The sequence below is a fragment of the Antennarius striatus genome, chromosome 4 (assembly GCF_040054535.1).
Source record: "Antennarius striatus isolate MH-2024 chromosome 4, ASM4005453v1, whole genome shotgun sequence".
In the NCBI taxonomy this organism is placed as follows: Eukaryota; Metazoa; Chordata; class Actinopteri; order Lophiiformes; family Antennariidae; genus Antennarius; species Antennarius striatus.
The window spans coordinates 23,476,102-23,764,459 of record NC_090779.1 but is presented as its reverse complement, the minus strand read 5'-3'; the positions used below and the strand labels follow the sequence as shown (position 1 = coordinate 23,764,459).

At 42.7% G+C, this 288,358-nt stretch overlaps 10 protein-coding genes, 1 long non-coding RNA gene and 1 other non-coding gene across 19 annotated transcripts; 11 read left to right on the top strand and 1 right to left on the bottom strand.

Moving 5' to 3' along the window:
• Positions 1-84,224: 84,224 nt before the first annotated feature.
• hmg20a (high mobility group 20A) lies at positions 84,225-90,608 on the top strand. The gene is made up of 9 exons (XM_068313149.1): positions 84,225-84,309; positions 86,347-86,436; positions 86,731-86,940; positions 87,618-87,750; positions 88,200-88,237; positions 89,300-89,375; positions 89,629-89,844; positions 89,918-90,050; positions 90,129-90,608. The coding sequence occupies exons 2-9, from the start codon at positions 86,371-86,373 to the stop codon at positions 90,130-90,132; spliced, it is 876 nt and encodes a 291-aa protein (XP_068169250.1). The 5' UTR covers positions 84,225-84,309; positions 86,347-86,370; the 3' UTR covers positions 90,133-90,608.
• A 4,921-nt stretch (positions 90,609-95,529) lies between these two features.
• Positions 95,530-171,747, top strand: peak1 (pseudopodium-enriched atypical kinase 1). 5 transcript variants are annotated; one of them, XM_068312626.1, is made up of 9 exons: positions 95,530-95,711; positions 96,581-96,713; positions 109,275-109,383; positions 129,557-129,689; positions 134,437-134,516; positions 150,471-153,985; positions 161,164-161,396; positions 165,627-166,435; positions 167,848-171,747. In XM_068312626.1, exons 6-9 carry the CDS (start codon positions 150,606-150,608, stop codon positions 169,174-169,176), a joined length of 5,751 nt encoding a protein of 1,916 aa, XP_068168727.1. In that variant the 5' UTR covers positions 95,530-95,711; positions 96,581-96,713; positions 109,275-109,383; positions 129,557-129,689; positions 134,437-134,516; positions 150,471-150,605; the 3' UTR covers positions 169,177-171,747. The 5 variants fall into 5 exon arrangements, with proteins under 5 accessions (XP_068168727.1, XP_068168728.1, XP_068168725.1 ...); XM_068312627.1 differs by lacking the exon at positions 96,581-96,713 and having other exon boundaries at positions 129,561-129,689; XM_068312624.1 differs by lacking the exon at positions 96,581-96,713.
• Positions 171,748-172,959: 1,212 nt separating this feature from the next.
• Positions 172,960-191,175, top strand: syt12 (synaptotagmin XII). Of its 2 annotated transcripts, none has more exons than XM_068312006.1 (8): positions 172,960-173,259; positions 181,016-181,148; positions 181,515-181,708; positions 181,891-182,295; positions 184,882-185,097; positions 186,550-186,670; positions 187,197-187,330; positions 188,115-191,175. In XM_068312006.1, the coding sequence occupies exons 2-8, from the start codon at positions 181,103-181,105 to the stop codon at positions 188,286-188,288; spliced, it is 1,290 nt and encodes a 429-aa protein (XP_068168107.1). In that variant the 5' UTR covers positions 172,960-173,259; positions 181,016-181,102; the 3' UTR covers positions 188,289-191,175. The 2 variants fall into 2 exon arrangements, with proteins under 2 accessions (XP_068168107.1, XP_068168106.1); XM_068312005.1 differs by lacking the exon at positions 172,960-173,259 and adding an exon at positions 178,678-179,520.
• trnad-guc (transfer RNA aspartic acid (anticodon GUC)) lies at positions 185,528-185,599 on the top strand. The gene has a single exon. It is a non-coding gene; the product is annotated as a tRNA-Asp (tRNA).
• An 824-nt stretch (positions 191,176-191,999) lies between the features above and the next one.
• cat (catalase) lies at positions 192,000-200,031 on the top strand. Its single transcript, XM_068312004.1, has 13 exons — positions 192,000-192,158; positions 192,977-193,148; positions 193,224-193,334; positions 193,512-193,642; positions 193,776-193,880; positions 193,998-194,123; positions 194,210-194,401; positions 195,202-195,354; positions 195,458-195,596; positions 196,207-196,337; positions 197,478-197,585; positions 198,471-198,554; positions 198,715-200,031. The coding sequence occupies exons 1-13, from the start codon at positions 192,093-192,095 to the stop codon at positions 198,778-198,780; spliced, it is 1,584 nt and encodes a 527-aa protein (XP_068168105.1). The 5' UTR covers positions 192,000-192,092; the 3' UTR covers positions 198,781-200,031.
• A 1,086-nt stretch (positions 200,032-201,117) lies between these two features.
• On the top strand, positions 201,118-203,064 carry LOC137593363 (dispanin subfamily A member 2b-like). Its single transcript, XM_068312023.1, has 2 exons — positions 201,118-201,399; positions 202,658-203,064. Exons 1-2 carry the CDS (start codon positions 201,199-201,201, stop codon positions 202,856-202,858), a joined length of 402 nt encoding a protein of 133 aa, XP_068168124.1. The 5' UTR covers positions 201,118-201,198; the 3' UTR covers positions 202,859-203,064.
• Positions 203,065-216,260: 13,196 nt separating this feature from the next.
• Positions 216,261-217,539, top strand: LOC137593364 (interferon-induced transmembrane protein 3-like). Its single transcript, XM_068312024.1, has 2 exons — positions 216,261-216,563; positions 217,234-217,539. Exons 1-2 carry the CDS (start codon positions 216,378-216,380, stop codon positions 217,396-217,398), a joined length of 351 nt encoding a protein of 116 aa, XP_068168125.1. The 5' UTR covers positions 216,261-216,377; the 3' UTR covers positions 217,399-217,539.
• A 668-nt stretch (positions 217,540-218,207) lies between these two features.
• LOC137593366 (interferon-induced transmembrane protein 3-like) lies at positions 218,208-218,959 on the top strand. The gene is made up of 2 exons (XM_068312026.1): positions 218,208-218,586; positions 218,682-218,959. The coding sequence occupies exons 1-2, from the start codon at positions 218,440-218,442 to the stop codon at positions 218,838-218,840; spliced, it is 306 nt and encodes a 101-aa protein (XP_068168127.1). The 5' UTR covers positions 218,208-218,439; the 3' UTR covers positions 218,841-218,959.
• Positions 218,960-219,901: 942 nt separating this feature from the next.
• On the top strand, positions 219,902-220,746 carry LOC137593365 (interferon-induced transmembrane protein 3-like). The gene is made up of 2 exons (XM_068312025.1): positions 219,902-220,378; positions 220,476-220,746. The coding sequence occupies exons 1-2, from the start codon at positions 220,205-220,207 to the stop codon at positions 220,635-220,637; spliced, it is 336 nt and encodes a 111-aa protein (XP_068168126.1). The 5' UTR covers positions 219,902-220,204; the 3' UTR covers positions 220,638-220,746.
• Positions 220,747-221,908: 1,162 nt separating this feature from the next.
• On the top strand, positions 221,909-226,223 carry LOC137593431 (interferon-induced transmembrane protein 5-like). Its single transcript, XM_068312120.1, has 2 exons — positions 221,909-223,732; positions 224,813-226,223. The coding sequence occupies exons 1-2, from the start codon at positions 223,526-223,528 to the stop codon at positions 225,032-225,034; spliced, it is 429 nt and encodes a 142-aa protein (XP_068168221.1). The 5' UTR covers positions 221,909-223,525; the 3' UTR covers positions 225,035-226,223.
• Positions 224,888-255,076, bottom strand: LOC137593432 (uncharacterized). Of its 2 annotated transcripts, XR_011035117.1 has the most exons (4): positions 255,011-255,076; positions 254,133-254,576; positions 227,121-227,296; positions 224,888-225,027 (listed from the first exon to the last, which is right to left on the bottom strand). It is a non-coding gene; the product is annotated as an uncharacterized lncRNA (long non-coding RNA). The 2 variants fall into 2 exon arrangements; XR_011035116.1 differs by lacking the exons at positions 254,133-254,576; positions 255,011-255,076 and adding an exon at positions 230,205-230,334.
• LOC137593429 (uncharacterized oxidoreductase YjmC-like) lies at positions 230,308-237,832 on the top strand. Of its 2 annotated transcripts, none has more exons than XM_068312118.1 (11): positions 230,308-230,459; positions 233,817-233,965; positions 234,046-234,234; positions 234,662-234,723; positions 234,963-235,016; positions 235,089-235,187; positions 235,474-235,609; positions 235,989-236,107; positions 236,562-236,657; positions 236,757-236,867; positions 237,340-237,832. In XM_068312118.1, exons 1-11 carry the CDS (start codon positions 230,452-230,454, stop codon positions 237,403-237,405), a joined length of 1,089 nt encoding a protein of 362 aa, XP_068168219.1. In that variant the 5' UTR covers positions 230,308-230,451; the 3' UTR covers positions 237,406-237,832. The 2 variants fall into 2 exon arrangements, with proteins under 2 accessions (XP_068168219.1, XP_068168220.1); XM_068312119.1 differs by having other exon boundaries at positions 230,396-230,505.
• Positions 255,077-288,358: the final 33,282 nt, after the last annotated feature.

The following is a 288,358-nucleotide window of genomic DNA, read 5'->3' as shown; positions in this document are numbered from 1 at the left end:
TTGATATAAAGCCACTAAATATATAGAAATACAAAGTTAGAAAAGGTCACAGTCTGGTTTAGTTAAAGAAAATGGCAAACAAACACAGGACCTGTGCCTTCACCTAATCTGCATCAGAATCTAATGTCAAGGTGCATATAGATCTGATGGTAGTGTCACAGGTGTGGTTTGGACCTAAAAAGCAGTACATCAGAGGAATCCAAGTTAAACTATTAATACAAAGCAGAATCCAACACCAGGTAGTTGGGAGATTAGGCAGACAAATCTGACAGGGAACAGGCAAACGAGTGGAATCCAGTAAACAAACAAAAATCACACGATAATTCAAGAACAAGAACGCTAGAGACTATCACGAGTTGCTGACAGTCTAGCAGTGATCTGAAGGTGGAGCAGGGTAAATGTAGGGTGGAGGCTGATTGGAGATGGGCTGCAGGTGGCTGCAGCGACACAGGTGACGGGAATGAGGCGTTACCCCCGTGGCACCCCGTGGCAACTGTTGCACATTTCTTTTCACCCTTTCATGCAGTCCTGAAATAGTTTAATCTGACTAACAAACAAAGACATGGATATAAAAATGTGTGAATCCTCCTCTTTGGTGTGAAACATTCCACACCGGATCCCTGCCTTTACTCAGTATAGTTCCACTTAGAGCAAACATATTTCTGTTCTAATCCCAGCAGCTTGAGGGTGAGATAAAGAAGATGGAACTACTTTTACACCTATGTTGGTGCTATTCAGCGACCGGGATTTAATGGCCGACACAAGAGTGGCCCTTATTTACCCAGCTCAGTCAAATCAAGCCACTACTCCCCGGCTATCCCCGGCCTGACGGCGGCAGGAAGTGGAGGAGGATTAAGTTGTACGACATGCACTACCATGATGCTGGCTCGCTCAAATCCTTTCCCTTCCTCTCTCCCTCCTCTGCTGCTGACTTAACACTTGAGTGTGTTTAAAGGCAGACAGAACATCTGTTCTAGCGGTGACTTATCAGATTTTATTGGGAGACGATTTACTTTTTAATTAGATCTAGACGCTGGGTCCACGCGGTCGTTTTGCTGACCCCTCCAGAACCATTTATTTGACGACTATCGCTTTCAGACCTTCATCGTGTCTTCGGGGATCATATTGTCACCCGAGTCCCTGAACACCCTTGGTACTTAATTAATCAATTGATGTGATTGAGTGGCCTCTGTGTGAGAGACATAATGAGCTCCTGATTAAAATCGTTACAGGAGGACCTGTAGACACCGTCATGGCTCATGGCTCCTGCAGCGATTCGCAGCTCCACAGCAACCATTAATAGCAGCTGAAATGTACAGTACAAGTTCTTTTATTGCATGATTCAAATCTTTTTCTCAAGCATTAAGGGTCAAATCTCTTGTCAACCATGTGCAGATTGAAGGACAAGAGCATAGATTTTAAGTATTTGTTAAGTGTGTGCAGGCAGGACCACAAAAAAGACTCCAGGTTGGAAAAATAGTATTTCCACCGGTTTGCAAAAAGAAATCATGTCATTTAAAGAAATATAACACGAAAACGCTCAATTTGCTTGTCTGTTTGCGAACAGGATCACCGCAGGTCGAGGAAGGAACCATTCAATTTTCAAATGCTTGAGGATTCGTCTTAGAAAAGCGGGGGAGGAACTCGCCCTACTCGTGCACCTCGACTGGTTTGAATAGATGTATGGTTCATTATGAAAAACTGATGGAGACAGAGGATCAAGCTTGTGTGCTTGTGAGTATAAATAAGAGTTTTAATTGCATAATCAGTTGTGACTTCTGTACTAACAGAGATCCAGTGTATAAAAGATGCAAAGGAAGCCTCAAGGGGAAACATCCTAAATGGCTCCTGTTGATCCCGACATGGTTCTGGGGTCAGAGAGACTATCAAGCTCCATCAGCTTCAATTGTTCTTATAGCCAGAGATTCAAAATGCACAAAAGAGTCCCGTTTTTATTTCAATTGGCTATTTCTTTTCATATCTAAATACATTTCCCAAGCTGAATTCAGCGCTCGAAAGAACTAACACTAATTGCACTGCGCCCGACTGGCGATCGTACATGACTAACGGGTTTGTGGTTATTTTAGGCGTTGATTTGAGTGGCTGAGATCATCTGTTGGGTAAAGCAAAGTGGAAACACATCGATAATGAGAGCAGTTTGATGACGTCCTACTCGTGGTCAATCAAGGTGTAATAATGTACTTTAAAAGGAGGAGGGAGATGACACAGTAGGGTCGTTCTTAACCTTCAATTTAACATCATGGAATTCAAGCCAAACACCGGTTTGAGTCGGTTGGAGTTATTTCTGGTTCTGAGCTTGAATGACTGTTGAGGCTGTGCAATATGTGCAAGAGAATGTCCTCCTTCTAAAAAAGCCTGGTGCCTGCAGCTTCGCTTTGTTTAATTGGTTATCACCATTGGACTCTTTCTGCACCTTTCATTTTGAACATTTCATGTCATTTGTGTTTGGGGTCATTTTAATGAGACTAAAGGGAAGAATATTTCTGTTTCATTATTACTGAAGAGGTATTTTTCTCTCTGATAAGGAACTTGTGTCATTTGGTTTCTCATTACCTTACGGCTAAGGTTGGTTTGTTAGAAGGACTGTGTAAAAACTACCGTGTTAATTTCCAACAAAGTTTATTGAATGATGGTAACAATAATGAGTAATAATTAGATCCCGTGACACGCCTGAATTCAAAATTTTACCTTGACCTACTTGCATAGGTAAAATATCAAAGCTAGTGCGCTTTGATCTATGAAGATCTATGACAGTAGATCTTACTCACACTGGCCTTCTCCCTCGTCTTTCTGTCTTACCCGGTTCTTGAGTGTACAAAAGTGGAAATTTGACCTTGGCCTACTTGTCTAAAGGTTTACCTTGACCTACATAGGTCAAAGATCAAAGCTAGTGCTCTGACCTACTGTCATAGATCAAAGCTAATGCTTTGATCTATGACAGTAGATCATAGTAGATCATAGATCTACTGTGACAGTAGGTCAGTAGGTCACAGTAGATCTATGATCTACTGTCATATCAAAGCACTAGCTTTGATCTATGACAGTAGGTCTTACTCACACAGTAGGTCTTACTCACACTGACCTTCTCCCTCGTCTTTCTGTCTTACCCATTTCTTGAGTGTACAAAAGTGGAAATGTGACCTTGGCCTACTTTTCTCAAGGTCAACGTCATCGTCTCAATTTCATCCACTTTGCTGCCAAAGTAATGTGCTTTTTGTTTCATCTTTCTATCTGTAACAGTTGCAAAGTTATTTGGTCGACTAACAGATTACAAAAGTCAAACTGAATTTAAAAAAAACAACTTATTTGAACTCTTTCAACCAAGTTTTCATCTTAAATCAGTTTCAGTAGCGTCACATGGTGTCACCCTGGCGCATCAGAGTTGACCTCTTATCTGGCCTCGGTGTCGTTTGCTTGAATGCGTTCCAGCCTCTGACTCGTTCTCACGTACCATTACGGATGAGGAGGAAAAAAAGTGATTGGTGTCAAAACTGTTGACTTTTTGCTCCATCAAGAAAAGCCTGGGAGCGTCGAGCGGTTGACATCTTTACCACGTTATGCTTCACGGCTCGTTTTGAGGTTGTGTTTGTATCGGGCAACATCTGAGTAAACCTCTGCTCTTTCTTTATCTCTTCATTGCACCTTTCCATCCCTTAGTTGTCATGGGGAGGGATGGGATGGAGGTGGGTGGGGGGAGATGTCTTCACAATCCCTTGACGTATCAAGCAACTGCAATATCAGCAAAAAAGAGCAGAAGTAAATAAACTGTGGTATCGATCGGTCACGCATTAGCATTTTAGTAGATTAAGTGCGAAAACCAAGGGGGCGTTCAGATTCTCTGTTCTGCCGTCAAAGTGTCAGTCATCAATCTCCTGGCACCTTCCTCCTCCTCCTCGTGATGAAGCTGCATTCCACTTCCTTTTTTCCAATTAAACCAGATCCAGATGTTATTTAAAGCTTCGATAACGGGTCAGCGCCGCATCGATAATCTGCACCTGCAAGGAGCCCAAGTGGAAAATCATGCTTGAACGTCCCATGACAGCAGTTGTGCTCCGGTAGTTAAGAAACAGGTTTATGGCTCTAAACTGGGGGAATTTTAGATGTCGGTGGAAGCGGGAAGCCTCTCGTAATTTGAAGATGAAAAACTACTATGTGTGTAAAGCATGCAGCTGCAGCAGCTGGCAAACCCTTTCCAAACGTGCTGCTCTTTTAAACGTCTTTATGTGGGGGCCTGACATGCATGTTAGCAATGCAAGAAAAGAACTGGTTTGCATTGCAGGCGAAGGATTTGGATTAAGCGCCGCAGATCTTTTGAGAGGATCACAGCCCACCGCTCATCTGGACCGCAGGAGGAGAGGAAGGAGATCCAGGATGCCAGCTCCAGCTTTGTCTGAGGGCTGCTTCTGGATTATATCTGTTTGCAGATGGATGAATGAGGCTCAGGCTGGCCAATCAGAGACTGTTGTGCCCACATGATCACCGTAGAACTATGTTGAGCTGCGTGCAATCAAATCTCAAGGACCAAGTTTTCCAGATGTTGAGAATATGGCAATTTTCAAGCATCAATTTAATTTCAACACTTGTGCCTGATTTTCTTGGATATATTTTATTTTTAAACTTGACTTTTTAAACCTGATTTCTGACTCTAACATATTACGATGGGCAGGTATGAGTATCTGCATGCATCACACATAACAAGCAAAAATACCACTAACAGCAGCTGCCATTAATTATAATAACATTAATACAACAGCTGACCTGAATGTAAGAGAGGTTTATTGATGGCTATAAAGCAATTAAGCTATTTAGAGAGAAAATGCTCCCAAACAGCTAACATCCACGATGTTCCCCGGAGAATGTTTGAGAAACAGAAGTGGTGTTCTTCCTCTTTTATTCCTCAACAACTCACCGTAGAAAACCAAACAGCAAAAACCCCATAATTATATCCATCGGGAGAAAAGGAGGTTGTCCGGGTAAGTTCAGGTTCCACCTTGACCCACTTCTCCAAACCGCCGTTAACAATGAGAGCTACCAAGGTTAGAGCAAACAAACAAGAACAACACTTTAATCCTCAGAGAGTTTGCTTGTTGAAGGACACACAGAGTTGAAAAACAACTATTGTGTGAACTGTGCTTCAACATATCTTGATTACTCTTTGTTAAAAAAAAAAAAATCAATCCTAGGATTGATAGTTGCTCATTGTATTCTCGCGAAATGATGTAGAACTCCTTCTTGACTCAAAAATAAAGCGCTTGGATGCGATGAAAGCATCGCTTCAGCGGCGCTTCAATGGAATTCAGGTTAATGGAATCGTCACAGTTTGCTCCAGTCGTCAACCGTGACCAAGACAATGCCGGCAATGCTACTGGGAGCAATTTGGGGTCCAGTATCTTAACCAAGGACATTTAGACATGTTGTCTGCAGGGACTGAACTGCCAACCTTCTGATAGGTGGTCTCCTGATGAGTCTACCTGAGTCACAGCCATCCCCTTGAAAGTGGAAGTCACGGATGAGTCGGAAAACCAAATATCGATGGGTCTGATTTCCCAACGCGGTTGGAAGATATGATTTAGGTTTGGGTATAAGGATGAAAAAGTTTTGAAAAGTCGTGGTGTGGCTTGAGTGATTAGAACCACGTGGGTCAAACCTTGGGGACAGGAGCACATCCTAATGAGCCCACATCTTAATGATCCCACAACTTCACCCCCCTATGGTTTTTTTATGATGGAGAAAAATGACTTTGAGGAAAGTTTTAATCTCTTTTTGACGGTGTGAGGAAACCAGAGTGTAAAGTTTTATCCACACCATCACGTGGACAACATTCTAGGTGTGAGGAAGAACTGGGACGGCCGGGTTCAGATCGCGGCCACAGTGTCCTACAGCAGGAAAGGAGAGAGGACGATCAAGGACTGTTGTTGGTTCTGGAGACAAATGGGGTATCAAGGTGTCAGATTTACTTTGTGTTGGTTTGTGTGGGAGCTTAAATTAATAGGACACAGGTGAATTAATTCATAGAGAGGGTGACATAGTCTTATTCCTGGACTTGTATAATAATCCAAGCATTAAAGTGTGTTAACAGTAGAAACCTGCACTGATAAATTGGCTGAGGTGATGCTTCGTACATCGTTTCCAACAGGTCGATGACAACAGACCCCGTTTTCATCCGTTACAACCCGGCAAAAAATATTTGCAGCTTTAAAGCCGCCACAAATTCCTTTTTGTAAATGGTCCGACTGCCAAAAAGTTTTTAAAAATGTCCTGAAACCTTAAATATTTCCCTTTATCTTCAATCAAAGCTGACATTAAAAAATGTTGTCATCTCAGATCTGGCACAGCCGACCAAAACCCCTGTGGTTCTGTCTGTTGGTACCGAATGGGAAACTATACAAAAGAAGCAAAAAGAGCCTTAAAAAAAAAAAAGCAGCTGCCATTGAGATCAAGCTGTTAAGAGCCGCATTTTCACATATACTCAGTATATGTGAAAATGAATTGCGGCACACGACGCCAGTCTTCCAGCTTAGTCCTCTGATGCCTCCTGCTCCCTCATGTGGGTGTTGCTGTCATGGTGCGGATCAATCGTCTGCTTTATAGAAGCGCTGTAACTGATTTTTCACACCCTTTTTCCCCCTCAGATATCTCCGGACCTGCCGGGATCATTTGCATGCGGCACAGATCTCCATGGTGACAGCTTTGAGTTATGATGGATAGTGGAATTGGCATTCCTGGGAAAGTGACACAATATTCCGCAGTTTGATATTTAATGGAATCCTTGCAGATCGGATCTATTTGGTGCATCCAGCAGTGGCCCGTAGCCACGGCGACAGGAGGAAGAGCACCTTAAAAATGAATGAACTTGAAAATTAGAAGGTTAACATGATTTATGCTGAAACATAGCGGCGGGAAAAGCTCATTGGGATGATGAGGAGCGTCCTCTGAATTCATTGCTTCTGCGCGACATTGGGGCGGAATGTAACGCCATTCATCTTCATTGTTCATCATCTGTCTATTGTCTTCCAATCTGTGAAAGACAGGAGAAGCAGCGCCATTTGTATGCTCAGAATCTCACCCACCATAATGGAGACTGACACCCATGTAGAAATATTCTGTCAAAAAGAGAGCTCAGGAAGTCGGAAAGGTGTCATCTCCAGCTAGAGATCCATCCTCACTGCTGAAGGGATTTGGTTTTAATAATTTAAAAAGGAGGGCAATTATCTGTGGAAATACAGGTTTGGTGTTTTACTACAATATAATACAATCATTTGGATCATTTGCCGACAGTCATCCCAGAAAGATTTGTCGAACAAGCCGGTACTCTTGATCATTCTGTGCCACTCATACATTTATACATTTCCACAGATTACCTGCACAACCACAGGCTTTTGTCTCTTTACTGAGAATTGATTCGGAGTTGCAGTAAGTGATATATTTTTTAAAAAGGTGCCGAGGTATCCCTTCCTCAATGCATTTTTTAAATAGACTCAAATAACCCAGTGCCGAGCAACTTCCGAACTTTTACCTCCATCTTTTGCTTTTCAGACCAGATCTAGAACAAAGGTTGATTTCTATGCTCATCACCTCGAGTGTGAAATTCATTGCAATGTGCGACTGGTCCACAGCCTACAAAACCTGCATCAAAAAGCACTTTTTTTTATGAAGAAGAAAACTTTCATAACGTAAAACTATTTTATGTAACTTATAAAAGCGTAACTCAAAAGCAAACTGATGTCTTTTTCAAGGTTTTAAGACGCTTTGCAAAAACACTCCGTCACTTTTAAGACTGGTGAGGAGGTATTTAACCTGTTAACTTACCCATCAAAGCTCTGCCCGTTATAAGATTGTGTGGTTTATATTTGATCTAATGCAGTGGTCCTTAACCTCGTTGGAGGTACAGAACCCAGTCGAACCCTGCTCACTCACTGAACCCTCCTTTAGTAATTTTTTTTTTCAAATTCAAGACATAAGTATATGTTTTTCTGGTTCATTTAATGAATTGTGCATTAGTGTCACCTTCTTCAAAGAACAAATCCAAGACAGTGTATGAACTCACACGAAATGACCTACCTGCAAATCAGTGTGACTTCTGCTGTTGTTATAGAGACCAGTTCAGATATGAGTGGCTTCACCTTAACAAGTGTTACTCTGGTGTCATTTTCACATCAAAGTCTGTTTCTGTTGTTTTCCATCAGCTTAAGGAAGTGTTCCTTTATTTCTACCAGTGCCAGACTAGAGTTGCTCAACTTGACATTGCAAATCATGCAGAACGCTGACTCCCATAACGTTCCGTTATACACTACATGTAAATTCACGTTACACATAATCGTCCGACCACTTTTTTTTTTGTTCAACATAGTTGCTATTAATCAAAATATTAAGAAAGCAATCAGATGATGTACCATCATGACAGGCAATAATCGACTACTGAGTGCGCAAAAAACAGACACATTCGTTATGTTTCTGCCTTCATCAATAAAGTGACCTTGTCAATGCGCGGCCCTTATCTGGCATCTAATGAAACAAGTTTGCATCACTGCTCAACACTCCGGTCCCATTGGCAAGTCGCCATTCACTCAAGTCATCCAATTAATGACCCTGTCAATCACCGCCCAAAGGCAGCGTCTGTGGGGGCACCGAGGAATTACCGATGACACATCTCTGACGACCGCTCCAACAAACACTTACCGAGTTCCGTTTTTTTTGGGGGGGGTTCAAATCACATTTATGAGTCTGTTGACTGCATGTGTTCCAGGATCAGCCTGGAGAAAGAGACTTTTTCAAACCCTCACAAAACAAGCTGGCACCATGTTTGTTAAGCCTCCACCAGATACTTAGCAGAATTGGGGATTTGGTTGCTTGTTGATGCCGAAGCGCCGGCATTGACGCGTTTTGTTTCAGCCAGAAGATCCTGGTTTGCCAAAGCTGGAGAAGAAACGCTGTAAAGTGAAGCATATAGGAGTGTAGGCGATGATGGATAAATAGATAGATAGATACAGTGGTTGCTTGTGTTCGCCAGCTGGGCGAAAACGAACAAACGCTCCAGTCTGCAATCCTCTGACCGATCCATCGCTTTCATCGGGCTTCGCCGGGCTCGTCTGGATGTGCACATTCAGCTCCAATCGCCACATCAACAAGTTCTTTGTTGACATCCGCACTTAATCCTCCACCCGTGCTTATTATGAACAACGGGGCTTTTGATTGCTTCTCAAGATGCCAGCGAGGAAAGCAAAATATACCGAAGGAGCATGAGACGGAATATTAAAGGAAGGAATTTGGGATGGAGAAACAGAAGGACCAACATCATTTGGATTATTTGTAGTCTGGGTGATTTGATGAATAATGCACCAGGTTGTTTTCTTCTGGATCAGCACAAGCATTGGTTTTTTTTTATTTCAGCAACAGAAGTTGCAGGACTTCAGTAAACTCAGCCGTCCTCGCTCACCATTACGGTTCTGCTGACTGTCTTCTCGCTCTGAAGTCGCTCCATCACTCTTACGCCTTAGATTTTTTTTGGTTTTTTTCTTAGAGTCCATTCTCCTTGAGCTCAATACGTCTTCCCCCAGCCTCAGCATCACGATGACACCGGCACGTGTAATGGCTCTGCAAGTGGCTTCGCAACACGCAAATGGGACAATAAAGCTGCAGGCTCCGCGTCGGTTGTGAGTGCATTTCAGCACGGAGAATGTGTAACGTAATTCTGTCTGAGTCATTAGATTACAGACACGGGCGATAACGTATGTGGTTCAGTCCACATTAGAGCCGAGTCGTCACCTTGTCGTGTGCGCAGGGTGAACACGAGTTCACGTGTTTAAAAATACACAAGGAGCTAATCGCATAAACATCATTCACCAAGAAAGAGAAAATGCTTTATTAGATAAAACAAATTTTGAAAAAAACATATTTTTATCATCCAATAAACATGCAGACCTTACCTGTGTATAATTAATTATATACAAGTTATGTAAAGAATAATAAAGAATGAAAAGAAAAGCGAAAAATCACCAAAACACACGACTTACGTCTTTACTCCACCAACAAGAACAAGATCCGGTCTCACTGATGTATCCATCTGCCAACACGTGGTAAAGAACGAGATCGGGCCTCAGCTGATGTATCCATCCGCCAACATGTGGTAAAGAACGAGATCCGGTCTCACTGATGTTGTATTCATCCACCAACACGCGGTAAAGAACGAGATCTGGTCTCACTGATGTTGTATCCATCCGCCAACTAGCGGCGGTGTCCTGAAGCAGGACTCGTATCTTAGATTTTCTGTCATATTTCAAACAAAAATATGGGCAAAGCGTTCATTTCTCAACTAACTCAAGGTACAACTGTTTATTCCACTGCAACACAAATTTAATAAATTAATAAAAAGCCCACATTTATACACAGATACACATAAACTGAAGGAATGCGACACCCTTACATGTAAATCTGATGTTGTCGGGTCCACAAACATCCTGTGACAGCAGTTACCCGGATTTCTACTTGTGTTTGTTTGGCACAAAACCAATTCCGATGGTTCTGCCTGCTTGGACACAGCCTATCTCGGAGCTCTCTCGGCTCATTACATTCTATTTGCTGTGATACACAGAGCTCCCAGCGCCCAGAAGGACCCAGCTTCATCTGGGGAGGTTAAAACCAGATTCCTCTTATTAGACTGTTTGGAATTAGATGAAACTGGATGATAAGGAGTCGACGATCGCGTTCACGATGGAGTTACGCTTCTTCATCTTTAGGATCTTGGTGTGTTAATTTTTTTTTAAAAATCTGGATTAAACCTGAGGTTGATCCACATCTAGGTCTCACATTAATAAGGTGATGAAAACATTTACCCTCCTTTGAAACAAACCCACAGTTCCACATCTGAAAAGTCACATTTTACTGGTTTTCTTAAAAAAACACTGACCTACACTGGTTGCCATTTATGCTATTTTTGTAGACACATAATCACAAACCTTTAAATGTCTTTAAGGTCACTCCATCTTACTTCTATTTATTTGAGGTTTTCCAGACTTTTATATAAATTAATAATACACGTTACTATAAGGGAAATAAGGTGACAGGGGTTAAACTAGTTGGGACGTGGCCTCCTCCGATGAACATTAAACACAGGACGGCCTGCTGATTCCTAGACCCCTGATTGCAGATAGGTCGGTGGGTTGTGTCCCTTGATGACAGTGAATCATGAGCAGGGTCACATATGGCTGGTTACACAGGTCACGTACAGGATGCACGGCTCCCCAGGGCCGGGCTGAGCATAAACGCCACTCCAGTGTGTGTGTGTGTGTGTGTGTGTGTGTGTGTGTGTGTGTGTGTGTGTGTGTGTGTGTGTGTGTCTGCGTTTGTGTGTGTCAGCGTGGTTAGGCATGTGGAACAATGACTGAAGATAATGCCATCAAAGGCTCCCGCATGCTTCACTTCCTGTCCTGACTGATGGCCAACTGCGACCCTATATGGACGATATATGATGAACGCTCGACTTTGATTGACTTGTGTTCAGGGACGGCCGTTCGGATGGGCTTTAAAAACGTTGTGCGTCAGTGACGGGGAGTGTGTGATGTATGGTTGACCTCTATTGGAAGTCATGGTGGATGTATGTGCTTTTAAAGCAGATTTACTTGACCTCTGACCTACGCATGCTGTTCGTATTATGACGCCCACTTATCACACCGGTTTGATCTTGATGTGTGTGTGTTTCGCTCATGTGACGGAGGGTATATTTCCCTCCGGTGATCGCACAACCTAAAATCTATTGCTTTAGCTGAATCTCTTTCTATCAAGTAAGATACAAAAAGACATTTTTAGTGTCACGAGGAGAAAATCCACGCCGAAACTCTGACATAAGCCGTTATGGCACTTTAATTTCTCCAGATCATAAGCAGAACCAGCGCGACAAGACAGTATTTTTTTTATGAATTACTTTCATTTTGTCACCAGAGAAGAGTATTACTATCTATCATAAACCTTGATGCTTCACTCAGGGGTCCTCATAAATCAGCACGCTATCAGCTCCAAAAGTAATGAAAGAACGTCTCCGAGGAAGGAAAGGACGTCGACTCGTGCCAACGTCGACGTTGATTTGTGGATTATTTGTGAATTTGTCTCAGAACGCGATGTTTGATCTCAGCTATGGGTTCCAGATCATCGGATGAAGAATGCATGCGACATCCTCCCATGATGGAAAGACGCAAATATGGGCGACCAGCAGTGACGCGTGGTGAGGTTCATGGCTGGTGAGGAACTGACTTCATCATAATCAGATGAAGATGTTTACGAATATACTAACCTACAGTGTAGCTTATTCACCATTTCATAGGCAACAGTGAGTGGGTTATTTTTAAAGTCTCATTGCAGAATTATTTACACATACAAACTAACACAAATAAGCACATTTGATTAAAAAAACTATGTCGTTACCTCATGTTTTTTACATGTTACGTTTACTTATAAATGAAGTCCATTTGCAGCTCCTTCTGAACAAGAGCATCGAAAAAAATTTGAGTTTAGATATGTAAGCCTCCATTTTTATAGTAAGACAAGTCGAGCAGAAAATAAATGAATGGCGGTAGTTTACTGTCACTTCTTCTACAGCCGAGGAAGAAGAATCCTCGGCCGAATTCCTGGGATCACCAGCGCCCCCTACGATGAGGCATGAGAACTGCGTGCCTCACTTTGTGACTTTTCCCAGCCGTTTCAGGACCGCTCAACGCAAAAAGACGCTACACACATACAGTTGGTGACAGAAAAACACTACATTATATACATTAGCTAAATTATAGAAATTTAGTTCATGGAGCAAACGTGTTTGAACATTTCAATAGCGACATATAGAGAGATAGCATTACGGTCGTGCCTCACCTGCCTCCCCTGACTGCACGTCACTGGCAACCAGGTTAAGTGGGAAGCCATTCTGGATATTAAATTCTGTATATATATATATATATATATATATATATATATATATATATATATATATATATATATATATATATATATATATATATATATATATATATATATATAGACGGATTTAATCATCGGCATTCTGGGCACATCCCATCAGGAGAAGACCTCGGAGAAGAATCAGGACACACTGCCCTGGGAAGACTTCCAGCCCAGGAGAATTCTAATTCCCTGCTAAATCGTCTCGAGGGGTTTCAAGGACACGGAAGCCCGGTGGTAGATAACACCCTCAGACCCGATGCTGCTTTCTTCATCTCCTGCATTTCAAACACGGACATGTCGTGTGTTTTATCATTAGAAGCATGTTTATGCCTGCATTGATTTCTACTCACCATCTCCTTTATACCAGTGTGCAGTTTCAGGCAATTTAATGCAATTTAACCACTCGTTTTGGTTTGAATATGGATGAAACCCATCTACTGGTGACGAGCAGGACAAATCACCGAAATATTCTGGCATCTTCAGCTAAACTGGCAACGAAAGTGAGTTTCCATTCATTCCATCATCATTCGTTTGCTTGTAGATTGAGCAAATCGTGCTTTTCCAGGTGGGATTCTTCTTATGCAGACACCGGCAATGAGAACTGAATCCATTTTTACTGACATTGGGCAGATGGTTGTTGTCTGCGTGAGAAGGATACCGCCCAAATCTGAATTTTTTACTGACTTTAGTGATACTCCTCCAACACAGTCTGTGTTCACACTCAACATAAACCAACAAAAGCACCAATCCCGAGCATTTAATGGTGCTTTTCCTGTAACTAAATGGCTGTCATGAACACCAGGCAGTATTACCGGAGCTTCATCTGTGCGGAAAAGTGTTTTTTAAGTGGCGACAGATTACAGAGCTCTAATAGCGTTGCCATAACACTGTCACAAAAACGCTGGAAGATGCACTTTGGTAAAACTTAATAAGCAAAAACAAAATAGTTCAAACAGGTGAAGCAGAATTTTGCAGTATTTACGTGTTTTAAATATCTCATGAGCCACAAGCAACAAATTCTTACGTTACTTCCTGTTTCGACCCAGTTATCAACTATCTTGAGATCCCTGTATATGGAAGGTGTTAATTGATTAGATTTTTTTTTTTTTTTTTTGGAAAGGGTTTGCTAGTTTTGCTTGACTCTCAAATCCCACAATGGAAACAAGTCCACAAACAAAGAGAGAAATCAATGGACTTTCTTTGGCAGCTTTGAGAGAGGTGCTTAGCATCACAGAGTGTTTGCCTGAGGTGAACATCCCTGAGTGTATTATGGTGTTGCTCCATTGCCCTGTTCACATCCGCAAGCTGTTCTAAACCCATTTGAAGTGAAGCACACAGGGTTTTAACAACTATCAGCCCTGGTGTGAATAGCCTCCTAGGGCCCTCTCGCTCTATTTGGCCATTGAAATGGCTTCTCTCCTCAGTCGAGCGTCTATATATTCTGGTGTGAGTGTTTTAAGAGGAGTGGTTCCGTTAAAGACAGGCGCTCCATCCAGCGCCACCTGTTTCAACTCCGCTGTTTTCCTGTATCGCGAAGGTCTATCGATTTATCTTTTCTGATTTGGGAAGATCATTGCGAGGAGGAAAAATTACCTCACGGACGAAGTGATGGTGCTTTTTCTCTTTCCTTTTATTATTTAATCTCGCCACTTACAGAGACTTCAAACTTTCATTGTCGCCGCGGGTCGGAGTGAGATTCAAAACGCTCCTCCTCCGTGTGATTGAGGAGCCTCATAAAAACGGCACACATCTCGGTTACATCCCTTCGGTCCTTCGGAAAAAAACTTCCCCTTCCGCGGGAAGAGAGAGGGGTGGTGGGTGGAGGGGCGTAATTCACTTTACAATATCAAATAATCACTGCTTGTGATTCTTGTCTCCTGGCGAACTTGTCAACCGTGGGTTTATGGCTTTTAAAAGTAAAGAAGAGAGCTTTCGCAGATGTGGCCTGAAGGTGACGAGGCCCAAAGTGAAGCTTTGCCTGCAGGTCATTGAGCAGTAATGAGTGTTATCAAGCAGGTGCCAGAAGACAAGTAACGCTGGCGGAATTTATGAGAGGCCTTGCAGGATGACCCTACCCATGAGCAGCCATTCTTCAACACAGACAGGGCTAAGGCTAGCAAAAGACTCATGTGGCAGGATTGTGATTAAATAGGCCTTTGATTTTTATGGTATTTGGCACCAGCCAGCAAGTCACTATTTATTGGTGTAGATATACAGTAAATTGTAAAAAAAAAAAAACACACACACACAACACTTCACTGATTACTGCACTCAAGACGATCTCCATAAGGTGGGGCATCTACTTATTGAACAGATGGATGCTGGGACGTCCGTTGAGGCATCAATATGTTGCATTCACGCTATTCTCAAGCGTAGATATGTATCTATTTTCAGCAGAATGGCGCTAACATGATCTGATTGAATCAGATTTAGCGCGACGTGCGAATGTAAACATCCAACTGTGGGGTTTTTTTCCCATCTGGTTGTTGTTTCAAAGGTCTTTCTTCTTCACAGCCCTGCTTTAATTTAATTCCTAATGTCAAGGTGCAAACATGTTGAGAGTATAAGGTGCTAACAAGCTAAGACTGATAATGCATGACAGGTTTAATGTTAACAAAGTTCCCCGTTGTAGTGCAACTTTTTAAAATGCAAACATTTGCCAATAAATGCTAAACAATCAGTACTTTTAAGGCACATGGGAATAGTTTTGACAAAATGTGAATTTGATATGATGGAAAAACCAAAGTACAGAAATAATAATGACCAGAAATAATTAGAATTTTCCTGACGGGGTGTACGGCACGTCCAGAACCTCTACCTGAGTTTTATGTTTCGCTAGCGGCTCATGCTTCATCCTTTTTAATCCACATTTCATAGAAATATGTCTTGTATTTCAACTCAGTTTGAATAAAAACCCTCCATGAATTTTTGTGGAAACTGGTTCATTAATTTCTGCATAATTAGGGAAATTGTCTCTCAAAATGATTGAAGGGAAAACAAAATCCCAGATTCGCCGAAATTTCACAAATAAATGAACACGGGACATCACCTTGTAAAGGTAAAACATTATTAAATCTTTTTCAAGAATAAACTAAGAAAAAAAATCCCTCATCCTTGTGTATTCGATTCAAATCGTTGCTTTAGTTGCTGGAATTTTGTGCTGAGGTCTCGGCATGTTTGAAATGTTAATTATATTCACCACCAAGTTTACGATTTGCTTCGTTTTTTTTGAATCAACACATAAATTTGGTTCCTCTGAATACTGATAGATTAGCTCAGAGGCTCCTGCTTTTCGCCAGTGTTCGTGTTTAATTGGGCCAAAATCTGTTATGTCATTATGCTGGGAATGTGTTGGTGTAAATGAGGAGCATTAATTTTCTTCCTTTTGCTCCAGCCAACAGCAATCTGCGCTGAATATTTTGCAGGTCTGCCAATGTCCACACATGTGCAGCGAGGAGATAAAGCTGACCCGATACAGTCAGGTACTTCGAGGGGGAAGGCGACAAGTCAGTCGCGTTGTTTTGGCCTATGCTCGCTCTTTAATTGGGACTGAAGTAATGAGAAGTCACCAAAGTTTCTCAGACTCGTCTGACAGTCTGTATTCATTATCAAACTGAGGCTTGCAGCACCATTTAGCTCATCCACAGCTGATGGAGCCAACATTACTCACAGTATGACAAAGAGTAGAGGGATTCTGTCAGGACTGTTTAGGATATCCATTATCTTTTAGCCCCAAGATGATTCAGCGAGTTGTTCGGGAGGCGGAGGGCATCCACTTGATGTTTGCCTTAAACTTATTTGCTATACGGCTTGTTTGACACGTATTCGGTGTGGGTGACAGCTGTTTTCGTCGAAAGTCAATAACGTATTTTCCAAGGGACTGCTGCATTACAGCACAATATGTAATAATTAAATGTGAATCTCAGTATTCGTGATAGATTAGACGTCTCCCACCTGGTGGTTGGCGTCCTCATCCACGATGATGAACAGCTGCTGCGACACAGTGGAGCTGAGAAATGCTCGACTTTCAGATCGGATCCTCGCCTGGACAGGCGACACGAGCAGGATGTGACATAACGGCATGGGAAACAGGGAGGTTTTCACTTCCTGTTTAAGCAAAATGTGAAGCTGTAATGTTTATGAGTGGGAAATACAATCTGCAAACTTTCATTGTGATTTCCATTTCTGTTGAATTTGTGATGTCATACCACCTGACACTTTATGGTAGTAATGCCATGAAGTTCAGGGCCTGTACACACATATATATGCATGATTCAAAACTAACTAGAGTGTGCCACTAATTTCCCTGCGGGGATTAAAATAAGTACAGCGGTACCTCTACTTACGAAATAAATTGGTTCTGGAAGAAATTTCATAAGTAGAGACACGTTTTCCATGCAAATGCCCTAATCTGTTCCAAGCCCCCCAAAATTCAGACGTAAATGTTTTATAAAGCATAAAACTTTATCAAAACATGTAACAAATACATTTTACGATTAGATTACTACACAATAAATGAGAGTTGTGCATAATGTGAAAAATAAAAAATAGAGTAACAAATAAAAATGATGGTTATTTACCTTTTAACTGCTGTCCTCATTGTTTTTTTGCCCTCTTGCCCCACCATGAACAACAGAGTGAATTCCAGTCCTCCTCCTGAACTTCTCCAACCACCCATTTGACACCTTTAACTCCTTAAACTCCTTTTCTCTTATCTCTTTGTTTGTACGGACAAAAAAACTCTTTTCTTCGTCTTTTCTTTTCCTCTTTTCTCCGTCACCCTCTTGGGGTCCATAGTGAATACTCTAAAAGTTAATATAAGTTTATAAACTAAAAACTATCAGAACACCTCATGGGTCAAGGGCCGAATGACGAGGACGCTGCATAGACACCTATCTAGATACACACAGAGGTCCCTCTTAGCCAATGGGATGCCAGGATGCTAGGTAATGGCCAATGGCAGAGCAGCCATGAGAATGTTGCGTTCAGGAACCTTTGGGAGCTGCGAGTATCAGCCCATAATGTATTTATATCTTTCGTAACTCGAAATTTCGTAACGGGAGGCAATATTTTCCTGTTGAGGCGTTTTGTAAGTAGAGGTACCTGTATGTGAAAAGGGTTTTAAAATAGGTCATTCATTGAAGGTACACCTTATAGTCCAGTGCGCCTTTTTCTACTATTACCAGAACAACATTTGTCTTACTGGTCCTCCTTTAGATATGTATTTCATTTTATGTCAGAGATTGTAGATTCTGAAGATGTGTTTCATAAAGCTGGTTCCAGAACAATGGAATTAATAGCCAGTGAAAAAGGCTGCATGTGGAAAAGCCGTGTGTAAATTACGGTGTGGCATGTTGATGGGAAGGCAAACATCTTAAATCTCAGTGAAATCCTGCTCTTGGCTTTTGCTCGTTCATGCTTTACAGCGTTTACCTCTGCTCCAAGCGAGCACAGAGGCGTCTCTCTCGCAGGAGGAAAAACCTCCATCAGGAATAGATTTCTGCACTCGTACCACACCGACTCTATTCTGTTCAATCAACGCGCTGGAAATGCTTCATTTTAAGCTGCAATTCCGCATTTAGAGAGCTAGCAATCACACGGACGTGAGCGATACAACATCGAACGCAGCCTACAAACTGACTGCATGTGGCATCACTCCTGTCTCGTTTCCTGCATCCCAGCCTCTGATTGGACGGTTGCCTCCCAGCAGATGCAATCTGAGAACAAGAGGCACCCTAGAGCTTCACATCTGTTAATTACAGCAGTGGGTTCTACTGAAATGGGTTAGCTGGCAAAAGCACATCTCTCCTTAAGGGATAATAAGGGATAATCAGTTGTCATGCAGGTGTGGTGTTGTTTGTGTGGTGTGATTATTGAACATGGACAATTCAGCCATTTTATGATCAACTTTGGAAAAGGCCCTATTGGTGGATGCCAGGGTTTCACCAGGTCATCAGCCACCACCACCACCACCACCACCACCAGTGTCTGAACTCCAAGAGGTTAGCATCATCAACCTCCAAGGCTAGAAGGTTCTGGAACTGCAGCTTTTTACTCCCCTGGATGGGTTCCCCCTCAGTTTAAAGACATTTAATATTAATAATTTAGGTGTGACTGTGAATGTGAATGTTTATCTCTGTGTTGACCTTCAGATGAACCGATAACCTAGCTTCTCGCTAAATGTCAGCTGGGATGGGGTTCAACGGCCCCACGTCCCTGCAAAGGATAAGCAGCTGGAGAAATTGGATGGATGATATAACTACAAATGTCACAGTTCCTTAAATTATTTTGTTTTTTATATCCCGCAAAGGGGGATGTCTTATAATTGTCAGTGTTTGTGTGTTCGTTCGTCCATCCGTCTGTTCGTTCGTCAGCCCACCGAATATCTTCGCAACCATTGCAGATAGAAAGATGAAACAAAAAGCACATTACTTGGGTGGCAAATGGGCTGAAAATGAGATGATGACCTTGACCTTGAGAAAACTAGGTCAACTTTTGTACTCATCGCAGATTTTTGGAAGGCACATTCTACTGGCTGACGGCGCTCCGTTCTGTGAGTGAGTCTCGGACTTCCGTGAGACACAAAAGTTTTTTAAACAGTCTATAAGAGCGTGGGAAAAGGTAATACAGATAGAAGGTGGTTTAATATCAGTATGGGGAGGGTCATTATGTTTAAATTAACGTAAATAATAAAATAGTTTGTCGCTATATCGCGAAATTGATTACTCATGCGTGGTTCCTGGAACGCATTGACCGCAATGAACGACGGTGTATTATATACCTTGGAAAAATATGCTCACATATTTTTTCAAGTATTATAATAAATTGTTTGACAATAAATGCTTTTAAATAGGTTCAGCTCAATTTTTTTTCGAGATTAGCTGTTTATCACGACAAATGCACACCTGACTAAATAGTTTGATGCCTTAACAATATTTACAACACAAGTAGAAATAGATTTACGAAACACAACAAGCAAATACATATCACAATGATAGGTTTCCATACACCGAATAAAGTGCATAAATCACCAAAGAAAACAATGCATAATTTAAAATATTCATCATGCTATTGGTTAGAACGAAGATCCCACCTCTGAATGGATAAAAAAAAACAATCATACTGTGGTTAATCACAATTCAAAGGCAGCCTCCTTCTTTTATTTAGTGAGTTGTTAACCTAAAATATTGGAGTATATTTCAAATTTGGAGGTGTGAAGGATTGACATGTCTGTTCATCTATAAGAAGTTGAAATTCCATTATCTCCAGAGGTGAATTTTTAAAGTAGCAGGTATATTTGCACAAGTGTTGACAATGACTGGGAAAACGCCGACATGATTCATGATGCCGCCTCCTCCCACATCCATCACCCGTCCTGTAAAATGCAAAAGCAACATAAATGCAGCAACACGCCCATGGATCATTTGCAAACAGTTTGTCATCTACATAATTCAGGCTTCTGATACAGATTGAAGCGCAAAACTGCAGAGTTCAGAGGATGAACACGATGAACGCGGAAGCTGTCAGCAAGATCATCCAAGCTGAAGTGTTTTATATTTGTCCCATAATATTTGAGCCATTTGAAGTCAGGCTGTTTTACATTCAAGGGCAACAATCAAGCATGATGAACGATTAAATAATTAAAACCCAGTCAATCACATGTATTTATCACATAAAAATTCATTAATATTGATGTCTTTCCCGTACTTCCAGGTTTGGCTGCACAAACCATCCGAGGCGAGATTCTCCGGATCTGACCTTACGTTCCAGGAGCCGGCGAGACGTCTGCAGTCTGCCGGACGTCATGTGGAGTCTCAGCTCTGTTCGCACCGACGTCTCGCATCAAAGTGAAGTCTGACTGCTCTCCGAACCCTCTTTGAATCTCCCTGAAAGCTCATGTGATATAAATCCCTCCCCAACCTCCCCCCTAGTGCAGATTTTTTTGTCATGCTTCGCAAAGTGTCCGGCTCATGAAGGAGGCCGTGTCCCAGGATGGGATGTGACAGAAGGATGGCAAGGTGTGCTGGATAGAAGCCTCAGGTAACACCGGCTTCAGTGTCAAACATCCAGGAGCAATGCTGGAAAGGGTTTCCAGGTAAACTTCACCTTACGTCGTCAATCGGTTCAAGCAGACACGACGTAAGTCAAAAAATGACGTAAACGAAATTAACTCGTCTCCAGGCTTAACGGGAGATAACCATTCAGTTACAGTTAAATTCCACTGTTTAATATAGTACAGAAAAAACGTCTCCGTCTCGTCATGTAATAATATGACGTTATATGTTTTTACTCTCATTTATCATACATTAATATATTATGTGCTTTTATCGATTTACTAGTGATTTGACAATTCTAATTTTTGTGGCAGGCAGATGTAAACTTGATTTTTATTTTTGCGTGTTTTTTTTTGGGGGGGGGGGGACTTATAATCGAGAACAGCTTAACTCGAAACTACATAAACTGAAGTAAAGCTGTATTTTATGTTGTTCAAAATGTCGATTGCAAGTTTTTAATAGACTAAAAACATAGTAGAGATTAATATTATTAGTAGTATATATCTATCTATAGTGTTTTTTTACTCGTTAAACTGACCTGATTAAACTAAATTTAGAAATTTAACAAAATCTCATATATTAATTTCAAAGTGCTTGATTGATTTTTTTCATCATTTTTCATCATCATCATCATCATCATCATCATCATCATTTTTCAACTCATGTGGATTTGTATAAACGCCATCAAATCGATGTGTGTCACTCCCCCCCCCCTCCCCCCTTTGCTCCATCAGGAGAAGGCGGGCTCATTGTGGGCGGAGTCAGCGGTAAATTGAGCTCCAGCAGAAGGGCGACACTCCATCAGGCGCTGCAGCCCCCCCATGCTGCCACATCCCTCTCCTGCTAATGATTAACGTCATAAATCACACTACACTGTTTCCTCCTACTGCCTGGAGTGAGGAAAGCATCTCCTCCATGACCCCACGCACTCTCTGGGGGGGGGGTTGGAGTTGGGGTGGGGGGGTTGGAAAATCATGGCTTTAATTTGGGTGTCAGTATTTATTCGACAATAATTCTGGATTGAGTTCCATGCATGGCGGGTCCAGAAATAACAGACCGCCCACATACCTAAACACACAACCTGACATCAGGTCTGGGGAGTCGGGGGCGGGGGTGCTGACTTTATTACCCTCTGGAAGTCTTTCTTCTAGATCCCTCACAATTCAAACCCTTCAGCTGAGCTTGAATTAATGCTTAAATGTAAATTTCATACATCAATTCAATTCAATAAAAAAAAAAACTTTATTGGTCCCCAAGGGGCAATTGAAAGCACATAAAGCAATAAAATACACAATAAACAGAAATGTGCAACATAAACAGGTATGTGCAATGAGATAATAAATATATTATTTTAAAAAATGTAAAAATTTTAAAACTATAAAACTATAAAGACATCAGTCAGAAGCCATCATTTTTATTATTTCACTTTTAATTGAATTCACTGCTGTTCTTTATTTTAATGGTGTTTGTATATAATGACTTTTTTTTTTTTTTAACAAAAGCGGATCCAGGTAAAGTTTTGCTCTTCTTCTATCTTTTTTGTCAAATCGTGATCAATTCCTGGAGGGTGGAGGGGTGGGGGTTCTGTTATATACATTATTCTAACAGGTTCTTTCTGGGTAGAAGGATCTGTTGATGAGGGTTTGGAATCTCAAACAATCCAACACTTCAGGAAAACGTGACGATAATGGATGGCTCAGGGTCAAACGGTAGGGATATATTAAAGAGTTCTGCCAACTTGGACCTTGGCTGTGACTCTCTGAGGCCTCACTTTTAATTATTCATGTAAACATCCACTCCGACACTTTCTCTGCCACCGATGACAACCCGACCGCTCTACCCGACACATGAAAGAGTAATGACACGCTTCTGCCCTCGCTATCGGCGGGGTTCTGGAGGATGACTCACAAATTTGTAGCGCGAGCGTGTAATGCACATGGTTTTATTGTTTTTTCCCTCCTCCGCCCTCACCCCCTTCTCTCTGTGATTAGGGCAGCTTTTATGTAAAGCAGAAAACCTGTAACACAACGGCTAATGGGTCTGAGTGATACAAACAGCTGGACCTGAAGGGAAAAAGCTGCAGTGTCCGGAAACGGCAACAACAGCTGAGAAGATCCTGACGTCACCAAGGCGATTACAAAAGAAAAAATGGCCATCAAACTGTTTTAGATCCCAAAAATGATGAATGAGAGAAAGGTCGAGATGATCCAGGAGCTACTCGACCCAGGTTCTGATGCGTTTTATTCAGAATAATCCCACAGTAACATCCTGTCGGATGTTTCTGCAGAAACCCAGAAACCCCAATCACACACACCGGCCGTGATGTGACCCGATTCAATCGCTTTTGATTGATGAAGAATGATCAGGGCTGTCTGATGCAACGCCCGGATAAGATCTCATCACATTTTACTTCTGTTTTCAAGCACATCCGATTCCAACTAATTAATTTGAAGTCTGAGAAACATGATAAAGCTGGACATGATTGAAATAACGTAACGCCAACATGTGGAGCGATACGACGCTACCAAAAACCCATTGGATCCAGGGGCGGGGCCAGAGCAGCAGAGGTCCCAACTGAGATCTGATTGGTCCATCCAGTGACCGCGCTTTTACTGTGTCTTTTTTGGTGGTACTTCAAATGTTTCTTGAAGCTATCATGACTCTGTGCTTTTTTTTTTTCTAGTTTCAACACAGCCTTTGATGCTTTATCAGTTTCTCTGGATCCCAGTTTAAAGACTTTTGCTTCTTTTGAGTTCTAAAGTGCAGCTTCACAATGAAAAGCACCAAGAAATTCAAAAGATTGAGCCTTGAGCTAAAATTTTACTCTGATAGCTTTTGTGTTGGTTCTCACCGGACACCGGGTTGAACTTTGGTTCAATTTAATTTGGTTTATTTTCCTCAAGAAATCCGTTGAGTGAATTTTAGCTTGCTGAAAATGTTAAACACAACTTTTGCCGAGATGCTACGTGCAAATTTCTGAGTAACAACGTTTATTAAATAACTTTCATTTTTAATTTTAATAAATACAATGTTCCACCCAGCATGGATGCGTTTGGGAAATTTGCCTGAAGGCAACACAAACAAAGGAGCAGGAGAGAGAATATGAGACAGAATGGGGTAATTAATGGGGGTAATTAAGGACCGAGGGACCCAACCGGCTAGAATGAGAGCAGCAGTCTCGGTTTGGTTTGCATTCTTTTGCACCATTTTTGGTGTATTTATTTTGTGTCTCTTTAAAAAAGAAAAGAAAAAATCATATTTTCTATGTTTATTCAACGAAAGTTCTAATTTTAAGAAAAATCTGAATGACAAGGGATTTTTTTTAATTGTATTTAATGTTTGTACTACGAAATGCAATAAATCAATTTAAAGAGGAAAAAATATATTAAAAAAAGGTCAGTAAGTTAAGAATATCTTTTGCATTTGCTGCGTTCAGTCACCATTATAACAACAGCAAATAAGTCGGTAAACTTTTGAAACACACATCTAATTTTGTCACCTATTAATTACAACGTGTCTGCTGAGCCTTGAAGATAAGATTTGAAGTCAAATTAGATTGGTCTGCTGTCAGAACTCGGCGTTCCACAGTCTGATGGGATACAATTTCCCCATGATGGGTGTCGCGGTCGTGCATTTGAATGTGCCTGAATGGACTATTAATCATCCTGCAGTGGTTCAGAAAAGTACCATTTCTGAACATGAAGGTAATTCAAGATAAAGTTGAGCGGGAACAATTAACGTGTCAGTTTCCCACACGAGTGCGAAGACCGGGTCGCTCAGGCAGCCGTGTGCAGGTGGTGAATGTCAGAGATGTAAAATTATTTATTCAGACTTTCAGTGGAAGTTGTTTTGGATGCATGGAATTCACTGGTGGAGGGAAGTACTCCAATAAAAACACATTTAGATGACATTCACAGGTAGACCGCGCTCCCACTTACAATAAGATATATTTTTTAAAATGTCCAGAGTGGTAACATACCTTTGATTTCACCATGAAATTCACAGGGTGTCACCTTTACATATCAAGAATTCATCATACGTGTACCAGAGCCGCTCCCGTTTGATTTGGGATTATGTGGGTTGTATTTTATGCAAAACAAAACAAAAAAAATGTTGTTTTCTCATCTGGCGTCTTCGACAGGTGATTTATGGAGTTTCTTGAAGAACAACTAAAACTGTGATTAACTGGTTCGATGACATCTGGGGGGGAGGGGGCGTAACGCACATTCAGCGCCAACGCTGTCCGCCGCAATGAGCATCAATCAATAGTGACAAGTCGCTCACTACCTGAAAATGAAGTATAGACAGGTTTGGATGTGGTTTGTCTGAAAAAAGCATTTGTTTCTTAAGAGATTAACGTCCTCATATCTGACGCAGAGTTTGACGGCCAACAACTGTGTTTCTAAAAGCAACCGACTGCTCCTTGAATTCAAATTTAAGTCTGCACAACAAATATAAAACAGCATCACCTTAACTTGAATAATGAATCTGACCCAGTTTTCTGTGGATTTAAATTGGGTTTTAATGAACGCTCTCACAGATCCAGTGCCCCCTTATGACATATCAGGAAATGAAATTCAAACTCATTGACTCACAAAGCAGCGTTACGGGAGCAGCCAACTTCCTGCACTAGACTATCATCGCCATGGAGGGAGGTCCTATCTTTACCCCGACGGGATCACACACTCGTCTACTTCACTTGATTCTCTGAATGTGATGACGGGCAGAGATATCTCCCTTCACCTGACTGGAAGTCCTCCATATTAGACTGTCGTGGGTTATACAGAAAAGGAAGCTGCTAGTTTTACTTCTGGGTCTCATCTGTAGTCAAACACAAACGAGTAAATACTCAAAGTCAGCGGAGCAACTTCGGTCAAGGTTTTCCTTCTCTTTATATGAATTCTATGCCACAGAATCTGTGCATAGTTGTTCCTAATGCAGTCCTGCTCTACTCCAGAATTATTCATATGTTTTTTGGCAGGGCATCACATGAATGAAACCAATCAGAACATCATTTTAGTGCAAATGCACCTACAGGACATCTCCACTGTCTGTGCCATTTAAGCAGGAGGCACAACACTGTCAGTTTCAGTCAGTTCCAGTTTTCCCTGCTGACCTCAGTACATTAATCCTTTGCTTATTCGCTCTTCAAGATCCACTGCTTCACTTCATCGCTGATTTTTAGTAGGTAGTCACATGATACCTTATGCCCATACTATTGGCTGACAGCATCCGTGTGTGCGCTGCGTTCCGAGACTCATGGTTCCTCCTGCAACTTTTAACAGTCTATAAGAGCGTGGGAAAAAGTTAATACATATATAAAGTGATTTCATGTCAGTATGGGGAGGGTTCATAAACGTTTAAATTACTATAAATAATAAAATAAATAGTGTGTCGCCATTTCAGTTTTCGCAAGTGGTCCTGGAACGCATTAACCGTGAGTAACCAGGGATTATTGTATTCTGAATTCACTCCTACTCAATCAGATCGTTCCTGTCACCTGAGGAGCTGCAGACACCTGCATCCCATCTCCAATCAGACTCCAACCTACTTCAGCTTCACTCAACCTTCAGTTTGGGGCCAGATTGTAGTGACTCGTCCTGTTCTTCAGCGTTCTTGGGTTACAATGTGATTTTGCTTGTTTGTCTGTTCCATGCTTGATCTCCTGACTACCTGGTTTCGATTCTGCTTGTATTAAAACTGTGAATTTGTACCCGTAACATAGTTGTTCAGCTACTAATGCAGTACAACATAGTTAAGCTCATAATAAATCCTCAACAAATAAATCAGCCAAGTAGAAATATGCAGAATAAAATAATAATAATTCTAAAGTTTTACCGTGTGAGGAAAAAAAAGTGCTTTCTCTGCATTTTTAGCAAGAAAGCATCCAACTTCTTTTCTTATTAACTCTCCTAACTCAGAAACAGGATGCAATGTTAATTAATATTCTGTGTTCTTTATACATCCGAGAGGTCGGACAGGGATAGCGGTGTGATGTCAGAGCCGATGTGTGCATCACCGGGGTGTAACAAGCAGAATGCGCATGTTGTTTTATGATTTATTAGTCGAGGTAGCTTTCTAACTAGTTTCTGGAGAACTTTATGGGTTCTATTTCAACGAGTCACAGTAATTTATGAGTCCGATAACACAAGAGGCACTGCTGAGGAAACCTGAAAAACAAATCTGCTTAATTAATCTTGGATTCAGAAAAGAGGCCGACGAGCGAGGTGACATTTACACTTAGAAGAAGTTCCACATCTTCTTTTTTTTTATCACAGAAACGTAACGGAATCCTTTTTTTTTTTTTCCTTTAAAAGACATTTGAAAATAACTTCCAGAGTTTATCAGCAGTGATTCCATATTCATTTACCCTCCATTTATTCATCATCATCTTCCTTGCATAGAAATACAGCTAATTGTCTTTTGGGTGAAAACTGATGTAGTTTGCCTTTGTTTGTAATGTCATCTGTTCCTCTCCATCACTTCCAGTGCAACTAAAAGCTTTTAGATGGATATTTGTATTTATCTTGATTACATCTCAGTTTGAGTGAAGCATATTTCTTTGGTCTGTCCATTTATGGTTGGATGAAAGGAGTCAAAATCAGCCCTCAATCAGCAGCTCCCGGCATGTCGACAGCCCATTACCCGCCGAAGAATAAAACTATTATTATCATTTCGTGTAGATATTTCCACTGCTTGTTCAGACAGATTTACAATTTGCGATGTTTGTAGTGTTCAAACCTCTGACTTATTTTGCTATTCTAATTCTCTTAAGGCTTGAATCCACAATTAATCTGTGAAAGGTTTGACTCCAATGTAAAGATCTCTATTATTTATCCACCAGTATTTTTGATGTAAAACAGACCTGCCAGTACCCCCCAAGGAAATTAAATGGCGCCTCCTCCGCAGAGATCATGTCGTATGGAATCAACATTTTACATTGAAGGTTCTAATAATATGATTGTATGCCTGAATGGCTCATTGAGGGTGGGGTTTTAAATAATTCCCAACATCCAAGTTGCTTAATCAATAGAACAGACATCCTCACTCGCTCGTCGCAGGCTTCCTCGTTCTGCTTGAGGGCACTTGTTGGCACCGGGGGTATTCCACTGCACATTTGACATGCCCCCTCCCTCCCATCTGTGGCTGATGGTGTCACACTTTAGCCTGGGGGTGAATCTGGCCAGGGGAGCAAGGGGAGGCAGCCTCGGCGCTGGAAGGAAGTGCATGCGAGCCTGAATTGACTGGGTTTGTCACGGTTTTTCCTCACATATATATCTACCCCCCCCCCCCCCCCCCCACTCCACATGTTGTAGTTCAGACCCTGAGCATCAGCTCTTCTGTCAGCATCAGAGCTACAGCATCAAGTGCTGATGACACCTTTGAAAACAAGCTACAAGCACTTGGAAGTGAGAGATTTCCAACCTGAAAAGCATAGTTTCACTTTTCTTATCTGCTTATCGTGACAATTAGTAACAAAAGTGTGCAATTTCTCACTTCCTGCAAAATTACAATAGCTCACCGAGGTGCAAAATGTGCAAATATAGTCTTTCACTGTTGTGCCAGCAATAAAGATGTTGGAAGTGAAAGTTATCTGCTGACATTAAGCCACCGTACGATCATGACTGATGACTTGGCGTGCAGCGTGGCCCGAACATGGTCCGCTTGCTTTAAGGCCAGGTCACATGGCAAAGGTTTACCAGGGGGTGGTGGGGATCGAGGGTGGGGGTAGTTGAGTAGACTCACAGCTGGGTCCTCAGTGGGAGGTGGAGGGTTCAGTTACATGCAAGCAGAAGGTCGATAGATGTTTTTGTTACTCCGTTGATAGCGGTAATAATACAGATTCATTTCATTTTAGCTCCTGAGCCGCCGGCTACAGGAAGTTAGAGTTCAATGTGAAGCCAGTCTGACAGAAAAAAAACAAGCTAACCTAGATTTGCTGTTCGAAACTCAAAACCAGGTCCAGTTAATAATTATTAGTAAAAATAAACCTTACCTTTACTCACACTACCTTGTTGTGGTTTACATTCCCTTAATTTACAGTGAAGTTATGCTACGTTGCGTTTTACTTTGTTTGTGACGTTGCGTTATGTTACGTTAAATTAGGTAACATTACATAAAGTTACGTTTTGTCACGTTCCGTTACGATATATAACATTGCGTTACATTAAGTAACGTTATTTTACATAATTTTACGTTACATTACATTATGTTACATTATATTACGTTACGATATGATGTTACGTTACATTATGTTACATTACATTACGTTACATTATGATACGTTACAATACCTGAGATTAGGTTACATTATTGTGCATTATGTGACATTATGTTACGTTATGTTATGATATATTACGTTGTGATGCGTTACGTTATGTTACTTCATTTGTTTTTCTCGTTTTGTTTGGTTCATATTTGGCTAAGGTCACTTTAACTCGCATTATGTCAACAAAGTTCTGCTTGATTGTTGGTAGGGTTATCTGAGATTTCCAGGATCACTTGTAAATAAATATCGACTCATCTCACGCAGCCACATCAGCGTTTGGACCCATCCTGTTTTAGATCTCCATCTCCTATTCATAAATATCAAAGAAAAGATAGGCAGTCACAATATAATAACTGTTTCATGACGCACATCACCAAAATAGCCTGAACGTATGTCGTGTCTTATTCATTCCAGTCTTAAAGTGGCGTCTACAGCACAGCAAATACATCCATGTATAGAATGCATTGGTTTAAATGGCTTCATATGGATGTACATACTGATTCAATTCGACATTCATTTTCCATTTTCTCAGAGCGTCCTTGCAGTAATAACAACTCAATGTCGTCTAACAGCGCCCTATGATTAATTAAGAGTGTTTGACAAAAGATGATAGGACATGCAACAACACCGGGTTAACTCCTGCTGGTGCCCCCCAACCTCAACCCCCCCTGCAAGACACTCTTTCCGTCATGTGACTGAACATTTTGATGTAATCTGAAGCTAAATACATGAATAACATGATTTATATGATGTGACCAAGAGCGAAGCCACCTGAGGGTTTTATCTGCTCGTCAAGCGGGACTGGAGTCACGCCGAGCCTCGATTCAGAGCGATTCAGACGACTCAGAAACAATCTGTCCCATTCGGCCTACTTGAGGAGCGAACTCTGAACTTGATGAAGTCTTGGAACCAAGCTGGCAGGAAGATAAAGACATTTAGAAAAAGATTCAGGTAAATTTAGTTGTAAATTTAGATTGTCAGAACTGCTTCAAGTTTCTATATATCCATCAATTTCTAGGAGATTTTAACTTCTCAAACTTCTTAGATGATAAATTCCATGCTTCCTCGTTCCATATCTGATCTCCTGGAGGACACAGATGATAAATTAGAGCTGATACTTAAATATAAATGTAAGACGAGAAGCTATCAAACAGTTCCAGTTCGCCTTTGCATCAAATCTGTTTGCATATTCGTCAATGTAAAATGTCATGTACTTCCTTTAATCCAAAAGCAGGCTCATGTACTGTATATTAATGATTGTATGGAGAGGCAGTAGATTTAATGGCTGGGTTTACGTTCAATCAAACGGAGCCAAAGGACATGAGGATAGAGATCAGGGCTGTGACACTCTTACACATGCAAAACAAACTGCATGGTTTTCTCCTTCAAACCCATGGAAGGAGTTCAGATGTAATCAGAGTGACATGAAGTGCAGAAGAATGAAGACGATTTCAGAACAAGCGAACAAACAGAACGTACCCTTGGCTGCTAATCTGCTTTGTTTTCCTACATCTGTATATCCAAGGACGTCTAAGACGACACAGTGGAGATACGACGCTACATGACAGGAGAAAAAAACTGATTTTGCTCCACGTGATGGAGATGTGCTAATTAATTTCAGGGTCTGAAGGTTGTGTCGCTCCGGCGTTGACATGACAGGCTCCTTTTCGACTCCTCGCCTAGTGTTTCATTCTCATTTGGCTCCAGGGCAGCAGCTTCGCTTTCAGCTGCAGCTACTAAAGGATTCCTCTCAGGTCCGAGTTGGGAGCGATTCAAATGGAGTTTCTAAGCTCAAAGTTTAACAGAAGAGTCTCGGAGTGCAAACCCTGCAGCAGGCAGTAGTTCAACTCCGTCTTGGTTACACAGACTCAAAGACCTAAGCGAGGAAACACAATGTGATTCTCCTTATAACTGGTTCCATACACCACCCAACTCCAGGAAGTGTAGTTTCACTCCTGTCCTGTGGAGGGCATCCTGCTGGTTCCCTGTTGAGTTGGTACCAAAAGAGTTTTCAGATTTATGGTTTTATAATGACATGTTAGACAACGACAGGTACAGTTTATTAACTGTACGACCTCCGTTCAGGTTGGCATTAACCATTTGCTGCTTTTTCCAGCTCAATTGTGGCGTCTACTTTGCTGGTTTGACCCTGGATCTTGCAGACTGTCCTGGTTGCCTCTTCCTCCACTGCGATGGGGTTTATGTTCCGCACACTTTGGTTCAAGGTAAGACAGTGAAAGTTCTGATCACATGCATTTCTGTTCAGACTGCGCTATTAATCACATTTTATCTTTCTCCGTCTCTCTTTCTGTCCTTTAAATCTAAAAAGCTGTGTTTTCCTGGAGCTTCTATTGAGCGGATATTCAGTTCCATATCTGGTGCCGTCTCGGAGAACTGCAAGGGAATAATCCTGTAAATAATACTTCTGACCTTCCTCAAAGAACTCTGAAGCTCCCCCTCGCCTACATGAACCCTGAAAGCAGACGCCCGAATCAAGAGCAATCGCTTCATATTGATTTCCTAAAAGTTCTATTATTATTGTTTGAAAGTTTGGGCAGAAGGGTTGGGTGGGTGGCTTGTCATTTGAATTTAATGGTCTTCACAGTCACAGCCGAGGGGTTTTGTTCTAGTTAGATTTCATCACAGAAAGTTCTGCACTGTCTTGTAAAATGAGAAAGTGTCATACATTGTAAGCAGGGCTGAGAGGGACAAATGACAGAAATCAATATAACGCCATCACGGCCACATTCTTTGTCATTGTGCGCTGTAATATACGGGCGTATGAGTAAAAAATCATCTTCCACTGACGGCCTGAAAAATACTTCATCAAAGCAACAATCAGGATCATTTAGTCTGAGTAATGTGAAGCAGGCAACACATTCGCAAGTTCGACAAACATAGATGCTCTTCAGTTCAGTCGTTCTATCGAGATATTCCAGCGTGCTGTCTGATTAAATCAAGACGGTGTTAATTTTCTTCTGTGCAAACCGCTTAGAAACGTCTGACTTATTTGGCACTCTGAAAATTGAATCTGAGATTCCATTTGTTTGTCGCCGCTGACATAAAGTTTTTAAATGAAGTCGTTTTAAATTGATTCAATCAGAGGTGGATTTCAGCTGTCAGATGACGGGTCGCAAACGTGCTAATGGAGTCACCGAAACAAAAAAATTCCGCGATGTCGTGAAGCCGTGCATCTTGAAGCGCGAACAAGTGAGGGATTACAGTTGGAATGTCTCATAAAGTAAATTAAATCTCCATCCTGTGAGCAGAATCTTTGAGAACATTAGTGTCTGACACAATGAAAGGTTAATGTGAAGACGAGCGTATAGCTGCAGCTGCATTGTGTCTGGGGAAATATGGCCAAGGTTCTTTAGGATTAGCCAAAGTGGATTTAGCGGGAGAACAAACAATAAGGCAAGGAGCAATTAAGAGTCCTTCATTAGACAAACGCCTCTCAACATACACATGATTACCCGGGGAAATGGCAAGCATGGCTTTTCATATTGGTTTCATGAGGTAACTTTCTGGTCAGGGCCTTCAAAAGGTCAGACAGCCTTTTAAAAATCACACAGCTCTTCTGGTGGTGTTGTCACATATTTTGGTCCTAAATTGAGTTTTTCTGAGCCTGATGGGGTCAGGGCGCCGAAAAAAAAGAAGAGGGGAAGAGGTTGGTCCTCTCTGCTAATTACACTCCACATGCCATTGTTAGTCTTTGCTAATTGCATGCTGTGAGCTGCTGGATGTGCCTCGCCTGGGTGAGAGATCTGTATACTAATCCCATCTATGCGACATCAGCACTGGTGGTAAACGCTGTTTCCCTAACAGGTGGAACATCTCTAGAAATATATGTGATTCTATACCTCTGAGAAGTCTTACAACGTGACTTTTACCCAAATGTTTGGCTGGGTTAAGACTCCAGACGGTCTGTCTTCTACTGTTTATCATCACTCCAGTCTAACACAACCCAGGGAAGAAGCCTGTGTTACGAAGGGTGAGAGTATGCAAATAATTTGTTTTCCCCATCGTCTGTCTCTTAACAAATAACGATTTGTCAATAAGGAGAAAACACAAATGACACTTGGTGAAAAGTGCATCGGTGTCAGCGATGACAGACGCATCATTCAGAGGCAGGGCCTTGAAAACGGTTGTGATAGCGAGGCAAAAAAGTGAGCATTTTGCTTCACGCTGTCATCTTAGAGGCTCGCTCTTTTTGACGGACAAGTGTTTCCCGCGTGTCAACAAGTTTCTCACCCGAGCAGCTTGACGGATTTTGCATTTTCAACAGAGGGATTTTGCAGGCATTTCTCGAATGCGGAGATTATTCATGAATTAATGCAACAAAACAACTTTTTAAGGATTCGCTTCTTTGGCAAGGGGGAAAGAGAAAGCAAAGAGCTGCATTTATTCAATGCATTCACCTTTTTTGTTCCGCTCAGGTGTGTGGCGGTGTAAAATACAGGTGTGTGAAGAAATTGTCGAGATATCTTGAGAACATGTCAGCGGAAACACTGGAACGGGATGAGAAAGGTGACATCTCCTTCAGTGCTCAGGACAATGTTGTCATCACGGCTAAGATAATTAAAATATCACCTTGAAGTATTTTGACTTCACATCATCTCTGATAAAATTCCTTCTTAAGTTTGTTTATTTGTGGGTAAAACAGGTTGTACGTTCAAAACGGCTTCTGATATAATAATAAATTACACGTATTTCATTGAATTCATCACATAATTTGAAATAGACCTTCCATCCTAGTGGTTTCATGAGAAATCTCCGTGGTGTGATGAGAAAGTTTGCTGAATCATTTCTTTTTGATTTAACAACTTATGGAGCAAACTGCCTGGGAGCTGGCGACCTAATGTGATTCTGATGTTATCAAATACATATAGTGTTTGGGGGTTTTTTTGGGTTTTTTTGCATGTAACATCCTGTTACAAGAATGCTGAGTCACGTCCAAATGCAATATCACGAGTTTATTGCTCTGTGAGAACGAATATGAATCTGCTGGAAGAAATGCACACGATGTAAGAGACTCGCTGCTGAGTATTAATCAATTCAGAGATGTTTTTTAGTCTTATACTGTTGATATCATGTTGAAATTCTGACAGAGTCTCCTTTCTGCATTCTGACCTAGAGGTGGCGCTCTATGGAAAGTCCTGATCTGATCGAGGTAATTTCATTGCATGGTCAAAATCAAAACCAGAATTCGGATGGCGTCTAGATGAGCGGATGAACAAAGCCATTCATTTCGGTCATTTTGATGCAATTTTTGGTGGCTTATTATGGTCTGGATTGCTGTGGTTGACAAGACAACACTGCAGATGGAAGCACATGCAGATGCATGGATCCTTCACATTTTGGTTGGTTGGTTGGTTGGTTGGTTGGTTGGTTGGTTGGTTGGTTGGTTGGTTGGTTTGTATTCCATTAGCAGATATTGATCTCTTTCGCCCATGTTTTCGTCGACCACAGCTCTGCTAGTTGTCTCTGATCTCCAGATGCCATCAACCCATCGATGACCTGCCTCTGTCTCAGTATGATGCCTAATTAATTCAGTTTTGACAAGTCAAAAGTGACGTGTGTCACATGTATTGCTTTCACTGTCTTACCTCACAAAAACCCCGCCCATTTTATCTCTGATTAATCTGCTGGGTGTGTGCGCGTGTTGGAATGCAAGGATGTATTGGCGTGTACACACATACATCATGTCAAGGCAGGATTTCTTTTTAATATTGAGATAGGTCAGAAAGATAAGTGTGTCTGGGGAGCTGTGTGTGCAACACACACCGGAATCAAAATTCAAGTCATGCAGCATTACTAACAAGAATGACATTTCTCTGTTCTCATCATGACATTTTATCGCAGTTATTTCTTTGACCTGCAGGCCGCTGGAGAGCGAATCAGACGCTGGCGAACAGGGTACGAATGGAGGAGGCTACAGATTTGGGAGCAGCAGAGAAAAGCGTATCTAATTGGGATCTTATGTACTGTCTGTCAATGAGTCTTTTTTCAGAGGCGGTTTCTGAAATTGGCATTATTAACATTTTTCTTTTCATCAGTTCGGGATCGTTTCCATGCCCAGAGTGCTTTCAAACTTTCACATTTTAACAAATGTACTCCCTGTTGAAAATTCATCTGCACAGTGTTTTTGAATACAGATACTAATGACTCCATTACCGTGTCTTTCTCATATTTTCCAGTTGAATACAAAAGGTACAAGATGAATGTTTACCTCTGCTGAGGAGGAAATATTTTTCCTGTCGTTGGCTTGTTTTTGCTTTCCTGTCTGTTGGCTGGATTAGTAAAAAAAATAGTAGTAAAAGAATAATTTTTATTTTGGTGGTGATCCAAATCATCGCCTAGATTCAGAATGTTTTTAAAGGACGTTTTAGCATTGTGGGATAGAGGAAGTTCTTGAAAAGATCAGTCAATACCTCCATAAAATCCAGAACATGAGAGTATGATCTGGATATTAGTAATATTACAGATCAAAACTACCTGAAACTGTGCTGGTTCAGTTTGGCTTCAAACTTGATGCATCTTCAATAGTTTTTATGTTTTGTAACTAACTTGAGGAGTTCAGCCGCACAACAGTTGTTCTCATAATTAGATTTTTTGTTTTTTAAAAAGATCTGTTGAGCTATAATTCGAATGATCTCATCTTTATACATGAAGGTCATCACTTAGTCTTTGTAATATAAGTCAGGAAGTAAACCTGCAGAAGGCAATCTTTACTGTGTTAATCATTTTCTATTGATTCCTTATTTCATACACGAGTGTTCATTTCCTTCCTGTGGGCCCAGAACCCAGTGAACTGATATCTCAGGCTTCTCCTTGTTTTCCTCTTCCTGAAAAGTTAGTTGTGCATTAGTTCCTCATTGTGTAACATTAAACTTCCACAAGTCTGTGTCGTTAAATGCACTGTGCCCACCTTGACGCCAACTGCTACACGAAGACATCAGTGCTCCACACATTGGCGCTCGTTGCCAATACTGTTAGCGCCCACTCAGTGAGTAATCATTCCCTTCAAGATGCGGTCGTCATATGTCCGATCACGACCGCGGTAGCACTAGTGGTGTTGTCAACGCCTCCCGACCCAGACCGGATCGTGATTTTCCTGGAGTGGCTTTATGAAAGGACCTCAAGTATGATGGAGCTGGTGAATCCCTTGGCTGTCTGTTGATGTCGCTGGTGGAGGTGTTCAGGGGGACATTTTTAGATATCATCATCGAGTCGCATCAGATCCATGAGTTCCCGGCATTGTCTTCAGGCCTGTTCATAGGCTTTTAATGAGGGATGCACTGTAGAGATAACCAAGGAGCAATTCGATTTTAATAGGCTCACTATGGTCCACTGGCGGGGGAAAACAGTCATCGCATTAGTTCTCCTGGAGCGCATAATTTAAGTAAGCGAGGGGATCCAAGACGCCGCCTGCCTGCCTACAGGAGTTCAGACTCATTGAGGACACGTGTTGACGAGATGACACGTCGTCTTTCGGTGTAGATAAGGTGTTTGGAATACATTAACCTTTTCTTCATTTGTTTCCAAAGTGCACCCCTTTTGTTTCACAATGAAGCAGGAAGTCTGTGCCGCTACAGGGCAAACTGGAGCTCGCATGGGATTCACGAGGCAGAGGCATGTGACACCTGAACATTAGCTTTGGAATGGAATGAGAAAAGATGAGGGAAGTGGGGGAGGGGGGGTAAACACCAAGGAGAGGACACGAGTGGGTTGCAGGCTCTTGAAGGTTTGGGTTACAGCTATTTCTTGTTTTCCTGACTCATTTTATTGTTCTTCTTGTTCTGCTGCTCCCCGTCTCCGGCCATTAATGCCCCTTTCCCCAGGCACGGCAATTATTGGTACTGTAAAGATGAAAGGTCACAGCTGTTAGCAAAGGAGAAGGAAGTGACAGAATAAAGAGGGAGGACAATCTAACTTTCTGAATGTTCAAGTGCCATGGAACATGAGAGGAAAAATAACACACTAACGGCTGTCAGAAATACAGGTTATTGACTATAAAGTGGTGTTAGCTGACCTTTTTCCTTACCGCTTCTCAACACGCTAGGTATGTAGGGAAAATACTTAATTTCTATTTGAGATGGATGGAAACTGTCAAACGGTAAAGAGATAGTCTCCAACCAGCAGTGGAGGCCTGAAATTCATGTATTCACTCCTGAATATAGTGGGAAACAGTGAAAGTACTCCAGCTGTATCACAGAAAACTAATGAATTTACAGGGGAAGAGTAAAACTTCTAAGTGAGATTAATTCCTTTTTATTATATGACTCACATGTTATAACCACCACATCTTTATAGTTGAAAACACACAGGGAAAATCAGTGAATCAATGAATCAGTGTCGGTTTTAGGACAACCAGAACTGCAGCACTTTTTGTCCATTTTAAGGGAACACATCCAAACACAGCCATTAGGCCTACGCCAAGCTACTGAACAGGCACCAAAGAGAGCTCTTTAACATTTTTTTTTATTTTAGTGGATTCATTTTGGCCACTTGACACGCCCACAAGTAGTCCAAGCCAAACCATGCTGGAGTACGAATTACATAACAATGTGGGAGTAGAGATTCACGTATGTAATAAGAGCTGGAAACAGCATTGTGTCTTGTGGAGTCATTACCCTAGTGGCGAACCATGGTACTGCACCCTTAAATAAATACCATTAAAACAGTATAACTGCAGGGATATTGCAATTTTTTTTAAAAATAAAGCTTATGTTGGAAATCTTCCGGTCCATGAATAGCTATTGCTTCACATGAATAACACTTCGGTGATGTCAGTTTATTTAACACCCTCATTCTTTTTGTTTTCTAGAGCCCATTAAAAGGCATTAAATTAGCCACTGCCAGTACAACAAATGGTCAACTAGTATAGAAACTTTGCAACTAGGTGGAATTACAGAAAATCTGCCCTCCACTAGTTTCTCATCTTCAATACTCAGCCCTTAAGTGCACTGTGAAGAATTTATGTGCATTATTGTGATGCAAATTACCGCAATTATAGTCATTATTATGGTCATTAGCTTTTTTGTTGAGAGAGGGAGCCTCATTAGCCGTAATGGCTGAAATATTTTGCGGTGCTGGCCACTGCCGTCATTCAGCAGCTCATAAAGTCTGCTTGTGTAAATTTGGAGAAATCTGGTCTAACGATTTTTGATCTTGAAATCTTGAAAAGAAATGATCAGGTCATTGCGATTGATCAACATCCTCATTAAACCCTACAGACATAGTCCAGTAACGACATTAGAAACAGACTGCACTCCCCACTGAGAGCTGCGCCGCCGCCCTAGAGACTCTCCAGAGTCCCTGTTGAGAACAGAAACATGGTGGAAGGACAAGGTGAGAGTAAGCAAATGAGAGGATGGCGGGGGGGAGGGGGGATGGATGGACTTGGGCTGTAACTGCCCAGGCAATTGGGTTGTAATAGGAAGATGAAAGACAGGAGCTGCAGGCAGAGAAATGAGCAGAGAGACCGTCAGAGTAGAAGACACAGCAAATGAGGAAATTGGAAGGAAGGGAAATTAAGCAGAGAGATGCTGAGAGGGGAAGTGAAAGGCAAAAGAGAGTCGTGGAGATGCATATGCCAGGGGAAGAGTGCTGTATTTCAGACCTAGTGCCTTTGTGCCATTTCAATCACTGCAGGTTTATCATGCCCTAGGCTCTTCTATATAAAGCTCAGACAGCTGCTGGATTTTCCACATTACTGCCATGGAATTGGATTAATACAATGCCCGTCCATGTTTTCCCCCATCATCAGCCAGCATCAGGAGGGACCTGCTCTCACAGGTCACCGGCCACCTGTCTCCTCCTGCTCATTGTTACGGGGACGACATTAGCCGGCATGGGCGATGTATGGCACACTGCATACCGAGCAGCACCTCATTACGATACAAGAGGAGCAAATCCATAGTTGTAATTGGGGGGCCTCCAACACCGCCGGCTGCATCTCAATTTGCTGGAGTGGGGCTTGTTTTTTTGTTTTTGTTTGTTTTTTTGAGGGCTACTATATGTTCTGCTAGCATACACCCCTGATTATTAGGTAGATCTAGCAAAAAAAAAAAAACCACCGTGAAGGATATAGCTTTCAGTTTTTGAGGATGCAATTTGTACCAGAGATGAATTGCGCTGCTCTGCATGGGAAGGTTGTTAGCATTATTTTGTTCACCTAATTTATATCAATGAGGCTAAACAAACACTTCTCCACCAACGTTGGAAGCACCGTTTTCTAAAACATCTCAGCATAATGTAGTAGAAGAGTTCCATTTAATTGGATCTCAGCTGGTGAAAAACACACCAGCAGTGGATGGCAACTTATTTTTGTTTATTTATGGTGAATGGTTTTAAGTCTGTGGAGTATTTAGCACTTGTACAAAACACTTGAGCTAGTGCCGTATCCGGGCGAGGCAGAAAGAGGTTGTTTGAGTCTGTTAATTAATCATGAGTGGCTGTATGGTGGGTGGGACTGTCGCCTCACAGCAAGAAGGTCCAGGGTTCAAATCCGCCTGGAACGACCTGGGAACATTTCATATGTGGTTTTCATGTTCTCCCCGTGTCTGTTTGGGTTCCCTCTGTGTTCTCCGAGGTCTCTTGTCACTATGGGGACATATGAATGTGATTGTGAATGGTTGTTTAGTCGACATGGTCCAGCAATGAACCGTCGACTCGACCAGGGCAAACTACCAAAATCAGGGTAAAAACAGAAGGAATTAATTAATCATGGGGGCAGAAGGAGCTTCCCTCTATTAATAAAGGTAATCTGAGTCACAGTTGGTCCGTCTCATGAGATGACGTGACATTATTTTGAGTCATAACAAATGGGTTGCAGATGGGTGAATATTAATGATTAAATTATTGATTACCCCAACAGCAAGGCCAATAAGACACTTTCCAAGAGCAGGACTGACTTTATTCTACAGAAACCAAGTGAACCCAATATGAGCATGAAGAAAAGCTGCCTTTTAATAGGCAGAAACATCAAACAGGTCCCAGTTGGTTTGGTTTTGACTCTGCTTTAATGAATTGGAATGAGAATGTTTGCTTACTTTCTACGTTTGTGAAGCCGATGAAAGAAGCACTGAAGATGGTTTTGAGTCTGACATTCCTACACATTGTAAAGAATGTGTTGAAAGCAGAAACGCATGTCGCACAACCTTGGAACATCAACACAACCTTGTAATATCTGCGCCGCCACATTTCAAGCATGTCTTTTCTTGTTTCAGACCAGCTTTGTGTTCCCAGTACGCATCCACATATTGTTATTTCTTGATGTAAACACTACATTAAATGGGAAGCAGGAATGGACTCCTATCAATGAGGACTTTGTGTTATGATGATAACATCAAGAAACCTGACTCTAAACCCACATGTGAAGCACATATACTTCTTTGTTTGACCTTCGCATTCAAGCATTAACAGGCAAACATCTGCTGAACTCCAGCGGGAACACCAAAATCATTTTCATCCCTCATAGGGATCAAATAATGGAGTAGACAGCTGTATGAATGAAAGTTAAGTATTATGGATTTACTTTTTTTTAATTTGTCAATCTAGATTCTCTACTCTCACTGTATTCCTGGGTGAAAAGCCTTCAGACGTCCTTCAGGAATCTGGTTTATCAGGTCCAGGAGGTAGTTCTTAAAAAACGGTAAGATGAGAAAGAAAAACTTTGACACTTCAATTTACCCCATCTACTCCTGGGTACTGGAGAGTTGTGAAAGCTGATAGGAAAACACTCTTGACATTCCATGATTGCTTTCTCAAAAGACTTTGTCATTTTTTTCGGACCAACAAACTCTCAAATAGCGTTATCCCTATCACTGAGAGTCAGATGGTCGCACAAAGAGCTGAGCACAACAGGAAAGGATTGCTGATGTGGGTCATATCATGGGCAAATTTAGAGTTCAGCAAACGCTCCAGTGCATGTGGCTTAGATGTATAATATAAATAGTGATACCGGTGCTATTGCAATAGTATATAGAAATACCAGCGTCAGAGCGTCCGGGTATGTAGAGGGAGCTTGGGAGGCCTCCCAAAAGTAAGTGGGAGTTATTATGTTAGCCATTTAGCTCCATTAGCTCCAATTCATCCAGGATCCTTCATGAGGTGAACTTACAGAACATAATTAAATGGGGTGAACAGTCTGTATGCAGAGATGTAGTGTCAGTACATTTGTGTGATTCCAGAAGTCCTTAAAATAATCTGTGTTGAAAACAAATCATCTTTACTTCGAAGCAAATGCCATAAGGTGGGCAAGTGGAACAGAAGGCAAAGGGTGTTAAAATTATCGTCTTACAGGGTGTAAAACCATCTCACCTTTCCTCATGTGGCCGAAATGCAGTTATTCTAGAAACAATGTGTTTTCAAGGATCTAATTTGTGTCAAGACTGTTCAAGTGTCGAGATTTTAATTACACCTGCATGCAAAGGGGATCTTTGTGTTGTTTCCAACCAAAACATTTCAATAGCTGGCAAGTAGGCAATAAGACAAGGGTAAATCTGTTAAAATGTACAAATGACTACTGATGTTTCATATCTTACATATAAACCAACAATCTAATGATAGAATCTTTTCATGAGCTTCTAGATTCCCCAAATCTCTACCTATTATCAATTTGTACATATTCTTTAATTGCATGACATTATTTTCATATTTCTACTCTAGTATGTCAAAAAAAGGTGCAGCTGCTCCTCTGATGGGGAACATGGACCAGTAAGATTCCTGCCTATGATTCCACCGATCTGTAAATGTTGGAAGGAAGCCTACAGAAACACAGGGTGAACATTACACCCTGTAGATGTAAAATGACGACCACTGATCTGCCAGGCCACCTCTGTGCTGGTAGTAAGGACGGGAACTCTTGGCCCTGAATCTATCGGGTTCAGATTAAAGTGGTAAATGATATCCAGGCAGTCGGGGGGCCATCTGGTACGTGGTGGAGACACCAGCTGGAGGGAGGCAGGAAAGAGGCTCTGATGGGCCGACGACAAAGTGGCAGCGGTGAGAAGGTGAGCATTAAGATCAGGTGATGGTACACCAACGGGCCAGGAGGTCAGGTCATTCACCACTAGGTGGTTCACCTGATTCGTGTCTGACACCGGGAGCAGGGCAACACAAACAAAGCTCCAACAAGCTTAATGATCGAAATGCTTTCACAAAAATAAAAAATCTTGATTTCTAAGACTAAAAAACAAAGCTGCAAGATCGTCAAGTTTCTGCCATCCAGACCTCCATACTTCATGCTGAGGCTGCTGGACAGCAATGAAAAGCATTGAAACAGCAAATTCAGAAACGCACAAGTTTGTTTCCTGCTTTCATCTCAGCATCACGTGACAAACACCGACTCCAGAGAATCCCCGGTAAAGAAAGGCAAATCAAACGGTGGTCGGTTTTCAATGAACGATCACATGCAGGATTCCAGTTCAGTGAGCCTGAATGTGAAAACGTGTTCTATTGTAGGAGAGGCTTGTATATAAGATTACAGCGTAATGAGAACTGCCAGTTGAGTCGTGTACGGCCAGACTATACCGTGAACATTCTCTGTAACTAAACACTCAAAGCTGCAATTACAAGCAGAAGTCAATGTTGCTCTGATTGTTTTATCATATTTAACACTCCAGCGCTTCCTCGTTCCTCTCTCCTCCCTCCACCCTGTGCTCATCTGTTTCATTTTACACGGCAACAAACCAACAATTATCCTCGCAGCAGAGTTCTGGTGATGTGAGGGGGAACTTCTCCTGGCGCGGATCGACCGACTCGCACTCGGCTGTTTCTCATTGGGTCTGAATGTTTTGGGCGAAGCTGCTGGGAGATGCCATCGAAGATCCAGTCAGAATGCGCCCATATCCATGCCCTCCATCACTGCCACCCCTTGACACTTGCTTAGCGTGACATCTTGACTGATTGTCCCGTCGCCGATGAGACAGAAGCATGACTGATGTGTTGCATGTGTTGTGAGGACATGCTGGAAGTCACTGCAGATTCAAGCCAACTAATCACGGTTAAATAATCTGTATTTATTCCTACACTGTAAAATAAAATATGCTGATTTAGCTTAAAAAATGTATGCAAATTCATTGCCTTAAATGAATTAAGCTAAGTCAATTAAATATAATTGAGCAACCTTAACTTGATCGTTTTAAATGGCCAATACTTAAAACCTTTAAGCTATGCAACTTTAATACATTTTAAGCCCTGTTGACTTAAAATAATCTAATTCAGCTAACTCACTTATTTTTAAGTTGACTTAGCTTAGTTCTTTTAAGGCAATGAGGTTGCATACAGTTATCCCAGGCCATGTTCAACCCTTTACCTATATGGCCTCGCTAGCTGCAAAGTGTGGGTACGGTTCATTACAGTCGCAACCATGTGTAAATATACTAACTTCGCTTAAAAATCTTGAGTGAGCTGAATCTTTTCGATTTTTAAGTGCATGTCACTTAAGTAACTTGAGTGTTGTTAAAAACTAAGCTGAGATAACTCAGATAAATTTTTAAGAAAAACATGTGTTGGAATTTACAGTGTAATAATAAGATGAAATATACAGATTTCCAAAGGTTAAACCTCATGCATCTGCGTCAACAAACTATCACCTCTGCCTTCCGTCCACTGGGGGCAAATTGGAAGGTGGGGTTAAAGGGCAAGAGTGACACTGGCCTCCAGGTCGCCAGAGCAATACAGAGCAAAGGAAACCAGGCAGAGGCAGCGACGGATCCCGGGAGGGGGAGGTGAAGTTATCCGTCATATACCAGCTCTAGGTAACACCAACATTGACTGGAGCACACAATGCATCAATAAGCTTAAGGCTCATACCCTGATACCTGCATGCACAACAGTACTAATGAGGTACAAAGGAAAAGGTTACAGCTCCGAGCGGGTAGTCGGTCCTCGGCCAAGCAGAGAACACCAAATTCCCAGTTGCACGTGATTCACTCCTGGATGAAGCCCTCCTTTCAATCTGTATGATAAAGAGCTCTGAAGTAAGCATTGTGAACGAGGGATTCAGGCAGGAGATAAAGGGCAGGCAGTGGAAAACAGCAGCGAAGAAAAACAGCCAAACTCAACCAGCTCGTAAGCTGGGGGAATTTTTATCCACCCTACAAATATTGATTTTTTTGTCTTTGCTGTTCTTTTTCATCAATGTGTCAAACTAAACTCCCCAACCACCACCAGCACCGCCGGCAGCACCACCACCTCTCCTTGCCTTCCTCTGGCGAAGGGTCCTGAGTGGTTTATAAAAGTAGCACAACAATGTCATGATGTGCTTCGCTCAGTCTTCAATGAAATCTCCAGTGGCTTCTGCTTTCTGCTGCAGCGTCTCATCACTTCAGAAAAAGTATTCCTATCAAAGTCAAACTGTAAGGCAGACAGGATTTTACAGCTGAGGGCCGGACGCATCATTCAGAGTCCCGCACAGCGGATTTGATTACTGTGCGTATCAAAGGAGCTGTAGAGTCGGTTTAAGACTGTTTGTGCAGAGCTGAACATCCATCCCGCTGAATGTGTTCACTGGTGCTGGACTGCGGTACTTTTAGCATCGAGCGTCACCTACAGGTCTCAGACTCGAGACCTAGACGCCGTTGATACGGCGGATTTCAGGATTCTGGCAAAGTGAAAGGAATCTACAACAACAACAAAAATCATTGATCCACACTTTTAGCCTTTAATCTGGAGCTACGCCAACATTCCAAGGTTCCTTCTTGGATAGAGTCCATCGGTCCTCCCATTTCCACGATAATAACACAAATTCTTTAAGGATATTTGATTCTTATCTTATTCATTCCAGACTATCCCGACCTTGCAAAGGTAAAGAATTATTTCTGAGTGATCCTGCAGACAAACGAACAAACTGTAAACACATAACTCGCTTGTCAGAAGTAATGGGACGCCTCTTGAGACAAGCATTTATCTTTGAACTATCTTGGAATCATTGTCATCATGTAAGACTTTAGGTTACTGTTGGGTAACAATGGAGGAGTTTTGCTCATCAGGTCGGGTGTTGTGTCGGGGTTGTCGTACTTTTGTAGCATCTAGGAATGCAGATGCTACAAAAGGTCGTACAGACGATGCAGTATATAAATATCATTTTAACGTGATGTTCCTGCTCATCTATGAGTTTATTATGAGTGAATATTGTTCATGAACTTCCAGCATATTTCCTCCAGGATTGAATAAATGACAGCCAGATAATAATACAGGAAATTACTTTTTTTTTATTACAGCATATGAAAATAAACATGTGAGCTCAATCCCAACTGAATGCAGAGGCGATGCTTTCTTACGTCAGTTCAGTCTGATTTAAGGTTATTACCACTTCAGGTACGAGGTTGGGTCCGCATCCCAAGTGTGGATGTTGGGTCAAATCTGGATTTCCTCATCCCAAGAAAACAACATAAAACAAAGATGTAAGAGATGCTTAATTAAATTAGTTTGTCAACTAAATCATCTGTGTTTAAAATTTGCGGTATTGCCTAGTAATAACACATATACAACTAACATTCAGGCAGGTTAGCCAGAATATAACCAGTATTTAAATACAGAACCCAAATTAGGTTGGTGGTGGTGCTGGTCAGGTTCCGTCCTTCGACTGGGAAACAGAAAATATATTCTACACTTTAAATTAAAACTTATAATTGGGTCGTGGTACCTAATAAGTAAAGAAACTCAACATTGGACCTACACTGCAGAAAACTGAAGTTCACATGAGATTAATTAACATTTTTCCTGGCATTATCTGCCTCTAAGTCAGGTTCATCGGCACCAAAATAAGGGAAAACCTCCCCCAAGGGAAAAGAACCACAAAAGAAAAGTTTACACTGTGTCTTTGAACGTAAAACTTCTGCCTTAAAAGCCCCTGAAACTTTTCTCCAAGCAGCGCCTGAGTGTCTCGTTCCCCCTGCGGTGCAGTCAGCCTATAGAAAAGGTATGAAGGCGTCATCTTTTGAACTTGTATAGTGCTCCGTTGTTTAATATAGTCTGGATGTAATGTAGCACAGACTGTAAAAGTAGCGGGAGCCGTTGACTCAGCTCCACTCATCATAGAGCAATGTAATTTAAGTTTCCTCTCCCAAAATCTGTTCTATTGACTCACGTCCCACCTCCAGGTCTCTCATTCATCCATGCAGTGGATGAGACTCGCCATCTGGCGCCCGTAGAGCCAGCAGGATAGCGGCTTCAGTCTGCAGAAAACAGACGCAACCTATTTGTCTCAGCGTCGCCGCGGGTTGTAGGCGCAAACCGTCCACGCAGGCGGGCAACCCTCGCATGAGGAGCCAGCCGAGGATCATTTCCTGCCGGCTTGTCGTGATGTCGGCCCCCGGCGGGGTCACTCCAGTCATCCCGTCACGCCACGCACAAACTAATTAGGAGGGTTGCATCACAGGTGTTATGGGGGTGGGGCAAAAATAAGTGGAGGGCAACGCAAACATGACACAGACCGGCTGGTGGACAAGAAACTTTTACGGTAGTTGTGTAGTTGTGCCGTTTTTCTTTTCTTTTCAGAAAATGTTGGAGCTCTTACTCTAAAATCAAGAGCATTCGACGGTCTGTTTACATGTTTACTGTTTCACTTGGAAACTGTTTTAAACCCTTGTGTTCTGGCCGTTAACACAAAGGCTTACAAAGAATATTTTGAAAACGACATCGTATACAAGCAAATCCTTGTCAAACGTTGACGTCCCTGCTCAGCTCCTCACGTCATGAGTTAAGCCTTATTTTAACTCACAAACGAAACACTTTGGACAACAACAACAAAATATTGGGTTGTCTTGTCAAAAAATACATTTGAGCTCTGAGTCTAAAGCCTGAATTATTAAATAATTGCCAGAGAAATCTGGTTTTTCGAAAATCAGGTCTTAAGGTCCGATAAATTTGTGGAATTTTTTTGGCATAAATTTAGATAATTAAATTTGTAGAATTTTAGCAGAATTTTTTCTCATGTTAAATGTAGATCCATGTGCCTGACTGCTTACTTCAGGTTTTTTCAGGAAAAAAACAAAATCCTGGAAGGTCGAGTGTGTCAAATATGATATACTTGTTTTTTGGGGCTGTTTGTTCAAACAGGTGCTTAAAAAGAATCTTTTGAAAATGACAATCCTAGACGGGCAAATCCTCGTCAAACATTCATGTCAAAGCTCAGCTTGACACATGCTCACGATTCCAGCTGTTTCTAATTCACAAATAAAACCCTTTGGAAAACAGCTACATAACAATAATGGCTCATCTAGTTCTGTTTTTGCTGCAGACTCTAAATCTGCTAATCTTATCCTAATGGAGGTGATTTTGAAAGATTAGAGCCTGGAGTGTATACTGCAGCTTTTTTGATCAACATTTGGAAAATGTTGCCTTCTGATCACAGAACATTCTATAGTATAAACCACATTATGTTACATCAAGTAGAGACATTTAGGATGTGCACCTCCCTCAGATCTCCTGCTATAACCCTCCTCTGTCTTCTAGATACATTTTAGGAGCAGTAACATCTGGTAGCATTGATAATAATAGCTGTCTATTACCCACACAACAACACAAAGATCTTAACACTCTCCAGACTCATAAATACAAGAGTTTAAAAAGAAAGAAAAAAGAATCAGCCTGTCCACTCAGCTGCTGAAACCATCCCATAACGTCCCTCTAAACTGACAGCAGGAAACTGGTTCAAGCTGAGCTGCTCCTCCCGGGACGCCGCTCACTTTGTGAAATGCATCTCAAATAAGTGTAATGACACACTCCTACTCTCCACTGTAAAGCTATGCAGCCCAGTCATCTGTTTGTCCCTGTGGCTCCGCAGGAGATATCGAGTATTCAATAATTTTTGAGCTCGGTAGGGGACCCGATTAAATGTGGTGGATAATCATTGATGACTGTCGTTATTTATCCATTTATCCGGGCTGACAACATTTGCTTTTGTTAGCAAGATTGCGGGACATCCGACTCCGGGTTGAGGTTCCAGATAGGGAGAGGTTTTGCCTCCATCGTCCCCCTCCGTCGTGTTTCTCTCATCCTGCTCTCAATCCAGCCTGGATGATCCTGTTCATCTCCTCCTCATCAGTCTGCAGGATTTAAACTCTGCTCCTCCTGACACTCCATCTACCGTTGTCTGACTCAAATGTGTTCTCCTGAGCAGGAGGATCTCTTCTCAACTATTTCTCCTCCCAGAGAATCTCCTGCTCCATACATCTAAACAATTTTTACTGGATCGGTTCTTCTTTTGGGTCCCTACACAAATTTATTGTCTATTTTTCACTGATGCTGCCTCTGCAACTTGGGATTCTTTTCTCTGACGTCAAACACCACCAGAAGGAAGCCTTCGTAGCGACCTTTCCTTTATGCAATCAAAACCTTTTCCAAGTTTTTGATCAATAAATAACAACCTTCCCCCATCACCTACATCATCTCAGAGGCAGGACGTCCCTCCCTCTCTCCCTCCCTCCATCTCTGCCCACATCTGAGTGTCATAAAGCACAAACAGAGGCAAACTAACAAGACAAGATGCTGGAGGCTACAGATTTTTTGCGAGAGCGTCTGCGTTGTAAGTTGAAAGCCAGGCAAACACTCGCTGACACTGCTGCATCGTGAAAGTCAGCAACACAGTCGTGACTGTTTTATCCTGTGTGAATGAGAGATCACAAGAAGAAGAAGAACTTTATGTATCGTGGACAGTCCAAACTTTTAGGCTTTGTTAGAGACAGAGACATTTACACAGACATTTTAATTTTGGCTGCAATAGAAAGCTTTTATTTCTGTCTGTGGTACAAAAGGAGACTCCATATGCCACAGTGGAAGAACACAGGGCTGCACTGATACGCTGGTACTTCCCCGTGGACCGGTTCACACTGGGGCTGGTGTGTTTGGAGTTTCCTGGCCAATGACCAGCCCTTAAAGGATCGGCAGCGTGCCATTGGTTTATTTTCTATACGGATGATGGCATGACATTCAGATGCAAACAGAGTGGACCTCAGGGAATCACAGCGCTACAAAGAAACACAGGTAACCCTGGGGAACCGACAAACGTTGTCAGATGAGACACCAGCAGGAACAATCCAAGGGAAGGAAGGGAAGGAAAGAAGGAAGGGAAGGAAAGAAATTCAAAGGAAGTATCGGAGTAAATTTTATATCAGCCTGTCCACTCAGGCTGATATGAAGCTAGACTATGACAGCTTTGTCAGCATCACACTGCTAAGCTCAGCTAATGCTGCCAATGTCTCAGCTCCATAGTGTAACATCCTTGACAACGGATGGTTCCCTTGATAATGAAGTGTGAAAAAGGTTCTGACAGGTCTGCGCGACACCTCTGCTCTGCCAGAGCGTAGACCTTCTCTTTCTTTCCTTTCATCCCGATCCAGCTCCAGTCGAGCATCTTTAGATGCCCAGGCTAATTAAAGAGTCTAGATTTTAGAGGAAACATCTGCACAGGGTTGAAAGTGACCCCAAATATGCTTCTTAAATTGTGTGCAAAGTTTTTTTTTTAGCTTGCTCTGCTTCTAACCAAACGGCACTCATCCGATGTTTTCATGATTCCTCCTGTGGTCAAAGCCACCAAAGGCTCTCATTGGATGAAGCAAACTCCTCCCCTTAGAGGACCGGTTTTGGCTGTTTCAACGGCATATTGTTCAGTTCTTGTTGTATTACAACCTCCACAGACACCAAGAATATCATAAATGACAGAATTTCAGCCCATCCTCAGGTTCTTAAAGTGTTTTGCTAAACTAATATTTGACTTTTTAATCTTTGAATAATATGAATAATTGAATATTAATCATGCTAGCACATCATGTTAACTCTGTTGCCTCAGTTTGGACAGATTAAAACACAAGTTCATGTTTAACATTGCAGACGTCTGAAAAAAGACACACGGTAATTTTAGGAAGCGAAACTATTTCCCACCCAAAGCACATCTCTCTTTGCCTTTTTCCATCAAACCACTTACTTTTGAGTAATTTACAGCCGCATAATAAATAGAATCAATTAAATAACTGTGATTAGGAAGCTGATTGAATATTAGGATCCGGGAAATTGATTTTATTGTCCATTAATTCAAACCAAAGTTTGAAGCAAAGTTGTGAGACGATGATTCTTCACATTCGTCACCAAATAATATCTCAGTGTTTCTTGACTCCAAACATCGGCCTGCATAATTTCATTGATGAGTAAAAGCAAGAGACTTTATTTCCTCTTCTTAAACCAAAGTTTGGGAAACGGTGTGATTATCATGCATCGAACACCGACAGTTTTACCCTGAAAGGAAAAAGCCTCCAGATCTGTGGTGCTAGAAATAACAAAAGACATGTAACAGAAATTTTTAGAGACTTTCTCTTTTCTTTTTGTGATTTTTACAACCTTCGACTCCTTTGAATGCAGCTTTGGTCCCATTATGGAAATACTGCTGCTCAGTTATGCATGCAACCTCCCTGTTTTTCAGCAGACGTGACATTCCTTCACCAAAACGCTGAAGTTGAATAATTAAGGAGAGCATTTTGTATTAATGCATTTAATTATAATGTTGTCATGATTAAATAAATAATTCATGTAAGCTTTTTTCCCCTCCTTTATCCAAATTACCTCCAATCGACATGCAGTCGTTTCCCGTTTTCACCTCTTTAGGTAAATAAAGAGAGTTTCCTCTAATGACCGCCGGCACCTGATGCTTCACTTCCTCAAAGTCTGGTTATGTTTTTTCCTGGAAGTTGCAGTTAGAGTATTCGTGTTTAAGCGATTGCTGCTGTGGACTCCTGACGAGCGAGAAAGGAAAAGAAACCCCGGTTCACTTTGAGGCTGTTACATAATGCAGCGTTCTTCTTCCCACAGTGACAGCAGGACTCGCAGCACATAAATGTTTAAATTTAGGCATGAAATAACTATTTCTCACTGTTAATTAGGAGGCCACCTCAGCCTCAGCTTCCCTCGCCTTTTTGTCTCTGGACATATTTGCATCCGGTGTCTGATCACTGGTGAAGAAATGTGGCTTTCGCTGCCTGTAGGAAATCCATCAAGACTCTGCAGGCACAACCAGGCAAGTTTACTTATCATGACTCACCATTCAAACAAGGCAATCCAGGTTGGTTTGCATCTCAAAGAGGACTGAATGCTCCATCAAGATAAAATGTGTAGATCGATAAGATTCTAAAATCTTTGTTTTGTCGCAGAAAGCCGGGGTAGAGATTTACGGGATGCTGCAACTACAACTTTTTCTTTTTTTTTAAACTGGCACCATTGATCGATTTTCAGGCTCTCTGCTGATTCATAATTAATAATGAAGCACATGTGAAGGTTTAAGAGATCCAGAAGGAAACTTTTGTGCATTAACAAGATTCATGGACCACTTGAGCACAGATCCAAAGAGTGTCGCAGAAAAAGTCACTTTCCCTCAGAGCTGAAGAAGGAAGATTCAGGGTTGTACAAAAATGAAGTCCTTGTTATTGTAGAATAGGGACCAGATTTCTAGCAGCAAACCTGATTCATCATGGGAGGAATCCCCAAACATTCAGCTGATGATGATTAATTTAACCAGGAAGGAAACATTTCATAGTTATTAGACAGAAAGGACTACAGATGAGACGCCACTGTGATGCAGTTTAAAAAGGTCGCTGAACACAGAAAGAAGACCTAAATCTTGTCACATGATGTGTTTGTTACTTCAGATGACAGGAGCTTGAGTGGAAATGTCACACCAGAGACAAAAGCTGAAGAGCTGTGAAAATTTAATGACACACCTTCTTTGAGACGCTGCAAATGTAGCAGAGCGTTAGCGCTCGGCGCTACAGCAGCAGCACCCATGTTTAGCATTCATTTCCCGCCGGAAACAGCAGAGGCAGCCGGGTCAGGAGATCAGAGCGGGTTCTGGTTCTGTCATGACACTGGAGAAGAAGGTAATCCACTTACAAATGAAATTATCTTCACCTCCATGCAAGAGAAAAGTCCACCTGTCCTGCCCTCCCCCCCAGCACCTGTCTCCCCCCGTCATCTCAGGGACTGCGCACACGTCACCTCCCCTATGGGATTAGAGAGTGTGTAGAGATGTTTACCATCCCTTTGTGTTTCGTCTCATACTTTGTGCTGTACTGTCTGTGTTGTACTGCCTGTGTTTTACTGCCTGTTGTACTGCCTGTGTTGTCCTGCCTGTGTTGTACTGCCTGTGTTGTACTGCCTGTTGTACTTCCTGTTGTTCTGCCTGTGTTGTACTGCCTGTTGTCCTGCCTGTGCTGTCCTGCCTGTGTTGTACTGCCTGTTGTCCTGCCTGTGCTGTCCTGCCTGTGTTGTCCTGCCTGTGTTGTACTGCCTGTTGTCCTGCCTGTGTTGTACTGCCTGTGTTGTACTGCCTGTGTTGTACTGCCTGTTGTACTTCCTGTTGTACTGCCTGTTCTTCTGCCTGTGTTGTACTGCCTGTTGTACTGCCTGCTTACCATGGGGCAATTTTGTGCATATATGTTGTGCATATATGGTACAATTGACAATAAAGCTGACTTTGACTTTGACTTTTGATTTTGACTTTGACTTAATGTTTGACGATGAGACCTCTCCGCTAACATCCTTAGCTAAGGCCATTACCTTGGAGGCTACATTGAAGATACCGGCTTTAAAAAAGGTAAAAAACTTTCTCAAAATTACTGAGATTGAGCCTTACTAACATCTTTTCATTGTTTTCCAGTTATTTAAATCTTGTTTAGGATTATTTAGGACAATTATATCATCGTAATTTATTGAATCAACCCCCTCCGTTTAAAAATATGCAACATAATTTATCCATGAGGTATCACCCATTAGCCTCCAATTGCATGTATTAGCTTGGAACTAATGGAACCAGCGAAATATATAATTGTGCTGAAATGAAATGCGCAGCTCGGCCTCGGTTTCACACGTTAATGCACACATTCACTGCTTTCTGCTCGTGCTGAAGGAAAACCTGCAGGATTTCTCTCAGGGGTTCCTTTCATCTCTCTGCTCTCGACCATCCTCGGTAGCTTAGGTGAGAACTTTGTCTGTACTCCCACCTTCAGCATTTCCTCAAAGCACCAAACCAAATCCCAACCAGGATAATCTCATCCCTCCACTCTGATGTACTTCCATTTATCCCAGCCTTGTACTACTGCCAGCTCAGTCCCGTGTTAGGGAAATGGAGAAAGGATTTCTTCTGCTTCCTCTTGCTCGAGCTCTTCGCTGGAGGTTGTAAGTCCACGCCGTCTTTGGAGCGCCACTGAAATGCTCAATGTCACCCCTGCAACGCCTCAGGATGCAGCAGCCACTGCTTTATCTCCCTTCTTCCAGCTATGGGTTCATGTTACAAGAGCTGGATTCCTTTATGGCAGCTACACAAGTCTGTCAGTGGAAAATATTATAATGGCTCTCAAAGGCTTGTTTGATAGAGTAAAAGGGAAACATGTAAAAAATGAAAGTATAAATAAAGACTAAAAACTGAAAGTCCAACAAACACAAAATACAAAGTTCAAAATAAGAAAAACATGGAACTAAAACTACAATACAGACAGGTGAATGGAGACAGGTAGAAAAGGGAGGTGGAGTCAGGTGGAAAAATGGTGTAAGAACACAATAATAAACAAAAAAAAGGACAAATACAAACAAACAGAGGTAGGGGCGACTTTTATTCCCAAATTCCCTCACATTTTCAATCTTCAAAATACACAGCTTCACTGTATCACGGATTTTTAGTAGGTAGTCAGGTGATAGTGTACGCGCATGCTATTGGCTGACAGCAACCACTTTCCAAGACTCACGGAATGCAACGCACTTCCATGTATTAAAGAAACACTTAAAATCATTTTAAACAATCTGTAGGAGTGTGGGAACAGATATGAGGTGGTTTAATATCAGTGTTGCGAGGGTTCATAAACATTTAAATTACCGTTAACCGCGAGTAATGAGGGATTACTGTATTTAAATTTATCCTCATCCCGATCCTCGAACTTTGTCACAAATCATCCCAAATCTTTCAGAAAACGACACAAAGAAATAACACATAAATAACTGCTTCACGTCGAGACCTCCAACAGAAGCAGATGTTAAAGATACATCGGTTTATTGATCTATGTTGCAGCAACAATGGATGAAATGCTTTGTGTTGGATACTTACACGCTTTGTTTAATGTGAAGTGTCTGGAGAAGATGTAAATATGACAGCCTACCTGGTGAGTAAGAAAACTCATGCTGAGGTTACATAAAACCAATATTACAAGAAAGTAATAATGTAAATGAGCTGCAAGTAAGATTACAGTCATGTTTACACCCTTGAAGCCAACCTACCATATTACTCCCCGCTGGAGACCAATAAGCAACCAGTGAGCCTGAAAAGCAGAACGACGACGTCACACTCAGACACGGAGCGTTCACCACTGCATGCAGTTTGCAGACTCCACACCAGCAACGAGTTGGAATAAAATAAATGTGAAAGTAAGTTTCTGAAAGGAAAAGAAGCTTTGAAACAATTAATGACACCAGCAGGAACTAGAACGAGATGCCACCACAAAGTCTCGTGGGAAATTGGTGCAAATATTTTTGCAGAATTGGGGAAATATTGTGCAAAAATTTCTTCTTTGTTCTCATGTTGGAGAAAGAAAGAATTTTGTTTCACCAGCATGAGGTTGACAGATCTAACTCTTGAACATCTTGACGATTGGCTAAACTTTGTTTTCCTCAGGACTGTCGGTGTTATTAGCTTCTTTCTGCCCACGCTTCACTTCAGTTTGTTGCTCATTATTAACAAACACACGCAAAGTTTTGGGAAAATCATTTCAGTAGTTTGCATGTTTCACACTTTTCAAAGAAGATCTGTGCTTAAAGATAATTGGTAGTCTTTGTGGTGATGAAGATGGCAATAGACATCCTGGTTCAGGTTTGTTCATCTCATCAAAAGTCATTTTACATCAAGTAATTTATATATTCAAAGAAAAGAAAGTAATATTACTATAATTACTTTACCAGTACACGGTGTCCAAAGACAGCTCTGATTTTCATCATGCAAAGCAGATGTGAAAATGACCCTTTCATATTTTCCACCGAGGTGCCCTTAATCAGGACACTTTAACCCCCTACCTGCCCCTCTGGTAATCAATGGAAGGCGGAGGCTTTGATTTGACAACCAAAAGATGGTCAAATAGATTTGTAGTGAGGAAACGTTGGAGAGGAAATGTCGCAAAAATGGTCATTATAGATTCTAGATTATAATCAATGACTCAACTCTATACAGTCTGTAGTGTGTGTGTGTGTGTGTGTGTGTGTGTGTGTGTGTGTGTGTGTGTGTGTGTGTGTGTGTGTGTGTGTGTGTGTGTGTGTGTGTGTGTGTGTCAGTGTGGTGACATCAGCGATGGCTCGAGCTGTCAGTGACTCAACCCACCGATGTCAGCTGTCATGCACACACAGCAGCACCAGCTGACACGCCGGGGCCCGGGGCAGATGTACTGTAAGCAGTGTGGACAAGTATGTTCATGATGTGGGTCAAGATATCATCGACATCATCAAACACACACTCTGTGTGTCAGAGGAACTAATGTGGGTCTGGATGAAGCTGGCGCCGATGGGGCGGAAACCCAACGTGACTGATTCTAAAGTCTTTCTGCAACATCCTGGTGAACTTTAGTCTTCATATCCTTCGTTACCTTCTTGATTATTGATGTCACCTCCTCACACAGGTGGAGGTGATTCCTGCAATGTGTCACAAGTGAAGACGTGAGAAATGTGCTGTAAAGCTGACTTCAGTTTCCTCACCTCCAGAGGTGAAAATCAAACCTCCCACGATGGTGTCAACCAGTTCTACTGTTTTGTAGACTTCTTATAGTCCAGAACGACAAGTTGGGGTAAACATGAAGGATTGTTGTTTGCATGGATCCAAAGGGTCTGAACAAGGATGAAGAACCAAAGTAAACCAATCAACATACCCTAACCCACCCGTTAATGGACAGTCTCTTAGCCAATCAGTTCTGGAACGTCGCCGCTAAACAATTGAAACAGTTGGGTTCATGACTCTTGTCCATAAATTGGCATAGAAATGGGATCACATTGACCCGCCCTACTCTGCCTCTGATTGGCTAGAGCGGAGCTACAGTTTCAGAAGAATTCCAAGTTCTCGCAGTAAAGTCCGTCACGCAACACCCTCTGGTTTTTATGGTTCCCATCATCCTCAGGAAAAGTGCAACTCTTACATATTGAATGACTTTTCATGTCTGGGCGAACTCTTCTTTCACTGTTCGTATTGGAATAAATTTACAGTGTCCTCAGGACATATGGAGAGACAAAGATTTAACAGCGTATATATTATGGAACCTTGAGCGCTTCGTATATTTGAGCAGTTCTCTTTGTAGTAAAATATAACGTTGAGTTAAGACTCAATGTGCTCGATAACCAAAATATTATTTTAAAGAAACACATCTTAATATTCTAAGAGACGATATGGATAGTTTGTCAGAAGAATATCTCTGCATGAATCCATACCTTATTGTTCTGCTGCTCGTTGTCGGTTTGATTTTCTATTATTAATTACCTCGGCTTAATACGAGGGGATTTCTCATTCTAGACGGTCATTAGAAACACATTACCGCACTGCTGACGCGACGTGACTTATTTACTCCACAACAATTTCCTCTCTCTCTCTCCCGCGTCGCCTCAAAGGTTCTGAAACCAGCCCAGGAAAAAGAGGGAAACGCCTCGGTTGCAAGAAATGGATTTCTGAGTTTGCCTTGACAGCCCCTCGGCAGGACACCAACATTATATTATGGGCTGTTAGCGGGTTTCAGGTTTTTCTATTACCTTGGTCCATGACTTGACATCACTGTTAAATAGCGGCACAACATGTGCCTTCCAGCTCGTTCGATTGCTCCGACCTGGTGACGTGAAGGACTGAGGGAAGCGGAGCTGTGGATAGGAGGCGGAAGAGGAGAGGTCGCTACCAAGGTGATCGTCCAGGAGGGGAAACGCGTCCGTTTCCGTGCATGCATGTGCGGTATTTAACACGCATGACCGTCATTAGTGTGAAACAAATAGCTTTCCTTCTGAATACCGACCTGACAAAACGTCTTGATGTCCATTTGTTAATTTTCTAAGCGTGATAAATGTTCTGTCGCTCTCAGAGCGACGGATCCCTCCATCCATCACCATGTCAGCACACAAGTGTTCAAGCATCAAGGTCGGGTTTTTGTTTCATTGCACGTGTTTGATCGGGTTAGGTTTGGTTTCACGTCGCCTCTTGACGGATGCGACAAACCTGCAACCTGCTGTCATCATCGACTCCAGCTGCTTCTCCCCCCATTCCAGGTGATGGATTGACCGGAATCCTGTCCAGGTCATCATAAAAAGGAAAACTGTCCTTCTGATTTGTAGACGCAACACTTTTCCTGATGGTGTGTGTGTGTGTGTGTGTGTGTGGGTGGGTGTGTGTGTGTGTGCGTCTCGACATCCTGCTGTTGCAGTTCTTTCACATTCAGGTGTCATCCCTCTCCCGTCGCCTGGTAGCCGTGATCGCCTTAGCAACGCAGCCCCATGCTAAACTTCAGTCACGCACAATGAACGCTGGACAGCCAGGTTTCCTCCAAATGATACCAACATTTAAATCCACTGGTTGTTTGCTCGGAATTCTGATGCTTTAAGAGCCATCAATTGTTTTAGTTTAGAGAAAATCCAACAGGCAGAATGTCTGCGACAAAATAAAAGTGACATTAGCTTCTGGAGAATCTCACTTTGTCATGTGGACAAAGACAAAACTCTCAGGAATGAATGTGTGACAGCTGACACCCGGGGTAATGATGAGGTACAGACAGTGCTAACAGAGGAAACCTGTCGGAAAAAAACATTTTGCAAGCTAATAAAGGACGCCCGATCTCAAGTCAGTCTCGTGTCGTTTTTCACGAACCGGTAACAACATCAGGAACATCCCGTCCTTTATTTTCTCTTCTGTAGGTGAAGAAGCCCTGTGAGGCTTCCATCGGGAGCAATTACCTCCACAGGAAGTTCACACCATTTGGTGTGAATGGGGCGATTCATTTGTTTCGGGCGACAGAACGCCGCTATGAAAATCCGACTGAGCGTCTTTTTGTGCAACCTGTCTCCGCTGATAACAAAGGAACCAAAATAAACCCTGACCGAAGCGCCTGCTTCAGACGCCTCGTGTGAAATAGAACAGGAAGCGGTCGGATGACGCAACGCAAATTTGCTCTGTCTTCAATTGATTTGTGTCTTTGGTGAGATTCCACGTGAGGATGGAGCAACAGCGCGTTGGTCCTGGTTTTCCTCCTCCATGTACGCGTACAATCTTATTACAAACACTCCTAAGTGGGCAAACCGCTCGCCGCTCTGGGCTGTGGGTTTAACGCCTCGTTCCATCGGTTTGATGCCTTTGAACGCAGCACAGCGGCCTGCTTTTAGTTCTGTTCCGTCCTCACAGCTGACTGCAGATGACTGCCTTCTACCCATCAGATCAGCCTGGGTTGATCACAATCTGTGAGCTGCTCATGAGATATTAATAACTCACCTGTGCATGTTTGCGTGTGTGTGTGTGTGTGTGTGTGTGTGTGTGTGTGTGTGTGTAAGTGCGCTTATATGGTTATGTGTTTCTTGTGTTTCTGTGCTGCCAAAGAGAGAGAGGAAGTCAGTGTGAGTACTAAACACCCACAGCTCCCTCTAGCTTCCTCAGGGTGAACTGCGCCAAATGCAGTGAGGGAGTGGAGAAGGGTGTGTGTGTGTGTGTGTGTGTGTGTGTGTGTGTGTGTGTGTGTGTGTGTGTGTGTGTGTGTGTGTGTGTGTGTGTGTGTGTGTGTGTGTGTGTGTGTGTGTGTGTGTTAGTGCATCCAGGTCTGAGCTCATTTGTCCTGATTTAAGCAGTGATTGTGATCTGGGCTGGAGTAGAACCAGACTCAAAGAGCAATTTGTTAAACTGGTTGGATTGGCTTTCTATTACTTATCTTGAAACAAGCTAATAATGTCACGCATCACCAAACAGCAAACTGTTCAGATGGCAGCGGTATTTAGCTGATTATTAACCGTGGATGAAAGTAATTCCCCCCAAAAGTTGCCTTAATCAATCCGTGAAGATGTTTTGGTTTTTTTTTGCACACTGGAGGCAGTGCTGAAGAAACACCTGAGATATATAAAGACTGGATACGAGGGGCTCGGCCAATCAGGTGTCAGAAAGAAGATGAGATGGAGCGGGAGCTGCTGGAGGACAAATGAGACGAGAGCGAAGGGGAAAATTTTGTACAAGAAGTTTATTCTGATGGATTCACGGAGGAGAAGAGTCAGAGTTATAGAGAGAGAGGTGTTCAAAAGGTCGACAGATGGAATTCTTATCAATAAAACGTTCACGGGATCATTTCAGTCCAGGTTCTTTGGGTAGCAGTGGATGTTGGGCGTATGGATCTGGATTCTGGATTTCTTTTTTCTGGATCAGAGAGGTGGAGGCGGTTCTGGAGATATAATAAATGCCGATCAATCAAAGTGGAAAATCATATTTTTTATTGGCAACTCATAACTGACAATTAATGCAATCCAACTGTCAGGAGCCGTTTCTGAAGCGGATGCAGGGAAAGCGTCGTCATGGCGACATTTCCATAGTGTCTTACGTCTGAGAAACCTGCCGATGCGTCAGGTTTGGTGACGCATTTTCTTTTTAATCATTCGACAATTTCTGTTTTTCATTCTCTCCTTCAGTTTTCCACTTGTTTGCATCGTCTGTGGTCACCTGGTTCACTAGAATCCTTTAGTCGATCTCCGCTTAAAAATAAGGAGGTAGCATGATTTCAGTCAGTCCAGAGGAGTCTCTAGGAATCAGGTCCGGGGTCCTCAGACCGGGGCTGTATAATGTTTCTGCTGATGATGAGCTGGGAAAACAGATGAGGTTTATCGATCCATGCTGGTGGACCGGGTGGGAAAGAGATATTTCAGGAGTGGTGAAAGCCTTTGTTCAGAAGAAAAGATCATTTTACTGCAGATTCTAAAGCACTAATTCTGTAAACGCCTGCAGGAGCAACGGCCAAATGTAGGATATGATTTAACATGGTGAAGAAATAATAGTGTGGACCTTTAGCCCAGGGGTTTGGTGGGTTCACTCCATCCTAAGGAACACATGGACATGACGAAATAGTAATTAAATTACTCTCAAACGTCAGCAGAGACTCCTGGAGGCTCCAGACTGGTTCCACTCTGAAGAATACGAGATGTTCCCTCTGAAGGAATTTACATACAAAGTGCTCCAGAGCAACCAACCGGGCTGAACCACAGAACCGAGCTCCATCCATCATTTGGAACTGATCACTGACAAACACGCTTTTCTGGAGGGTGTTTTTTTGGGGAGGGTGATGTAACTTCATCATTAGGTGGACCTGGTCCCTCTGATGATTCTTCCTTCCCTCCTCCATCCACTAATCGGTTCCTCCTGGAGACACTCCAGACTCCAGAGGTCTTCACACATTCTCAGAAGATGCTTCTGCTGGTTCCTCCATGGAAAAAGACGTTCTGCACATTGTGAGCTACGTTCCCACGAGATCTACCCCTGCTTTTTCCATTATAACCGTCATCCCACCCCCCCGTGACCCCCATCCTGCTGGTTTGTGTCTCCGGTTAGAACCTGAATGTAATTATCGTTGTTACGACTGTAGTTGAGTTCCAGGGAGAACGGCGTTCCTGTGTGTGAGATTAAAACAGCGCTTTTCACACTGCAAGTAAACAGCGTGATAGCTTCTCTCAGTCAAACACTCAGACCTCACAAATGTATTAAAGAATGGAATCCATTAAAATGTGAGCGCAGCGTACAACATTTATAAAAATAAAAAAAAAAGATGCATTTATTTGGTGACAAAACAGTCGTTTGCCCTTTAGACGGCTCCTCGAATAACAATATCAACATGGCCCTTGCGTTTTAAATGCTATTCCACCAGATGTGCAACAGTCGGCGCGTTATATGTACGAGCATCGCGATGTATGAAATGTACGTGTGTGCAGATGGTTTGCATCTCGCCGCCACACATGCCCGGTTTTAACCTCCCACGTTGGGTTCATTGCTGGTTCAGACAAGCTGAGGCGCAAAGCGAGTGAGAATAGCTGTCGGCTCGTGCCATCTGGCATTCAGTGGAGGTCTGATGGTGCGAGGCGGGATGGGAGGGTGAACCGATGCAACGAAGCCAAAGTCGACCAGAGTGCAGTTAGGTCCTCTCTAAAGAGATCAGATGAGTAAGAATGAAGAGATCAGACCAGCGAGGGGCTTCTGATGAAGGAAAGGAGGCAGCAGGGTGAAGACGTGGAGGAGCTCGGGTCGAGCGTTATTTAAGGTGGAAGCGTGTTGATGTTCAGATCAAAGGGGAGGAACCGGTCTTGTTCTAATTAGGAGAGTGTCTGTAGGTTCTCAGTTATCCAGGTCATGGTTCTCCAAAACTGTTTAAGTCAATCCACTTGACTTTAAGAAAGTTTCTTGAAGAAGTTTCGTCTCTCATCCAAGAGGCTTCTTCAGGTCTGGTGGTGGCTGGTCTTGTCCCAGTTTATTAACCCTGTAGGGTGTGGTCAGTGCTATTCATATTCCAACGACTGTAGTTGAAACCCATCTGGCTCCTCAACGATGGTTGATGGGGGTGCCAGGGGGTGTCAAAGGGGGGGTCGTTGAAGTGCGAGCCTTTGTATACTAATGAGGGTCATTAGCATAGACACCTCACCTGGGTTAATCTGCTGAGTCGTTCTGTTAGGGAGTTTCCAAAGGACGTGATTGTAAATAGGCGAAAGACCAGCCACCTTCAGAACTGAAGAAGTCTCTTGGATGAGAGGTGAAACATCTTCAAGAAACTTTCTTAAAGTCCAGTGGATTGGTTTAAATAGTTTTGGATAACAAGGCGAACGCGCTTCATTTTTACCTCAGATGGGCCTCACGTGTCTCCGACTCCACGTCTTCGAGTTTTGAACGAGCCTCTGCTGAAATAATGAGCGGCGCCAGCTGTTGCTTCAACAGGACCTCGCGCTAAGAAACAAAACAAATATCCAAACAACGACGGAATTATTAAATCCTTTCCGCTCCTGACTCATCCGAGGCGGAGCGTGAATTATGAATGTGTTGATCCGGAGCTTCTGTAAGAGTGTTAGAAACACAGAAAAGATGAATGTCTAACATGCTGAAGAATCGCTCCGTTAAAAAATGAAAAGGTAGTCGTCTATGTCTCAAAGCAAAACAACTGGAGAAGATGGAGACTTTTGTAGATTCCCTGCAGTTTCCCCCGTCATATATTTGAATCAATCTCATACGTGACCCGAGATCAGACGCATGCTGTTTACGATTCTTGGCTATGCTGCATGAAAATGAGTCCGATCAGAATTCTATTCACTTTCCAAAACGAGAGGGGGAACTGGGGGGTTCTTGTTCGGGTCAACTGGCCTTGAAGCACAGCACAGACTTCACCCCAGGTGAGAGTGGGCTCATTTCACCCCACATATATTCATGAAGCGATTCTAATTCACACGATTAAGAGGGAGGAACACAGAAGACGTTTGATGAGCCTTGTAATTAAAGGATTTGCGCAATATTTCAGAGATAAGGGTGTTTGTTTTCTCCGCGCACACGTGTGTGCATGTTTTCCACAGGCGTGCAAAAGCGTTGGTTGACTTCACAGGGCAGGTAAAAGCTGAACATCCTTGAGCTCCTACTCCCGGAGAGAAGCTGTGAGGAATCGCCTGCATCAATATTAATGAAGGGGGATCAGTAGCCGGGCTGCATCCAACCACAAAAGTGCGTTTTTATCGCATTAATCTAAGATCTGTGTTTATTGGTCCTGACTGAGGTTCTTGTGTCTGCAGCAGTGAGAGGATAATTGTCAGGCAGCGGAAAACACACTCCAGTTTCTGAGATGCAGATGGTGTTTTCTGCTCCCGTCCAAATCTCAGCCGTTGGCTCGCGTGATGCTGTTTTTAAATGAGAAAGAGAACGTACCTTCTGTCCGTTTCCCTCTGCAGCGCCTGACCGTCTCCTTGGACGGACGGCAACACACGCCATTGTCGTCCTCAGGTTCATGCGGGAATAAAAATGAGTGTCGCAATCCTCTTCCTGATGAGTCCAAAGTGTGTATGTGTGTGTGTGTGCGTGTGCGTGTGCGTGTGCGTGTGCGTGTGCGTGTGTGTGTGCGTGTGCGTGTGCGTGTGCGTGTGCGTGTGCGTGTGCGTGTGCGTGTGTGTGTGTGTGTGCAGCTCGTCTACACACCAACGGGAGGTCACGGGAATATTTGAGTATATCTGGAGCGTCGCCGTGTTGCAGCAATCGAACACCTGAAGCTGGAGGGGACCTGCTTGATCTCCAGATGCTCCAGATCCCAAATTGATTTGCAGATACATTATTTAAACCTCTGTTTAGTAAACTCTCCATCGCCTCGGAGCTAAAAGCCTTTTGTGCATGAGGGAACTTGTGATTGCTGCAGACCTGGTGAGCTCCATCGGACCTAAAATTGTAGTTTCTTTTCTTTTCCTGCACGAGCATAAAGCTCAGGTATTCAGAGGTCACTAGTCTTTGTTTATTGCATCTAGCAGGCACTTCCACAGGATTGGACTCTGAAGCAGAGTCTCTCTCTCTCTCTCTGTCTCTCTCTCTGTCTCTTTCCTTTGACCTATCTCTGTCCACAATGTATTTCTCTTTCCCAACCAACAGGTCAAGGCAGATGACCCCCCTCCAGAGTCTGGGTCCTGCCCGGAGTTTCTTCCTTAATGAGGGAGGTTTTTTTCCCCACCACCGTCGCGTATGCTTGCTCTGGAGGGCATTGTTGGCTTTCTATCTGTAAAGCGCTTTGAAATGTCTTAAGATGTGATTAAGCGCTATATAAATAAAAGTTGATTGATTGACTGATTCATGTATTTATGATAAAGCAGGAAGCTCCAGAAATGTTGTGGACCACTATTAGCGGACAAACTTTAACGGGCGCACTGTGTTCCCCCCAAACTATGGGCTCCAGGATGTGTGAGCTGGTGTCAAGTCTATGTCAGAGAATCGTCCTGCTGCTTCTGCAGAGACTCAAACAAAGGCGATGAGCTGGAAAACCAAATGAAGAGGCTTTCCCTCGTGATCGCATGAGGCTCTAAGTCATTTCCATAAGATCACAACCTGCCAGCGGATGTGTGAAGACTCAACTAGCCTATGCATGTAGCTGATAGGCCCAAACCACTGCAGAGCCTCATTTCCTGTACTTGTGACAACGAAAAATCAACATTGCCCTCAGATTCGTCAAAAAGAAGCTCAACTAGTTGAAGTTTTCTACTTCTCCATCCTATCAAACTCTAAACCGGCAACAATTACAAAATAACTCACACAGAAATGATTCAAAACTTGCACGATATTATAATATTCTCCAGAAACGAGTCGGTTTCTAAGCTGTTGTATGTTCGGTTGTTGTCCCGTCAGGTGCCATGGCAACGGGTAATCAGGTTTGGTGAGGTATTGTCTTGGAACGGCAGCTACCTGCCTGGTAATTGGAAATGAGCGAGAGCGACGCGGGGAGGCGGCGGCGAGGTGCTGTTTTTCGGCGAGTGAGACAGACGGCGAGAAGGTGGAGAGAGTGCGACGGGTTTATGGAGAGAGACACCGGCGTGAACAAAGAAAAGCTCCGTCCCCCCCCACCCCCCTCCCAGGAGATCCGAGCAGCGATGGCTATTGGTGTCTTGCCTTCCCCCTAGAGACCGCTGCTCAGTCATCACACACACACACACACACACACACACATATACACAAACAGTCCTCAGAGATAGCACACTGCCTCCCGGGTGTGAATCTGTTTTTTTGAGGATGTACACACTCCCACAATCCTTCACGGCTGCAGATGTTCTCCTGTGTATTAGTTTGTGTTTTTTGGGGAGGTGCACACACAACACCTACACAAAAAGGAGCTTGTAAGACTCGACCATTACCGCGCGGCGGCATCCATTATCGCCCCGGCAAAGACCACAACAAGGTCATGCCTGCGAGAGATCCACGTTTTGTCAAAGCTGACAGCGTAACGCTTCCTCCATCGCCGCCATCGCCACCGCCGCTGCTGCAGCCCCAGATTTCTGCATCCGTCTCAGGCTGTCATTTCTGACATTTTCAGCTCAGTAGGTGTTTGGAAGTGAAAAGTCTTCGCAGCCAATGATGGTCTTTTGAAAGCATGACATCAATTCGTCATTTTTTTTTACCACGTTTTTGCCGCATTTGCTTGCCAAACAGACGGAGAGAACGCGTTTAGTCAAGAGAGACTTAGAGGTGAACTTGAATGTTTTTTGTGTGATTAAACAGTCCTGTGAGGATTGATCACGTGTTGATCCGTTGCTTCGGCTCCTTAATGGATCGGAATCGGTCACCAAACCCAGAACGCTTCTTCTGCAGAAGGAAATGGGATGCAGCCCACTTCTAATTACCACCAAAAAAATATTTAACATTAACCATCAGATTTTTGTTTGAGAGGGAAAAACCCGACAGCTGGTGCTCCTCCTCGGCAGAGGGCTTCGGAGACCTCGGAGTGTCCTTCTCCTTCCCCACATCGATCCGTCCGGTTGAGTCCCACAAACACAAAGAAGAGTGTTTTGGATCTGGGGGGGACGGAGGGCAAAGAGGGGGCCAGGAAAGGACGCGTGCCAGCTCTGCCTCCAGCGTCCATCACAGATCCTTCCCTTCATCCTCGGCCTCCATCCTGTCCCTCCTCCTCCTCCTCCTCTCTCCTCTCCAGCAGCTGGCCACTTCCTACCCCAGCAGAGAAAGCCTCCTCTGATGGAGCAGACTGAGACTCTCTATCCACGCTACTTCATCCTCCAGCCTCCCCTCGCTCCTTTTCATCCCCCCCCTGCCCCCTCCATCTCCTCTGATTCTCCTTATCTTATTTATCTTCGCCTTCCCACTCTCCTCTTTGCCTCTTTTTCTCCAGCTGTCACTCGGCTCTCGTCGACCGGCCCTCCAGTCGGGTTTTAATTGACTGGGAGTGACATGCAGCTGAGACGGGAGGAGCGCTCCTCCGGGGGAGGTCGATATGCAAAGATGTGGAGTGTCTCCAACACCAACTGGACTTAGCAGAGTCGATAGAGTCTGACTGGGGGGGTAAAGTTTCTCATATTTGAAGTTAAAGGAATGAGGACACGTTCGCTATGAGAGGGACAAAAATATAACATCACAGATTTTACAACAAATCCATCCATCCATCATCCATCCATTTAACCATCCATCCATCATCCATCCATCCATTTGTCCACCCACCCATCCATCCCTCATCCACCCATCCATCATCCATCCATCCATCCATTCATCCATCCATCCATCCATTTGTCCATCCATCCATCCATTTATCCATCCATCCATCCATTTATCCATCCATCCATCCATCCATCCATCCATCTATCATCCATCCATCCATCCATTTATCCATCCATCCACCCATCCATCCCTCCATCCACCCATCCATCCATTTATCCATCCATCCATCCATCCATCCATCATCCATCCATCCATTATTCCATCCACTTATCATCCATCCATCTATCATCCATCCATCCATTTATCCATTTATCCATCCATCCATCCATCATCCATCCATCCATCCATCCATTTATCCATTTATCCATCCATCCATCATCCATCCATCCATCCATCCATCCATTTATCCATCCATCTATGTATCCATCCATCCATCATCCATCCATCCATTTATACATCCAGCTATCCATCATCCATCCATCCATTTATCCATCCATCCATCCATTTATCCATCATCCATCCATCCATTTATCCATCCATCCATTTATCCATCTATCCATCCATCCATCAATCCAAAGCAACTGCAATCTTCCCATCTACCCTCAGTTACCCACCTTGCACCTCACATGGGTCTGATGGAGCCTATCCCAGCTGGCTTCAGGCGAAAGGCAGGGTACACCCCAGACAAAACACCACCTCATGAAAGTAAAGGCCTTTTTTTAAAAATTTCCCATAATAATCTTTTTTCATATCCTGCAGTCATTATTTTCTTGCAGTGGATTATGCAGAATAAAATAAAGAGGCTCAGCATGCATAAGTCAAACATTTATTCTAAAATCACTTTAACAAGTGTTGCCCTTGAGTCCCTCGTTCTCCACTTTATTACAGTTCACCTGTTAATTTAAAGATGCATCAGACCCTCTATTTGCAGTATTATTTGATTTTTTTGCTCTTCATCATGAAAGATTGAAAAAGAAACATTGAAATGAAGGAGTCTCCCTCCTGATATTTCCTAGAGGAAGCAACTATTTTATCAAATATAAACATGACGACATTTTCATAGAAGTTTGAGGCAGCTCCTCGTGTGAAATCAGAGGAATAGCGGCTGTTGCCTCTGAAATGCAATAACATTTCACCTTTAATTACCAGCGGGGTGCAGCAGGTCTGGAGGATTTCCAGTGGAGTAAACATGGTCGCTTCACTTGTGATGCATTTTTAATCCTGAAGCTGCGGAGCGACGGTGACCTCGACACGCCACGCCGTTGAATAATGTATTCACAGGCAGTCACACAACGCACATCTGTGGAGAAGGGCAGCAAAGAGTCGATCACGAAATAGTCCTTCAGGTATTTTAATTAAAAACTTCATTAAAAACAGGCACCAATTAAATTTGACAGCAAAAACACATGTGAAAAAAACTCATTTCTTAATTACCTTAAAAGGGTATCTATCTGTCTATCTATCTGTCTGTCTGTCTGTCTGTCTATGTATTTGCTATGGCTCAGTTTTTAAACATCTTTTTTAAAGGAGTTTGTTTACTGGACTCATCCGTCTCAGCAGACTCATCGGCCACCACCAACAGTGTCTGGACTCATGAAGGGAGTTTGTTTGGGGGGGTTTTTGCGCCGATCTCAATGAAACGTCAAGAAAGGCTAGAAATTTGTGGTTTTGTTGATAATATGAATATAACGCTTCAAAGTTGTGTATTAAAAATGCTGTATTCTGGAATTTTTCTGCAGAAATGTAAAATTTTTGTGTGACGCTTGTGATGAAGAGTATCCTCATCTTGTGTTTTATTATTATTTGTTCATCAGCATCTTTTGACATCCCTTTCTAATTTCTCCACAATCCAAATCCATTTGTACGAGGTACAATTTCAAATAATAAAGTTCATACCAGTTGCAATCAATTCTAATATCAACAGCTGACAGGAAACAAATGTGAACCCAAACTGCTTTTCCACTGATGCGTTTCTAATGAAAAGGTCTGTGCTGACTTTCTATCTGCGCTAATAAAAAACACCAAGTTGGAATGAAGCATAATTTATTCAAATTTAAAGAAAACATTTGCTGTATAATTCCTCCCCCCAGTCAACTGATGCTGAAAATAATCCCATGCAGGAGTCAGGAAGAATTACGCCTCAGGAAGGGCGCGGAACTCAAATCGCTTTTCGCACCGGATGCGACTGTTGGTATTGATTACCACCACCCCGTTTGGTTTATGTACATCTCAAGTATCATTAAAAGACGTAATGCGCGGCGGGTCGCCTTTCTCTTCCACCGGCCTTCGCCATTGTTTGCCTGCCGCTAATAAAAAATGCCGTTGCACATATGTGCACTTGAATAGTGGCGTGTGCTTTTGCGTCTTTAGAGAGATTCATTAACTCGACTCATTTCATTAACCTCTGAATGGGTTGGACTTATCAAAAGAGACGTCCCATATATCGTATCCACGTGCGGCGGCCCTCGCCGAGCGCAATATCTAATTAAATGATCAGGTTGCATTTCTTTTCTGTGTTTGAAGCCGAGCCATGTGTGCACCCGCTGCAGGAAAAGCATGAACTGAAATGAATGTGTGGGTTTTCCTCCTCCTCTTCCTCTTTTTCTATCTTAATGAGGCTTTTTAAATGGAAATTCTTTATAGTCCCAAATAAAGAGCGTCCACTTCTCTGGTCAGCGTGAGATGTATGACCACGTTAACGGAATATCCACCGAGCCACATGTTGTATTCCTGTCCCCTCTCAATATGCTGGAAGGAATTCAGCTCCCTGTCATCTTGTTGTTGCGTGGGGTGGGGGGGTGGGGTTGTGTTGCACCAGATGGAAAGAAAGAGCAACCCTTTGAATGGAGCATAAAGAAAGGCTGTTCATCCTTGTTTGTTTTGCCCGAGCTGTAAAAAAAAAAAAAAAAAAAGTCTAAATAACATGATGTCCATTGTTGAAACCATTAAACTTAAAAGGGTTTCAGGGTTTAAATGTTGCGTTTGGAAAATGTTCTCACCTCAGGGGGAAGCAGAGTGTGTGGGAGTTTCCTTCCCCGTAACAAAGGGACTTCTTTGTTTTTCTATGTCACATAACTTCATTGTTATTCTCCCAGGGATGGATTTTATTTCATAACCGGCAGCTCGTTCAGAGATGCGCCTCCTTCGCAGCTCCCATCAACGTGCGGAATTTGTCAGGTGTTCGGCTCGATGGGGACGATAAGATTCAGGTTTCATAAGTAATTTAATTTGATTTAATGAAGAGGAGGGGGGGCGACGCCTTGAGCTGCATGCAGTCCTTTACCTGCTTCGTTTGTAATAATAAAACGGATGGTGTTGGGTTTTAAAAACCTGTCCACACCCATTCCTCTTCTTTAACCAATCATGTCGCTGATAAAGGGGGACATTTAAAAGAATTGCTTATTGGTTTTAAGAACCCAGAGTCTGTCCTGAAGTCTTGAAGTCAACTCCGTCGGTGATCCAACTTTTAATTTCTACAATAATTAAGTGTATATTTGGTCTAAAAACCAATTTAATCAACTTTTCTGTGACAAACATGAATGCATATCTTAGTTTGAGCAGTTTTGTGCAGGCAGTTGCACATAAATATAGTAGCCATCCCAGTGCTGCACAAGACCAGGAAGTCCATCGTTTGACTTCCTGTAATTGGTTTCACCAGTCTTCCTTGAAGGGATTGATCTGTTGCTGCTCAGGTTAAAAAGATCTCCTTCACTTGTCTCTGCTGTTTGAACTAAAAGTCTCCTCGGATATGAACGTGGAACTGACAGGGAGATGGAAGTCAAATCAAAACAGAAAATACTGACAAGTAAATTTCATCAAATTGTTGTTTTCGATCTCAGTTTCGGAAGACCAAAGCTCTCAAAAGTGAAAGTGATGATTGTGAACCGCTCGGTGTTCAGCTTTTATCCGCAACCTGTCAGAACAATACATGTGATCCTGACAAGCCAAATGGAAAAGAAAAAAACCAAATACGAGGGCAAGATTTGAAATGAAATTTGATGAGGAAAGTGAGGAAATTCGCATATCGTGAAGGAAAAGGGCAATCAGATTTTAGCAGGAATGCTGGAGTTGGATTTTAATGTCAGGTCCAAAGGTAATCTGTATGAATCCCGTCCAAACACAATTCAGATAACAGAGTAAGACACGCTAGTCTCCTTGACAACGAGAACCGCGGTAACAGCTTGATGACTAAGCTGTCCTGGAATCATTCAGTTAACCTTCATCAGATATTCCATCCAGCGATGGGCCAGCTCGACATTCAGACACAGCCTCATTAGCATGTTATTGAATGTGAGCATGTGTTGCGTGACATTGTCAGATGGGCAGCATGTTGGCGCCGTGGTTTGTCATCCGGTGATCTGGCTTTGTTCCCGCCCGTCCAAAAAAAAAAAAAAATCCATGCATCCCAGGTGACTGAAGGTGAGCTTAAACAGGAAGTGGTTAGGGGAAATAGATGGACGGCTCTCGTCTCACGTCGACCTTTGGAATCCTACATTTGCGCATTCATCTCAATCCGCTGGGTTTAAGGAATATTCTGTAAAATCAGGTCATCTCACCAAAATTACCATTCAGCCTCCAGGGCCCACACAGTTTGAGGGCTTCCAGTGAAAGCAGGAGAGGAAGTCTTGGCCCACATATCGGGGGTAGGAGTGTATTTCCATGTTTGGTCAAACGACAAAAAACTTTCCGTGACCATTTTTCCTTGAAAAAGACGACATTAAACAGTCACAATGTTGGAAGTATAATGATAATAATAATATCTCAGATGACTTCAGGTCCCTGTGCATTATAATTTAAAAAAACAAAGACATCGCATCCGTTCATTCCTTCATACTTTGGTTTTTAGCTGCTTGTCTCAGTCCAGGTGCCCGCGGCAGATGGGATGTGCAATCCCTGTAGCGTGTTCCGGGTCCGTGCCCAGTTGGACCTGCCCAGATATCTTATAGAGGGAGGCAGTCTTATCAGATGCCCAAACAACCTCGACTGGTCTTTTCAACTTGAAAGAGCAAAGGCTGTACTTTGAGCTCTTTCCCACTGTCTGAGATTTAACATCTCTGAGGGGAAGCACAGCCACCCTGAGAAGTAAATAATTCACCAGGAATATTTCTGGCTGCTTGTAACTTGCAGTCTAATTCTTTAGTGTACTAGAAAACAAACAAAAAAAAGCTCATGAGAGGAGATGGTGAAGCGAGTGGACCCTCTTCTTCTTCATTATTTGATCTGTAAGGTTCGACATCAGGTGCTGTTATCAAACCTCAGATCGATCAATCCGAGCAGGTAAAAAGGATTTCCATGGCAACAAATAACAAATAAAATTAACCTAAGCCTACAGACGTCCCAAGATGCACCCTTTATTCGAGATGCATTCTTCACATAGCAGAAGATAGTCGAACCCTAACACTTTTAGCTTACAGATCACAGCGAAGATGGTTCTAATAATATCAGGACTCGATTCAGGTCGGATCAGTATATGTGTTAAAATAAGCATCTGAATAATAGTGACGTTCTCCATCCTCCCTTTGTCCCAATATGCAGGAGTAATAATTGCTATAGCTGCTGCGTAGCGCCGTCGCTTCAATGTGAACAAATGTCTTTCTGAAACGACTGATGCTATCGCTTACTCCCGCGAGGACGAGCTCTCAGATACTACTGGAGGTACGTGGGGGGAAAAAAGCGCTAAATTGTAGGTGAGCTGTCCCTTTAAGACTTGACTTAAAGATGACGGAGGAGTTCATTTGAGAAAACCTGGTTAATTAAGGCTTATTAACCGCATCCTGATGATGAAACGCAGGGAAAGTCTAATTGCAACTCTAAATAATCCGGTTTTAATCAGTCTCGGCCCACCGCTGGGTCTCCTCAGCCGTTTCACGTCTTTCTGTATTGTAAAACGATTTCATGTTGTCGTTTAGTGGGATTGCAATCTCCACATTTTCCCTTTAAAATGGAATATGTCTGCTTGTCAAGCCAACGATGGCGTCGGTACGATTCCTTAAAGGACGTCAATCGCAGCATCCCCCTAGAGGGGCCGACGCTAAACCGACCACGGATCCGTAACTCCCTTCAAGAGGCGAGATTTGTCAACACATGACGCGCCAGGACTGGACGGGACTGGGGTAATCAATTATTAATGTCCTTATGGATGACTAGTGTGTTATATAATGACCAAGGAGGAGGAGGAGGACTTGATGCAATCGTATATCAAACACAAACAAAAAGTCCTCGGGCAGAAATGATAACAATAACGCCATGCACGTTGAAGAAGGGTGTGTGTGTGTGTGTGTGCGACGTTCCTCCCATCTACACAAGAACAAGTGTTCTCTTCTTATCATGGTGTGTGAAGAACACGCTCTCGCTGCCAGCCAGGCCGGCCGATGAGGTGTAACATTAACGCATGAGGAGGCCAATCTCAGTCCCGCGTGCCGGCGTTCCCACGCTGGGAGAGGAGCCTCAGAGGTGATTTGATTGCCTGGTAAAGAGGAGACCCAGAGGTGCCCTTGAATTAGATGAACTTGAAATGAAAGCAAAAGCAGCGCTTATTTGTGTTCTGTGCATTTCTAGAATAAGTTTAATTTCAGTTTGAATTTAATTAAAGTAATTTCAACGTGGTGAATGAAATGCAGCATTCGCAAATCAGATTAAATCACATTATTTCTAGGAAGTGAAACACTCCTAATGAGGCTCTATCTTTGTAGGCGGAGCCAAGGGTGAAGCCAGAGAAGTAGGGGCCCCAACTGAAACCTGATTGGTTCCTGAAGTACCTCTGTCGGTTATTTGAGCTTGATTTGCAAGTTTTTCTTTTACTACATGTAAAACTTAACTAATGCAATATTTTTCTCAATTTTTTTTTGGTTGAATTTTTTTTCTTACGACAAATTTACGACAAAACCTGCAGATCCAACTTTATGGTTGCGTGAATGGGCTCTCATGCTGCGGTGGCGGTGATGGTGGCGGCCGTGAGTGATATTAATGGAAACCGTTAAAAAAATCTTGCGTGGAAACATGACCCTCAGAGGAGAACCTGGCACCGAGCCGGGGCAAGTGTCACATGTCAGTGCCGACACACGCGGTTCAGTCTGTCGGGCGGAGACGGGTGAACGAGCACAACAAATCCTCACGCTGCGCTAAATGCTGCCACCCGGTTTTAGCGGGGTGACCTCTGTGGCCAATTATAGGGGAGGCTTTGGCTGACATATCTCTTTGAATGGATGAGATGTTTTTTTTCCTCTTTCGCTGACACAGGAGATCACACGCCTATTATTATCACAATGGCCTCATACACAAGCTTATGTAAATGCCTCCTCACGCCGTACTGACTGTCAGGCTCGCCGCATATTAGCTTTGTGTCAGGAAGAATGGCGAGAGCGGAGAGAATAGGAGGGATAAATTAAGGGTTTCTCTTGGAGCTGTGAAGGCTACCCACCCAAAGATAACAAAGACTGTATTCCGGTAGTGGATAATAACATTTAATTAGTTCATTTGAACTGATTTTGAGGCTGCAGAGAGGTGCTAAGGGCATTAAAGTTTTGACGCCATTAGCCCTGACAGCAAAGTCATCAATTAGTTTGGCATTCGAGGCTGGAGATTGACTGTGAACCGATGTAGGAGGACTATAGGTCTAATTTCATGAATGCTACCTTGATCAACTCAGTCCCCCCGAGTTCTAACAGGCTAAATCCGAACATGCTCCCAATGTCGTACGGAAAGCGAGAGTCTGTCCCACGTGTCCTCCAGGCTCGCCCATCCCCTTTCGCCGGGCGGAGAGCACCTTGAGGACTGAAGTAGGGCAGGCGCATAGGCCCGAGGCATAGGAAGAAATGGAATGCCTGGCTGCATATCACCTGGGCCAATCCCAGGAGAGACGACCCTTAATTAGGCCCCTCCATTGCTCGTCCGTGCCAACGCCTGAAGAAAGGGCTCCTGCAGGGGGAGAGATTTTATCTGGAGGACCGTCCGTTGACTCCATTTGCGCTGGCTGGCGATAGTCTCCGCTCCCCGTGTCGTTGTTTCCCTGGATGACGTGGACTTCCTCATTATTTAGCTGCAAGCATTGCAGTCCAGCATGTATGAGCGTGCGTCCTCAAATATGTGCACCATTCAGCGACATGTTGTTGTGTGTTCAAATCGAGGCTGCTGTCAGAAGTCGTCCCATATGGGGGGCAAAAGCCAACTGATTTGCCTCCTGCTCTCCCGTCTTTGATCCCGCCGCTCGCTCAGTCGTGAGCTTGTTAGGTAACCTTTTGACGCTGGGATGATAGGACCGTATTGATGAGAGGGAAACACACAACAGGTGTTTACCGAGTGAGCAGAGCTGACAATAAGCCCAACACCCACACCACAACAGACCAAAACTCCAGTGATCTTTTGCTGTTTGGGTCTGTTCCTGCATCTGTCGAGGGTAGAACACAGAGTCTTTGCTTCAAAGTCATCCAAATGCTTCTCTCCAGGCCGGAACCTTGATTAGAACCCAATCCAAGACCTTTTGGAAAGGATAGGGGGAGGGAGGCTGTGGAGGGATATCAAGAGCTGCTCTGTTACGCTTGCAGAGAGACACTGAGGAATCTGTCCTTCTCTTCCTGACTACCCTAAAAGAGCCCTCGCCACCCAAAGTCCTCAAGTCCAGTCCGCATGGCGACCTTTACTTTTGGCCCCCTTCTTTCTTAATGATCTTCACGCTGGGCGTCCACTTCTTAGAAAAGTTCAATCCAGTCTCTAGCTGCGATAATTGAAGCCTCGTGTGTTTGGAAATCGACTGATTCGCAGTCTTTGTACCATTTGTTCTTCTTTTTCAGGGCATCGTCCGCTCGAACTGGCATACGTCAGGACGCCTTGATGTTCAACCGTCTTTGTCTTGAGGACCTCGTTAGCAGCACCACTGTCACCTACTGCCCTCTGCTGGTTTCATCGGATCCCGACTTGGGCAAAGTCCTGCCATGTAAATGAGATTAAATGTAATGGTTGGTTTAGCAGCAGTAGTTTTACTTTCACTCTTTGTAAATCCTAAATGCCACCAACTCTTAGGGTAGTTGTTCTCCTTCCTTGTTGACTGACAATCATGTGGAGGATTCTCAAGGGACAGTAGCTTGTAAAGTAGCAGCATGGCCCGGTTTATCATTCTGGATTGGTAAGAACCTCATGCATACTATAAATGGTTCACATCGTGTTTGAGAAACTGTGTGCGCAGCAATAATCTCGATGTCACATGTCTCTATTACAAGAACAAGTATCTTAAAATAGCCCCGACCGTTTTGGATTCAGCCACCGGTATCGAAGGATAAGATGTACGTGTGTGCACACATATGTATCTCTACCCAAACACACACTCACGACTTGGCAGGCCTGCCCACAAACCTGGCCAGGGAATGACTTTGCTTCTCTGTGTCAGCAGCCTCCCCCCACCCCCACCCTACCCCCCAGCACAGAGGTAGAGGATGAAGGAGTGGCTGCTGCTCTCCTTTGTTTGAGTGCTACTAATAAGAACAGGAAGCCCAGATAAAGGGCTCTTTTTCATGCTGTACCCACAGCCATAATGAGGCCTGGCATCTGATGGATTACCCAGACTTATTTCGTAAAGGCTGCCTCATTTTTCCAGTCGCCCTCTGCTACCCTCAACTCCCCCAGTCGGTTGAACAAAGGCCAGTCTTTTTATTGCCTTAATGCTTCCAATGCACAGCCGTCACGTGGGTCTGGACTTTGGATCTCCCGCTCATTAATTGTTCGCCGATAAGTCTGACATGATTTCCTCCGAACCCTCAGAAGAAAATGTAATGATACCGGACACATCAGCCTCCTTTCATCAACATAACGACTCTATATTCATCGACAGCAAATGTCATGCAAATCTAATTATTTTAATTGGGAGATGTTTTGAAAGAGACATAGATAATGGGATGGATCTGATGCCCTGAGGAATCAGACGGCACACAGAGAGTTCCAGTCCTCATGCTAACTCTCTACTAGCCACATTAGCTACGATCCCAATGGCATCTTTGGCTGAGCATCGGTTTTATTAGTCTTGAACATTCGAGTGTGTTTCTATGGTTCAGCATTCTCACACAGTAATGTCACCACTGAGGTTAAAATGCTTTCTTTACATGCATAAAACATGATTATATCAAAACGCGTTACAAGTACACTCATAATACACCCATAAGGCTTTTATATCCGCTATGTCAGCAGTCGTAAAACGTAAATGTGAATGATATTAAATTATAACCTACTATTAACGCTGTCGGCTAGTTGTAAATTACAAAATGACAGACAAGCCTTGTGAAAGATTATAACGACAAACAGTTTCTTTCATCATAACGCAAAATAATCATCAGTGACAGTGCAAAGGTTGGTCTGAACAGCCTTATGATGAAGGTCATATACAGTAATAACGATACCGAACACACCATCAGCAGATGATATTAGTCTAACATAGATACTGATTGTCATAAAATGTTCTTTTTACTCGTCGTTTGTTCCGTTTTTCTGCTTTGGGGCAAATGCCGACAGACGTCTTTGTCTCAACTGAAGTTTACATGAAAGTATTCCGGTGTGAACGCAGTGGGCATTCACGAGAATTATATTATTGGTGTAGTTCTTTCATCAGCGAATCATCTGTTACTAATTCACTTAAAAATAGGCGTTCAAGGTGAGACAATTCTATTTGAGCTCCTCAAAGAAGCCATCTGACGGACTAAAAGCCTGTGAAGGTGCCGCTCACCTCTGAAAGTCTTCTCTGATCAGCAGGAAGTGGAACACCAAGGACAGACCGGATGGGTCCTTGGACTGCTTCTGCAGCCACGTCTTCCATGTGTGTGTGTGTGTGTGTGTGTGTGTGTGTGTGTGTGTGTGTGTGTGTGTGTGTGTGTGTGTGTGTGTGTGTGTGTGTGTGTGTGTGTGTGTGTGTGTGTGTGTGTGTGTGTGTGTGTGTGTGTGTGTGTGTGTGTGTGTGTGTTTGTGTGTGTGTGTGTGTGGGCTATTGAAGTCAACACTGTGTTCTCTCCCTGGTGTTTCCTGGTCCTCCGCCAAAGCTAGAGCTCTTTAAGATAAAGTTTGTGAGTTACAAAGACAGGAGGAAATGGAGCTTAGCTCTTTTGGGGACCGACACTCAAAACAGTATTTCTAACATTTTGGAGGAAAGTCCGGCCACGCAAAACTCGTGCATGCTCCTGAGTGTGTGTGTATGTGTGTTTCTGTGTGTGTGTGTGTGCTCAGAGGGAGCTGTGGTTTGTTTAGAAGGCCTCAAGGCATAAACAAAAGCAAAAGAGGTTATGTCTTTTAATTGTTTCTGCAATGAATCGTTGATTAAATCGCATCTTCAACCAGCCGGCTAACCTGTATTCAAGCAAGGCATGAGGAAGACTTAGCTGCAGGCCAGAGGAGAGGGGAAGAAGGGCAGTTCGGAAGCGAGGTCACAGAGAAGGAGATGAGGGGAGATTGCTGAACGACGAGCCTGGACAAACAGTTTGAGACCAAGACAACAATTCATGATACACTTAAAGATGATGTCAGCACAGGTTAAGTCAGATTAGCATTCGGTAAAGGGTTCATCTTCTTTAATTATTTATTGATTTGTCGCACCATCCAACGAGTTGCTAAGTGACCTCCAAGAGAAACACCAATGGTGCTTCAGTGCTAAAAGCTAAACAGCTCAGTGGATCCTCCAGAGGTTCCACCATGAATGAGGTCACATTTCACATGGATGCTCCTCGACCAGACTGAGAAGGTAGTTTAGGCGCCGTAACCACATGTTGAAGTTCAGGAACGGATCTGTGGAATACGCTTTGACCCTCCAGTTATCCGTGACCTCCACACCCCCGAGGAATTTCTAATTTTTAAAACCACAACATGTTGTGTGTTCGCTCAGATAGCCTGGTACTGTTGTGGTTGGGTTTGCATTGGAGGTACATTAACGAACGATGAAATTTTTCCTGTTCCATTGTAAAATTACAGTGTGAGCAAAAGGCTGCGTGACCTCATTGATCTCCTCCTTGTAAAGCCAGAAGTTAATTACGTCAGTGGTTTTTACATGTTGGAATGAGAACCAGTTAACTAAGCCTGACTGTGGAAAAGGGAAGTGGGCAAATTCAAAACCACATTTATTTAAAAGGGAAACTTTGTCTGATCTTTGAACTGAAATTCTCTTCAGGTCACAAGTTTCTCTGAGCATTTGTTTGTGTTGAAAAGATACGATAGGATAGGATAGGATAGGATAGGATAGGATAGGATACGATACGATACGATACGATACGACAGGACAGGAAATTAGATAGCGGTATGACAGACTACCCTGTTTGCTACCCTGTATGCTACCCTTTTTGCTACCCTATTTGCTACCCTGTTAGCTACCCTGTTAGCTACCCTGTATGCTACAGGCCCAGCAAGAAGAAGCAGCTGGTGGACAGAATGGAGCCACTAACGGATGAAGAGACTGATATTTCCCTCAGGAGCCGATGGGGGCCAGACGAGAGCAAATACAAGACTGAGTTCCAGACCTGAATTCATGAGTCGGCCAAAAACACAACTCCAAATAAACACTAATGTTGCTCTGGGATTTGTAAATAAATGACTGCTTACTAATAAGCTTGCCATAATTAAGTATGTCAGTGTTGACTTTATGGCTTTTTTTTCTGCTGCTGCCTCCAAATGGGAAAAATAATTTGTTAAAAACTCATTTGTGGATCAGAAATCCACACCGTGTGTCCAGGAGAAGAAACTAAAGGAGCATTTCAGGCAAACTTTAAGTGACCCGTTTCAGCTTTATGTCTAAGAATCGACTTTATATTCAAAAGACTCTATTTATCCCTTATACACTACACACCTCCATGTTTAGCTGCTTGCTTCAAGGCTAGCACAGCTGATAAACAGTCTGCCTGTGTTTGTTTAAATGATGGTGACAGTATAAAAGATCTCAAATATATCTCCAGCCTGAAGCGGCTGCTTGTGATGCGCCTCACGTGGAACCCGATGCACCGATGCACACACTATACACTCATGTGTGCTCAATTCATGTCAGTCATGCATTTCGCTGTTATGTCACCAGGTCAGGAGTAAAGAGGCGTGTCCCATCGCCATCCCATCCTGTTCTCAGAAGGACATGATGGATGTGTACAAGTATTCCCTGAAGTCTCAAGTATGTTTGCTGCAGGAGTACAAATGCATCTAACAGAGTGAAGTGCAGATGCATGTATGGAGCAATCTGTCCAACACCGTCTACTGAGGAGGAGGAGTGAGGAAGGACATCCACAGGTTACAAAACACACACTTATATTGAGGATGTCGCAGCTACGCCATCCTCCATCATGGTTGTAATTCCAGATTCCATGAGTGGCATCTGGAATCAAAACGGGTTTTTTTTAGAAAGGTTACATCAGCAGCATCATGAATCTATCACAGTCAAACTGTTTCACGCTGGGTCATTCTGCTCCCACAATTAAGACGGAATAAAAGTACTGAGGGTAAGACATCATGTCCTACTCCTGTCTTCATTTGCAGGAAATTAAAAAATGACAAAAAATAGAGACGTTCCTTTTGTCAGCTCCTCATCTTGTGTTTATTTCAGACTGACAAGGACTTCGCTTCAATTTTCCATCCTCTTCTCATCATTGACCGACAACAAATAGGTGATTTAAAGCAGCCAATCATTTTCTAGGTAATTTAGTTTTTAAGATCCATGTTGTGATTGAAAGCTTTTTTCGATGGGGCAGGAAGAAAGAGTCTGGGTCGCTCTCTCGTCGTCTGCTGGTGAAAGAACCAACGCTCTAAAGCGTGCAGAACACTGATCATGCAGGTGAAATGTTGTTTATTCCATCGCAGGGATGCACAAGTGTTTAGAACCCGTTTCTTTCTTTCCTCTTACCATAACAAACACTGGTATTGAATTAAGTTCTGCATCAACTCTCAGTATAAAGCTCTCTAGCCTTAAGTCAATACAGTCTGCATGAGAATGGAGTGCATTCATCAGCGCTCGTTGCTGCTGCTCTGCAGCCCATTCAAGGAAAATTCTCTTACTTATTGATTTTCTTTTTGTCCATTATTACCCAGGCGGTGCGGTGCAAATGATAAACGTGACATGGTTGGGAAGAAGCGTCATTGTGTATGAATTTAGATAAGACATTTAAAGCTCAGCGCAGCGGCGTCATACATCATCATCACATCCATGCTCGCCTCCCGCTCACGTCTTCGGCCCGTGACAAAAGGGCGGCCGCGCCCCCCCCCCCTTTTTCATGGCATCGTTTCAAATCTGGGCTGCTTCACATTAAAAGGTCTTATCTGCTTTATTGAATCCGCCTCTATTCTGCGTTTCTGTGACAATCTGCTGCCAGAAGTAGTCTGTGACTGGCCATGCGTTATGTAATTGTTTTAATCATTGTAATCAAGTGCCATCTTCACATTTACACACTTCTTGCTTCTAAATATCGTCTGTTTTATTTTCAAAGGACACAAATCTCTTTTATTTTGACATAGTTCCATTCACACTGTCTTGATGCTGGAACCGCCTCTGAATTCCTCTGAACTCTGGAGCTGCTCTTGTTTAGCGTCTGTTGAACTTGTGGACCTCTTTGAAATGCTAATTTGATAGCGGTGGTCATTAGCGGAGCGCCCTTCTCTGCTGCAGATTCTGATCATTTAGTTATTGTTCGCACAACAGAAACACAACAAGAGGCTCGGAGAGCTGCAAAATCTAATAACGCATCATACAGGGGAGGGCGGGGGGGGGGTTGAATTTACATTTCAATCAAGGATGTCTTCATCACATTAAAGGCCAAGTAGCAGCAGGTGGGTGCGTGGAAAACCACGATGAAGACGAGTGATTCTTGCTCTACTAGACTTTTTTATTTTCAGGTACTTTCATGGATTAGCCTCGATCAAATCAGAAATCACCATCCTGATACATCCTGCTTAATCACCCCCCCACCCCACCCCCGCATCAACATTCCGCCCATCCTCCTCCTCTTCCTCCTCCTGATGAGGAGACTCTCCCCGCTTTGGTCTCCCATAGAGAAGAAAATGTACATTCCAAAGCAGCTGCTCCTATTTCCCACATCAAATTCCTTTGATTCTTCAAGTTGTCTACCTAAGATGAATTAGACGGTTGCATAGCAACGGGGTGATGCAACAGTCCTTGAGCTCTCATTATCAGTGATAGTGAAGCTGGTAGCTGTGTGTTTGTGTGTTTGCACATGAGAAGGAAGAAACACATCCAGCTCCCTGGAATCGCCAGATTCACCATCACACACTCAACCATCAGTTATGCTAATGAGGTCATTAGGTAGGTTAATGAATGCGTGTGTTTGCAAACAACACTTGCTGATATTAATATTAACAACCCACCTTAAAGCATGAAGAAGCATTAAGAAGCTGCAGTTTCTCATTAATAACCAAATATATGCAGCAGTTTCTAAAGAACTATGAACATTATGGGCTCCATATTGGATGTTTGTGTCACAACTGCGACTTTATTTCATGCAATATTTATAATAGGGTTCAATAAATGGGCCTCCTGTGTGTGTGCATGTAGACATGCATGTACAGTGGTTTAACCTCTGGTGTTCTGGAGTCTAAAGAGTCTGTCGGTAGGAATTTCAAAGGAACCTAAATGGAGGTTTATCCTTCCAGTCCGCTCTATAGCCTCTAAGCTAATTCCATTAGCGCCGTCTGAGGTGAATGTCTGACCTTGAACATGTGAACATGTGCAGCTAGAAGGAATCAAAAAGAATTCACACTCATCTTCTACCTCCTACCCAGAGGAACGGCTCTTTTAAATCAGAATTTGTTGCTCTCAGTCCTTCAGGGTTTCTTCAAAAAGCATCACTTTCAGGGACACGATCTGATTCTCCATCTATTTTCCACCCTGCCGGCTCATTGTGTGACATTATCAGCATTAATATCCTGAGGTGTGAGGAGGACTTGCAGTGCATGCAGTGTGGCTCACACAATGATGCCTCTTTCCAAGCCCCACAGGCCGGTGGATGAAGGGCACATGAGGACCGGTGGCTGGAAGTCTTCCCTCCACACTCAGCTTTCCCGATGACGTGACGTGACATGACAGGTGGATGCAGGTGCTGCAGGGGACAGCTGGATGCTGTGGCCCACAGGCCTGCTGGGATCTGAAGAGTCTCCAGTTTGGAGCTGACTGAGCCTGGGTTGCCGTGCCAACAATGTGGAGAGCACTAATGATGAATGGTTAAAGAAAAAAGGGGCTGAAGACCGAGACAGACACGGAACTGGAGATGAAAAGCAGGCCTGCATGGATCCCGTGTTCCAGGACGTGATTCCATATTCAACATTACATCATTAATTCACGACTGTCAAGAAGCTGAAAACTGGAAGAGATTCCCATTTGATAAAAAAAAAAGAAAAAGTGTTCAAATCAATTTAGAATTAGAAAAAGTCCACAGGGAAGAAACCGCTGTAGGTAGAACAGCAGCATCTTGCAGGGGGGGGGTTTTAAACATTTCACGTTCAATTCAATTTGTAACAGATTTTTTTTCATACGTATAAAACATCAATTTTCACACTGGCCCTTTAGAATTTCCATTTTGAGCTGATGGCCTGTTCTTTTATTTTATTGACAGAATTCCTTTAGGGGGAAAAAAGATGGAATGGGAAACATTTAATTTAAAGCTGTATTCTCATCTAAACGTGAAGAAGAGTTTGCACACAACAGTTTAGCTAAACCAACCCTGTTTGTATCCATGACACTACTTTGGACATTTTGGGGAAATTCTTTCTTCTTTCTTCAGCAATTCATGAAATAACAAGACATTAAGAATTTGAGCAGTATTCCCAGTTAAACGGTTTGATTGTTTGACTTTTTTCTCTAACCTACGAATGGACCCGACCTGGGTGTAATGAGCCTGTGATAACTTGGGCTAATGAGATTGCAATCAGTTTCAATTAGACTGCATCTACTGCTTTGTTATTCCTGTCCGAGTGTTGATTTGATCTCTTAATTTGGAATTAGTGTTAATCTTCTCCTTCTCACTTCCTATCTCCACAGTTAGGGAAGTTTTCTGTGAGAAGAGCATCATTATTTACCCTGTGTTTTGTCAATGTGTGACTGAATTATCTGTTTGAATGGGCGATATTAGCCCACAAATCGAGGCTGCAAGTGGCACTGCAGGCTTTCTGTACTGTTTATGAATACATGGGGTATACTGAGAGAAATGTATTCTTCATTACTATGAATGATGCTGTTTGTGTGTATCTGTGTGTGGCAGAGCTCAACAGATCATAAAGACAGGAGGGATCACTTATGTTGTACAAACCTGAAAAAGATTGCGGGCTTACCGGCATCATCATGTTTGTGTGACTTCTAGAAATCCAAAGCAGATAAAATAAGTCTTCATCCTCGCCTCTCACAGGATGTGACTCGTTGCATAATTTTATGTTTCATAAATAAATCCTGAAAGTTCTAGAGGGAGGAAACAGAAAAAAATTCGAACCAAGACAGTGTAATACGAAGAATGTCCAGTAGGGGGAAGCAGCGACCTGAAAGACGTTAATTTATCTACACGAAGAAACCCGTGGCCAGCAAGGAGGACACAGAATCAGACCGTCTAGAACTGTTTGACGTAATGACTATTTAATTAATCTTCCTTTTCTCTGTTTTGATTCCTTTATTTGAAATTAATTTATTGTAGGTTTTTTTTAAACAATATTTATGCATCTAGAGTGTATGTGGTGTTTAAAAATATATGGCCTTTATAATGATTGATTTATAACCAAATTTTCTTATCATATCACATGATTGTCTATGTGTTCTATTTCTATGATGTGGCTGCTGTATTGTTTTGATTAAGAAAACCATTCAGACTGGCAGATTACAACTACGGATTACTTAATCCGAGGTAAATGTTCGTTCATGTGTTTTACTGTGTGCACATTAGACATTTGTTAAAGACTGCTTCATGTTGTAACTTGACAAGTTAGCGTTAGCTGAGGAAGAGCGTTTGCTGTGTGGCTGCACAGCTAGCAGACTGCTAACGCTAGCTAGCAGCACAACTAACTAGCTAAACAGCCTGAGGTGCCACCGCTGGGTTTTAGCATCTGATACCAACACGTTCGAAAAGTTTTTAACCTTTTTAGTTTGTCACGATAATAAAGAGACGTTCAGCGGGTGTAAGAAAAACACGTCACTGTGTATTTAATCTGTGTGGTTTTTTTAATGGTTATCTCGCTCCTGCTAGGTGATGCTAGGTGTGGTTAGCTGCTAGCCGCTCGGGCTAACGTCAGTGTTCCTGACAGATGGATGTGGTGATTGGGACGGTTTGGTTTGGTTTGGTTTGGTTTGGTTACCTGAAAGTAGCTCAGATACTTCAAGTTTATAATGCAACAGCTTCATGTGCTAAAACACGTTTATGTACCAAAATGTGAGCTAAATGCTACCAAGACAATTTACCTTGTTTAATGTTAAAATGCAGGAATAACTAGAGTCTACATCCCATGTGTCGAGTGAGTTTATTGTTTAATTTATATTTTGGAATCATGGGATTTAAATTCCTTAATGTTCCATATATATTTTTCCCTCTATTTTCCACGTTTATTTAACATTAATACCATGAAACATCACAATAAGTCCTATATTCTTCCCATGTAATACCATGAAGTGCTGCAATTTGTGTTTGCATCCAGCAGAGGGCGCTACAGCCCTCCATTTATTCCTCACGTCTACAGCTGAAAACATTTTAAAGCCAACTTTTTTAACTTTTAATATTTTTTTCCTCCTGGCAAGTTCCTGCAAGATTTCATTTTCTCGCTCCTGAAAGCCTCACAGAATGTGTGAACGCAGCCCCAGCTCCTCGTGTGTGGGTGTGTTTCTGATGTAGACGTGTAGATGCTTCTGTTCCCCCTACGTTTGAAAGTGATGCTCAGATTTTGTTCTGTCTGAAGAAAGCTGATCTTCTTGCCTTCACTGTTTGGATTCATTATTGCATGGGAACTGTATTATACATCACGACCACCCCATGTTTACAGCACACTTGTTGCTTAGTAGAAGATAAGATTTTGTGCAGTCATTTGTACACCAGTTCATTGTCATGCTTATTAAAGAAAAAGATGCCAGCATGTCTTGCATTGTTTGTGTCAAAGCCTCGTGAATTCTGATAAGATTGTTTTCAGGGCTTTCACATCACCAGGATTCAGATGCGTGTCTGATTTCAGACAGCATGAAAGAGAACCAAGATCAGAATTTAAAAGATCTGGTTTGTGTTGTTCACACTGCCCTGAAAAAAACAAACATCTGAAACACATGTGAGCAAAAAAAAGAATATGTTTGGCTTCTATGTGTCATGAAACTGATTCTAAGAATTTCCATATCATTTTTGTGACACGGGGTTAGAAACCACATCCAGGATTAAGAGGCTCACTTCCTACTTTAGGGCTTTGAGGAGGTCAAAGGTCAAACCTAATCGGGACTCTTTGCCTACAAATACAACTTATGTTTTCATCAGTGAATTCAGTCTTTTTTGTAGGATAATTTATAAACTAGTGCTGGCATTTCAAAGTCTTAGACAAGAAGTTTTTTTCCAGGGAGCTTTGAGTATGTAGTTATTTTCTTACATTTGTTTATGAGGTAGTGCCGTAATACTACTTCCTGCTGTTGTAAGTAGGCTACATCAGTGCCTTAGGAGTTGGCTCAATGTGTTTTTTATTCACTCACTTGCCTGATAGTGATTTATTGAGGCAAGACCTTTCTATGAGAGGAAGCGTGACTCGCCAAGAGGAATTCTGGAGCCAAGACTGGGAGGAGAGGAGCAGGAGAGGTGATGCTGCTGCAGGAGACGCTGTCTGCTCGCCGTTTCCTGGAGGAGCGCCCCCAAATAACTGACCTGTCTGAATTATATATTAACACCTGTTAAGTTTTGTGGCCCCCTGTCATCCTCCAGGTCTCCCCTGCAGTCCTAGAAGTCATGGAGGAGCAGACCGGCTCTCCTGGAGGCAACGCCGAAAACAACGGCCAGAGAAATGGAGATGAGGTAAGAGCTGAGCGTGGAGGTATTCGGTCACATACTTTTTCATTTTTCCACTTCAAACTCCTGGATTATCCTGCTGGAACACGGTGGTGAGAAAAAAAAATTGAAAGCAAACCCAGTAAACACAAAATGTGAGTTTTGACTGATGGTTTTATCGCAGCAACAACTGCCACCAAACACGTCTAAAGCTGGAGGTCCGTCTTTATTGCGGCCGTACTGGAGGGTTTTTGAGCATGAACGGGTCCCACCACACTATCGATCTCTGAACCTCCCTGTGTGTTCCTGCTGTCCTTGCAGAAGCCTCGACGTGGCAGCTGGACCAAGGGGAGGAAGAGGAAGAAGCCGATGAAGGACAGCAACGCGCCCAAGGCCCCCCTGACCGGCTACGTTCGCTTCATGAACGACAGGCGGGAGCAGCTGCGGGCCGAGCGTCCGGACGTCCCGTTTCCAGAGATCACGAGGATGCTGGGTAACGAGTGGAGTAAGCTGCCCCCCGAGGAGAAGCAGGTCAGCGCAGCCCCAGACAACAGTCTTGTATGCATAACCAGCGCTCAAGTTTTTGATTATCAGGGTGACGAATTTGATGATTTAAATGTCATTACTTATACTTTCCTGTCTGTGATTTAAGGAAATAAAGAAATTATTCATCAGCAACATGTTTGTCCTCAGCAGCATCAGCTGTTCTTCTTCTTCTTCTTCTTCTTATTATTATTATTATTATTAACATTCTAATTATTCTTATTTGTCTTATTCTTATTTTTCTTATTCTTCTTACTCTTATTATAATTATAATTATTATTATTGTTATTCCTGTTCTTCTTGAATCTCTTTTGGATTTTATGTCAATGTGACTATCTTGTATTTTGACTTTTGTGAGTAAACGTGATTTTACAAATTAAAATCTTCTTCTTTGTCATGCATATAATTTAATCATGTGACATCATGGCTGTTATTTGCTGAACCTAATTTCTGTCCTCATGAAACCTTCAACATCACTCATTTTAAATCCAGAGGTGAGGCAGAGCGTGGAGTTTAGTGTTCACCAGTTTCAGTGCTGTTCTATCAAAAGATGCATTTTTCATCACAAGCCTTGAGTGAATGTCATGAAATTAATATTTGATTTGACTCTTCATTAGGACTAATCTTTCTCCGTCCTGTCTCACCTTTGTCTCCTCGCCTTGCAGCGCTACCTGGACGAGGCCGAGCGGGACAAGGAGCGCTACATGCGGGAGCTGGAGAAGTACCAGAAGACCGAGGCCTACAAGCACTTCACCAGGAAGGTCCAGGAGAAGCAAAAGGGCAAACGGCACCGAGGAGGTGGGTCAAACCGACCAGACCGTCGTTCTGTCTTTAGTGTGGAGACTTTTAGATGATCCAGATGTCGTGTTTGTTTCCTGTCCGGCTTTAAGGAACAAATAAATCATGCAAAGGAAGTTTGAAACGGGTTTGAGAGGGACAAGATGAGCTGTTACGTGTCTTCACCCAGAAGGCATTGTTCTAGTCTCATTGAACAGAATGTCGGTATATATTTAAACCTCTGGCCACCTATCCTAAAAATGTTTCACTGCATGATTTAACTGTGTTCCATTATTCAGCTCCAGGAGCTCAGAGCTCATCGTTTGCGCTCTGCTCCTCAACTGAAGGAGATCCGTTTCAGAGTTGAGATTTCTTCGGTTTTCACTTCATGATTTACTCATGGCTGACGGTGACTCGGGAAACATGAATCATCTGCTGTCCTCCCTCTTTATTCTTTCCTTCCTTTCCAGATGGTGGGCGCCAGGTAGCCAGTGAGGCCCTTCACGAGGTCAGTAACTCCTTCCTGCCCCAGAAAATCACAATCGCTTTTCCTCAAGAGGAAAATACCTCAGTTAAAGACGAGCCCAGAGTTTGTGTCGTCATTGGCGATGTAGGACAGATTAAACGCTGATGTAGAGAGGCTAGGAAGGCAAACAGAGCTAGCATGCTAACAGATGACTGTGTACATTTAGTAATACAAAGACTACATCTGTCGTCTTTTATGGGTCATTCATAGATCATTAAAATGCTTTATGGCTGCATTCGTAAATATTTGTTACGCTAGCGGTTGCAGCATATCAGCCATCAAATGGTGCAGCTGTGAATCACAGTTGGAAGGGAATTACAGATGCTTATAATGCATTATGACTACTTAGACTGACCTGCACACACCTGTGTAATCGACTGTAGTAAAGATAGTGTTCTATTAAAAAATTACTCATAGATCCGGATCAGAATTGAACTTCCTGAGCGACACGCCCTTCACCAGGAATCAAATAAGTGAATCATGATTAGTTAGTTTTACCACTAAGCGTCCGAATGGTCGTGTCTCTAATCCGGGTCGATCCGTTCGTCTCTATGTTCGTATTCAGGATCCAGACGCTCGTCTTTCAGTAAGCCTGAGATTCCTTCTCATTAGGTTTTGTATGATATCAAGAGATTTCTTTCCTACGTCTCCATGGGTTCCTGGAGGATTTGGGCCGAGGTGACTTTGTCGCGAATAGCATTTCTGTAGGAAAAACACTTTTCCTCTAAAATTCGACCAACATTCCAAAATTAGGCAGAGTTGGAGGATCTTCAGGAGGAACAAAGTTAAACCTTAAGCTGCCACAAACATTTTTATTATGAATGCATCTCTAACTATTTCAGGGCTTCTTAATAGCCTCGCAGCAGCTTTGATGAAATTACTTCTCCATTTCTTAAACCCCATCACTGTATTTCCCCCGTGACCAGGTATAAAATCAATTACCCGCCCAACTGCTGCCTGGCTGGATGAACGACCACCTCTAGCTTTCAGACGGCGAGGCTGAACGTTTTCCACTCACCTTTTCTTGCTGTTTTCTGTCGACAGAAAGACGCAGAAGGGAAGGACAGAACCGTGTTTGACATCCCCATCTTCACAGAGGAGTTTCTGAACCACAGCAAAGGTGAGGCTTCAACACACCCGGCCGTGTAGATGAGAAAAACTTGCTAGTCGGTGTGCAGCGGCGTTTTTTAAAACCTCCATTTGTCTGAGTATTTCTGCCTCGAGAGAGCTTCCTCTAGCGCTCCTTTGTCCCAGAATAGTCCTGTCGTCCATTCCCAGGCAGCGATGCTCTGAAATTTAAAAGACCAAATGAAAAATGGATGAACGGCGCCAACTGTTGCTCCTCACCTCTGATCAATGTCCTCACCCGACAGCGCGGGAAGCCGAGATGCGGCAGCTGCGTAAGACCAACATGGAGTACGAGGAGCGCAACGCAGCTCTGCAGAAACACGTGGAGAGCATGAGGGGGGCGGTGGAGAGGCTGGAGGGCGACGTGATCCAGGAGAGGGGGCGTAACGGCCTCCTGCACCAGCATCTGGAGACCCTCCGCCAGGCGCTCACCTCCAGCTTCTCCTCCGTGCCTCTGCCAGGTGAGACGAGTCGCCGTTGAGAGTCAAATGGTGTCGGTGCCGGTTGTTAAGGCGGCGTTTTGTCGACACACAGCCAGCGGAGAGACGCCCACTCTGGACACCATCGACTCCTACATGAAGAAGCTCCACAGCATCATCGTCACCAACCCCCAGGAACACGAGAGTCTCATCAACACCGTGAGAGACGTGGTCAACCGCCTGGACAGGTGAGGCCCGGATGGGAAGCGGCTGATTCGTTCCAGGTGTGAACAAGTTCTGAGCGTCTTCACCGTCTTCTGTTTCAGATAATTGGACCAAACCCAGCCGACGCGTCGGACTCGGAGGCGCAGCGATGAATCTTTGTTCCGATCCGTCATCGGAATCTGATTTTAAAATGTCTTTTCTTACTCAGCCGAGGCGACGCGTCGTCCCCTGATTATTTATTTCTTTTTACATTCATGAGAGTTCGGTTCACACTTTATTAATCTAGCTGTAACCTGTTTTTTTAAAATAGTTTGGTGAGAAGATTGTGAACGTTTTTTCCCCGTCGCTCCCGTTCTTGTGTTTCATGTCCATTTATAGCAGCATTTAAACCTTTATCCACCCTGTTCTGATCAGAGGGAAACGGGTTGATCGCACCAACGATGTCGTCAAGATTTTTTATTGTCTGTTTGAGGAAACTTTTTATTTCCGTGTGGAAAGTCTTTGATATGAAACGTGTTCTCATCGTGTGAGTTTGTTCGACCTTCTGGGAAAATGTTTGTTCTGAAATAAAATCTTCGATACGTGACAAACCGGTTTCATATTGTTTATTACATTTTCCTGTGTCACAGTAAGAACCAGTGATCCAGGACCAGCCTAACATTTTATCAGTTCTTCACACAACATCCATTGCTGGCCAAAATTTAATTAAAATCAGTAAAATATTTGAAATTTTCAGACAAGAGTTCAGATTGATTTATTAGTTTATATTGAAGAAACCCAAAAAGAAATTAAAAGCATCAAATGGTGAAATCAGTTCAAACCATTTGCTGAATAACTTGATTTAATTTAACAATTACCTGTCTGAAATTAAAGCTGTTTTAATTAAGTGTTCACTTGTTTGAAATAAAACAGGGACACAGGATCAAGTGTTTTGAACCCAGAACTGACCCCTGAGAGACCCCACAGTTCCTGTCAAACACACTGACTCATCATCATCAATCTTTACCAAACTGTTGCTTCTTAAATAACTTACCAGCCGTCATAGTTCACCCCTGATACCATTCTGCTCCAATTTATTGATTCCAATCAACGCCATCGACAGCTTTCCTTGATGATCACCTGACTGACATGTCTCTGACATTATTTTCTACACCTGATGGTTTCGATTGCTTTCCCTCTCTTTAATTCTATTAGTTCAGATGAGAATGAACCAGAGGATTTCCACAAATCCTGTTTGGTAAATCAGATTTGCAGCAGGGATCTCTTGTAAGTATAAAATATGATCCTATTGGCAAAATCCGACTAATAACTTCGGTTGTAATCTATCAAGTTTCTAACACGGCTCTGCATTTGAGTCTAACTTGATATTACGAGTTCTTCCTGTTTCCATTCAGCGATGCCAGTTTCCTCTTTTGCCAGCTTCCTGTCCACAATGGCTGCGTGTGTTACAGCTCCACATCCAACAATGTCTCCAACAGATGCTCTGCTCCCACAGGAGGACACACTGATGCTGATTGTATGTGTGTGTGTGTGTGTGTGTGTGTGTGTGGATGTTTGGGAATCCGTGCAGAATCTGGAGGTTTATCCGCTGCTGCGTGTGATGCAGAGAGGGAAGGACTTTCATTTCACAGGTCATTATGAGTGTTGGAAATTTACAACCTGAAAGTTGAAGTAATAATTTAACTTTATTACTTCCACCACGGAGGACGGTGGATCGGCTTACATAGACACGACTGGATGGAGTCTCATGAATCTTGGTGGGAGGGTTGGGAATAAGTCAGCGGTGAAGACTCTAACCCCTGGAGTGGATCTGAAAAAAGTTGCAGTATCAGGATCTTTTTACTGACTTCTTTTGTCCGTTGGGCTCAAATTACTTGACAGATTATGGTGAAATGGGAAGAAGAAGAGTGGGCCTTGACCTGTTTAAGTCTGGATTAGATCCTGATAAAGGGAGGATTTTGTTGGAGCCCTGAGGGCAGCCTCTTGATGGCTTGACTGTTGATACGCGGATGAGATCTGAACTTCGCTGAAAGTCTTTCTAGACCCGACCGACTGTTGGTTTTCAAAAGCATTTTGTGAACAATGTGCAGTTGGATTATCGCCTGCAGCTGTTCATGTCTCTGTCATAGCACGTCAGTGTGTTAGCATGTTAGCGGTGGCATGCAGTCACCAGTAGACACGATGGTGACTCTTGGATCCGGTGTGTGTTGGATGGAACCTACGTCCAGCAGAGTGACCGCTCACACTCGCTGCGTGCAGAAGGCCCCAAAGACATTCATATAATGATCTCAGCGAGAGCCTTCGCCTTGATGTCGGTCCAGAGTCGTGTTAATAAAGTTAGAATTCAAGGAATGGATGAAGAATGAAAGCTCAGACCTCATGATCACCTTTTAGTGTAAAACTGATGGTGCAATGCCAGCATTCCTCCGTGGAAGTTGGTGCACCTTCCTTAGACACACTGAATGCTAATGCTACCAATGCTAATGGCAGGAATGGAGTTTAAATTTTTTTTTATTTACATTAATTTGGTTTAATGTAAAGTGCTTTTTCTAGTTAAACTGCTCCTTTAACGCTGACCCTTTTCTCCAGACCTCGTTTCTGTTTCTGTGACACAAACTCAAACCAGAATTCCATGACAGCATTGTTGGACCGTAGAAGCGACGGACCGGCTCTCGGGTCCCTGGTGGCGGCCTTTTCTTGCCCTTTTCTTGACAGATCATCATCACACCCAGCCTTTGTCTTCACAGTGAAACACCCTTTTGAAATGAAAACAGTCCTTTCCTCCTCAGCAGGTCCACGTCTGCATCCGTGAACGACTTCCTGCCCCGTGGAGCGGCAGCCCGACCTCAGGAGAGAGGATCCTGCTCCGGCTCAGAGCCACAGCTCCTGAACCTGAGGTGGGGGTGTGTGTGGGGGGGGTGAGTCAGAGGAGAGGGAGGTGAGTCAGGCGTCATGTGCTGACCTGGCACTCAGCCGTCTGGATGGTTTCTGTCGGCACTTCTGTGGCCGGCAGGAGCTCAGCTCTGTTAGCGTTAACTGCTGGCGCTGCGGCTTTGCTTTGATTTTGTGGACCAATGAACACTTCAGGACATTTTTTGGATCATCTAACGTGACATTCAAGGCTGATTGATTTTCTTAAAATGTTTTCTCATTCAGTCGGGTAGGTGAGCGACAGCTGAAGGTCAATGTTTCAAATAATTCTGACCAGAAAAGCCCTCTTTGTACAGAATGGTAGCAGAAATACAGACACAGTGCTGTAATTTTAAAGGTTCTCTGTTCATTTTTCTAAAAGAACTTTTGTCTGTTCATTTATAATTGTGTACAAGTTTATTCCTATAACCATAAATGCACCAGGACTCTCAGCACACTGGGGCCCTTTCTACTGTTTCTGCCCCCGGCCCTCAGACGGTCTGTCTCCACTCCTGCAGAGGAGGAACGCAACGTTACTTCTGATCTTTATCTCGAAACTGTCCCTTGAGATCCGTCTGCTTCTCCTGCTTCCATAATAGGAAGAAAAACCATTTGTCTCAACCATCAGGGACGATGTTCTCATTCCAGCCCTGCTGCTGATGTGAGTCACAACGAGCTTCATTACATCCCCTCCAACTGACTCACCCAACCTCTCTCACCGTCTCGGGTCATTAGGACTGAAATGTTGCTATTTTGTGATGACATGAAGAAAAGAAAGGAGAACTGGATCTAGTGGGGTGTCCTGGATTATATATGATGCAGCCGATGTGACTGTGTGATCACCTGTGACACTAAATGGCTCAGATTTCTAATGAATTTACTGCTATCAATGCTTCACCTTTGTTTAATATCCATAAAATGTAAATTTCCATGGATGTTGATTATTCTAATAAAATGCTGAGCCAAATTCAAGAAAAATAATCTGTTTTCCTCGTGCATGCTCTCTGATAATTGCATAAACTCTAACTTTTTTAAAATTCTCATTCAGTGAAATGCTGGCAAATCATCACTACACACTGGTAGTGAAAATGTGGAGCTAAAATGTGTCTGAAAAGATGATCATGAACATCCATTTTCGTAAAATATTCTAATTCATCAAGATTGTTTTACATATTCTGACTTCAGTTTATTTCTCCATCGTCTACATCCTCTTGATGATCTAAGGAATAACAGGTGAGGGATGCAGAGGAATGATAGCATTCCCAGAAAAACACTCTTATTTATTCAGCTGGATAGAACAGAATTGCACTTTAAAATGAAAAGAGGAAAATGAGTCATCTTTCCTCTTCATTTATCCATCATCTGCTCCCCCCACCCTGGAAAATCCTTGGCCTCGTTGCCCGGGAGTGAAGCAAGGAGGAGGAGGAGGAAACAATGCTTGGAATTTGTTAAAGAAAAAAAAAAACCTTGAGTCATTCCCACATGTCAACCTCTCCCGCTCCTCCTCCTGCTCCCGTGTTGCATTCACGATCTCATCACAACCTCGTTTGGACATATTTTAACATTTCAAACAAACTTGTTGCTCTGGCTGAAATAACTTTTATTTAATCTAAAAGTAGAGTCAGAGTTTTAAGTAGCTGTCTTGAGTTCACCACAAAGCATTAAGATGAAAACCTTAGTTAAGACCATTTATTACATAAAGTATTGTCCTTGAAGTGGTTAAAAAATAATCATAAATCTGTGCTCACCCTGTTTGTCCCAAACTGTTTGCTTAAAATTTGGCTTTAATATTTCCAGCTGCACCTGAAGGCAGCAGGAGAGGAGGAAGAACTCCTTCTTCTTCATTGGCTGTTATTCAATACAGGAGATGACTGCTGTCAACACTTCTCAATATAACGTGTAATAATAGGTTATAATGTGTAATAATGTGTAATAGAATATAATGAATTATTCCAGAAGATGTGTTTTTGCATGTTGGAATGCATATGGATGACAAATGTCAACACCACAATGTGTGACACAACACAACCTGTACACAGTATAAAATAACACAACCTGTATACAGTATAACACAACACAACCTGTATCCAGTATAACACAACACAACCTGTATACAGGAAGTATATAAAAGCTGCAGTTGGAACTAGATTTACGCCTTCCACTGGTCATATATAAAACACAACTATTTAAACTTGTCGGTAACATTATGCAACATTTACATTCATTTGAACCGATTACTCTATAGGAACATATTCCATATCGCTAAATGTTTATATGTGATTTGCCATGAAATTGTTTTTGGTAATTATCGGGATACAATCGTTTAATAATTAATTAAAATTAAATTAAATCATTTTCTTCTATACACACATGTCAAGTCTGATGAAGAAGTAAAATAATTATTTTATTTTTAATTTTTAAAAATAATTTTCATTCTTTCTGATTTCCGGTCCAGACGTGCACAAATTAAATTCAACTATCGGGTCGCGCGCTCGGTTCCGATCAGGTTTTTAAATTGCGCGGTCACGCGCTCCTCCCAGCCTGCCCAGTATCCCAGAGGGCTCGCGCCCGCGCCAGGGTTGTGGAAAAAGCTGCAGCGGCTGTTCCCGGAGCCACGAAGAGAGGAGCCGAGCGAAAAGCAGCGGCTCCGGCCGGAGTTGGGTCGCTCACACTAGGATATTCGTCACTACTGCCGAGGACGACATTATCAAAACCAGGATTTAATGCTTCCAGAAGTGTCGTCACCACCCAGAAGGGATTCGGCGCCTTTAAAGGTTTGGAAAAGTTAGCTGAATTGTCTTAAATTGAAAGTGTCTCAGCCACAAGTCTCGTCAGGTTCTTTGCTAACTTTGCTCCGCGGGGGAATGTCGCGGCTCGCCTGGAGAAGCTAACGGTGCGGGGAGTTGCGTTGGCGCTAGCCGGGAAGTGTATGCCGTCTAAGGTCAGGGATGCGAACACAAAGTTTGCTAGCCGTTGTTACGCTTCGCAGATTTGAATGAAAGCTAATACTGGGCGCGCGGCGACCCTCTGACGTTGCAGTAGCGCGAGCCGCTGTCATTACTTTGAGCTCGAGCTCAGCAGACCCGGGATCAGCCCTGGAAGTGCGCATACCTGATTTATAGAAAATAATAATAATAATAATATTGTTATTATAATAATAATAATAATAATTATTATTATTATTATTATTATTATAATTATAAAATAATAATAATAATAAAATAATAATAACAATATTAATGAGGATTAATTACCATTTTTTATTCATTTTCTTTTTATAAAATTGTCAAGTCAGATCACATTTACTACCTTCCCATTTGCATACAGAGCAAAACAAATGACTTCTAATGACATCATTTTATCACTTATATGACTCTTTAACCAAATCTCCAAATGTTTTCTGAGCCTCTGAAGAAGCATGTTGTTTACCATTCACCATATCAGCCATAACTATGTCATTTCTGACAGGTGAGGTGATTATTATTGATCATCTCATCACTACTGCTCCTGTCAGTGGGTGGGATAAATTTGGAGGCGAGAGAACATGCTGTCCTCCAGGTTGATGTGATGGAAAGAAGGAAAATGAGCAAACGTAAAGATCAGAGTGACTTTGACAAGGTTGAACGTATGATTGGATTTCCAGAAGTGCAGGTCTGGATGGGTGGTGTCCATCACGAGCGCCAGAACTGGACCACAAAGCAAAAGGATGGAGTGATTTGAGGAACTCAACGGCCAGGTGAAGGTGCTGGAATGACCTCCAAATCACTACATCCAAGGTAGCCACACCTCGCATGTTTTAAGACTCGAAAGACTCTGAAAACTTTTGACCGTCTCTGTGTGCTGGAAGATTTTTAAACACAAGTGTCACTCTCCAAAAAAACAACCACATCAATCAAATCACATGTGCACCTTTTATTCTCAGGTATTGAACGGCTTTGTTTGTGTGGAGTGTGTTGTTTGTCTGTGACATTCTCCAGTTTCAGTGTCACAAGTTCAGACCGGTGTTGGTTATTGCTGTAAGCCCCGGCCCATTCACAACGACATTGGGCTTGTGGTAAATGAAACGTTTTCATGTGGATTGGTGTGGGACTGTCTGTTCTTGTTGTGACATGCTCCTTCCTCTTGTTGTGATTCCCTCTCATGAGTTTACAGTGTCAACACTGCTGCCCCACATTGTTACTTCTTCACCTGCTCTAAGTGGACGTGGATGTGGATTTGCAAAGATTTCAGATTCTGATAAACGTCCTGTGGATGTTTGCACCACCAGTTTGTGGGGCAAATATTTGTGAAATTGTTTCCTACATGTCTGAATTGTGAGCATAGCTCGCATTCTTTGTCGGGAGCTCGGCGGTGATCTCCATCTGTCATTTCAAGAGCTGTGGGATATTTTGTGACTGATGAGGTCTGACAGTTACCGGATGTACTCCCACATGATCGGAACATTTCCTGACAGACATTTAGCAGTGGTACTGATACACACACACACACATAGAATGTAGTGGAAGAAATCCTATTGATTTTATCTTAAAGTTGGTCATACATATAAGCAGATGTGGGACTGCCAGCTATACCAACAGACAATACAGTCCAAGCTATGCCAATGGGATGAAGTGGTACTGTATGTATTTCCTGTCACATAAGTGCTTGGTCTCATCCTCACTGGGCCTTTTTAACACCAGCACACTGCCTGTTAATAAAGGAGAGCTGTCAAAACAGTTTTGCTGAGGCAGAGACAGGTCCAAAACAAGTTTTTTGTCTGAAAAATTCTATTTTAGCACCAGAATTTTTATAGTGTGATTAAAAAGCCTCACATTTTTAAGTCACTGTCGTTCAGGTTCACTTCTGGGATGAATGTACTCAGGATGCTCTCCGTCTCCTAGGAGATGTGAAATACATGACTTTCCAATGAGTCGTCAGCTTTCTGAACAGCCTCCCGCTATTGATGAAACCACCGGTCATATAGATGATGAACGACCTGATAGATCTGTCCTGTCAAAGTGTCCTTGGGCCACATATTGCTCCTGTCTGGTCGGTTGTCAGTCCTGAAAATGATGATGGTGATGGTGTTGTCAGTTTAGATGTGTACAGGTAGGTTCTTTTCTTCTTGAGCCATTATAACATTTTGAAACAACTCAAACTGGATGAAACTTCATTTAAACATTTAATGCAATTGTTTTGAATTTTGAAAATGAGGAAGAGAATTCTATAGGTTCTTCTAATAAGGGCACAGTCCGAACCCCAAAATGTGTCGCGACAGTGTGAGTTTGCAGTTCATGTCACAGCGCTGTAATTAATTTAATTATGTCATTACGAGTCAGATACTTCCAACCCAGATTTAATCTTACGTGTTCATCAGAAACAAATCTGAATGTGTTTGTTTTGGAGAAAATACAGTGACATAAATAATAGGTCACTTTTTGGTTGGCAGATTCTGTGTGTATGTGTGTGCATGTGTGTGTATGTGTGTGTATGTGTGGGCTGTCTAACAGATCTGTGATGGAAATGTCATGTGACACCCTAACCCCCGACCTCTCCCCTTTGCCCCTGAGCTAGGGCTTGAAAAGGTAACAGGTGTGACCTAAAGGTGAAGGAGCACACACACACACACACACACACACACACACACACACACACACACACACACACACACACACACACACACACACACACACATATGCAGCACTGTTAATCTTGTAGTTTATCAATTAATGTGTTAATTTAATCTGCGTTCGCTTCATCAAAGGTATTTCAGGGTGTAATTTAAATCTCTTCATCAGTTGCCACCCCTGTTGCGTCACTGCTTTTAAAGCACAGCCGTTTGACTCCAAATGAACGTCTTCAACTCGATAGAGTTCAGTTCCATTTTCACTCCAAACAAACCCGTCCTGAAGGCCAGCGGAGCCTGATTCTATTCAGTCTGTAATCCAAGAGAAAAAAACTAGTTGGCTTTTTTGTGTTGATGTCATTTGTGCTGGCAGCTCCAGGTAAAGGTTTACGCTGAAAATATTTCACAGTGACCTGGCAATAAGTAACACCTCACCTTTACAAAAAAGCTGCCAGGTCTGAGGATTCCATGTGGGAACATGTCAAACCAAATTACAGCAATAATCTGGACTCCAGATAAATCTGAACCAGTAAAGTGTGTTGTTGTTTTAATGACTTATACAAGGGTCATATTTCCCCAGGTAATTAGACACTTCTACTTCTCCTGGTTTATCAGCTACACAACTAGACAGTCTTATCAATGGGAGATAAAATGGCAGACTGACAGCATTATGAGTCATTTTGGTAGCAGTTGTCAGTCTCTGGTTTATTGGAAGGTGGTTGATGAAACAGGAACCAATGACAATGTGTGAGACCAGCAGCCGTGTGTCACACACATGTGGTCAAACATGCATGAATGCCTTGTGTTATTTTTGACGTATAGAAGTCAGAAAGTGGTTTGCACATGCAATGCATCACCTTCTAGTAAGGTGACTTGTAGTTCATTGTGAGAATGCAGCAGGTTTACAGTAAATAGAAGCAGTAAAAATGAAGCTACTTGAGCTGAGTGTAGTCTGGAGGCTGAACTTTAGGTGCCACTACTAAAGTCTTTGTTTATTCTTTCTAAACCGTCTTCTGCAGATCATTTTTATTTTGTTTGAAGCCAGTTTATTGTGTTACGCCCGATAAATAGGATAGTTTTTATCATACCTCTGATAATTGTTGACTATAGATGATTATAAAGGGGAAAAAACACATTTTGATCAGCGATCAGAAGCCAGCAGTTTCAGTCTTTCTTGCATTTCCTTTTCTGGCACTATGCCATGTGTTCAATACGTCTGATGGATTTGGTGAAAACAGGTAAAAATACTTCAATTTGACCTTTTAAAGGACGTTGACTTTGCAAACATCTGCGATTGTCTGGGAAACGGGAGGCTTTGTGGTTTCGCTGATAAGCTTTTAATGGAGTTGTTGACCTTGAGAGTAAAAGTCTAATGAGCTCTCTGCAGACGTCTGAATGTTTTATTTGTGCATATCATCATTTTAATTCTTCCGCATGTCGTGGGTTTGTTTATAGCTTTAAAATGGGTATAATCACAAACCAGATCTCTTATTGAAGTTTGTCATTAAGTGCTGCAGGACCATTATATGACCTCTGTGGCTAAATGCTACGTGCTGCAAAGTTCAGCAATTCAGCAAAGCCCGGGTCGACTTAATGTGCTAAAGATGTGTCACATCTTCTCCTCTGAATTGAATATTGTCCGCGGGACAAGCTAGTCCTACCTTCATCATCATTATCACCCTGTGGGATCCATTAAACAAAGGGTGAACCAGAGCTGGTGGTGACGTAAGGGCTTTCACTGTTGACGTCTTCCAGACCTCTCACCTGTCAGCTCCTACAAAGCACCACAATGTCTTGTTAATGTCTCTTAAATAGCTGACTGATTTGGAAAGGCTAGCAGATGATGACATCATGTAAAATAACTGCTCCACCAGATTTAATGTTGGATTACCTGATGCGGACTGTCTGGGATTTCACCCTGGTTTAACTCCGCTAGTTTGAATACTTCTGGAGGTGGATTGTGCTTCTTGGCGAGATTCACCTCTTTATTTCTCTTCAAATCTCTCCTAACATTATTAATAATGAGAGCCTTGACAAATTTGTGCTGTTTCCCATACTGAATCTACACTTTGTCCTCAAGCAGGCCTTGTGACCCTGAAACCAAAGGCTTCATTTGGAGATTCCTTTACGATGCCGTTCCAGCTGCGTTGGATTCCAGACTTGATATATTCTTTTATTTCTCAGGCTCTAGCTCACTGACACGGCAGCGTACTGGAAATAACAAGATAAGTTGTGGCTTTAGCACGTCAACGGATTCCAAGGCCTTTTCAGAAACATTTTTGAAGAGTTTCAGGGACAAACCAGCGATAGAAAATTGACCTTGTTGCCTTAAGTTGATCGGACAGAAAATCCAGTTTCTGTGATCCCCTCGGCCTGATGCAGAATCCTGACGGGAATGTTTTTACATGGAGTTTATCCACAGAATACACACAGTTCAAACCCTTTTTGGTAATATAATCCTTGTTACCTAAGAGAGAAGAATAACAAAAACTTGGTGAGCAACGTGTATTTAGATATTACGCCAATCAGAATGTTCAAAACATGCTTGAATGACATCATCCCCTGCTGCGCTGACTCGCGCTCTCTCTTTCCCTTCTTCTCTGCAAACCACATGTGATTGTGAGCAAACATGTTTGTGGATGGCAACGTTCCACCTTAGAGTGCCTCATGCAATAATTATTCCATTTTGATAAGGAAGACTTTTTTCCTGGCTGTCTTCGCTATAACCTCTTTACTTTTGAAAAGTGGATCCACAGAATATTATAATCCTGGTATTTGTTAATTACCATGAAATATAGAAATGAACAGTTTTGCAATCCCGCTCTTAATACCCCCCCAGTCTGAGAACTAATGGCTTACAGCCTGAGGCTGGAAAGAGAGATGGGAAATGAAGACCTGACAGTCTGTGGTGGGAGATCAGAATCCCAAATGAGTCGGGTTTCCAATTTCATTTAGCAGAATATGTTCAGGCTCACAGTTCTGCATTTCTGGTGATTACATTTGAATGTGCATGGATATGAAGTGTGTGAATAACTTAACATGTAGTCACATGCTTTTGATGCCACCTGCCATCAAATGTTTATAACACTGCCGTCATGTGTGCGTCGAACAGGTGAGGAGTCATCGATGCAACTGTGGTGCTTCTGCAGGTTGCCGTTTGGTCAAGGATAAAGTGTGCACCAGTTTCCAACAATATCACACATATCACAGCATCTGTATGCTGAATTATAACCCTGTGTCATGATTAGCATCGACCAGGTCGATGAAAATTCCCTTTGTCTTGTCTTATTTAAGTTTGCAGATTTCACCAAATAGGGAAACAGAAGCTGGTGAATAAAGCTTCCTCACAGACGATACACTCATTTATTTCAGTGTCAATCTCTGGATTAGTTTCAGGCAATGTGAAACAATACAAAACCGGGTTACCTGACCCCTTTAACGGCCTTGATACCGTATTGAACTCCATATATGGAAGGATAATCCTCCTCTGCGAGATCTGTGGTGATCTATCAGCACAAGTATTTGTTTGAGTTAGGACATGGCCTCTGTGATTGGCTGGGGCGACGGGGAGGCCAAAACAATTCTAGCTTATTCAAATGTGTTGACAGCACAGAGGGGCACTTTGCTTTTGGCCAAGTTTTGACATCACTAATTCTCATGGACTCAGCCTGCGTCTTAAAATAACGCGTTACGTGTGGCGTCGCCGTCTCTCAGACATACCTTGCTGCTGTTGGACTTGTTTACCGTGAAGAACCTGAGCTCTGCCTGCTGTTGGAGATTACAGCACTGGATGGGGGCCACTTGCATGCCCCACTAGTATCTTGTACATTAATCTGAGGCTCTTCAGGATTACATGTGGTCGACGTTTTGGAGGTGGGCTGTGAGGGTGTGTGTGTTATTCTGTTGGATATTGAAAGTGTTGCAGAAGGTAGTATTTTAGAAATTGCTTTTCACAGTTTGATTTTGTTGTGTTGTTTGCTGTGGATTAATTTGCATATTGACAGATCACAGATCAGATGGATAGAAGCGGTGGGTGTGGTGCCTTTACAAATCCAATCCTGACTGCTAATGTGGAACGTTTTCTGAATACTCACTAAATATTAGCACAGTTTGTAAAGTCAGCTTCTATTATATCCGAGTTTCTTATTTTAACACAGGTATCATGTCTCAGTTTTGTCTCATTCTTGTTTTTGGTGATATGATGTTAACTTTGGCTTAAGTTTTAGTCACTGGGAGAAAATATATGCTGCCGGTAATGTTTCCACTATCTAATCAGTTTTACTACAGTGTAACACTTCACAGACCATCAAGCTAAATGTAATGACACAGGAAGTGCATTTCTGTTTTATTACTGTACTTTTACTGCCTCTATATTATTCACTTCTATCAGCTGCTGGAGATTTTCCTAGAGTATCGTCTGAAACATTAACTCCTTATTTACTTGGTGTGCATCGGCGTTCTTTAATTAGATATGATTAAAAATGACAGACCTTATAGTGGAGGTGGTTTACTGCATCGCTTAAAAACAGCTGATTGGTGGAAGTGTATGTTTACCTTTTGAAAATATTTCATGGAATGTATGATTGACATTGAATGGCATCTCAGATAGAGAAGTGCAGATTTAAACTCTTAAATCGGAATATTGAAGACATAACCGTGGCTTAAAAGTCACTAACTACACCTTAAACATATCCTTAAACTATCAGTGTGAACATAAACTTGGAACAAATGAAATGCTGTGCAGCTGCACATAAATCAGTGAAGTTACCTGACATACCAGAGAGTATTTGTCACGGTATGAGGCGGTTAAGCCAGTATCCCGTATTGACAGTGATAAGACACCCCATCATTCACCGCCTCATGTAAACAAACATCGGCTGCCCGACCTCCCCTGACACAGCAAGACTTTTTTTCTGTTACTAATCCCGTTGGCGCTGCTCAAATTAAATTTGTCGACTCACTCCATTTTTGAGTCATCCAGCTGGGGTGCGTCTCCAATTACCTGTTTGACTCCAGACCCAATCGTTTTGTTGCACACACACACACATTCACGCTGGGATCTCATTAGCAATATTAGCAAACTGCTTATCTGTGTAACTGCAACACCCCCCAGCCATGCTAGTGCTTGTTGTTTGGTGCCTGACATGATCTGGATCACATTAAGACTGAGATGGCAAAAAAAATCCATCTACAGTTCCTGGAGCGTTGGTCCAGACCACAGATATGAGGCTGGCAGCCCGGCTGCTGGTTGGTAGGTGATGAAGCAAGGGTGTCTGGGTGACGAAGAGATCACGCAGAACCAGGAACAGAAACTCATTCAGCTGTTAGGACTATGTGGGCTTGTTTTGTTGGCCCGGGCTGGCGGTGGCGGGCTTCAGTGTGTCATTGTGATGGCAGACGATGTCCTGCCCAGATATTGGCTTTGGGCCATGTCTGGGACACGGGAGGAGGAAGAGGAGGAATTGGAAGCACTGCGATCCAGAAGGCTGTTGACTGACAGGAACAGTGGCTGTGCACAAAGCAGCCAATCAGCAACAGGCTGGCACATGGAACCGCAGCACAACAAGCAGTAACGCCAGTTTTTAGTCAATTTTAAATGCGTGGTCCCGGTTGTGGAACAGCACAATGTGTGATCAAAGTGAAGCTGAAACATAAGGGCTGGTTTTTCCCCTCTGGCTCAGTTGGTGCTGGAATTTCAGTCAAAATATTCATCATAACATGTTTGTTTTCTTTGCTGGAGAAGAAAAGATGCAAATGGGAAATATATTGCATGCATGGATTTATCCTGGCATGCATATTTCTCCCCTGTGCCGGCACATCTTCCTCCTCCTGGGCGAGAGCGGGAGCAGAACACCTGCACTGACACGTGATGGGACGGGGCTCTGCAAAGATCAGAGGAAGCTGTGTTTCTCTTTTAGTGTCGGAAATAGCAAGGTGTGGTGGAAAAGCACTGAAGAAAGACTGGAGAGGCAAGAAGAGGCTGAGTCTTACCCCGATTGAGAGGCCTGTTAAATATTCTGTCAGAAATCTGAAATGGGTGCAGTTTCTGTGGGAAAACAAAACAAAAAGCATTCAAGATGTTCAAAAACCTCCTGAAGTGACTGGTTTTGATTTTAAACTGCTTTGATCCACTTGCTAAAGTTAATGCTTATTTAATGGCAAAATAATTGCCCCTGGAATTCTCCTCATCGAAGAGGACTTAGGAAGCATCCTAAGTTAAATACCCCAGAAGTGGCAGCAGTGGGTAACTTCATTGGTCAGGGCTTCTTTTCATTTGTCCTTTTTTAAAAGGAAAAGAAATTATTTTGTCCCACAATTCCTTGAGGTTGCAGCACGTCAAACTGTGCATCTTTGCATGTGGACGACAAATCAGCTAAATCTGACCACTTTGCAAGATCAAACTAGCTTGTCTTTTATTTCCGAGCACCTCATTACATCATTGTAAGTGATGAAAGACAAAATTATTAATTGCATGTATCTAAAACCAAAGATGCACATGACCTCAAACGTTGAGCCTACCCCCTGGAATGAAGTGTATCCAGGCCAAAGGAGGTGACCTACCAGAAGAAATCTGATTTAGGCCCTCCTCTCTGGTGAATTAAATCCATACTAACCCTTCATCCACCAGCTCATTTTAATTAAACGTCTATTTTGCATTCATTCTCGACTCCCTTATTACATCTCAGAGAGTTAAGCAACACATGTTAATTTAGTCTCACTATATATGGAAAAATGACGAGTAGAGCGGATGGATGACAGAAAGGAGGACATTTAATTAATCTGTCTGAATTTCCTCTTAAAGGCTGTAATTAAACGTGTTTGTCATGGTCTTTTTATACCGCTGCAGAGGAGCAACAGATTCATTATTAGTGTTCCAGTATTATGGAAGTTGACGTTCGACTCAGATAAAAATGGTTTTTAAGTCATGATCCAAATAGTTCTAACAGCACAAAGTAGAGAACAGATGTAAGATGCAAGCTAAAGTACATTCGATTAGCTGGATTTCTGACGACGACACCTGATGCACTTCTTTTGTTCAACTCATTGTACCTCCAACCAGCAGCTCTTCTCATCCACAGGTTTCAGCTGTCGCTGTGATTCCTGGTGGCGTGTTGCTTCCTCTGTTCACTGAGCCACCTTCACATACATGCTGTTCTTAATGGAACATTCACATGCCAGTCAAATCTCTTTTGAAAATATAGATTAACTGCTTACAGTTGTCAGGATCCTGTTTGGGTGCATAAAAGCAAAGGGAGATAATGACATGCAGTGTCTACGTCTCAGGCAGGATTCAAAATCAAATGCCTTCATGCCAAGAGAGATACTGGTAGAGACACCAATGTGTTTATTTTTGTGCTGGGAATATTAAAAAATCTATGTGTGGATCAAGTTTAGTGCATAAATAAATAAATTGTGCACACGCATGATAATTTATGCATAAGTAAATGGGCTTCCCCAGGAGATTTGAGCTTGATCCAAACTGAGGCAGTCTTAAGGTCCATTCTGTTTGTTTTGTCCAACCCAGTTCAATATTTTCTTCATTTGTTTCTAGAGCTTATGATCTGTCATCAGTGGCAACCATAAAGAACCTGAATCCCACTGAGTGCTGCCATGGGCGGCTGCCTTCACCACGGCGACACACAGCTTCCTCTTTCATCCTGGGACGTGTCTGATGCAGAACCGGCTGTCTGTCCGTAGACTTTAACAGCAGGTCCACCATATGTGTAGAGGGGAAGTCAGATTTGGGGCAGGCAAGAGGTGGAATGTGGATAAAGAAAATGCACATCAATGTTATTGCTTTTCCTGCTTAGGAGCATATCAGAGAAAGTTGTTTCACATCGTTCTGTGGGATCATTTTTAAATATAGTCTCTGATGCTATCTAAATGTGATGTGAGCCCTTTGCTCTTGGATCCCTACTGCTATGCTTTCTGCCCCGCATCATGACATCATGGCTAATGTACTGCCTCCCTTCCCTACCTCATCGCCTCATCCTTTGGCCCGCATTCTGTCTCACAAATATAAAAATCACTCATTCACTTGTCTCCTCCGGCCTAGGGCGGCTTTTCCTGTGATGTTTGAACCACGATATAAACCTTGTCACCAAGGAGACAGAGTGGCTGGGTTAGGTTAGAATGCACTTTTGGGTTTTGTCTTTTTTTCCATCCAGTTATTCGATACACAACCCCTACAGCTGTTTATATATTGAATCATGCAACATTTAAGAACTGATATGCAGATTTTTGCAAATATGTCTGATTCTTCTTCTTCCGCTGCAGAGCATATCTAAAACATCATTCTTGTTAGCTGAAATGCCAAACATTCTGGACGGTTATGAAGGTCATGGTGAGCTCCTAGTTGCTGTCGTCTTGGGAACGGGATCTTGGCCTTGAGACATGCTCCACGGACCGTTGTAAACAGTCTGCTGGCCCCCTGTGCCCCCCCCCCCCAGTCCACTTAGCTTCATGACTAAGAGGAGGAAGCATGTCAAAGCAAATTCCCATCTATTTGTAGGCTTATTTGCACATTTTCTGATCAAAAAGAAAATATTACTTCAATAACAACATTTATCAAGCTAGAAACAATTTCCCTTCTGTTTAACGGCGGCCCAGAGCATCTTCCAAGCAGTTATCTCCTGTAGCTTTGCAAAGGTTTTTTTTGTGGATGGACTGAATTGTTTTATAAGCAACTCTTTCTGACTTTCTCTTCCTGTCAAGTACAATTTGAATCTTGTTTCCTGGATCTTAGCATCATGCAAAGATCCAGGTTCTGTTGAGCTTGACGTATTTCCCTTTCATAGGAGTTCCTTAGATAGAGACACGTGTGCATCATGATGTTTAAAACAAAACACAGCATCCTGGTATGTCGATTTAGACTATTGGTTTCAGTCTCGGAACAATCATTTCCCATACCTGGTGCATGAAGTTGTCCATCAGGGGTTCATAATAGCAACTTGGAATTGGAGGCTGCCTGTGGAGACATTGTGATGCATTGAGTGGGTGCAAACTGCTGCAGATCTGCTGAGATGCTACTTAGCAGGTGGTAGCATAGCCAGGTGCGCTGCCCTCTGTATCCATCCGGATTACCATCGTTAAACTACCATAAAGGGACACATGGATCTGTTTAGTTATTGGCCTACGGTAGAAATACTGTAATGCTCTGTCCATTACAGCCAGAGGAAGGAAGTGGTTGTGGCTGGAACCAAGACAACAGAAAGCCCAAGAGAGAACTGAGACTTCTCACAGTTATTAGACTGCAGTTCACCTTGAATGTTTTTACTTTCTGCAAGTAAACTTCTGTTTTCTCCTGCACATTTACCTTTGTCTCGCTGTTTATTCTTGTTTTTAATTGCTGAAGAGCATACCAAATATGATAAAGATATTAGTATTCACAAAATGAATACGGACATTAACACCCCACTCACACCCGTCCAGACAAACACTGTGTTCCTCTCGACCCATCTTCTCCCCACTGGCAGCTGGTATTAGTGTTGGATTAAACTTTAAAGCCTCAGTTGTGTTTAGCAAGTGGTCGTCTTACAACAAAATATAAAAATGCTCCCAGTGTAAACAGCCCCCCACTCCTCCACTGGGCTCCAATAGTTTAGTTTAGCTCTACACTAACTAACTCCTTATATAGCCTGGTTCCTAGCCGGAGCAGACTACAGGATGAAGTGGGCGAAACCAGAATGTCATCCCTGCAGGGATGGATTCAGGGAACGGCACCACAGCTCTTGTTGACTTGTGGCTTTTGAGATGAATTGGGATGTGACAACACTGTGGAGAGATTGAACTGGTTTGTTTGTGTGTTGGCACCAGTAAGCATTGTGGCTTTTTTGGTGACGTGTACGTTTATGGAGATTATCCCACCAGGAGTGGGAGCGTTGTTCTTCTGTCGGGCTCATTCTCAGGGTTGGATAGGCTTCAGGTTTTGCCGGTTTGTTATGGTGAACAAGATTAAACTGGTTTAATTTCATATAAACCCACTGATTGGCATCGGTGAAGTGTCAGAGGAACAAAGCATGCTGACGGCCAATTAGCTCATCGCCTAGCATTGCTTTCCTGCTTTATTTCAGGGTCCTACATTTGATACACAAATCAAATGATGCACAAAATCTCCCTCCAATTTACTGTCATGAGCAATTCTTATCAGAGCAGGTTAGACCCAAACACACATGACCCAAATCTGGCCTGCAGACCCGATTGGCTTTGATTTACAAACAGATTGCTATTAACAAGTATCCAAACTACTGTGATGTAATATTCCTCTCTTGCTAACATGGCTAACAATTACTGGGTCATGAATGTGATTTGTTCAGGATTAACTTTGGTATTTTGTTACATGTAGCTTTATAATTGTTTATCTTTCTGAAGTTAATTTGCTTTTCCAGATGGGTCTGACCTCTGACCTTTGACCCTGAACTCTGGGAGCAGCTGCTAAGTTGAATGCAACACCTAGCAGTAGAACAACATCCTAGTTAATTTAAATTCTAGCGCCTGCTAGATTCACTGCCCACATTAACTCCCATGGAATTTTATAAATGCCAGAACATCTTTCACTGGTAAAATACTGTACTGTATTTAAATATGTGTATGGAATAGGTTAATTTTAATTTGTCATGTCGTGTCAAAACTCCACGCCTGATAATAATTATCTTGGGGTGTATCTGTGTGCACTCGATTGTGATATTAATCTGACATCTGCTCTGTCATCTCTTGCCTCCCCTGTCTGTAGGAAATTGGATGTAGCCTGAGGATGCCCTGTGGCGTTGTTTGAATCAGCAGCTTATAGTGCTTTCAGGACTGTAATATTAAAGACGAGAAGCAGTTGCATAACCTGGCAGGTAAGCTGAGTCCGGAATTTTACTTCCTGTTATTCTCTGCATTTGGCTGTACAATTAATTGCATTAAAATTGCTGCTTAATTTTATACTACAATACTTTTTTTCCTTGTTACTTTTGAAATCAGCAAATTCAGGGTTTCTTCTTGTGTAAGCTGCAGCACATGGGTAAAAAACACGGATGTTTTACATGACTGTCTGTGGGGTTTTTTTGGGAAAGTTGTGAATTCTTTCTTTTGCAGGCCAGTAAAGAGCTTTAAAACACAAGTTGTGTTTGCTGTGATAATTGAAACTACAGCACCACAGGATTAGTTAAAGTGTAAACAGACAAACCCCAACAGTTTCCATTTTCTTCACACACAGTTGAAAAAAGTTTTTCATTCATTTATTTGTTAATGGAGACATGGAAGCAGGTAGAAAAGTTCAAGTCTGATGCAATCGGTCTTCATATTTTTCATGAACAGAACTGTAATGTGAAAGTGAGATTTACCTGAGGTCTAAAGGCAGATGATGTCACTGATGCTGCACCCATGTGAAGCCTTGGTGTCACAATAAGTATTTCCTGATGCTTCTTTTTACAGCATATTTGAAGCATCTTATGTTATTCTTGGGGTCGGTCATGACACCCACCCACCCCCACCGCAGAGGCTGGTGTTCGTCAGCACAGACCCCACTCCATAAATCCTCATGTCTTTAACCAGCGTTCTCATGCTGGAGTACAGAGGAAGACCCACAAAGTGAAACTTCTTGTTAAACTGTTTGTCAAACTGTTTCAGGTTCATCGTGTGTTTTGTTGGTAAGTCGGTGCTGGCCTGTACAGATCGTATGCTTTTGTTTTCTTCCATCCGTGAAGACAAGAAGAACGATTTAGAAATATGTGTGTTGCACTACTGCAATGATAAGATGTGTTAATGATAAAATCGCTCGTACGATCCTCATGCTATGCTGCTGAGACATGATTTCACCCGTCGTTCATGTTGCCGGCAGAACTCGGCAGCTATTTCTGTTTTGTCTTTGTGTTTGTGTAGTTGTTACCACCTCTGAGTTAATGACTGAAACTCTCACCAAGTCCCACCGCTTTTAATATCAACACGGTTGTCATTTCACAATCGCATTCTTTTTTCTCCTCCTCCACCCCCCCCCCCCCCGACATGGCTAATGTGTTTTCTCTGCGGTGTCTCGCAAACAGTCTGAGCTCTAGTGCCACAGGAAGACAGTTTTAGTGGCGCTCAGATTGTTATTTTATTTTGGGGCTGAGGATGAGGAACATCTGCAGAAAATGTTGTAGAATCTGTCACCTTTACTTTTTAATAATGAGGTTATATTTGTTTCTTTCTCAGTTTTTTTTATTCTTGAAGTTTGCAAATGATTCACACTTTGAAAGTGCTGAAAGCTCGTGCCATTTTAATATGTTGGCAAAACTATGTCTTATGAAGTAGATATTTTCGCATACTTCGGATGTCCGGTTTACCAGGGTACCAATATGTGCTCTGAAGTCTTTCTTGATTCCAGGTCCTAATTAGTGTCAAAATTGCATATTTGTCTTCATATAACTTTGAAAAGGTTTGAGTATACTGTAATTAGACTTGGCAAATTTCAGGTGAGATCTGGCCAGCCATTACACATTACTCCCACCCCCCCTATCCAGTCACATGGAAGAGCTGGGGGATCTTTTGGGGGGAGGATGGTAGGACTTGTGTTTTTTTGCGTAATTATCCTCTAAATGCTGATTCACTGATTTGAATGTGCTCATGAGGATGTAAGAATTCAGCATCCATATCTCTCCTTGGTTTCCTCTGAAGAACTATCTGAGTTTGGGGATGGAGGGGGGAATGAGGGTGCCTTGGGTGATAATTATCCGCAAATTTGACAGCAGCAGTGGCAAAGTCAGAGAGTCCTACGTGGAATATACCACAAACATCATCAGTCTCCTGCCAGGCAGTGTAGAAATGTACTACAAGGCCTATTTTCACTCTTCAATAAAAGTCAAATCAATACAAAAACCACCGCCTCACATGTGACCACACATTAAAAGCGAACTCAGAACAGCACAATTGACCGTCTTTTAAAATGAGACGTTAAATTCCTGCCGTATTGCTACATAGTCACACTGGGGGATAATTTGTACAATAGGTTGTGTGATGTGGTCGCATCCCCTCATTCTAAATGAGTCTTTAGAGGCAGCTCTTAAAAACTGACAGCCGTCATTAGGAAGCAGCTCGATCCTTTCCTCTAAACATTGATAATCTGTGGGTCGTCTCTTGGGTGTGTTTAGGCTACAGCTTACTCCCTTTTCCTCTCCACCATTAAAACCTCACCATTTCTAAGATACACATCTCAGGACGTGGGATGAGGACGATCAGCTGATGTGAGAGGTAAAAGATTAGTTTTGGCTTTGCGTACATAGTTTATGTTGGGTTTAGATGCCTGTGGCTCCGCTACGCCGCCAAGAGTGGCCTTCAGTCCCTGTGGAGCTTCTGTCCACTCTGAAAGAGTGTGTGTGAGAGTGTATGTGAGAGAGAGAGTGTGTGTGTGTGTGTGTGTGCGCGCGTGTGTGTGTGTGTGTGTGTTTGCATGTGCATGTATAGATCCATCACGATTACACACTGTTGACTCATGAAGCTCTTTAAGTTACTCTGTTTATTGATTGCTGCATTTCCGCCGGTGATTGTCTTTGATAAATGGATTAGTGTGTGCCCAGTGCTGTTTGCCTCTAGAGTTACCACTTTAGTGTTGCTCGCTAAAAGTGCCCTTGCTAACCCCCTCCAACCTTAAACAATGTGAAGTTTTCCAATTAGAACCATATTGATGGGGTTCAAATCGGTTAAGCCGTAGAATGTATCCAACTTCCAGGAAATATGGTATGAAAGTGGACAAATATCTCTGACGGTGGTCCGTCCTTCAAGCCCATCGTTTTAGCCAAGCCAAGGTCATTGGGGATCAATAAATGAGTGGGTGTTTGGAACATGTTTTTCCATCACACATCTGCTCTCCCCCCCAACTTGCTGTCAATCCTGTCTTTCCCTGAAGGCCCCACTAAGTGGACTGTGGAAAGCAGCAGCTGTTGGAGTTCCCATCAGAACACCTCAGAGAGGGAAAGTGAATTTGCCTCAGAAAGATCAATACAAATGATCAATAGGTCAGCTCTCTGCTCCATTTCTTCCCCATTAGTCGGAAGTATAACCCATAGACAATACCAGTTCATTGTTTTGTTTTATTTTTTTCTAATAATGCTCTGTTTAAACTGAATAATTTACCTCTATTTAAGCGCTTTTAAGGTTTCTGCTAAATGTTGCGGTGCAAATTGAATCCATCCCATTTAGTTTTGGTCTAGAGCTGGTTTGTGGTTTAGATCCAATCTTTTCTTTCAGAAAAGCTTTCAGAAAATTGTGCTGTAAAAACGGGAAGATCCAGATAACAATCCAGATCTTGAGGATTTAAATATTTCCTAGAGGTGATCTTTATTTAGCAGCTTTGCAGTAAGTCGTGGAGGATTGTTCGGCTTTGGTGGAGGTATGCTTGACTGTGAACCTCATCGGTCCAGTGGCAGTCTTGGTGGATTCATTCACCCTGTTCGAAATTGTCTGAGAGGGTTTGGTAGCGGTGACCCCCTGCCCCCCACCCCCCCAATGCTGCCTGCTATAGTTATCCCTGGCCTGTTTCAACTTAGTTATGGCTGGAATGTGCCATTGCATGAGAAGAGGTCATTGCTCTTCATGGCCTGCCATAGCTCTCCCCTAGTACTTAGTCAAGGCTGCCAAGATATGGACATGCTTTCCCACACAGGAGCCCCCCACCCCCCACCCATTCATCAGGGAAGAATGTTGATATTTATTATGCAGCAAGCTTAACTTTGTTTTTTTGTATGTGTTGGTTTTTTATTTACAGGAAATGTGTGGTGTGATCCCTCCCTTTGAAGCTGTGCTTACACATTCAGCCTGTTTTCAAAAAACCCCACATGCTCCAGTTTATTCCCTTCATAAATTAATAACTTGTGTCACTTCAAACAGATTTTCTGTGGTTTTGTGGTTTTATTGCGTCGGCCATGCAGGTGCACTTCCAGCCATGTCCATTTGTTTGTTAGCAGGATTAGTCCTGACACACTAAACGGATTTCCACAATATTTAGTGCAAGGATGGGGAATTTACATTTTAATTACTTAAAAACTACTGAAACTACCTTCTAATGTGGGCAAATACAGTCTGGAATGTCAGATTGTCTTCTTTGGAGGTTGGATATTAGACTTCCTTCAGTTTAACCAGTGGTTCTGATAATCTGAAGTACTTTAAGACAGATATAAGTGATGCCCAGAACTGCCATGTTACATTTCTTTGCTCTATGAGACACATAGTAGATCTCTATCTATGCTTCCCATCATGCTGAGTGCTTCCTCATATATTACACTGCCGGCGCAACAAGTTACGTCATATAAGATGCTTTCCCACATTCATCTGAACCAATAAACGTGCTGGCAATTCTCCGCCTCTCCCATCACGTAGGATTAGAAGCTGGCATCGACTTTCTGTGCAAGATGTTCTGAGTAATTACCCGGCTCGGGGCGTTCACGGTAAATCTTTCATCATTAGCCCCCACGGTAACAAAAAGCTGGAACAATCATAGACAAAGCATGTGAAGGTGAATCTCATTTTCTGTGAAAGGTTACGCCATTGTCGGATTGAAGACAAATGTATTAGCTGTGGTTTAATAAGCCTTTCCTTCAGATTTAATGGAATTGGATAGTCGTTATGTGCACAGGGAAGACATTTGGTCTTCTGAAAAACTATGTCACCTTGCAGGCCAATGATCACAGTAATATTTAAGACCAGAAAATTCTGTCTGGGGCTCCAATGTTCAACATTTATAAACTATGATCATCTGGACATGGGTCACCTCTCCCACCCATGACCCATCATGGTCCCTCGCTCCCACAGCTTACTGTAAAGCTTTGAACTGTAAATTGACAGTAAATTACTGGCAACAGCTTACCCACCATTTTTGGACTAACCGCAGGTTCATCATCGCTATCAACATTTTTATTTAACATTTTTTTTATCTCCCAGCCCTTCTGCTCGCCACAAATCAGGCCTTAAGGGCACCGACAGGGGAACCCCCTGACCTTTGAAAACAGATCTGGTTACTTTGAACAATGTCACATCTCCTGTGTGTCTGATTTATTGTCAACTCGTCTGGACGCTGACTTTCAACTTGATCTGCATCAACCCTTTGCTGCGACCACCTATTGTTTCACTGCTCAGTGAAGCTGGTCTTCCCCAGCCCTTGAAACCGACCCGAGGGTCAGCTGTTCAATCTCTTTCCTATCATGTGGTTCATGCTCAGAAGATGGAACGGGAGGCTGGAGTTGATGCTTTGGAGCCAACATTACCTACTGAGTTGCACAAGAGGCTTTGGTTATTAATTAATTATTAACGTACAAAATGTATTTTCTAATAAACACTTTTGTAAATTTTTAAACAACAATGAAACTTTGAAGATTATTACAACTCGAGGGTGTTTAGGTCCTTTCATTGATAGCATTAATGATGGTACTTCAACACTTCTACAGGCCTCCAGGAGAGTTTAATCTTTGTTTTTGGACATTTTGTCCAAGTTTAGTAAACGTGTAGAGAATCTGATGAAAGTGTTGCCTAAAGATTTTCATTGAAGTTGATGATCTGGCAGGGTCTTGATTTCACCGTCAGATTTATGCACAAACACACACACACACACACACACACACACACACACACACACACACACACACACACACACACACACACACACACACACACACACACACACACACACACAGATATGTGATTGATGCCTCTCAGTATTAGAGGTGATGTGCAGGGCCGAATAATGAAGCGATAAAACATTGCTTGAAGGGGATTTATCATCCTGCAAATTTTGACAGTATTTAGCTGCTATTAGAAATCCATTATAAATGATTTAGATGTGAAACGCCTCTTAGTCTGCAGTGGCTCTATTGACAAACCAGGAGGGATCCAATCGAATGCAGTGCCTGCATATGCTGTAGTTTAACTGGTGGGAAGCCATAACACATAGAGTCTCTGAAAGTATGTTCAAGTATTCCTCCAGTCTACAGAGTTATGGTCTAATCAATCTGTCACAAGGGTTTACATTGAGGATGGAGTTGTTCGGACCTGTGTAATTCCTGACCATTGTAATATAGGTGGATTGAGTAAGCGTTCCCCTCTTTTAAACTGGGCCGACCCTCTTCATCCCACCTTCCATTGCGTGTTGTTTCAGCTGTGTTTACACACCAGCTCTCTGAGGCTCTGGGGCAGGAGTGAATGTTCTCCTGCATAAAAGACCTCTGACATCTGTCGCCTTCAACATCAGTCATGATTCTCTTTAGCCGTTGTAGGAATCCATTTTAAACCGATGGCTATTCCATCCAATTCTGTTTTAGGATTAAGTTTGGTTGGAACAGATAGTTTGGAACTTCAGTAGGTGTTATACTCTTAAGTCTTTTCCTTGTATTAGCATATTTCCTGTATGGTAAATAATCCAAACCAGTCAGATCAGTCAGTTCATTGGGAAACAGCAGCTATGCCACATGCATTATTGATGAGCATAAACATGAGCCTATGAGCTAATAGGTCATCTTTCATTTGGGAAGCCTGGAACATTTATTATCCTGGATCCATGAGAGTCCACTCCTCGGCCCTCGCCACATACTCATGGTGTTATTGATCATTTTGTTCTAATCTGACCCATTTCATTTGGAATAATGTGTACTCTGTATGCGTGTAATGCAGTCAGCCCAGGTCCTGGGAATTCAAAGTTTTGCTGGGCAAAGCAATTTGTGGTGATAGATCAGCTCCAAGACTACGTTTGTGTCGGCATGGTCACCTTCATTCCCCACATTTTGTTGAATCTGACAACATTCCATGAAATAAAGTGTAGGGAGATGTTTTAAGTCATCTGAATTCCCCATAAAAGTTGTTCTCCTGACTGCTGCAGTCATGGTGAGCAATGCTAGTCCTTGAATTGACACTAAAATTAAATGGATTGGACATTACTTTCTCAAAATACCAGCAGTTCAGTTTGAGATCAAGCCAAGTCAGTTTAATTTATATTTATTAAGTTTTATACGCGGTTAAATTTGGTTCTTCTGGTCCAGAACAAATAAAAATGTCTTGTTATATTTAAAGTCCTGTTCCTTTTCATTCCAAATTTATACAGAGCAGCCAAGAGAAAGAAGGATGAACTAATGCAAGCTGACAAGTAGCTCATTGGTGGTGATTGTCAACCTTCTGCTGCTATTAAAAATCCTGTTTATGGTGCACTTTTAAATCCATAAACAAACCTCTTTAGAGCGTGATTCAACCTTTTTAAGGATGTCTTGGTTAAATGTGGGTTTTTCTATTTTTTGGCTCCAGGTTTTGATTATTTTCCACACCAGGCCAAACAAACTGCATCAACTTACGTTTGAAAGCATTGAAAACATCAGTCATGCATTTATTTTAAGATATGATGCCATTGAGGAACAGTTTTTAATATCAGGCACCAGTGGAGAAGTTCCCTCATCTGGAGGTGTGTTATAGCTGAACACACCTGATGAGGCTGGCTGAAAGGAACCGCCGAGGGAATATCACATCAGCATAATTCTGTGCATCAGTCATATGGCTATATTACCGCGATGTCATTAGGCAGTCATGACATGACTGACTAATTTTATTATGAAGGTAGACACTGTTGAAAAATGAGTGTACCCCTGACAAAGGGAGAAACAGATGGGGGTTCAAACTGGTAATGCTGTCAAGATGTTATGTCACTGAGATGAATGTCAATGATTATCCTGGGATTGTTTGATTCTGTTCTTTCATCCTGATGATGAACATATACAGTCAGCCTCTGTAGGCTTAAAGGTAGGACAGTCTTTCAAAAGAACATTTTCTGCTGCCAAAAGTGTCTTGAGTAACCTCGTAAATGTTGGGCCATCATGCAAACTAAAGAATTCTTCATTTCAAAACATAAACATTGCTAGAAGCCATAATTTAAGATCCTATTTACCCACGTTGAGTAACAGACAGCTATTATTTTCAGGTTTCAGAGGTCTGTGCGTCATCACATATTCTAGTGGAAATTTTGTTTCTAGGGCTTATCTCTAAAAATGTTTTCTGAATTCCTGAGCTGTATCTCCCAAAAGTTCAGATTGATTTTTTTCCCTGCAGTGTCAGGAGCTAATAACCTTCTGTGGAAGGATTGATGGTCTCTCTTTCCTTTTCTTTGGAACCCTTTATATGCTTCCACTTGCCAAATAACCTGCAGAGCCAAATCTGTCTTCAGTTTGCCAAACGGGCAAAATTAAATTAGATTGTAGAGAGGTTGGCGGGGGTACAGGAAAAAAAAGTGGGAACTATTTTAGTAGAGAGAGAAATGGGACATGGTTAGAAAGTGACAAGAAAAGAAATATATCTTTCGATACCCCATCAAGGTGAAAAAGTAGTTTTATCCATATTGAACACACCTTTGGTTTTTGGGTCTCTTAAAAATACAGGAACCCTGACCGGGGAGGGGGCAGGTATTACTGGACAAAGGATTGCATTTTAAATGTTGACTCTGTGGAGATTTATGGACGATGTTTGCAAGTAACACATTGAGGGACACTAAGGGTGAGCAATAAATATTCCATCAAAGACAAGAAGCCGAAGTCTGGCTCTGTTATTTCAGTAAAGTGGTGCCTCGGCAAGCCCATCAATTATTACCCTGTCTCTGTGGCCCCCGGCCCCTTACAGTACATATTTAAATGGTTCTTTATTATACACAGTATTTTTTTTTACATTTCTGAGGTAACTAGTTGATCTTTCTGTTAAACTTCAGAGAAATTAATGTTTGTGAACATCCTCAGCATCCTAACAGTCGTATTCATTTCAACACATTGCTTTTAACACTTTTAAAAATAAGAGAAAAAAAAAATTCTGTCAGAGCTCCAAGGAAACAAACTCCAAAAGTGCCCTAAATCTACACCTACGAATATTTATTCATGTCTCCTTAAACGGAAGATAATTTTTAGCTATTTTGGATTTTTAAAAATATATTTCATTAATAATTAAAGATATGTCACTGGCAAAAACCCCAAAACAAAATGCTTCCACCATCTGAGCCGTTGTATGTAAAGGTTGATGCTAGATTCCCAGCCTGACATTTCAAAGGGTAAAATTTACAGCAGTCCAGAGCCGCTTTAATATGAATCCCCAAACCCTGTCAGGTTGCAACGCGATACGGCTCCTAAAGCCTTCATCGCCTGATCCGTGGTTCTGGCTGCGTTGTGGTGTCCTGTTGGTGCACGTCTCTCGCAAGCTCAGCTGTTGATGGAATGCAAAGCTGGTAGAGCTCAAATGCTTCTCTGCAGACTGGCATGGATACGCAAACATCAGGGTGCGCCACTTTAGGCCAGAGCAAAGCAACACGGCATGTTCGCAAGTCCTGAAACACTGTGGCTAAAGCTGTGAGAACAATGCTTCAGATTCACAGGTGGCACAAGAACGTGAAACCCGAACAATAGGGATCTAAATTCAGATTGCATCACTGTGACCTCACAATCTGTTCCTGGTTTTAACTAAAGGATTCATAATTCATCATGAGAGTTAAAATTACACACAAATGTCTCATAGAATAAAATTATGAAAAGGGAAAGTATGTTGACTATGTACTGTATATCTCTTCCTCATTCAATCTAGTGATTCTATACTCTTCTTTGGTTAATTACCTAAAAATGAAGTTAGGCCAACAGGTAAAGAAAAAATGTTTGAAGGTTTGATCATTACAATTCAATCAGTTGAATTTGTCTGTAAATTAAAAACCAATACAGTAGAGATATGAGTTTAATTTGTTTCGTGACTGAGATCATAAGTCAAACAAATTTTCCTCTTTAAAATAACTAAACTTCCTGCGGCTGTCAGACTCTATAACCAGCAGTATAGATTGTAAATTGTATACTGTATTTCTAATTATGGTTGTCTGTATGTATGTATGTTTGAAGCACTCTTCTGCTACTTATTATTTATCTTTATGCTGTCTATCCTATTCTTCTATTCTCTCTAAGTGACGCTGCTGTGATTGTGAAAATTTCCCCACTGTTGGACAAAAAACAGATTATTTTATCTAATCTTAAATCATTTTAATCCCTTCCAGCCTTGTAAAAACACCCCAAAAACTTTTAAATTATGAAAAAAACAGATTTTTTGTCAACCAATAGATACGCATACTTTGCCTGTGTATAATTTATTATAGGTAAATTATTTAAACAGTGATGAAGTATGCAAAGAATCGCAAAAGTTGGAAGAAAACACAACCTATGTCGTTATCCATGACCAGAACAAGATCTGGTCTCAGCTGGTGTTGTATACATCCACCAAGTACGGTGCACATAAAGCACGGTGCGGTGGCTCATATCTCAAGATAAAACCTAATCCTGATGCACAGGTTTATCATTGTTTTCTCGCGGCCTAGTGAACAGTTTCAGTAATTGATCAGTGATTATCAGACATCCTTCGACCAATCAGAATTGAAAGTCCCCAAAAGCAGTCAAAGAGTAGTAATTATTGCCTCTAACTGATAAATAACTGGTAAGACTCACAATGTTTGAATGACTAGTGGAATAATTACACTTATTTTTCTATTTTGCTGGACAGATGTTACTGGAACTAATGACTGTGTGACATTTTCTTTCCATGACGGGTTATTATTTATTGTTAAAAATATAAATCTTTGCCGTCTCACTGCTTGACAGTTGACAAGCACATAAAATATTCATCTGGCGTCCTCTCAGTCAGCAAACATCAGTCAGTAAAGCACATTTCATTTCTCCACACAGCCTTTTAAAGTGTATGCACAGCCACACTCAAATTATGAGCTGCTTGAATATTACGTATTACACTTCAAAGGGCTGATTTGGGTCCGACGTCCTATAAATAGAGCCTCGCTGCAGCCCACATCAGGGATTGCCTTTCCACGCCGTCCTAATGGCTTCATTCCTATGCATTGGGAGCGCTGATGGATTGCGCGCTTTTGCTTTGCTTTATGATGACTCAGTCGACACATGAAGAACACTCATCGTGTTCTGCTTAAAGACAGCCGGGAGATGTGAAAAGTGTTTGAAAAATGACAAGCCGATGACGTGCAGCTCTTTGTTACCTGGCTTTCCTTTTCCCATGTGAAATAATTATCCGTTATATTTGTATGTCTTAGGCCGATGCGTGTTTCTGACGAGCTGTCCGCAGTTCAGAATGACGAAATCTGTTTGCTTTAGTTTGAAATTCAACTCAAAACTCATGGACGTCGTTTTTCGTGAAATCCTGGCGCTGTAGCGACGTGCATTGATACCTGAGGATGTGTGTCTCCAACAGTAATGCATTCTGGTTATTTTTACTTTGTATGACACGTCCCTGTGCATGAATGGATACGCAACACATCACAACCTGTCTGTTGTACTGAATGTAGAGATTCACTGGCAGCAGAGGGGGAAATGTGGAATAAATGGAGGTTAGTCGTGTAACAACAGTAGCGATTGACACTTTTGGATTACTTCATATCTAGTTCAGAGGGTATTTTTAATTTAGATTAATGTTACTCTTATATAGAATAGAATGATTAATATTTAAAACCATTAAAGTGATCAAAACTAATGGAACAATCTGACAATGCCAACCTGTCGCACCTACAAGTTTAAAATAAAGGCACATTAAGCTTCTTTAAAAGCGTAGAGACCAGAAGCCAGTTTTGGACATTTGATATCATGATACAGAACAAAATAACAAAAGCAGCATAACTTTGGACATCTGAACAATATTTTCTACAACACTTTTTTTCAGGTATATTCAGACAAATCATTTTACCCTGGAGGAATATTTCTGAATATTTTGGAGTTGAACAAATCAATTTTCGATGCTTACAGAACAAGATTAAGAAGCTGGATTTTAAATAATCAAATGCCAGAAATCAAAGCGTGACGCTAATCTTTATCTCTGCTTCTGTTAATGAGCGTTTAAACGTCTGCCTTCAATGTAGAATTTAAACATGAATCTATAAACTATTGTTTTTGGTCGAAGTTGTTCTCACACCAGTCCAGAGATGTGTGTGAGCCTTAATTGACAGAGTAGAGTCATGTTTCCAGATGTGATGCTTTTCACGTTCAGGTGTTGTTTGGACTTTCTGGTCCTCACATAAATTCAAATTTTGCACACAGTGTTATGAACGTATAACCATGTGTGACGCGCTTATCTTTTTCTGTGGTGCCTTCCCTGTTGAGGTTCATCATACGAGCTGAAACAGCATATTTCACCTTTATCAGCGATGAGATAACACAACACACCGAGCAGACCACCAGATGCACGACTCAGACAGATCTCCCCATTCATGGTGTTTTACCGTCTCTCTGAACTATATCAGCGTTAAGTAGGTTTCCTTTTTGCGCCGTTTAGGGAGTGAACATCCTCAATCTGCTGCAGAGAGAGAAAGATTAGGGAGTCTGTTCTTTCCTACTTACTCTATTCTTTTTGTCCCTTGTGCTCTCTTTCTCTGAGGTTCCTTCACGGGTTCTTATCAGGTATTTAGTCTGAGACGGGCCCTCAGAGACGAGCTGCAATCGGCCCGGAGCAGGAAGCCAAATTGAGCAGGCCTTATTCTGTACTGAACAATCAAGACACTCGTCTGTCTTTCCTTCCATCCTGCTTTCTTCCTCTGTTCACCTCTCAGTGCTGCTGTGGATAGGAAGCCATTGTTTTTGCTGGGGATGCTCATTTCTCTGTGAAACAAAACTCTGCCATGAATCCAGAGAGTATTGGATTCCGCTGAATGCAAATTTTCTTTGAAATGTCAACAGAGAAGAGGGAACAAAGCTGGAAACTACAAAAATGAGTATTTCATTGGGAAGTGGAGAATCTTCAGATAATGACGATTATAGTTTGAACAGTAGGAAAAAATTATAGTAAGGTGACCTTGAAAAGAAACTATTGAAATATGCCTTTCATTACGAACAGGCTTAAATTGAAAAGTCACAAACGTTTTTGAATAGTTGGAAATGTGTGGTGATATATAAATGTACATAACTTATATTTTGTTTAGGATATTAGACATATAAGCACCAGTTTTAAAAGAAAACAATTACATTAACATTTAAAGGTGTTATAATGGAAAATCATTGTGCAGGACTGAAGCTAAAGAACTGTGATGCTAAATCAACCTTAGAAGGTAAATTTTTACTTCAATTAATTCTCGACAAAATCATAGTGAACTAAAATTCTTTGGATTCCCCAAATTTTCATAGGACAGCTCTAAGTGTTTGCGCTGTTATTGATCTTTCCATGTGTGTGTACTCTTCTACAATGACTCCGTTTTATGGCCAGAGATTGATATTGCACCGTTTGGTCGGCCTCACTGCTTTATGTCCTCTACTTGGGTTACTTTATTAAATATCCCTCCTGCTTGAATATTTTATGACCGGATGCCTTCCTCAGAAGCCGTTAAACTCTCTAAAGTTGACCTTTGCCCTTTACAATCTTGTCAGTACTGCATTTTAACATGATCAAACGGTCATCTGATATACAAATATAGCCAATTTAAACAATTAAAAGAAGTGGACTCTGTTTGTTATTAATAATGATGACATGTAAGGGAACATAACACAATAACAGTCTCTAAATTAGTAGAAGATAAATGATGTTCGCTCCATCTGTATCTCATCAGCAGGGACGTAAATGGCTTCAGATGACATTTCTCTTGCAGAAGCGCTCTAATGACTAATTAAAGGAGATTTAAATGAGACCAGAAACAAGGACCCTTGAGTTACTTTTTATAAGTTCACTTCCCAACAACAAACAAGACTCAAACTTGCATTTCCAGGCCTCAACCAGAATATATAGTTTCCATTATATCAACTGTTGCTCTTTTCCTCTTATTTATGAACCCTTTCCCACACCGTACAGATTTAGCTCCAGGCGTTTTTCTCTCTCTGTACATTAAATTCAATGGGACACATTTTCAACAGCCTCGTTCACATCTTTCAGTCGACTTTGTTTGCATTCACCCATAACAGTGTATGTTCAGGCGACCTGAGGGATTATGTGTCTGAAGGAAAATAAAGAATATTAAATACACGTCAATTTATGCTTAGATAACACTGTTTATTGTTATTCCAGAGTTTCCTGATTTTGGCCAGACCTTCCTGAATTATACAATGAAGTCAGGGTGTTTTTCTAGACACGGTAGAACAACTATGAACACACAAATCAGCCTGTAGGGTAAAAACAATGCTTTTAGCAGTGCTGCCATTGACTTGCAACCTCACACCTCTGGAGCCTCCACAGATTCCATCTAGTCCTGCCTGCCTTACAAATAAAGATGGAGTCTGTAATTGATTCGAAGCCTCTGTGAGTGTCACTCTCATACCGGGCTTTTACGATCTTATTCTGGAATGGAAGAAGGACTCCTCCTCTGGGTGAAATGCACCTTATCAGTTTGTCACTCTAATGTTCACTATGACTGCACTACACAGTGGCTTAGAATGTCAACAACCTCTTACCTTAATTGCGAGGCCATAGGAACCTTAAAGACACGAAGGTCCGTGCTCACCACTTAGGGGAAAAGCACACCGGTATCCATCACATTTCTAAAGTGTTTTAAAGAACATGCCTGAGCAGATTGGACTAAAATCATCCTCTAGTGGAGGACGAACCGACTGATCCTGGGTCTGTTGGAGATTATTCAATGCATCCCTAGAGTAGATGTGAAAATATCATTGGATAGTGTTCAAAAATCAGGATATCAATAGAATTAAAGTGATAATGATACTGATTAGAGGCTCAGGTACTCTTTGTGTTTGAGCCTTTACAGTCCCTGAATCTGTTCCTGGAGTTTTCTAGTGATTCCCAACACAACCTTTATTTGGTGCTTAGCTCTTTATAATAAAAGAAAGTTATTTCATTTGTAAGAAGTAAATCAACAGCAGTTTCTCATATAGAAAGCTGTTCAAAGACCTGAGAGCAGCAGGAGAAACTGAAACCATTATTCAACCTTTACTCAACTCTGGCAGAATATCAGGACTGTATTGATCCTAATAAGAAACAGAACAACTGTCAGATGGAGTATTGATCACAGGAGGGGGCACCAACGTTCCATTCCAACACCATTGATCTGCCTGTTTAGATGATATTTATATATATTTAATGCTTGACCAAGAGTTAGGTCAGGTTAGTATTCTGGTGTCGATTTAATGGCTCCCAATGAAACCATAGGAAATGATTGAAATCAAGTCAATGGGAGGAGTTGATAGTAAAGTACTGATTACTGCTTCCCAGCGCTGTGGAGAATCAGATAAAGAAGCATGCAATGATATGGTTACACACAATAATTTTCACATTTCCACAAGAAACGCTGCTGCTGTTTCCATTTTTCCAAATTATTATATTTCAATTCATTATTTAATTTACTCTCTTTTTCAGTGACGCTTTGGGTTCTCTGTTTGATTGTTCTATGAATCCAACGTGGCTGAGTAATTCTCATCTCAAAAATTGGAGAATAATTTGAGAATTTTTCAGTTCTGCCAGAATTAATTGCAGAGTTAAGATACTCCAGCGCTTCGTACCAAGAATGAAATGAATGACAATTCAGCTCTTTGCTATTATCGCTTTCAGTCACCCAGCTCCCGGAGCTCCACCTCGCCAATGCAGAAGCCTCTTCATATGCTTTGATCCTGTTAATAATTATTTGCCATGCAGCTCGAGAAGGAGGGCAGATTGAAAAAAAAAAAAAAACCCCAGCAGAACGGTATTCACTGATAGTGACAGTAGGAGGGAGGGGGTGGAAGAACATTCTGCAGTTTGGGAGTTTCAACAACCCGTTGTCCTTGCCACACATTTACTAAGGGCTTCATATTGTTGCCAAAGGACAACTATCCTCATAAAAACAAGCGTGCTTTTCACTGCTTTCCTCCATGCCATTTATTTTTTGGTATTCCTGATGATGACTTGATGGATTCTGAGTGCTTTATCTCATCCTTGCCATCCTCTGCTGTTGGAAAACGTCCTCTCTTCCTTCCCTGGACGGACGCCTTATCTCGCTTTTCTCTGAATGGGCTCCGTCCAGAAATGAAATCAAAATCCCCACTGGTTTGCTGGCGTGGCCAGAAAGGAAAAACGTTGGCAGTGGAGGAGAAAGAGAGCCAAGGAGCTCAAGTGTTTCTTCATCCTTCTCCCTCCGTAGGGATAGAAGATAGATCACTATGACATTCTTACATTTTACCATAGATACGGGAGCTCATACTGGCCTCTTGTTGGCTGCTGTGGTCGTGATCAGTACGCTAAAAAGACTTCATGTTTCCGCTGAGAGGCAGGAATCTAGTTATTCAATGGAAGAATTGTTTGGAAAAGTGTGTGAAGTGTAGAAAAGAGCTTCGCTATCAGTCACAAAGACGTACAAAAAGGTGTTTTTCTACACTACGACAGCATGCAAACCTAAGAACCGCTGCATGGTCAATTTAGCAGAGTGTCATGTAGTGGAAAACTCCTCATTATTTGTTTCTGCAATTTGTGTATTATCACCTGAGCTCAGATACATAGATGAATCCCTCAAACACTTTCTTCTATTACGAGGGAAGTTTGAAACTTTCAAACTTTGAAGTGTGATTTTTAGTTCTGCCAGAGAGTATTTCTTTGCTCCTGCCATGGATTGGAAGTCAGTTTAACTCTGGCCTAGTTTAACAGTTTCTACCTTTTCTGTTTTGGTTTGATATACCAAAATCAGCTGGATCCTTGTGGACTTTTGTTTGGCTCTGATCTCAATCGGTTTTGTGCATCGTGATGCATCTCCAGTCCAAAAAAGACCAGCCAAGAACGGCCTCTGGGCAGTTTCTGAAACACACTTCAATCCAGAATAACCGCCATTGGTTTTTATTCTCAAAAATGCTGTTGGTTGTTTTTGACATTTGCAGCAGGGTTGGCGTTATGTTTAAAAGTGAACCCTTGTATCGCTATCATAAACACAAAGAACTCAACATAATCCCTCTTTAGTGAGTAGTATGATATTTTCCTTTTATTTTTAATAAGAAGCAGGAATTATGCAGTTTATCACCATGGAGACAAAATGTGAAGTCAGATCAGTGTAATCAAGTCAATCTAAGTTGGGAAAGTCCAAAGTCAGTGAGGGGTTGTTTCTCCAGTAAACAGAGGATAAAGACGTTGGTGTGTACTGTCATTGATGAGGGTGGTGATGATGATCTGCAGCTCTTTGTGTTTGAAAACACACGATACACAAACAGTACATTCATATGTACAGATGAGAGGCTGTAAACCGTAATGGTAGGTTGACGCGACATGCTGGTGATGAACCGCAGACAGACTTCATGAAGTCTCGTCACAAAGGTTGACTCACGGGACGTAAAGGTCTCTATTATCCCACGTCTTCAGTTTGTCATCTATGGTGTTATCCACAGTTCATACATCGAGAAGCATCCACAATAAACACAGTGTCTTCCTACGGTCATGTGGAGCCGTCCCATCAGATGAGTAATATGTCCTGGGAGCCATTTTTAATCTGATCCGTTGATGGGACATCAGGGACCACAAAGACGTTCAGTGTTATTTTAATCCCTTTCCCAAGAAACTCCAGCTTGTGTCAGCTCTGTTTTTGTGGGGACATTCACATGGATGATTACTGGCAGCCCTCCGGCCTGACTCCCAGCCCCCTTACTTCACATTTATTCATCCTTTATCCTTCTCCTTCCTCTCCCTCCATACAGAAATCCTCCATTGAAGCAAGTTGTCACAGCAGAATTATGCTTGTCTTCTGCCTTTTACTGTGCATCACTCAAAATGTCCTTGTTTCTTTATAGAATATTTATGACATAGTTATCACATAAACTTTACGACATGTTCTTCCTTACAAGTCAGTTTATATTTTGTCTGTGATAGTTTTTATACCCATTTTAACCCTCCATAAAAATGTCTTGCCTTTCAATAAGCAGCCTTTTCCACCGTGCTGCCAATGCCCTTGTGGATCCGTGTGGACTAATTCCACTCCACAGTGTCCTGCCGTATTCTGAATGTTGCCCCTGGCCCCTGGCCGTCATACTGTCCAAATGTCAGCACAGATGATGGGGTCACATAGACTTCATCAAATCATCTGCCATCTCTACTGGCATCTGCATCCATCGTAGAGTCTTGGTCAATATGAAATGACCTCTTTAAGGTAATTTAGCACAGCTAAGATGAGAACGAGCTGGTCGTCACTGGAAATACTGCAGAAAAGCCATAAAGCCTTCAACAGGAATGCCACAGATTAGTTTTGCTTTAGTTTTAACAGTCACTCATTGCCTCCATTAACTCTAACGAATGTCCAGCTAGAGCGACAGATTTAGGCTGAGATGTGGAAACTCTGGTGAGTTTTATTTTGCTTGAGCTCATTCAGGACTCATGAGGTGTCCAGATGTTAGCGACTATCCTGAAGACAGTGAATCCTCTTTAAGAGGTTTGACTTGGAAGCCAATGAGTGTCAGATGTTTGTGTTTGTTTTTTTTATCTGAAGGTCCAAAGGTCTCACCTGCATCCTTTGAAAATAGTGACACATTTCAGAAGCGCTGTCCTGAATTATTAAGAAGCTGCAGCTTTGGGCTTGTTCAGCCTGGCACATAATTTGTGCATTTTCCAGACTGTTGATGATCACTTTTCTTGACCTAGAAATGAAGTTTCTAAGAAAAGCACATCTTTATGACAGGCATTCAGTAAATGGGTCATTAACTTTGAAGACATGGTCACAGCAGATGAGGCCTAATGCACTTAAGGATATAACCTCACCAGGACATGAACTAAATTTTCCCTCTGGATAAAGCGCTGATGACATTCTGAGTCTCTGATCTCCATGTGGGGGAAGGAGACTATCCTCACCCGAGCAATTTGACTATTAATTAAATTTCTCCGTGGCATATTTTGGCATGTTATAGCAGGAAAAGCACAGGTGTAATGTTGCAGCATTTAAAAGGACTGCATTCCTTTTAGGCGAGGTTGTGTCGAAGTCCTGATTGCTCACTGTTTGACTGGCTTGGCTCGCTGAGACCGAAATGGAACCAAGCCATTCTTAATGAGCTCTCTTTCACCTGTGCCGTTATTGTTGTGGCAAGTGAAGTTTTTTACCCTCTAAAGCATCTGTTCCATCCATTATCAGAGTTTCAGTGTAAAAACTACAGTGCAGGACTTTCATACTGTAAATGTAAACATTTTTAATTGTGTGAAACATTCAGCTGGGGCCTAAACTCTAATCCTACATCGCATCTTTTTTAAGACGCATCTGGTCCACGGAGGAAGATGTGACACTGAAGGAAGAATGTGAATTTTTAAGGGTGTAGGAAAAGACAACTGACGTGGTTACATAATCACACTCATTAACCCAAAGCCGAGTAATTATGCAACATGCCTGCAATGTGCCGCTGCCTGAAACAACATTCTTCCCCAGATCGATGTGTCTTCGACCTGTGGGTTTCAACCGTGTTGCACTGCGTTATTAGCAGCCATGATGAAAATGACCTTCTTTATCTCCTTGTAGTTTTCATGCATTACTTATTTTTGTCAGGTTTAAGCCTGTTTTTCTGATACTAAGGCTGTGCATGTAATTGATTGAGAACCACAGCACAGCTTAGTTGAAGTGCTGATCTGATTATGTTTCGGTGGCATGCTTCATCATTCTTTATAAAGGATGTTTGTGTATTCTGTGTAATGAGAGATATATCGGTTCAAAAAGTTCTGTCTTCTCATGTTTGGTCAGTCAGAAATACAAAAACCCATATTTTTCTGGTTTCTTTCTCATGGTGATTTTCTATCCTGGTTCATATTCAGTGCCTTTACGCCATCACATTGGCAATAAGCAGAGTTCTTTACTGTGATCCATATCTATGGATCCCGTTCTGCAGGATGTGGCATCAAGAAACGGATCAGTCTCTCTGGGAATTCAGTCCTGATGGAGTAAACCTCCATGCTCAACCTCATTCATCCTCACTGTGTTCACTGTGAGAACTCCTAATCGGGCCTGGCTGGGGTGATCGTTGTAGTGACTATCTCTTGCTACTCATCCCTCACCCGTCCTCCTTCCCCCATCCCTCTATCTGTAATGTTTTGGCTCCCTCAGCACCACTCATAGTTGTTCCCTCCCTCTCTCCTCAGATAGTGCTGGAGTTCTTCCTCCCTCCCTCCCCGTCCCTCTCATTCATGCACCAAACTCCATATCGACTACGTTTGTCATGTGGCTCTCTTCTCCATCCGCCTCGCTAACCAACGATCGGACGCACGCCGCTTCGTAAGTAACCCGCCAGGTTGTTTGCTCTTCACCTCCCTCTTCTTCTTCGCTGCTCTTCAAGCTTCAACAACTGTTGCTGTCTGCTGAGCGTGGCTGAAGCAGGCATAACGTTCTGACCGGCTCGGACACAGACAGATGGGATGATCACTGAAGATTTAGAGGAATGTACGAAGGGATGAAGTGTTGTCAGGAAGAAGTGGAGTGGAGGGGAGGGGAGGGAGTCACAAGGCAGACGATACATCATTATTATCATCTCCTGTCTCCAGTGTTTGCAGAAGAGACTCACGCCGCTTACGGGACACCCTCTAATTAAGCAGGATGTGCAGCTTTGCACAAGCAGGCTCACATTTTAATAAGAACTCTTTTTACTCTGGAGGAGCTGCACCTCCTTAGTCACAGTTCAGGGTTTTGGTCCAAGAACAGGGGGGGCATCAGAAATACTCAGTCACACACTGCCTCTTCTTCATCTGTGAGAGGATGCAACCTCTGTGCTTTATGTCAGATTAACTTGCTGTGCTTTAAAAAGCTTTATCTGCTTGTTAGGAACAGTTTGTAGCCTGGATGTCTGCATTCTCCACACAATCCTTCACCATCTTAAACAGCATTCCATCCATAATAAGATTATTTCTAACCATCTGAAGTAAGAATTGCACTCGGCGACAGAGATGATTTATTTTGTGAGGCTCTTCTCTTCACTTTGCTTGAATCAGGAGGAAGAGAGTGTTCTCTCAGCAGTACATGGAGTACAGTCAACTTAATGCAGCTTGATTTGTGGCTTATCTGTGACTATTTCTGCTGTGTTTTTATTGGTTAATCCCACCCCTCCCGCCTCCATTTTGTTCCAATCAGCTCTGAAACACAATGCACACACATCTGTGTGTGTTAGCTTGTGCTTTAAGACCTCAGAGTGTGTCATAATTTTAAGTTTTGCTTGTCGTTTCACCCTCGAGTCCCAGTTATGTGTCAGGTCTTTCCTCATTTTATCTCATGAAGTAGACAATTTGTGATTCAGCTCGACATAGTTTAGTTGGTTAGCAGGTTGCAGCAAGCTTAAGCCAAAGGAATATCTTGTTAAAACTTATCTGGAGGGTTGTTGTTGTGTGTTTCACATGACTCGACTTATGCCAAAACGCCTGAAACAGTAATTTTGCAAGTCGTAGGCGTGTTCAAAACACAGGAGGTGTTTGATTGAATGATGTGGGTGGAGTTGGGCTCATCTTAGCAATGTTTTCTCCAAGTATTTAAATGTTTTCCTGCAAGCTATACCATCATCCATGGTTTAAGTGGCAGGTTTCTGTTTTTCAATGGCTGATATAATAATAGAAGCATGTAAAAGCCAAGAGCAGATTAATGTGCCGAAATCAATATAAAAAAGTGACACTGTTGTAATAAACTCAATTTAGACACATGGATTTGTTTCTCAAAGTAAGAAAACAGCAAAATGCCGATGAGAATGATTGTAGTCGTATTTTTCCTCAAAGCCAGTAGTTTGTTTGGAGACACAGGACCAGGCATAATGACTGGAATGCTGTGTGGCTCTGAGATGAACATGTCAAAGCGACACAAACACTGCTGTGTCTGTAGTGTCATGCTCTGCGGCGTCGACTTCTCGTTTAAGCCCCAGATCTCAAGTGATGATTTGTCTGTGGTCGTCCATGAGCCCTGCCGTTGTGTGAAGGCTTCCCAAGTGTCTCTGTCCGTAGTCACAGCTTTAATGCAGCCATATTTTAGATCAACACCCACATGACATCTGAGGACAGGCTGGCATCACCAGACTTTCTTTTTAGTAGTAACGTTTGTTGCTGTTTTGTGATTTCCTCATAGGAAACCAGGTGTGTGTTTCCATAAACAAGATGTTTCTGATTAGTTTTTTACTTGACTCCGTACAACTTAACGAAGTTTAAGCTGTGTTATTATGGGATCTATTTCAGGGAAATTGTGCTATTTACTTTTTTCATCAAACAAATACTGCTGTAAATCATTTGAACATCCAGAAGTTTTCATATATTATATATATATATTTTTTTTTCTGTAGTTAAACATAACTTGAAGATAGAGGCGATGAGTGTATTCAGAAGCCACTCCGTCGTGGTTTGAAAAAGAAGCATGTAAACAGCCAGTTGAACAGCCTGTTTACCACTGAGCATGGCGGTCCCAAGCTCAAACTGTCATTATGGTGCAGGAACACACGCTCATGCCATCCCAGGTTTGCAGAACAGAACAAACCAACAGTACCAACGGGTCCATGGAGGGGAATTTACATTTGGCAGGTGGACGCCGGGAAGCAGCTGTTGTTTACTAGGTAGGAGGGAAGGATTGTGGTCCATAAAGTTCAGAGGGTTCAGCAGCACCTGCAAACTCCACGCTTTAATTTCAAGTCTGCTGATATGTGCAAAACAAACAGGGGTGGAATGATAGTAAAGAGGACTGTGAAACAGATTGGTATAGAGTTAAAGGGTTAATCATTCTATTAAAGTAATTTATTAATCACTGAGGAAGTAATGGGCGTAGGCGTGCAGCTTTTGGAGGTGGGAAGGTATAACCGGAAGGTATTCTGTAAATAACAGTAAAATTACCAGATCGTAAACCCGTTCCAAATCATCGTCTGCGTTAGAAAATATTTATCTGAACTTTCATTATAACATGTAGCTGCACACACAGCCAATGATATTCATTTGTGAAAATATTTGTCCATGTTCTGTTCTCATTTGGTCCAAATTTAAGTGTGTTCTTTTGTACGGACAAACTAATCAACAGAATCAACACATGAAAGAGACTAAATGGATCAGAACCATGGAAATGGTTGGAGGCAGCGTAGCTACAATTCAAAAGTAAAACGACAAATATTTTCCTTCATCCTCTTAAAAATGAGTTAATTACAATTGTCAGCCCCTTACGGCATTGTGGGTCAGAACCAGCAATCAGAACCAGCAGTGGTCAGAACAGTATTCAAACCTGGCATTGGCTGCTCTTACAGCTGCGAACAAACCCACCATGCCACCAACTCCTTGACACGACAGATACGTCTAAAAAAAGTCTTCATCCACGTCTAAAAAAAGTCTTCATCCACATATGATTTTTAAAGGCTTCAGTCTAACACCAAATAAGTTTCACCTTTGATTTTTCTGCTTTTATTCCTCCTCTACTGTCACCATTGGTGTCGTTGTCGAAATGTTTGACTCTTCACTTCCCTCTTGTGGCTCTGTCGATACTGCATGTACTATTTAACCCTTTTTTTTTCTTTTCGGATGTTGTTGCTGATGTTCCAACATTGATGAAAGTAAAATATGTTGTCATAACATGTCTGGAAAGAAGAAAATAAACTGAATAAACTAAACTAAACTCAGTAGGCATTGATGGAAACACAGATGAGAAGGCATTTATTCTTCTATGTAGATGAAGTAGGTATATAATTGAACTGTAAAATGGAAAAATCCTATAAAAGTCTGTTCAGCTTTCTGTCTCATGCCCCAACATCCAAAAACGTTTGGTGGAAATCAATTCTAGCTTTGCATAAAATTGTCACAAAGTGCACAATGTTAAAAAATTAATTTAGAATTGATGGCTCCAGCTCCAAACTGAAATTTAAATGGCTCTTTCCTGGCATATGGCCCGTCCTCTCTCTAAGCTTAATAAAAACCAGCCAGCAGTTTATTTTTTAATGCTCTCGACAATCCGGCCAAACAACAGAAAAATGGACACTGGTGTAAACACAACCTCCTTGGTAGAAGTAGAAAAACCTTTGGCAGGAACATTTCCATTTCACAGATTAAAACAAATAATTATTCCCACATAAACAGGCCAAACAAGAATAATATTTTCATCCCCCAGAAAGATGTTTTTGTCCTTGGATGAATTTTTGCAGAATGAGCTTTAAGGTGGGATTGCTTCACCGAGGGACGGTGTGGTGCTGAAGGAGCTCCATCTATCTGAATCCCAATGCAGCAAATGGAGGATTAAATTCACAAATGGACCGAAGTTCAATGCATGAGCAGAAAATATGTCTTCCATTCACAGCTGGCTTTAAATCCACCAACTGGATTAGGAGAGAAGTTATTTCCAGCTCACAGGACAACCTGGGGGTTCACTTCCTGCTCGTAGACCGCTGTGTATTTTAATAAGAATATAACAAATGACATGTAGTAACTGCAGAATTGTGCCTTCATGCCTCAAGTATTTTCCTTCTTCTTGTGTTTTTTTAGTAAACAAGGACACTGGTGACCAATATGTGAGATCAAGATACTGAGATAAGATACACTAGATACTTCATTTTATCTGTGTTGTGTTTGACTATTGAGGCAACAAAAAATAGTCTTTCTATATAAACAATGAAGATTAATTTTATATCAAGGGATGAAATTCAAACATCAATTTCATCCACGATAAGAAGAAAAAGATTTGTAGGTAATATTTGTCCTCTACTGACCCTGCAGGCCTTCTGGTTTAATTGATGATTAAATTCATACGGATGCATCAGGTTATGCCCACTGGTGTCTTGGCCTATAACATAATAGAGTGTCTCTCTTTCAAATGAATTTCCCTGGGAGCTAAATGTACCAATAATCTCTTACCTGCTCAGTTTCACCACGCTGGAACACTGATTCATTCTAGAAATGAGCAAAGATGGGAAATCGACCTCAGGCCAACAAATGGCTTTTTGTTTCTCCCTCTGTGTTTCAGGCTCTCTCTCCATCATCCACTGTGTTTATTTCTCTAACTTTCTCTGTCTTGTTCTGGCAACCTGTAGGTTCCAGGAGGAGGTTCTATCTGCTTCACCAACCAGGACTCCATGGCTGCCAGCGCTGCTGCTGCTTGATTCCTTTCACTGTGAGTCCTCTCGTGTGTGTTTACGTGCGTTAATGTGTTGGTCCTTTCATCGGTCCCTGTTAGTGTTGTTTAGTCAGTCTATGCAGTGAAGCCACTTCATGTAATGACACACCAAACCCCTTCTCTGCAGTCGCAGCCTCTTCAGGATTTTTTTAAAATCCTATTTGAATTGCAAAGATGCATTTTTGTGGCTCTAAAAATGGGTCCTAAGACAATCCCTGTGGGACGGAGCCACGCCGTGATTACTCTCTCACGCTGTGCTCATTATTCCAGCCATTCCTCTCTATGCTGGGGGAGCATATTGTGTTATTAGTGTGGCAGCACTGGGTTTCTCCCAAACAGGAAGTGTATGCATGAACTCTATGCACAGTGACTAACAGGCTGTGATGAGAAAGGGTTAATCCATGCATATTCGATATAATATAGTAACCCAGCTGGTCTGGTATTGATTTGACCCACATGGATTCTCACCCACTGCGGGACAACGCCCAGAGCAGCCGATCCTCCGAGTGGAACGTTGTATGAATGTTGTGTGTGTTGGACTTTTTGTGTTGTTGATGTGTAGAAAATGACTAAAGATGTATTTTACTAGTGTTCCCTTTAATGATTTAAGTTTGACCTTTAATAAGGAGAGTGTTGTATTGTTTAGTTAAAGATATTCCTCATTAATTAATTAGTTTAACATCTTTTTTATTGATTGATTGATTGATTGATTCGATCTGTTGAGCAAGCTGGGAAAGATATATATGAGTTACTTACATTCCTTTTTTGGTCTGACAGAAGCTGATTATTTGCTAAATGCTTGGATTTTATATGTTTAGCAGTTTTATTCTAACTTTGTCTGTTTGGTCTCTGGTATAAAAAGAAGCTTCATTTATCAGAAACATTAGAACCAGCTGCAGACGTGCTCTTCAGAGCTGACGTGATCCACAGTTGGACGGTAATCATCACCACGACGACGTCTTTAACATTACTCACGCTTATTTGATGTGATGTCAGATTGACAGGTGCGTATTTCAATTGTTTTGTTGAATAAAATCCAGATGTAACTTTTTGAACTTGTGTGAGTATTTTGTTGATGAGTTTACTTTGCTGACATCGTCATGCACTTAATACCTCGCTAATGATCTCCATTTCCATATGCCTCAGTGCCAGCTGGGTGAAAAGCAGCCATCTGTGTTGTGTCTCAGCAGGTTTGGGTCTGTTTGCACGTTTTTGCTCTCCACATGTCCCCCCACAGATGTTCCTGTTTGTGTGCAATAAGACCATGTTTTTACTCAGGAACGTCAGCCTGTCTGAAAATTTTACTTTTGTTTAGCTCATCATGCAGAGAAGGAGGCTTTACAGTAGACAAATGGCTAAGGACCGAACAGGTGTGGACATTTTACCACTAGGGGTCGGAGTTGACTCATCAGCCGCTCACGCTGAGCCCATAAATGGGAGTACAGTCCATCTGGATGTCTACGATTGATGTAGTGTCACAATAATCAGTCAGACATCAAAATCTTGAGTTTCCAAATTGAAACACTAGAATGCTTTTAATTTGAAAGGGATACAGGAAGTTGTGAGTTTGCTTTAACAGTAAATGTGAGCACACTACTTTCTAGTTCTACCAATTTTACCATTTTTTGCAGCTACCATTATTTGGGCCAGAGTTCAACAATTATTGAACAATGGTCTCAAGTGGTCTTCAGTCAGGGGTCAATGTGCCCAAGTGTTCTTCAGTCGGAGCAATGGAGGGTGTGGAAAAGAGGTGAAGAAGTGTGTACAGGCAGGATCTTTGGTCTTCCTAGAGGAAGACCAAAGAGGAGGTTTATGGATGTAGTGAAAGAGAACATGAAGGTAGTTGGTGTGAGAGAAGAGGATGCAGACGACAGGGTTAGATGGAGGCAACTGATTCGCTGTGGCAACCCCTGAAGGGAAAAGCTGAAAGGAAAAGAAGAAGAAGTAGAGAACGCTGGCTCTCATAAACATACTCGTGAATTTGTGGTAATACGTAAGATTTCTTGGCTTTATTATGATTACCTTTGGTCTTACTGAGAATTTAAAAATGAAGCCGCACAGTTTTCTTGTCTCCACCACGTTAATATAATAAGAAAACACCCTGCATTCATACTGGACAGTGAAACTCCCCCACACAACCAGGAAGCATGTGAAATCTTGATTTTTTTTTATTTTTTATTTTTTCTTCTTCTTTAATAATACCAATCTATGTGAACCCATTCATCCGCTCCAGTGGTTTGGGACTTGTTGGAGGAAACGGAGAGGATGTAACGCTTGATCAGGGGAGAGGTGGAGGTTCTGTTGCGTATGTAGGCAACACTTTCAACCCACCAGCAGCTGCTCGGCTTCAGATCTCGCTGGTTTCACCTGGAAGCCTCGGCAGCGTAGGATGACGCTGCCGTTCTTCTGTCTTCTCTGGTATCCAGATGCTTCCGCTGCTGTTGGCTTGTTTTGCTCCTTTTGGCAGTGAAAAGCAGGGAGGCGTTGCGTTTGTTGAAAGTGGATGATGTGAATTTGCTTTCTGATCTCCAAGGACTTTCTTTGCCCACACCTCTCAGGGGTCAACGATGTTATAGATGACATAATGTTACTCATTTTTAGACAATCCATCTGTTATCCTGCCTCCATGTCAGAGCTGAATAAATCCATTACTACAGTTTTGACATCCAAAAGCTGTTTAAGTCAATCCACTGGATGTTAAGAAAGTTCTTGAAGATGTCTCTCATCCAAGATTGGATTGGATGAGAGACGAAACGTCTTCAAGAACTTTCTTAACGTCCAGTGGATTGACTTAAACAGCTTTTGAATAACCTTGACCTGGATGACTGAGAACCTACACAGACATACAGTTTTGACACTGATTGTCTATTCTGTTCAGTTAGATATGATTCTTACAACTAGAGATTTCTTTTTTTTTTACATGAAAATCTGTCCTGTTTAGGAATAAAAACCGTAATTTCACATGCTTCAGAAAGACAGTTGGGGAATCTTTTCCAAACAGGAGCCAGATTTTTTCGATTATCCAACCAATTTCTCCAGAGAACAGAGTTAGCAGACTAAACCACAGTTAATCATTAGTGAAATAAACGTGTATCTGTTCGGCACCATCATGGTGACAAGAAGAGAATCTCTGTCTTCACGGAAACATCTTGAATTTACTGGTGGTGACTGGAAACCGTGTCTTCCTCCTTATTTCTTTTCCAGTCAAGCATTCTAAGAGAAACAGCCGACGTTTGTGAAAAGTAGGACGAGCTTCTGCAGCAGTTTTATCTCGAGGCGCTTTCTTTCGCAGCTTCCTATATGCAGTATTCCTCCTATATATTCCGTTTCTCAAGCCTGGCTCAGCTGGCGCTGAACACAGATGATGGAGATTAGTGGGTTAAAGAGGTGGTTTTGTCTTTCCTCGAATGTGACCTCTATTCATGTTCTTCCTATTAATATTATTACTATTATTGTTGTTCGTTTGATGCTACATGTATGACATCCAGCTAATCCTCAGTCCCTGTTCCTGTTCAGGGGGATTTAATCCTGTTTGACGAGGTTGGGGTAAAGGAAGCATGTCGCCAGGGGGGAAGAAACGCTCGTGTTCGTTTAGCCCGCCTCTGGCTAATCATGTCAGGGTGTGAATGAGTGAAACCGAGAGTGTGAGCTCACAGGATCATGTATGTGGAGGAGAACATGTGTGTGTTGGTGTGGGTGAGAAAAGAGACACAAGGGGGGGGAGAAAATCTCAATCTGGCACACTTGTATTTATAGACCTGCAGCTGGATTGTGTGTTAATGTCGAGCTGCTACTGCAAGTGATTTAAGGTTTGTTTTGATTTGGACGTATTAACTGTTAGTTAAACTTTTTTCCCATGTCCAGCACATTAACATGGGAAAAAGTGAACATCATCCAAAAATATTTTTCTTTCTCTTTCCAGCCTTGTGTTTCATTCCCAAAGAAAAGTGTCTCATGTTTGACCGGGGTTAGAGAACCGCCTGTGGGTTTTCACACTAAGCAGACAGATTTCACCAGCCTCCTCCTGACTGTTTTCTTTGTGGTTCATGTTAAAGGCTGCTATTTTGTCCCCTCAATAGTTTTGCTACCAGTGGGGATTCCTAGAGTAGTGTTACTGAGGGAATAAATTCTAGCATAATGTGAAATGTGCACATTTGAGATGGGTTTTTTTTATCTAAACAGTTGGCTTTCAAAGAGTCTTATCTGGGACGTTCTCGTGTTGCGTACTTTTACCTGCCGTACTGACAAACAGAGGAAACACACACTGTGACTGTCCTGAAACACAAGGAGCACTTTGTTCCTGTTTCAAATGTGTGTGTGATCAGGGAGAAGCTATGCAGCTATAACTCGTGTGTCAGCAGTCAGGAAGCTCCACACAAGCAGGTTCGTTTTTATTGTCAGTAAAGCATATTAATGACATCGTCATTGTGCCCAGTTTACATAAATATCCAATCATTTCAGACCGAATGATGGATTTATGGATGGCTTGTTAAGCACCTTAAAGTACAACTACTGTAATGATGCTTTAAAAGTTTACAGCTCTTTTTGTGTGCAGCCACAGTGAGGATTATATTACATGCATTGGAATGAAGTGACTAAATGCTGTTAGACTGAACACTGTGTACCAAATTGTTTGTATGTTTATCACCAGTTTCCTCAGGGTTTGTAGATTCCGGTCCAATGTATGAGCTGAACTCTAGACTGAAAGTTAAAGTAAACGAGTGAATGCTAATTATTCTGTTACCTGACATTTAATGAGCTATAAGGCTGCTTCAGTTTGAATCAAATAAAAAATGTGAATCAGATCCATGGAGAAACCGGGAGTGTTGGTCATTTCTATTGACACTTATAGAAATGACCAAATCGTGTTGAGATGAATGTCAAATATAACAGGGTTAAAAACGTTTCCTAATTGACGGAACTCAAAGGTTTCCTTAAATATCCTGTCTTTTATATTCATGCTATTAAATTTAAGTAGGTATCATGACACCCGACTATATATTCTTACCTTATTATCTCCCCTTCAAGCACCTTTACATTTAATGTGTTTATTTTTGAAGTGAAACTCTGCATCTGCTTTTTTGTGTGTGTCCATAAATCAGTGTGTTTTGTGTCTATAATGCACTCCCACACATCTGGCTGTGTCTGCTCTGCCACTCTTTGTGTTTGTCTGGAGGCCAGTGGTCCTAACCCTAACCCTAACCCCCCCCCCCCCCCCCAGAGACTTAGATCAGCTCTTTCCCAGGCTGGACTTCAACAACTCTCCCAGACCTCACGCAACAAAGCGCTCACCGGGAATCCGACTTTTTGTTTTTCCTTTTCTTTGTGGTGTTTGTCATTGAAATATTAGATGCTCCTTGAATAGAGGTGGACGTATTATTTCATTCTCCTCTTCCTTAGTGTTAATCTGAAAAGATTAATGCTAAACAGACGACAGTTCTAACAGTCACCAGTCAGACATCACATTTGTGCTGAAAACACTGTGAGCTGTTTTGAAACTAAATGGCATCCGAGGGTTTTCTGGGACTCAACAGTCACCAAGGGAGGTGTGCGTTGTATGAGCTTAATGAGGTTGTTTGGTTGTCACGTTACACATTATTATCTGTCAACACGACTGGTGAAAAGACAAGTAGCAACTTAAGAGGAGGCCTGGAGAAAGTCGCTGCTGAAATGTGTGTTGATCACGTAAAACTAGCCTTCTGTAGTTTTAACAGTGGATCGTCCATTGCTGCTCTGTGATGATAAACTGCTTCTCCTGGCTTCATCGGTCCGTGACCTTTACACAAGCCTGGTGGGTGTGTGGCGCAGCTGGGAAGAGAGTGAGGAACTCCAAACACTACCAGAAAATGATGTTTCACGAACAGGTGGTTTGCTGTAGCATCACTAGCAGTGCAGAACGTTGAGGAAGCTGAGCCCGAAGGTAAAGCTCTGAAGTTAGTACTCAAGACACTTTCCAACCCTCATATGTGATCTTCAGTCCTGGATAGTGACTGAAACTATATAAGGTCATAGTTGCAAGCGATCCAAATGAGCTTAATTCGTATTGTAATACATGACTTCTCATATTTCAAGTCATCTTATTGATCTAGTCCATAACTGCACAGTCTGCTCTTCTGAGAGTCTTTTAAAGGTTTTGGAACTTCACTGAATTTGAGTTACTTGCAGCAGAAGTCCAAAAAAATTCCTTTCACACACACAAAGACGTCTATAGAGACTGACACGAATGTGACCGTTCATTAATAGTCATACAAAGACGGAGACGTGGACCCTCTTAGTCCCCCACACTGTATTCAGTCCATTAAACCCAGTCTGTGTTCCATTAAGATGAATGAACCTCTGATGCAGCAGCAACACTTTAAAGGCTGATTCACTGCAGAGACAGTTTCTCTCAGGTTCTCAGATTCATCTCATGTATCATTGCCTCATATAGATTTGTTCAGTCATCATCTGCCCCCCATGCAATAGTGTTCATTGTAGTGATATTCTAGTAGACTGGAGGGAACTCTTTGTACATGTTATTTACAGAAACGAAAGCTAACTGATTACCTCACAAGATGGGAATAATCGTCATACTGTATTTTTAAAATTCACATTTGTGTAGGGAATCTGCTTTTTTTCTACATCAATTACTGTTGTTATGATTCTATTTGTGTTGCTCTTGTTATCTTTGATTATATACTCTTATTTCATGGCCTACTTCCACTATTGCTTATTGATCTGTTGTGTAGTCCTACCTTTATGGTTATATTACATTGTGTGCTACATTTGAAAATCAGAAGCATTGTGAACATTAAACTCCTTTCATCATCATTAGGACATCTTTACAACAACAGCTTCATTTTATTAACAAAGTAACTGGAGACATTTGTGTTTCTGCTCTTCATAGAATCCCTTGAATATTAAAACAACTTATTGAAATTGGTTGAAAAACATTCAGAATCTTTCTATCTAGAGAAACTCCAACGTTTCCATTTTCTCAGGTCGTCCCCAGGTCAGTCTTTAGGTTTCAAAAATGGTGACATGTTTGACACACAACCCAGAAACCAGGAGGTGTTTATGTGTGTAGGAGTTGTATGTAGTCATGATTCCTTGTTCCTCTGGTCTAACTTCTTCTGTGGTCTTTTTGTTGCCAGCTCTGTGATGTGTTTGGGTTGTGAGGGTAACTAATATACGTCACTCACTACTAACTGGCGTGTTTGAGCTTTGTTTTGCTTGTGTCTGAGCTGGGCATGTTTTATTCACACTATTTTGGTATCTATCTTTATATAACCAAGTTAGTGAACTCCACACACATGAATCTCTGTAGCTGATAAATCTGGAAGGTTTCCTGTCTGCTTGTAATGGTCAGCCATTTATCTGCTCTGTGGAGCTTATCTTTGTAATGAGATTCACTGCTCGTTGTGAGAATCCATCCTTTAATCCAATGGCATCGGTTCAGAGCTTCAAACAATACTTTTAAATTGTGATCTGTGTTAGGACTCTTCTAATAATAACTTACTATCAGGATGCATGAATTGTGATTCCATTTATTGCAGTGACAGAGGAGTTTTTTCACAGGCCTGAACTGGAGAGGTAATCCTAGTGGTCAGACATTAAACACAAGATTATTTACATATAATCTATCTAAAATACGCACATGACATCAAATATTAGTTATCATGATGTTTTGCAATGCGGCTTGTGAACATGGATGTTCTGCTACGCCATTTATTCCAGAATAACCCCAAAAACAGGCCCCAATTTAAATGACAAACCTGAAAGATTAAGGTTCACTTGTAAAGTTGACTTGTATGCACTAAATATAATTAGCCTGTTTTTAAACACACAAACTCACAGGTACGGGTCTTTGTATGATTTTCCCTTGATGACACTTTATGTATTCGTTTATTTAGCTCGTTTCTTCCGATGACAGTGTTCTGAGTCATTCTGTCATCACCCGCACCGAGGTAAAGAGTTGAGTCGCTGACTGCTCTTCGTGACGGCCAAGCTGGAATGGCCTCTGGTGGCGTTTGAAGGTTATCACGTTAAATCCCTGGATGAGCTGAGGAGGTCTGCTAGAAGAGGTGGGGTTGGGTTTGCACTTCGTTTACCGCTGTCAGAGCGTCCTTCACCAAAGTGCTGCTCAGGATCTATAGTGATGGTGGAGCTGCTGCTCGCTGCACCTCCCATCTCCAGGTGAAATGATTTATAGACCGATTTAATCAAGAGGTGCATTGTTATGGGCTTGTGGCACGCGGGTGATGTCTAGGTGTGTAAATCAAACATCCACGCTGCAGTAATGCAGGGATCTGTCCACAGCATTGGCTAAACGGTGATAAACTGTGATTCACACTGGTTACATATTGTTCTTCACACCCGTTGGAGATGCTCATATATATTCTCCAAGGAGAAGCGAAAGCTTTCTCGTCTGCATGGAGCTCTGGTGTAGATCATACTGGACAGGAAGTCACCGTGAAAGGTTGTGCAATTTAGAAATCTGAGTCTCCCAAAGGAAAAAGGCCTTCGGTTGATTGACATTTCATTTTATTGTAGTTAATGTAGACCATGAAGGTTTTTGTTGGATTGTTAATGAAAGTACGTTTAGGTTTAATCTGTGTTTGTGTGTTTCTTTTCTTTTGGGAATAATCCAGTGTTTGTTTCATTAGAAGGCAAAAACAGTAACATGTTGTAAAAGTGTTTTCTAAAACAATACGGGCGGCAGTGGCTCAGTGGTAATGCGGGGGGTAGAGCGGGTCGTCCTATGATTTCAAGATCGGCGGTTCGATTCCCGCTCCCGCCCAAAAAAATACCTGGAGGTGAGCTGACAGTGGGAGTTGTCAGCTCACCTCTGGAGCCCTGCCGAGGCACCCTTGAGCAAGGTGCCGTCCCCTTTACAAATTGCTCATTTAAGGTGGACCAAGATGGAGCTGCCTGCCACTCTACCTCCCTTGCATGCCTACAGGCACCCTTGAGTATGTGTGTGTGTGTGCTGCAGGGGCCTGTACACACTAATATATATACACTGTATGTATGCATGCATTTGAATCATTAGCTAGAGTGTGCATTCTTAATTTCCCCTCGGGGATCAAAATAGTATATTAAATTAAAATACATCACTGGTCTTTTAGAAATTGAAATGTACACACACACACACTCAGGGAACAATATGGTTCTCATTTCCCCCCTCAAGTACCCTTCACTGTGTGGTCAGGAGTGAAGCTGCTGAGTGCTGCGTCATTCTTAGAGACAGGAACTTTTTCAAGAACTAATTTGATGAAAACTATAATTGGCCAATGAAAAGAAAAATACCCAGACATGGACGAGTCATGACGCTCCACCGCTGCACGTAATTGGATCCAGATCTGATTCTTAACACACAAAGAAACGGTCTTTTCTCTTTTTTCCTTTTGGTCTTAGTCAGGCGGTGTATCGAAGGGTTTGTGTGTGTGTGTGTGTGTGTGTGTGTGTGTGTGTGTGTGTGTGTGTGTGTGTGTGTGTGTGTGTGTGTGTGTGTGTGTGTGTGTGTATGATTTGTAAATTAACTATTTGTCTGTTCAGAGTTGAATATGTAATTTGATTACGTCATATTGGTTCGAAAAGCACAGCATGTAGTGCAGTGAAATGAAACACACGCTCTCACACCATTGGATGCTTGTAAGCTTGTTCACAAACAAACGGTTCTGCAGGCGGGTTTTTATTTTTATGTATTAGAAGTCAAACACAGAGTCAGGACGACGCTTTTGAACACAGCTTTCTTCTTTCTTTGCAAAGTTCTCTGCAGTTCCTTCCTGTTTCATCTCGACTCGGGTTCTGTCCCGCCGCCACGGCTGTCATTCATTCCAACCTTCTGCCGTAACGCAGCAGAAAATCCCATATTCCTTCTCCTGATGGCTCCAGCTTTCAGCCTCAGTTATTCCTCTATTATGTCCCAGGATCAGCTCCCCCCACTATGAACGTGCTACGGGTGGGAAATGAGCTTCTGGTCTTTCCATGATTGTGTTTCTCAGGAGAGAAATATTTCTTATGTGTGGAGAAGGGTTGCCTGAATGTGATTTCAAATCTCAACATGAGCTTTTTGTCTCAACTCATTTTTGCCACTGTTAATTTTTTTTACAAGAACTGCAACTCTCAGGCCCTCATGGTGGGAGTTAGGGGTCTGTTTATGCTGAAAATAAAGTATATAAGTATATATCACGTTTACATTACCATTGCACAGTGACCAACTCCAAATATCAGCACTGATCTACAGTAAAATAGTGGCGAACCCTGACTAAATGTTAAATATATGTGTCAAAAGAACAGGTAGCTTGTGTTTTATTCACAAATATAAGACACGGGTTATATCTCATGAGTAAAGTCGTGTTGCCACCAGCTCGTCATGCAGGAGCTTCTGCAAACTATTGGTAGAAGTAAATGAGAATGTCTTTGCATCAGCGGCTCTTCATTGTGACTTTGACTTCTAAGGTCAATGCTGTCCTCTTCAGCAATGCTATAATTTTAGCTCCTTAGCTTCCATATTGGCATTAAGACTTCAAATTCCAAGTTTGTGATCCAGGGAAGAGACGAAGATGGAATGTTTGTGTGGAAAATTTTAACTGTGAACGTCCACAAATCAATGCATGAAACAAACTGAATTGGCGTATTTTGAAGTCTGCATTGCATCTCAAATTCATTTCGCGGACACCTTTGATTTAAAACCACCTGCTGCTTATCTCGATAAAGTGGTTCCTAAATTCAGCTCAGGAGCCCTGAATGGAAATGTACACAAATGAGCATTTTCTTTTATCGACTTTCCCTCACTCCCAATACTCACATCCCCTAATTCACCCAGAGACGCGATTATTTCTCCCCAAGAAGCCAGTCTGACAAAGAGTTTTTGATATTTTAAACTACTCTTTGGAGTAAAAATCATGAATAGGATTTGAAGATAAAACAACTGTTGGAGGAAAGAAGATTTTGTGAATCAAAGTTTGAGTCAACTTCATCTACAGTCAAACGGGGACTCTTTCCTCACTAAACTTCCACACTTCTGCACATGAGCATTATGTGTGTTCCCAGCAGGCTTTGTGTTCTGGTGGTCGTAACACAAAGCGTCAGCTGTTGTTTGATTCTTTGCCCAGCAGAGTTTCCCTACAGATGGACTAGGATGTAAAGGTTACACATCAGAAAATCAAACTTGTGTGTTTGTCTGTAAAATTGGCCTGCCTGTCATGATTTGTATCACCAGAGAGAGAAGGTCTGGAGATATTACTGTCAAAAAGAGACATAAGAACAGAGAGAACAAAACAGAACGAAGGACTCTTAAACCTCTTCACCTCCTGCAGCATCCTGTCAGTCTGTAGTTGCACTCCTGACCATGATCACTTACTAAAGATAAGGAAATGATTTATAATATCAGTAAACATTTTTAATGTTTCACACGAGCATTATCTTAATATAATATAGATACAATACTAGTGGCTCTGTCCTGTTTTCGTGCTCCGTCCTTCAGGTTTTCCTGGAATTGGCTCCAATAGTTTCTGCTGACAAGAACCCAAATTGACAGGAGTGACTTATTTACTCCTTCATGGGGTTCTTGGCTTCCAGACAGATCCTGACATTAATTCTCAGGTTCGTGTAACACAAACTAAAACTGTTGGTGGCGCCTGATCCTGAATGGACCTGGAAAGTGAACATCCCCAACAGACAGATGCCAGGTTAATCAATAATAGCTATGGTGTCATGTATGTGTGCTAGGTATTTGTTGACAGGATTGTGTGGTTTTATTTATATTTACCATCTTTCTGATTTCTATTGAGATCTGGGACGTTTCTCTCCTTCTTTTCCATATGGAATGTCCTGTTTTTTTTAAGGAAGTGCTGCTTGATAAATGGATTGATCATTTGCTACAAAAAATAACTTGTGTGATGTCATTGAAATAATAAATACTTGGCTTTAGCTCTTGTTGTTTCCATGAACAACGGTCAGTTCAGCTCCTCTGTCTAACTTTATAATAATGAATTGGAGGTTCTTTATTTTTCCTCATCAAACTCTCTATCATTGTTAGCTCTGCGTTGTTCATTTGCATGTTAATGTAATCAAAGTGCAGCCATAACGTGATTATTACATTTAGACAGAGGAGCGTGTTTTGTCCCTGTTTGTCTACCTACACATAAATCTAGTTACAGCTCTCCAGCTGCTTAAGTCTTAACTATACCAGACTCATGTGATGCATGTTTGTTTAGGGCTCTCTCCTTCTTATTGAGCACAAATCAGATTTTGCAGAGTTACATCTGTAATTCAGAGCAGTCGAATCTTCCTCAGGCTGTCCGCGGTCCTTGGTCTTTGTGCGCAAGGGATCCATTGAAATTATTGACACTAGTGCCTCAACCTCATTAAATATGCATGACAAGAAAGTCAGTGATAAACAAAACCACAACAGAGACAGGAAAAATAGTGAGAGCCTGTCTGCTTTTATCTGTTCAGAGTGTTTTAAGAAATCATATTGTTAAATTAGTGGCATTGAGGGGTTTGGCTGTAAATCTGCATTATTAGATTCTAACTGACATTTCAGACATAGAAAGTTAAAGGCTAAAGAAAAGCTAACGTCCGACATCAAGTTGTGCATTTGTGTGTCATCTCTATCTACTCAAATATATATGCAAAAAACTGATCAATAATGTGCCATCAATATTACTAATCAGTCCCAAACACCCAAGGAGAGGAAAACACTCTTCATTATATTGTTTGCTTGAGTTTTCATGTTTCTGTCTGCGATAGCGATACTCTTTTTGTCTTTATATCCAAACACGTTATAATGCACTGTAGTTGCATTATAGATGATGCACTGTAGTTGCATCATCTTTCTGTTGTGTGTTGGTTACATAATGAAAGTAACACAAAAATAAGCCTTCATTATTTGGATGCTGGCCTTGAGTCGGAACACTTTTATTTATTGCTTGAGTGTAACCACTGATCGAATCGTTCTCATGTTCACACAAAATTGCAATAACCATTACATAAGCAAGAAGGATTTCTGGTGTCAATGAGCCACCCCTCCCCTCCCCTGCCCTCCCTTACGGCGTCTGTAGTTGCCATATTTTAATGGCGCGCCCCTCATTGAGAGCAGCGTGAGCTAAAAATGGCGGACGATGCGTTTTTAAGAGAGGATTGTTTGGCAGATGTTATTGTGGGATCCCACGAGGCTGAGCTGTCATCACAGATTAAATGTTGTTAGGTCTCGGCTGTAAAGACGCAGCCCCAGTTTTTGCCCTTGGCATAATGAGAAACTAAAGTATGAGTACATTTATTTGACTAGCAGATGCAGTGTCACATCATCCCACTGTGGACGGAAGAAAAGATGAAATCAATACAACAATGGAATTTTAATGGAGCCTGATGCTGTCACGTCTTCTACTGGGGTTTCTGTTGCTACTGAAGTGCTTGTGACACATATTGGATATCAGATGTTTCTTAATTCTCAGACGCGTGATCACAAGCACAAAATAATGAGAAATTGAGTTATCTTGTTAGGATGCAGCCCGAGAGCTGCTTCTTAATTTCTCCTGGCTTCTATTAAAGAGAGCAGGAACAATAAGGACGGTAACTGTTGCCCCTGTCTATGTCTGTCAGGATGAGATAGTTATCTGGAAGAATATCTGTCCCAAAATCCTAGAAGAGCAAAATGTCCCAAAAGGGAAATATTAAAATATCTGTTAACACGACTTGATTTATGCTTTTTTCTGTCGTCTCTTCTCGCAAAACTACATATTAAATTAATCGTTTTGATTCAAAGACACATAGACTTTTTGTTCTGCATATCTTGAAAGTCTGTCACAGACATTTGGGTTGCATTACTGTCAGCATTGAATAGCATTGACTGAATTACAGACTGACTCCGTCAGGAAGTATCTTGTGTTACATGTTGGGATAAATGTCACCTCGCTATCTTGGCTTCATCAGCAGTTTGATTCCAGAGTTCCTGCTTCATTGTGTTTGGCCCTGGGCAGGTACAGGGTGTCATCATGGTAGCATCCTTCCAAACAGGATCTGACACCCCTGACCTTGTTAGATGGAGGAGAGGACAGATCCGCCCGTTCCCTGTCGATATCGGCCCAACCGTGAGTCATCGCGCTTGATTTATGTGATGAAATGAAGGTTTGGTTCACCTATTAAAAAAAACCCACAGTCATCCCACAGTGATGTTATTTCTGGTTATGGCTGTGTAGTACGAGGGGCTGCTTCAGGTGCAAGGGTGTGGTTTGGGTATGAAAACCAGAAAACAACACATTCTAAACATAATGAAGCCTTACTGTCTCTGTGTAGCCTTTTGATTTTGTATGTTGTCACCTACTGAATTAAAAGTAGGTGACCACAGACGTTATATTGTCATCAGTCCATTTCTCTCTGAGTATGTTGGTTTGTTTGGTTGCAGATCTGGACAAAAGCTGCTGGATTCCCATGGAATCTGGTTGAAGGATGGGGCATGAACCAGGAAAAGACTCATTAAGAGCTCATTATGGTGCTGATCTGGATCAGGGAGCAGGTCTAGGATTGTGGGGATTTTTTGTATAACTGTAAATGCGAAATATTGAGGAAATGCAAATAATCATATGGATACTACAGTTTGTATAGAGGATCATTAATTGCTGCAGAACAGCCACACAGAGTGAAGGATTGTTCATCAGTTGTGTTTTTTGTTAATTCAAGATGAAAATGTCAATATGTGTTGTTGTCTTCTGATGTTAAGTTGTGTATGTATAACCACATCTAAAGGTATAACTAGCCGGTTCACCTGTTTGCCTTTCAGTGACAAAATTATGTTCGCTCCATACAGATATGAAACTTTGGTATACACATGGTACTGTTTGCAATTGGTTTTTAAAAAGTATGCTCATCAGTAGAGATGAAATATGTTTGAATATAAATGTTTTCCTTTTGGCTTCCTGCCTCCATTAGATTCATGATTTGTGTTGAAGTAAATTCTGAACAAAAACAAGTGTGTTAGAAAGTGTTTTATGTGGCTAAATGGTTTACTTTGAATCTCTCCGGTTTAAAGAAGTTAAAACTGGATTGACGTGTTTATTGGGAACCCACAGGTTTTATTGTCGCAGTGAAAGGATTTAAAATAGGGTGCGCTTGCACTGCATAATTAAAATAACAAAAGGCTGTGGTTTCCTGATGCCACAGAGTGTGACCTGGAACGCCAGAAAAACACAGGATGTGTCTGACATGTAGGCGGTTACCATTAAAACTGAGACCATGCTTGAATCCGACTAAAAATATAAATGAATCAAGTAATTTTTTTAACTGGTTTATTTGTCTGTTGGCTAATTTTATTCATTAAAGTAGAGAAATTGCAAAAGATTTAGTTTCCATTTGAAACCAGATTCATATATCTATTGATTTCTGATGGCTTGTAGCCTATATTTAATGCAGTGGGAGTCGTAATGCATTTGTGCATTTTGATTTGAAATAAAGAAAAATCAATACTTTACGTTCACATCCTATATAGATAGTGGCTATAATAGCAAGGGGAAGATAAGGGCTGCTTTAGAAAAGGTACGTGTCTTACACTATTCAATCTCAACGTGAGCTAAATGAAGCACTTCTGGTTTATATTTTCTCTATAATTTATACATTTCAGAGGATCAAGGTTTTCACTGTGTGACAATACACATGTCAAGGAGAAGATCTTTTCATCTTCTTCGGTCCTCGTTCTCGTATCTAAGGATTGGGGATAAGATATCTGCAGGGTTGGCTGCTTAGTAGAGAAAGTTTGCCACCTAATGGAGACAGTATAATACTGCCTTCTTAACTCGTCCTTCACACACATCCATTTTTCTGTTTCTTTCTTCTGCACGTACTGCAAGTACTTTCATTGCCTCAACTTGTATCTGCTGTCTGTACAATTGAATCAAATCAATGTTGTGAACTAACCAACACTTGTCTTAAAAAATTCTTCACTTTACACTCTTTTTTCCTTTTTTTTAGATCCTGTTTTGCCAACATTTGAGGCTTGAATCGTGTGCATCATCAGTGTACTGCGATTAGTACCTGTGACCCTGTAGCTCATGGAGAGCTTTTCTGTTCACTGACCCAGAAGGCTGCCTTACTGGACCAGCAGACATGTCCGCCTGCAGCACCTTCACTGAACACGTATGGAAACCAGGCGAGTGCAAGAACTGCTTCAAACCTAAAAGTCTGCACTGTCTGGCTCAGAGCAGTGGAAGGAAGCCACCCTCAGAGCAGAGGCACCCTACAACTCAACAACAGAATCCAACTCCTGTTGGAGCCAGAGCCAACCCTAACCTTACCAACACCTCCCAGAGGGCTGGCAGTGGGTCTGCCCGCTCAGGACACTTCCGTCCACCAGTGGCTAAGAAGCCAACCATTGCTGTTAAGCCCACTATGATGTTGCCCTGCTCTTCCACAGGACTGGATTCGGATGGCAACCATCAACGACCACCAAATGTCATAGAACAGGGCAAAACATCAGCCTTCACGGTCTGGAATCGCAATGGACTGAACCGTAAAATGCCCAGTGGACTTAGCAACAACAATGAAGGAGAGGATGGCAGCGAGGAGATTGAAGGTTACGGCCCCATTAGCCCGAGGACCCCTAGTGGAAATAACAACAACAGTGGATTAACAGATGTCTTAAAAGAGATTGCAGGCTTAGGCCCAGGCCTTAGCCCTACACCTCTTTCAGGTTCCAAGGACTTGTTTTGGGGACGAATCAATAGTTCATACCGACGGTCCTTAGAAAGAGGCCTTCCAGCTTCAAGCTGTTTGGCCATTGGAAGCCATAGTGGTGGCAGTGGAACCGCTTTAAAACGGGTCTCACTTAGTGATAGCAATGAGATCATTAGCACAGAGGGCGGTCGATTTTGCTACCCAGAGTTTTCCAGTGAAGGCGAAGATGATGAGGAAGAGGACGATGACGAGTATGAGACTGAAAGGGAGAATGACGAAGAACATGAGAGCTGGGATGAAAGTGATGAAGAGTTACTAGCAATGGAGATACGTATGCGAGGCCAGCCGCGATTTGCAAATTTCCGTGCAGCTACGTTATCTCCGGTGCCCTTTGCTGCAGGGAAAAAATGGAATACCGTACCACTTCGCAACCGCTCACTGCAGCGTATTTGTGCAGTAGATTATGATGATAGTTATGATGAGATTCTGAATGGATATCCATCCATGGGCTCCAACGGAGCTTTACTTCCCTATGGGCACCATGACATGCAAGGCAGTGGTTTCCTATCAAATTCAGAATCTGTCACTTCGCCAGAATCTTCATCATCCCTACCAGAGGATTCTAGAACAACGTCCAGCAGCGGTAGCAGTGGCCTTTGTGCTCCTCGAAATGGTTTACAATCGCCCACATCTACTAAGGCCCCTGCCCCCTGCATTTCTCCCAAAAAGGAGGCAGTCCACAGAGCACTGAGTCCACCAAAGGTGACTGAAACACATAAGGCTGTCCTGGCCATTAGATTAGAAGATCAGGATGGCAGAGAAGGCATGCCAATGCCCCAGGCTCTTCCAGGTCAACCAGTCACCATTAGTTTTAGTCCCACAGAGGAGCAGGCTAAACCATACCGTGTCGTGAATTTAGAAAAATCCCTCATCTGTAGACCTTACACCGTAGTGGATGTGTCTGCTTCCATGGCCAATAAAGATGAACAGATTCCAGAGATTACTCCAAAGCCAAAAAACTTGTCAACTCCTTCAAGCCCTACAACATTCTTTAGTTCCCCTAAGAGTCAGCCCCTCTCTCCAGCCTCCCCCATGTCGCCAATGTCCCTTGTGATGCCGACATCGCCCACATCTGTAGCCGTGTCAGGTACCTCCCGAAAGAAATCGGGGAGCATACGCTACCAAGAAGTGTGGACGTCAAGCACAAGTCCTCGACAAAAGATTCCCAAAGTGGATCTAGGAGTTGGAGGCAGTCCTGGCCCCTCAATATCCAATCAGTTCTGCAGCCACAAGTCAGCACCCACTTCTCCCATTGCTGGCCTATCGTCTTCCCGAACTGTACCGGTGAAATCCCCCAACTTGTCAGAGATCAAATTTAACAGTTTCAATAATGCAGGCATGCCACCTTTTCCTATCATCATTCGAGATGAGCCAGCTTATGCCCGCAGCTCCAAGAATGCTGTTAAGGTACCTATTGTCATCAATCCAAGTGCGTATGACAACTTAGCTGTGTACAAGAGCTTCTTGGGACTCAGTGGTGAGCTGCCACAGCCAAAAGGTCTTGGTAGTAGAGTAACTAGCCATACATATGAAGAGATTGGATCCTCTGAGAGTGTCCAGTCCTCGTCCACAGAGAAGACTGCCTCTGCTAGAGGTACAGCAGAGAGAGCGTCTTTTGAAGAGCCAAAATCTCCATCTGAAAGTGTGTCAAAAGCACCAAAATTACAGCCTAGAACCACTACAGACTCTAGCACTGTGACTAGCACTGTGATTAGCTCCAAGGTTGGGGCCCTCTCTCCCACTACAACAAATTCCCCTACGAATCTTGCCATTGTCGTAAACCCTCTTAAAACCAGCCCCATTACTAATGCTGTTACACGCACTTGCAAGACAAGTGGAGAAGCTGCTTCCAGTAGAGATGATAAAACAGATGTGACTTTGTCTTCTGGCACAGCAATAAGACACAAAGAGGAGGCGAGTGCTGTGCTTTTACAGATTGTTGCATCCATCCACCCTCCACAATCCCCTCCGGAGACACCTTCAGCAAAGTCCAAAACCCTTAATTCTGAAGAGCTTTATGCCCTTCCACCTGATGCTACAAAGGAGACCCTCACCCGGCCCAAGTCACTCTTTTCCACAACTGACGGCTGTCTTTCTAAGCCCAAGAAAGACACGCCGACAAAAGTTTTGTCTAAATCCCAGAGTGCCTCTGCTGCGGTCCCTCTCTCCAGCACCCGATCAGAGCCCAATCCACCATTCCCCCCTCCAAGATCTACATCTTCCCCCTACCACGCTACCAACATCCTACAGAGACATTTTAGCAACTGGACCAAGAGTTCTGCCTCCAGTTCACCTGTACGACCCAGCGATGGTGAAGTAAGTCCAGGTGCAGAAGCAAGACGTATTTCAACAGACATCTCCAAACCTAAACGCTGGATTTCCTTTAAGAGCTTTTTTCGTCGGCGGAAAGATGAAGACGAGCAGAGGGAGAGAGTGGAGAAGGAGAAGGAGAAAGGCAAACTGGTCGGGCTTGATGGAACTGTTATTCATATGCTTCCACCACCGCCTGTCCAGCAGCATCACTGGTTTACCGAGGCCAAACCAGAGGATCCCACTCAGAAGCCAACCATTGTCTTCACCTACAAACCAGAAAATGGCAGCGCCACCGGTCACGGAGAAGAACTACGAATAGACGAGAGCAGAGAAAATACGTTACTGACGCTTGAAGAAAGCAAAGAACCCATGCCTTTGAGTCCAGGACAAACGGCGCCATCACAAACCACTGGATGTGATCTCATCAGCAAGGACTCCAGGTATGTGTCCAAGTTTTATTCACTGCACTGATGCAAGTACTGTACATGAGCCAGAGTGAATCCTGTAGCAGCAGCATGACATAGTAAAGACTGTATTTAAAACTAGGTTACACAACTTTATTTGAAAGAAACAAGGAAATCAACAAAAACCCAACAGTCTTTGTCTTTGTCGCTCAGACCAAAGTAATTCAAAGATGTATGGATGGGCATTCATTGTGACAATATTTTTTAGATTCCTCATTAACAGTTATTTGCATGAATATGCATGGAGTACCGACTGAACACTAGCCTTCAAACAGAAAGCAGCTACAGTAATCCCTCGTTACTCATGGTTAGTGCGTTCCAGGACAGCCATGAAAAACAAAATTCCACAATATAGCGACAAACTTTTTATTTTATTATTACGGTAATTTAAACGTTCATGAACCCTCCCCATACTGATATTAAACTACCTTCTATCTGTATTACCTTTCCCCACACTCTTATCGACAGTTTAAAGCACTTTTGTATGTCATGAAAGTGCTCAGAACACAGCACTCTTCCAGTTGCTGCTAGCCAATAGCTTGCGTGTATGGTAACACATGACTACCTACTAAAAATCTGCGCTGTGGTGAAGCCATGCATCTTGAAGCATGAACAAGAGAGGGATTACTTTTCGCTGCTATTCAAGTCATGTAGAAAGATTTATACACTCAGTTTTAATAGTTTTGATACCAGTTTTATACCTTTGTCTTAAAGACTAGAGTTTTTCCCTTCACCACAGTCACCGATCTAATAAACTATTGCATTGAACATGCATTCCCCCCAGCACTTTCCTGTGACCCATCTTAGAATCAAGGTCCTTGACCTCAACCAGCTACTCCACCACAGTACTCGAGGTGCTTCTTCCCCATCATACAGATCCATCATCATAGATTGGAGAGGTGTTCGATCTTCATTTGTCCGGTCTGTCTGGTCTCTTGCCCTCCCCTTCTCACCCTGTGTGGTCTATTCCCTGATTTAATCCATTACCTGAACAGCAGGCTCTGTACTCTGCAGGTTCTTGCTTCAGGTGGATACCTGAATGTGTTAAAGTCTCTGTTTAACCTTTACTCTATTAATCAATGCTTCATGTCACCGATTCCCATTAGTTTTTTCCTCGTATTGAAACCTTAGGCAGAAACACAATACTCAGTCTAACTGGTGAGGTTGTTGCTGTTTTCGTGGGTCAGAGGTTATTACTCTGTTTCTTTACCTGCAGTGATACTAATGATGCCAGATAACCCAAAATACTATTTTGAATTACATGAATTTTTAATATTCTTATTTTTGTGGTTGTGTTTGTCAAAATATAGGTAAGTGTACCAGACGGTACATTCTGAAAATATTCAAAATTCAGTCATTTTTGGACGAGTACACGATTTAATCTCAGTTTAGTTTGGTTAAAAAACATTTGTTCAATGGCGGAAAACTCCCCAAGCCCCACCCAGACTCTTACAGAATGTGAGTCAATAATGAATCGTCTGGCTCATCCTGATGTACCGAGCACCGTCAGTCTGTTTGATATATTCATTTCCTGCTACCCCAAGTTGGATCAGACGTAGTCAGAGTGTAAAGTAACTCGTGAATGCTCTGTAAAAGTTTTGACAAGGCAATCAGAAAACTCCCAGTCAGATAATACTTCTTGATCTGAGCACTCTACAGTATTTATATTTAGTGTCTTGGTGTTTTCCTATCAGGCTCACAAGATTAGTAGGCATGTCACCGGGGACTTGTTTACCCTGCTGACACCACACCTACCTGCACCTTGATTTAAACATAACACGTTCATTTTGATTTTGAGCTCAAACGCCTATCTGTTCTCCTCATGTCTTTGAATGCCCAACCACCTGAAATCATCCACTTCGTCTCTCCTCCAATCACCTTTTCAGTCTTGTGAATTATTTTGCTCTTTTCTATTAATTTCTTCCACATTTTTACATTCTCAGCCTGGAGCTCTACAAAATCTTGAGTCTTTCTCTCCGCCATGCTGTCATGCTTGGCCCCATTCTGTCTCTTTTCTACCTTTCCTGCTTTTTCTATCCTCCTGAAGCTTCAGTTCTAGTCATATCTTCTTTTTTTCCCAGTTTCAGCTCCCATCTTTCCTCTCACTTTATAAAAAGTGAGAGAGGCATGATCAAACATGTGTGAGTTTCTAAAATTCTAATCTAATTCTAAAATTGGGTGTGTGATTGTGTCCTGTGTGTCTCCTGTATGCTGCCCAAAAGCTCTGTGGCAGAATCAAGAAACCATCAGTCTGAATGAAGTTGACTTAATTCAAATGATGAAGAAAAGATTTTGCATCCTTGATACAAAACTGCTAGTGTCAGAAAAAATTCAGTAGAAGCAGAATATTAATATTAATGCCTTTGTGGTGTCAAAATTTAATGCAACAACAGTTCAGACTTAATCTTCTCACTCCTATTCCAATGGAAAGTGGAATCATTTTTCTTTATCATCAAAACATTTCTGAAGCTTCATTTCATTCCAGTATAGCAGCATTTGCATGAACAACTGAAGAAGTTTGGATCCTAAAAATAAAACAACTCCATGCACTCGTAATTCAAGTCTCAATGAGATTCCAAACCGTTTTGAAAAAACCTGTTTATTAGGATAGATCTTCAGGACAGCATTGAAACCTAAAACATCCATGAGAAGCAGAAGGTGTAGTCCAAACACGGTCACTTGTGAAACAGTAAAGGTAATGTTAGTTTTGATGGAGGCTGTTGTTGCTGTAACCTCTGCAGATAACGTAATTCAGCTCGTAATTACTGAGGTATGCACAGACTGCAAGCTGTCGAACTGTTGTTGTTGTTAACTTCACGTGTTCGCAAGTGGGTGCTTGTCCACTTCAGATTGACTGCATGCTAACAGTCATATGGTGTAAATAATGTCAAATCAATTTGGATTTGTGGGCGTCTAGTTGAGTGGTTTAGGTCAGACATACATGGACTTTTTTTTTTCTTTTATATTTTAAAACTAGTCCCCATCTGCTTTGGGTGTTAAGAAGAATTTATCATCAATATTTTGCCTCAATTAGAGACAGAAATGTTTTGTCGACTTTCCTCTGACATGGAGGGGGAGTAGATTTTGACTGAATTGTCATTTTTGTTTGACCTCCACCTTTAATCAGACCCTATCAAACAAGTCCCATCTGAACACCTCCAAACATCTCACCTTTGCTCTACTCTGCCTTATTCTCTCACCAAACTCTCTTTTTGACCTCAATGTTTACAGCTTTCACTGAGATCTTGTCAATCAGTAACTATTTGAAGCAGTCTGTGTGACAGAAGAACATTCTTGATGTTTATCTCAGACGATTCCCTCGACTGACCCAAGAACAGGGAACAGTTTGATGTTTAAAGTTCCTTAAACAGTGCAGAAGACGATATCATAAAATATGCAGAAACAAACGGCTGCTGGGATGTGAGTTAAAGCCTCACTGCTTTAATAACACTCGATGAAGGCACACTCAGCCTTCTTCAATATAAAGTCAGATATAAAAGTCTTTCCATGAGTTTGGTTCAAGTTCATCTTCTTATAATTTATTATTTAACATATTTTACGTCTGCTGCAGTCGTGTTCTGCAGTCACTGAATGGATTGAACTCGACAGATTATTGGCAGATGAAGGGTTAACCATGGATTTTTTTTTTTTTTTTAAACTGGAAGCAGTTTTATTGGCTAATATGGGCGTGCTCCTTGGGTCTGACAAACACACATTACCTGAGACAGGTCAGGACATTCAAAGGAGGAGAACAGACGAAAGACAAAGGAGAACTTTACAGGAGAAGTTTTTTCTTTTGTCCTTCTGTCGGACCCGTCTGTGATTCCTGCTCTTCCTACAATGTGAATCCAGCTTTTCCTTTTTATTCAAGGTTTCTAGATGGGAAGCTGTGTGAGCCAGTACAGTGGGTAAGACCTGCAACTCTTCTCCTTCACCTCTAAACACACAGGAGCGTCCAGGTCGTACAGATTTAGAATTCAGGAGGTGTTTTTGAGGCGGTGGCGTTGGTCTCTTGAACCAGAGACGATTCGTTTCTCAGCAGACGGGAGGAACTGTGACAAGCAGCCGGGCCGCTTCCTACTGCCTGAACAAGTCAGGTCCTGACGCTGAGTCGCGTAGCAGCCGTGAAGGTATTTGCTGCGTGGACATCCTCTCAAGGTGTGGATGTTGTATTAACACAGGATGTGGTCCTGTTTTTTTATTATTCATGTCATCTTTTTGTTGGATCCAGAACTTTATATCTGGTTAGTTTTAACCAGGAATCGGATTTATGTGTTGAAGCATAACAGGAAGGAATGAAAGAGGAATGTGAATGAGGCACCAGCAGATGTGTATATGTGCCTACTGTTTCATGTAATTATAATCATCGAGCCTCCAGCCGTCAGTCTCCTGACTTTATTCTGTTTGTCTCACAGCCGTTCATTTCAAATAAAACTATCTGAGCTGATGAGGTCACCGTTGCAACGCAGAGACGATTGATCAGCTGGTGGAAAGAGACACGGTGGCTTTACAGTCAAACATGTCAGATGATGATTTACTCACAGACACACACACAGGGACACACACACACAAACACAGACATACACATGGACACACACATACACTCACAGACACTCATACACACACACACACACACACACACACACACACATACAGACACACAGAGGTACAATAACATAGACACAAACAGTCACAGACAGACACTCTAACACACATACGCACACTAACAAACAAACACACAGTCGCAGACACACATACTGACACACACACACACACACACACACACACACACACCACAAACAAACACTCAGCCAGAGCTAGACACAAATACACACACACACACACACGCAAACTAACAGCTGAGGTGTTTTTCTTTGACTTCCTGTTTTCTTCCACTTCCTGATCAAACTGATGTTTTAAACGCTTCAGTTTTCTTTTCTGATTCTGTTTTCTTTGGGGAATCGTTTCAGAAAATGAGTCTGAATATTTTTATGTCGTCGTTAACTTAATGTTGATCAGGATGAGTTCTAGGAACAAATGGATGAGATTTCGTTTCCATTTGTAACCAAATCATAATGAGGTTATGAGATTGGTTTGTTTGTTGTTCGTTTATTTTTTTTACAAGATTGCACAAGAGCTAATTGTTGAATTTGAACAAAATCTTCACCAAAGATGGACCCTGGCATATCTGAGAGGGGATAACATTTTGGTGAGAATCAGGATCAAAATCACGATTAGGATCAGGACCAGGATGATGACCAAGATCTCTGAGTGTTGTTGTTTGTGTTGTTGATTTAAACTACATTGAAACTACAGGATGGCTTCCCGCGAGCTGGGAACCAAGTAGAGAAAGGTTCAATTCTGGTGTGGATCCTCACATGTACACAACATGTTTTATCCAACCTCTACCCCCCCCCCCCATTTTCTTCCTCTATTAAATTTTTCTTTCACCACACACAAGTGGGTAAGACAATAATCCAGACAAATTTCTTTTTACGGAACCATAATTACAACAAACCAGAAGCCTTTAGTGCTTGAATCACATTCTGTGAAGAACTGGCAGCTTGGTAGTGGTGGAAGAATCTCAAATCATTTTCTGCGTGTTGTAAATTCTTTCGGGGTCCAACACGACCGCTGCCATCAATTAAAAACGACTGTTTTCTATCTTCACATGAATCATTCGTCTCATTGGCAGCATGCTAGAGTCAAAGGAAATGACACATCCAAATCCAGACAATCCAAATATTACCGCCACCGCCCCGCCCGTGACGGGGCCCGTGGCTATGAAACCAGCTCTGTGAACTTTGTGTCACCTTTTTTATGCTTTGCCCTGAGCCGATCTTCAATAATAGATAAAAACAAAAAAAAAGTCGAGGTGACTGCTGTGCCAGAGGAGATAAAACAGCATGCGAACACATCAGCGTCTTTTGAAATAGAAAGTGCTGAGACCCTATTAAACCGTTATTGCAGGAATGAAGCAGCAAATTTTCTGTATTTGCAGCGAGAGCGTGGGGAATGTCCAGTGTTTTAAGCGGCGCCCGGCCTGGGTGGTCACCGCCCTGGTGACTGGAGGTCGTAACGTCTCACACGGGTCAGATTTAAGGGCCACAGCTGAGCGGGTATCAGATCTGAGGGCCGTAAGAGGTGGCTTTAATGTCTTATTCGCTGTGATCAGAGGGTCAGACTGATCCCAGATGGCTCTCCATGAAATACCAGCTGTTGAAGTTTTTCGTAACAGAGTGGAGAAGCAGTTGCCATTGTGATCGAGACTATTTCATTAAAACAAAGTACTGTAGTCCTTTCAGTTCTTCATCTACGATTTATTCAAGGAAACAACAGCAAGGTGACCCGATGCTGCTGGGAAACAGTAAACAGTCGCCGTAATCTCAGCTCAGCGCAGCCGGAGTTACTCTGTCAGTACATTAGGACGTAAACGGCTTCCTGCTGTAATAGAGAACATTATGGATTCATCTGAGCAGCAGCTTCACAACAGAGACATAAAACCCAACAAATAATGCAGCGGGGTTCAAAAGGCTCTGGTGATTTGTTCACATGTCCCTCAGCAAAGAAAATATATCTGGAGTGTGGTGGAGGTTATGTGGTGTCTGTTTGATTTACAGCAAAATATGAACAAATATTTAAATATGTATGTTTAGAATGGCAAATAGAAATCTTTATTCTCTGTGAATGATTCTGGAATAATGAAACAGTCACTGATTCCCACTCTCTGATGAGGAACATTTATTATAAGCCTTTATTTATTGGTTTTATTAGTTTGGCATCGTCTGCGCTCTCTGAAGGCGTTCTGTTCAATTCTGTCTCTTCTTTGTCTTTAAAGTTAAACAAGATTGAACATCCTACCTATTGATCGATTTATGAAAGAGTTAGAGGAAATTGTTCTCAAACACGTATTCTGTCTTCTATTCAACACCGGAAAAGAAAGAAATGATCTAAGGAGGAGAGGCGTAAATAATTTGTTGGACTGATCAGATCAAACATTTCTTTTGTTCTCATCCTGGGATGTTAGCAGCTTTGTCTTTTTATTATCATCTTCTTTTGCTCTGAATGCTCATCTGCTGTGAACAGTATTATCTTTGGTTGCTAACAAAGGACAGAACAACTCATTCCACATCATCTCTGTGTGTCATCTACAGCCAGGTACCAGTTACTGCCAGCAGTGCCAGGAGTCGGGAGCTGCCTGCCGCCTCCACCTCAGCCCGAGTGAATCTGGGGCTGGTGCTTGGGGAGGGCGAAGATGCCAACCAGGTTGCCCCCCAGGCATTGGCCAGCGAGGGCAGCTTCGGAGATCCAGAGGAGGATGGGAGTCAATCCCAGCATTCCCAGTCCACTGCCTCCAGCTTGTGCAGCGCCACCTACAGCAATCTGGGTGAGGACGCTTTGCTGCTTTCAAACGTGTATTTGTGATGGAAACGCGTGCTAAAAACAGTCAAAATAACCTTCAAACGACTGATTTTCTTTAATCATCATATTGTGACAGGATGCTCTAACTGCCATTCATTCATGCACCGGCTGATTTCAGCTCAATTTTATGTCATCATTTCTCCAAAAAAATATGCTTCCTCCAGCAAAAAAAATCCTGGAGTTGACTAAATAAGTTCCTCTTCTTACTTTGAATGTTTCTCATAAATATGAAATGCAATGCAAATAAGTTTCTGATGGTGCATCACAAACCCTCAGAGCGAAAAGGGGCAGTTTTACACAAGTAAACAGGTTTGAAATGGTTTACAAGCCTCTTACACTCCTTTGTTTCTGCATCTAAGAGGAACGACAGTCAGATTTATTCTTCACTGTCTTTGCTGATTTGATTTTTTACCCCTTGCATCAGCACACCTCTGCATGTGACAGGTCTTAATTTATTCCTTGCTAAAACAGTCGCAGCAGAATCTCTGCACATCTTGTCGCCCGCAGGCTGAAAGTAATTGGAAACGTCTTAATTCAACCGGAGAACTAAACTAACTGAAGGTGAAGTTTTCTCTGCGTCTGCTGCTGTCGGGTCGGTTCGACCCGTTTATCGGACAAACAAAATGTGCTGTGGTTGAAAACGATAATCTTAGCTCTATTCTGACGATTCTTTCCTACCTCGTCTTCATTTCACGTGTGAGACTAATAATCGTCCTCTCTGCTCTGATGATGATGATGCAGCGTTAAAGTCTGCTTTGAATGACACTCTTCCTCTTCTCTTCTAATCATTTTTGTATTTTTAGCAACTTAAATCTTCAAGTATGAACAAATCTTACCTTTATAAATAGACACAGATTGACAGAAGTAAACAGAAACTCATAAATCCATCAGATGGATCTTAAGGCATCAGCTGCGTTTAAGGAAACAACAAATAAATCCTGTTTTCTTTTCTGTTGGCGTTTTGGTGTAAAAAAAAAAAAAATCAAGATGCTGGAGAATCATCAGGAGATGCCTGTAAATCTTTTCCAGGCACATCAACCACCATAAAAAAACACAGCTAAATTCATCCAGCTGCTCTCATTCTCAACCCTCCTGTGATTCTGTGTAGAAATGAAGGAGATGAAATGATCTGAGGGATTTTACAGCACAACATTGTGCAAATCATGACTGTTTTATTGCATAGCAGTGGAGGCTAATTACTGGGATTATTCAGTGGGGTTTTTGTCTCAGCTCTCTGGATCAGAACGCTCTAACATTACGGATCTATTTCGGGTCCTGCTTGTGACTAGTTGACAGTCGTTTCATCATTTCCCGTTATAAATTCTGTCGAGGACCAGAATGTCAAAAGCGAGGATTCACAGGTAGCTATGAAACATGGACACTTAAAACGTGCAGCAGCTGAGTGTGTGGGACGGGAAGATGGAGTGATTTATGAAAGTACAAAAAAAAAGTGTTGGTGGAGTGGAGAGTGTGGGTTTTTGGAGCTTGACTGCGTGGGTTCGTCTTTTTATCTTTTAAGATCCATCAAAGACAGACTTAGTGTTTGTGTTTTTTATGGGGTGTGTGTGTGATAAATAGAGCGTGTGCCACACACATGCTGTGTGGATTTGTGTCATATGAACGTGTTAAAACACTGTCTGAGCCTGGTTTTACTCTGCTGTTAATCAGCAACAGGGAAGGAGTGTGTGCGGTCGTGTTTCTGAGTTTGCAACTCGTCGCGTCAGTTTATTGTGAGGGTGTGTGTGTCCTTCAGGATTAATTCCACAGTCGCTGAGTGTGAACTTTCCACTCCTTGTCTTGATTGTGTTGCATGAAGGATCTCCGGGTGCGACTGCGTGCTAATGTTGTGCGTAAAGGGCGCCGTGCGTCCAGTGTTTTAATCAGAGCCTCACAGGAGGAGGCAGAGCGTACATCCCGTCAGTCGGTGGATCTCTAAGCCGCTCGAACTCTCAGGGATGAAGCAGAGGAAGCGTTCCTGCCTCTCTGAGCAGCGTTTGCCTGAAAACTTTGAGGAATTAGTGGAATCGAGGTAGGCTTGTTTTTCCTGTTTTTCCTCCTCATCTCTCTGCATTCCTCTGGCTTTATCTCTCTCTCTCGTTCCTCTCGTTTTGCTGACTTCTACCTCCTCTGCTCTCACTCCATCCACCCGCCTCCGTTAGTTTAATGGCAGCACAATGGCTGAGGAGAAATCACTGCTGTGGGTCGCTTCATCTCCTTCAGGAGATAAGCAGCGCCTTAATGCTTTAACCAGTGTGTTAAAGACAGGTTTACAGAGATGTGAAGATTTAATTTGTATTCAAAGATTAAACAGAAAGATTATTTCAATTCTGTTGCAGAACATAGAACTTTAATACAACCAGTCTTTTGTGTGATGTCTTGTTTTAATGACATTTGAATGGTTTTCATTCATTATGATGATGTTGTCATTGCTCAGGTCTGTGCTGAATAAGCAGTAATAATAAGATGTTTCAGATGCATCAGGTTTTTTTTAGAGAAGAGGAGGCATTCAGAGATTTTGGAGGATCAGACGATTTTAATAACAGTTTTAAATCATAAGAAAATAATTGAGGTTTGAAAACAACTCTCTTGTGTAGGAAATACAGAATTACCAGGAGGATAACCGGCTGTACAATTTGGAAAATGCAGACGAAATGAATGAAGTCCAAAGAAGGAATCCACATGTTAGATAGGAAAAGAGATGTTTTAAGACGTTTACTGAGGCCCCCTGGAGAAATGTGATGAGTGTTGTTTGTGTCATTGATCACCTCACTCAGACGTGGTGGACTGAGTCCGCAGCTGGCCCAGGAGTAATCCATACATCACGCGTGTGCACGGTTTTCATGTCTACACCATATCCCAGATGGTGCCGGATCAGTTATAAATTCTCAGTGGGGGGGCGTCTCTGGCCTCTCTGGGGTAAATGCTGGACAGAGGTATGGATTATTTGCCTTTCTAGTTCCATCCTGTTGTAATTTGATGGAGTTGTTTAGGCTTCATGCGTCATTTGAACAGTCCATCGTTTGAACTTTCTGCTGTTATATTTAGGAATCACCGTCATAGATTAAGTCAGACTTGTGTAATCTAGAGTCTCTGCAGTCAAAGGGGTGGATGCTTCTCTCTGAGGATGGATTACCGCAGATTGGGAGAGGAGCACATTAAACAAACCCGTTCCAGCCGGGATTACCGAGACACTTCATCCCGACTGCTCTTTCTTAAGACATTCCTTAAGATGGCGGCGTGACGCACGGTGAGGAGTGAGTCATGACGTTTAGCAGGGATGTGCAATTAGTGGCATTTTATTTTTTACCTGAGGTTTCACCGTAGGGACGGACAAGTTGGCAAACTAAACTTTGAAAGACATCTTATTGCAGCCGCCTCTCTTAATCCGCCAGGAAACGGGGTCTTACTGTCTTTGACCTTCTGCATCCACTTAGTTAAACCTGGCAGACTGTTTCATTCCCATCATGCAGTGCAGCCTTCCTTTGTGCTCCTCAACTTCTGCAAGCGTCTAATCAACCCCACAGCCCTCCCATTACCTCCCACCGCCATCTCCCCAAAAAAATAAGGCCACTTCCAGCCACCGGTGAGCGCATCCGCTCCGCCGCCTCTCTAAGCCTCGCTGCAGATCGAGTCGGGCAGCTGGGGTTGCTGGAGGTGCGACCTGTGTCCAGATGTTCTGCCCCCTGGCATGAATTCGCTTCCAGGGGCGGCGGCTTCTTTCACGTGTCTCCGCACGTGAACCTCGTGTCAGCCTGTCGTCGTCACCAGCAGGAGGATGGAAATACCACAGGGGGGAAAGAAGAGCAACAAAGGAGGGCAGCACAGTTTGATTTTCATTTTCAAGCCTTAAAATCGGACCAGATTTAGCCGCTAAATCCACAACTTTTCTGAATTAGTTTCTGTTTCTGACTTTTTGAATGAATTTCTACTCCCCCCTCCCCCACATTTGTGTTAATTACATGTAAACTACGTCATGGATTTTAATGAAACTTGTAAGAAGAAGTAAGCATTTAACAAGCATGAATCCATTAAATTATGGAGGCGGAGCCTTTTGTTTCCATGGAGATCAGTGCTCCAGTTTGTGCCCCCCTAGTTTGACTTTCATGATCAGTCAGGGCAGATGGAGCTTTAAAATGTTTCATGTAAAGCTTCAGATTCAGTTTGTTGGGGGTAACTTGGCAATCTTCTTTTCCAGGTCAGTCCAGAGCCAACATGATCCCCCTGAAACAGCCCCGGAATCTTAAAGCGTCCAACGACACCCTGGCTTCTCTGGACCTGGACACCCTCCCTGACCAGCCGCCTGTTAAGACCACGCCTCCACCCCCACCACTACCCAAAAAGGTCGTTCCTCGCTCCGTCACCGAACCCAGCCTGGGGGGCAAAGAGACGTCCCAGGGTGCACTGCGGCCTCGCGCTGAGGCCAAACCGGGGGGCACCAACCTGAGCGTGGCCAACCCCCTCTATGACCTGGACTCCACCTGGGAGACGGCAAGTCAGGGCTCCTCCCACAGCTCGGAGCCTCACCGCACCCCCGACCACGAGAGCGGCGACTCCCTGGAGAGGCCGCCCGTTGCCATGGCTACCAACAAGAGCAACCCAACGAGCAGCACCCCCTCCCTGGCGCCTCCGCCTGCGGTCGCCCCAGCCAGGAGGGTATACCCAAGCAGCGAGTCTCTCACCGGGCGGGGTCGGACTCCGACTCGACCTGCTGCTGCTGGAGGGGGCGGAGCCTCCAAACCCCAGAGGCCCGCCCTCTACCGGGGGCTGGACAGCTGGGACGAGGTTGTTGGGAGGATCCGGGGCCTCCACACCGACACGCTGAGGAAGCTGGCGGCGAAATGCGAGGACCGCTTCATGGCAGGGCAGAAGGATCACCTGAGGTTCGGCACCGACAGCTGGTCCCACTTCAGGCTGACCACCGGGAAGCCCTGCTGCGAGGCGGGGGACGCCGTCTACTACCCCGCCTCCTACGCCAAAGACCCGCTGGGCAGCTACGCCATCAAGGTGAGACGGTACTCACTCTGTACTGAGGGTTCCGGCTTGTTTCTGTGCTTCATCAACACCTTCATTTCGAACCCATCAGTGTGTGTTTGCTTTGGGGGGGGGTTACTCTTACCATCCTTGTGTTTTTGCCCTCCTCTTCCTCCCTCATTGAAGATGGAGGAAGCGGTTTGTGTTAAAATATTGGCACTTAAACTTTGAGCCTTCAGGCCACGACCTCGTAAAAAGAACCTGACTGTGCTCGCTTCGGGTTTATCTGTGTTTATAATCACGTGTGTCTGTGGTTGTGTGTGTGTGTGTGTGTGTGTGTGTGTGTGTGTGTGTGTGGGTGTGGGTGTGTGTGTGGGTGTGTCCTTGTCGAGAGAGCTGTGAAGCTGAATTCAAGGCAAACACAGATGAAGGTCACATTATTCACAGGATATGAGACTCTGTTTTTTAAAAGCTTTGCCTTCATTTTAACGGGAGGCTCAATAGAAAGTTTTCACGTTGCTCGATCATGTGACCAGCAGCAGAAGAAGAGAACCAGGAAGCAGCGACTCTAATTAACTTCTCCCAAATCCGTTTTAGCCTTAGGTTTATTTTTCAGGGTTGTGGCTGAGAGACGCCAACAAAGCACAAATTTAAGCATCAACTCAGTATGATGAGATACCGCTCCATCAGATTTACATCAGAAGTGACTCACCTGTTAAACTGGTGCTGCTGTAGGTTCACTGGTTTCACCCCAGACTCCCAGTCCGATGGTTTTTCGGTCGTCAACGTTGTTCCACCTGTAGATCGACATTTGTTCTCCGTCTTCTGCAAACATAACAAATAAATGTGATGAAAGCAGGAATTATTTTAGTCACAGCCTCACCGTTAAACATAAGAGGAGAACATGTCAGTAAAATGTTGTGAGTTCTCTTTGTGTTTTAGTGAAGGCTGACACTCGTCTCCTTTGCTCTGTGTTGTGATCAGAGTGCAGAAAACATGGAGGCTGTAGTGTAGAGATGGAGACAGACCGGCTGCTGTCTGACGATCTGGACTCTGTTCTCACCACCACTAGAACGTGTGTGTGTGCCGTTTATTCCTTTATTTGTCCTCCAGGCTGAAACACTTTCTGATCATTTGTTCCATGTTTGTTGTTGCTGAAGGTCTCTGAGGCTAACGAAGGACTATTTCTGCTGTTGGTCTGTCACTTTTATTCTCTACAGAGAAAATAAAACCTTGGGTTATTATTTGAAGACACAGGGGTTTTCTGGTTTCTAGGATATTTTATGTTAGACTGACTCCAAAGGCAGATCCGATCAGTAATGACCACATTTTTAAGGTTTTTGTTGCAAATAGGAAATGTTTTCCCAATTAATGTTGGAAAAACTTTAATCGTGACGTTTCACAGCTTGAAATCCAACCTCCTCTTCCTCGTCTTTGTCCCTCAGATCTGTCGGAGTAAAGTGAAGGAGACCCAGCAGCAGTTTTTCCACAGTCTGGCGGTGAGGCAGAGTCTGGCCGTGAACTTCAACATCCAGCAGGACTGCGGTCACTTCCTGGCCGACGTCCCCGCCCGCCTGCTGCCCTGGGAGGAGGAGGAGGAAGATGAAGAGGAGAAGGAAGGAGAGTGCAAAGAGGAAGACGGAAACAGGCTGAAGGAAAAAGAGATCAAGACTGAAACCAAGACGACGGATTCCAAGACCACAAACGGTAAATTAACTGAAGCCCCTCCGGCAGGTCACATGGGCGCCTCCGGCCGCCTGAAGAGCCGGGTGGTGGTGATCACGCGGGAGGTACCCTTCCAGACGGTGGCGGACTTTGTTCGGGAGGGCGCGGCGCGACACGCTCACAACCCGGAGCTCTACGAGCGCCAGGCGTGTCTCCTGCTGCTGCAGCTGTGCTCCGGCCTGGAGCACATGAAGCCGTATCACGTGACCCACTGTGACCTGCGGCTGGAGAACCTGCTGCTGGTCCACTGCCACCCCGGAAACCCCTGGAACCTGGACGTCCTTGAACCCAACAACAACAACAACGGTGGCGGCAGCAGCTCAGGAGCGGCCTCCAGCGGCGCCGCCAACGCCACCTGCCCCGCCCGCCTCATCATCAGCAATTTCTCCCACGCCAAGCAGAAGAGCGCCCTGATGACGACGGACCCCGGCACGCTGCGCGACCAGTCGCGCCTGGCGCCCGAAATCGTCACGGCGACACAGTACCGCAAGTGCGACGAGTTCCAGACGGGGATCCTGATCTACGAGATGCTGCACCGCCCCAACCCCTTCGAGGAGACGCCGGAGCTGAAGGAGCGCGAGTACACCTGGGCCGACCTGCCGCCGCTTCCCGTGCGCTCGCTCTACTCGCAGGGCCTCCAGCAGCTGGCGCGGCTGCTGCTCACCGTCAACCCGTCGGAACGGATCCGCATGTCGGACGCCCGCGCCTGCCTGCAGTGTCTGCTGTGGGGGCCGCGGGAGGATTTGTTCCAGGCACTCGGCTGCAGCAGCACCAGCAGCGGCGGCGCCGCCATCGCCGCGCAGCGCGAGGCCACCCTCCAGAACTGGCTGGACCTGAAGCGGACGCTGATGATGATCAAGTTTGCCGAGCGCTCCATGGACACGGCCCGCGGCGTCAGCCTGGAGGACTGGCTGTGCTGTCAGTACCTGGCGTTCGCCGGCACCGACAGCCTGAGCCGCGTCGTCCACATCCTGCAGCAGCCGGCGCCGAGCCAGAGCCAAACGCACCCGGCCAACGCCCCCCATCTGACTCAGTCGCAGCCGCTCTGATTCCACTCACCCGGCTGTTGCTATGGCAACAGATTCCCCCGTGTGGACCCTCCAACTAACGGCCGGCTTGGCGGCCGCAGAGCTCATCTAAACCGCTGGTTATGCAGCGTCTGTGTTTCCTGTCAGTCCGGTGGGCAGGAAGTCATTCAGCCAATCGTCAGGCGGCATGAAAACACTCCGTTTACAGACGGGGGAGTTGGATCTTTATGTTTCCCTGTGAAATCCAGCACTACAGAATGACAATATCGTTTACGTCACACATTTATCCACAAGTTGTTTTAGTTTCTGAGAAATGGAAGAAGTCGAAACATCAAAAGTCATCAAAAAAATAGAGATGGTAATCACATGATATTTCAAACAGCTTTTTAATCTCAAAAAATTCAAAAGAGAAATGAAGGGAAAACAAACAATCCTGCAGGCGATGGAAATGAAATCCAGTCGCTGTGAGATTTTCTTTTCTTTATTTTGTCGAGGTTTTTTTTTTATTTTTATTTTTTTACCACTGAAGCCAAAGATCAAGTTTTTACCAGAGATGTTACAGAACGTTTGTTATCAGTCGGTTTGCACAGCTGAGACTCAAACCAGTAGGGAGTCAAAGTCAGTCTGCATCCACCACCACACCCCCCAGCTGTACAGCAACTTTTTTGGGGGAGGGTTAGATCCTGTCTGGCTTTGCTTTCATACAGTTTGACGTCAAACCAGGACAGAACCGCCCCGACAGTCCATTTTGGTTTTTACCGGAAAACGTGCAATGAGTACTTTTTGTTAGATGTATCCCTCGGAGTTAAAAGCTCATGAACTTTTACTGATGACATGCAGTCTTTTCTTTCTTTTTTTTAGTTTTGTGGCACATAAACTGATTGATTTCAGTCAAAACCTGCGAGTTAAGAGATGAGAATTTAAGAAACCTGCAAGTAATAAGTTCTGTGTGATGAACGGGGGATGTTTCAGGGACTGCAAAAAAGTTCTCTGTCCGTCGTGTTGTTTTTGTCAGGTTGTTGTTGAGTGGTTCTGCATGACGGAGGACTTTTGCACATTCAGGATGAATGTTGGAGACGTGAGGACGCGTCGGCGCAGGAGGGACTGAGAAACGCTCCTCTGAACTCGAGCTTTTTGTTTTATGGAATGTAAAAAACAGACGTTTGGACTCGCTTTGATCCGCCTCAATCACTCACCTTCCAACGGAACCACTTCTCATCCTGACAGAACCTTGAAGAGAAGCTCCACCACTGAGACCCACTCCCGTTTCCTTCCCGTCCTCTCTGTTACCCGGACAACAGATCGGCATTATTGATCGGCATCTTCCAGAATGTCTCTCCATACGCACATCGCTTTACGTGTGGTTGTGATAATCAAACATACTGAAAAGCATCTTAAAGAAGCACTTCCTGCAGAAAGGAAAATTCAAACATTTCCTTGCTGGGGGGGGTCGAGAGATTGTTCTCAGTCCAGAAAACATTTTGTAGAGCTTCACCGCAAATCAGCATTGTTTTAAATTAATTTTAAAAAAATACAAAACATCCAGCTTGTTTGGTCGATCTAGAGCAGGGGACTCCAAACTGTTCCCTGTAAGGGAACATAACTGTTCCCGTCTCTGATGGGGGGCCGGGGTCAGTTTGTCACAGAAAAAGTGTGATGGTCGCAGGGATTCCTAAATGTAAAGATTTATTGTCTTCCAGAAAGCCGCACATAACCAAACATTAATAACCAAATATTAATAACCCTAATGGGATCTTAACAGAAGAAAAGTCATGAAATAAATAATAGCTATGAATGAAATAAATAACACTATCAAATAGATAATAACCAGGGTGTTTTTCTGGTGTTATTCAGGCCCGCAGGCCAGAGTTTGGGGGCCATTGTTCTAGAGCTAGCGTCTTCATCTTCGAGTCATCTTCCTCTTCCTCTGCTGAGGAGATCGATGCAAAGCTTTGCTGTGAAGCTCCACAGGAATGGACGGGGGGGGGGTGTTCTGTGCGCCTCCAGACCATCGCCTTGATGCACGGAAGGTGCTTTATAGGCCTTTCAAAAGTTTACTTTAGAAGTTCATCCTTTCATGTGGGGAACCTGCAGCTCGTCGCCGGGTAGAAATGTGCTTTTGGGATCAGGATCCTGGGACAGTTTTACTGCAGACGGTGGGGGGGACGATGAATCTGAACAGGAGTGAGTTTGTTGCTGTGTTTAAAGGGTTTGTGTACTGAGGAATGTGCGCGGACAGCACTGGCGGCTGTCCTTGTGTCTAGAGATTTGAGCCTTTATAAAGTATATATAGTATAAATATAAATGTATAACCTATATCTATTTTAATCCACACACTATTTTGTCAAGTACGGAGCACCTCTATTTGTCTTTAGAGTCTAAATGTCATTTATTCATTTTTAAAGATTCTTTCTTTAAAGAAAGAAGAGAAGTTTTGTGTCTAGATCTGTTAGTCTTCAAGCCACATCGAGGAGGGTTGGTGTACAGAAACATGTACAGTATTTTTAGCCCTCAGACGCGTCTGCGAGGAGATGAACCACTTTAAAGAGGCTGAAGGATGACTTTCATTAAAAGCCGACATTCATCACCGGATCTGGTCGACTTCCTCTCTTTGTTTCCTGCATGTTGCACAAAAACAGTATTAAGGGTTTCTGTTGATATGTGTAAAATATGTTCAAATATGGTTTAATCATTTATTTATTTGTTATATCCTCCACTGGTGTATCAGAGATGAAGAGATCCTCAGCCTGCTCTGAGAGAGAGTTATTTCATTATTAATGACTTCTCTAATGTTTCTGTCAGTCTGAATCAATAGATGGATGTTAGATATAAAGATAAACTCTAAATCGTTGTCCTAAAACAACCCCAGAGCTCAGAGGCTCCGTGTTTTAGAGTTTCTGTTCCACTAAACATGAACGATCTGCTCGCTGCTGACCGCCTTGCAGTGCAGCCTCTTCTCCACCAGAGGGAGACATTCCAAAGGCAAAGAGCCCAGAATGCATCATTCTCCTTCAGTCCGACCTGTCAGGAACTGTTGTCTCCTTTAACTGCTTTAATTAATACACCATCAGCTCAATTGCTGGGAGCTGTGAAAGCATGCAGGATGGATTTTCTAGGATGGATTTTTTCCGGGATGAACGTGAACGCCTCTCAGGTCTGATGCGTTTCCTGCTCCAGTAGGTTTATCACCTGCATCCTGAGTTATTACTAATCAATGATCAAGTTTATTGAGATCAATCTGGAGGTCAGGGGTCACTGCAGGGGGAGGGGGGCCCTCAGCTGTAGGTAAAAGAAAAACCTCCACCAAGGAGATCTTGCTTGTTTGTTAATGAAATCTACTGGGAACCTGTTTAGGATGGTAGGATCCACCAGTTGGATCCGGATTGATTCAGTTCTACTGGATCCACGTCACGTCTTAGAACTGGTCCCCGTCCTGGTCAGGCCGTAAAAACTAAATGGAACATCACCATAAAGAGTTTTTTTTTTCTTATTGAATTTCTTCAATGTCTGCGTTTTTTTATCCCTTTATTTATTTATTTATTTATTTATTTTGGGGGGGGGGGTTAGGAGGGAGGGTTTGGAAAGTTTGCGCGTCCCTAGAATAAATTTTACCACATGCGCCCGTTGCGTAACTCCAGATCCGGTGCGTTTACGTGCGGCTCCTCTTCCGTGGGAGGAGAAGGGAGGGAGGGGGGAGGAGGAAGAGGAGGAGGGAGGGAGAGGAGGAGGTGGCCTTTATTGGGCGGCCCGGCGGTGGAAGTTTCTGCAGGGGTGGGACTTTCCCTGCAGTCGGTCGGTCGGGGACGAGCTGCGTCTCACACAGGAATGTCTCCGGCAGCAGCGGATGAACCTTCCTCCTCCTGTTCTCCACCTTCCTCCTCCTCCTCCTCCGGCTGGTCTGAAAGCTGTCGGATGCGTTGAAACGGGAGGAGCGAACCCCTCCTCCTCCTCCTCTTCCTCCTCCTCCTCCAGGAGACACAGACCGGGACGGCGCCGGTGTAATTGGATGGAGAGAGGCGCCTGAAGAAGGAGAGCGGTGGAGTCACCCTCCTCCTCCTCCTCTTCCTCCTCCTTCATCACTACTGCACCAAAAGAAAACTCCGGGTAAGAAATGCGGGCTCTGTCAGGTCACAATCCGCTGCGCTCCCGCACTCCTCGGTGCGCATCACGCATCATGGCGAGACCTGGGAATGTTGCGTGTTCTCATCCCGCCTCCGCCTCTTTGTTCGCGGTGAAGGATGCGTTTAAAGCGCGTGAGGCTCTCAGTTCACCAGATGGTGAATCGATGGGGACCAGGAGCGTGTGTGTGTGTGTGTGTGTGTGTGTGTGTGTGTGTGTGTGTGTGTGTGTGTGTGTGTGTGTGTGTGTGTGTGTGTGTGTGTGTGTGTGTGTGTGTGTGTGTGTACTGGAGCTGTCCCTTCAGCACCACTGAGAGGAACTCCAGCTGCAGACGATGGTCTTAAAACTTGTACACTGGGAGCGGCTGCTGGGTTCATGGCTGCACTGGGTTCCACTGAGCTTTTAATATTGTTCATTTTCATCTTTTCAGAAATAGTTTTTCGCTGATGTGAAACTGTTTTGCTTTAGTTGAATCTTCAAACGTGTGATTAGAACATAATGAATCCTGGAGCATCCAGAGACCTCCTGCATCACTTTGGTAAAAGTTTGATCCGTCTTCAGAAGCCACTGATGAGTCGTGTGGTGACTTTATCCGAGGGACGTCCAAAACCACACATTTTCGACCTTAATGTAATTTAATTCGTCCAAACTCACACATGTTCATTTATTTAATCATATTTTGTATCTTTGCAGCTACGAGTCTCTAAAATCTCTCTAGTCAGATGTGGGAATGATAACAGCCTCTCACTGACAAGGGTTCTGACCGGTTTTAAATCTCTAAAGTGATTCCGGTACCGACGCCTGAAACGTGCCAGCTGGTCTGGGTTCGTTCGGATTACATCTTAGGTTCTATTTCTTCTCTAACTGTGGAATCGACTCCCACACCTCCTGTCTGCTGTCCATCTGAAGTTGTGATCACCTGAGAAAAGATGTGTAGGAGGAGGTGGCTGCATCACCTGGCTGTACCTATTCAATCGTGACATGATCACAGTCTTGAGTGTGTGTGTGTGTGTGTGTGTGTGTGTGTGTGTGTGTGTGTGTGTGTGTGTGTGTGTGTTTCCTGCAGCCTGGTGGGATTCTCCTCCTTTCCACACACTCCATCGCAGCTGTTAACATTCCGCCTCCCCCTCCCCCTCATCCCCGTTGGACTCCTCTCAGGAGGACCTTTTATTACGTTATGAAAGCTGAGAGCTCAGAAGAACGCTGGAGATCTGAGGCTCGGGGAGCCGGCGGGCCGTCTGCATCACCAAAACCATTTTCCCCCACGCTGAGCAGTGGCGGATGCCTTAAACGATCACAGTTAATATATCCAGAGTAGATGGAATCATGGATTATGTTACAGCCGATGCAGTTCGCTGTCAGATTTGGCTCCAGATCAATTCTGTCAAGCTTCGAAATGCAGCTAGAGGAGAAGAGTGAAATCAGATACACAGTACCAGCAGTCATCAGAGTTACGAGCTTGGAGCAATGATGGCAACATAGGATGAGAAAACAGGGCATGAGAAAAGTTAGATGAGGTTACGTTAGATAAGATGAGAGATGATGAGATAATGTAAGGTAAGTCGAGATAAAATGAGATGACATAAGATGAAATGGGATAATATGAGATGACATAAGATCGGATGAGATGTGATGAGATGACATGAGATGAGATTACTTTAGATGAAATAGCGGAAAATGAGATGACATAAGATAGGATGAGATGAGATGGCAAGATAGAATGAGATGACATGAGATGAGAAGGCATAAGATGAGATGACATAAGATTGGATGAGAAATAATGAGATGACATAAAATAGGATGAGATGTGATGAGATGACAAGATAGAATGAGATGACATGATGTAAGATTAGATGACATAAGGTAGGATGAGATGAAATGGCAAGAAAGGATATGTGATGAGATGACAAGGTAGGATGAGATAAAATGAGATGACATAAGATGAGAAGGCAGAAAATGAGATGACATGAGATAGTATGTGATGTAATGAGATTACATAGGATGACAAGATAGGATGAGAACTGATGAGATGACATAAGATAAATGAGATGGCCTCAGATAAGTGCATGCCTACAGGCTCTTCGTGTCTGTTTCAGGGGCCTGTACATAAAATTATGCTGTGATTAACACATTTTATAGAGTGTATATATATATATATGTGTGTGTGTGTGTGTGTGTGTATACAGTGTGTGTATATATATATATATATATATATATATATATATACTGTATATGCATGTACATGAAGAGTGGAAGGATAATTTCCCCCACTGAGGGAACAATAAAGTAAATTTAATCTTAATAAGATGAGATGGCATAAAATAGGATGACATAAGATGAGATGACGAGTTACAATGAGAAATGATGAGATGATATGACAGAACAAGATACTAGGGAGTACCACCTCTAGCTAACCTCTAACTAGCAGCTCATCTCTAATTAACTGTTCCTAAACTAATCCAGACCAAACGAATCAGTAAACACAAAAACCACAACCTCGCTATTTACTACTGGCTTCCGAAACCTCCTGGTTATCAGAATGTCACAGCCCGTCCCGTCAGGATCTTTCCTGCATAAAACAAACCAAAGACATGAAACTTAAACTTATAAATGTAACTAGAAATAACTAAGTAAACAAAAACAAAAAAAAATCAGCAAAGCAAAGGTTGGTCACAGCGACTCTGCTGCATGAAGCATGGTTAACATTAAGTTTAGTAAGCTAAGCAAACTAACTATATTTGCACAAAGGAGCCTCTTTTTGCAGATATTGTGAGTAAAATCCAAATCCTGTCACTCAAAGTCTACAGGTTTATTGTAGAAAGTTAGATTTAACTAAGAATCCAGGCTGCAGAGCGGAAACATGAAATCTTCACCGCGATCCGAACGCCTCTGAATCAGACTGCAGTTCCTCAATAGGTGATCAATAAAGCAGAGGATGGATCCTCATCCCCCACTTTGGAGGATTTACTCTACAGAGAGCAGAGGGCCTGTTCCATCATGGAGTCGCTGCTGACGGAGGCGGCGCAGGTCTAAGTGCTCCCCCCGTTCTGTATTAGCTTAATTGTGAGGCTGTTAATTAAAGAGGTAGCGTTTAGCGTGATGCTGGGGGGTGGGGGCAGCCATAAAATCAGAGCTCCACACTTAAAGATGGCAAAAGTGATGAAAGCATGGAGAAAGCAACCAGGTGTGGAAATTAATGAGACACACTCAGCAGCTCCTGTAATTACCCAGAAGGCCGCGGTTGTGGATGACGCTGACAGCCGGTGTTCTGTTCATTAATCAGGATAAAGCAAGGCAAATGTTATTTTTTGAAATGATTCTGTAGATATCTCAACCAAACACTCTATTATCTGGTTTTGTCACGCTCATACAGGTTTATCCTCATTTTGTTTTATTGTTTTCTTCAGTCTGATGGGTTTTAACCAGGAAGTTGTCGGCCTTTTTTCCCCGTAGGCTTATCTGGAGAAAGCTTTATTCAACACTCAGACAAATCAAACCCCACGTATCGGAGGTGTTGAAGGAATTCTCGACCAAATCCTCAAACCAGGCGGAGCGAAAAAACATTTCTCTGCTTGTTGTTGCACTGAAAGATGACTTTTCGTTTATTCTATTTAGAAATAAATTGCCAGCTTTTTCTAACAGTTAAGTTTGATAGTTAGAACAAAACATTCATCCAAACTGCAAAATGAAAATCCAATATGTGGCTTTCAGGGTGGATCAATACTCTAAATCTGATTTTACTGCGTCTTCAACCGTGTTGGTGCTGAGGATCCAACACTGTAATGTTCTTTACATGCATGTTGTGCTACATATCAATTAGCAAATGTTAATTAATAGAGAGCTGATGATACATGCCGGAGGTTTTTCGGTTCATTTAATGTACTTTTTATACACAGCCTTTAGATTTAAACGCTTTGCTGCAGGAAATATGAGTTCAGAGTTTGCTGTTTTATCCCCAAGTGATCGGGCTGATTAGCATCAGCTAGCGTGAAGCTAGTTGGCGTGAAGACCCAGATGTGTGAGGAGGAGCCGCTGAAGCGTTCGGACGTCGGTTCAGACATCTGGTGGTGTCAGCGAGGCCGTTCATTTGATTATCAGTCATTGGATGAGATTAAAAGCAAGTTGATTGATCAGTTGTTGGGCGAGGGGTTGAGGAAGACCCCCCCCCCCCACACACACACACACACACACACACCTCCTTTATCATCCTCTCCTCTCCAGCTGCTGATTCTTACACTCTTCATTTTCCTCCATCTTTTATTTCAGCTGCCTCCTCCTTGTTCCCTTTGTGTGTGTGTGTGTGTGTGTGTGTGTGTGTGTATGTGTGTTTTGTGTGCCTGTGCTTGTGTGAACATAAATCAGTATGTTTTATTGATCAGGCCTGTTTTCACATGCAGCTCCTTTAGAGAGGGTTTCTTGTTTTCGTGTTTTTTCCATCCGGTACAGACCGTGGCGTTTCGTCCGTCGTCGGGTCGGTTTTATGGTCGATCCTGCAGCAGACCTGAAGGAGAATGAAGGAGATGCTAATTCTCCAGCAGCCTCATTTTATTTCCTTTTACAGCCGAGTAAAAAGTGAAATACAACTCTGAAACTTTAAGGTCAGATAAAGTGAACCCACACCTGCATTAATATTTATCATGCTCCTTCGGGCTCAGGGAGGAATGTGCATGTGCTCTTGAAGTTAAAGGAGCAGTTCAACCAAAACTGAAACGATTTTCTTCTCACCCTCAAGCCGAAAAAGAAAACAGACAATAAAATGCACAAGAGACTGACAGAAAAACCGTTCCTCTAGCAGACCGAAGGAGATGTGGATTTCTTTAAACGTTCAGAATCAACCAGAATCACTGCGTAGACTCACATCCCCGTGGCGACGGAACCTCTAAGAGGTTGAAAAGCAAACAACCAGACTCGTGTTCAGGGGTTCTGAAGTGTTTTCCCCTCTCACCCAGGAGACTTCCTTAGCTCCAGCGATCCGTCTTCATCAGCGCTGCGTAACTGCTTTTTATTTAACCTATTAGGAACAGAATCGCTGCGTGAGGCGAGGTCAGTCCCACTCATTGATCTGAGCTGCTGGGTCACGCTCATGCAGTCGGGCTCGTGCACCATCCTCGTGCGAGAAGTTATATTTATTTTACATAATATTTAGTAACATTTAGTTACTTTTATTAGTTACATCTGGCCCTCTAAGGACAGTCGCTGATGTGGCCCTCGGTGAAAATGGGTTTGATTCCCCTGTTCTAGGAGAATGTTGGTGACGTTTCCATTAGCATCTAGCATTTATATATCCTAATTTATTGTGTTATTATATATAACCGTGAGGTGTGGTAAAGGCAGAAAAAATAATGCATAGGACCAAATTTCCCTCTTGATCTTTTAATGAATTGTTTGAGTGCCACACACACTTACTAGCTCGTTGGCTAACAAGGCTGCAATCATGAGATTTAGAAAGCGGTTCAAACTCCATGCACTGGTTGTTTAATCTCTGTTTTCACCTGCGACGCTACTGGATCCAAGAAGGGCCAAAAGTGAAGCACCTGGTTTGAACCTCATCTTATTTTTAAGGCATTCTAGTCTTTTAAATGTGCCGTTGCTAACCGAGCTCTTTGGTTTAGACATCAGGAGTCTCATTATTTCATTATTCTGTGTGCTGCTGCATTTTTCACGCGCTGCTTAACGGCGTCTTCCTGAAGCCAACATTGTGTCAAGATACTCATTTCTATCTGGATAATTAAAACGTCCTCTGCGCTGGGAGGGAGACGTGTTTCTCAGGCGTTGTGAGGAATGAATCTCTGCAGCATCGCTGGGATGAATTCAGATGACACCAGACAGCTGAGATCTCGGGGGGGGGGGTGATGTCTCTTATGCAAATGGATTATTTTCCTTCCAGGGCCGGGTGCTAATGAGCTGTCGGCTGAAGGAGCGTCTCCAGTCTGAAGGGGATGACATGTCTGATGAGTCACGGTTTGCTTTTGAACAAGCGTGACTCCCCTCGTCTGTTTGCTTCCCCATCGGTTTATTACCCAAACTATTTCCGTCTTTATTTTACGACGCTCTTCTGCTGAGATTTTATGGAGGAGCAAGGAAGGAGAGGCGATAACAAGTAGCTAATTGATTATGCTCTTTGTTGGAGACAGCATGGGCGGTGATGTCGGGCCGGAGATGCCGGGGGTTCGAACACTCCTGCTACGAGACGATGGTGCCGGAAAACACGGGCCTGCAGGAAAACAGGCAAACCAACACACACCGGTGAAAACAGGGTGTCATCGACGAAGTGATGACGGGGCTGCATGGCATACAGCTAACTCAGGCTAACAAACCTGCAGTGTGACGGTTTTCATGGTTTCCTTTTTAAGGCAGAGTTTAGGTCATCATGAGCATCCTCCTGCTACTGTTAGCCCACCGATGCACCAGAAGTATTACCTTCCCTTTCTACCCCTCCATGCCAGGAAGAAATTCTGATGTTCTGCACAATCTGTTAGGGATAGACGCAAGGGAATTGGAATCGAGGCCCAAAACTGACATGAAAAGACGTCATTGAGATTCTATGGAGAGATGAAGTCTTGAGTCTTTTAGCCACAAAGCTAAACATCAACCTGTTGATGAAGGTGAACACCTGCAGGCGTTTCATCAACAGGTGTGTCTCCAGACGTAGATCATTGGTTTGGTTTAGAGGTCAGGGTTGCGTCTCCCTCGGCCGCCTCGGACTCGGCGCGCGCTTATGCTAATGCTAATGCTTCCTGCTGAGCTGTACAGTAAAGACTTGATCTGCCAGAGATGCCCCATGCTTCACTAATGGCACATCAGCAGCTGTCAGCGGACCCTGCACTGCGTCAGCCGCTCTAATTGGCCTGCATGGCTTTGGTCTGCAAAGCGCTCAGCAGAATTGAGACAACTACCCCCCCCCCTCCGGGCTTTTTTCTATATCATTAGTGTAATGCTCCCGTTCCCTCCAAGCCGCTGAGATATGGGGAGATTCCAACCAGCACGGGGGGCAGGGAGGGGAGGAAGGAATGAGTCACACATCAGCGCCCATCCTTAGTGGAGAAAGTGAGCGTCAAAAAGGGGAATATTCACAGCCCCCGCTGCTATTTTTATAAAAGAACCACAGAAACCGAATTGATTTCTTCTTGCGGACGTCAGAGACTCCACGGCTGGAGGAAAAGTCTGGAACCGGCTGAGCATGAAGGGCCCCACAAGCCAGACTCTGCGTCTGGAACACAACATTCTGACGTATTAAATGCATTGATATTTCAAGAATTTATTTTTGGTGTCTGCATCTCACTTATGAAGTGTTTTTGTAAAGAAAATTTTGATTTCAACTGATGAAACCAACTCGTGTGTCTGAGCAACTCGCAGATTGAGATCAAGTTTCTTGTCTAAAGTCATGTTAAGATGGTTTCTCAGGGGTGAAGTGAAGCTCTGGTGGAGTCGTCTGCCCACGAGTTCTATAATGGGTAATGTAGGCAGCAGCTTTTGGCAAGGTTGGTAAATGTGTGACATCCTCAGATTTTTTTAAACTGTCCGTTGAGAGTCAGACGATACCTAACGTCACAATTTCTCCTCAGGCAAAAGAAAAATCAATTGGGATTCAACGGATACAAGATCTCTATGAAATGATCTCTGTTTGATTTTAATCTTCAATTTTAATGGCCCAGACGGGGTTAATTCATCTGCGTGTGTGTGAACAGAAAAGGGTTCTGGATGATGAAACTGATGATGATGATCTCTCTTTGTGCTTCAGCCTCCAGCTTTAATCTCCTCCGTCTGTAATACGAAGACACTTGAAGGCATCGCTGTTGGATGTTTTGTCCGGGCCGGCTGCAGCACCATGTCCTCGGCTCAAAGTGGGGATATATCAGGCTACCATCTGAGCGGTGAGTGAGCGCTTCGTCTTTACTGAGAACGTAGACCAATCAGGTGTGTCCGTTTGACATCCCGCCTCCAGCTGAAGGCCGCACGCCATTCCAAAACATTTTAAAACCTGCCCTATAATAACCTCATCTCTCGCGTTAGAACGAGGAGGTAAAGCTGTCAGAGTCCTTCCACCGAGACGATTCATCTCCTGGAAACCGGCGCCGGCTCCTAAGGCGTCTCCAGATGACATTTACTTCTCCTCTCATGTCACATTTAGTCTCCACGCCCGTCTCGTCTACATAGAAGCTTCTCTCCTCACGTCTAACTTGAGTCATTTCGATGCTGGCGATTCAAATCAAAACTAATATCACACGTGTTTGTTCCAGTGGTACGTAACCCGCCCGGCTGGGAGGTGGGCATCTACCTCATGGGCTTCTTAGTGCTGCTGGGTGTGGCCGGGCTCAACATCTGGAAGTTATGGAAGTCTGGAACCTTCCCCACGCCGTCGCCCTTCCCCAACTTTGACTATCGGTACCTGCAGGAAAAATATGGAACGTCCTTCTCAGAAGTCCGACAGAAGGTGTTTACGTTTGAATTCAGCATCGCCTACCAGATTTAGGATTATCATTGTCACAACCTGGTGTTGTCTTTGTAATTATAGCATCTTTTATGTTAGCTGTTAGAAGACACAGATGGAAATAGATCCGTTTTAGCTTCAGACCTTCTAAAACCCTCTTTCTCTGTTTTGTGTCCCTCCTGAAGCGAGTGGCCGCCAACAACCACCGCCGGACCTCCACGGCCTCCAGCCGTAAGCCCAGCCTGGCCCTGGGCGACACCCCAGACGGGTTGAGGGACCTGGGCCACCTGGAGATCATGAACAGAGAGCTGGACCCCAACGGGATGGTCCAGCTGAACCGCTCCATCTCCACCGACTCCCTCAGCTCCATCTCCTCCATCGCCAACAACTTTGGCCACGACTTCACGGTGGGACAGCTGGAGGTGACGCTGGAGTTCGAGCCGTCCCGGCACCCAGGTCAGGGGACGGGGCTGCTCCACATCACCCTGCACCAGGGCAAAGACCTGCTGGAGAAGGAGGAGGGGGATTTCCCCGGCTGCTTCATCAGGGTCTCGCTGGGGCCGGAGGAACTCAACATCGGAGTCACGAGGGTAAAGACGCTGCTGTTTTCTTGAGATGCTCAGTTGTGCTTTTCTTTCATTTTCCTCAGCTCTCCACCACCTTCTGCTGTATTCCCACTTCACTACTTTCAGGCATAATCTCACAGACAGCTAATCTACGAATCTCCAGCAGGGAAAGACCTGAAAACTGCTTCCAGATTAATGTTGCAGTGAAAGGAAGCAGATTTCAAAGAGTTCAGATGATCTGCTCGGCAAATGTTTTGGTGTTCGTTTATTTTGACAAACCTTCAGCACCATCCGGTGCTACTGAAGCTAAACAAATCTTGACGAGGTTAAGCTGCAGTAGCTGTCAGCTGCCAGTAGGGGTCACAGTTACCACTTAGCAACAACAGAATGATGAAGAAACCCCATATGAACGTGTGCAAACTGGTGAGAGATCTAGGAACTGCAGGAATGTTTTTAGTAAAGCTAGAATACAGAAGAGAACAGTGTTGAAATGTGGCTGCGCTGTTACAGTATTTTAATATTTAAATGTTAACGTGAAGCAAATTTGTTTGTGTTGCAAAACCTTTTTTTGTGAGGGAGGGAATCAGCAGAAGATGTTCCACCACCTTAACAGACTCTAACCAGAACACGTTTATCTCTTTTATTCCGTGCTTTAAAGATGAAGAACTTCGTGGTTAGCCGCGATCGTTCTGCTAACAGACGATGAGAGACCTTCAGTAGGGAAAGAATCAGCCTCGCAGAGAATGAATTAACAACGAAGATGTGAACAAGAGAAAAGTCACCCGGCATGCTAACTCTAGATGCTAACATTAGCCGCTGAATTTCAAAGGACGGTAGGAAGGACTGACTCGTTTCAGGGTTTAGGCTGTGAACTCTATTTTTAGATAGATACCTAATTAATCCCGGAGGAAATTGTACGACAGAAATTTTTACCACAGAAATAAAACATAGTGAAGATTAAAATAAATAGTAGAAAACAAACGATTGCGTTTCACTAACTGATCTGGTTCTGGGTTTGAGCTGCTGTCTTTTAAAACCAGGATCCTTCACCACATCAGCATTTATTCATTCCTTTAGTGGAACTGTGGTTTATTTTCTGCAGGAATATCTTTGTTTTTCCGTTCTCGTTGTAAATCTTGCGTCTAATCTGGAGTGACGGGAGGCATGCGAGGCTCCGTACCTCCATCTGCTCCTCCTGCTCCCCCTGCCTCTCGCCTTCTGCTCTCTGAGACGTGGCCAGAAATCCCCTCGGCTCCTGTCCGGCTGTGGGTTTTTTTGACCTGGTGTGACCGCCTGTTCTCGAGCACGTTGTGATCACGTGTTCAAGGAAGGAAGGAGGAAGCATCAGCTTGAGGAGGAGGAGAGCTGACATCAGCTCCTCTCACCTGACGTCTCCCATGTCTCTCACTCCTTCTCCTCTCATCTTTTCAATCTCTCTATTTATTCTCTGTCACTCCTCTTCCAGTTCTCCCTCTCTCTCGGCCTCTATTGCCTCATCCCCCCACCCCCCACCCCCCCCTACACACACACACACACATCATCGCTGTTGCCCCCGGCAATGAGGCTGACTGTGCAGACATGCTGCCCCACGCTGTGGAGAGAGGCTGTCTGCTTTGGATGCTTTATTTCTGCGTGTAGATGAGAGGGATGTTTGATGCTGATGCTGCTCAGCTCAAGGACAGCTGAAGGTCGTCCTGCAGGCGGATCTGAACCGTCTGAATCTCCACTCCTCTTGCACAGCAACTTATCGACTTAGTCCAGAACCACTGCTGATGCCGGTTCTGTTGTGTTCGTGTTTACTCCAGTGTCGGTTTCTGCACAAGTGTCCCTCGGTGAATTTCACACTGGTGTGAAGACCAGAGCTATTATTAACCCCGTTCACACACGTTCACAGGCGCCGGTTGCCTGGTAACTTCTCGTCCGAGACCAGCCTCTTCATCACGTTTATCTTCAGTCAGTTTGTCTTCCTTTCAGATCTCAGTCCTTGATCGTTTTTTCACCTTCATCAAGGAGCTTCTTTATGTTTGTTTATTTAGTTGTTTATCTGCTGGGTTACACAAAGACTAGAGGAATCAGGGTGAGGTGTTAGATAAAAATTAAATAACCCTTCGAAATAATTAAAAGGTTCAGATTTTTTTCCCCACTTTCTATGGAAATTTTTCTTAAAACCTTTCTATTAATGAACATTTCAGGAAATTGGCTGTGATTTATATACAATCCATAATATTATTTATCATGTTTTTTACCAGAAAAAGAGAAAAATATATGAGTTTTTTTTCTTTTTTATTGTAGAGAAATGGTCAAATTTAAGACAATTCTGCAGAGTTAAACTGATTAATTAAATTTTTTTATATTTTAAATTACTTTGTTGTATTTTGTTTTTCTTTGCTGTAATTTATGTATTTTATTTTATTTTTGTTCAGTTTAGTTTAATTTTTGTTTGGTTTAGTTTATTTTAGTTAAATTTATTTTTGTCTCAAACACCTCTTCTGAAATAGTTCTAATCTTTTTTAATCTGAATTAATCCGCAGACTAGAATGATGACTGTCTCCTCATCAGTGCATCACCTCACATTAAATCTCTTCTGAATGTCCTCCTCCCTCCTCTCAGGTCCAAACCAATGCATTCACCGTGATTTTCGACGAGCACTACTCCGTCCCGATGGACGTGTCCATGCTGGACGAGTATAGCCTGCGTTTTGCCGCCTTCGGGATCGATGCTGAGGAGAGGAACCTCAGCGCCGGGGTGGCAGAGCTCAAGCTGTCCGACCTGGATCTGGGCATCAGACCCTTCAACGCCTGGCTCTACCTGCAAGATGTCAACAAGGTGGGTTCCATTCCGCTCACAAGCTAGACCAGGACCAGGTTTCAGTGAGAGACGCTCCATGTGCCCACATGAAAGCATGAGGACCCCTGCTGGAAGCTCAGGAAACTACATGTTATATTCAAAAATAATTAAAGATGATTTAATGAATTCAATTATCTGGTAAAATATAATTTATACAAGATAAGAACATCCAATGAAATGGCTTCACACTGTGACATCAGAAAATATGTCAAAACTGCTTGTCAAACAGCTTTAATGGCTCACGTGTAAGGTGTGTGGTTACCATGACAACTGATGTTTTTTCCTGCTTGACCAGTACAGTCATGTTTTTGAAAATGATGCTACCAGAATTTGATCAGATTTTAATCAAATTAATTATTTCAGTTGTTGGTAGAAGTACTCAGATACTTGACTGAAGTGGAAGTATTACTCCTCGTTAGTATAGTGGTGAGTATCCCCGCCTGTCACGCGGGAGACCGGGGTTCAATTCCCCGACGGGGAGGTTGTGCTTTTGCAAATTTCTAAGCATGGGATCATTGTAGTATATCTACCAGCTATCTATCCATCTATTTACATATTTATCTATATATGTCTATCTATATATCTGTATATATATCTATGTACAGTCTATATATGTGTGTGTGTGTGTGTGTGTGTGTGTGTGTGTGTGTGTGTGTGTGTGTGTGTGTGTGTGTGTGTGTGTGTGTAAGTGCAAGTAATGCAACAGATACACTCAACTTCTACTTCTCATTCTACAAATAGAGCACTTAGCAACAACACCTGACTTTGGATTATGCTTTAATTTTAATTCAGGTGGATTACATTCTATGGAGATGACGTCATCTGACTGTAAGGTAGTGGTAGAGGGGACTGTAGCTGGATGGTGGTGATGATTCTGGTGATGGGGAAGAAGATGAAGACAAAGGTTGAGCAGAGAAGAAGAAAAAGGAAACGTGTCATGTGACGTTTAGACCAGAGGGGAGACAGGAAGATTAGACAATTACATTCAAGATAATGAAAGAGAGAAAGTCAGGAGAGGACTCCAGGTGTCGCCTGGTAGGAAAGGGGAGAAGGAGACTTGGTGGTGAATCCCTAAAGTCCAGGAAACCCTAGAAGGAAAGAGGCGAGGTGGAACAGGATGTGATGAAGGGCGCTACAACAAGCAATTTGGAAATTCTGAGAAGGTTTTTTTTGCTTTTAATTATGCATAAAAGAACTGCAAAACATTTTTCAAAATGATCTTTAAATTATCCACCTTCTACTGCTTCCTTCTGTATTTAAAAGATGACCTACCTTAATTTAAAGCGTAATCATCTCACGGTTTTCTTCTTTCTGAGCAGTCAAGCACCTAAAGGTTCATTCATCAACCCGCCGGAGCTCCAGGGAGCTGCGTGGGAGGACGTTAGCTCCTGGTGTTTTGATTGTCTTCTCTGCTTCGTTCTGACTCTGCAGGCTGTGGATGCCGTCGGGGAGATCCTGCTGTCTCTCAGCTACCTGCCCACAGCTGAACGCCTCACCGTGGTCGTGGCCAAATGCAAGAACCTGGTGTGGACCAACGGCAAGACCACTGCAGGTCAGAGGCGCTGGAGGTCTCTGCTATAGTTTAACATGCTGTGTGGATTCAACCGGCTAGATCATGATTACCTGTTTAGCTTCAAACTGATTTGCTCCTTTTAAAAAGCCCCGTATAACAGCATGTCACCAAATGCACCATTGATAACGTGCCAACGATGCATGAATGGACGGAGGTATCAGAGCTGATCGGTGACTCACTATTATGTAACGAGAGAGAGCTTGAAATTGGAAACACCTTTGAGTGACCAACAAGTCCGAGGCTAAAAGGGTTCGTTAGATTATTCCGACATAAAACAAATCACTCCTTACACCTAACGTCCATTTTTTGCCTTGCATTACACCGATGAAGGTCACCCCTGGTCACACTGTCATGATATCCACCGGGATAATCGTGTTGCAGGAGACTTTGCCTCCAATAAATAATTTATTACACACTCTTCAAATATTTGGGTGTGTTTCTTTTCTGCAGTCTGACTTTCAGAAGCCTTCCCGTCGCAATCTAATAAAGTCATTCTCCTTATCAGATCCATTCGTCAAAGTTTATCTCCTGCAAGATGGCAGGAAGATTAGCAAGAAGAAGACGTCCACCAAGAGGGACGACACCAACCCCATCTTCAACGAAGCCATGATCTTCTCCGTGCCGTCCATCGTCCTGCAGGTGAAGCTTTTTCATAGTCGTGCAGAGGGTGGAGCTCATCCAAAGGTCGCTGATCACCTTTTTTTTTTTTTTGCGTAACAAAAAAGCTGATTGAAAAAAAAAGAAAGAAAGGGAAATAAGCAAACAAAACCTGTTTGGCATAAGGAGCGTAGAAATGACTAAATGGAAATTCACGACTTTGTGTTCGGGTCAAGGTAAATGATAAGATAAAATGCGATAAAGACCGAATAAACAAAATAGCAAATCAAACAAACGCATTTAAAGTTACAGCATATTAAGAACATTCCCCTCCTTTAAACCTCTAAAACAACCCATGAACTGAATTTATGTGCATCCCAAACAGATCTCTTCACCTCCACAAAGGAGGTTCATCTTTTGTGATCTTTATTTTTCAGTTGGTTTGTCAGGTTTTTATGTTTTTAAAAAAAAAATCATGGGTAGACGAGCTCAGTATTGGATTATTTTGCCTGTAACTCTGACAACGTTTGAATCAGCATATTTGTAAGCAGCCGTTACACACACATGACATCATCACTAAAAAATATTCCTTTGGTGCAAAATGTGCCTTTTAAAAGCATGGATTAGACTAAAAGAGCAACAGTTTACATTAGAGGCAAACAGGATCTAAAAGAACAACAACTTGAAACTAAGGAGCAAAGACTTATTGCAAAGATTAGTTGTTGGAACGTTTAGATTAGATTTAGAAGAGTCATGCTCTTCTAGAGGGGAATTTGCGAGTCATGCTCTCTAAGCAGATTGTGTAATCTTGTGCTGCTGTTTGCAGGAACTCTCCCTGAGGGTGACGGTGGCTGAGACCACGGACGACGGCCGGGGTGACAACCTGGGTCATGTCATAATCGGCCCGGAGGCCAGCGGCATGGGGATCACCCACTGGAACCAGATGCTGGCCACGCTGAGGAAACCCGTGTCCATGTGGCACCCGCTGCGCAGAACCTAGTCCCGTTTGTCCTCAAACGCACCCCACCGGTTCGAAGCAAAACATCATCAATCGTTGAATCAATTCGAAGTTTAAATCCCGTCAGTCTGGCTTCTCCTTTTTTTTCTTTTTTTTTGGCGTGGGTTACGGGTGGGGGTGACCTTTAGCGAGAGGCCAATGCTGACATATCAGCTGCTGTCGCGACAGGAAGCTAAAATGCTGACTTACTGTCGTACTGCTGTGTTCCATGTTGTAATTCAGATCAATGTAGGACGTCAATAAATTAGTTGATTGCATTGGAATTGATTACGACAGTCAGAAGGAACATTGGGTCTAAGTTCAAAGTGACACCTATTTTTTTTTCCTGCAGAGAGCAGCTTGTGTTAGCATTTAGACAACTTAAAGGAATGATTTAATATCTGCACAATTTTTGGACACAATTATTTACAAATTCAAATTTGCAAGCATTCATCAAGCTGGTAGTGTTACTTAAACTATTTGGGCATATCTTCACTTGCTTTTGGTTGTGTTTTGGCTAATATGCCACCACGCAGCTAATTCATGCTCAATATTAAAGATTATTTCAGCATTCAAAGTAAAAAGAAAAAGTAAAAAATCTCCTGCATGTGCTGCAATGTGTTAAAAATCCACAGTAACCACTGCTGGATGCTTCGCTGACTCGGTTTTGCCCCCTTTACTCATCAGACACCTTCGACTGACGTCCTCTACGGTCCATTTTTTATCTCAGCATTTTGTCTCTTCACTGCCCTCTGGTGGAAGCGTGTTGGTGCTGACGGATACATCCTATACACATGTTTGTTTTTTGCATGTGAATAAAAATGTTGTTTAATTTCCATTCTAAAATAAATGTGTCCAAGTTGTGCGTTACGCCTTTACTGTGGTGTCATATAATACTTGCAGTGATTGATTGTGTGAAGCTAAATGCTAACACTGGGCTGTTTGATGGTAATGTGGGTAAATTCTGCAAAAGTGCTTCTCTGGACTGCCGTTCTGGTGTCTTCAGTTGCTGATCAGTCATGAAGGAAGAGAAAATAACTTTTAGATTCCCTTTGGAGCATTTCAGCTTCCCCTCCTGGCCGCGTGGCGGCGATGTCTTCACCATTAGAATACGGCGCACGGTGGCCCTGAGAAAACCCGTTGATGAAATCACAGCCCCCGACATGGGCTGTTGTGTTAAAGACACAACACTGTAGACAGAAAAACAACAACAAAAAAAACATCATTCTGATCATACTCTGTAGTGTTTGATTTTGGAAAGGCTACACTGCCAACTACTGTCCCGGCATGCGTACTGCAACGTTTTCAATCATCAATCGTAAAGTGCGTGCAAAGGAAAAACTTTTCTGTTTTCAGCAAACTTTTGTCGTGCAAATAGAGAAGACACAAGTAATCTATGGAAAAGTCCAGTACATTATGAAATCCTGCAGATTTCTAAATCCTGCAAGGGAGAAAACAGAATTTAAAAACAAAAACTGGATTGTTTGTTACTTAAGAGCGATGGCGTGTCGACCACGTTCATTGGATTTCAGCGTTCCCTGGAAACGATGTCAACATTTGAAGCGTTTTCTTAAAAGCTGCTTGTTTCGTTTTTCGTCTGCTTGCGTCTGTTTTTCTCAAACACACTCTCAGGACCACCAAAGTCTGCAAATCGGCAAAATTACTCCCTGAGAGCCGCTGATTCTTCGTGGTCCGACATCCTCATCTTCCTCCCTGCCCGATTCCAAATTCTCCACCTAAACTTTCTCCCAAATAAAAAGTCTTGAATAGGTATTTGTATTTAGCCTTTAAGGTGAGGTCAGCAAAGGGGGGTCAGGGGTCATCTCGACTTGGTTGATTTCTTAGCAGTTTCAGAGTTGAGTTTGTTCTCTTGGATTTGCTTGTGTAATTTGTGAACAGTGAGGTTGATAATAGAGGTTTTTGCTATATTCAGTATTTATTGTGCTTTTGAAAAAAAATATCCAGGTTCTCTTATCCAGGTGAAATAATTGTAATTTGTAGCAGATGTTACAGGGTGGCAAATCAGATGTATTTAACATATGAATATCATATTACATCATTCTATTTTTACCATAGATATTGCAATACAAGTTGCATAACATATATTTAACTGTAAATAATGAACTACGACATTCTTCTGACTGACATTTGACACATTTCATAGTATTACACTTTAATAAACATCAGACTCCAAGTTCATTTGTAAAACGACATATTTAACGAATTATTATCCAAAAAAAAACACCTCTGGGAATTTAAATGATGATGTTAATTATACTAACCCTTTTAAGCGGGTTTACAGCTCCTTTTATTTAAAGGAAACACCTTGATATTCTGAACTTTCACCAGGTGGTGTCCCATGTTGAAATCAAGAAGAATCCGCTTCAAAACTGAATGTTTTTCTTTTTTTTTTAGTTAAAATAAAGAGAATTTAATTTTAAAAAAGTCAGAATGTCAAGGTGTCTTTTTATCGTTCCGAGATATTCTCTACGACATTGTGCAATAGTGATGTTTAGTTGTAACTTCTGAACGTGAACTATCATGTGAAATATCTGCTAACTCTAAAAGCATCATCAGCCTTATACATCGTTGTTTTTTTTGTTTTGTTTTTTAAAGCAGATTGTACTTTACATTTTGGAAGTTTTCACTGCGTTCCTTACTTCACATTGAAAATCAGTCCAAAATAACACACCTGTGGTCACACACTGTTTCCTAATGTGCCAAATATTGAAGCAATATTTTCATTTACAATCAGAATTTGCATTTGATCCAACAGAGCTGTAGCCGACATTCAATCATGCATGATGTTGTTTAGCACTTGATGTGAATGTGCCTCAACAAAACAGTGTATTGTGTGAATGCTGTTTGAAATAAAAGCGATTCAACAGTAGCCGCCTATAAGGACTCGCCTTTATTTCTGGGGGTCATCTTGGAATGTGGAATGTTTTGTCGTTTAACATTCTGGAAAAACCTTCTGGTGGTGCTGATACTCCTGTTCTTTGACTAGAATGTTAAATTCAGCTAACCACCATACTAACTAGGAGTTAGTAGTTACTGTACAGATATGTTGAGTTGCTCTTTTACTAGTCCTATAAGGGTAAACTGAATTACAGCAGCAAGGTAAGTGTAATTAATTCAGGAATTAGAAAGTAGTGGTGTAAAAACGGCATGTTAAGATTTAGATCATTTTGTCACTGTTGCTCAAGTGGAATATCAGAAGTTCTTTTCTACTAGTAATTATTTGCTCAATACGACACAAATATCAGTTACAAATACAGGAAAAAAAACTATATGACGTGTGAGGAAGACATCCTGTTTGATGACTAATGCTGTCATCTGAAACATGAGTCCATAACAAAGCATGTAACAGCATTACAAAATCAATCAGCAGATGATTTATCACACACAGGTTCTTACGTTTGATTGATTGTGTAATCAGTTAACGTAATTTTGCAATAGAGCGCAGCAGTGTGTGTCACTGGGGTTGTGTCGGTTTGTGTGTTTAACTGAATGATTTTGTTTTTCTCGCTGAAAGAGCAACATTTTTGTGTTTTATAACGCATAAATTCACCAGGTTCTGCTTCAGCTTGTTGCTCATTGTAAATCAGTGTGACGTGACCCAATGGCCGCTCTGAAAGTAGGTCAGGTTTGTCCTCTTAGCCAATCAGAAGCGAGGGGCGCCGGAGGGGGCGGAGCCACGTAGATGGATGGCTTCGGGGTATAAAGTAAGAAGACACGCTCGGTCCTCGTCGCTGCGCTGTCCTGACAGTCCGTCCTTTAAACGTCCCATTGAGCTGATCTGTCACGATGGCGGAAAACAGAGAGAAAACCACCGATCAGATGAAGATGTGGAAGGAGAGCAGAGCCACGCAGGTCGGTACACGGCTTCCACGGAGCGAGGGGTTGTTGTTTTTCTGGTGCACTGCTCCGACTGACTCGGGTTAGTGGGTGAGAAGGCGTTTAGGGTAACCAGCTAAAGTTATGGACTAACATTAGGAGAGTTAACGTCAGATATTTTAATTAAAATACTTAAAAAAGAGCTAGTGAGTGCTGTTCAGTGTGTGAAAGTATGTGTTTCAATGTATTAGTTATTATTTAATCTAACTAGCAAACATACCAGCGCTGCTAAAGCGGAAAGGTGAACACTGTGGCTATGCTAATCCGTTTGTTATGCTATATAGTTAGCTCACGAAAATTCTAATATTTTAGTTTGTAACGATTAAATAAATGCGCAGCTTCGTTCTGCAGAGTGAAGGCATGAAGGAGGTCATCGTCCGCACAAATAGTGGTTGAACTTCGGTCGGGGGAGTTACACAACGAACAGTTTGGAGCCAAATAAGCTAGCTAGTTACCATGACCGGATGTTTAGCCGAGCTCGCGCCAGCCCCCATTTATCAAGTTATTTATTTATTTATTTATTTATTTATTTATTATTTTTTGCATTTGTGTGGTTTTTGAATTCGTGCTGATGGAGCAGGTTAAATTTGATCATTTGTATCATTCAGGTTCATTTATTTCATCATCAGTCTGCATGCTTTAATTGCATGTCAGATTTCCCGTAGCTCTACTCTTGTTCTAGCTGGTTGTCTCAGCATGTCTGTGTGATATTCTACTTGGTAGAGAATGTACAATTTAAATATTAAGATTATTTTCTTCTCTTTCTTTTGATGCGTGGATCCTGATCGCCGTAGAAACCGGACGTTCTCACCACAGGAGGTGGCCATCCTGTTGGAGACAAGCTGAACCAGATGACTGCGGGAGCCAGGGGCCCTCTGCTGGTCCAGGATGTGGTCTTCACAGATGAGATGGCCCACTTTGACCGGGAGCGGATCCCAGAGAGGGTGGTTCACGCCAAAGGAGCAGGCGAGCGTTGGGAGGGTTGATTAAGTCTGTGTGTAACTCCAGCGGTGTGTAATGTTCATTTCCTCCATGATGCAGGAGCGTTCGGCTACTTCGAGGTGACTCACGACATCACGCGCTACTGCAAGGCCAAGGTGTTTGAGCAAATCGGCAAGACAACGCCCATCGCCGTCCGCTTCTCCACCGTGGGTAAGCAGAGCTGCGTTGGGTTTTTGGGTGTGATTGATAATGAATCACCTTTTACAGATGTGCTGCATAGATTGATGTCCTGTTGACCACCAATAAGATACGCCGCAGGAGTAAAGAAAATAAATGAATGTTGTCATCACAGAGTCCCTTGTTCATTTTGAAATCTGACCTTTGCAGCCGGTGAATCCGGATCAGCAGACACAGTGAGAGACCCCCGAGGCTTTGCAGTCAAGTTCTACACCGAGGATGGCAACTGGGACCTGACAGGCAACAACACCCCAATTTTCTTCATCAAGGATGCCATGCTGGTGAGTGGGTGAAGAATCAAGCACCTTTAAAAAAAAACAACAGTTTATCAAACACAGGGAAACCAAATGTGAACAGGATACTGCAGCATAAAGCAGGTTTGATGATGTTTCTTTGTGACTTCACCCCCTGCAGTTCCCGTCCTTCATCCACACCCAGAAGCGCAATCCCCAAACCCACATGAAGGACCCTGACATGGTGTGGGACTTCTGGAGCCTGAGGCCTGAGTCGCTCCATCAGGTAGCTGCTTGTTCATACAGCAATTCTGTAGGGATTTACATCCACTGTTCCTCGCAAAGAAACTTTTGCAACGGTTTTGTCTCCTCTACCCCCCTCCCCCTCCCTTCTGGTGTGCAGGTGTCCTTCCTGTTTAGTGACAGAGGTTTGCCCGATGGCTACCGTCACATGAACGGCTACGGTTCTCACACCTTCAAGATGGTCAATGCCGACGACGAATGTTTCTACTGCAAGTTCCACTACAAGGTCTGTTTGGATCCGGTTTGGCTCTCGTTCGTCTTTGGAGATGGAATTACTGGGATTTCATTAAAGTCTGTGTTCATGTGTTTCAGACGGATCAGGGCATAAAGAACCTGACTGTGGAGGAAGCCGACCGTCTGGCTGCAGCCAACCCAGATTATGCCATTGGAGACTTGTTTAACGCCATCGCCAATGGCAACTATCCATCCTGGACTTTCTTCATCCAGATCATGACCTTTGATCAGGCCGAGAAGTTCCCGTTCAACCCGTTTGATCTGACCAAGGTACCGCATCCCGAATGCTTTTCTGTTCAAGTGAGCTGGTAGCCTTTTTTACAAATCGACTGGACAACAACACCAACATGAAGAGCCTTCGTCCAGGCTCCAAGGCAGAACCACAATGACCCGTATTCTACATTTTCACTTTTTATTAGGGAACATTTAGGTGCTATAAAGGCACAACAATCCAACCTTAAACAACCCGAGGAAAAGATATCCGATATCAATCGATATCGTTAAGTGAACTGATAATAAGGACATTTTTTTAAATTGGAAAATGGAGGTTTTTCTATATTACTGCAGTGTCATCGACATAAAAGTCACATTAGCCACTAAATCGAGGAATGACTCCTTAACAAAAGTGTCATTCTTGACTAAAACTGTTGACCGCCGATGAGTCAGCACATTTTGAGAAGCGTAGTAAATTAATTGGAACACTTTTATCGCCGTGTCGCCATCGCCTGGAGTAGAGGACAAACGTTTGAGCCATTAAAACAAACCACTTCTAGATAAGGTGTTTGTTGATTAATTACACAACTTGATTCGGTTGTAAAGTGTCTGATCCTCGCCGCCTCGTGTCTACACGGCTTTACTTTGGCGTGAGATTATCTGGATGGCGGGTTAAATATTAACTGCATTAAATGAAAGCTGTTCACGTTAAATCAAATTTTATTTTATAGAGGGCCAAATCAGACTAACGTTTGATTCATATCTGAATCGGCGCCTTTGCTGACAAAGGTTGTGTTGTTGTGACCGTCCAGCAGGGGGCGACAGTGTTTGTCAGCTGATGGGATTCTCTCCTTCAGGTGTGGCCACATAAGGACTACCCACTGATTCCTGTGGGCAAAATGGTGCTGAACAGGAACCCGGTCAACTACTTTGTGGAAGTGGAGCAGATGGCCTTTGACCCCAGCAACATGCCTCCGGGCATTGAGCCCAGCCCGGACAAGATGCTGCAGGTAACGCAGCACCGGCGCCCCCACCAGATTAAAACGAGTAGTTTTTTCTTAATTCCTTCAACGTTTTGTACTCCCTGAACGATTCGCCCTTGTCTTTCTCTAGGGTCGCCTTTTCTCCTACCCCGATACGCACCGACACCGGCTCGGAGCCAACTACCTGCAGATCCCCGTCAACTGCCCCTACAGGGCCCGTGTGGCCAACTACCAGCGTGACGGGCCCATGTGCTTCACTGACAACCAAGGTGAGTCACCGTCCAGCCTCTGGTTCTGTTTGTGTGTTTCTGCTGTTTGAACCGTTGACGGTAGTCCTCCCCAGTGCTCACCAGGAGGGGGCGACCTCATCCTCTGAAATGAAACCCAGTTGATATCCTGAAGCTGATGTTGTCCTGCTGTGACCTCGAGAATTGATGTCGTCACGCTTCAACTGAACTTTTGTTTTTGTTTTTATCCATCAGTTCCACATTTATGAATTATTGATTTATTCACTGTGGTCAAGAGGTCGTGTAATGATGATCACAGCGCGTTACATCTGTTGGGTGTGGACTAAAACTATATTCGTCCTTCCTTCGGTTCCTTCCTTCCTCCAGACGGGATCCTTTTTTCTCCAATCCTGTAACTTGGAAGGAAACGGAAACATATTTTTGATCTTTCCTTGTAAATGCAATACTGACTTCATCCAGCAAATGTCTTGAGTCATCACTTCTCATCAAGCTCAGTCTTTTTTTTAATCCTGTAGTTTCCTACATCAGACTAGCAGGTCTGTGAATGATCTTCCAGCTCTGTTGAGTCGACATTCACAGTTTTCCATTCTCCATACTCAGCTCCCCTGTGTTTGTGTCCTCCGTCCACTAGGCGGGGCTCCAAACTACTTTCCCAACAGCTTCAGTGCCCCAGAAGCTCAGCCTCGGTGCCTGGAGTCCAAGTTCAGGGTGTTTCCAGATGTGGCGCGTTACCACACCTCAGATGAGGACAACGTCACACAGGTAGAGACAAAGTCATCAGCGTTCCTGACTGGTCGTTGTTTCCCAGAGAGTTTCATCATCAGATCTACAGTATACAGAAGAGGGAAGTTGTATATCTGTGGATACAGGATATCTGTGCAAAAACAAGCCTTGGTAAATTGTCAAGATTCTCACAACCCACAATCGAGGGTTACCATGGTATCGGGTAACAGGGTGCGTTTCCGAAAAATGCGTCATATTTCAAAGAAATACTGTGACAATGTGCCCCACCCCCCACCCCCCTCCCTGAATAAGGGGGTGTTCCAACACTGCTAGCAGCAATGAGTCAGAAACCAGCCTGTTTTCAGCCCCTTTGATTTGGCCTAATGCTGCACCAAACTGCAGGCAAACTAGCAGCTAACCGATGGCGTGAAAAATAGTTTTATTTTCCTTTTTCAGAAGTTAAAAGCACAAAGGTTAGTAGAACAAATGAAATGATGTCTCAAAGAAAAGGACGATGAAATGAGTTATATACAGTCAACCCTCGGTGTCCGAACATAATCCGTTCCAGAAGGCTGTTCGAAAAGCAAGTTGTTTGAAATCCGAAACTATTTTTCCCATTATAATTAATGTAAATAATTTTAATCCGTTCCAAGTCTAAAAAACAACTTTTTCTAAAAATTTTTTTTTTTTTTAACTATTTTACACCATAAACTGCACTGTATACTGTTTACCATAAATAAAAAGGGGTAGAAATAGACACTGTTTTGTTTTAATAAAAGATATCCTATCGAACTTTGAACACGAATGCGCTACGGAGGAAGCAACCTGGGCATTTGAGTTCGCTCGGCTCCCGAGTGAGTCGCGTTCAGTCAGGTACGCTCGGCTTCTTTCGGTGTGGTCGAGAGACGAATTTTGGTCGAGTTCAGAGACGTAAAATTCTCGTACTTTCTGCTCGAAAACCGATTTGGTTGAGAACGGAAGCGTTCGAAAAACGAGGTGTGTCTATATATATATATATATATATATATCTATTATATATATATTACGTGTGTATATATAATATATATAGTATCACATATTATACAATCCCCTTTTTAAACTGTATAGAATGCTGTTGAATGGGTTTGGTTTGAATCCCTTTGCACTGGGTTTTTGACACCTCTGTGATCCGACCTGTAGGTCCGGGCCTTCTTCACTGAGATTCTGAACGAGGAGCAGCGGCAGAGACTCTGCAAGAACATGGCCGGATCCCTGAAGGGAGCCCAGCTCTTCATCCAGAAACGCATGGTGAGCCCAACAGTCGTGTTTGAAACGAGTCGCTTTAGTGAATCGGAGTCTGTGAACGGGTTCAGAGCCGCTGCGCGATTTCACCGCAGGATGCAGCGTCGTGAGCTCCAGCTGGGTGTGTGTCTGGCAGGAAGTGTGCGGCCCCTGCTGCCAGGAAACGAAACCAGCTGCTTAAAATCGGAGCACTTCAACTTGAACACTTACAAATAATATTGATCCAGATAAACCTTGATCTACGTCGTTCTCGATTTTCAAAAAAAGTGCACGGAAAAATAAAAATCAAGCTTGCAACATTTTACTCCCTTAAAATAGACTCATATTAACCAAATATTATTAAAAATGCACAGAACTGAGAATGGTGATCTTTAGTTTAAACTTCAGCTTCCATAGCGTCTCCTGGAACCAGTTAATCAGGTTTACCTGTGGAAACTTACTGTTGATTTAAAAATGGTAAAGCAAATACAGAAATATAAAAGTCATCTTTGAGCACACGCTGCTGTTCAGCTGGGTTTGTGTTACACAAGCAGCTCTTAGCAGCTTAGCATTAGCATTAACAGTCAGCAGTAAGAAAAGCTTCTCCAGCGTTTAGTCTTTGAATGTTTCCCCTTTTAAAGAAGCAGCAGGGCGACGGTGTTTTTCCACAACCGAAACTTTCGTTTTTACAGATGGTGGGTAAAGGCTGCCGTCATCTGAGCCACACCCTGGTTCCCTGAAGGGAGCCAGGGTGTGGTTCCCTTCAAGCTCTGTTTGTTCAACTATTAACGTGAAAGAACTGAAAATACAGTCTAGTGGTTGATTGATTGGTTGGTTGGTTGGTTGGTTGGTTGGTTGGTTGGTTGGAGACTACAGACGTCCCTCAAGGAACGACTCTGCTCCTTCCTGCAGGTGGAGACTCTGAAGGCTGTCCATCCTGACTACGCCAGCCGGGTCCAGGCCCACCTGGACAAACACAACGAGGACGCCAAGAAGGTAACGCAGGGATCCATCAGTTCATGATCCAAAGAAAATGAAGCCCAAGTTGTTGTTTTTTAACAGGTTAAAACAGGAAACCGTTGATAATAAAGACGAACTTCCTGTTCGCTCTGGATTCAGATGCCTGACACTTTCTTCTCTTTTTTGTCCTTTCTAGAACACAAACGTGCACGTGTACACCCGCCCAGGCGTCCAGACGCTGAGCGCATCCTCCAAGATGTAACTCTTCAAATTTCCCCTGGGGTCAGCCCCCTCCCCCAGCAAAATTTTCTTTCTACCCCTTGAGGGCAAGTAATCAAATCATGAGAAATCTTCTGCCAGTAACAAAATGGACTAAACTTTCCAATCAGTCGCTGACGACACTGAGAAATAAACTGGTGTGTGGATTAGTTAGCTCCAAAATGTTGACTTGCGAAAATAAATTCTCAAAGCTAGTGAAATTTGATTTCTGATCAATCCTGTGAGGTAATTTTTTTTGTTTGTTTTGACTGAACATCCATGTTGGGGGAGAAATCAATATTTTTAACAAATAGAAATCATACATCCTAGAGATTAAGTCTGCCAAAGCCGAGCTACTTGAAACCTGTGTTCGGCTTGCCAAGCTCCGCCCCTTCAGCGTCGGTTTTGAAATACTTTCCGGAGTTGTTGAGCAACTTGGGGAATCTTGCAATCACACATTCCTGCATTACACCCTCTTATTTGGATGTGTACCATTCAGTACTACCACGTTTCCTGGAAATCGTCCTGCCAATAGCTGGGAAAACAGAACTTAACTCTCGAGGGGGAGGAGATTGATTCCCAGAATTCCTCAGGTCACGTGTGATCCAACATTTCCTCAGCTAAAGCAGCGATAAACGATGAATGTGCCTTGAATCTGCGTTTGAGATGAAATGCCTTCGTTCGTTCTGCAGGGATTTTTTTGTCTTTGTGAACGACAAACTTTCAGATCTAACAAAGAAACTTCCTGTTGGGGTTTTCTGCACATCAACAGACAAAAGAGTTTGTTTTCGTTTAAAAAAAAAAAAAAACACAAGTGAAAGTTCTCTGTTCCTTTTAGGGAATTGAAGAAAAAAGAGTTGGGTAATATTTTGTTCTGTGATGTATTAGTAATGATCCAAGTGTAACAAATTTTTAAGCTGATTTGTGGGAATCTTATATAAATGATGACTTAAAAAATCTTGTATTTCACTTGAACGAACTTTCATTTTGCGTTTTTTTTTTGTGTTTTTTTTTGGGGGGGGGGGGTTGATATCAATCTGGGCCAGACGTTTTCTGTCCAGGTAGCATCGCCATGGCTGTATGTGTCCAATCTCACTGAATGTAACTGAACTCATTTTCATGGAGTGAAACTCTCTCATGTGACTTTAGTGCTTGTGTTCATTCATTTGTAATCAGCAGCTTTCATTTAAAAGCTTGTTTTAGATCTTTTAACCCTGTTGGTGGAATGAATAAAGTTCTAGCTCATCTGATCAAACGACTCCAGAGATGATTTCCTCTCACCTTCACTGGTTTCCTGAAGGTCGAAATTAGATTGAGAATCACGTTTGTTGTTCAATTTGATATTTAATCCCTGTTACATGATTTTTATAAAATACAGGAAGTGAAGACTTCAGCTCATTTGTTGTAGGTTCTGCATTCGTTTCTCTTTTCTTGATTCAGAGCTTGAGAACTGCTGAGCTCATCACATTAAAACTGTAATGAAATCCTGCTGCCTGGAATCCAACTGAAAAACAAAAATATTTCCTGCTAACGAACCGAAACCAAAAAATGTAAGGCAGAAACTCAAAATTTTTATCACCAACATTTTTCATCTTGTTTTTATCCTCTTGTCTTTAGTCAAACATCCTTTCTCTGAACTTCATTTCCTGTTTGAAAAGCGCTCCATCAAATAAAATAATTTGTCGGATTATTTCTCATGTATAGTTTTTAGTCTTAATTCACAATTCATTTGAATTCATGATTATATTTACTAATTTTGTTTGATTATGTTCCTAATTACTAATATTCTAAATACCTTTCCCATTTTTAATGACTTGAGGACTTGCTGTTGTTTTCTTTTTGCTGCAAAAAAAACCCGAGGACTCCGTTTTTTTCATGCTCATACAGTTTCGAAACGTTTGCAAGGTTTTACTTGCATCTTCAAATACGGCGCTCATTTAAACCTCATTTCTAAACCTTTTCTTTTTCATTTTCAATCTAGCGCTCATCTTTGTTCACGTTCAGGACGCATGAAGACAAAAAGACGCGCTGTGTTCAGTTTCCGGTGAAGAAAACAAGACAGAAACCTCAAAAGACAAACTATATAAATAAATAAAATAAATGCGGTAACTGAGAAATGCACAAAAAAATTTAAAAATAAAATAAAAAAAAGTTTATTTTTAAAAAAAATAAAAAACCATCTGGACACAAATGTAAAGACATTTTATTCTATTACACGTCTGTATGTTTTATTTTGGTGAATGTATGTATGGAGGGTGGTCATGAGGGGTATGTGTGTGTGAGGGGGGGTGGGTGGGGGTGGGGGTATATAGACATCTCCGGGGCTGAGTCTTATAGAATCGGGAAGTTATCACTACTTAAATTTCTCACAGCTTCATCTCCCCCAGAGTTCTGCTCTTCTCACCCGCACTTCAGCTCAGACATGAATCCCGTGGGTCACCCGGGGGAGGCGGTTGGCCTGCATGGCAAGTATGATGGTCAGCCCGGACCCACGGTGGTCCAGTACACCACCGTGAACGTGACCACCGAGCCCCCCAAGGACCACATCATCTGGTCCCTCTGCTGCTTCTTTTACTCCAACCCCTGCTGCCTCGGATTGGCAGCTCTCGTTTACTCCATCAAGGTGAGTCCCTGAACGCCTCATTCCGTAAATCCTTTGTGCGCAAATCTGGTATTGTCTAACATTAATTAAAATAATAATAATTTAGTCTTGTATTCTGTTATATTTTAACACTTTAGATGCAGATGAGGAGTTTTTTTCTTCAAAGTTTTCATGTATTTTTTTTTACATCACAACGTTCATTATTTGCGTAAAATTCTAAGATGTTGCATTTTAAATTAAAAATTAAATAAAATAAAAAAAATATAAAAAATATAAAAAAGAAATATTTATTATTCTGAAATCATCAAATGGTCGAACTGTCATTATATATTTCGATATAATGGAAAATTTTTAAAAATAACTTTCATTATTTTAATGTAAGAGGACATGAAGGTAGTTGGTGTGAGTGAAGAGGATGCTGAAGACAGGGTTAGATGGAGGCGATTGATTCGCTGGGGCGACAACTGAGGGGAAAAGCCGAAAGGAGGAGAGGATTTTTTGATTTTTGCAAAAACACTTTAATCACATTCAAACATTTTGCAATTTTACATTAGATGAAGCGCTAAAGTGCCTCAGAAGAAGTTTTAAAAAAAAAAAAAAAAAAAAAAACTTCAATCACATTTAACATTTAGAACATTTAGAACATTTAGAACATTTTACAATTTTTCATTAGATGAAATTTCAAAAACACTAAACACTCAAAAACAGTAAACACCAAGAAACAAATGGAAATACAATATAAAAATTAGTACATTATAACAGGAAGTTTGCAAAAGTGAGGTGGTCATCAACTAAAGTTCATAGGACATTTTTGTAACACCAGATGTTCCTAAAGTTATTTAGGTCTTTTTTTAATTTATAGAAACCAAATTCTAGTTTTAAGCGACATCTGATGTTACAGCAAAAAACAGTAGCTGCTTCCTGAACGGTATTGTTTTCAGTTCTCCTCTTCCTGGTCACATGAATTGCAAGTTTTGCCTCCCCAGAAATAAAATTTAAAAGCTGCCACTAGAAGAAGAAGATCTTTCATTATTTGTGTAAAATCAGAACTGTAACAATTAAAAATTAATAAAATGAAATATTTGCTATTCGAAATCACCAAATGGTCGAACTGTTACCCTGGAAACAGGAAAAATGTAAAGAATGAAATGTGATGCGCGTTGAGCCCATTCGTGCGTCCCCGTGTTCTCGGTCCGGTCACTGGGGGGAGGAGGGGGGCATTAATACAGCCGTGTGGTTTAGGATCACTTTCACAATCATTCTACTTTGGTTCCGACAGGCCAGAGACCGGAAGTGGGTCGGAGATGTGGAGGGTGCCCGTCACTACGGCAACACCGCAAAGTGCCTGAACATCTGGGCCACGGTCCTCGCCTGCGTCATCGTCCTCATTTTCATCATTGTAATCTCAGTGGTCGCCTCTCAGGCCCAAGCAGCGGCGCGTTACATCAACCAAAACCCGTACAGTCGCTGGAACAATTAAAACTGACCCGACACGGAGGTTCTGTTCTGCTCCCGGACGCATCCCCGCTTCACAGCACGCTTTGGAACCAGTTAAAACGCGTTTTTTCCTGATAACTTTAACATAAAAACGCGTGTCCTTTATGACACGTATACATCCTACATGCAGCTCCTCCTGTTCTACCGTCTGCTGACCAGTGAAATAAATGATCACTTCTATAACTCTTACTTGTGTTCTTGTTATATTTTGAAGATTAGAAATAAATAACCTGTTGGTTTACAGGAGCAACATTCAAAATGCAGCCTGTTTACGTGGAGTTTATTAATCCTTCATTTTCTTCTCGTTGGTAAATCAGAATTTAAGTTTTGTAGTGAAGTCAATGGTGCAGCAAAAGCACCGAATTTAATTTAGATGAATTACATCTGCGTCATGTAAATATTTTTTTCATTGGACGGGTTGGATTTTTGCGTCTTGGGGGGGGAGTTTAGTGAGAATAGTGAGGGACACAGGTTCGTGAGCACCCAGACAGCTGAAATATATTTATGATATTTATTTTATTTATTCTCAATAGTTTAAAAGACAAATTTAACCACGTCACACACAATGCGTCATCTTCTCCACGCTGTACCGCCTTACCTGCAAATATGCAGCAACAGATTCTGTCTTGTGAGCGGTGGAGAACATAAATAGACAATTAATTAATTAAAATTAGACAATTAAAACATTTAAACGCAATAAATTACAGAATACAATGATCAACTAAGTAACGCAAAAGCAAATATACTCAAAATAACAAACCGAACATTGAGTTTTATGTATTTGGAACTACTTGTTACCGAATGACGCCCAAACGTGATCATCACCGACACCCGGTAGAACATCCGCCGCCAACAAATGAAGCAACTTGACGTCAGGGGTTCAAATGAGAGGAGACAGCAGCGGAATCCCAACGCAGCGGCGCGTAAAGCGTGGAGCGCACCTCCAAGCCCGAACGCGCCTGTAAAGCGCGTAAAGGCATCCGCTGACAGGAGAGTTAAACACCGCTAAGATACCGGGAAAGTTCAGAGTCAGGGGCGGCAGAAGAGTCGAATGACTGCGGATTCGGTGAGCCCACAAACCCGAGGAGAGCCCAAGGAAGATTAGAAGAGTTGGGCTTCAAGCCCAGAGACCCCATGACCCCAATATCACCAAGCAACACGGACTCACGTCGTTTGAACACGTGGAGGAAGCCCAATCCACCAGCCACGCCCGGCAGTGGTCTCCATGGAGACAGAGAGACTTTTAAAACTGAAGAAAGATGAGAGGGACTTTTACCAACAAGTTATCAAAGCTTTTATTCAAAAGGAGCGGGACATGGGTTTCATTTACAAGTAAAGGTAAGACGATAATAAATGTTTTTATGCTGCAGTTTGTGTCTGTGAAGAATGTCGACATGACGTTTTAAACAAAACACATTAGATGTTGCCAATCATATGTTGAACAAGCTGCTCTGTTGGATTCATATTTGTAAATGTAAATGTGACTGTGACGTCAGTGCCTCACCAGACATGGACCTCACCACACACCACTGGTAGGAACCTGGTTTTCAGGTTATGTTTCTGCCTGGAAGCATTAACTGGCAGTAACTCTGAGCTGCTGAATGTTTTGCTATTTGATGAGTATTATTGGTTGGTTATGTCCTATTATTGTTTTCTAGTCAGTCTGAGGGAATAAAACTTTAGTATTGAGAGTAGTAATGACCTTTAAATGACCTCAGGTGGAGATTCTAGAATTGAATCTAATAAATAGCGATTTATGAACAACCTTGCGGAACAATCCCAGCCTCACTGTTGCCATAGAAATGTAGAAATTAGAGGAAGTTTTTTAAAGACCAAAAAGTTGTTTGACTTCATTCCAGAAAACAAGTAAAACTATGTATAAATCGTCATCCAGTGTTCTGAGATCAGCGGTTCGATTTCCGCTCAAAAAAACACTAGGAGGTGAGCTGACAGTGGGAGGTGTCGGCTCACCTCAGGGCCTGTACACACTAAGATATGCATGTGACTTGATTGGACTAACTAAAGTGTGCCACTAATTTCCCTTCGGGGATTAATCGAGTATATAAAAATAAAAAAAATTGATATAAAAAAACAAATAAAACCAGGACTATTGCTTATATGAGTTATCTCTACTTCTGTTATCAGCAGTAGATTATAATTAATGACGTATTCACATCAGAACCACAGGACACCTTCCAAAAGTAGAACTATTTGCCCCATACCGAACATGACTTCTGGGAACTGGTCAGGTTCCCACCGTGACACGTATTTGTCTCGAGAACAAAAGTTTAATATTTAATTCAGAATAAAAAAACCTCAAACCTAAAGAAAACAATTCATTCCATGTCTGGTGTGTCTTCAGAAAGACAGACTGAACATGGTTCTGATCCGGAGACCAGATGACGCGTGCCCCCTTCTATCTAATCGAGTAAATAAAATGTGTTTCATGAGGTGTCAAACTGATGACCGGTGAAATACTGATAAACAAAAGGGGAAAGACAAAGTCAGCAGGACTTCTGCTTCTAATTGTTGTGAATCGTCACGAGGGTGCATTAATTCAGAGCCAACTGTGCGAGTTTGGGTTTGCACAACCGGTTTTCACCACAATGGAATCAGGTAAACCAACACAGACTGAACATGGTTCTAATCTAGAGACCAGGTCCCGCGTGCCCCCTCCCATCTACCGCATGCAAAACTGATCGAATACATAAAATGTGTTTCATGAGGTGTCAACACGGATAAACAAAAGGGCCACAATGGGGTTAACAAGGCTTTGGTTTTAAATTGTTGTGAATGATCACAATGGCGCATTGCCATCTTCCGGGTGTAACTGTGCCAGTTTGGGTTTGCACAACCAGTTTTCACCACAGTGGAATTAGATCGGTGCTCATTCCAAACAGCTTCAAAAGAACACAAACACCTGAGAGCTGTACCAGAGTTCTTCCGCACCATCCTGCCGTTCGCACCGTCAAACCTTCATCTGGACAGAGAACCATGGATCATCCATATCAGCCCATTCCATTAGAGATATCCGGACAACCACAACGGTTCCAACCTGCGGTTGTTCAGTACGTCACCACTGAGGGCCCCAAGGACCACATCATCTGGTCCCTGCTCTGCTTCGTCTACTGCAACCCATTTTGCTTCGGACTGTTAGCTCTCATCAACTCCATCAAGGTGAGTCCCTGAACCAATCATCTATTAAATATAGGCATTTTTTTTGTGGACGAGGCGACTGGAATTGTCTCGCCTAGGAATCCTTTGTTGAGGAAGAAACTCTGGGCAGGACCCAGGCTCTGGAGTGCGGCCATTGGCCTTGACTGGTGTGTGTGGGTGGGGAATGCAATGGAAATAGGGACAGGCTAAGAGACAGAAAGACGTAGAGTTTAGGTCTGGAGTTTAGATCCGGTCGCTGAAGTGGGGATGGGACTTTCATGCTGTGTTCACTGACTCCTGGGTGCTTGTCTTCTATACTTGTTCCCCACCTGTCAAGTCTTGCATTGAGTTCATCAATCTCGCCTCACAGTGAACAGCTTTGTATGTGATTGTGAGGATTTTGCTTTTTATTTTAGATTTTATCAGGGGAACATGAAAGACAAACAACCACTCACACACACACACTCACACCTACGCACAATTTCGAACCAAGCAATTCACCTGAAGTGCATGTTTTCGGTGGAGAGGGGAACCCGCAATACCGGGAGAGAATCCACACAGACTCCATGTAGAAAACACTCCAATCCAGAACCTTCTAGCTGTGAGGCGACAACGCTGCCCACTGCGCCACCGTGCTGCCATTCATCAAATCTTTTATGGGAAAATCTGTTTACACTGACGGTAAAAAAGAAAAGGATTAACATGCTATTGTAGTTTTGTAATGCGATGCCATTAAGGTTTTGGATCACTTTTACAATCACTCTACTGTTGGTTTTGACAGGCCAGAGACCGGAAGCGGGTTGGAGATGTGGAAGGTGCCCAAAGCTACGGCACCACCGCCCGAATCTTCAACATCGTGGCCACCATCCTGTTCTGCATAACTGTCGTTGTTTTGATTACCACCTTCAGCACCATCATCGCATACATGAAAGCAGTGCTTGCCAACTTTATGATCTGAAACTGGTTCTATCACTGGAAGCATTACAACTGAACCCACGCGGAGGGTTCTGTTCTGCTTCCTGACACGTCCCTGCTTCATGGAACTCTTTGGTACCATTTAAAATGTGCTTTTCCTGATATCCCAAACAACAAAACACCTGTGTGTCCTTGGTGTTACACCCTACATGCAACTCCTCTTGTTTTCCCACCTGTTGCTTGAAAATCTATCCAAGGATCTGTTTCATCTATTGATCAGTGAAATAAATTATAAGTTCTATAACTCTGTGTGCTTGTTATATTTTGAAGATTAGAAACAAATGACCTTCTGGCTCATAGGAGCAAGATGCAAAATGCATCCTGTTTACATGTGATTTATTAACCATTGGTTTGAAGTTCTACTCAAAGACACATTCTCTTAAATCGCAGGTTACATTTTGTGGTGAAGATAATGATGCAGGAAAAGTACCAAATTCATTCACCACATACCAAACATGACTTTCGTGAACTCGTCAAGTCCTCACCGTGACGCTTATTTGTTTCTATGACAAAATTTTAATGTTAAGCCAAGAATAAAAACTCAAACCTAAAGAAAACACTTTACTCCATGTCTGGTGTGTCTTCAGAAAGACGGACTGAACATGGTTCTGATCCAGAGACCAGGTCCCGCGTGCCCCCTCCCATTTCATCCAGTAAAGAAAACCTTTGCAAAACCATAGACTAAGAAGATATCATGAGTGTCCATTGTTATATTTCCATGACCACATGCGTCCTAAAAAAAGAGTCAGAAAGGAGAGTATTAACATATTACACGACAGGTAGTGTTTTAGTGTAAGTATTACCGTAGTAGATCACAGGTAGTGTTATCATGTTTCGCTATGAAATGTAAAAATAGGAGTATGTTTTGTAAAGACCAAAAAGTTGTATGACTTAATTCCGGAAAAGAAGTAAAACTATGTATAAAAAAACACCCCAGGACCATTGTTCGTCTGAGTTATCTCTACTTCTGTGATCAGCAGCAGACTATAATTAATGATGTATTCACATCAAAACCACAGGACACCTTCCCAAAGTAGGACTGTCTACCACATACCAAACATGACTTCCGGGAGTTCAAGCTCCTACCGTGACCCTTGTCTCGACGACAAAAGTTTAATGTTTAGCCAAGAATAAAAAACACGAAAGAAAACACTTTATTCCATGTCAGGTGTGTCTTCAGAAAGACAGACTGAACATGGTTCTAATCTAGAGACCAGGTCCCGCGTGCCCCCTCCCATCTACCGCATGCAAAACTGATCGAATAAATAAAATGTGTTTCATGAGGTGTCAATCTGTTGACCGGTGAAACACGGATAAACAAAAGGGCCACAATGGGGTTAACAAGGCTTTGGTTTTAAATTGTTGTGAATGATCATCTTGGCGCATTGCCATCTTCCGGGTGTAACTGTGCCAGTTTGGGTTTGCACAACCAGTTTTCACCACAGTGGAATTAGATCGGTGCTCATTCCAAACAGCTTCAAAAGAACACAAACACCTGAGAGCTGTACCAGAGTTCTTCCGCACCATCCTGCCGTTCGCACCGTCAAACCTTCATCTGGACAGAGAACCATGGATCATCCATATCAGCCCATTCCATTAGAGATATCCGGACAACCACAACGGTTCCAACCTGCGGTTGTTCAGTACGTCACCACTGAGGGCCCCAAGGACCACATCATCTGGTCCCTGCTCTGCTTCGTCTACTGCAACCCATTTTGCCTCGGACTGGCAGCTCTCATCAACTCCATCAAGGTGAGTCCCTGAACCAATCATCTATTAAATATAGGCATTTTTTTTGTGGACGAGGCGACTGGAATTGTCTCGCCTAGGAATCCTTTGTTGAGGAAGAAACTCTGGGCAGGACCCAGACTCTGGAGTGCGGCCATTGGCCTTGACTGGTGTGTGTGGGTGGGGAATGCAATGGAAATAGGGACAGGCTAAGAGACAGAAAGACGTAGAGTTTAGGTCTGGAGTTTAGATCCGGCCGCTGAAGTGGGGATGGGACTTTCATGCTGTGTTCACTGACTCCTGGGTTCTTGCCTTCTATACTTGTTCCCCACCTGTCAAGTCTTACATTGAGTTCATCAATCTCGCCTCACAGTGAACAGCTTTGTATGTGATCGTGAGAATTTTGCTTTTTATTTTAGATTTTATCAGGGGAACATGAAAGACAAACAACCACTCACACACACACACTCACACCTACGCACAATTTCGAACCAAGCAATTCACCTGAAGTGCATGTTTTCGGTGGAGAGGGGAACCCGCAATACCGGGAGAGAATCCACACAGACTCCATGTAGAAAACACTCCAATCCAGAACCTTCTAGCTGTGAGGCGACAACGCTGCCCACTGCGCCACCGTGCTGCCATTCATCAAATCTTTTATGGGAAAATCTGTTTACACTGACGGTAAAAAAAAAAAAAAAAGGATTAACATGCTATTGTAGTTTTGTAATGCGGTGCCATTAAGGTTTTGGATCACTTTTACAATCACTCTACTGTTGGTTTTGACAGGCCAGAGACCGGAAGCGGGTTGGAGATGTGGAAGGTGCCCAAAGCTACGGCTCCACAGCCCGAACCCTCAACATCGTGGCCACCATCCTGTTCTGCATAACTGTCATAGTTTCTATTACCACCCTCATCGTATATGTGAACGTGTGGATAGTCAACTTAAGGACCTATTACGGTAACCCAAACTGGTCCCGTCACTGGAAGGATGACAACTGAACCAACGCGGAGGGTTCTGTTCTGCTTCCTGACACATCCCTGCTTCATGGATGTCTTTGGAGCCATTTAAAATGTGCTTTTCCTGATATCCCAAACATAAAAACACCTGTGTCCTTTGTGTTACATCCTATATACAACTCCTGTTTTCTCACCTGTTGCTTGAAACTCTAATCGAGGAATTTTTTCATCTATTGATCAGTGAAATAAATCAGTTCTATAACTCCGTGTGGGCTTTTCATATTTTCAAGATTAGAAATGAATGACCTGAGGCCAGTACCATAAAGCTTGATTAACCTTGCCGGGCTTCCTCTTACTTATCTGGCTTCACTTACCGAGACATCCGCCCTCCGGATTTTCGGAACCATAAAGCCGGCTATCAACTCACTAATTCAATTCAGGCTTGTCCACTGTGGATCTGTGCGCGCTCACGTAAAAAGGGCGGAGGTTGCTGCATAAGACAAATTGCAAACATGCAACAAACTGGCCCGAGCCGCATATTTCACAATGGAGGAGCAAACAATAATAATTAATAAATACGAGCAATTAGTGATGGGCACATGAAGTCCCATGAAGCATTGAAGCCTTTCATCCCAACCAGTTCACGGTGGTTTGGAGCTTCATGAGGCTTCATTTGCTCTAGTACGACATCTACTGGATGGTAAAGTATCAGGTGGCATGAGTTTGAAGTGTGCGGCATTTTGCAGAAAGCCTGTTAATAAAACTGTCAGCAAAACAAAGAAGTATGCAAAACATGTATAGTTTAGTGATTATACTGTTTTTATTTGGAATTCGAACAAATCACTATTCGAACAGCCTTCCGGAACAAATTGTGGTTGGAAACCGAGGTTTGCCTGTATATATTATATACTGATATATATATATATATATATATATATATATATATATATATATATATATATATATATATATATACCACAATTTGTTCCGGAAGGCTGTTCGAATAGTGATTTGTTCGAATTCCAAATAAAAATTTCCCATTTCAAATTATGTAATGGTCTTAATCTGTTCCAAGATGCTAGAAAATTACCTTTTTTCAACAAGTTATGTCATTTATATATCAAATTGTATAGTAATGAAACATATCAAAGAAATGTAAAAGAAAGAAGCAAACATGAGAAAGAAATCTGGTTAGCCCAAGATGCAAGTTATTGTCGTCATTGGGACCGAAGTTTACGGTAACTCATACCATAGGCAATGTAACGCAAATTAAGTGAAAAATTATTGAATACAGTAAGCTAAAAGAAAAAGCACATTACCGTCACGTTTTCTCTAGACTTTTTGCACGCCTGGCGGCGACAAAAAGGCGTTTGTTTTGCGTTCAACTTGCAAATTTTGTTCGACTTCTAAGACAAAAAAGTTCAAATTTTGTGGTCGAATCCATGATTTACTTAAACAAATAATTGATGAATGGCATTTTATCTGTGGCTTGCTTGTAACCCATCCAACGAGGGATTTAAGGACATCATAATAATTACGAACATCACGAAAAAATATATTAACTGTGGCAAAAAAACCTCAGTGCAATGCACACTGTCTGTGGGACTGTGGTTGCGGTGCGTTCCATTACTGATGTGAGGCTCCAGCAGCTGACAGATGTAATGTAACCCCTCTCCCCAACACCTCTACCTTTCTACAGTCATTGTTCAGGTAATCCCAACGGATTACAGCCATCTCTAAATATTCTCTCTGCCTGACCGCTCTTCGCACAAACTGTGCACCAACATCCACCGGGTTCTCAGGAAAGGGACAGCCCATTGTCCAAGAGAACTGATTGGTCAGTAGGTGGGGCTTGTTATACCTGCTGAGCTCTGATTGGTCAGTAGGTGGGGCTGTTTTATCTGCTGAGCTCTTATCTTGAATTTATAGGTTTTCAGTATAGGTTACCGCGACAACGTAGCCCGATAGAAAGTCAGCCACCTTTATGGTACCGAAGAGCCAGGGTTAAGCCTGAAGTTATCTCGTTAAGCCGTAATCCAGCTTTATGGTACAGGACTCTGTTGTCTCGTAGGAGCAACCGTTGGCTAACCTTTGGTTTGAAGTTCTACTCAAAGACACAATCAGTCAAATCAGAGGTTAAGTTTTATACTGAAGTCAATGATGCAGGAGAAGTACCAAATTTAATTTAAATTCATTTGATCTGCATCACGTAAATGTTAAAAGTTTATCAACTGTGTGACGACTAGCGTCGGGTGTGTTGGGGTTGTCCTCTTGCTCCCTGGTTTTCTGTCTGCTTCTTATAGTATGCAAATGACCAGTGCCATCGCCCGACGGTGATTGGGGGAGCGCATCTGTTTCCTCTCCTGATTGGCTGTGCCAAGATCACCGGATATATAAAGAGCCAAGATGGCCGCAGTTCGGGTTCTCGTCTCCCAACCGGAGACGTGTCGTTTGGTCCGGACTGCTTCCTGTCGGTTGACAGGTAGGGTTGTACTGCCAGTTTGTTTGGTAATACTTTTGTCCTGATTATTGTAGTTAGGAAGTTAATATGTCATTTGTTTTCTGTTGGGTTACTTACTATTCTTTTGCAGTGAGCTCAGCATCTTATTTAATATATTTAGTTCTTGTAAATAAAAACTCTTGATTTCCCTTTTCTTCAACCATTTGACCGTTCCGAGTGAGTTCATTCAGTGTTTCATGTTGTCTTCTGGTTGGTGGTTGTTTTTTTGGTGTGTAGGACATTATGGAGTTTTTTTTCTGGATGATTTTGTGGTCAGTACGTCTTGAGGGAAAATTGAAAAGTGATTTTTTTTTAAAAGCTGATCTGTGTGTCACAATCTCCCCATTGTCTGCCTTCACCGCTGCAATTTAGGAAAAATTTGACGTCACCATTTTATCAAATCTTGTAGATATGATCAGATGTGAAATAAAGAGATCAGAGGGAGATTGATTCAATCAACTTTTATTTATATATCTGCAGATATTACATAGCACTTAACAGACAGAATCCTTTCACTGTAACCGCTTGTTGAATGTCGCGCGTTTTGGATTGTGGTTGGTTTGATTTGTGAATTCAGATTGAACTGCTGATGCCATCTGGGCTGTTGGGGTTGGTTTGATTTGTGAATTCAGATTGAACTGCTGATGCCATCTGGGCTGTTGGGGTTGGTTTGATTTGTGAATTCAGATTGAACTGCTGATGCCATCTGGGCTGTTGGGGTTTGCTCAAGCGATTTCCTGGTGGGATGCAGGTCTGCGCTCATTCCAAGCAGCTTTAAAAGGACTGCAGCGCCGTGGGATCGCGCCATCCTGCCGTCAAGACTTCCATCTGAGCAGCCACAGCCCAAGGATCACGTCGTCTGGTCTATCTTCAACTTGGTCCACTTCAAGCCCTGCTGCCTCTGCCTGGTGGCGCTCATCTACTCCACTTCTGTTTTGTTTTTTTTTAACACAAAACTGGTCGCAAATCCATGCCTGGACTGTTTCCTCCACTGGTTTTTATACATAATAAAAGTTGGAATCCATTCACCGCCTCCGCATCTTGAATATTAGAGTGACGGTGAAGGAGGGAGGAAGAGGAGGTGACGAGTTTTCTGTCTTCATATGAGGAGCATTAATCCTCCCATCTTCCACGGTGTCCTCTCATTCAGTCCGTGAAAGGCTGGCCTGACGCTCACACATAAATCCAGGGCTTTGAACCAGAATTATTTTGCCAATCGGTTCGTTCAGAACAGAAACAGAATTATAACGTTTCTGGTTTTGCGTTCCACCCATAAACTGACGTTCCTGAACCGGTTAGAACAAAAAAAAAAAATAAAGTTCCTGAACCGGTTAATAACGTTCCTTGTAAATATAAATATGTAGGTGCTGTATTTTGCGCACCATAAGACGCGCTTAAAAGCCTTAAAAATTCTCAAAAATCAACGCTGCGCCTTTTAACATTAAGCGTCTGATGTGTGACTGAGTTCAGAAATCTGTAAACATGTTTTTGTGTGACGTCAGTCAGCGATCCGCCAACATAGGACGTATTACGTCACTACGTACGCCGGCAGCGATGGACCAATCAGAGGACATGACGCGAGGCCCCGTCCGGCACACTTCCGGTAGGTACCGGTGTGGGGGGTATACCGGTACTGTACCACAGGTATGCTGGTAACCACATTTGATTGGCTGAAGACCCCCGATAATGACGTCGGCGAAGAGACACGCTTATGACGCAACATGTAAACTCCAGACTATCAGTTCCGGTTGTTCCGGTTCACGTAGAGAGACGGGGGGGGGGGCTTTTTTCACGCTTCGCCATCTCTCTTGATCTGTGACTCCATGCCCCCCCCCCCCCCACACACACACACACACACACACACACACACCACCGCTTCTGTCAGAAACACGTCCAGCGGCTGAACTCGGAGCTGGTCTTCATCCTGGAGGATTAACAAAGACCCCCACCCGCTGGACATCGGTGTGAACAGAGCCTTAAAGTTAAGCTGGGGGGTCTGGAGCGATGGATGAGAGACGTGAACACACGTTTACCAGGACTGGGGGGCAGTGCAGAGGAGTTACACCCCCACAGTATGCGGTGGACTGTGGATCCTGGACTAACGTGTCTGCTCAGACTTCTGTCCGGTGTTTCTCTAAAGCATCATGACCGGACAGACCCCCGGGAACCAGCCGGTCAGCGGTGGAGACACTACCGAGATGTTCAATGAGGACCGGAGATGAGGACTTCAAGGGTTTAGAACAGATTTATCAAAAAATAAAGAAATAAAAACATATTTAAAAAATAATGTAGGTGTATTTTTTTAAAATTTAAATACGTAGTATAACACTGTTCAACCACAGTCATCTTTTTGTTTCCATTAGCAACCATGTACCGGACAATAATGTGCGCCATGTGTCCGGTTAAAGTACAGAAATAAACTCCGTTATTTAGACTGCGTCTCTTTGTACAATGAGCCGAATGGTGCGCAAAATACGGTAACTTAAAGCCTTTTCAATATAATTGGCAACTAAAGCAATTAGTTTATATACTATAGACTATAATTATAGATATATCCCTACCCTACAGTAAACAGTACCACAGCACTACCCCTCTGCTTTATGGCAGTTATATCATGTAGTTAAGGCTTATGACTCTGAAGGAGATGGACCTTGTCCGGCTGGACAATCGACCTCGAAGTCCCTCCTATAGTGTTCGTTTTCTCTTGACTTGGACAATGGCAGGATCGTTGGTTCAAGAAACAGGACACTTGAACTTGATGATTCCTCAAACCATCGAAGTTTATTGAAGCAGAATATTCATGGGTACTTAGGCTTACAGAGGAATGCTCCTCGCTAACAATGCAAAGCAACACACAAAGCTTTTATATTTTTATGGGCGTGCACAACTTATCTGCAAAGTTTCAGAGCATCTTGACCCCCACATCCTTGAGCAGACCCAGACGCACAATCATCAGTCTAAACAGTTCCTAACACACTCGCTCAGCCCCACCCGCACAGAAAATTCACCCCATGTCCTCAATGAACTTTATTGCAGCACATAATTCCAACACCTCCTACTTTGACACTACATGAAATAAGACAAGAATAACTTCCACCATGTCATTTATTGCTGAACAACATCCTCATAGTTCTTCTCCCATAGCTCTATATTGCTATAAAGCGCTGGCAGTACGGGAACACAGTGCTCTGAAAATAACTGCAGCCAATGAGTTCATGTCTAAATCATACATTTTGAAGACTGACACACTGCAGTGTTTATCTGTTATGATTAAATAGTGACTGGGAGACCTCCCTTTTCCTAACTGCTGCTGATAACCGCTGCTCTCATCCCGCGTCCACTGAATGACAGGAAGGGAAACATGAGGTCAAATATTTTTTTTCAAGAACGAAAAAAAAAACTCGGTATTAACCGGTTTACAATTACTCTCTGTTCCGATTCTGTTCCGGTACATTAAAAAATATAAAGTTTTCGGTTTCGTTCCAGCCAAAATACCAAAAGTTTCCAGTTTTCGTTTTCGTTCCATGAACCGGTTCAAAGCCCTACATAAAACATTTAAAAAAAAAACATGAATAAAACACGCAATGTCCACACTTTTTGGCAGCACATAGATCTGTAAACCCTTTCATACATGAAACTCCTGAAAACCCCGATGGGATCCAGATTGACGGACGAACACCTGCCTCGGTGTTTGAGACTGGCTGTGACTCACATGGAACCCGACCTTCAATTTCTCACCAGTAGATTTGTCACTATAAAACAAAAGTTTGACGTTTATCCCAGAATAAAAAAGTCAAAGGTAAAGAAAAAACTTTACTCCATGTCTGGTGTGTCTTCAGACAGACGGACGGAACATGGTTCTGACCCAGAGTCCGGGTCCTCTGTGTCTCCTCCCGTCTTACATTCTTTTAATAGGGTACCGATCCGGTGACCGGTGAAACGCGAATCCTTCTTCTGCTGGACAAAAGGTCACGATGAGGTGAACAGGGCTTCCGCTTCAGAGCATTGTGAAGGATCTCATTGGGTTTGATTCAGAGCCAACCGCTGATGTAAGCTGGGCTGTCCGGGTTGGCGCAACTGGTTTCCTGTGCGGTGGAGTCAGAGATCCGCTCATTCCGAACGGCTTCAAAAGGAGAGACGCGCCGGACTCTCTCTGAACCGTCAAACCTCTGAGCAGACAGCCATGAATCCAGCAGTTCAGCCCCCTCTGGGAGAGATGTCCGGGAAGCCGGGTCAGCCCGGACCCCCGGTGGTCCAGTACACCGTCGCCGCCGAGGCCCCCAAAGACCACGTCCTCTGGTCCCTCTTCACCTTCGTCTACTCCAACCCCTTCTGCCTCGGGCTGGTGGCGCTCATCTACTCCATCAAGGTGTGTGTGTGTGTGTGTGTGTGTGTGTGTGTGTGTGTGTGTGTGTGTGTGTGTGTGTGTGTGTGTGTGTGTGTGTGTGTGTGTGTGTGTGTGCGTGTCTGTGTGTGTGTGTGTGTGTGTGTGTGTGTGTGTGTGTGTGTGTGTGCGTGTGTGTGTGTGTGTGTGTGTGTGTGTGTGTGTGTGTGTGTGTGTGTGTGTGTGTGCGTGTGTGTGTGTGTGTGTGTGTCACAAACTCCCCGTTGTCTGCAATTTAGGAAAAATTTGACGTCACCATTTTATCAACACTTTTAGATATGATCAGACATAAATAATGAGATCAGAGGGAGTTTGAATCGATCAACTTTTATTTATATAGCTCTTAATCACATCTGCAGATTTTTCAAAGCACTTAACAGACAGAAATGAGGTGAATGAGAAAAACTACTGAGAGTCTCAACTGAAGATAACGATGGGCGGCTTTGTTTTAATGGTTTTAATGGTTTTAATGATATTAAAAAGGTTTATGGTTTTATTGATATTATTAATGATTTAATAATAATTTTAGTGATTAACTGACTGACTAACTAGAGTGTGCTTCTAATTTCCCTTCGGGGATTACTAAAATATATAAAATAAAAAACGTTTTTAAAAAAAATAAAATAAATAATGCCGATCTTTGTTGCTCCGACAGACTAGGGACCGAAAGTGGACCGGAGATGTGGAAGGGGCCCGACACTACAGCTCCAAAGCCCGCTGCTTCAACATTTGGGCCACCGCCCTGGGAGCAGTCATGTTCGTCCTCTGTATTATCGCCGTTATCATCCGGATCCTGTCGCAAATTCGTACCTACCGCTGATGACCCTCAGCTGATGTTGGATTGGTGTGTTTTTTGTTGTTTTGTTTTGTTTTTTTAACCACAAACTGGTCATAAATCTGCAAATGCCTGCTGGGATTGTTTCCTCCACTGGTTTCAAACATAATAAAAGTTGTAATCCTTTCACTGTTTCCGCTTGTTGGATGTCGAGCGTTTTGGATTGTGGTTGGTTTGATTCATGCGTTCAGATTTAAGAAATAAAACCCGCTTCAGTTCGTTTATTCTCACTACACACACTCCCGTAGGTGCGCACACACACACACACGCACTCACACACAGGCGTGCATCACCGCGGTTTTCCCCCGGTTTTTATCGCTTTAGTTTTATTTGCAGGTCAAAAAGGAGAGTTTGTTTGTTTTTTGAAAGTGTGACAACTGTGGTGCTGAAAAAGAAGAGAAAATAAAGAAAGAGAAAAGAGCTCATGTTCTGTAAATTACTTTTATTTTTATATCACACATAAAAATCACGATCGTGGAAAAACAAACCAGGAAAAACAGAGTTTACCGGATTTGCTGTGATATAAACACTCTCAACCTCGCTGTTACCATAGAAAAGTGAAAACAGAAGATTTTTTCTAATAAACAAAAAAAAATCTGGCCTCACTCCGGCTAAAGAAGCGATAATATAAACTAAAACAGGACCATTTGTTTCGATTTCCGCGTAGTGGTCCAGCCCCCACCCTGACATTTATTTCCTGTATTTGTCTCCATGAAAAAAGTTCAAGGTTTATCCCAGAATAAATAAATAAATAAATAAATAAGAAAAAACTTTATTCCATGTTTGGTGTGTCTTCAGACAGACAGACTGAACATGGTTCTGCTCCAGAGACCGGGTCCCCGTGTGCCCCCTTTTAATCGCTATGAAGGATCTCAGTGGAGTATTGATTCGGAGCCAACCTGGGCTGTTCAGGCTTGCCCAACTGATTTCCTGGTGGAATCAGGTCTGCGCTCATTCCAAGCTTTAAAAGGACTGCAGCGCAGTAGGATCGCGCCATCCTGCCGTCAGACTTCCATCTGAGCAGCCATGAATCCGGGAAAGCCCGAAACTTCGGGGGTTCGATACACCGTCGCCGACGAACAGCCCAAGGATCACGTCGTCTGGTCTATCTTCAACTTGGTCCACTTCAACCCCTGCTGCCTCGGCCTGGTGGCGCTCATCTACTCCATCAGGGTGAGTTTTGCACACCCGGGACTCTAGTTCCTATAAAATCGGCGGCTTTGCATCAGTTTCATTAAAGATTTATTTTTATTTTTTGGTTCTGAAAGGCCAGAGACCGAAAGTGGGTCGGAGATGTGGAGGGTGCCCGAACATACAGCAAGTCAGCCCGCTGCTACAACATCTGGGCCACCGCGCTGGGTGCTGTCGTGTTCGTCATCGGTGTCGTCATCCTCGCCGTCAGGTTGTCGACGATGTACTCCCACTGACGACAGGCAGCTGACAGGACTGGTGTTCTGCTTTGTTTTTTTAACACAAAACTGGTCGCAAATCCATGCCTGGATTGTTTCCTCCACTGGTTTTTATACATAATAAAAGTTGGAATCCATTCCCTGCTTCCGCTTCTTGTATGTCGCGCATTTTGGATTGAGGTTGTTTTGATCTCACTTCTAACCAGAATTGGAGCGTTCAGGTAAAAAAAACAAAAAACGCTTGGGTTCATTTATGGTCACCACACACCCACACACACACACACACAGACACACACTGTGTGTGTGTGCTGTGGAATGTTGTTTTCCCCTTTCGCTTTCAGGTCAGAAAGGAGAGTGTTAGAAAGTGTGAGAAAGAAGAGAAAAGATCTTACAGGATTTGTCCTGTTAAAAACAATTCCAGCCTCACAGATTCCATGGAAACATAATGATTAGAATCATTTTTGTAATCAACAAAAAAAATACATTTATGCCTCATTCCGGAGAAGAAGTAAAACTATTTGGGAGGGAAGACCAGGACTATTGAGCGTGATTTCCACGAACTGGTCGAGAGCCTGATGTGGGTAAACACAAAAGGACACACACACACACACACACACACACACACACACACACACACACACACACACACACACACACACACACACACACACACACGTTAGTCAGGCTGACGGTTGGCTCATCCCTGACTGAGAGTCAAACCCAAACACTATAAAGATCACAGTTGACGAGCATTTGCGCCGATTGATTGATTGATTGATCGATTCTGCAGAGGTTTGTTGACTGTTGTGGAGTCTGTGACTTTCTGATCTGATGAACTCGTCATTGAAGACACACTTCTAAATCAAGATAAAAGAACCAAAGAGAAAAACGTCAGTCTCTACAACAAATGTTTAACATTTATCCCAGAAAAAAAAAACCCTAAAATCTAAAGAAAAGACTTTATTCAATGTTGGTGTGTCTCCAGACAGACGGTCTGAACATGGTTCTGATCGAGAGGTCCCGTGTGCCCCCCTCCAAACTACTGCATGCAAAACTGATGGAGTAAATACAATGCGTTTTATCAGACGTCGATCTGATGACCGGTGAAACGTGGATCAACAAAAGGGTCACGACGAAGTGAACAGGGCTTCTGCTTCAGGTCGTTGTGAAGGATCTCAGTGGGGTATTGATTCAGAGTCAACCTCTGATGTAAACTGGGCTGTTGGGGTTTGCACAACTGGTTTCCTGTGTGGTGGAGTCAGGTCTGTGCTCACTCCAAACGGCTTCAAAAGGACAGAAACACCTGAGAGTTGCACTTCTGACTTGAATCTGTGCACCATCCTGCCGTCCGCTTCGTCAAACCTCCATTCGAGCAGAGAAGCATGAATCCTGCAATTCAGCCCACTCCGGGACAGCCAGGTCAGCCCGGACCCTCGGTGGTCCAGTACACCGTCGCCGCCGAGGCTCCCAAGGACCACGTCCTCTGGTCCCTCTTCACCTTCGTCTACTCCAACCCCTGCTGCCTTGGACTGGTGGCGCTCATCTACTCCATCAAGGTGAGTCTGCCCACCTGGGAGATGATTTCCTTCAAAGTCCTATAAGATCAGCAGCTTTGAGTCAGAGTTTTAACACCGATGTGTTTGTTTCGGACAGACCAGAGACCGGAAGTGGACCGGAGACGTGGAAGGTGCCCAACAGTACAGCGCCAAAGCCCGCATGTTCAACATCTACGCCACCACCCTGGGCGCAGTCATGTTCTTCATTGCATTCGTTTTCTTTTGCGTCAGGTTGTCGACCATAGGTCAATCCTCTTAATGACGACACTCAGGTCAATTCGGATTGGTGGCATTTCTTTGACCTCAATGAATCTACGAGGATTTCCTTCACTGGTTTTAAACTTAATAAAAGCTGAAATCCACTCACTGCCTCCGCTTCTTGCATCTCGGACGTGTTCAATTGCGATTTTAGGAGTGTTTGATTTCATTTTCCACACTCGATGTTTCCTCAGTTTGTGTGAAACAGGGGTGAATAACTGTAGGACATTGCATCACTGCTTCTCCAGTGTGTAAATTCGGACAGTTTCCACTGGCATTGAGAAACTTTCTTCCTTTTTTTGCCCCATATATAAAAAAAACCCCTAATGTTTTGACATCCATGTACCTCAATGGGGGATCTTCTAGATTTGTATTTTCTTTTTCAACATTTAACTTTACATAACGTCCATCAACACAAACGTCCAAAGGGAATCAGCATTTCATTTTTCACAGAGCAGAAACTTCCCAAAAATAGAACCACCATACACGGACAAGAGAGATGGAGAAGGATTTCACTGAATACCACTGGGGAGTTTGATGAAAAGCATGTTCAAATCAAATTATATTTATATAGGGATTCTATTCAGGGACTTTCTGGACTTTTGAATCTGCAAGATTTGACCGGTTTCTGTGTAAAATACTCCACAGATCCCTGTGAAACTGCGCACAATAGCAGCACCATGAAAGCAACTTCATATGCCCTTCATTTGTTTCAGACCCCCCAGGGGCATTTTGACTTCTGTTTATTGACAGATTTGCATGCATCAGAGTGACTACAGGTGTCAGCAACGGATCCAGGTGTGGCAGGAAACGCTAATGCTCTGAAGCAACTGTTCATACTGTTGGGACATTTTGGACAATCTGATTTCTCTGTGTTGCAAATAAATAGAAGGTTAACTCCCAGGAAATCTAGACTGGAGCTCGGAGGTTTTAGATCTTGAATTAAATCTTGAGCTTGAACTATTTTTGCAAAACCCTTTATTCAATGACGTAGTATTGAAAAGTAATGAATGCATTAGAATGATAAGGTTTACTGTCAGAGGAAAAGATCGAGATAAATTCAGTAAATGGAAGAGGGCTCCTTCCCGCCCACTGGATTCACACATGCGTCATTCCGACAGCAGGGGGCAGTGTTGTTCTTTAATCCAGCTGAAATTGGATTTAAATTTTAAACGACCCGTCTTTTAATTGTTTTTTTTTTAATCGCTCTTTATTTCAATAACTCCACGAAACATAAGACATCCAGCCTGTTATGCTTTTTATTTACCCCGGGTTTGAACTCTGCTGTCACCTCACAAACGCAGCGATGAAACACCTCGATGGCGCGAAATCATGAATCCACGATGATTGCGTCACCGATTCTTTCATAACACCACATGAACATGGATGTATGAAAGAACCAAACTGTGTTTGTTCATACATCTTTCCGATTCTAACTGCAATGATGTAGAAAGAATGTGAGTAATGTTTTTTTTTTTTTTTTGTCTCATTCACAAAGCCATAAATGTCTATTTTCTGCTGTGGGGAGCAGAATGTGGCTCCATGTGGATCCGAAGTGTTTAAAAACACTCAAGGAAAAAGAGTCGATCCTTCCTGTGAAGCCAAACCCAGTTCGCTTCATTTATATATTCAGTATTCCCATGTATAATAATGACAAATAGTAAAATGTCACATCCAGGAATATTTTTAATCCATAGTCTGTTCACAGATTGGCTTCAATGACAGATTATAAAACAAATCAAACCTATCTTCTCATGTGAAGCAGGTTTATCACCCTATTTTTATGGTAAGACATGTTTTATCAATCAAGTCTGAGATCATGGAGAAAAAAAAATATTGCTATTAAATTAAAAGTCCAGGTTTTTTTTTGCATAATCAGAGAAAATCGATGAAAATTCTCAGACCTGAATCCAAATCCTGATCTGGTTTTTCAGCCTCAATTCAAACAATAGAAGTGCTTGAACTTTGGTTTATGACATTTCATGCAATCCTGCAGACAGACAGACAGACAGACAGACAGACAGACATACAGATATGCAGACAGACAGACAAGCAGACACAAACAGACAAACAAACATCACCTCGGTGGCGGAGGCGACTCTTTCAGTGCTTGAACTTTTGTTTCTGGTCTTGTAACTTTGGGCTTCACACCAGAAGGGATTGTTCTAAGTTTCCAGACATGTTAATGACTGCGTTCGCCCACATCACAGAGACGTGGGCTCTGACAAACAAACACTCCAAAACTTTAAAGGAGCAGTCCACCAAAAAAACCCCACAGATTAAAGCATCACCTCATTCATGTTACTCCAGAAAAATAAAGTCAAATGGATCTCAACGTTCTCCTGAAGAGCTGAAGAAGGTAGAGGATTCCTCTAAAGTACAGAAGGCCCTCTCTCTTGGTCCCTGGGGGCTGAACTGAGTTATTTCTCTTTATTTTTGGTAATTCTGTTGAATGAAATAAAACGGATCTCCATCTTGTTCAGGTCTTTAGGAAAACGTGGCAACGCTGTTTTAATGGGAAACTTTTAGTGGACTCAGAAACTTTCCCTGACTTTCCACCAGGATGGTGGTGAGTGAAGGTCTCTGCTACCTCTGGACCACCTGAGCTAACCCTACCCCCATCCTACCCCAGGAGGTGACGGGGGCTCTTCTGAAGCCCTCCATCTGTCTCTCCCTCCCTCCCACGCGGCTTTCTGTCTCCCTCTATCTCTATTTTGGTCTCTCTTTGGCCTGACCACGTAATGACAGACCTGCTGGGTATTAAAGGACCCTGCCCTACGCGCCACCTCCTTCTACAGTGGCCCTTAAAAGCCTTTGCAGCGTGGGGGGGGGCAGTGCTTTCCAAAGACACCCGTAAGAGCAGCTGGTTCAGGGATCTACGGTCTGACCATGGACAACCATTCCTACAACTTCCCCTCCGACTGCACCCCGCTCACCAACTGCAAGTCGGCCCGTAAGCCAGCTGGGTCCACCGTGGTGAACATGGGCCACGCCGGCAAGAACCCTCCCCGGGACTATCTGGTCTGGTCCCTGTGCAACACCTTATATGTCAACTTCTGCTGCCTGGGGTTCGTGGCGCTCATCTACTCCATCAAGGTGAGGTCTAGAGCTCGTTTTAATGTTTGTGCCAGTCTTTAAGAATCGTGAAACTGGCGTCACGTTGAGGTTTTGATAGAGATGCAGGACTATCTTTGCTATTTTCAGATGTTTTCGTTTTCAGATGTTTTCACACAAACACAACTGAACGGATTGGTTCAGACGTGCTGGAATACAGTTTTTTTTACTTCTTCTCAAACATTTTCTCAGATGCCTGGAGGTTTGCGGGCTGAGTTGGCAGGGAAAGCGTTACAACAATGGGTGTGTTGCTATGACTGTATTTTTTAGTGTGACTGGTAAAATGGTGCCTTGACAAGATCTTAACGTACCTCATGTTGCATCATTTCTGCGAAAATGAAACTTCTGCAAAACCCAACTAGCCCACACATGCCCGTTTGGCTCGACTGGTACATGCTACACCCCTCCGTTGAGTTTTGTGAAAGTAGCTTTTGTGCAATTATGGAAAATGTCAAAAACATTGTTACACCCAAAGAGGGTGCATAACTTCTGTTGGAGTCTTTTTTAAGTTTGCTTGGGGCACAGCTCTGGATCCCAGGCCTGGTTTTGGCTCTGCACCCGAATTAAAGACACTGACTGGAGTTAAAAATGGGTGTAATTGGCATCTTCCTTATGGGCGAGTACTCATTGGAAATTAGAGAGCGCTGGAGAGTGACTGGTCTTTCCTAAAATTTATGGACACACTCCGAAGCAGCTCAAAGTTTTCATATCACGACGCCCTCGCACAAACTTGAAAAACTGGGAATTAAGGGATAAGCTACCCTGAAGTGGATGTAAATTTAAAAAAAAGTGTGCTTAGTGCTTCTACTATTTACATTTCACACAGGTGGAGGCACTAAATATATATTTATTCATCGGGAGTATCCAATTTTTATGTCTTCAAAGGTTTGTCACTTTTTCCATTTGAACATTTTCCATAATTACCGCAAAACTCTTGATCCGATTTCCTTCAAACTTTGTGGAGAAGCTCGAATCCAGCTTACGGTTTACGAACCAGTTGGCTTCAGTTGACACAGGTAGTCATATATGTTTGTGGTTGTGTGATTGTGTGTGTGGATGTAGGCCAGAGACCAGACCACCCAGGGCAACCTGCAGCTGGCCCAGGAGTGTTCTGACAAGGCCAAGTGGTACAACATCCTGGCCGCCGGCTGGAACCTTCTGATTCCGCTCCTGGCCGTCGTCTTGCTCGTCCTCCTGCTCGTCCACCTGGGAACGTCACAAGGCTCCTTCGACTTTTTCGGCGAGGACGGCTTCCAAAACTTCATGAAACTGTTCAGCTGGTAGACGGAAGAGGAAAAAACAAAGACCAGATCAGTCTTCCTGTCAGCCCCGTTCACACTCACCAGGAGAGGGGATCGAATTGGAAGCTGACGGAATTGTTCAACAGAAGTTTATCAAGGGTTAAAGGTCGAAATGCTCCACAAATGGGAAAGCGGTCCTGTGCTCAGCAGTAAAACAATTCCAACAGACCATAATCACACGGCAGGCATTCCGGAGAAGAAGCGATCCGGGCTGAAAGTCATACAAACAAAGGAAATCTTTATCGACTGAAAACACAATGGATAAAGACAATACAGAGGAGCATCAGGCCATCCCATAACAGCTAACATTAGCAACCAGCCAGGTCATGATACACAAGATGTTTATTCATCGTGAAGTAGTTTTTAATTTAGCTACTCTGATAGCTAATGTTAGCTAAACGGCTAAATCTCTGGTATTTGCAGTTTTTAAATCCATAATCTGCAAGGATTCAATTTTATTTATTAAATTTCATGAAGTAAATTATTCATTATTTTAGATAATTTGTTAATTTTCTATTTTATCTCCTCTGATTTGCAGCGTGTTGCGTTTTCATGTATGTGGTGTTGTTTGAAGAAATCTCCTTTCAGATTTTGATTTCTTGCTGTGTTTTTCAGTTAATAATCAATCAAAAAGCAGAGAAATGACAACAGTCTGACAGATTCCTTGTGTTTAGTATGACCTTAAACCTGGAATGGAACAGTTTCCTACCATCATCGAAGGAAAACCGTGGCCATTTGAATATGGTGCGTTGGTGGGAAAGAAAAGAACGATGCATCGGTGCTGGCTAAGACGAAGCAAACGATAAAAGATAATCACTAAAAGGAGCAAATTGGTTTGAAGTAGTTTTATTTGCTGCATCTTTAATTCTAATGTCAGTATTATAAAGGAATAGATATGAAGTGGACAGATCAGGAAGCCGAAGGCTGGTCTGGGTAGTTTATCGTAGTTATTTATTGTATTTATGTAGAACGGAGGGTTTAGTGACGGCTGACATTGTCTCCGGTCGCCGAAGAGTCTGGAAGGGAAGAACAAACCACTGTTGTCTCTTCTGTCTGCAGTTTATATTACAGACATAACATTTTTTTTGTCTTTATTCTAATCCTGTAATATTGTGTTAAGTATTTGAATTTTAATCAGTACAACCTCTAAATAAACCATTAGTTAACTCGTACCCTGAAGTCTTTCTTGCTGCACCTGGTTCTACAGGGATCACTGCGGGTCGGATCTGCGGGAACAGGCCGGGCGTGTTTTTCTTTTCATACCCAGCTGTGTTCCTGCTGCCCCAACTATATCCAGACCGGCCCGTTTTAGGATAAGTGTACCCCTGGTAGGGCGGCGGGCCGCCCCAGCAGACCACTTCAGAGGAGAGTGGAGGCTCGTTTCTACCCAATCTGCTCCCAATTTGAGGATTACAGATTAGATGACACATGTTCAGACCGGTTTGGCCTTGTAGATTAGTTTTTAGGGCCAAGCTCGTGTTAACGTGTCCCCACCGGGCCACCATACCGCCCCTTGCAGGCAAACCACTGATTCGCTCTATTATGAAGGAATCAACTGTGGCGCCAGATACAGTATAAAGCGTTAAATCTCATTTGATGTTCCATGTTGGTCAAAAGTCATGTGACCTCAAGTGAGGTTTTGTTTGTTTTTGTTTATTTATAAGTAAAGTTATCCAATTTTATGACTATTATTTGCATTTCCACATGATTTATTTTGAGGAAATACTCAAATGTGGTCGTTTTTAGGCATGTCGACTGTTCCAGTCTAGATCATAAACTCCTCATTTAAAACATTTATTTGTCCCAGCTGATTGTTGTTTAAAAGCTGGACAGACTTTTGTAGGTTTGTTGTACTACAGGACATAAAGAAGCCTATTTTTGGGATTTAAACTGCAGCAAAAACAAATAAATAAATTAACCTACAGTTGACATTATAGTTTGCAGAGATATTAAAAGACACCACCTGATCTGAATGTCCTTGGGTGTCCCCTCTCCTCCAGACCCCCCACCCTCTAACCTCCCATCTTATTAGCAGCCTTGTCTTTGCTCACAACTTTATTTAAACTCACCCAAAATCACAGCCTCCATCTTCCAACTTTCTATTTCTTCTTTCTGGTCAGAGACAAACGCTTGCAGATGTTTGAGCCGTGGAAAATTACAGCTTAGAGCGATCGGCTCCAGCAGAGGGAGGAGGGACGGGAACGTGCCCCTGGTGGTTCTGGGAGATGTTAAACACGAATGATGTCTGGAGAAACAGGACAAAGAACAAAAACTCAAAAATTTAAACCATTACAATGACAATGACATCTACAGGTTTGTCTGGGGGGGGGGGGGGTCAGGAATCAGTGTTCCACTAAATCTTGTAGAAATCCCTTCAGTGGTTTTGGATTATTCTGCTGAAAAAAACAAACAAAAACAAAAACAACAACTAGCAAACAAACTCAAATAATCTGACAGGTTGGTTGTTTGTTCCAGTACCATCCTGCAAGTAGATCAACAAATTACAGTATTTAATTAAAGGACAAATAGAAATGCGTTGACCTCAGATCAGTAAGACTCATGGAGGTCAAGAAAAATCAACACAGAACAGTTTTACTTTAACTTCTCTGAAATGACGAGACCGAAGATTCACACGTTCATGTTTTATGGTCACTTATCGTTCCTCTGCTGATTCAAACCAGGATGAATCGCATAAAAGTGATGAAACGGGTCACAATCTGCCATTGGGCTCATATTTATATGATGTTTTGTATTCATAAAAACAAGGCAAATAAAAGCTCATCATCCTCTACGTCAGCATTCTGGCTCGGCTACACGGAATGGAAAGTTAACCGTCTCTGGGGAACGATAACGTGTTTCTCTGCTGCGCTACTCGACAATTAAGAGTAAATTTCTCATGCATGGACTGACTGGTGAAACAGTGACACATTCTCTCCTATCGAAGTGGATGGACCGAACATTATCGCTGCTGTCAGCTCAGGTCGAAGGGAATTTAAAGGTAAATGCGTGTCGGTCATTCTCCTGCCTCTAGTTTTTTTTATTTACATATCAAATATTTCACTTTCAGCTGCAAAAATTTGGACAAGGAACGTTGATTCTACTGGTGCCCAAAAGGCCCAAAATACCAGTTCTTTCCAGATCTGATGACATGGGAACTGAAGATGACCCAGAGAACCCGTGAACAGGTTCATGCATCATTATCATCATTATCATCATCATCATCATCATCATCATCATCATCATCATCATCATCATCTCGATAGTGTGATGCAAACAAAACCTGGACATGAAGTAAAACCTTAATTCACACCAAGCCTGAGGTTCATCTGCTGCTAGCACACATGTGTCAAACTCAAGGCCCGGGGGCCAAATGTGGCCCGCCACATCATTTTATGCGGCCCACGAGAGCGTAAAAGGTCAGAGCGTCTAAAAAATAGATCAAAAGCCTGCTTTGACCTTTATCTTAAGATAATGCTCTAACTTGTGTTTGATGTTATTTTTTCTTTATTCTCTTGGATATTTTAATCCTTGATTGATGGAGTTCTGTGGGTTTAATAACCTGATAAATTAAAAGGATTTGTTGTAACAGAGAAACAAGCAAACATAGTTTCTCTGTGTAACTGCAATGTTTGTAACTTGAATAAGCAGTGAATTCGGTTATTAAAATATGGAGTAGTTCCATTTATTTTACATTATATTGAGTTACTTTATTAGTTACATCTGGCCCTCGGTATAAATGAGTTTGACACCCCTGTGCTAGCATGTCCTGAATGCCCTGCACCGTAGAGGTTATTCCCAGGAGGCACAGCGGCCTCCCTCCAGGGACAGCCTGCCCCCTAGTGGTCGGATAGATGTCCTACATCTCAAGCACTGAAAGGACTCCCTGTTTATGCTGGAAAACAAACGCCTCTCTCTAACTGGGAGGACAACTCATGATAAGGGAAGGAGGTTCCTGGATGTGGAACAGCTGAAGCTGAATAACTTCACATTTCACATTCAGTTCAGGTTATTAGTTTAATATTGCAAGAAAAGTAAGTTACACAAAAAGGAATAGAGCTTACTCTGTGAAATATAATTTCTTTAAAACAGTTTGTGTTCAGTTTGAATTCAGTTTTCTCTGCTCCTCCTGCAGAAGGACTGAGAGCCCCACCCTTACTGATATAAGAAATGGAAAAGTTGGAGTTGAATTTAACTAAAACTTTGAATCTAACTGTTAAATTTTAACAGTTGGAGTTAAAATCATTTATTAAATATTTATCAGCTGTTTGCTCTAATCAACCCAATCAGGAATAGTCCTAATAGATCAATGCAACTGATTAAGTTTCATTCAACCCTCTGGATATGAGTCTATTTAATTCAAAAGTCGATTAATAGAACAGGCAATAAACCTGAAGTACCGCGGAGGCAGAATTAGAATTCTTTACAATTTGTCTCCAATTTTGTTCCAAGTTTAAAGGAAAAAACGACTAAGGAATTGTGACTCTGGAATTAAATATCCAAATACAAAACCAGGGACATTAACCCATTGCATGCCAGTCATTTTCAGAGCAGAGTTCCCCGGACTTCGCTCTGAAACTTTGTAGCTTTGAAACTTCGTTGCATCTAATGGTGATGCTTTGTTGCATCATCATCATCGTCTTCCTCTGTTTCTCCATCCTCTGATCCGTAACGGGATCAGTGTCTTTGTTCTGTTTACTGTAGGGACATATCTGCGGTATGTAAACTAATAGCTTTATTTACCAATTTAAAAGTCCTAAAACTACCTACCTTTAACTCTGTATCTGAAGCACAAGAAGTATCTGATGGATTATTTGCGCCAGCATTTTTATTATCATTATTATTTGTGACCTTTAATGCCAAGTGAAGCCTGTGATAATTTATTGACGCCTAGCAGTAATAATAATAATTATAATAATAATGTAGATTTTATAAACACTCAAAACTGCTTTTAAAGTGGATCCATTATTCATTCCCTCCTCATTAATGCATGCTGATGATAAACTACATTGTCACCACAGGTGCCCGGAGGCAGACCAATCCGGTCCAACGGCCTCTCCGACCCCCACCGGAACAATCACACATATTAACTCCCCCTTTACATGCAAAACAGATAATAACGGGGCATTACCCCCCGGTTCAACGCTCCTCTTTACCTGCGGCTACGTCAAGTTTACCCAGCAGAGCGCACGGCGCACCGACCTCCACGCGTCACGGAGGCTCCCCTTCCCCTCCAAATACGCCCACAGACTGGACACCTGATAGATTTGACTAAAGTGGGCGTTTCCACTCACAGGGAGCCTCTAAGAACGGGTCCGTGGAGTCCTCGTGGATTCATTCACCAGCACCGAAGCCAAGAGCGCCGATTCACCGACGTGACGTAACCGGATCAGGACCGTCATCATGAGCAGGTAAGGACGCGCAGCGGCGGAGCGCAGAGGAGTGGACAATGCTGAGGTATGAACGGGCTGGGGGGGGGGACACGGCTCCTTTTCTGCCCTCCTGCCACTCACCGTGGAGGGAATAAGAGCTTTGACGTGGAGTTGTGGCGTTTACGCGTGAAATAGGAAATAAATTTTCACTTGTTTTCCTGTTTTTAACTCCCACCCACGGACCTGTGAAACCACTTTCAGTTACTTGTACTTCTTCTACTGTTCTGTACTTGTAGATGTGAAGTAATCTATTACTCTTGCGCTGATGGAGTCGTATTTGACGCGTTGGAGCGCTCTGACCGCTAATCTGGCTAATCTGAAAGCGCAATCGGCCATTAGTGCGACGTGACACGTGATCAAATAGGTGTGTTCAGGTAGCGTGGCGGCACACGCTAGTGTGACAAGTATCTGGGGGTGGGGGCTTCATAGTTGTCATTGAACAATGCACCAGCATGTGGCCCTGTGGGGTCCCCCTGCTGCACCCCAACTCACATCTAGAACCTTCAAAACGTTCCACGTTTATGACGCAATTTAAGAATGAAGATGTTGCATAAGTCCATGGGTGTGAGATCTGGTCATGTGTGTGTGAGCCGTCACACACATGTTCCTTTGTCTCTGTAACCCGATCCAGTAAAGGAAACGCGGGGCCGCCCCTCAGAGCCTCTGCTGCACTTTGTTCAGAGATCCAGTCAAAGGCAGAAGCGAATCCTCCCTATTATGTCCTTCTAAGATTAAAAAAAAAGAATCAAACGATGATACCATTGATCAATATGTGTGAAAAGCTTCATCCTAAGTTTTTAGTGGGCGTAGCAACTGAACACAAACCTGTGGGGGCCTGGGGGGGTGACCCGTTGACAGCTGCCCACCAGCCTTTCTTCACACCGGACATCTAAAAAGTCTCGTTCTTCCATCATGAGTCAGTTTCTCTTCGTCTTGACTCTCTTTTCAGCCACTATTCAGAAATTTTATGACTCTCATGGCTGCTTTTTTCCTCATTCTTACATAAGTTGTTGTGCAAGTCTCAAAAGTGTGACCTCCTCCCTTCAGCTCCTAAATGGGCTCCTGTCTGGATTTCATTAGGCCTGCTATGTTTTTCAAACCCCTTGCCTCCCCCCATCCGAATCTAGCCTTCCTGCAGATGTTAGTTCTCCCAGTTCGGTGAGTGTCAGAGATGGAACGGCTGGGATTTACATCCATCCACTTAAAGGAGGTGGGTCTGTGGAAGAATGGCCTCTTGGGTAAAGGTCAAAAGTTGTAAAGTGGAAAGAGATCTTTCAGCACAGCATCCAAAATTCTATGAAAAACAACAAAAACCTTAAAGGGACACTTCTTAATCCCAGAAATAAAAATACTAAAATAGTTAATCCTGTTTCAGCATTCCTCAAAATGGAATAAGTGTAGATTATCTAATCTATCTGGTTTAATGCTGTTTCCAGTCTTTATGCTAAGCGATGCTACAGATGCTAGAAACCCGCTTTCATGTCACAGATCAGAACCGGCGCAGACAGATTTCTGTTTGCAGTCACGGATGCTTGTGTCTTTTGTTTACAGTGTCCTTTTTTAAGCTGTTGTTTGGCATGTTTCATTCTGCGGGTTTGTTGTCGAGTCGCATCTGATTTCACGCTTTATTGTCATGAAAAATTTGCAGAATGTCAGAACGTCTGGAAGAAAAAGTCAAATCTTTTAGGCAATCTTTGCGAGATGCTGCTCTGAACTGTAAGGAGAAACGAGTTTGGAAAGGCGAAACCACGTTTTCAGAAAGTCTGATCGCAGCTCGTAGAGGAACCGACCAATCACAAGTCAGTGTCAGCTCTCCCACATCCCATATCTGGATCCCATTATGGTGCATTCCAAAACAAAGAATGTCTCCTGTACCACAAAGTACAATAAGGGAGGACAGAAGGTCAGAAGGAGGTCTGTCAGTTTGGAGTTTAGTATCACAGGCTGTGACTTACAGACGCCTCATCATGGACGGTTTTCATTTCTGTTTATTAAAATGTGTTTTTAATAATTTCATCTGGTTTTTTAAATTCGACAACTGAAGATATTCCTTCAACATCAGACTGGAAATTTAACAAAAAAGCTTTTTTGGAAAGAAAAGTTTTGCAGCAAAGTAAAGATTTTTGAAGGCTTCTTAATTTCTAATACTTGTGAGAGATACTCCTGGTTTCACTGATATCGTACATCCTCCTCTGAAAATTCCTTTTCCAGATGTTTGGCTGAGATAAAAGTTGTGACATGGAGGTCAGCTTTTTGCCAAACCCTCAGAAACATCCAAAGTTTGTTCTTTTACTGTAGGTAAATATTAAAATGAGCATTTTTTTTTGTTGTCCGTGCACAAAAGTCCAGAGAGCGTGCAAAGACATTTTGCAAGAGTTCAAAAACATTTTTTTTACAGCCATCTTCTACTTTTGTTACGTAACCATGTCCATCTGGTTCTGATTGAGGATCCAGATTGAGCATCGCATGAAACCCAGTGTTAGCAGAGGGAATAACTCGTTTCATATTGACTTATTCAGACTGACCTCTAGAGTTGTTGTATGTGTAAACTAGCAGCTATGCTAAATTTATTCAGTCTGAATGTCCAACACGCTGGGTAATAATTCCCAGGGTTCTCAGGGTTGTCCTGCACACATTTGAACACGACTGCAAACAAACTGCTGTTGATACTAAACACTCCGGGGCACACGGTGTGCTTCCAGCTCACATATTCTCGCTCGGATGATTTTCGTCCATGAAGTCTTTTCTGCATGTAGTAAAAACTGGATGGACGTCATCTATATGGTCACGGCTTGTGCAATCATTACTGTTGAAAGCTCGACTTCGGACTTTGGCTTTGCATTGGGGGGTGGGGTGGGGGGGGGGACTGTTCTGCCAAAACTTGCCACCAAAAAGAGTTCACTGCTCCACAACGTCAGCTTATAGAATATAAACTGACAGCGTTGCAACACGTTCGGATTAGTTTTCAGGCCAAAAGTCAGAACATCAGCCGGTAAACAGACTGTTGACTGATCTGAGGAGTTTGTTTTGGACTTTTTTTTTTTTTTTTTTGCAGTTTAACAAAAAATTGAACAGGGGAAAGGACAGGAAATGTGAGCAAATGCCCAATTACCTCATTTTTTCATTGGACTGCAGTCTTTCTAAAAAAAAATTCAAATAAATCTTTTCAAATCAAAACAACTTTCATGTATTTTTTCAATAAATTGCATATACGAGGACTGTTATTTCCAGACGTCCCTCATTGGTGCACAAACGCCCTCCTGGATCCTTGTCTGGCAGAGAGTTTTGACTTTTTCTCACCTCAGTCATTGCATGTTGAACTTTCGCTCCCTGCAGATGTCTGATTTCCAAAGCGGAGGTGCAGACCTTCATTGAGCGATGCATGATCGCCGTGGGAACCCAGCCGCATCACGCCCGCAGCCTGGCTGAGGTGCTGGTGGAGGGAGACCACAGAGGCCACTACAGCCACGGCCTCAACAGGATGGGTCGGTGTCGGAGTCATTGCCCGGTGGCATCGGTGTAGAAGGAGAAGAAACCCTAACGTCACGTGTGTGCTTCCCAACAGACATGTACGTAAAGGACATCCAGACGGGGATCTGCGCCAAAGACGGCGAGCCGGTGGTGGACAAAGAAAGCTCGGCCACAGCTCTGGTCAATGGAAAAAACCTGCTGGGGCCCGTGGTGGGAAACTTCTGCATGAATCTGGCCATTAAGAAGGCCAGAGATGTCGGCATCGGCTGGGTGGTGGCACACGGTGAGTCCAGGAAACATCCACTCTTAAGACCAATGACAGAAATGTGGAACTTTTCCATCATGTTTGAAACATCTGAATAAATTTAAAAAATATACATTAAAAAAAATTAAATTCATATATATATATATATATATATATATATATATATATATATAGTATAATGATAAAAATCAGCCAGTAAAACAAAGACTGTTGACTGATATGAGTTTGTTTTGTAAATATAATAATAAAAAAATATAAATATATAAATAATATTATATAATATATATTCTTCTTATAAATATAAATAAATATAATAGTTAAAAAAAAGACCGATGAAAGAAATGTGGAACTTTTCCGTCATGTTTGAAACATCTGAGTAAATCCTGGATTGTGCAATTTCCTCTGAATTACTAAAGTATACGTCTATCTATCTATCTGCTCTCAGGTTCCAACCACTACGGCATCGCCGGCCACTATTCTCTGCTAGCTGTGAAGGAAAACATGATTGTGAGTACGACCCGGTTTATTTTGATCTACTTTGACTAAGTAGTTCTCATTTTTCCCAAGCTTTCCCTGAAGGCATCACCGTTACAGTGCTGGTTAGGTAGAGGTGACGAAGCAGCCTGAAGATCATTTAGGTTCCCCAGTCGAGTCGTCAGTGATCAGAGTAGAGACTATGAATCTAGCCAGGGCTTGGATTGTTTGATCGTGGAGATTAAGGGTTAACACTAATCTGACCCCTGCAGGGAATGTCCTTCACCAACACGTCCCCACTGGTGGTCCCCACACGTGGAAAAGAGGTGAACACAGAATCCACTCACGTCCACCACAGATGTCTCTCATTCTAACGCCGTGCGCCTCACGTATTGCAGTGCACCCTGGGAACTAACCCCATCAGCGTGGCGGCTCCAGCCAACAACGGAGACAGCTTTGTTCTGGACATGGCCACGTCGGCGGTCGCGCTGGGAAAGGTAGGAGCAGGTTATTTATGATAAGGTAGATCTGACCCTGAGCCAGACGGAAACCTGAGCCGAGATAAAAAGATGACCTTCAGCAGGTCCAGGGTAACGAGTGAATTCATCTTTACGTCAGGATTCTGTGGCGTAAAAACCCTCAAACTGACCTCAGAACTGTAATTAACCTGCACATTTGTGCCTGAATAAAGAAGGCTAATAACAGGAAGTGGTAAGTCTCACTTATCACCACCAGGGAGCGCTGACGGCACACTGAAACATAATCTGTGTTGGGTGTGGACAGGTAGAGCTCCACGACCGGCGTGAAGACCCCATCCCCGTGGGCTGGGGGTGCGACAAACACGGAAAGCTGACCCCCGATCCCAAGCAAGTTCTGAACGGAGGAGGACTGGTGCCCATCGGGGGCAATGAGGCCACAGGTGAAGGGAACCGTTCACGTGTTTCATGTTTGTGTTTGTCTATACTTCTGGGGAAAGATGTACTTCAGTTGTATTGAAATATAATGGCAGGAAGTTCTTCGTCATCCAGCATTTAATTTCCTTGGGGCATGTTTGGAGTTGAGCCAAGCGGTTGGTTGTGTCTGTTTGAACTGACGGGTATCAAGAATAAGTTTCCTATGTCTTGGCTCGTGGATGGGCCAGTGATGCCTGATGGTAGAATCTGAGGAATATAGTCCTGCATAGATTTTATCACCTGTTTCCACATCACACAACATCAATATAAGCAGTGTAATAAGACATAATAATAATAATAACGTGTTTCTGTGCATTTTAAAATGTCTTTATCTGATGTTCTCAGGTGGATACAAAGGCTACGGTCTGGGAATGATGGTGGAAGTCTTCTGTGGTATTTTGGCCGGCGCCAAATTCAGCAATAATATTCGCACGTGGAAAGTAACCGACCGCATCGCTGACCTGGTAATTCTGTTTTTTTTATTTACTTAAGATGTTCCTTTTAATTATTTCATGATCCACTATAAAATGTAAAAAAAAATTTTTTTTAAAGTTTTCCAAAGACTATCTGATAGTTAATTTGCTTTGTTCTTATTTTTTAAAAAAAGAGCATTTTGAGAAGTATAATTTTGTCATGTATTAGAAAACACACCAAAAAAAAAAGGACTATTATTAAGGTTTATTATTTTTAATTCACACGGATTGAACTCAGCTGCTGAGTAAAATAACTGACGCAGCGTTTCTAATCTAAACGGGTTATGTTCCAGTTGATAAAGGTCTCTCTGATTATTAATTATTGGCCAGTGAAGAAAGCAGCCACATGTTTTTTGGGAGAGTTCCCATCCAATCAAAGTCACATTTGATAATTAATTGAACAAAAGAAGAGGGTAACATAAAAAACGGGCCGCTTTGTTTTCAGGGTCAGTGCTTCGTGGCGATCAACCCAGAAAGCTTTGCTTCCGGGTTCAACAACAGGATGTCCAACCTGATGGACATCCAAAGGGGACTGGATCCCGTGAGTAGATCCTGCTGTTGTCATGTACATACATGAACCCCCCCACCCACCTCCCTCCAGTCTTAAATCACACCACCTTGTTCTTGTCGTTGGTGTCAGGCTGATCCAGACAAACCTGTTCTGATTGCTGGAGATCCAGAGAGAGAAAACATCAAGAAGTGTGAGCAGTTGGGTGGGATCCCCTATCACATCAACGTCGTCAACTACATGGTAAGAGGCGATTAAAAAGAGAGAACGTACCATCATGCATGTGATCTAAACGTGACGCCACAGCTGAAGGTAGCTTAGCTTAAAGAGAAGAGTTAGACTGAGAAAGGAGGAAAAGGTGTCAAATATAGTCAAATAACAAATCAAGTTTCTTGATGCTGAAATAAACCTCCTGTAATCAGGAGTGTTTTATTTGATTCAAGATGTACCTCCTAAATTTATCCATCGCATTAAAAAAAATATTGATATTGATACAGTGAGGGTTTATCTGACCAATCAAGGGTCAAGTCATTATTTTTGCATTATTTGTATGAGAAATATGAGAAAAGCCTACTTCGATTTAAAAGAAAACACAGCTAACAGTTCTTATGCTAAGCTAAATGCCTGCTGCTGATAGCGATGCACATTTAAACCATCTCTCTGACAGAAAACAGAATGCAATGAACAACTTAATGTTTTCATGTTGCTCTGACAGAACGAATGCGCAAAGAAAGTTGGCGTCACCCAGCTGCTGCCGTGCAACAACCTCCTCCCTGAGTAGTCGATCCACACACACACACACACACACACACACACCATCGATTCCCTGGGATCTTCTTCAATGTGACCTCCAGCAGTAATGATATGCACATAAATTCATCCTGTCTTCTTTTTCACAAGGCTTATCAGGTATTTTGATGGTCTAAAAAAAAAAAAAGGGTGAATTAAAACATTGAACCAAGCCATTTAAAAAAAAAAAAAGTCAATTTCATGAATTCTGCCTTCAGATGTGAATCTAAACACATTTTCAGGATCCTGCATCACAACAAAATACGCACAATTACTGTTAAGTGTAATGTGAGTCATCGCTGCAGAATACCAAAGATGTTTAATTAAACGTGTGAAACTGACAGAATGTTCTGTTACCATCAGATCACCATGAAAATACCTTTCCTACGTGCCTTATGAAATAAAGCCTCTGAAACAAACGCTTGCTTTTCTGATTATATTTACACACTTGAATGCCCCACTGTGCTGGTGTGTGTGTGTGTGTGTGTGTGTGTGTGTGCATGATTTTATTAAATCTATATATGTGTGTGTGTTAATATGTACCGGTACTGTACATCTTTAAATCCTAACGGATAACAACCACTAGGTAGCGCTTATTCTAACTATTAACAGTTCATGCATCATTTATTTCAATAAACGCATTCCTTCTTCAAACTTATTTCAGACAATAATGAAGAGTGTTTTGTATCGCCATGAATCATATAAACTAATGCATTGTTTAAAATCAATTTTGTTCTTTCATACAATCATTAAATTGAAATATTAACACCACGATTGCCAAACATTTAAAATATCTAATTTAAAGTATCAGAAAATCAATATTTTGAATGATAGCAAAGAGGTGTTTATGGTGACACAGATATTAAGTATTTAAACTATTATTCAGAACATCTTAAATGAGAAATTTCACTGAAACAAAACTTTTTGAATAAAAACTGCAGGGACGATATGTGACCACTAGATGGAGACTCACTACAGGAAACTTGTATCCTCATGGACGCTGATGGCACCCCTGAGTTTTGAGGGGTTGTCATATTTAAATAAGATGTTGCTAGATCGATTGATCAATATATCTGCTCGATTACAATCATATAAAAGCTTATAGTTATCACAGAGAGCGCAACACTCACACTAAATAAATGCAGCAGGTAGGATATAAGTGTGGGATGTTAAAACATCATTGTGGCGTCTTTTTCATTAAAAAGTAAACTGGTGGTAAACTGGTGGTTTTCTGCAGCATCTGGATCAGGAGCTTGAAAAGATGAATTTTATCCCTCATCAGTGTGGAGCCTTAAAATTATTCTGTGTGGGTGCGTCTCTTGTGTGTTTTGTGTGCGTGAAGCATTAAATGTCAATCAGTTTTCCATCGATTGTCAATCAGTTTGCATCTCAGGAGCAGAGGCAGAAGGAAAGGCCCCCAGCAGAACCTCCAGCATGAAGGGAGGCCGGCTGGTGACAGATGCCCAGAGCAGGAACTTAATCTCCCATGCCAAAAGTCCAGGCTCTGGGCCCCGGCCCCCGGCCCCTGGATGTCCCATTAACACTCGGCCGGCCGCGGACAAAAGAAGAGAAATCAACAAATCAATGGGCTTTCAGGCCCCCCGGGGGGGCGGGGAAAGGAGGTTGGTGGTGGTGGTGGTGGGGGGGGGGGGTAAGTGTGTGCTGGTTTGGGCTGGGCCCAATGTGCTGGTGGGTGTGTAGGGGACGGATGGAGATTGGGTTTGGTGTGAGGGGGGAGGAGGGTTCTGCCCAGTCCGGGGATTAAGAGGCCGATTCAAACACTCATTATAAGGGGGGGGGGGGGGGAGACTTGGAGGTGTGTGCGCTTGGAAGCAGAGATGGATTTTGAGGGCCTAATCTGCCCCAGCCTTGGCCCGGTGCCCCCACTGCAGATTAAACGGGGCCCCCAGGAGCAGGGCTGTTGGCCCGGATTAGGAGGATCCAAACAGGTGTTTTCTTTTGTGGCGCTGAGGGGGGGGGGGGGGTCTGTCCGTCACTCGCTAAACGAGCAGATCATGAAGTGAGCGACTGTGGGTAGCTGTGGTCTTTCTAAGAGCCAGGACAGAGGACACACACACACACACACACACACACACACACACACACACACACACACACACACACACACACACACACACACACAACACTGAATATAAGCAATGAATTTTTAATATGTTAAGTTAAAGTCAGAATGAATGGAATAAATTTTAATATTAAAAAATAATAATGGACAAAAAAATGGAAGCCATACAATATGAAGTAAAATTAAAAGCCGGAATATCAGAATAATAATTCATAATTACTGAAAGTCGGCGTGTATTGAATAAAATTCGTAATTTTTTTTTTTAATAGATTTTTTAAATTTCATATACTGATTATGATATTGAATAACATTTTTATTTTGTCTGGATATGTGTAATTAATCACATTTTGAGTTAACTATCACCAGCATTGGTTGAGGGGGCGGGGCATGGGTGGGTGGGGGCGTGTCCCACTGAGGTAGCAACAGACAGAAGGGAGGGTTGGACTGATGGAGAGAGTAGGAGGAGAGCTAGAAAGCCCCCCGGGGTCTTTAATGAAGTGGAGCCACTTCCTGGTTTGCTCTTCGCAGCTGTTGCCCCCACAAAGCCCAGATATTTGTCCTCGTCTCTTTGTCCCCTCCGGGTTGCCATACCTCCAAACCTCAAAATAAAAGCAAAGCATCTGCCGTCGTTCCGTCCAGCTGCTGGGGAATACAGACGTCCATCTGTCGCAGGCTGATGACATCATCGGTAGGAGAACGCCAGAATACCGTAACGTTGCAAAATTCATCCGCCTTCCTGAGATGAAGGGCTTTGATTGGACGGCGGCTTTAACCTCTTGGTTAAGCAGCAGGTGATTGGTCCACCAGCGGCGCCTTCATCATCTGGCTGGGGGGCCTCTTCCTCACACCTATGTGGGAGTAAAACAGCCCTCCCTCCTCCTCCTCCTCCTCCTCCTCCTCTTTGCACATTTAATTTCCTGTGTGTGGTTCGAACACCTCTGGACGACGCGGACGCGTCAGCAGACAGCCGAGGCGTCGGGGGCTCTTCGTCTATCTGGGGGGTCCCGGCATGTCCCCATTACTTCTGTCTACTTCCCTTGATCCCCCCCCCCCCCGTCACCACCTCCATTTGTTTCTGTCCTCACAGCGTTTGGGTCGCGTTTATGTCTTTGTGTTCTTTGATTTAAACGATAAATAATGACAGATAAGAGAAAACGGATCAGGACAAAGATGAGAAGAGTCTACATTTTCAGTCATTCATTCATTTTCTGAACCATGTCTTCTGCTTTCGGGGGTCACGGGGGTTGCTGGAAGTCATCCCAGCAGACCTGCAGACATGGGGTTAGGAGAACCACACAAAACACAAACAACTACCTCCAAAGACACACACTTCAGCGGGAGTAGTCGGTTTTAAATTGTTTGTAATCGTGAGTCTAACTTTTATTTATTTAACCTTAAACAGGAAAAAAAATGTCATTGCAGGAATTTAATGCATATGATGAAAAAGCTGCTTTACCAGGTTCTGTTCTGGTTGGTGTGTTTAACAGTAATTCTCCTGATGATCTGATTTTTCCTGATGAGACAAACTAAATTTAAATCATTCTGGTAGATTACATAAAGGAATGCTCGCCGTTAAAACATTTGAAATTTCTTTTGTGAATAAACCGTGGCTTGGTTTATAATCATTTTATAATTTCTAACAACCGTACATTGACCCCTGACCTCACTAGAGAAAACACCAGCAGAGTATTTGTGTAGGCGTTGGTCAGATTGGCGCCGATGAACGTGGATTAAAGTCTGTACGTTTTGGAGGTGACTGGATTAGTCGTGTGGAGCGGAGCCTGAATGAGACAAAGGAAGAGATGATAGAAAATTAAAAATAAAAATTAAATTAAAAAAAATTAAAAAGAAAAAACAGAAATAAAACAGACCGGATAAGTAAGAAAACACCAGAAAAACACAAACCCACCCTTTAATAACCATCTGCTGATCAATACTTCTTCATCTGACCTCTACATCTGATCAATGGTATCAATACTTATTTTCAGCTTCGGTCTGATTCGGAATCAATGCAACCCGGAAACCAGAGTAAAAGATCAATGATCATTGATTGAGGCGTAAATCTGTATTGATCTCTCAACTCAAACAGATTACATTCCAGATTTGTTTTTTCTTGGATCTCTGAGGAACTTCTAAATTCTTACATCCCAAAATATCGTCGCCCCGTCCTGCTCCATAGCAACCATGTTTCCTTTTTCACACGGATGTTTCCAGGCCTCTTCGGAGGGATGAAGGTTCAGCATCCACCGCTGGGATGTGGTTGGTTTCCCCTTGAGGTGATCGTCTACCTCCTCCAGAGGATCAGTGTCCAGATCCAGAACAGAACCCCCACCCCCACCCCCACCAGGACAGCTGGCGTCCCATAATACCCAGCGCTCAGGCGTGTGATGGAGGGACGGTCGGCGACGGCGGCTCACCTTTCTCCTAGGTTTTCAGTCGGTGGGTTTAAAGCCACGCCCGGCGCCTCTGTGACGGACGGGTACAGCTGGGATGATCCAGACCGGGGTAAACCGATCCAATGGGGGGGGGGGGGGGGGGGCACAACCTGACCCTGAAGACACCCTTTCTGATTTCTATACGTGTATGAACTCACCGATCAGAGCTACCGACGACGCGCCGGAAGATTGATGGCCTTTAATCAGATATCGACTGACAGCGTGTCGCCGGTTTATTACCCGCCGTCCAACAAACGGTGATGGATGGATCGACGGACGTTTCTGGACGGAGAAAACGTCTCTGGAGCAAAACAGCATTTCAGAAATCTCCCCCAAAAAACATAAGAGGAACGACTTAAAAAATGTAAATTTAAAAATTTAAGCCAATAACTATAAAAAGACAAGTTTAAGAAGAAAAACAAAGGAATGTATCCTAATTTATTATTAATTCTCCCTAAAATAAGATAAGCTAAGGGAAGCTAAGCTAAGGGAAGCTAATGTTAACATGTGCTACAAAGTGAGGATGTGAAATGTGATGTTTTTGTTCCGACGTGAGTGTCAGGAAGGTTTTTTGTTCTAAGCAACTTCACCCGACTCTCAATCAGGCGATCGTGACGATTATTCGTTCAGGTAAATTTTAAAAATTTTTAAAAGGACAACAAATAAGTTTAAAAAAACCCAAAACTATTTAATGAGATTCTAGAGTGATATAATTCCATGTCAGCTGGATGAATGTTGGTGTCAACAGCTCTGACCCTCAGCCTCTCAGTGGCCTGACCTCCCATCCATCATCCATCTGGAGCCCCTCCTCCCTCCATCACTCTTTCTCTTTCTCACCGACACACACGCATGCATGCACACACACACACACATACACACACACACACACACACGCACGCACGCACGCACGAACAGCTGGAGAATCGGCCATTAGGATTACATTCAGTCTATTTCCTGTTTCTTTTACCAGTCTGAGCCACAAAAACATCATCATCATCATCATCATCACCAGCTCCTCAGATCAATAATAATTTTTTTTTTGCCAGCAGCAGCTTCACAGCTCTCCTCTGAGGAACGTCAAACGTTTTGTTCAGGAGTCAGAATAAATCAGACGCTCAGGCGAAGCATCACGTTTCTACACGCCGATCTATTTCCTTTAACACTAAGGACGTGTTTATCCAGCTGTGCTAATGGACTCAAAGCGTAACGAGAGAGGAAGCGACCATAACCGAGGTCAGACCGTGTGACTCCTCCACGTCCACGACCAGCGTGCACCAGTACAGTGTTTTCCTCACTATAAAGCGCACTGGGTTATAAGGCGCACCTTCAATGAATGGAATATCAAAAATAAATAAAATAAATAATAATTATAATAACAAAAATTCGTATATAAGGCATACTGGATTACAAAATCCATCAGAGAACTCATCTACAATGAATGTTCGGTTTTAAATTTTTTTTTACATATATAAGGCACATTGGATTAAATGAAAGTGAGAAAAGTAAAGGCTTTAAAGTGCAGAAAATACTGTAATTTATTTTATGTCATTGTTTAGAAGTGTTGATTATAATTAAATCTTTGTGTTTAAGATGCGTCCATTATTCACCACTAACTACATGACAAACACAAATTTCTTTGATACCAATCACTGACAGGTTTTAAAATTAGAATTTTAAAAACTTTTACCCTCGTTTATGTTAGTTTTCTTTTCTTTCTTTCTTTTTTTTTTTTTTTTTTACATATGTACATAAATAAATACGCAGGGGTAAAAATAGTGTACTGATTTTTTTTTAAAAGGTTATGAAAACTAGTTACCCTGGGCAACAAGCTAATACTTCTGTTTCCATGGTAACAACGGATGCTGTGTGAGGAGCATCTCCAGGCATGTTTTGTTTGGGATGGTTTCGGTCTGGAGCACCGGTAACCATTGAGGTGGGGGTGGGGGTGTCAGCTGCGCCGTGCAGTCAGACAACACAGCACCCCCCCCCAGCCCTGCCCCCCACACACCCACCCTCGCCCCCCACCCAGAGTGGAAGTCCCGTCTCCGTTCGGTGCGACCGTCAGGACAGCTGGTGCCTGGGCAGCTGCACGGCTGCAGGGTGGCTGGGAAAGAGCCCGTCCCTGGACAACCAGGGGGGGGGGGGGCTTCTGCATCTGCTCAGCTGTCGACCCCCCCTCCTCACAGTGTTCCTCCAGCTCCCCCCGTACCCCGTCAGCTGAGACCAGCAGGGGAGACAGCTGGCCGGTTTTACCAGGGGGGGGAGAGGACGATGAGGGTGTGTTTACATGGGAGGAGGGGGGGGGGGTAGACCAAACTAATGACATCACTAAGTGATGCATTCAAACACATGCAGGCAGTGTGTGAGGCATCATTCGTTTTTCTTCTTGGGGGGGTGACGGTTGTCACGTGTTTGACGTCATGTAAACAACTTCGTTTTAAAATCTAGATTTTTGCAACGTTTCTATGAAATACTTTTTAAAGAGTAAAGCTGTACAATAGGAACTGTGTGTGTGTGTGGGGGGGGGGTGTGATGTGGATGTTTTAGGGGGGGGTGGGGACTTTAAATGTGCAGGAAAAGGTGGGGTGAACGAGTTCCTTTGTCCTCGTCCACTTAGGGGTCAGAACATTCAAGCATTGGTTCAGGAGAGGATGACGTCACTGTCAGAGCAGCCGCCTTCGGATTGGCAAGACAAACAAACAAACAAACAAACAAAACTTTTATACCTTGAAGCATCGACTATGTGTTGGTGACATTTATAGAGAAATGCTCACATATTTACACACCAACAAAAAACTTAGATGTTTTTTTTGGATTATATTCATGTGTGATAAATGTGTATTGATGGTTTACATGTAATCATTTATTGATCAATAGATCAAGAGAATATTGATCAGATACAGTTCTCCGTGATCGATCGACATCTGCATGTCTTGGCCAGGACAAATAGATTTAAAGATTTTAAATCAGACTTTTTTTCTGCTTATACAATAAAAATATGCAAAATAATAAAATTAATTATTATTATTAATAATAATAATAATAATAATAATTTATCCTTATAAAATGTCCCCATTTTTTTAAAGGAAATTATCCAGATGACAAGATATAAAAGTTCAACAATACTTCTTTATGTTGAGTTTATATTATGGTAATAATCCAGATATGAACAAAGTAAATATCTATAGGGAGTGATCTCGATTCATATTTATATTTAATCCATTGAGGAGAAAATTTCATACTAATCAATGTTTGAAGCTGTAACTTTTTATTCCATGAGCAGAACTATTTTGTTAGTGAATGAGGAGAAAACACTCGTCTTTGCATCAGCTTATCCTCGGGAATAAAAAATAAAACTATTTGTTTTTTTGGGGGGGGGGGTTGAGGAAGAGATGGAGGAGGAAGGGGGCCATACATATCCATCTGTCTGGTAAATACAGCGCGATCAGTTCATCTCTACTGTTATCCAGCTACGGTTTCATCTAAGTGGCCAGAGACCATCTGCTCCGGGCAGCAGAGGTCACTGGTGACCATTGATCCCTTATTGATTCTGTGAATTACTTAATGACCACCGAGGTCAATTAATTAACCAGTTTCTGGGTGTTTTAATCGCCCTGGGCTAATTTCAGGCTGCTGATTAACTCTGCTTCCCTGATGGTGGAAATGGACCTCAATGGTGGGATTAAGGCCACAACAATGGATGCCAGATGACTGACAGAGCACTGAGTGGCTTTGGAAAGCTGTGCTGATGTTTGCATTGTACATTTTAATGAGTGCATTGTGTGGACGGACTCGCAGATGCCACCATACTGCCATAATTTATTCTGTATTGCCACTGGAACATATTGAACAAGTTATTGTTATTTTTGTGAGGTCAACCTTGTTCAAGAACAAAGACAGAGAGACTAAAACTATTCAGACGCTCTAAAGGTTTGGAAGCAGGAAGAGAAGAAACACGGTCGGGATCCATCATTATATAGTCAACAATAGTGTGTGTGTGTGTGTGTGTGTATGTGTGTGTGTTTGTGCATGAGGTTCGGTAAACTGTACGTGTTGAATCTAATCAGGTTGTGTCCTGTCGCTGTTTCCTGTGTGATTAAAGGCAGATTGTGTCTCATCAGGACCACTTCCTTTCTAATCTGAGAGATTATGATCACTGGTTGTTTGTGTTTTTTAATTTTAGCGAGTGCGTTATTTTAGACTGAGCTTCTGGTGTTTTGGATTTCAAAGTAAATCGGGATGTAATCTGTTACTGATCACAGATTACCCTCTTAGAGCTACAGTGTAAACAGTTTAATCCACTACATGATCCCTAGTATTTAATCTGGTTACTTTCTGATTTCAGCTTGTTAGAGGCCACCTTGTCCTTTTACTGCCATTCACACATAGTACTGATATCTAACAAATAGTTAATCAATGACTTTATTTATAGGAACTTTAAGTTATTGAACAACCTCAGAATAATCTTTTACTATGTATTCATTAGGCTTTACAACCACACTCATAAACACACATCAAACTTTTATGCACTGTTATTTCTCATATAACACATGCATAGAAATAATTTATAATACTTAACATACTATGTTTAAATCTTTACAATAAAAGACCAGGTCATAGGTAGTTATAATGCATTATAAGCCTCTCAAGTCAATCTTTAGTCAATTCAACATTAATAAAACACCTTTCTTATCTTGTGATTAATAAAATAATAGAATGTATTCCTTGTTGTGTCTGACAAATATTTCCTCCTGGAAAATTAAGATTTAACCTTTTACATTTAAAGATTTTAAGCTACTTTCATCTGTTAATATGACACATTAAAAAAAAATCGTTTTAAAAAAACTACTGAGTTGTTCATTTGAGCAATTTCACGGCTATGCAGTAACAATGCCAGGCAGCAGGAGGCGTTGTTAGCCTGCTGGAGGTTTATGTTGACCTTTGACCTCTTCCAACTTCATCCAAACAACCTGCACCAAGGATTTACACGTTTATACCCACAAACAGAGACCGACCTCATTCCAGCAGCTCTGGTCAGCCCCCCCCCACCTTGTTGAAAGAACCACTTCTTTGTGTGTGTGTGTGTGTGTGTGTGTGTGTGTGTGTGTGTGTGTGTGTGTGTGTGTGTGTGTGTGTGTGTGTGTGTGTGTGTGTGTGTGTGGATTGTGTTCGACGCCAGTGGTGAAAGGCTTCCTTGTGCCTTCATGCTCCATCTAAAGGTAATGAGGTAAATGTGTGTATATTTGTGTGTGTGTGTGTGTGTGTGTATGTGTGTGTGTGCGCGCGCGCGGGGGAGTTACTCCAATTAGAGGTTTAGTCAGATGAAGTTAGGACAGACGTCATTTCTGCAGTCGAGGACAAGTTCATGACCAAAATTTGAAACAGAAATTATAGAAAAAAAGTATTCAGGTAAATTTTTCCACATGCAGGCCCCGCCCACATTCACACACTCTTGACACGATGGATCAGGAAGATCCAATCTGTTTAAAATCCAGATTCACATCATCATCTCCCAACTTATATATTTATATAAGCTCACTTAAAAACCTCACGGTGTCCCGCTTGTAACTACACCCACTACCTGTCAATCAAGCGCCCAACCAATCACGGCAACCAACCAAATCACGGTGCATCTGTCAGAAGGAATCACGTGAACAAGAGCTCCTGAGAGCATCATTTAATTAAACAAACAACAGTTACCACAAAGAAATACTCAATTTTCTGTTTATTGTCCATTGACATATGATGCAAACACACTGTACACAAGAAAACAACCGTTTTCTTGTGACGGCGAAGAAAAAAAAGAAAGCAAACGAAGTCTGATATTATTGTTTTATCGTGGAATTTCCATGGGGGTACCGCTAGTCTCTATTAAATTGTACCAGAATAATCCTGGTGCTGCTGCTCCATCACATAAAGAGGCTGATAAATTGTTGTAATGCTCCTTTAATTGGACTTTGAAAGCAGTCAAAGAATGTCATGTGTTCCACACGCCAGTAGGGGGCAGTAGAGGTCCATTTCCTCCCTGCTCTCCTCCCCCTCTTTGTCAAACACAGACAGAGGACAAGCTATTGTCCAGTTTATCTATAAAACGAGGTGGGGTGGGGTGTCTACATTGTGTTGGTGACTGTATGTGTTAATCTGAGTCACTCTGACCTGTGAGGTCACGGGGGGCGGGGCTTGACTGACCAGTGAAGGCCGCTCAGTGCTCTTTACTTCCACCTGTTGTTCTCACCTGAGGTGGAACAAACAACGTCCCACTAAACAACGCCTCCAAAATATTTGCTGTCGAATCGAGATAACAACAGTAAGAAATTAAACCGTGTGTTCGCCACACCAGGTGGGCGGGGCTTCTTTTGAAACTCCTGTTGAACCATCTCCTCAAATACCGAAGAGATTTTTCAGTTAGCAGCAGATGCTAACTGCTGCTAGATGTTTTAAATGCTCATCAGAGCCCCGCCTTTCTACCCCATGATGTCTAATTTTGGGCAGAAAGGGTGTGGGGCAACACAGACCCCTCCTCTTCACGCCTTTTACATTTATATGGGACGACAGGGCGGGGTCAAGGTATGCAAGCCCCGCCTCCCAATCCTTCGTCCAGCTTCCCCTGTTTGAGGCTATTTTTGGACGATTTTTATCTTTGAGTTAGCCGCTAATCGCTGCTAACTGCCTTCTAGATTGGGCCGTACACATAATGTCAAAATGTTACCCCCGTCGTCCTGCATCTCTTCATGTTTACACTGTGAAAACAGCCCCCCACCCAGGTCTGCAGTGACCTGGATTCCTCCTGGAGATAAGATGGAGAGGAGATTCCACCTGTGAACAAACATCTCAAACTTGTCACTTTACTAGAAAGACTTTTTTTTTTTAAATAAAGAAAACAAGATAAACGAAACACGTTTACAGATCGTGGGCCTTTTTTTTGACTCCAGGCTCCTGAGACACACCCCATGGAGGATTTCAGGCCGGAGGGACGCGACACGACTTCGTCTTTCGTCTCTTGACTGTTTACTAAAGTGAAGACATATCAGGGCTTTTTTTTTTTTTTTTATGAGCTGAGCTGTGAGGGTTTTTTTTAGGTTGTTTTTTTTTCCGTCAACGACTTACACTTCCTTTGGAAACTGTTAAAGAAGTGACTGGTTGCTAATAATAATGTGACCTCAGCAGCAGCTGCTGTCAAAAATAAAACCCGTCTCTGTAGATCTATTTTTGAGTCGCCTCAGACGACAGGACAAGACAAAAGTCATCCGTATTAAACGATAAAACACGAGCGACACTTGTAGGTGGTACAAACCACCACTGGAAAGTTAAAAACCGTCTGACGTCAGAGCTCTAGGATGGAATATTGAGTAGGAACATAACGGTTGTAGTTAACGTTTGTTTCTGTTGTTCTTTTTTTGTGTTGTTTTTTTTCCAATGTTCTGTCCTGTCTCCGTCTACACCGGACAAAACTTCAGCTTGCAATCCGTTTTATGACGAATAACAGCGACGTTAGCACATAATGTAATGTTTTACAGATGCGTTACGCAAAAAAAAAAAAAAAAAGATGATAAAAAACATTTACAGTTCCTGTTACATGGTGGTTGAGCCCCCCCAGATCCCTCCACAAACGTGGATCTGGTTCATGTAACAGCAGAGATACTCCACCTACTATTAGTAATGTAAAGTGAGGTACTGTAAACTGGCTTGTGCTGTAATGTCACAACTTTTCAAATGATAAAATTTCACAACCATTGAAGTTGCAAAGAATTTCCTAATAAACATCATATGGGAAAAAAAATAAATATATCATACTGGACTTCAGCTCCTTAGACCTTCTCTTATTGTACATATGCAGTGTAAACTTTTAAAACAACACGATGTGTTAAAAGTAGATGTTTAACTAGTAGACACACACAAATCTCACGTCGTAAACGTTGGTTCTGGACCGATTTAAGCTGAAACCAAACTTCAGCTGACAGTGATCCATTCTGTGTTTCTGGCTTCGCCGTCTTTGTTTCTCTACAGCGCAGCATTTGGACCAGTAGGTCAGGACCAATACAGTGGGGGTTTGTTCGGACGAAGGCAGTCTGGTTGTGTAGGCATTACAATCCTGCCCCCCCCCCCCCCCGTGACATCATACAACTGGCCCTCGTGCGTCTTTCATGGACCGAGGGGGTCAAGATTATTCAGTGGACTTTCAAACAAGCGAAGAGTAAGTGTCGAGGAGCGAGAGGCTCGCACAATCGTGTGTGTTTGCTCTGAGAGGCACCGCTCTGTGTGTCTGTGTGTGTGTGTGTGTGTGTGTGTATGTGTGGTCACATACACTATAAGAAACGTGTGTGTAGTTGCAGTGTGTGTGTGTGTGTGTGCATATTTTAAACAGCCCTGCAACGTTTTGCATTTTCTGATCCGTCCATTAACACAACGACATCATTCAGGTAGAGACTGCCGTCATTTACATACACAGTCGATGGGTATCTTGCGGTTTGATGCAGAAACAATGGAGATATTCTGAACACAGTAATTTATTTTATTGCATCAATCGCCATGACGTCATTTCCTTTCCTCATTTAGAATTCAGATTTGAAAGTTTTATTCAGTAGAAATACGGTATTTTCCGCATTATAAGTCGCACCTTCAATGAATGGCCTATTTTAAACGTTTGTCATATAAAAGGCACACTGCATTATAAGATGCACTTTCGGTTTTTGAGAAAATTAAAGGCTTTTAGGTGCACCTTATAGTGCGGGAAATACTTACTTTGCTACAAGTATTTTATTTAAAATTATATGAAGTAAGAATTTTAAAAAGTACACGGTTATGCAAGTTTTAATTTCATGTTGTCAACATATTCGAACAAACGCGGCAGCGGTTTGCTGATAGAGAACCAAAGACGAAGAAAACTGGACCTAAAATTGTTTAAACTGAGGAAACGATCTGAGATCAGGAGCAAACCTTCAAACAAAAAAGGTCACCAAGTTCCAACGATCATCCAGCAACACGTCCAACATTCCATTGGTTTGAAACCCCTTTGGAAGCCAAAGGTGTGCATCTAGTAATTCGCTTCTTGCTTCTTTTCAGGCATACTGAGAAGTTTTATTCCTTTAGGCACAATAGACTTTAAATGAAACTAAAATTTAAAGAAAAATGAAACCTGCCACGTGATGCCTGCTTAGTTTCTGTTCCTACTCTGACATGTTTTGACACAAAAACCTGACAGTCGATACTAACTGTTACGACGAGCGCCTGCCCCCCCCCCCCATCCCGACCACATCGTGGCTTTTGTCTGAGGGTGTTTGTGTTGCATAAATGAAACCCATACTCTGGATACTCGACTCCTGACCTGGAAACGCGACGCTCTGCTGCTGTTGTTGTTGTTGAGGACGCCGCCACGTGAAGCCAGACAGGTGTGAATGAATGCGACGCCTTGTGTTGGTGACGGCCTGTCGGTGATGTAACAGGTTCGTTTCATCCATTGTCATCTTTACTTTGTTTTATCGCTCATTGTTCTTTTCTCAGAAATAATTCCAGTGACTTCAGAGACCGAGAGTGAAGAATGTTTGTGGTATAAATTTAAAGGTAACTTGTATTTCTACAGATTCCCATAAAATTTTTTATTTCAGCCACTCCTTTCCTTCTAGCTTTCCTCTCCTTTATCTCACCATCTTCCTGCCATCCATTCACAACCATTTTTATACGATCGTCCAACAAAGACACAACAAGATGAGGTTGATTCTCTTTGGTGACGTATATAAACAAAGGAAGGGAGTATGAGAATGATGCAATCCAAGGTCAAGAAGTTTCCGTCTCATTCCATTGAATGAGATGGAAAGGCGGGAGGCGGGTCAGACAGTACCTTCCCAGGTGCAGCCCTGTAAAAGTGGTAATAACCTCTTTCAGACAGGCATTGCGCAAGGGCGCCAAAATGACTTCAACATGTTGGGTGCACCACAACGTTTAGAAGTGAACAACCATACAACAAAACAGAAAGAATAAAACCCAATGTCTATCGCAATTGTCCAAAAAAAAAAAAAAAAGGGACCTGGAACCAGTTTAGTATCGTCTCCATCGTGGTTCCAAGTGGCACTAAAAAAGGTCAGGTGGAACTGGATCAGGACTCAGCGACCAGATAATGTTGTTTCTGTCTTAAACAGCTGATGAGTGGATCACCGGAGGCGGGTGTTGCTCCAAAAAAGTTTCACACATCGTCTACCCTGAAGAGGCACCATCCTGCAACTAAAAAACCAGTACGACAGTGGATATGTGTCTTCAGTGACCCCCCATCACGCCTTCATTGCATTCAAACAGAGCGTTGAGGTGGAATAAATCCGCATCAGGTCTGAACTAAGCTAATATAAACACACATCAGCACAGCGCCGTTTGACTCCGACCGAGAAAAAAAAAACCTCGATCAGTGGCTTCTCCTGGCCTCTTAAGTCAACAGGAGCAAGAGGTTAAAGGTCATAGCTGATTGAATGAAGCTCAAGGAGAGGAGGGTAGGAGGAGGGGCACAGGATACCGGTGGTGGTGGTGGTGGGGGGGGAGGCGGCAACTGGGCTGATTTTGGCGGGAAAACTGAGACAAACCTGGAGAGTCATCTCCTGCAGACAGACGGTGAGTCAGAGTCTGACGTGAAGTCACTCTCGCAAGGTCATACAGAAGAACGAGATAACGCGCACACACACACACACACACACACACACACACACACACACACACACACACACGCGCACACACACACACACACTTTAGGGTGATGTCATCTTTTCTCTGCAGCCTTGCAACACAGTCATGACTCACCAGTTGACTCCCGGGGTCACGGTCCACATTTTACGCCTGATGTCACTTATCACTGACTAATCCTCTCTGAACCGTTTCAACAAAACAGGACAGAGGGCGGGAAGGAGAAGGGGGGAAAGGTGGTGGTGGTGGTGGTGGTGGTGGGGGGGGGACTGGAGGGAAAACTTTCAGCGTCGTCGTGTTTGTGCGGCAGCAAAGAGGACAAAAACACGACCTTCGTTCGGAGCCAATCACACTTCGGCTACTTGTGCGTTTCGTCACTCCTTAAATCATTAATTAGACACACACCCAGCACTTACCGAACCCCCCCCCCCCCGACAGAACCACCTCTCTTGTGTGTCTCTTTCAGACAACTAATAACTTCTACCACAGGTCCTCAAATCACATGCATATTAACTCCCTCAGCAAATACGCACATTTCCTTTAAACGAACAGTGAATAAACACGTCGCCATCACTTCCACTTCAGTGAAATGATTAGAGCCCCCCAGGCCAAATCAAACATCCCCTGGATCCCGGCCTGGGAAATGAACTCATAGCTAAACCAATGACATGGCCCGCTAGACTTGAAGGCCCTCACAGAGCGGGCCATTCAGCAAAAAAAACGGGGGCCAAGGCAGAGTGGCACCGGGCCCCTGCGGATGTGGAGGGGGAGGGGGGTTGCGATGTCGTCTCGGAGCCCCCGTGCCAAGCGGGGCGCAGATCAGACACGGGAGCGCCGTGCCAACGCAGGTGTAGCGAGGACATACACCAGCAGTGACGGCCGGGGGGGAGAGCGGGGGTTGCATATTTCACACTTGTGCACACTCGGTGTGTGTTACATACACAACATGGGCTGTGTTCAAGTGTAACTGAGTGTGTTTTTGTGCCATTCATTCTAGGAAAGTGAGACGTGAGGCTGGTGACAGTGGGTAAAAGAAACATCCACTAATGGAAGGGGGGGGGGGTCCTTCCCCTCACTCTGAGGTCTCCAAACCTAGCCACTAATAACTATAGAAATTACTAAAATAAAAAACAACAAGGCATAAATGTATTAAAAACACACAAAATACACACAAACGGGGATTTGAACTCGTCTGGTTGAGTCAGCGTAACCTTTATGGGCCAGATGGAACCCTCGACTGAGCCAGGTTCGGCCCCAGGGCCGCCACTTAGTGATCCCTGCACCAGTAGAGCACAACCAACTCCATCTACTACGTTATTGAGCTGAAAGTACAAATTTGAGGTTCTTGCTTGAGTGGTTTCATTTTCTACAACTTTATACTTCTACTCCATTACATTTACCAGGCAGCTTCAGTTACATTACGTTTCAGATGACATTTTTTTCATCGTTTCCTGTCCACTGAAACCTAAATATTATCAGATGAACCTTTGTGCAGCACAAAGACAACACTTGGCTGATGATATTTCTAGGACTTACCCTCAATGTAGCATCCGTAGCATCTGATTGCTGTTCACACCGATGGCGATGAAGACCCAGAACCTTCTGGTAGAAGATGTTCCGGCCCAAAACCTCCTGAGGATCCCAGGAGAAGAGCTGCGGGACTAGTTGAATGGAAAGGGGCGCTTTGCGGCGGGGCTTCGACACCTAACCTGGACTTTCAGGCAATTTGACCCAAACCAAAATTACAGTTGTGAGCCCCAGCCCAGACTCCAGTCTGCACCAAAAACGGTTAACTGTCTGCAGTGAGGATATATTGCTTATAATCACCCACCATACTCATCAAACACTCCCTCAGCCAATTATCTCTAACCAAAAAAAAAAATACCGCTATCAAACAGGCGTGTGATTTGCTGCCTGTCATCTGGTGGTCGCATCAAGGTTCCGTTCCTCGGCTGCCCGGGTGAGTTAGTAGCTGATGATCTGTGGAAACACAGGGAAGCATGGGAAATATGAGGCTAGAGAACAAAACCAGCAGCCATCCAGAAAATATGTGACATGAAGCTGCAATAATTCAGCGTATGGTTCACCCGGGTAGTAAGTCTGGGTTTTTGTACAATCTGTAATTAAAGCTAAATTATGACATCCCATGTAGAACACGACTAATCACTGCCCAGATGTAGACATCAGGATCCCACTGCCTCAGACGACCAGAGTCCAAATCCTACACAGTCCATAAATCATGTCAAGGGAAGGGAAGGAGGTCCCCCCCCCACCCCCTATTCTGTTGTGTCTACATCTGCTCATTTTTGCCACTACTTCACTTACTATCCTGGGTTTCATTAAATTAAAACTTCTAAATGACTATTATTGTGTTGCAAACATGAATGCTGTTAAATTTATTTCTTTGTACTTACAGTAGTTTGTTCTTTTGTTCACATCTACTCTGTGGGTCAACTGTTTGGGGGAGGGATCCAGCATTTCCTGTTTTTTTTTTTGGCACTGATGATGTCATCAGTGATGTCACTGGGTCAAACCAAGTGGAGGGTTGTTTGTTTTTTTTACCACTGGAGTGAAATATTGAGTTTGGTTTATTGAAATTTGCAATATTAAAGTGCAGATCGTTTTCCGCTTTAAAGTGATGTTTATTTGCCCTTAAAATAACCGGCGGTGTGATGTCATTTCCTGTTTTTAAGGGTATTATAACTCATCTATCGTTGGTGATCATGGTACTGACTGAAGAGGATTCAGGTGTGAACTGTGTGTCGGAAAGATGGCGCCGTGGTGTTTTGATGTCACGTGATGGATGCTAGTAGCAGCTAGCAACCGATTCAAAGAAGAAGATCAACCAATCATCATCCAACCAGAGCACCGGATCAACCCTCAACCAATCATCATCCAACCAGAGCACCACATCAACCTTCCCATAACAGTAATTCACCCCCATTTAGGATATATCCATGTTTACCCATGGTGGATGCGATCACACCTGCACTGAATCATGGGTAACTTTGATGCCAGGGTCTGATGCAATGTCCTGTGATGTCACGCCGTCAGACAGGAACGCCCCATGAGCCTAGTCACCATCAGAGAGAGGGTGTGTCCAGCGGGGGTGCAAATTTGCAGTCGCCATCTGTTAAGGACTGAGGGCATTTAAGTGCATGTGTGTGTGTGTGTGTGTGTGTGTGTGTGTGTGTGTGTGTGTGTGTGTGTGTGTGTGTGTGTGTGTGTGTGTGTGTGTGTGTGTGTGTATGTGTGTGTGTGTGTGGAACTCCTTCACACACACTGTGTTCGTACGGGACGGCTCGGATCCCGGTCCGCCCTTTGATAACAGTCACTAAAGCATGACACAGCTGGCCCCGCCAGCAAATCCACCCCCCCACCCCGCCTCCTCCTCCCTGACCCTTTGGACTTTGGGGTAAAGTCTCCCTGTCAGATGTGGCCCAGCCGAGTGTGGTGAAGCTTGCCTGGTTTAACTTGGCGGGGGCCGCCGTCGGCCTTTGTGCGTGTTGTTGCCGCGCAGCAGGTAGCCGGCAGAAGCCGCATGGAGGGAGCATTTGAAGGGGGAAGCCGACGGGGGCCAAGTTTGCGGGGATGGATGGGGTGTAGAGAGGAGAAAAGAAGGAGGCAGGGGGGCTAAGTGGGAGAGCCCCCCGACACAGCAGTTTAATAAAGATATTTAATACCTCAGAGAGGCCCTGCTTTGACTCTGGAGGAACACAGGGATTGAAAAAAAGCCTCCAGACAGCTGATTGTACTACCCCCAAAAAGAAGAGGAAGGAGGAGAGGAAAGGGGGGCAAGACTGTACGATACTGGGTGGGGCAAAGTGGAGGGAGACTCGTATCTAAATGAACTGGGTTACCCATGAAAAAAATATGAACAAAAGAATTTACCTGGCTAAGTGAGCGTCATTTTTAAAGTATTCCATTATTATACTTCGTGATAATTCCCTATCTGCTGTATTTTGACTTGACCCCTTACAGCCCTGACCCATTTCGCCCAAGTTTTTATTTCCCTATAACTTATTATATTGACATATTGGGGCAAAACAGGCACACACAGTCAAATTCAAAAATGGAAAAATGGGATTTTATTGCACATAAAAACCAAAAACATGCTCATCCAATTGATTTTGAACTCGGGTTTCTCTCTGGGGTAGGTTTGCTGTAGTTTACCGTCCTGCAGTGTGAAGTAATTGGTAGCTTGAAAAGCTACGCTTCTCCCAACACTGCTCCTTTCATGCTGCTACTGCGCTGAGTCAGCAGCGCCGTCTGAATTCTTTGCCACGCACACATGTGCATGTCAGGGAGAATAAATCAGCTTTCTCCAGGAGTCAGATCCAGCCAGGGGGGGGGGGGGGGGACCAGGTTTATCTAATCTCTCAGCATTAATTACTGACGATGGGTTTCTGCTTTGGGTCAAGGACCAAATGCACTGTTGACAGTTTTTCTTTGCTTGTTGACTTTTTAGGACTCGTTCTTTGTGATTTAACATCGCATTTCAGACCACTTGTGCAAAGAAAAAACAGTTTAAGAAACTGTCAAATCAACTTTAAAACAGAGTCCGATGAATAAACGACATCAAAGCCACAAAGAAAAAAATAATAATAATAAAGCGGAGAAGCAAAACGTGACAAAATCAGGCCTCCGGGGCGGATTGAAGGCTGCCCCCGCCAGCTGAAAGAGCCCCGCTGTCTGCGGAGCGGCCGTGGGCAGAGGTTTATATCCACGATCCAGTTGATGCTGAGACAGGAGAAGGGCATTGTGCCCCCCCCCCAGCTTCAGCCCTCCTCCATATTCATACTACCAGGGTGGAATCTAATAGACGTGGGCTCAGGGGAACCAATTGTCTCACATGGGAAAAAGCTGCTGGTCGTGGGCATCGCCGGGAAACAATGCCACAGTTACGATTCCGCGTGTGATGCGTTCAATGTCGAGAGCGAAGGGAATGCAGATGAGGGTGTGTGTGTAACCGTGTGAACATACATGTAGGCAGAGCTGCGCCCGAGGGCCTGCATTTTCTACGTCTCCAAATACTAACGTTCCTCCAGCGCCGTTGGCAACGACGTTTTTGTTCTTTAAAAAATAAACACACAAAAAACTGTCGAATGAAGGATTTGACTTGTACTTGCTTCAATAAGAAAAAATTAATTCACAATTCACAAACATACAAAGACTGAGTGAGACCTTCCATAAAAAAAAAATTACGTTCCAAGAAAATAAGTTCACAGCTTCTTTAGCTTCTTTTCGCGCCCAGACGCCACCCTTCCATCGAGTTTTGTGGAAATCTATTTGTGAAAATAATTCACCTCTTTGAATAAGACACGAGTCCAAATCTGCTCATTTCCAAGAGTAGATTTCAGTGTTTTCACATCATGTGAAATCAAATTTCAGGTTACAAGAGTGCAATAGTTGCTACTGTTTGTCCTTTAGCGGAGCTGATCTGTGGAAATCAGGTAACAGAAGAGTCTGTGTAGTGAATATAATCCAAAGCCGCAGGGCGCAAAGACGAAAAATGACATAAATAATGTTACACAACCAAGTTTTCAACTTTTCCCTTCCATGTTCCTGCTCCCGAACCTCATCCCCCTGCAGCAGACACGGACTATTTATCACCTTCAGGATCTAAATGGCCTAGTTAACTGGGATCCCATTACTGGTGCTGCTGCTACTCTCACTTTCCTCCCCTATCGAGTCTTGATTTGTTCCCTGGTGATCCGTCTCCCCAAGGCCAGCGTCTCTCCCGTATCCTTTCTCCTGTGGAATGTGACAATATGTGCTATCTTTATGGTTTTAAAAGTCTGGCAGTGCTCTAAAGAGAGAGAGAACAATGGGTAGAAAGCACGTGGAGTGGTTTAGGAAAGTTTTACTGCAGCTTCAGCTCGTCTTCTATGAAACAGCACAGCAAAAAGTTTTTTATTTGAGGTAAAAAGGGCAAAAAGTTCCTTTTTATAAGGATATTTTTATCAGAAAAAGGCCTTCAGCAGCATATTTACAGGGAAAATGGAAATGTCTCAAGTTGTTTGCTGCCATAAGCTAAATTTACATTAATTTCATTCATCAAATTTGTGAAAATATGTAAAATTGATTTAATTTAACTCAAACAATCTGCAACTGGGGTGAAATATTTAAGTATACAGTGTATAACAACCCGAAAAGTGTCAAAGCAAGGACAGTGTGTTTTGCATGCCTTTTACATGTAAATGAATGAATATAGATTCTCATTTTCTTAAAAACAAAAACCAGCTCTCGTGCTGGTTGAACTGGTTTCCACCAGCGGCAATAAAACTGGTGACAATGGAACAGCGCTGGATTGTTTCAACCAAGAAAATAAAAGTTGGGAAAGGCTTTTCTAAACCATTAAGATCCAAGTCTGACTCGCCTACACCCAGTTACTAAGTGTGCACTTTGTGCCCCACAAACAGGCAGGTATTACCACCCAAACGCTTCCTTCTAACTGGTCGAGATGCGGCGCAGATACAACCACCAGAATGGCCTTGTGTCCATTGTGATTTTGGTTGCTGAATTCTCTCATTGTGGGACTAATGGAGGAAGAGATAAGGCTTTTCGGTGGTGTTTCACACCGCAGTCCCCCTGGCTCCAGCACTTGTGGCTGGCCAATGGGATGTCTGGCTGGAGGCAGGGAGGTGTAGGGTTACCGAGAACAATGGGGCCGAGCGCCTGAGTCAGCACTATCTCGCCGCTTCGCTCTCCTTGCTACTTGGCTCGTTTTTTTCCCTCCAACAAATCTGGGCAGCCAATGGCAGCTTTGTGCCGCGGAGGGAGAAAACACACACTTTTATCGACACACACAAAGAGAGAAGTCAGTGGGGGTTGGGAGGACTGAGGGGAAAAGAAAGCGCTGCACTATTGTCTGTGCAGATGTGAAACGACTTTGGGACGACCAAAATGGGGTTTGATTTGGAGAATGTTGGCCTTTTCCAAAAAAAATTTTAATTTCATCATTCGTTTTTATTCTAATACAAATTTTTCAGCTTGAACTACCTTTTTTGAAAAGAAAAGAAAAAAAATTTATGGAATGAAACGTGATTTTTAACCCATCAGTGTCAGGCAGCACTTTATGATAAACAACAACCACATAAGAAAAGATTTACCTTCGCAGTTACATGATGGTTCATATAGAAATCTCCACAACGTTGTCCCATCTCCATAATTAAAAGACAATTTCAATTGACTGTTGTTTATGAGTTAGCCGCTAACTATTACAAGCTTATTTCTAACAATGCAACAACAGGAAGGTTCTCGTTGCGGTTTGCAGGGTCCCTCTATGTCTTCCTGGGTTACCCCCAGGTGCTCAACTTGAAATATTCTATACAGCAATTATTTCCTTATTAAACAGAGATTTGACTTTATCCTTTTAAGATTCTTATAAATAAACTGCTACATGGAGATACCACAGTTAGAAGCTAAATACTAACAAATAATTTACCATCTAATTCAAATGTGACAGTTCAAACATAATATTTGATGCAATTAGAGGTCATAGCTTCAAGCTATTTAAGAAATTTTGGAGTGGATCCAGATAAAGGGGTGGATGCTCGATTCTTGTTTTAAATTAGTGTAACAGAACCCCGGGGGCAGCCATTTGGATGTCATATATTTATGAATTTGTATTAGGGTTTATTTGATTAAAAGAAGCCGCTGGGTCTTGGGTGTATACATGTCTAGTATGCTAATGCTTTGGTTTTCTTTAACCTTCGCCAAGGGTGTAATGTTTTCACCTGCAGGATTACACAGTGCAAAATGTCCAGTTGTGGGGAATCTGTAGCCATCACGAAGAATCCACGGCCGTGTTATTACATTTACTGCATGGGAAGGACAGAAAGTTTCCAAACTAGCCTCGAGCACGAGGCTCGAGGCTCAACAATGCTGCACGTTTAGCTTGTTCAGCTTGCCTGGCAACGCTCCGCTCCTCCAGTCCCCTGGAGATTGGTAGCGTAGTTGTCGTGTAAATAGGGAGTGTGTTGTAAAATGTTCTATCCCTCTATGTTAAATAAAGTTCAAAAGTTCCTGATACCTCCCCCCTATCCGGGTCCACACCCTTTTAATGGGCTGTTGCCTGGAACATGCTCTGTTCTTCCACTTCATTGGAAATTCATCCAGTAGTTTCTGCAAAATCCTGCAAACCATGAGCTCCCAGCAGAGGTAATGATAGCATTTGTAGTGCCAGATGAAATTAAAGAGGAATTTACTGTTCAAAGCCAGGGATATTTGGCTTTTTTTGATTAGAACCCATTTAATTGTGTGTATCAAACTGTACTTGACCCACAGAAGGGCTCGAGCTGCTGAAATCGAAATAACGATAGTTTAAATTTAAACCAAATTACTAAAATATGTCCAAAAAACTGCAGTATCAGTAGTGTTACCTCAACTGACACACCTGTTCTAAAGAGAAGTGTCTAAAACTCATTTTCACCGTGGGTCACATCAGCATAACGGCTGTCCTCAAAGGGCCAGATGTAACTATTAAATGTAACTAAATGTAACTCATTGTAATGTAAAATAAATGTAACTACTCCTTAACGTTAAATAACTCTGAATTTATAATTTATTTAAGTTACAAACAGTCCAATTGCACAGAAAAAAATATGTTTGTTTCTCAGTAAATCCTTTTAATTTGTCAGATTATCAAACCCACAGAACTCCATCAATCAAGGATCAAACTATTCAAGAGAATAAAGACAAGTAACATCAAGCAGTACTTAAGACATGATCTTAATTACTGCATTGTGGGAAATGTAGTTTTTGGTCAAAGCACACTTTTAATCTATTTATTTTTAGACACTCTGACCTTGTATGCTCTCGCGGACCAATTAAGATGATGTGGCGGGCCACATTTGGCCCCTGGGCCTTGAGTTTGTCACATGTGCTTTAGAACACACCAACAGAGAGTCATTATCTCACCAGAAAACAAATGAAATCTAGTTTCGAAGGAAGACCAATGAGGTCAGGTCCACGTGAGGAAACGAGTGGCGTTCTAGTATTTCACAGAAGCAAACATGAAGGTGAACATGAATGCATCCCATAATATAATATGCTCAGAGACAAGCTTTCATCTCATAGTTGTTGAGGCGGGACAATCTGGCCGTCTGACTTTTCAAACACGAACCACCTGCCGGGTTTTGTTGTAGACAAATCCACTGTAGGGCGACAACAATACCTGCCCATTTAAAACAGATAAGAGCTGATCTTTCAAGGTCCAACAGATATTGAGAAACAGTATCCGTGTGTCAGGATTTGCTGGATAAGGTTTCATGTTTAAAGGCATCTTCCCAACTCATGCATAGGCTCACCATCTGCTGCTAAATGGAAACCAAACCCTGATATATGCTGAATGTCTGCTGCAGGAAAGACGAGCCAGCGAAAGGTTAACAAAACAAATCTGAGCTGCCTCTCAACAAAAGATGTAATATTCCACCTTATATATAAATATTCTCTATTTTTTCTTACATCTGTCAGTTTTTTCTTTCATTCTTTACATGGTGTGACTTTTCAAAATGATTCCACCTCAGTCCTGAGTTAAAGTTTTTGAGATTTCCATCTTCTAAGGACATGTACAACATTCTTGTTTAAAAAAAAAATAAAAAATTAAAATACAGCTTAAAGTTCTGGTGGAGACGAGACGCTCGGCCTTTATTGGGCCTCACCTTTCTCTATAAAGGCTTTATAGGGTGTAATTAGGGTTCATCGCTGTTCCACCTCCCAAATCTACGCCTGAATTAAAGCAGTGAGGCAGTAGGGTGTGACTTTAGTGTGCAACCCACAACTTGGAGATTTAGGCCCTGTTTACACAACAATGATTTTTTCTTTGCGTTTTAAAAAAAAAACTGCGTTCACATGGCAACCTTTGTGAAACTATCACATTACATAAAGATATGCCAAACATATGTTGACATACAGCCAGAAAGTTTGCACATGGAGGTTGGATGGGTGGGAGAACGTTCACTCAGGAGACCGCGAGGGAAACTTAAAAATTAACCTGGAATTTAAGCATTTTGGCTGAATTTAAAATTAACTGTTTTATTGCTCGAGTTTCACTTTTATTTGAAATTTTTATAGTTTGTCTTATTTACTACACCAGACAAGGACCCGAATTACTTACTTAGATAAATAATTGAGCAAAAATACCGTACGTATATTAATATTCTCACAGTCACTAAAGGTTTATGTATAAATTTGATTAATTTTGTCAGGATAAGTTATTTGACTCTCTTTGATTCAGCGTGAAGTGCTCGGGTTTGAGGTTTTTTTTTAAACAGAAAATTGATCTCATCCTCCAACCTTCATCCTCCACTTCAGCAAAGGTTCCCCGCCCCGAGTGTGAAACAAATTTACAACAACTCGTCCCACCAATGAGCGAGGGCGATGCTGTTTGAGAGGACATTGAACCTTTCAGCACTGATTATTAAGCCCCGCCCCTCAGTTAAAGGAGAATTCTGGGTTTATAGACGGCGACACATTCAGCTGCCTTCTCTACCAAAACTAATAAAAGGTCCATAAATTAAATTCACTGATGCCGGGTCAGACTACAGTCTGAAGCCCAAACCAGTTGAGGATTGATGTGGATCAACAAGTCGTCATAGCAACAGTTTACAATGAGGAAAATCTATTTATATGTTGTCATTAAATGACTTTGTGGGGTTTATACAGAATGAAAACAGACAGTGTTGTAGGAGGGTGACGGATTTCAACTATTGAGCGAGTGCTAGCTAACATTAGCCTCACGAGCTAGTGTGTTTAAAGTAGTGGGACAGTCTGTAATAGTCCAGGAAGCACCGACTCTGATCTTAAATCCAAAAAATCAAACATGATTGATCATCCAGATGAGATTCAATATCGGATCTATAGTTGACTTGTTGGTACTGACCAATACCCAGATCAAATATCTCCTCCTGCTACCTGATTGGCCCAAAACTTCTTAAGTCCAACTTGCCAAGTCCAGTTGGATTTCAACTAAGCGAAGTCTGACTTGAATCTGAACGTATAGTGAGCCCACAAGTCGTAACATAACTATGACTATTAATATATAATAAGTTAAGTGTTTGCATGGTCAAACTTAACTTGAACTTGGACCTTCAAGTCATTTCAAAAGTACAACACAATTTAAACCAGGGCAAGACGTGGAAAATGTCACAACACAATCACAACACATCAAATCTGCTCAAGTTAATTTCCCAGTTAAATAAGAAATAAAATAAAATAAATGACCTCAAATCTATTCTGCCCTACATTTATGTTACCAATCTGTCACTGTGCTAATGTCATGTTTGGATATCCATTGATAAAGGGTTATAAAGTGTTATAACACTACACAAACATCAGTTCTTTGTGCTTTCCTTTAATCCGTCTGTCTAGTAATTATCTGCCATCGCCTGTCTGTCTCTCCGACTGTCTTCCTGTCTCAGGGACTCATTACTAGTTGATGGTTAGCTAGTTGTGGAGCCAGCTGGTTTCTAGCACTGGTCTACCCTCATTGCCTGCAGCCCTAAATCAGCCTTTACACACACACACACACACACGCACACACTCATGCACACATGCACACACAATAATAATACACATCACTCCAGTCGCCTGCAGTCTTAAATGAGCACCATAAAGCAGAGAAGGGGGGGTGGCTCCAGCCGTCCCCCAGGGCTGCTGTTGCCTCCTGATGCGGACTGTTGCCTCACCCCGACTAAGAATGCCTTGTTCAAATGTTGGACGTTTATGGCAGGTGATACCGAGGGGAAGGGTCAGAGGTCAGGTCAGAGGCAGAGATTGTCTTGGTCAGTAGGAAGGAAAGGGCCGGCGGGCGGGTAAATACTGCGAGATGGATGTGGAGGCCTGTATGTGCTTATGCAAATCTTCATTTCCATCTACGGCTGAGTTTCAGGAAAAGTTTGGTTTTTAAAGGGAGTAGAAGAAGGGTGTAGACATTTGGTAAGGGTGTAGACGTTTGGTAAGGGTGTAGACGTTTGGTAAAGGTGTACACGTTTGGTAAAGGTGTACACGTTTGGTAAAGGTGTACACGTTTGGTAAAGGTGTACACGTTTGGTAAAAGTGGAGACGTTTGGTAAAAGTTTAGACGTTTGGTAAAGGTGTACACGTTTGGTAAAGGTGTACACGTTTGGTAAAGGTGTACACGTTTGGTAAAAGTGGAGACGTTTGGTAAAAGTTTAGACGTTTGGTAAAGGTGTACACGTTTGGTAAAGGTGTACACGTTTGGTAAAGGTGTACACGTTTGGTAAAAGTGGAGACGTTTGGTAAAGGTGTACACGTTTGGTAAAAGTGGAGACGTTTGGTAAAAGTTTAGACGTTTGGTAAAGGTGTACACGTTTGGTAAAGGTGTACACGTTTGGTAAAGGTGTACACGTTTGGTAAAAGTGGAGACGTTTGGTAAGGGTGGAGACATTTGGTAAGTGTGTAGACGTTTGGTAAAAGAGTAGACCTTTGGTAAGGAGGTAGACTTTTAGCAAGGACATAGACCTTTAGTAAGGATGTAGACTTTCAGTGATGGAGTGGACGTTTGTTAAAGGTGTTCAAGCAGGATGAGACATTAGGTTACGTTGTGAAAGTTTGGTTCGAGATTACTGTACGTTTATATAAAACAAACAAAAGTAAATTCAAGGAAATGATGAAAATGTTCAATAAAGTTTAAATTAACAGTTGGGCAGCTGAAGGACGTAAAAGGAAAAACTATATATATATATATATATATATATATATATATATATATATATATATACCCTTCTGTCATTGGCTCATAGAAAAGCAATGTATAAAGCAACACAACACATTTTACTCTGTGGAAGTTGTGATAAATTAAAGTTGGAGTTGTCCTCTTTCTTCGAGCTGTGTCGCCACACCTGTGTGGCGCGTACCGACAATGAGGCGATGCCGATGAGGTGTCATCCCTAACACACGGTTTCAGGCTCCATCGTTCTTCTGACGTTTGCTTAAGGGTGTGCAAACACTGGTGGTGTGTGTTTGTATGTGTGTGTTTGTGTGTGTGTGTGAGATCCACTGTTTGTTAAAGATCATTGAGCTCTTTCCTTAAGTTCCCAGCTGTGTGGATTCAACGGGACTTTGTGGGATAATCGTGTGTTATTCATCGCCCTGACTCACTTAGACTAGGAGGATTAAAGTGCAAAATTTCACTGATGAACTTATTTATTTACGTTCACATCCATTCCAGCTGAACAGTGGACGACTCTCAGTGCCTAAGTTATCCAGATTTAGAAAATTGATCCCAAACCTATGCAAACATGCTGACTGGAATGTTATTGTGACTTAAAAGTGTCAGTGTCACGGCTGAGCAAAGAACAAGTAAAAAGAAGAAAAGAACAGCGACGCCGCCGAAAGATCAAGAAGTAAAACTGGAGGCAATGAAGTCTGGCAACATCTCTTCTCTCAGTTGGAACATTATTGAAGAAAAAATTAGACAAAAGCACAAAACCTCCAAATCAGAACCAACAACCCTCTGTATTATGTCATTCCAGCAGAACCAGTCCTGTCTCTCATCTCGGTCTATGAAAGCAAAAGCATTGTCATATTTGGAAGGCTTTGTTTAGGTTTATCCTGTAGTATTGCTCTATCTAGATCAAACTTTCAACCAAAATGGTGAGAAAAAAAAAGACTATTTTAAAAATCATCACTAAAATTTAATCACCTCTAAGATAAAAATAAAGACGCGCTCATAATTTATAAAACAGACAAACCAATGACGGCAAGCACGCCTCCTGAAATTGCTTTCTGTTCAGTTAGACTTAATTATATACATTAAATATATATCAATCTGTCTCGCTTATTACAGTCTTGCCAGCAAGGCAAACTTTTAAAAAAACGAACTGGTTCATCCAGTAAGTTTTAATCTTTGACAGCTGAACAGTTCTTCCTGTAAATACGTCTTTGTTCCTGGTGTCAGACGTGTCACAACCGGCTGTTGTAATTATTAATCATTATCTTTACTTGTTCTGCTCAATTCTGGCTGGTTTTCTCTTTGCAGACTAGCACAGACTGGAAAGTCAGACAATCCAAAAAAAGAGACGCTAGTGCAGCTAATGAGTACTAATGAAGTATTTTAGAGGACAGTTACCCGACTAGCATGGTAGCAACTGGGAGGCCGGTTGCAGTTGATCACCAAATTAATCTGTAAAACGTAATCTCTGAGCAAATTACAGGATTAGAAACGGCTGTTTTTATTGCACCATCCATACGACTGCATGACTGTGAACCCAACAATTTTTTTTATTCCAACAGTAACTTCCATTACAGTTATCCCGTGAAAACGTAAACATTTAAAACCGATTCTGGAGTGTAATCTCGTGAAAAAAGCACAACCATCTGGTGAACTGGCAAAACACGATCATTCTGAAAACTGCGATGACACAACCCGATTTCTATTGGCTTGAAAATGTACTAGAAGAGTAGGCAGAACACCTGATCTTATTCTGTGGTGTAAATTTGGAACTGTGGTTCTGCCCCCTACTGGCCTGGAGTGCACAATACAAATATTTTTTAAACTTTATGCTGAAGGAAATACGTTTCCTTTTCTAGCAAAGTCTTTATCAAACGAATGATGATTTTGGTTTGTAAATGATACTTCACATCATGGATGACACAAATAATTATCTCATCTTTTTTTTTTTAAGCTTCATATCAAAAACAGATATGAAATTCTAAAATATTGCTTTACCCGTAAGTCATTTCTAATTTGTAGAAGCATTTGAGACCGAATAGTATGAATAGTATGACTCATACTATTCATACTGTATGAGTGTAGGTGATGCATCTTTGGTGGTTTTAGGCAGCGTTCCCACACATCAGTGCATCAAATGCAGCCTCAGGTTGGAGACGACGTTCCGCTCCAACGTCCAGCACACCGATGTGTTGCTGCGCTCGCATTCTGACGTTGCTCTAGTTGAGTTACTATGTGATATTCATGTATGTTTGTGTTGTCTGCATGCCAGTCACAGAACACTGAAGCATTACACAAGGGTACATATTGACTGAATGCCCGGGAGCCAACGCCCTGGAGAACAGGCCGGCCAGTGTGTGAGCCCACAGGAAATGTGTGTGAGTGCGACTCAGGGAAAGGAAGTCGGACGCAGAGTTTGCACAGGTGTGTGTTTGTGAGTGCGTTTGAGGTCCTCCAGCCGCGCTCGCCCTTTGAAACCTCCGCAGCGCTCTTTCTCCTTCCACCTTTGAACATATCCTGTGTGCAGAAGACCAGCCGCTTGAATATAAGGTGTAAAAGAAGGGATTCTTTGTGTTTGGCCAGATGCAGGAAACTCTGGGCAGCACCGGACCGTCGTGCTGAAGCACAAAATCCAGATGGGGGTCAGGAAAGTGAATGGAAATACATTCCTTCACCTCCCAGCTACTGCCGATCTGTCAAAATGTTTCTCTGAAGTAAATAAATCTCTTAAGAATTTGTTAGAATTTGCATCAACAAAACCAGAACAAACTTAATGAGATGTATAGAGTTTTTAGGACTTAATTAAAATGTCTTTTAAATTCTATAAATTTAGAATGCATTTACAATGAAGTCAACAATTTCCAACAAGGTAAGCAGTAAATACAGGTTTGTTCCAGCCGATTGTGTAATTGTGACATTTGTGGAGTCAGAAGAGATTAAATAGAGAAGCTAAATGTAAAATGTAGCTTCCTGATATTCAACATAGAGGAAAGTGGAGAGCCTTTGTATGTCTCACTCATATCAGATTTATTCCCACAGGTGAATGAGGCCTGATGCCAATCTGACAATATTCCAAGTTTAACCTCCAATCTGGGACACGGTTGATGGAGAAAATGTGATTCACGCAGTGTAAAAATAGCTTTAGAAAATGTTTGCAAGGTTTTTTTTTCTTGTAAATCCTACAAATGCTCCGAGCTGATATGAAATTATGAATATTTCACATGCTTTCCCGGTGATGTTTGTGTTTATTTGCATGTTACGGCAAACTCTGTGCATGTTTTCCTTTTTTACCCTGAACGGAGCGACAGTGGAGGCCGACCAGAAGGCCATTCAGGCCGAACGTCGGGCCAATCCGAGGGCAGTTTGGCTGCAGTGAGGGCCAACAGAAGGTGTGTGGGCCCATCAAGTGTCACTCTGGTGGGTCATTAAGGGGAAAATGAAGCAAGGAAGTGTCACATGAGGGCAGCGACACGTCCCATTTGTGTCAGAGGGAGCCGTGGGTGGTTGCAGCTGCCGCATCCAGGCCGAAATCATCTCGTGAAATTATCACGATTCTCTTTCCTAGTGCTGTATATCACCATGGTGATATGAACCTCTCATCTCCACCAGAGATGAGGGGGGCTGTTGTTCTTAGCGATATAAATTGACAGGCTGGAGTGGATAGATAACACACGACACAATGCAGTCTGCAGGCCACACACACACCAGCCCTCACACACATCTGGGTGGTCTTTCAGGAGCTACAAGGGTTAATGACGGGCCTGTTTGGAGGGATTGACTCCTGAGCCACAAAAACACACATCTATATTCAGATAAACAGACACACACACACACACACACACACTACGACTCACAACAACTGTGACGTGTGGTCATGTGATCGGGGAGTCGGCGTCTGTAGATGACTCTGGTTGGATGTCGAGGTCCAGGGGGGGGATACTGGTTATGTACTGCACGTAAACCAGGACGATATGGGATTAACACAGATAATCTGATTTAAACAGACCGTAAACAGGCCAATCTAACCATGAAGAAGATCAAACTTTAAACGGTAACTACTCTGTAATTTAAAAACTACATACATTACGTGCTAAACTTTTTTTTTTTTTTTTCCATAGTAGGCTGGACAAAATCCTCTTCACATCAACTGTTAGATGTTTAAAATTAATTAAAACGTTAAGGATCAGAAGTGGAATTTGCATGCGGGTGTGTTTAAATGAAACGTGTCGTAACGTTAAGCCTCGTCCTGTAGCTTCACAAGATGATCTCACGCAGTTGCTCCACACATGTAACAGTCATGAAGTCGAAAATAAAATCTTTATTGTCCTCGACGAGTCACGCTCTGCCAGAAGTCCTCACGCTCTCCAGATTACAAATACGTGTTTATGGGTTTCTGACGAGTGATGTCTTCTAATTCCATTATACAACGGGAAGTTCTAGCCAAACAATGGGATTGGTCGCAGATGTGGAACCAGCTGCGAACCCCGGCGAGACGAGCACCACTGATTGAGCCGCCCGGCAATCATCAAATTGTGTTATTTGTTAATATTTACAGCTACTAAAGCTGAAATTTCTTTTTTTTTTTTTTTTGAGCTTTGTGCGTAAAGAAACAGCAGCAGGAGGAAAGGGGCGGAGCCTGAGATGACAACAGACGAATGGGATTGTGTGCGAGTTGGGTCAAAAACAGCTGCTGGTTTTGTTTTGGGAACCAACATCATCAGCGCTCACACACACACACACACACACACACACACACACACACACACACACACACACACACACAACCATGCACCGAGCCAAGGAGCCCCATAGAGGAGAAACCCAGTCGGTCCCCACCCACTCCTTCCAAAAACAAAACCCAATCACGGGTTTTGTTTGCATTCACACAGGGGTACACACACACACACACACACAAACACACACAAAATACTCACGGCCCTCTTGTCCTTCCACTCCAACACCAAGACATGTTCTTTATTTTGCACACAAACGCTCAATCACACACTCCTACAAACTCAAGCACCCCCCCCACCACCACCACCACCACCTCCCACAAACACACACAAGGACATCCACAAATAAACACTCTTGCTGTTCCATTCACTGACTCATCCAGCCAGTGGGAAATTCTAAAACTGTAAATCCACTCACCTGAGTCTCATTTCACACACTTGAATGAGTCACGGCGTAGTCGTGTGTGTGTTGTGTTGTGTACCCGCAGTCCGTCGCACATCTGCTTTTCTTTGCAAAGTTACACTTTTATTATGCATGCAATGTGTGTGTGTGTGTGTGTGTGTGTGTGTGTTTGTATGTAGGTGCCAAGGGTTGGACCAGGGCTCGGTGCCAGCGTGGATAAAGAGCAGATGGCGACCCTGACAGGGCAGAAAACCTCCAGTTCCCACATTCTCTGCTTCTATTCAGCCTTCACTCCTATGCCTCCAATGGCAGCATGGCATGTGTGATCGCTTACATTTATACTTGAATGCACCGTCGTGTATGAGAGAAAAAAAAAGGGGGGGACAAAAACGTCTGCTCCCTTGTTGCTGACTGTTTCTTTTCAGAGGATAGTCAAACAAGTTATGGGAACAGGGCAAATCAGAGGCTTGAAGACTGGGCTGACCCCGTCACCGATGAGGAGCGTTCCATATCGTGTACTGGACGTTCTGCATGCCATGACCTTCAAACTGCATGTACTGACCTCACAGCTGATAGAAAGACTATGCAAGGAAAAAAAAAAGAAGCACAAATAAAATGAAATCATATTTCAAGATTAAATCTTTGCTGCGGCTTCTGCAGACTTGAGCCTCACCACAGCCCTTAGTGCCAAAATTATAGCATTCTCTGTTATGTGACCCAACATAAGGACTGAGATTTTATCTTTAAAAAATGTAGAAATGATGAACATTCCGCCAGCTTGGAATTTGAAGGCTTTTGGGAACTTGGGTTCTTGGAAAATGCTGCAGGTCAGTTTTATGCTTTCCAGCAAAACAGTACCCAGAGAAGAACTTTGACTCAACCATCTTCCAATTCTTTGTTACTTGTATTTTATTTATGGAGTTTTCTACCACATGGATCTTATAAGATGTCTCTTGTAATTCATCTCAAACTGTAGGATTCATTAAAATAGGATAGGAACCGAGATGCTTATGGTTCATTCCAGCTGTACAGGGAAATCGGAATTTCCGTGGCAGACGGTGAGGAGGACACGAGGGGTAAAGGAGAGGAAATGAAGGCTGGGTCTGAGGACGAAGACGAAGATTAATACGTCTGAAGATGAAGAGGATCACAACCCAACCCTCTGCTTCTTCATACATCTGCTTTCTCTGTACAAACAGGAACTGAACTGATTTCTGAGACTGACATAAAGCTCCGTCTTTAATGACTGTCTCACTGTGAGGAGGCTGAGATCTATTTTTGACTCATTAGAAAGAATCACGATCTTCATTCACACCATGTGACGTGACTCACTTCTGCTTTCTTGTCTTGATGCGACGTAAATCCGACTTTCTTTCAGAACATGGAAATCACTTCTTTTCAAACTGGATTTGAATCAGTTTCGCATGTGTTCAGATATTAAAGTCACATCTGACGCGTGGGATTTGATGTGAGTGAGCAAGAACTGCTGCCTCTAGTTCAACATACGGATGTTCCCAAGAGTTCCTGCTTTAAAATCAACCCAGTTTGCAGGTTGTAGAGCCTGATTGCATGAATTAAGAAGAACATATGCATCACATGAGAACCGGATAGACCTTACTGATGACCCTCAACCATTGAGACAACCCAAGACTCGCAATGTGAACGTCGTCTTGTTCAGCTTCAGCCAACTTTGACACTTATGACCGCCCGGCACCAAAGGTCATACATCCCTCAACGCCTTCATCTTACCCACTGTATGCATGTGTCTCAATGAGAGACAAAGACACAAAGACCTACAAACAAACCCCGAGACAGATGGCCGTGTCCTGTATTACGGACACAAATGCCGATGAACAATAAAACCATAGGTGCTTGGCTTGAGGAATACCTACAGGATTCTGCTGTGATTCTCCTGCTTTGGCTCCTTCTCCACCCTTTGCTCCCCATCTGGCCTCCATTGTCCGCTCGCCGTGTGTGACAGGCGGTATTGTTCCCATGAACACAGTTTCCGTGGTGGCACACTCCTGAGGGTGTAGCTGATCCACGCGGCTGCTTTAGCCGCCCGTTTCCTGTTTGGGGTCCTACCAGACGGGCGGAGTTGCATCATGATGTGCACCGTCCCTTCAGGTGGGTGACGTTGCTGCTGTTCCACCAGGACAGGTGTCCCACTCGGATTCCCCACGTGAAACAGACACGGGTGGGTTTGCGTCTGATTGGCTGCTTTCCTCCAATTATAATCTGAGGGTTTCTTTTGTCTGCTTAGGGATGAATGAAAAGAATGAGGAGGCTGGATAAAAATTTTAAAAAGTTCATCTTTAAGGACCTGATAGATCCCTTTTTTGGATTTTAAACTCGATTAGGGAGCGTGGTCGAAGGCAAACTTTATTCAACAATTTTAATAAAATTGACAATCTCCTATTCTTTGATATTTTCTTGAAAATATTTGAATTCAGCATTTTTTCATCAGTATTCTTTTTATTCTCTTTTAAACAGGTTCTTATAGTCAGACGGGAGGCGCCGTGTTTCTGTTCATGTAGTCGCCATCGGTACATGTGGTGATGCACGTATTCACGTGATGTAAACATGTTTCGCGATTCGTGCATTTTGTCACGTGATGCAAAAATGAGTCACATGACAAAAGGAACAAACGTCTATGTGACGCAAACGACTACGCACACGATTTACGCATTTTTATGCGCATAGTGTTATTTTGAAAAACTCCTTTGAAGAGTGACACAAGTGACACAAACGGTATAAAGTTTTGTGAGAAGCCTATGGGAAACTTTTTTGAGTTCAAAATCAATTCGATGAGCATGTTTTTGGATTTTATGTGCAATAAAATACAATTTTTCCATTTCTGAATTTGACTGTGTGTGTCTATTATTGCCCTAATATGTAAATATAATAGTTTTTATCTCCCTATAACTTATCTCTTCATATAGCTGAAGTTGTGCTGAAGATAAACATACCAAGCATGGGTATGTTATATCATTTTTAATGTGGTATATAGAGACAAATATCAAAATTACCAAAAAAACCCCGCCAAAATATGTCAGGGCTATAAGGGTTAATAAACGTGCAAAACAAAGTTTTTCCCTTTTTTTGATGGTGGTACGACAGCATGTAGAAAAGTCCCCCCCCCCCCAAATGGATGAACAAATGGATGTCGCAAATATAACAAGAGCTTCCTTTTTGGCCGAAGCAGTCATTGTGTAAACGGCCCTTAGACGCTAAGTTATTATAAGACAAGTCCATTTATACATATACATATATATATATATATATGTGTGTGTGTGTGTGTGTGTGTGTGTGTGTGTGTGTGTGTGTGTGTGTGTGTGTGTGTGTGTGTGTGTGGGGTGGGGCCGTAGCCACACTGACTTTAGGCTGTCAGTGCTCATTAGGATAATGACTGTGGGACCTGGCAGGTGTCCAAACTTGGAGAGAAGGATGGTTGAAGGAGGGGGTGGGGGTGGTGGGGGTGGCAAGCAAAGAGTTATAATGGCCTTGGGGCTATGGAGGGAGATGGAGGCCGGGGGTGCTACTTAATGGGATCACATTTCATCCACCCCACCCCTCCTCCTCAGAGACACATCCCTCCCCCGTTCGGTCTGTTATAAACAGACAAAGACAGTGACAAACATTTATGCTCCTGCTAACACACATCAGCATAAATTGTCAAGTACAAAAAAAGACAAACATACCATAAAATTGGAGGCAGTTTCCTCCTCCTCATATAATCCAGACACATGCTTTATGTTTGCGTTTCTTCTGAACTAGCATGTTCAAGATTTTAGAAACGCCGTGCAGCTGTATCTTTACATCAGGCAGAGAAACGGGCTTCGACCTTTGGCTTTAGCCGAGTTCACGCTGCATGCGACTCCCCCTCCCTCCCTCGCTCGACACCCGACCGAAGCAAAGCACTTCTTTAATTTATAAGTATTCAAGCCTCTATTATTTACACAGGCTTAATCTGCAGTCCAGTAATAGACGGTACCCCAGCTTTAGGATTCTGCTACAGTCTGAGTTAAGAGTCGTTTCCACGCATAAATCAAGCTTTATGTAAATCTGCTGTTTGTTTTTCTACCTGAATCCGTTTGCTTGTTGATTAACTGGGGTTGACTGTTTGGAAGCAGGATTAGGCAAAACATAATGGCTGGATTTGCATGACAAATCCATCAAAGATGAACCCGAGTGTGACTAACAGGTCCTGATCACCTGTCCTGGGATTTTTCACTATCGTGGACTTGGCGGAGGTGTGCGTTCTCTGAGAGTCCTTTAAATCATTGAGCAAATTTAGAAACAAAAATACCTAGTTTTGGAATTAAACCGGAATTATACAAATATAAAAACGTTAAAACACTTCTTTCATGCTCTAATTTCTGCTCTACCAAGCCACTGGATAACCTTCTCCAGTCAACTCCTGATTCCATCTGAGGGAGATGTGGATATGAACGCTCGGGTTGCATGAAATCCTCAGAGACTGTAGAAACAAGTCCCGCCTTAAAATACAGCCAATAGCAGCGCTTCAGGAAGAGTCCAGTGGTCAGACGAGATGTTCTTTCATCCATTCATACCATCGTGAAGACTGAAACGGTCGTGTCGAGTCAGATGCTGGTGTGAGGCGGCGTGTTTGTCACAGAATCCGTCACCCAGGCGGATCAGGGGTTCGTCACACACTCAAAACATCACACACATCTGAGGATGGAGGGATTATCTGCTCAGAATGAAAGGTCAGGGAAAGGAGCAGCCGGGGTCAACAGCAGGACTGGATTACACAAGAGCTTCAAGAGTAACAGATTACTTTCAAAAGGCTCGCAGTGACAAATAATTCACGGCACGGACACAATCAGCTTTCAGATCATATATAAACTGACTTTACATTCAGGAGCACCCTATTTCAATAAGAACATAAATCTGATTAATGGATTACTTGCTGTCATATAAATGTCAGAATTATTCCCACTTGAGCCAAAACTGGATCTGTTCTAACTTGACTTGATCCCAAATTACTTCAGCATCTAATTAGTCTGGTTACCTTAAATTAACCCGATTAAAGCTCAAAAGGGAAATTATCTTCAACCTGTCAGTTCAAACTGGAAACATTCCTGATCCAAAACTCCTGAAAAGCTGAAAACCTGATGGTACCTCTGGGTCTTGCCATCGGTATTGATGACTGTGATTGATTTGAGTTCTGGAAGAAATAGGGATCTATATGAAAACAAATAATAGATGAAGCAAGATTATAAAGGAAATGAGTAATGCTCAACGGAGCAAACCGAAAAACTAGCGGTCCCGTGTTTCGGACAAGTTTGAACCACTTCCAGGCTTGTGCAGAATCAACACGATTTATTGCCTCATCATCTAAGAAAAAAACAAAACAAAAACATGTACAGTAACGCAAATTCAAGGCCGTCGGCCAAACCCTCGGAGAACAACAGCGTAGCGTGCATGGGTTTGTCAAATGCAGCGAAGCACAAGGTTAAAACCACACAAGGGATTTCAGTGTTCAGCTGATGGGAAATCCCGGGTCGAAAAGTTCATGGCTGATGTAAAATAATATAATTAAATATAGATTTATGTACAGCAACAAAACACACAGTCAGCTAAAAAGTTATAATACAAACTGGCAATGCGGTTAAGCGGAAATGTGATGGTTACAATTGACTGGTCTTGGAGAAGATGACTGGTCTTGGAGAAGATCAATTTTTTCGACACTGTTAAAATGCGTTTCATATAGAGGTGCAAACATGGAAGAAAATCCTCTTTTGTGCAACTTGTTAGGATCAAATGTACGACTATGTGAAGTTAAAACCATGCAAACTGCAGCTGCTGCTCCTGCGTGAGAGCGCAGGCCTTCCTCCATACGCAACACGACTCCAACACAACGTATATGAAAAGGTGGCTCGGGTATTCCTCAGCATTTTGATAGGTGTATGAGGGAAAGGCTCGCCTGCTGGTCTCCGACGGAGCAGGAGGAAAGTGATCTGCGCTTCGGAAACAAAGGGCGGCGGGCAGAGGAGGGTGGTGGGAGGGGGTCGAGCCATTAATGCAGTGTGTGTTTGTGTGTGCATGTGAAATTGCAAGGTGATGGGTGGGAGCCTTTTCTTCATTCTAGTCCTGAGTAAAGACCTCTTTTCTAGCACACCTCAGTCTGAGAGAAACCCGTCCCAGGAGAGCTGACCTCTCTCTGCCGGTGGGAACCCATTCGTCCCCCCACCCCGCCCCCCGCCCGCCTCTGAAAGGAGGATGCTTTAACCTGTGCTACACTAACTAGAGATCGTCTCAGGTTTCACCTTTTACCAGAGTCCCATGAGGATGAACCCGGCTTTCTCCGGTTGAAGAAAAACATGACAACCTTTTTTAAGCAAAATTAGCAGGACAGAAAGGACTTTGACCCGAATTTGAAATTTGAAAACCGGTATTGATTTACCAATGCTAGGACAAAAGTCAATGCTGTGCATTTAACTGATGAAGAAATGTATAAACATGCTATATAAAGGCTGTGCTGTCAATGGTAGAAGGGGTTTGAAAAAGGTTTTATCTCTAAAGGAAACAGCTTGAGACATTAATCATAATTAAATAATCATGAAAAGGCGTCATGCGTCTTGAAAAACACACTATTTACACCCTTTAAAAGGTGATGGTCGCCTCCAAACTTAAAGCGTTAGCATGCACTCGGTATGAGGAAGATGCACCTTTGGGCCAGAAAACAAAAAAGTGAATCATCGATGAAAATGTGTGAACATTGAGAATTGACAAAGTTTGAAACCCACAGGTCAGAGGTTTAAAAAACTAGTTGGTAGCAGTTAGCAGCTAACAAAAAGTTGTAACGTAGCAGGAGATGGGACCAGGAAGGGAAGGTGAGTGATTGTTTTGTCCTTGTTGTTTCCAGATATACATAGCACTACGTACTTTAGTAGTGTGTATGTGTATGTATCTACTGTATATACACAGATGATGCTGTGTTATATGCAGCATTTGTTGTGCTGCCATATTGCTCAATATTTGTAGTAGAAAGACTCCAGTCATGCTATATTGAACCTCCTCTAATGCAATAGGTTCCAACGTTAGACCTTATTCTTTCCAGCTCCTTGTTAAAACTGAACAGTCAAACAAAAAGAGAAGGAGAAACTCAAGAGGAGGACAATTGTAACGGCATCCCCAGAGAGGTCCTCCAGTCAAATCTGCGCCACAGACAGGAAGTCACACATAATGTTGGCTAAACGGAATGATACCAGGGGTTCCCTGAAGGAAACCCGAGACTGCAGGACACTGGATCACCAAGGGGGCCCGGGCCTCCTTCTCTGTATCTGCAGATACAATAGAAGCTGCTGCACTAAGTACCATTCAGCACAGGTAAGGGATATAGAGCCACCATGTTTGGTGAAAAGAGAAGGCAGGTACGTATCTGCTGCTCTTTATTCCGATGGGATTATGTAATGGTAGGGGAGGAAGAAAAGAAGGAGATGGCAGAAACAACAGTGTCACTTTCACCTGTAGGTGACATCACTGGATGGCGGTTGGACTTATCTGAGCTAAAGTCTGTTGATGTATTTAAATGTTAATTCCACGCTAAATAAAAAACCAAACAGCTCTCATTGCCTCATGTCACCTGTGGCAGGGCAAAAAAGTTGAACCCAAACATGCTACCAAACAAGAGCCAACTAGCATATGGTGTTTTACATCTGTTTTAGCGGATATGACTCCAAACCAGCAGGTGGTGGTAGTCCATATTCTTCAATCAAAAAGGGAAACACCTCAGACCTTCTTCACATGATGAAGACGGCAGGTCTACCTGTCATCTTTGCTGTCATCTGTCACAAACTTCATTAGCATCAATGCGCATATGAAGGTTAACACCTAGACCCCAGGTGCCTCCTCTGACTTTGATGTCATGCGAGGGATTTTTAGTGACAGCAAACACATCAATCACATCTAGAAATTTCCGCATAGATGAAGGAATCAGATCGCTGTCAAAGGGAGATCTATGTATTCATCATAGATCCTTGTAGAAACAGACATCAGGAGTTACTAATAGACCGATAGTAGTCAACCGACAACTTCATCTGTAACTGCCTTGGATGACAATGTCAAACAAAAAGCACTGATACGCAAAAAAATATCAATTACAGTATAGGAGAAGTAAAGAACACCAGAGTAAAACGTTTCACCAGGAGCGAAATTCTTTTGTTCAAACTTTTTACAGTTTCTGCCTCAGGAAATGTTGATGACAAAAGACAGAGGAACGCTCCTCCAGCTCAGCCGACCAGTATGTATGCTGGTGTATCAACGTGGGGGGGGGGGGCGTGGCCCTCTTGACTCCTCACTGGAGAATCCTGCTGCTCCAGAGTTATTAGAACTTCTACTACTGCTATTGTCGTTTCTGTGTCCGTAGAAAACCCTCCCACTGGGCTCTTAATTAAAACAGAACAGATTCCCTGTGGTTTTAATACAAGCATCGCTCTGTCCCTCCATCGGTAATAAGACACTAAGAGTATATTCTTTCAAAACATGATCGATGAATGTGTTGTTTACTTTCACTCCTGCTGTCTCTGTTTACTTGTCCTGGAATCATTCTTAACTTCAGGACCAGCTAATGTAGTAAAACAATAATCAATTCCCACCTCTGTCAGATGATTTTATGTTGACTTATGATAATGATGGAGGGGGCAGGAACAGGGACGCTAAAGCAACACCCCTTGACCTCACCGGGTATGCAAGGTCCAAGTCCATCCACCCCAGGGACAACCCAAAGAGAGACAGCCCAATACATGGCCGAGGTAGGAGCTCATATCTGAGACCCGCCCAGGGCCCAGCCCAGACTGGACAGACCGGGTCACCTCTCTTCCTCCAACCGTCACCCCCCGAGGGAGTGGGGTGACACCCACCATTGAGCATCTAACTACTTCCTCCACCATCGATGACTCGTTCATTGTTAGAAGTTCTGTGAGGTTTGTCAGAGATTTCAGAAAGCAGGATCCACCCACCCCACTTTAAATCAGGGGTCACACCAGAAAGCATTCGTCCACCTGCATGTATGAATGATCCCAGATCTGGATTGAACCACGTTGGACAGATGTCAAGTAAGTGTGAATACCGTGAGAAAACCTTGAAGATCAGATTCCTGTTTGAGACGCGAGTGAACGGAGACAGTTTTTTTGCGATCAGACTTGTTTTCAAGCAGCTTTGTCTGGATTGTTTCTTCATTGTTCACCTTAGATTTCTGGTAAAACCACATTTTGCTTTGATGATTTATGTTCAGTCAAACAAACGTTGACTGTTAAAGACAGGACAGTAGTGACTCACGGCCGAGGTTTTCCCCATCAGCCAAGAATCAAAAAGTCCCTCTGCAAAACTAGTTCGGTCACTTTTATTCTTCCTCTACAGGTTTCGAAGATCATTACCTTGATTTTCCTTGTCCACATCTACATTCTTCAATCACCACAAATCGCCTGTAATCTGTTCCTTCTCAGCCTGTTTCCTGTTTTGGGCTCATCAGTCCTGATTTCTTCTGTTTTCCTTCCATAACTCCAACAGCCAGACAATGAAAAAGTCAAGGTGGATTTATCTTCTTCAAAAACCAGGCATTCATGTCTTATTTCTTCCTGTTTTCTTGAACAGGAAACCTCACTGACGGTGGATGACATGTGTCTCAAGTTCATTCATTTGAAAACAGAGTTCATAACCTGTGTTTTATGCACACAAGGGGGGAAAGCCTGAGATGTATTACTGATTTAATCTTTTTTTTCCCCCTTCTCTCTGAACCCATGTTTTGCGAATTACAGTCTTGTTTTCTTCTGAATTCTTTTAAAAATTAAGACGTTTGGTTCTGTATTCTACTCTGATTGGCTGTACTGAGGTGCAGCAGTGTGACATCACAGGGAAGCCAGGTCCCTCCCAGATTGACTTCACCTGTGTCTACAGTAGTTGACCTAAGTTTCCTCTGTCTGTGGAGGAATTGCTGCTACAGTCTTTATGCGTTAGAGCTTTTTCATTTATAGCAGGGCTTTTTCTTATATTGTTCCTCTATATAAATGTACGTAAGAATAAATCAATCAAACTTTATTCATACAGCACCTTTCACAGGTAGCTGATAGAACAAGAGTCAAGGATGGAGAGATTTATGGACACCATCTAAAACAATGCTTAGTTAAGATAAAGATAAAGAATAAGTGGTAACACAAGCATAAAGACAAGAAGAAACAGAAGTTAAATATCCTTTATATTGGTAAGTTCATGTCAACAATAAAAGTGATTTAAAAAGCTAGTAATGACTGATGGTGATTTGTCGAAGGAAGTGATGTCACAGATCTGTGGAAGTCTTGTTCCACCATAGATCTCCATCCTTCATGACCACCAGAGTCTCAGCTCCGGAAACAGAAGGACCTGATCCAACGGTCCGTAATCTATTTCCTCTAGTAACAAATTTAATCTGACTTCAAATTCACTCAGTGTTTGTTCCTCTTATTACTCCCTCATGATTGAACTTAAGTTCCTTTAGTTTTTGGCCAAGAAATAGTTGGGAATATCATTTTATCACTTTATTTTTAAGGGATCAGACGAGGGGATTCTGAAGTAGAGCCAACATGAAAAAGGAGCCAAAGAGAAGAACGGAAGGATGGTGGCTTTATGGCCCACATCCAGCCTTTTCTGCTAAACTATGCTAAGCTAAGCTAACAACTGCAGGCTTTATCTTCTCTTTAATCTACCCTTCAATCCCTTTTCTTAAAAGACTGTGAATAAATGGGTCAAACACCTTGTCTTAGCTGAGAATTGATCCATCGATTGATCAGAATGGACTTTTTGTGCTTCCTACATTTTCACATCTTGTTATTGTGTAACCTCAGTGTTTGGGCAACGTCGCCAAATGTTTCTGAAACTTTCCAGCTAACCTCACATGTAAAAATAACTGTTAGGTTTCTGATGAAGTCTTAAATCTGCCAGCAGTAAACTCATCCATAAACATTTACATATCTTGGCTCCGGAGATTTTCGGTGACCCGTTGAAACCCCTGTGGTATTCTGGCTCCGCGACCGAGTCGATGAATAAAATTAGTGCTCAACAGGTCAACGTATGAGTATTTTTCCTCATTCGGCACAAAGTGAATCAAAATGTGGACAACTTAAAATACAAATTGACTCCAAGCCACCAGTCGTTCCAACTTCTCTCCCTGCAAATTTATCGTGCCATTAATCTTGTGTGCATCTGATTTATGAACAAAAGCCCATTAGGGGCAAACGCTGCAAACTCAGCTCATGCAATAAACCTCATGTTTGTAGCGTCGGGCTATTAGCTGAGCCGTCTGTGTTTGGATATCCAGATTAAATGCAGAGCTTTATCTTGCTCCGTCTTGACTCCCTCATTACTCTCCTGTCACTTTCGTCTCCGCGGCTCCTTCCTCCTCTTCTTCAGTCGCTCTACGGCTCCGTTGCACATGGTGGCTCTGATTTGCTACCCCAGAGGAGGAGTCTGGGACTGTGTTTATTCCTGCAGGGCCTCAGGTGATACAGCTGCTCTTAATTCTAACCGAGATGTTTTGAACTGTATAGAGCGTCACACCAGATATACGGTATTGCCGACAGATATTTTTCAGATGTACTGGCTTCGCTTGCGGTTAAAATTAACATGGAACACTTTTTCCATTCTTTGTCACAACGCTGCTCATGTTTTTTTACAACGATGCTTTCGGATATTTTTTTAATATCTGATGAGAAAATAAAAATTCTAGACATTCAAGTTCAAAAGTAAATTTTTAATCTTTTTGGTCTGAAAAATTATGCAAGACAAAACATTTTTACAATATACATATTTTTCTAGAGTAACTATCAAACTCGTAATGACAACAACGTGATCCATATAAAGGCAGGTTTTCACTGTCCAGCGGTCACATGATGCATCATGTGACTGTGACAGTGGAAGCAGAGTAATCCCATTTCTGCTTTCTCTTTCACAGATGAACCCAGGGGTTTGAGGCCAAAAATGAATCATCAGAAATATTGCAACACATTTCAGCTCAAGTGCATGCAAGAAAGAAGGGAGGGAGTGTTCTGTAAAAAAAAAAATCCCCAACAAAGCCCCCACCTCTGGTCGTAACTCTAATTGAAGCCTCATGCCAACAATTGCTGCATTTGCTTTTACAGCCCAAATTCAGCAAATGATTTTAATGAGTGGGGGGGGGGGCAAAGGTTGAGTGATGGCAACAGTTTAAAACTGCCGTTTTAACGTCCGCTTAATGCAAAACAAATGTTTTCATGTCACACAAATCCCTTCGCGTACAGAAATCCATCGCGCAAAAGTAGAAGGCGATCGCTTCTAGAACACATGTGTCACGCAAACAAACAACCGCCGTCGAAAGAAAAGCAAACGCAGACAAACTTGTCTCCTGTTCAAGAAGCAGGAGATGGTTCCATTACTCCTGTGACATGTTGTGAAATATTTACTGTCATGTCACAGAGGAAAAACTCCGAGCGACTAAAAATGTCCTTTGATGCTTCACGTCCAATATCTTTGCAGTCCCTCTGATGAGTCGACCTCAAAGGAACTAAATTACTGCTTTTGCGGAGGAACATGGAGGACGTTCCCCCCCGAGGGCAGCTCCGTCTGCGGAGGCCTCCGCTCAGGCTCCAGTGGTCTACTCTTAGCCGGGGAGTCTTCACACAGATGTGGCGAGCTGCATGTGATCTGTGCCACTTTAATTTCAGTTTAGTCAGCATGCGGTGGTTTACGAGGCAGACTGATGCCAGTCTGGAAGGAGGAACGTGGCTGGAGGAGTCCTGCTGGGGGAGTCTCTGCTGTTCTCCGTGGAGAATGATTAAACGTCTGACTTTGGACAGCGTGATTCAACTTCCTTTAATTTCTCGCTGTGGATTAAAATAAATGCATGAATGGCATTTCAAATCTCACTTCTTTTTCAGATCTCACATTTAAGTTAATTCCAAGCAAAAAGAGTCAGCTATCGCCTTTTTAAACGACAGGACAAAAGATCTATTCCATTGCATCATCTACAAAAGAAGCTCCGCCTCTTTCCTTGAACACCACGGTTATTTTAGCATCAATAGGAAATGGATTAGCGGCTGTAAAATTAAGTGATTTCATCTGACTCCAGACCGCTGACACGCACGTCGACTCAGCAGGAAACTGATGAGATTCTGGTGACTCGGCACGCCGGTTCGCTCAGGGCGGCTGCGAACACAAACGCACACGACACGCCTCATTCTCCTCACGTTGGCGTCGATTTAAACTGCCTGTCTTCGTCCTCTGCCACACCATCGGCCCCCACCACCACCCTAGCGACCAATCAGGTGTTTTCACATCGCCATGAATGCACGAGGTCAGAACCCAAACGCCAAACTCAGATATTCAAATAGGCTCTGCAATATTAAATATTTTGACTTTAAGAGTGCTCTGACTGGAATAAACCCTAATAGTGGAATAATTTTGCTGCAGTCTGCAGGATCGGGTAGATTTTCCCAGGAGTAGCGAAAATAATGAAGTTTTTTTTTTTTTTTTTGGTAGTTTTTTTTCTCTTTAGTTTTTTTCTTATCAGGCACCTGAGGAAACAGCAGATAGGAGACCCACTTGTGAGAGTTAAAGTTACCTCCAATGGATGATTAGAAAAAAGTGTTTATCTCAGCTAAAGTTTGCTGCAAGCTTTGCAGCTAAGGTGAATGCATTTATTCACTTCTTCTATTAGCTTTATCGTTCATTTTTTTCTGCAGGACCTGCACCAAAATATCCTCTCACACCAACAAAACCCCCCCCAAAAAGAACCAACTCTGTGGACATTAATTGATAAACTGTAAGCGTTTTGTTGCAGAAACTATTCCTTTAAATTCCGCCCCGGCCACTCCCCTCCTGCTATCAGCGCCCGGCGATCTGAGCGGGTGCCTTTGACCCAGAGTGATGGTTATGTAATGACCGGGCCCTGCAAGGGGGGGGGGGGCAGCGGATGACCATGTCGCTGTTCCATCAAGGTCGGCCTATAATTAGCTCCTTATTCCAGGTCAAAGGGGAGGAAGAACGGGGCGACTGGAGTCGAATCATCTGTGCGTGATGGAGGGATGGACGATCACCAACTCCTCCTCGGGTGTTTTTCTTAACATTAATGGCAAATCTAATGTTTGCTTTTGTCACATCGTGAGATTAAGTCGAGGATCCTAATCTGGATTTGTAATCTCTGTTACAGTCTGTTCCTGTTTGATCATTCTCAGAGATCCGTGCTTGGTTCAAACTTTATCTTCTTTCTCCCACCAAGTCTCTCTTTCTCTCTCTCTGTATTTGTTACAAATCCTCTCTTACACTCTGACTGCCCTCCCCTCCCTCTCACCCCTCTCACCCCTCTCCCTGTTCAGCGTAGTGATAGATGTTATCTGTGCTTTTCCAGCCAAAGTGGTGCAAAAGTAACGGCGTAGACAAAAGGTATGGCTGGCTCGCTGCCCTAAAAGTGGAACAGAGCTCCGAGTGTGATTACAACACTTCTGTGTGTGTGTGTGTGTGTGTGTGTGTGTGTGTGTGTGTGTGTGTGTGTGTTTAAGATAGTGTAGACACAGCAATCACAACGGAGAGAGCGCATAATGGGAGCTGATTGGAGGAGCTGTCTTCTTAGCGCTCGCTCGGAGCGACTGGACGTCAGCCAGGTGTCTTCAGGTTTGGATGAGTGCTCGTGTGTGTTTGTGCCGTGGAGCATGACAAGCGTGAAGAAGTTCATTGCATGTGGTGGCAGGAAGTTTTCGCACATTTGACGCAGTCACATGCGAGTTACGCCTCTGGACTCAGCATATATGCATGACTAACACACCAGTGTCTTTGTTTACCACACGTTTGAATACGTTCTTGTGTCATTCCAGGTGCACGGAGAGGCAATTATTTATGGTGAAGTCATAAAGAGAAAGTCAGCACATGGGGGGGAAGGGGTCAAACGAAGATTCCAATGTCACGTATGAATCAGGTTACATCTGTCAGCGTTACACCGATCAGCCGTGACGTTTTCACCACAGAAGAGGTGATTGATTATCTCATCGCCAGCTTGTTCAATCCGATTCCCTCTCTGAGAAGATCCTACACAGCACAGATTCATGAAGAAGCTAACGCCGCTTCTGATTGGAAGGTGAGGAATAAGGCTTTAAGTCACACGTGTCATCAAACACAAGGCCCGGGGGCCAAATGTGGCCCGCCACATCATTTTATGTGACCCGCGAGAGCATGAAAGGTCAGAATGTCTAAAAATAAATAAGTCAAAAGAACTACATAAAAAAACTACATATCCCACAATGCAGTAATTCAGCTCATTTCAACACTGACAAAAAAATTATAAACTTCAAAAGGATTTATGTTATAACAGAAACAAACATATTTTTTTTAATGTTTGTAACTTTATTAAGTAATAAATTTATTTAACATCATGAAATAAATATTTAACAGTAAGGAGTTGTTGCATTTAATTTTTAATTTAATTTTGTTGCCTCTTCAGCACATGTGACAAACTCAAGGCCCGGGGGCCAAATGTGACCCGCCACATCATCTAATGTGGCCCGCAAGAGCATTTTCCACAATGCAGTCAGCCCATTTTAACACTGGAAAAAAAAGTTGTGAACAAAGTGAATGTCCTAACTTGTGTTTGTTGTTATTTTTCTTTATTCTCTTGGATAGTTTGATCCTTGATTGATGGAGTTCTGTGGGTTAAATAACCTGACAAATTAAAAGGATTTATATTACAACAGAGAAACAAACAAACAGATTTTTTTTCTGTGTAACTGTAATGTTTGTAACTTGAGTAAGTAATGAATTCAGTTACCTAACATTGAGGAGTAGTTACATTTATTTAAGATTACATTGAGTTACTTTTAGTTACATTTATTAGTTACATCTGGCCCTTTGAGGACAGACGTTATGCGAGCCGTTCATTCTCCTCACCATGGGGTAAAACGCTGCTCTAGAGTTGATCGCTGGCGCCAAATCCACTTTTCTATTATTTACTTCTACTCAGCTGGGGAGTGATAAAGCCCCCCGTATGAAGTCATGACATAACAGCACCGTAAAGAATAGAAAAACAGATGTACAACACACTCGGCCATTGTATTCACTGCTGACACATCATTTCTCTCACCGTACCAGCTACCGACTGACGCGCAAGTCAGCTCCTATAATCCTCCCACTCACACACCTGCAGACTGACTCCCACAGGCACACACACACACACACACTCACACATGCACACACACACACGAAACACTCCCGTGCTCCGTCTTCACTTAACCCACCCCACCCCTTCATCAGCAGGATGACCTTTAGCCCCCGGGGGGCCTGCGGGGATGCAGGCCGGCTGAGGCACGTCTGGATGTGTGTGTGTGTGTGTGTGTGTGTGTGTGTGTGTGTGTGTGTGTGTGTGTGTGTGTGTGTGTGTGTGTGTGTGTGTGTGTGTGTGTGTGTGTGTGTGTGTGTGTGTGTGTGTGTGTGATTCACTCCTGGAGCTCCAGCAGCGAAAACACTGAGCCGATTGTCCCGCGATCGCTAGTAGTTAGCGCCTGTCGGCTAACTGTACGCCCAGACGCATCACGCAGCTGCAGGTGAGGGATCTGTAGCATCGCCGTACAGCAGGGGTGTCAGACTCCTTCCAACTGAGGGCCACATCAGTATAATGACTGTCCTCAAAGGGCCAGATGAAACTAAAAAATGTAAGTAAATGTAACTCAATGTAATGTAACATAAATGCAATAACCCCTTAATGTTAAATAACTCTAAATTTATCACTTAATAAAGTTACAAACATTACAGTTGCACAGAAATAAAATGTTTGTTTCTGTTATGACAAATCTTTTTAAGTCTTTTTGTAACTTTTTTGTCAATGGTAAGATGGGCTTAGGTACTGCATTGTGGGAAATGTAGTTTTTGGTCAATGCACAATTGACTATTTATTTTTAGACACTCTGACCAAATATGCTCTCGTGGGCCACTTTAAATGTTGCAGCGGGCCACATTTGGCCCCCGGGCGTTTCATTTGACATTTAGGATATCAGGACATTTAAATCCAAAAACAGCATTTTGGTGTTGAATGTAAAGAAATCTGACATAAATGGCATGCATGCTTTACATTTAGTGCGAACAGCTGATAAATTCTGCACCAAACTGAAGTTTAAGTTTACGTAGCTCAGCTTTGCATCAGCTTTTTGTTCAACATTTTCTATAAATGTGTAGGATCGCTTTCTAAACTATCATGCATTTTATAAAACTGGTCTTTGCCACATTTTTAAGATATCTTGTGTTTTTAGGCACTGTACCAAATTTTTTTTTTTTTTTTTTTTACTATTATAATTGCAAGTTGACCCTTTTGGACACACGCGGCCATAACGACCTCATTCTGTTGTGCTAATTGTGTGAGATTCTGCGCTAATGTCTTCCACATGAATTCTTGAGTTTTGGCCAGAAACGTGTCTTGTGAGGTCACACCGACCCTTCGACCACCAAAATCTAATCAGCTCATCCTTAGAACTGGAAGTTTGTGCTAAATTTGAAGAAACTCCCTGAAGACACTCCTCAGATCTTCTGATCACAGGGAAATAATCCTCATCTCAAAAACCCAATTACAGAAAAGTAAGAGGAAAAATCCTGATCTTTTTTCTATTCTTGTTTTTTTTTACCTACATCTGTTTTTTTTTTACCACAAAGGTAATAAAAAATTCAAATCAAATCAGATCAGTTATGGTTATTTGTTGTTATTTATTTTTAATTTTGTTGAAGTTTTGGTTGAGGGCAAATTTTGGATTAAAAGAATAGAAAAATTAAAAAGAGATTCTTTCGCTTTTAATACACTTGAATGCATTTAGGTGGTAAAAAAAAAGGTTGATGGACACTCAGTAAACATGAATGCAGCCCAGATGCCTCTAAACAAATACTGCAGATAAATATATTTCAAATATAACCAGTCAACAAA

What these genes read in the sequence shown, in the direction of transcription:
- hmg20a (XM_068313149.1), top strand. Translation starts at nt 86,371, where the DNA reads ATGGAGGAGCAGACCGGCTCTCCTGGAGGCAACGCCGAAAACAACGGC. An exon ending in TGCCCCCCGAGGAGAAGCAG is followed by an intron (nt 86,941 to 87,617) that starts GTCAGCGCAGCC and finishes CTCGCCTTGCAG; the next exon opens with CGCTACCTGGACGAGGCCGA. An exon ending in GGGCAAACGGCACCGAGGAG is followed by an intron (nt 87,751 to 88,199) that starts GTGGGTCAAACC and finishes CTTCCTTTCCAG; the next exon opens with ATGGTGGGCGCCAGGTAGCC.
- peak1 (XM_068312629.1), top strand. Translation starts at nt 150,606, where the DNA reads ATGTCCGCCTGCAGCACCTTCACTGAACACGTATGGAAACCAGGCGAG. An exon ending in CTCATCAGCAAGGACTCCAG is followed by an intron (nt 153,986 to 161,163) that starts GTATGTGTCCAA and finishes TGTCATCTACAG; the next exon opens with CCAGGTACCAGTTACTGCCA. An exon ending in CGCCACCTACAGCAATCTGG is followed by an intron (nt 161,397 to 165,626) that starts GTGAGGACGCTT and finishes CTTCTTTTCCAG; the next exon opens with GTCAGTCCAGAGCCAACATG.
- syt12 (XM_068312005.1), top strand. Translation starts at nt 179,389, where the DNA reads ATGCTCTTTGTTGGAGACAGCATGGGCGGTGATGTCGGGCCGGAGATG. An exon ending in TCTCAGAAGTCCGACAGAAG is followed by an intron (nt 181,709 to 181,890) that starts GTGTTTACGTTT and finishes TCCCTCCTGAAG; the next exon opens with CGAGTGGCCGCCAACAACCA. An exon ending in TGCCGTCCATCGTCCTGCAG is followed by an intron (nt 187,331 to 188,114) that starts GTGAAGCTTTTT and finishes TGCTGTTTGCAG; the next exon opens with GAACTCTCCCTGAGGGTGAC.
- cat (XM_068312004.1), top strand. Translation starts at nt 192,093, where the DNA reads ATGGCGGAAAACAGAGAGAAAACCACCGATCAGATGAAGATGTGGAAG. An exon ending in GGTTCACGCCAAAGGAGCAG is followed by an intron (nt 193,149 to 193,223) that starts GCGAGCGTTGGG and finishes TCCATGATGCAG; the next exon opens with GAGCGTTCGGCTACTTCGAG. An exon ending in GTGCTTCACTGACAACCAAG is followed by an intron (nt 195,597 to 196,206) that starts GTGAGTCACCGT and finishes TCCGTCCACTAG; the next exon opens with GCGGGGCTCCAAACTACTTT.
- LOC137593363 (XM_068312023.1), top strand. Translation starts at nt 201,199, where the DNA reads ATGAATCCCGTGGGTCACCCGGGGGAGGCGGTTGGCCTGCATGGCAAG. An exon ending in CTCTCGTTTACTCCATCAAG is followed by an intron (nt 201,400 to 202,657) that starts GTGAGTCCCTGA and finishes TGGTTCCGACAG; the next exon opens with GCCAGAGACCGGAAGTGGGT.
- LOC137593364 (XM_068312024.1), top strand. Translation starts at nt 216,378, where the DNA reads ATGAATCCAGCAGTTCAGCCCCCTCTGGGAGAGATGTCCGGGAAGCCG. An exon ending in CGCTCATCTACTCCATCAAG is followed by an intron (nt 216,564 to 217,233) that starts GTGTGTGTGTGT and finishes TTGCTCCGACAG; the next exon opens with ACTAGGGACCGAAAGTGGAC.
- LOC137593366 (XM_068312026.1), top strand. Translation starts at nt 218,440, where the DNA reads ATGAATCCGGGAAAGCCCGAAACTTCGGGGGTTCGATACACCGTCGCC. An exon ending in CGCTCATCTACTCCATCAGG is followed by an intron (nt 218,587 to 218,681) that starts GTGAGTTTTGCA and finishes TGGTTCTGAAAG; the next exon opens with GCCAGAGACCGAAAGTGGGT.
- LOC137593365 (XM_068312025.1), top strand. Translation starts at nt 220,205, where the DNA reads ATGAATCCTGCAATTCAGCCCACTCCGGGACAGCCAGGTCAGCCCGGA. An exon ending in CGCTCATCTACTCCATCAAG is followed by an intron (nt 220,379 to 220,475) that starts GTGAGTCTGCCC and finishes TGTTTCGGACAG; the next exon opens with ACCAGAGACCGGAAGTGGAC.
- LOC137593431 (XM_068312120.1), top strand. Translation starts at nt 223,526, where the DNA reads ATGGACAACCATTCCTACAACTTCCCCTCCGACTGCACCCCGCTCACC. An exon ending in CGCTCATCTACTCCATCAAG is followed by an intron (nt 223,733 to 224,812) that starts GTGAGGTCTAGA and finishes GTGTGGATGTAG; the next exon opens with GCCAGAGACCAGACCACCCA.
- LOC137593429 (XM_068312118.1), top strand. An exon ending in CTGTGAAGGAAAACATGATT is followed by an intron (nt 234,724 to 234,962) that starts GTGAGTACGACC and finishes TGACCCCTGCAG; the next exon opens with GGAATGTCCTTCACCAACAC. An exon ending in CCGACCGCATCGCTGACCTG is followed by an intron (nt 236,108 to 236,561) that starts GTAATTCTGTTT and finishes CTTTGTTTTCAG; the next exon opens with GGTCAGTGCTTCGTGGCGAT.